This window comes from Melozone crissalis, unplaced genomic scaffold (genome assembly GCF_028551555.1).
Source record: "Melozone crissalis strain CALT ecotype California unplaced genomic scaffold, PUWL_Pcris_2 ptg000002l_1, whole genome shotgun sequence".
NCBI classification, from domain to species: Eukaryota; Metazoa; Chordata; class Aves; order Passeriformes; family Passerellidae; genus Melozone; species Melozone crissalis.
In genome coordinates, this window is record NW_026535780.1 from 10672431 (window position 1) to 10959771 (window position 287341).

The 287341-nt window shown below is 42.8% G+C and overlaps 5 protein-coding genes across 18 annotated transcripts; 3 read left to right on the forward strand and 2 right to left on the reverse strand.

Moving 5' to 3' along the window:
* The first annotated feature begins 49801 nt into the window (after positions 1–49801).
* On the forward strand, positions 49802–175003 carry MTSS1 (MTSS I-BAR domain containing 1). Of its 11 annotated transcripts, XM_054269909.1 has the most exons (16): positions 49802–50023; positions 50156–50292; positions 66395–66456; positions 69176–69249; positions 140390–140474; positions 141890–141981; positions 143657–143731; positions 149488–149499; positions 154688–154845; positions 156076–156183; positions 157121–157218; positions 159186–159396; positions 168067–168261; positions 170299–170463; positions 170804–170966; positions 172048–175003. In XM_054269909.1, exons 2-16 carry the CDS (start codon positions 50221–50223, stop codon positions 172740–172742), a joined length of 2265 nt encoding a protein of 754 aa, XP_054125884.1. In that variant the 5' UTR covers positions 49802–50023; positions 50156–50220; the 3' UTR covers positions 172743–175003. The 11 variants fall into 11 exon arrangements, with proteins under 11 accessions (XP_054125884.1, XP_054125900.1, XP_054125877.1 ...); XM_054269925.1 differs by lacking the exon at positions 168067–168261 and adding an exon at positions 166919–167038 and having other exon boundaries at positions 49802–50292; XM_054269902.1 differs by having other exon boundaries at positions 49802–50292.
* A 2513-nt stretch (positions 175004–177516) lies between these two features.
* Positions 177517–181124, reverse strand: NDUFB9 (NADH:ubiquinone oxidoreductase subunit B9). The gene is made up of 4 exons (XM_054292996.1): positions 181002–181124; positions 180687–180879; positions 178707–178820; positions 177517–177761 (listed from the first exon to the last, which is right to left on the reverse strand). Exons 1-4 carry the CDS (start codon positions 181085–181087, stop codon positions 177630–177632), a joined length of 525 nt encoding a protein of 174 aa, XP_054148971.1. The 5' UTR covers positions 181088–181124; the 3' UTR covers positions 177517–177629.
* A 23-nt stretch (positions 181125–181147) lies between these two features.
* TATDN1 (TatD DNase domain containing 1) lies at positions 181148–197644 on the forward strand. Of its 3 annotated transcripts, none has more exons than XM_054295133.1 (12): positions 181148–181209; positions 183160–183225; positions 183809–183858; positions 186216–186279; positions 187425–187568; positions 187668–187710; positions 191306–191391; positions 191496–191536; positions 192929–193005; positions 193650–193720; positions 194535–194661; positions 197391–197644. In XM_054295133.1, exons 1-12 carry the CDS (start codon positions 181188–181190, stop codon positions 197491–197493), a joined length of 894 nt encoding a protein of 297 aa, XP_054151108.1. In that variant the 5' UTR covers positions 181148–181187; the 3' UTR covers positions 197494–197644. The 3 variants fall into 3 exon arrangements, with proteins under 3 accessions (XP_054151108.1, XP_054151483.1, XP_054151566.1); XM_054295508.1 differs by having other exon boundaries at positions 181176–181262; XM_054295591.1 differs by lacking the exons at positions 181148–181209; positions 186216–186279 and having other exon boundaries at positions 183188–183225.
* A 524-nt stretch (positions 197645–198168) lies between these two features.
* Positions 198169–205288, reverse strand: RNF139 (ring finger protein 139). Its single transcript, XM_054294110.1, has 2 exons — positions 205108–205288; positions 198169–200223 (listed from the first exon to the last, which is right to left on the reverse strand). Exons 1-2 carry the CDS (start codon positions 205286–205288, stop codon positions 198413–198415), a joined length of 1992 nt encoding a protein of 663 aa, XP_054150085.1. The 3' UTR covers positions 198169–198412.
* A 34083-nt stretch (positions 205289–239371) lies between these two features.
* Positions 239372–269971, forward strand: TMEM65 (transmembrane protein 65). Of its 2 annotated transcripts, XM_054295549.1 has the most exons (8): positions 239372–239690; positions 242393–242632; positions 259965–260009; positions 262069–262136; positions 262893–262947; positions 264154–264196; positions 264841–264946; positions 266465–269971. In XM_054295549.1, exons 1-8 carry the CDS (start codon positions 239372–239374, stop codon positions 266555–266557), a joined length of 969 nt encoding a protein of 322 aa, XP_054151524.1. In that variant the 3' UTR covers positions 266558–269971. The 2 variants fall into 2 exon arrangements, with proteins under 2 accessions (XP_054151524.1, XP_054151515.1); XM_054295540.1 differs by lacking the exon at positions 242393–242632.
* The last annotated feature ends 17370 nt before the right edge of the window (positions 269972–287341 follow it).

Below are 287341 nucleotides of genomic sequence, written 5' to 3' on the forward strand. Positions count from 1 at the left end.
ACAGAAATGTATTGAATGACAAAATCTTCACCACAACCATAAAAAAAAAAAATCAAAATAATCAAATGGGACATGAAGCAATTTGTCCACCTTATGTTATACCTGGTGTCAGAAAAGCAGATGATGTAACCTCAGGCATTTTCACTCACACCTCAGCTGTTGATCACTGTTAAACATGGAAGTCTGGCTTTAATACAGCAAGAAGCTGATCTAACACTGCCGCACCTAATCTCACTGGCTAATTAGAAGCACTTGAAATTGATTCTTTCTGAGGGCCAGCAGCAGCTGGTATGGTGCATTCAAATTGGCAGAAGCTGCTCTGATGTACTAACTGCTGCAACTGAGAACTGTCAAACCCCCATGGAAAAAATGAGTCTTGAGGTGTTAGTTCTTTCTGAACTGCTGCAGTATTGTGATGTTTTAGGGGAGCCTCTGAGTGTTACTGGGAAGAGTGAAAAAAGACCAATGGCAATTTATGCAGAAAATAACCATAGCTGCTACTCTGATGAGGCTTCACTGCTTAGAAGGGCATGTTTTGCTCAGCAGCTACTCAGCCAATCTATTTCTCTTCTGCCTTGCCCTTAGGTTGGGACAAATTGTCAGCCTGCTCTTTGTACAACAGTGCCTTTAAGAAAAACAAAGAAAAAATATTTTTTCATTCCCTCCACCCTCCTTCAGTGTCTGTTCTGCCTGTGCTGTGTTACTGCATAATCTTGCCTACTGCTGGTAATTTGGTAATGTAGACATTTACAGTTTGTCATTACAGAGGTATAAGATTAGATACTGTAAAGACTTAACTTTTCTTGTATTATCAAATACTGATTTGTAGCAGCCTTATTGCTTGCAATTGCTGATTAGCCTTTGATGAGGCCTGGTAGCAGTGCTGGCTTACATAACCTACCTGGACCCTCCTGCTCTTGCTTTGAGATTTGCCTGTTTGTTGACAGAAGAGTCAGGCCTGTCTGGCTTCTCTTCTCTTAGAACTGAAAGAAACAGCACAAGAAGATGTGGCGCTTCTAAATCCTTAGAATTCACTCAATTTAATTTAAATTTGGCTTGTGTTTGGCTTGGGTTATTACTTCTGTTGTTTGTATCAGCCCAAAATACTCACAACTCCTATGATACCCTGTCTCTGTAAATGAAAAGGCAAAAACATTGACTAGCATAACTGCTTGTAGTGAAGGTAACATATTAAGTAATTTACCTCAAAACAACTTTTTTTAATTTTTAATTTACTTCTACCTTAAAATGCAGTTGTTTTAACTATTAAGATATATTTGAGTTCACAGTGAAAAACTGTGTGAAGAATATTATCATCCTTAACCCAGATCCTAGCTCTAAGGGAAAAAAGAGTCTTATATAAGAAATAGAGGAACAAAAAAGACTGTTGGGTCTATTCTATTAAAGCTCACTCCATTCAGAAAACATTTCCCTGCGGTCAGAATCTAATTGCTTTCTGAATAACCATTATGTATTCTCCTTTGCCCACTGGGCCATTTCAAACGTGACATTCCTTAGAGGGGAAAAATGACATCCAGCTGTTGTGTTTGAATTTCTTTTTTGCTAGCAAATACCAATATTTCATCCAAGAAGCTGTTTTAGGAAAAAAAAAAGAATTATAAATGCAGTAAGTCTGATGATAAGTGCTAAAATTAGCATTTGTCACATTCCTTAGTTTATTACCTGTCTGTGTTATGATACAGGCTTTCATTGCATCACTCTGTGCCATGTGTTCCAGAGGATGCTTGCTTTGCTTGGTGCTAAGGAGGGGTGACTTCTGTTGAATAATCAGCTTCAACAGTTTCACTGTGCAGCTTCAGACCACACTGAAATGTGTTCTGTTTAATACTACACCCAAGTCACAAATCTTAATTTCCTCATAGCCTCCTCTGTGGTTCTTGGAACTATCATCAATATTGAATCCATTTTCATACCTTTCTGGAGATGAATATAATTCCTTGTTTTACTAAGGCAGAACTGAAGCCCGGTTAAGCAAATATCAAAGATATCCACTTGTTTTGGATTTCCATTTTGGGGTCATGAGAATACTAAGTTTATTTGGAATACTTTTCATGTGCTTTAGATAACAACATATTATTACCACGGAGAGAAAACAGAGATGAGCTGAAAAGTAAATTGTCCATCCAGTACAGCCCCATCATAACTGCTTTTCCTTACCTAGTCTCATTTTGTTGGAACCCTTCCATCCACTGTCCTAGGCACCTGAATACTATTTTCCTTGTCTGCCAAAGTCAAGTCATACCACTGGTGTTCTGATCTTCCTTCTGCTCAGTCTCCTCTAATTCAACATCCCAGGATATGTCTGAAGTAATTGCCAGGAAAAGCTATGCTGCTAAGTGTGGAGAAGGGAAGTATCTATCAAGCCTGTAGTTGTGCCAGTCTTTGAAGATCCTGATGTTTTCATGGCTGCCAGTGTTATTTCTATGGGAGGCATGAGAGGGACATGCAGTTCCAGCAGAAACAGCAAATATAAAGTGAAGAGGTGACTGGTGGATGAGTCAGACAGGAGTGGCACTGGAAGAAAGAACTGCAATGTTCTATTTGCAGTGTTTTATTTGGTTTTACACTAATGAAATAGCAGCAATGGAGGAGCACAGGCAGGCAGGTGATAGCAGCAATCCCAAAGGTGAGCAGATATGGCTAAGCCATCAGGAGCTGTGCTGACGCCCGGGAGCCACACGTGCATTTTCAGCAGTTCCTGTGTAACTTCTGTTCCCCAGCACCTCAGGCCAGCACAGCCCTGCTGTGGTCAGACTTCACCCATGGGATCAGGCAAGTCTTCAGCTGACAAGGCTGGTGTCATCAGGTCTTCTGGAGGCCAGCTGGATACCTAAGACAGGTTTTACTGGCAAGGAAGGAATTACATCCTTGGAATCATTGATTTATTTTCCTGGCAAAATCTGTTGGAGTTTGCCATCAGTCATCTCTCTGCAGCAGCTTCATACTCTTGCTGGAGACAATTTCCCAAGAGAAAACTCCAGCACAGCCTCTCTTCCAGCTGAGGTTTCTTAAAGGAGAGCTGATCTGTGTGTTTAGCTTGACTGATGTGTTCCAATGAATCCTGTGGTCTGGGACCTGTGAGATGAGGGGCTGTTTTAGCGTTTCTAGCCCTGAATATCTGAGCACTCTGTGCCCTCTGACAGCTGCTGAGATCTGTTGGTTTTCATCTCCATGTACCTCCTAAGGCTGTGGTTCCCCGCTTGCAAGCAGAACCCGTGTCCTGTTGGATGAAATTAGTGGGTGGGCTGTGAGTGTGCTTTAGTTCATCTTGCAGAGACTCCTGAGAAGAGGTTTGTGCTGGTTTTGGTCAGCCACAGGAGAACAGACAACATGCAACACAGCAGTACAATCCTGGTTACCCTGCCTCATCTACAAAAATGATTTTGGTAAAAGAGAACTAGCAAATGTAGAAGGTATTAATTGAACCAGCCCTTGTGTGCATGATGTGTGAGATGCAGTACAAGAATACAGACTTTAGCATCTCATCAAATTGCTGTCTGGGTTGTACTAGACCAGTCCCACTGATCTAACCTGAGAAGTAAAGGTAAATAAATAAAAGCCTACATTTTATGACAGAATTTAGTGACCTCTTTTTCTTTCTCTTGAAACATATGTTTCTTTATAACATACAGTTTTTTTCATCTTAAATATAGACAGCTACAAAAATAAGGCATGTTAAAATGTCAGCAGGAGATTGACCTTTTTGAAACCTCTAAATAGCCATTCTAACTTTTAATCTATTTTTTTTTTCTGAAAATACAGGTCTAAGTTTAAATGCTGGCTCCAGGCAAACGGTTTGAATTGTTCAACTGTCTAAAAATATACTTAAAAGCTGCATGTGAGGAGACAAGATGCTGATGTAGAAGCAAAGGAAAAGACAGAAAGTCAGAGCCTTCAGGAAGCTGTAGCACAGACTCCACAGAAGTTCCCTTCAAATTATCCCTCATCTGCCTGCTCATAGTGCAGATATTCATGTGGAAGGAGCATGCTGAATTCTTCCATGAAAGTTCTTACATAAAAAGAAGTAATCTAAAAATAATATTTTTTGACTAGGAGACCTAGAGCAATCAAGAACAGAAAGATACAAAATATCAGAATTAAAGAAGGTAATTTGCTACAGACAATCTTTCTAGTAAGCAGCTAGAGACAAGAAAAAGTAATGCTGTTTGATGTAGCCTCTAAACACAAAAGACCTTGCAAGCTCCTTAGATTTTTCCTTGCTAGCATGACATAGCAAGGCTTTTTTCTTGGGTACTGGGTCTGCCAGATCAGGAACTGAGGAATATAAAAGCAGAGGATTTCAACAGTGACCAAAGGGGCAAGGCTGATGAAATGGGCTCTTGGATTTTGTTCTCTGAGGCAAAGAAAATTTTGCAAGGCAGATCACCTGATTGCTTGCCCCATGCAATCTCTTTTAATTCATTTACTAGAGGCTGCAAATAGTATGTTTCCTTATAAACAGCTTTGAAAGATTTCTGATCTGCCTTAATTGGGTTACCATCCTGTCTTTCCCTGCAGTTCTGCATGAAATGTTGCTTTGTGACATACATTTCCTCTTCCTTTCTGTACAAAAGCAAAAGATGAAGATCAAGTTATTTCTGAATAACAATGTCTAGACACTATTGCTGGACGCCATCCAAAAATGTTTAAACAGAGCATAGCTTAAGCTGGTGTAAACTGGCACAGCTGCAGTGGCTTTGTTCTCCTTATCCTGGCTAAGGCAGGTGGGGATGTAGCACAAGTTAACCATGCCCTCCTTGCTCCCAGTGCTCTGACAAAGACTTTTCTGAGCTTTACTCAGGCTTAGTCATTTTTGGGTACTCTGAGTGATGGTTTAATGTTAGAAATTATGAATGAGATTTAAGTGCATGACCCAGTGTCTAGACTACTGCTAGCATTTAATCTTCTGCCTTCCATGTAGACATTGCTTTTGTACATTGTTTAACATTTTACTGCTGTTCCTGCCTGTGTGTTGGACTGTGTGCTCATTTGTGTGTGCAACTTGAGGATTGCAAAGAGATTGCTCTGAGTGCACTGTATTACTTCTTTGTCTCTTTCTTCCTCCTCTCACCATGCTCAACCTTTGGTTGACAACAGCTTCAACAAGTTATTATGAATCATCCAATCTGAGAAGAAATGCTTCAATTGCTTTCATAATCACCTTTCTGTCATCACTAACTACAGAAAAAACAAAATACTGTCAAGATTGACCTCCACACTCTTGTAAACAATCTGGTCTTGCTGTTTGCCTGCTGTTGAAACAATGAGGTAGACAATGGGCTGTAGAGAAAGGGGCCCAACCCCTTTGCCCAGGGTTTTACAGTGACTCCTCTCATCTCAATACGTGTTCATTGCTGGCATTGTACAGGTCTCAGCACGCTGTGCTTCATGACAATCTTACTAACTCACCTTCAGTCAGAGGAAGAAATCCTTTCCTTGTTAGCTTTGGAAAGATTTGGGTTCTGTTTCAATGCATTTCATATTAAAACAAAAAAAAAAAGAGAAGTGAGACAAAATTGTTGCTGACACAGAGCGGGAAATGAGTGTTATCTCACCTAGAGGCACTTTGTTCAGAGAGACTCAAAATGCAAATTTCGTAATCTTGATCGTGTTCCAGGTGATGGCCCTGGTTAAGCAAATGAGTATGTTTTAACTTTGCAAAGTGCTGAAAATGCAGGAAATAGAGAAAACAGCATGAGCCAGCAGTTGCCTTGTTGCATGGGGTATGAAGCAGGAAAGGCTCCCATGGCTTCACTGCTTGGGAGCTGAAGCAGGGAGCAGTGCCTTGGCAGGTGCAGGGGTCACAGCAGTGCCTGTGCTGGCCTGGTGGCAGGGGGCTGCTGCTGCTGCTCAGCACAGGTGTGAGCAGAGAAGGAGACAGCTCTGTTACCAGTGTCTGGGCAGTTTTAGTTTTGCACATTTCTCTCTCATATTAGTGTCTAATTTAGCAAAACAGCTGAGGGTCGAGGCACCCCCTGAAAAGCTTGCTTCTATATTAATGGATTTCAGGGGTTTGCCATTTGACTACTTAACTCTTTTAATGAAGGGAAGATATTCTTTGGAGACTCAAGGATCATTTAGACAGATTGAGTTAGTACTTGTGCTCACAGGCAAGCCTTGTGTAGGTAGGGAAATGATGGATCCCTCTCTGTGCTTCCTTATAGTCAAATAGATAATGTGATGGAACTTGAGGGTATTTTTTTAAATGTCTATAAATGATAATGCCTGGGAAGAGGCATCTGAGACATGGTCTCTAGTTTAACTGCTGATACTTTTATAGCAAGACATAAAAAAAGACCTCTAGTCTACTTTGTTCCCCATCAGCCACCAGAGCTGCCATCACTTTCTTCTCATCAAAGCACAAACTTTTACAATGCATTTGCTCTCATTTGATTTGGCTTTTCTCCCTGTGCTGCATCTCAGGAGGCCTTGCTCTTCCCTGGTGCCACCACACAGTGTGTAGGAGACCAGAACCTGCATCTCTCTGTTCATCACCCTATTTGAACCTCACATCCCTACTGCAGCAAGGCCTGTCCTGTCTTGCTGCTGCCAGCCTCCTCAGCTGGCCTTTGTTCCTGTCCACACCCCTGTCTCTGAGCTGCCTTCTCCTGTCACACCTACACCCACTCAGGTGTGCTGGACACCTCAGTCTCTATTTTATAGTCAGGAGGTTGAGGCTTGGGTTTCTTCAGGCCTTTCCTGCGTCACAAAGGGGACAGGAAAGAAAGATTGCATGGGACTTCCTGGTGACATGGAAGGAGGAGGAAGAAGTGCCTGGACCTTCTCCAGCAGGCAGAAGCCCTCTGCATCCTGGCTTTCAGGGGAGGGCAGCTCCTGGCTCTGCAGTTCAGTGGCTGCTGCATGTCCTTTTGAGCCCAGCAGCTTGCAGATGGACAGGGAGGAAATGAACCAAAACTTTGAATTCTCTGCTTCTCTTGCAGTCTCTAATTGTTCTTGATGGCACAGGTCACTTCTACATACACAGCACCCCCATGGCTCTGTGCATTAAAGGACAGGGAGGGCTGTGCTGTGACTGGGATAAAAATCAAGCATTTGAGGGCATGTTTGGCATAATTCAAGCTATGACTCCTGCTAAAGATTTTACAGAGCAACTTCACTTCTTGTTAGTTGTTCATGAGTAGACTACATTTTTACACACTAGGTTTATTGGTTGTTTTTGGGGGAGTTGGGGCTGTTTTGTTGGGGTATTTTTTACATTTTGGTTTGTGTATTTTCTGCTAATTCTCTCCTTGATGTTTGTGAAAGATTGATTTCAAACATTTAGCAGTTAACATTTGAGCTGCTCCTATTGAATATATAGAGATACATGGGATTTAAATTTCACCTAGTCATGACTTGAGACACTTAATTTGACTCTTTATTAAGGCTGATCATGCGGCCTAAGAAGTTAAAACAAAGCTTAAAATCAATTGATGGTTGAAAATAGAGGCATTAAGTTTCCTGGGAGCCTAGGTCAGTGCTCCTGTTCAATTCCAATTCCCAGAGGTATTGATAGGAAGCCAAATACATTCAAATTCTGTCTCATGAACCTGGGCAGCAGTGAAATCTAGAGAGAGGAGGAAGATTCTCCGCTTTGGCAACCTCAGAGGGTATGAGACCATTGTTTCCACTTCCTCAGAGAGCATCTTACCTATCCCCATGTACCTGCAGAGAATTTGGTTTTCTGGTGTCTGCTTGGGCAGGATGCTGGCTCTTGGTTTTGTAGCATTCTGCAAAATATGCAGAAAACTTTCTGTGCACCTTCCTACAAACAAATCCATGAGCAAGAATATCCTTAGCAAGTAAGTTGCAGTTCTTCCTACTCTTCATGCAGGTCCTGGTGTGATGGGATGTAGGGCTGTAATCAATACTCCAAGTCAATACAGCACTAGGTGTGTACCAGTGATGTATCTTCTCATCATCCTGCAGCAGGAATTGCTGATACTGCACTGACATGCTGTGTCTGCTGAAGAAAGAGAGAGCTACATCCTGGAAATGCTTTTTTGGATATTAAATGAAATTGTACAAGAATTTTATAGCAAGGTCTTTAAAGTATAGCCAAAAAAAAAAAGGCGCTAATAGTTTGAATTATATTCACAGTATTTTCATATGTTTTATATAGAATTTTATATGGTAGGTTCCAAGTGTAATTGCTTTTGCTTCAGTTTCTTAAGCCTTATTTCCCCCTGTAGTGTCTCAGCAAATTAATTGCCTCAACACTCGTCTCCCACTGACAGGAAACATGGTTTTATAGGCACTGTCCTTCAGTAACTAAGAGCCAAGGTATGAGGCAGTGGTTCTTGGGATTTTTGAAAAGTGACTAACACAGCATTGCCATGGAAATCAGTGGGATTTAACCAATTGGAAAATCTCTCCCCAAAATCTGTCTACCAATGCAGTGAGCTCAATGCTTTATCTAAAACTTGGTCAGTCACCTCTGTTCACGCTGTCATATTCCTCTGTAAGGGTATTTCAGTTTGGGCACAGGGCAGGTTTCTGGCTCTCGGGGTCTCTGCTGCTCAGAGTGACCCTGAGGTACATTAGAAAGTCTCTTTTCCCAGCCAGGTGGTTGAAGAAGGAGTCAGAACTCTTCAGTTCTCATTCTCAAGGTTGTTTATTGTTTCTTATCTATAAAATTCTTTCTCCTGTCCAGCCAAGATACTCTCAGCAGGACACCCAGAGGCACTCTGCCTGCCCCGGGGCAGTGTTATCTTTTTATACTAAAAACTATGTGTACAATATTTACAATTACTTTCTAATACCTATCACCTGTGATAGACAGTGAGCTTCTACTCTAAACAAATCTATAAGTGCCAACATCACAGCAGAACATGGAGACCAGGAAGAAGAAGGAGAAAGGCTGGACATGCCCAGATTCCTCCATCTTGTGCCCTGAACCCCCATTCTAAAAACCCCAAAAATCTATTTTTCACCCCGTGATAAATTCCCTATCATTCTACTTAAACTGTCGTGGCTTGCAGTTCTCATAAGGTTCGTAATTTGCTCCACGGGTCAAAATCAAAACCACAGGCATCATCTTGGGCTCAGTGCCAGGGTCTCTGAGCCCCCTGGCAGGGGTCTTGGCAGTCCAGGACAGCCAGAGGGGTGTCCTGAGTTCTGACATCTGCCCACATCAGAAAAGCACTGCAGGGAGAGGGAGCTGCACTGGATTATGTTATTTCCAAGCTTCCAGCTAGCAGGCACTGGCAGGATGAGAGGCACAGAAGCCTCTCCCTGGCGCTCACTCCCTGATTGCAGCGATAAGGTTTCAGACGTCGAGGGCAGCGGGATTGTTTCAGAGGGGAAAGCTGCCGTGCTCAATGTGCCCCCAACCCCTCTGCTCTCTGCAAGTTTCCTACAGTAGGAAGACGATGATGACATTCCCTCCAAGGTCAGCCATCACAGTGGGCAGCAGGTGGGAGTAGGAGGTGCAGTTTTGGCTGGTGTCCTGTAGCTAGTCCTGCTAGGAGAGCTCCCACTGCAGCAGGCAAAGGCTGGAAACACCCATTAGCCTCTTGCTAATGCTGGAGTGCAAATTCCTTTTGCCCTGACCCAGGATAAACACACCTGCATTCTCTTCTTGCCTTGGCATTTGATTTTGCCCCAGTGAATAACAGCAAAACAGAAGAGAGAGCTTTGTGTTTCAGGAAGCTGACAGTTATTAAAAGTAAGTTTTACAAGAAGGCAAGACAGAAGAAGGGGAATTCTGACAAATCCCTGATATGTATGGAATGTTTTTTTTAACATGGGAATAAAGCAGAGTTCAGAGTTTCTTCAATTACATTTTGGGAGTTTAGTTATTTGAAAATAATTGTTTGCAGTTGCTTTATTTTTCCTGAGCCAGGGCAACTTTGATTGATGTAACTGGAACAAACAGGATTGCATAAGTCTGCAGAGGTTTCCTGGTATGCTGGCCAGGCTTTGTAGTGATTTTTATCATAGCTGTGAAATTCTCACCTGACATGTGTACTGGCACATCATGTCATTTGCAGTACTGCTAACATAAGGCATTCCCACAGAACGGTCTCCAGCGTGTCGCTGTGGAGGGATGGAATGCAGATGCCATGAGTTTCTGCTGGACAAGGACACAGCAGCAATAAAAACAACACCCCTGATTTAGCAAAAGAAACCACAAAGGCCAGGTCAGCTTTGCATCTACTAAAAATGGTCCAATGTGATGACATTTTTTTATATCACTTCTGTATTTAGTTCTAGAGTCTTGTCATCTGGAAGCAGCATGGGCAGGTGCAAGTGAATGAAATAACAGCTCCAGGGGGTTTTCCTAATTTATCTTTTTTAATATTGCCTGCCATTTGTATTCATAGCTAATTCAAGAACTTCTGGTTTTATAGTCAAACCCTTTTGGATGTTTCTGGGGTTTCATATCAAAAGAACTCTTTGAAGGACAAAATACAATATTCTGCTGGAGACAAGGTTATTACCTGAAATGTTTGTTTGCATTTGAGAGAAAAACAGGTTTATAGAAACACAAAATAAACTGACATCCTGAATGTCAGCAGTAAGAAGAGAAAGGACATCTGTGCTTCAGACATCCTGTGACTGTGGTGGCAATAATTCAATACAAACAATTGAGAGCTGCAGAAAATCACCTGAGGAGGACAGTCTGTGATGACCAAAATCTCCTGACATTGACATTGGAGTGATTCCCCTACAGGTAATAGAAAAGTCCTTTGGGACACCAACTTGAATCTACAAGACAGACTTACAGAACCTAGAAGGCTGTTTTTCGTCACCCATTCGATTATTTCTGTCTGCAATGACACTGAGTGCTGGTCACACAGTAACAGAGAGGGGTGAGCCCCTGTGCAGCCGCTCTCAGCCTTCTGGCCTGAGGGGGGCATCCAGCCACCACAGTGCTGCCCACAGCATCTGCAGGCTGGAACTGACTGCAGATCTTCCTCAAGAATGGTTGGGCTTTTAAACAAGGTGGCCACGTAGCTTTGGGGTGGGGGTAAACTTTTGAAAAGTTTACCATGACGCCAAAAGCCAGACAAAAATGTTCTTAATTGTCCTTTGGTCCTGCTGATGTGTTTCACAAGGCCAAATTAGGACAGCTAAGGACTCCAAAAACCCAGCACTTTGGAATCTTTGTTCCATTTCTTGTTTGTGAAACTCAAGCTCTTGGCACAGAGTCCCAAAAGTATTTGGGCATGTTGAATCCTAGGGATTCCTATGATCAGGTAACTCAGCTGCAGCTGCCTCAGAGACTCGAGCTCAAGGGCTTCCTATCACTTCTGAGCAGAAGATTTGCACTTTTAAGAATTTTACCAATTATTTATGGAAACAAAGAACTCTTTCAAAAGAGAAACTTCTAATTCCATAGCACAAGGCCAGCTGTGCCATCATTCCCTGGGGTGAGGGCTGCTCTTGCTTTGCTGGGAGCAGCACCAAGCTCCATTCAGCAGGATGCTGAATTAAGGTCGGACTTTGGCACTACAGTAGCCCTGTTGAAGGATATACCTGCCTGAGGTAACAACTGATGTTTTTGTTCCTCATTCCTGCTTATTTAGAAAGCAGGCAAATAGTGATAAAGCTTTAAAACAATTCCAAGAAGTTTGTAATTGCAAACAAGCTGTGGGAACACTGATTTAAATCCAATTTTTTGTTTTTCCACAAAACATACATCTTTTTACACCAGGAAAAGAATAAACATAGTGTCAACAAGAGCCATCAGATTAATTCTTTAGGATTTGAAGGGCAGTTTGTTCATTGAGTGACTGGCTTCATTCCCTCTCCCTTCTGTGTAAATCTGAGAAACAAAGGGCTCTGAGAAACAGCAAGTGGGATCTGTGTCTGCATTTGGAGTCTTAGGGGTTTTCATTTCAATCTTCTCCATGAGCTTTGTATAAGCCTGTCACTGGCCTTCAGTAAAGAATAACTAAGCATAGTTTTGTGTGGTGCCAAAACTATAAAACAACTGACATTAGTGGGAGCTTCCAGTGGTAGGGGGATACTTAAAAATGTGAACCCCAATGTGAATGACCCAAGGAATGATATTTCATATTTTCCTTGGTAGTACAAAATCCTTAAGTTCATGCATTATTTTTAAGAGGCTGTAGCTAAGTTAAAATTCTTGAGGAAAGTACAGGCAATGGTAGGACTGGATAATGACTTTGTGATCTGGACTCCTGCTGTGTAAGGAGATCTCACATAGAATGTCCTGTGATGTAGCTGTTCCATTTTTCTGAGAATAACATTAAGGGTTTTTTTCTATTTTAGAAGGTCCAAAGCCTTGCAATGCCTCTATAAAAATACAGAATTGCTCATACACAGTAGAAATAATGTAGTCTGTTTTCCCTTTTATTTGAGTCCTATAACTGGATTTCCATTGTCTAAGAAGGGTTGAGTAGTTCCTGCATCCCATTGTCCTGTCATGTGTCTGTCCATTCACTCTGCCCCCCTCATGGGGACATTTTTCCATGGAAAATGTAGCAGGAACCTTGCATGCTTGAGATAGAGATTTCTCTGAAATCAAGAGGATTGAGAAGAGAGCTTCCTGAGAAAGAGCAGTGGCAGTGCCTGTGCTTTGCCTGGGAGGGGTGATGAGCAAGCTGGGAGCTTATGGGTGGGGATTAAAGGGCAGACGAGTGTGAGCGACTGTGGTGGGTGTCAGCTCCAGATCATCTGATTGGGAAGAAGCAGCAGGCAACTGGGAGAAGTGTCGTGTTTGCAGGTCTGGTTCTTGAACCACCCTGGTAGCTGCTGGGAGAAGAACACAGCAGGGCACAAACAACCAAGGCTCTTGATAAATCTTTTCCAGACACAGGTGACAGAGAAGTCTGTGACTGTGGTTACAGAGGTTTTTAGGATGAAAGACGAGAATGTTGACTCCATGATCAGAAGGCTTGATTTATTATTTTATTATATATATATTACATTATTACTATACTAAAAAGAAATAGAAAGGAAAAGTTTCAGAAGGCTAGCTAAGCTAAGAATAGAATAGAAAAGAATGAATAACAAAGATCTGTGTCTCGACAGAGAGCGAGAGCAGCTCGCTGTCTCTCCAAACATCCACAGGAGACCAGTCCCGGATCCACCTGTTGCATTCCACAGCAGCAGACAACCATTGTTTACATTTTGTTGCTGAAACTTCTCAGCTTCAGCAGGAAAAATCCTAATGAAAGGATTTTAATGAAAAGAAGTCTGTGACAGAAGTCAGCAAAAAGAATCTGCTCTGCCTGACACCTAACAATGTGGAAAATCTGGTCAGCAGTAGAAAAGTCGGGGGTAGCCCTGGTTGCAGTGATGATGAGATGAGAATGAGGCAGGGAAATTGGTGACAAAGGACGTGGAAAAGGTCAAACTCAGTGCCTTCTTTCTCTTGTTTTTTTTAAATGTAATATTTGCCTACAGGAATCCCAGGCACCTGAAACCAGTAGGAAAGTTTGAAGCAAGAAAGACTTGTTCTTAATGGATAATGATTAATTTCAGGAACATTTAGCCAGTCTAGATACATACAAGCCCCTGGAATCTGATGGGATGCACCCATTAGTACTGAGGGACTTGGTCAATGTCCTTGCAAGGCCACTCTCAGTTATCTTGAAAGACTGTGGTAACTTGAGGAAGATCTTGAGGTCTGGTAGAAAGTAAATGTCACTTCTGTCTTCAACAGGAGAATTTGAGGAACTACAGGCTGATTAGTCTCACCACGATCCCTCAGAAATGGAGGAAATAATCCCAATTGCACAAATTTACAAAAGTCAAATCATACTTCACTAACCCAACAGCTTTTCACAGTGAGATGACTGGCTCAGTGGATGAGAGGAGAGTGGATGCGGTTTATTTTGTGGGGCTCTTGACATTGTCTCCTGTAACACCCTCAAGACAAATGTTGAAGTACAGACTAGATAAGTGGACAGTGAGATGGACTGAAAACTGGCTGAACTGCTGGGCTCAGAGGATGAAGATCAGCAGCTCAAAGTCCAGCTGGAGGCTGGAGTACCCCAGGGGTTGATACTGGGCCAGTACTGTTAATTCTGTTCATTAGTCACCTGGAAAATGGGGCCAAATGCAGCCTCAGTGTGTTTGCAGATGATAAAGAACTGGGAGGAGTGATGCAAGAGCCACAGTGTCCTTGTGGCCAGCAGCCTCCAGGGCTGTGTCAGGCTGAGTGCTGCCACCAGGTCAGGGCAGGTGACTCTGTCCCTCTGCTCAGCCCTGGGAGACGCCTCTGGAGTGCTGTGCTCAGCTCTGGGCTCCCCAGTGCAACACCGGCATGGACCTGCTGGAAGGAGTCCAAGAAAAAGGTCACAAAGATGGTTCAGGGCTGTGTAAGCAGAGGCTGAGTTGTGATTATTCATCCTGGGGAAGAAAAGGCTGCAAGGGGACTTTGCAATGTTTTTAAATATCTGACTGGAGAGGAGAGGGGAGTAAGGAAGATGGGCCAGATGCTTTCCACGGTGGGGCCCAGTGACACCACTAGAGAGGCAATGTGAGAAATTGAGAAATGTGAGAAATTGAGAAATATAGGAAATTCTGTGTGAACCAAAGAAATAAATTTTTACTGTTCAATGGTCAAACACTGGACTCAGTTGCCCAAAGAGCTTGTGGAGACTCCATCCTTGGAGATATTAAAAGCCTGACTGGATGGAGCCTTGAGCAACCTGTTTTAATTGCCCCTGCTTTGACCAGGGTTCAGACCAGATGGTCCCCAAAAATGCTGAACTGTTTTGTGATTCTATGGGATGGGCACATCTGTACATTTACACACGTGTGAACACACAGTATGACTACAAAAACTCTTCAGAAAATCAGGCTTACAAAGATAACAGAAATTCTGAGAGGTTTGTTTCAAGGGCAGTTAAGAAGTTTGGTGCTCATATGCAGAGCACTGTTTTAATCAGTGTTTAGGTTTGGGTCTTTTGTGCAATACAGGCCACAGACTTTTTAGCATATAATATCCAGAATATTATTTAATGTATTTTGATGCAAATACTTCAGAACTAGTGGAAAGTGCATATTAAATGCAACACCTGGTGTGTCAGTTTAGCACATTGGTCCAGGTTTTGGTTGCCTTACAATGTCCTTCACCAAGTAATGGTGTTCTAGCTCTGTGGGGTCCAGAGCTGCCCAGTCTGCCTATCCTGTGTTTATTCAGTTTAGGGATCACACATCAACTTGGGACCACCCACAACTGCCACAGAAATATTGGGAAGGACCTTCCTGCTTAACATCTATCTAGTGCTATAATTAAAAACACCCAAACAACTTCCATATTTTGTTCCTTCCTCAGGTGACCAGGCACCAGCATCTTGCTTCCATCACTTCTCTCCTCTGACAGTGTTTAAGCCCTTTTGAACAGCAGCCCAAGGAAGGCAATGAGTGGGCAGATTGTCTATTAAAACAAGTTATTTATTGTGCTGTAAATAATTCAGCACAAATAATAAAGTCTAGTTAGTCTGTTACTTTGAATGTCTTTTAATTCAACACATTCTATATTTTATTTTCCAATCAACTGAAAAGATGATGCAGAAAACAAACAAAGCAAGATCAAAGGCTGCATATTATTACACTGTGTAAGTCTATAAAGGAGATAGAAAGGAAAACAATTTCTCCTCTTCCATCTATCATGTCACTGTATGTCAAGAATAGTAAATGAAGACTCTTCCCTGATGCTGAGAAAAAGATTTAACAGGAAATCCTTAAGCTGAGGACAAGGCAGAACAGTTCTGGGAAAGTGCTCTTACTCTCCATCACCTGCCAGAATCTGCTGTCAATCTCCTGGAGGAGCTTGGATCTTGAATCCAGTCTTGTTTTGAACCAGTTAGTGCAGCTCAGCCAGATAAGCTTGGTCAGTCAGGGGAAACATGGATCTTATAATTGTTCTCTTGAGGAGTTCCTATTATGTGTAGTATGCTAGTTAGGGTCTGAGTCAAGGAAACATATGACCCTGAGCTTTGTTCACTCAAACTCAGAAGGGCATTTTGGAGCTTGGTGCACTTAAACATTTTTCGGGAGCGTGGTGGCTTTCTGAGGTAATGTCTGTAGCCATCCCAGTGGAGCCAATGGAGAAAGACACTATTGACTCTTGTAATCAGCTTTCTCTGTAGTAATGTTGACAATGCTGAAAAAACCCAGGGATCATCCATAGGATGTAGCCCTACAAGGAGACAGGTTGAATTAAGCCACTGCTGTTGTTTTAACTTGGACTGTCCTGGAGCTGCAGGGATGAGACCATCTGAATGCTTCAGAGGACCAACAGCGAAGAGCCAATGACAATTCAGACACCAGTGGAGGTTCTCTTTCTCTCTGCCCTCTAGCTGAGAGAGATCTAATATTACAGTGCTCTGGGTGACTTTATGTGACTGTGGAGAGTAAACCAATGGGACTGGAAGAGATGAGACCCCCAGAACAGTAATTTCTTCACCCCTGTTTCCCTGTAGCTGCCAGAGCATAACAGAGCAAGGTCTTTGCTGAGGAAAAGGGAATACCCTGGGCTAGAGGCCTAGAACCTACCCAAGGGGTGGCAGTGCCAGCCCCCAGGCTCTTTGCAGGAACACCATCCCTGCTGGCAGGATGCCCTGCTTCTCAGAAAGCAGCAGTATAGATGGTCCAAGGAGTCCCGCTCTGCCTAAGAACAAGGCTTTCCATCCCCCCTGACACCACCCTGGCCTTCCTGCACTGTCTGAAGTGTGAGTTCCCATCTCTCCTGTGTGTGTATTGCTGCCCAAACCCAGAAACCCTGTTAGCAACACGCAGCCAGGCCCAGCTGTGGCAACAGCGGATGTACAGTGACCTACTTTGAACACAGCTTATGTAGCCTTTCCTGCTGCTTTATGCTTGAATGGCAGAATTTGCAACAAAAGGTCAATTTATGGCAGCCTTTTATTGCAAGGTTATTTTCTGTAGTCCAAAGTTATAATGACAAAATGCTCTGTTGAGTACAATGAGGACTGCAAAAATCAGCCCCACTTTTTATATAAGGCTTTCAACTTTATCTGTTTTAAACAGCTTTTGGTGCTAAGCTTTTTGTTTGTTTGTTTGCTTTCTTATGAAGAGAGCTTTATTACTTGCATGGAGAGCAATAGAGGAACATGTCTGAATATGAATAGAGAGGGTCAGAAATGGTGAGTTTAAGTAAAATCATAAAAAATACTCCTGAAGCTCAGCAACCCACGCCCCTGCATAGAGGGAAAAGAGCCTAAGCCACAGCAGCCCAGAAAAGGGAAAACTGCATGGCAAAAATGGAACGGGAACCTGTCCCCTGCCAAGGGAAGGCATGAAGCAAATCTCTTGTGACCCAGCCACGCAGGGTCACAAACAAACTGAGATAAATACAGGAGGAAGGACACTGTGACAATAGTTAGCCCGGAAGGCTGAGACACATGGCTGAGTTCCTACATGTCAGCTCTGCTGCAAGAGCTCACTGATTCACACGCTTGGCCTGAGGCAGCCAGGAGGTGAAACACATTATGTTAAGCCTCAGTGGAAGAGGGTTGGATGAACGTGCTCTCCTTGATTCTTGTAAAGGAGTGAGAGCATGACCATGAGCTGTTCCTGCAGTTCAGCTAATGTGGGCACTCAACGCTGCACTGAGCATCCATGGCTCCCATCCATGACTCCCATCCATGACTCCAGCCCCTTTCTAATGAGGCTTAGCCTGCTGCAAAGAGGGGCTGTGGAGCACGTTAGCATAAACCCTTTCTACTGCCTGCTCAGGGTAAGCACATGATGGAGAAATAGTGCCTGATACCATGTGGGGCTCCTTAAAATCTCCCTTCCATGTTTGAGCCTTTAGTAGGGCCATGCTGTTGGCAAATATTCCTCTTGGGGAGATGTCCTAGGGCTGTACAGAGCCTTGCTGGGCTGGCAGGGTGATGGCAGCCTGTGTCACGCTCTCCTAGCAGGATGCCAAGGACTGTGCCCCAGTAGGGGCAGAGCCTTGTTTTCCTCTCTACTCAGCTTTCTTCCAGATAGCAAAAGCAGCTTTGCCAAGGTTGCTCTACAGCTTCTACTGCTGCCAGTAATCTGGGTAATCTCTTATCTCTTCTTACTTTGCTGTTTATAGCCATGACAGCTGAAGCCTAGACAATGTGTAATGGGTGAGTTATGTTAGACATTGTCGAGCCAATAGTGATCTGGAGCCAGGACATTGCAAGCTGTGTACCAGAGCTCAAAGCACCAGCGGGGAGATCACCAGTGGCAAGTGATTTGAGAAATCACTGTGTCCTGGCTTCAGTTTACTCATTCAGTGCACAGTCTGCTCCTTGGGACTGATGGAGAGTTTTGCCTGGAGGCAGTTGAGTGTTCCTAGTTTTGAGAGACTCTGCCACAACTTCAAGCGAAAGGCTTGTTAGTCATCTTCCCTGCTATCTCATGTATCATCACATGAGGTAATAACCCTCTCACAGCTGCTGTTCAGGATGCTGGGAGGTTAGGCTCTCTCACTTAGAGCCTTCACTGTCTCTGTGTGTTCCCTGTGCTTTGTCTGTATTTCTGCTAGTTAGGACTCTGACTGAAGTGAATCTCCAACAACAATTGGAAAATATACAAAGAAATCACTTCTTTCTTAGCTGGAGTGACTCCTTGACTCCTGAGTTTTGGCAGGACTAAGGAACTTTTCAGTCTGTATTGAAGCTGCTAATATAATCAGTTACTCCACACAGAGCACCATCTTTTGCACATAAACATATTTGTATAGTCCCTTTCTGAGTCTTAATGACTAGGTGGATCTAAAGATAAAGGGGATTTGAAAAATTCATCAGTCATGAACTGACATACTTCTTTCTGTCGAAGAAGTAAGTCCACATTTCTGTAGTATTATGAAACCTTAACACAAGCAATCACGGTAGAATTGGTGATGCTGATGGTCTTTCTTATAAAAAATAGGGAAAAAGAATTCTTTTTAAGACCTGGTCTTAAGTTGACCTGAGCATCTCACAAGTCCTTTCCTGGAAAGAGCTCAGTACATTTCTGAATTGGCTGATCGAAAGAATGATGTACTATGAAGACAAGGGTTTGGATGTATGAATTTTCTCAGATACAGCCATAACCACATCCTGAGTTACTGCTGCTTGCAGTCATCTTATCATGCAGCCCTTGCTGCTATCACCCTATCAGTGACAGCAAGGCATGAGTGTCAAAGTAGAGAGACAGATAAGGAGAAAGGAAAATTCTGAGCTGCCAGCTGGGAAGATAAATAATGGGTCCCCATAGTTGGGTGTTCTCTCTGTGTAGGAGGGTCCCCCCACCATGATGTTCCATAATAACCAAGCAGCTTTAATCAGGAATTGTTTTGGTGGAATTTGTGCTTTATTCCTGCTCACCATGCCGTTGGGAGGGTATTGACCAGGGTGGGTATTGCAGGCCTGCTGGTTGTTAATCTGATTATTTTTGGTATCTCATTGCAAGATACCCTCAAGAGGAAGAGAAAGGGTGGACATGAGTCTCACCCCAGTGGTACTTGCTCCCCTTGCCCACCTGAAGAAAAGTATAAGGTTGGCAGGCTCAAGGCCATAAGAGTAGCAGCATGGGAACAACAGTAATGAGAATAACTAACAGAGGAAACAACCAGCCAGAAGTGCTGGGAAACATTCCTGTGGCATCTTAGGAGAAAGGGTACAAAGCTGCAGGTGAAAGGCAGGCTCTAAGGATGACATGGGCTAAGGCACCCACAGCACTGCCACAGTGAGGGGGCTGGCAGCCCAGAATGGGGCCCACACATCGAGGGTTCTGAGCAGGACATTGCTAAGAGAGACTGAAATGTGGAGAAGTCAATCCTGAAAATGCTGTCTTTGACTTAGGTATTGATGTGAAAGCTCAGATCAGGTGTCAGCTTGGGCCATGAGGCTGCAGAGCTCTGGTGATGCACAGCTCACCCCACAGACCTCCACACAGACAAGCCAGGAACCAGCTGGGGCGGGCCAGGAATTCCAACCCACACACCCACGGCTTCTTCCCATGAAGTCCAAAGAGTGGAAGAGAATGGAAGGTTACTGCACACCTTGGTGTCCCCATGGCACAGTCAGGATGTGGCAAGGGCAATCATCCAGGCTGGGGATTTGCAGAGCACTCCCGTACATCACCATAATCCTCCCTTGGCTGGAGAATATCAGGTAGCTCTTTGTAAAAATTTTTTCTTCCTGAATATACTTGAAGAAGGTAATTCCTTCTTTTTGCATAAAAACCATTTAATTCAAGCACTTGCCCAGAAATTGCAAGACCTGGCTTTTACCCTCAGCCTGAGAGATTTCAGTGCCTCTGCTTCCCTTTCCACTTCAGCATCTTCACAGGTTTCCTGAAGGTCAATGAGAGAAGGAAATGTTCTGTACATCCACATCCCTAATTGTAGCTGGTCTATTGTCTATCTTGGTCTTTCTTTGTGCAGGGTTCAGCTCCAACAGGAAAGGGTAAGGAAGAGTCCACCTTGTTGTTGGGGTGCTACCAAAGTTGGCAGCTTTGGACCCTCCATTACAGTCTTCACTCTTCAGTTGTAAATTTTTCTAGACAAAGCTCAGATTTTTTATGATGTGTCTATAAATCAGCTAGAATACCACTGCCAAGCACCTTGTTATTACCTTGTTGCTCTCATTAATTACCTAATTAAAGCCAGTCATGATATGTTAATGATAAACCTCAGCCTGATTTCTGAGGAAAACAGAAAATTGGCTTAGTTTTCCTAGCTCTGGTCTCGTTTAAGCCTCATGTCATTCTCATTATAATGGGATTTTCATGACTTAATCCATTATTTACTGCAGGGAGAATCTGAAATGCACAGAACATATTTACAATGCGAAAAGGCTACTTGAGTACTGGTCTTTGAACCAGTGGTTTTGTACAAGCAATGGCTTTACAAGTCTGTCTTGTGGCTACTTTTAAAAATAATACTATTTGAAACAGCTATTTAAAGGGTGAGTAACAAGTCTTGGCTTTGCAAATTCAGACATTAGATCACAGTGACCGTCTGCCTCCTGGGAACAGCTTCCCTCTCACTTCCAAGCCATCAGATAATGTGTGTTGAGTAAAGTGAACTTAGGTCAGAGAGCTGCTCACATACACTGCTAATTGGTGAACTCCTCATTTAGTCTTTTAAGGGATCTGGCACCATGTGATGTTTCAGCCTTATTCCCCAGATGGCTCCTTGATCCTGTTGAGCTTGCTCTTTATTATTTTTCATTTCAAATAGCAATGTTTTCTCCACTGAAGCCTTAGTATCCACAATCCAAGGTGTTTTTTCTGTTTCATTCAGAAATGGTACCTTGAGAAGCATTGTGTTTTCCCACCTCTGTGATGGGTTCAGTGGTGACTCAGAGTGACACACAGTGAACAGTCAGCGCCGCTCCCCGCAGTGTCTGGCCTTTCAGAACTCCCTCACCACCATAAATCTTTGTGGTTTGAGAGGTCTGACAAGTCTGCCATCAAAAGTGGAAAGTTCGGGGAAGCCCAGCTCTGTTTTGACATGAGCTGTTGCTTTAAAATGCCAAAGCACAGAGAAAGCAAACCCACAAAATAGGGGAACTGCAACACAACTGCTGTCAAGGTAAATCAAAAGCATGGGGTTTGCAATCTCCATTTTCCCCTACAGTCTATCACAACATGTATTTATGAGGGAGCTGGAGGGGAAATGACACAAGAATTCCCTTCCTTGTTGTACCCAGTGAATGGGGCACCAAGAGCCATGTCTCTTGCTCTCAGGAGGAGATGAATCTATCACGCCCAAGAGAGAGGGAAGGTGCAGGAACAATGTCAAGCTCTCTGTCAAGCAGGTCCTCAGGGGACAATTGAGCAGGCTTGAAGTCTTCTAGCAGTCTTAATGAACATGCTTCCTCACAGCCACTGTGCCCTCCTGTCACCTGGCATCATGGTTAAATCTGTGCATGTTTGATATGCTCAGAACTGATCAGCAAGAGTTATACAGTCTCATTTCTCCAAAGAAAATAAGAAGTCCTTTATCTTCAAGGCATCACATACTTTCCAGTGCCTCTCTACTTGAATATCAACTCAGAAGGGGTTTTTTGGTCAGGTGCTTAGTGCCCCTCAACTTCACAGCTATAAAAAGTGTTATGAAGCACCATCGTGATTTAGTGTTTGGGAAGAAGCAGATGCCTGGAGTTGAAACACACCATTTGAGACAGTCCTTTGAAACACAGTGGAAAGGCATTCATCTGTTGTCCTTATGTAAAAAGAATAGGAGAGAACAGATTAAAAAATATCTGGTCTTTGCCTTCAAATCCAGCCATTCATGATGCCTACTTTTTACTCAAAATGCAGCATGACTTGAGATCTTGCTATCTGCTCTGTTTCCTCAAGGGAAATCTGCTTAATTTTATCTCCCTTAAAAATTAACATCATAAAGAGGAACACACTTTGCTGTACTGGATTGCAGTACACCAGGAGACAAAATGATCCCCAAGTCCATATCCTTGACCAAATTCGCAATATCTTGGCTTGGGTGTATATATAACCTCTAAAAGGTATCCACACCAAGTGATAAGTTGGTTGGAGCAGTGTGACCATGTTCACAGGGGTCTGAGGATGAGGGAAGAGACGAGGATCTGACTCCATGTTTCAGAAGGCTTGATTTATTATTTTATTATATATATTATATTAAAACTACACTAAAAGAATAGAAAAAAGGATTTCATCAGAAGGCTAGCTAAGAATAGAAAAAGAAGGAATGATAAAAAACTTCTGTCTCGGACAGAGAGCCCAAGCCAGCTGACTGTGATTGGCCATTAATTAGAAACAACTCTATGAGAACAATCACAGATGCACCTGTTGCATTCCACAGCAGCAGACAATCATTGTTTACATTTTGTTCCTGAGGCCTCTCAGCTTCTCAGGAGAAAAAATCCTAAGGAAAGGATTTTTCATAAAAGATGTCTGTGACAGGGCAGCAGTGCCAGAAAGCCACCTCTCTGTGCTGAAGGGTCATTTCTCTTCAGGGGGCTGGTACTGTGCAGCTTGTACTGCAGGAACATTAATAACCACACAAGGTTATATCCCAAGCCATTGCCTGTAGTTGCATTTGGTATCCTAAAGCTGCTGCCCCTTCCTGAAGAGGAAGAAGGGATGACTTCTCTCCAGCCATGGAAATCCCATCAGGAACAGTCCCAGGTTATGTGCTGAATGCCTGGATGTCCCCATCTGGCCCACAGGTCTGCTGGAGGTTTTAGAGAGGCTGGAGCTCAGTGGTATTTGGGACAGGACCCACAGCATGAAGGATCCACAGGTGTAGGCTGGCAAGTGATGAGCACACCTGTTTGGCTGAGGATGACATGAAATGGAGCATGGAAGCAGGAGAAAAAGGAAAGCAAATGCCAGTGGGGAAATAACCCTTCACCACCCCTTCCTCACGCAAATTACACCACCAAGGGGATTTCTGGCAGAAAACAAACCACCTGCAGTGAGGGGGCTGAAAATATGAATTGAAACCATGGGGGAATGGGGAAAACCAGGATGGCACAGTCATAGTCAGATATAGGCCAGCATACAGAGGTATCTCACAAGCTGCTGCCCAGGCAGGACACAGTGGTCAGCAAATTCTCAGGAACATGAGGACAGGGCTAAGATTCCAAGATGGATTTGAATCTCAGTGAAGTTTTTGTGGCAGAGATCATAGAGACATCATTTCATGCTGCAAGTGAACTAGAGAGAACTGAATTATTGCTATGTGATCATGCCAAATGTCCTGGACAGGACAAGAACATCCCCACTGCCAGCAGGATGAGGAAACCCAGCAGTAAAGAGGTGATAAATTGCTCTACATCAGCCTCTGTGGAAGTGAACTGGTATTTGGAGCAGTAAAATACAATCAAATGTTAATCCAAATGGAACTTGGGTTTCTTTTTGTAGGGCCTGATCTCATACAGCTTATTACAAAAAAAGGGAGGTAAAGAAAAAAAAAAAGGAACAGTGATTTCCTGATCAAAACTGAGCTCTATTTGTTTTGAATGAAAATTTTGTCTCTACAACAATGACTCACAAGCCACAAGTCAAGAAGAAAAGAAAAATTAGTCACAAGGGAAGGGAAACACAAAAACAAAACCAAAAAAACCCCCAGAAGTTCTTCAGCTCTATGGGGCTGAGGGAATGAGTGTGTATCTTGTGATGCACTTGGTTTTATGCAAGTGGTTTTCCTCCTGCATTTTCATCTCAGTAAAATTAGAGGTTGGAGTGTGGGGGATGTGAGCTCAGCTTTCGATTCTCCACAGCTTCCTGTGAGGCATAGGATGAATTTTTAAATCTCTCTGGGTCTCACCTGTAAAATACTAATAACATTCTTTGTCTATTTAAATTACTTCTTCTTCCTATGAGTTTCTACTAGGCTTAGAGTAACAGGGCCCTAATGTATCATTAGAATCTCTAGCTGCCACTGTGCTGTGAATAATAATGTTTATTAGTCATAATAAACATGTCAGTGCTGTCAGAGCATGTGCATGGAGCAAGTAGAGCAGTGCCTGACAATCCCATCCTGCCATGTAAGGCTTGGGGTGGAAAATAAAACTCATTTTGCAGGCAACACAAAACCCATGGATGGCCAAAGTCTTCCTGCAGGCAATGCTGGAGGAAAAGAGAAAAGGCCATGTTTGCTCTAAAAAATAATGCAAGAATATCCCAGTGTCCCTCTCTGAAGAGCCAAGATAGCTCCCCACATTTCCAGACTGCAGTAGTGAGGGATCCAAGTAGGATGTATCCAATCCAAAATATATCTAACAGAAAACTCTAACTTACATATTGAAATTGCTTAAATCTATTCCTTAAATCTTCCCCCCACTTTCTTTCCTCCTCTTCCTCCTTTATGCACATCTCTATTTTGGTGAAGAGGCAATGAAAGGCAGAATTTAATCATTCTGTCTGATGATCTCAGTTACTAGTCCCTCCATCTGTGTGCCAGCAAGGGACAGATCTTATTTCTTATTTCAAACAGGTCTTATTTCTGACTCATCATACTGAGAGAAAGGGGGGATGGCAGCCCACCAAGGCGAACCTCACACTTTGCATGCTCAAGAAACAGATCCTATGGTAAGGCACAACTCAAAGTGGGTCAGGTTACCTTGCTTGCCAGAGTGGTGTGAAAAACACAGATCATTCCAAAACCAGCTGGGGTAGGATCCACCCTTGCCCATATGAAATCATTGCTGCTGCTGACAGCAGGAGGTCAGCTCAGATTTTGGATTATTTATATTAAAACAAGATACATAAAGCCTTTGATGCTCCTGGAGTTACTTGAGAATCCAGCTGGTGTAAAGGAGGTTAGAACCTGCTTCTAGGTCCTTTGGTTGCATCTCATTGCTTGATCTGTGCTGGAGATACTTGCTGCAGGGTTAGTCATCCTTGTGTCCTGAAGAGACCTCACAGCACTTTCTATTACTCAGAAATACCTGCTGGGAGGAATTGTCTGGTGAACTACAGGACTGGAACAAAAAAGAAGGAAATTCTGTATATTGAGAAAGAATCTAACCAACAAAAGCTCTGTAAAAATGGTGTGCTGTGCAATGGGGAAACAGTCTCTGTCCTTGCTTGATTGCCTGTGGATAATTACAGTGGCTGATTTATTCTCCCCTGGAGCACTCCTGGTCCCCTGCTCTGGTGTGATCCATCCCTGGCCACTCCTGCCAGCCCCACACCTGGGAGCCAGACAGGTCACTGCCACCCTGCACCTACCAACATCAGCCTTTGGCTTTCAGTGACAGCATCTCCTCCATGCTGCAGCCCAAGCCAGGAATCCCTGGTCTGAATTGAGGAAAGAGCATAATTGCCCATTTTCATATTAAATTCAGTGTGAATTGTTTGTTATTTAAATGCTGAAAGGTGCTGCTCATTCAAAACCCACTGAAAAGCTGTAGGATCTGAAGACCCAGCTCTCTCCTGTTCAGCAAATTTGAGCTCCAGAGGTGTCCTGGTATGTAAACTCAGCCAACACTTCACGTGTGACTGCCTTTATAATTTTCTCATGGTGGCACTGCCAATACCTTTGTGCTTTTCAATCACTCCCAGTTTGTTTTGAAACAAAACAAGCATTGTTTGCAAAGTGTGTCTGCTTAAAGCAATTCTCTGAACTGCTCACACTGTGAGCATCAGCCATGCCAGGAAAATGTGTGTCCCCATGTAAAAACCAACTGTGCACCCAACCTTTGCAAACTTCCCATGCCCAGATGAGGCCCAGCTCCCCCATTACGCCAGAGGACAGTGATGATGTGCTCACTGCTGTGTTCCCAGTGCTGACAGACAGCAGCAAGAACAAGGAAACAAAAATAGCACTTTTACTTAACCCATGTCCTTGCAGAGAACAGTCCCTGGAATTTTCACAGTGGCCACATCATGCCAGGCTCTTGGGTACACCTTGCTAATTTCCAGCACCAGCATTTCTGCAAGGCAGGAAATACTGTTTGGTGCAGGCAGGAGAACCACAAGAAAAAATAAAGCCTTGCCCTAAGCCAGCATTTCAAATCAGTGGTGGAAACTAACAAGTGCCAGGAGATTCCCAGTCCCTTGTTTCAGCCACGAGGCAAATCCTGGTTTTGCAGTGACATCAGTAGCTCACTAACACCTACTGACTGTGACATCCAATTCATTTTTACAAGTTTTGTGGCATTATGGTTTGCAAAGGAATCCAGAGTGAACAATCATTTTCATTTGAACCATTTTTAGCTGTGGATATTAAAGTCATAGATGAATGGAAATAACCCCACATGGAGCATCTGTCATTTTTCCACCTTTTTCATTGTCTTTGATGTGGGAGCTGCACCACTGTGCCCTCCATGTCACTACATTATCTAACACATTGTTTAAAGGGTTGCTAAAATGTCTATACTCAAGACGGAAAACATGTCAGCTTGTTTTATCTAGATTAGAGCATGAATGTTTACCCTGCACTGCCTTTGGGAGCAGTGGCCATGCCCAGGATCAAAGCCATGGTACCACCCAAACCTCCTGATCCTGGGATGTCACCCCTGACATACAGGCTGGAGATGCTATTTTCCAAATGCAAATGTCAAAAGGGTGGCACTCATTCAAAAATCAGCCCCCTGCTTTTGCTGACTGCATGAAATAGCTGAGAATGTGAATGTGTTTAGAAGCAGGCCAGGTTCCTTAGAGCAGGCTGTAAAGCAGAAAATCTGGGGCAGGGAGGAGGCAATTTAGAAAGAGGTGAAGAGGACTGAGATAGGGAGAAAGGCCCTGGCAGCTGTGCCAGTGACTGTGTGCCAGTGTGGCATCACCATGGGATGAACTCTCTTCCTCAAGCTGCCTTATTTGAGGATGGGCTCTGGAACAGCATCATCTGTTCCAATCCTTTCCAGCCTGCCTGAACTGCCATTTGGCTCTTCTCTCTCCATGCTAAGGGCATCTGGGAGCCAGGCAGATGGAGTGGGAGCACCAGCACTGGCACCACTTACAGACCATGCCATAGGGGCAGCCAAGGCCTGGCAGCACATGGCAGCAGCCTGGCAGCAGCACGGGCCTCTTCCTCTCAGTTCTTCAGCACCATGTACCAAGAGAACACCAGACATCCCTGACACCCTTCTAAACAGCATGGAGGGAGGGTCTGTTCCTAAAGCATTTCCAGATTCCAGCTTCCCAACCAAATGAACAACAAGCATGAAGCACTGGGTTAGCTTCCCTCCTCCTGGAAGCATCATCCCACTTGGCCAGCAGAATGGGCGGACACAATAAGATCAATTCTGGATGATCTGTGTGACAATATTAAGCATTTATTTTTTCTTTTTCTTTTTTTTTTCAGTTTGGTGCTGGATGAGATTGCTTCTGGGATGCTTCTGTAGCTTTTGGCTCTGGCTAAATAGCAGGAGAGCTCTCAGTAGCAGGAGTCATATGACCATGCTCTTGTGCACTTGTGAATGGAAAATCATGTGTCTTCTTCATAAATCACAGGAATATAAAGACCAGATGTGATGTTCAGAGCTCCCAAATATTCACATAAGAATGGGCCAATGCTAGCAAAGAAATATGAAAAGAGAATAATATGTGCTATGTGTTTTACTTTGCTTTAATACTGAATGTAAGTGGAGAAGTGAAAAAATACAAATAAAAGAGAATGTCAAGAATAATGAAAAAAAATGTGTGTTCCAGACTCAGAAAAATTATTTTGACACCATCTCTCACATTTTTTATTATCACCCCTTTGGGCAAAGTCATTCAAAAGAACAAACAGAAAATCATACCTCAGACTAAGATACAGAACCTACCTCTCTCAGCAAACTGGATGTGACAGCAGAAATAAGACCCCAGGATCCAAGCATAGTGGAAAATAAAAAGGTTATTTTAAAATATTAAAAAGATCCCAGGATCCAAGCATGGTAGAAAATAAATTATTTTTGTAAGTGGGGAAGTGAGAGGTAAACCCTCTGTTATTAAGAAGGTGATTGCCCTACCATTACCTTACCCTAATTTTCCCCCAGTTTTAATACAGGCAGATTGAACCAGCACTATCTGAATGTGATAAGCATCTGCCAGGATTTGCTCCAGGACTTTCTGGGGCTGTTCCTAAAGAGACCTGATTTGCTCAGAGGACGTCTGTCCTCTGTGGATGCTGGAGAGCCACCCACAGCTGGTGCAGAGGGTGCTCCTATGTCTGGAACTATGTATGCTACTTCCCATCTTCACATGGAGTACCTACAAACCTGCCACACTGGAGTCAGCAAACATCAGTTGGACTTCCCTTTGTAGCAGCTCTTTGCAGAGAACAGGGTGCACAGCTGACCTTCCTTGCTCTTTTCCATTCATTCTTTCTGTTTTACAGTGGTTTTGTTTTTTTCAGCCTTCTCCAGTATATCACTGTCATGGGAGTTGTTTTACTCACCTTGAGTTGTAATATATGAATACATGTACAACCAAGATCTTTGGACCATTGAATTAGCATTCTTCTGCCCTATGGGGCCCCTTCTTTTCCCTTGGGATTTGCTTTCTGACTACTTTTGGAGCTATGACTCTGGCCTGTATGAATTAAGGTTCCTCCTTAATTATGAATTAATTCATAATCCTCCTCCTCCATAAAATTGCATGTATTTTTACAGAGGGAAAAAAATTAAGGGACATAATCATGGAATAGTTTGTGTTGGAAAGAACCTCAAAGATCATCTAGTTCCAACTCCCCCAAATAAGGGCAGAGAGAGACGCCTTCCACTAGACCAGGTGGCTCAGAGCCCCATCCACCCTGGCCTTGAACTCTGCCATGGATGGGGTATCAACAGCTTCTCTGGGAGACATGGAGCAGTGCCTCACCACCCTCACTGTAAAGAATTTTTTACAAATACCTAATCTGGATCTACCCTCTTGCAGTTTAAAGCCATTCCCTCTTGTCCTATGCCTTTGTGAAAACGTCCCTCTCCAGCCTCCTTGCAGCCCCTTTACATACTGGGAGATGCTGCAAGGTCTCCCTGGAGCCCTCACTTCTCCAGGCTGTACAACCCCAACTCTCTGTCTGTCTTCATATGAGAGGAGCTCAAGCCCACTGATCATCTTCATGACCCTCATCTGAAGCCATTGTAGCAGGTCCATATCCTTCTTGTGCTGAGAGACCCAGAGCTGGATGCAGTACACCAGGTGGGATCTCATGAGGCCATCACCTCATGAGCTCCCATCACCTACTAAATTAGAGAACAATGAGCTCCAGGGGCTGCTGTGATGGCTTGTCTCTTGGGAGAGCTGTTTCAAATCCTATTCAGACTTTTCTCATGACCTTTAGTGAGCTATTTAGGATCTGAACCTCCAGGGTCTTAAAACTTTGGAAGGCTTGGGGCACAGGATGTGTCCATCTTGCAGAAATACCAGCTGGATGTGCAGCCTGGAATTCAGTAGGGATTGGTTTATCTTGCTGTAAATAAATAAGGGAAATTTGTAAACTATGGTTTACGATTACTTTAAACCAGAGATTTCTGTTGTATCTCTACAATACTGCTGCCACTTTTAATTGTAGTGAAGATACACACGTAGTGTTGCTGCGGATATGCCAAGGAACACATGCACTGAACACTGGGATACAATGAGGGGATTCACAGAAATTAACACCAACCAAATAGGGGAAAAAATCATGTCTGGAAAAAAGATATTGCAACACCACAAAGCAAATCAGCACTCATTTGGCATAGAGAGTACTGGGGAGCAGGGTCAAATACTGGAATATCAACACTGTGAAACTCTGGAGAGGTCTTGGCCATGACCATGGCCCAGGGTAACCAGCAGTGTCCTCAGCAGAGGTTCAGCAGTTAGCCTGGACCAGGGACTACCAGTAACGGTAGGAAGTCTGCAAACATGTTTGGGGAGCAAAGCTAAAAGTAGGGAGATGGACAGATGGTGCCAGCTGGCCCCAGGACCCAAGGGTGAGCACGGGTGCCAGCTCCTCAGCACAGGTGTAGCCAGGAGAGGCCAAAAGGCCCCACAGCCATCAGGGAACTGGCACCCACCAGTGCTATCATCAGCCACTTGGCCCCATTCTGGGCTGTAATTTTTTTATGCCCTAAAAAGCAGCTGGCACCTCCACAGAGCCAACAGGTTTCTGCTCCACTGAATGTCTGTGAAGGTGTAAAGGAGATGTATCTGAGCCAAGGATGGAGGATGAGACACAGAAGGGTACCACAAAGCTCTGAATGCTCAGTCTAAGCGTAGGCATATTTCAGGCGTACAAAAGGTGATGGTGCACAAGCTGTGGGCAAAAACATGTAAACACAGCCCAGTGAACGTAACAAGGAAGAATATGAAAGAATCTCAGTAAAGTCCATCATGGTTTCAAAGTGATTGTACCTTGCACAGACTGAAGGAGTAAAAGATAAGAGGGTTTTTAATCCATCTCATTACATGAGCTGTGAGAAGACCAACCAGGTGAAGCTAGCTTTGCACACGAGTAGAAGAAAACCTCTGTGGAATCTGAGGAGGTTTAGACATGTGCTTGATGTCTACACAGGCATTTCTGGTCTCACCCCAAGTCTCACCTCGTGATGCAGGAGAGAATTGTGGTTCCAGGTCCTCTCCCCACCCTTTCCCTCACTCCCTGAGTCCCCCATTTATCACTGTTACATCCCTTGCCCAGAAGGTACCTAAAAACACTTGAATTCTCACAGATGAGGCCTAATACTTCAACTTAGATTAAAATATTCTTCATAAAGTGAGCTAATTTTTGCCTTATTTTCCAGTGGACATATTGTGAGGTGTATCCTTTAGGCACACCTGTGGTTACAAGGGATCTATGTAATAATCTGTGTAGTAGAGGAGTTCTGAACTCACAGCTCTGCCTTAGCATGGCCAGAAGTCTTCAGAATGAGGCCTCTGATCTGCATGTTGATGATTGTCCAGGGAAAATTGAATGGAGTTTGAAACATTTGCCAAGGCTCACAGAAAAGATTCAAGGCAAAGGATGATTCATAGCAAGAGTAAATTTTCCCAAGCAAATCAATCCTTCCACCAGAAAACACTTTTTGGGAACATGGGATTGAAGTGAAAACAAAATACCTTGTTAAAAAAAGTTCTGAAAGAACTCATCCAGTGCTTGAAATAGCTGTCCTTGCTGTACTTTCACCAATTGTTGGGCTATATCAGGTGCAGGTGGATGGTTTTGCTTGGTTAAATCAACATGATTGTCTTTGTAATGCTGGCCTCCATGGAAAGAAATTGTGAACAGGCCCACAACAGAGCTGAGCTTTCGTGAACTGCAGATCTGAAGGGGGACAGGGAAATGGAAAAATATGAATTTGAGGATAAAGAAGTCATGATAAGCTCATGTGCCTGTGTTCTTAGTTTGAGTTCTGTTTGGCGTTTGTAATTGTTAACTTGAGTCCTGATTTCCCTGTGTAGAAATATGATCCAGAAGAGAAATTCTGGTTTTGAAGTTCAGTCCCATGAGTAATGCATGAACTTTTCAACTTAGCACTGGTTTTCAAGCACTAACTGCAAGTTTGCAGTTTTTCATCAGAACCAAGGGAAAAAAGCAAAACATAATTTGCACAAAAAGTGTATTAAGGCTGACACTTAATACACTTGTATTAAAGCAGAGCACACTAGGATGGAGCTCCTTAGCCCCACACTCACAATGTGAATGATATTCACATTACATTAATAGTGAAGGGAAATGAAGAAATAGGGAAAAAAATAATCTCTGCATCAGTGTGCAACTGTGCTGTATTTTATAGATGAATGATGATGCTTAATGGCTTAGAATAAAGCAAGGAGTTGAGGGTCTCCATTGAATGTCACCATTGAGGGCTGTAGTACTATATTTTTGATGTAATTCGAATCTGTGAAGGTCTAATTCACCCATGCTTCAGCCCCTGAAGTGAGGAGGAGCAGGAGTGGGGTCACAGACAGAGTGAGAGCAAGTCAGTGAATTTAAAAGAAAAATATCATCAGTAGATCAGAGCATGTGGTTAGAGCCTCATGAACGGTTCCTCTCCCTGCAGCACTCAGGCTCAATGGATTCATAGATGTAAACTGCTTTGAGATTTCATGGGAGAGGAAAGCAGGTGTCAAACACTGTTATTTACACTAAGTAATTACATAAAGAAAATCCCAGAATCAGATCTTTGTTCTACATTCACAAATGTATTCCCTTAATGATTTCTTTTCAAGCGTTTCGAGCTATAAATAGGTTTGTAAATTTAAGAGCTGGCAATAAGCCACCAGCAATAGTGACTGGGTATTGTGAGAAGGGTTTCTTATTTTTGTGTTGGGGGAAGGGGCTGGGCTAAATCAGAGTGGAACAGACATGCTGAAACCAGCCTATGCCTGTTGGGAAGGAGACCATGGGCTAGGATTCACTGAGGAGAGGGGGCAAGGAATGAAGGGAATAGGGAACAAAAGAAACACAAAATAATTGGGATTAATATGATTCTACATGTTAAAGTTTTTGAAAATAAGCAGAGGTAACAATGAAAAGTTCTTGCCTAGCTAAAAATAGTTATAGTTATGTAAACAGAGGAAAAACACAAGCACATAGACTTATGCTGTAGGAATTTCTTGATGCAAGGGGCAAGGGATTCTGTTTCTTACAGCTAAAAAATGTTTCACCCCCAGACACTGTCTTTGTAGCAATGGGCAGTGTGGCCAAGCAGGAGCAGCCTGTGAGAGGTGAGTGGCTGTGATGGAAATCAGAGGAACAGGGTCTGCTGAAGCATCTCTTCCCTCCCCAGCAATTTGTGAGTGCTCTGCTTGCCTTACCAACTCCACAGACTCCAGATTCTATACTCAGGACATCATCTGCTGGAGAGCAGCTGGAGCAAGCCAGCACCTGCAAGGAACACAGCAGAATCCTGAAGCATACAGCACACTGCTGGTGCTTCTCCCAAGAGTGAAAGCTGGGCTTTAGACTTTGGAACATTTTACCCCTGTTTGACAAAAGCTCCTCAAGGTCACAATTTTGGTGCTACTCATTGTGCATTTAGCAGAGAGCAATCAGCCTTTCCCTATGCAGGGAAATGTTTATTCTCATGTTATAACTCACGGAACAAAGTAACTGTGTCACCAAGGACATTTTTTAATGAACTGTGGTAGCAAAAATAACTCTAATAATCTCTAGCATCTTGGATACATACATTTCTCTAAAACTGCCTGAAAGGGACTTCAAAACCATCCTCCTCCAGCATTGGTCACAGCAGTGGAGGGCTGAGGTCTACAAAATGTCCCAGACTCCACACCCAGTGTGACTCCTATTGAAGACACCAAAGTAGGTTTAGTGATGTCAGCAGGAGCCCCTCTGTTTTAGCCTTTGGTTCACCATCCACCTCCTCTCTTTTAAAAGTATTTTTAATGAAATTTGCACTTAACTATCAGCTACATGATAGGGTTTCCTATGCATTGCACCAGAATTTTGTCTCTCAGCAGAACAAACAAATTTGTGCTTGTGCTAAGAAACATACAGGGGGCCAGGGAGGCAGGTAGAGGTTGTGGGAATTAGACAGCAGTGGGATGAAACAAGTGAAAGAGTTAATTTTCCAGTTTATTTTTTCTCTTCCTTTCTGGCAATGATCAGTTAATAAGACACAGAACAGGCTCTTGAGTTATTTTAATCTTGGTAGGTCAGAGCTTTTTTAGCCTTTAAATAAGAGAACAGAGAAGATGCCTGCCCCTATAGCCTCATGCAGTGAGTCCACAGCAGAGGTGGGGACATCTCTGAGCATCCTGCTCCTGCACAGCCAGTCTGTTCCCAGTCCCTCTGGTCTCATCCCACAGCACACAGCCAAAGCAACCTGAGGCTGGGCTTGGGGGTGACCAAGCAGTGCACAGGCCAACCTCACTTCATCACATCATCTTTGAGTATAAAATGTATGAAAGCTACAGTCCCATCTTCTCTCAGGGGCTTCCCAAAGTGCTGCTGTCCCCTGCTAGAGCTGAGCTCTGCAGAGAGCCACAGGTGCCAGGCAAGCTGTGAGACAGGAGAGAGGCAGTGAGGCAGCTGCAGGCTGGGGAAGGATTGCAAGGGGAGATCACTGTGCTGCTGGCTGCTGAGGATGCTGCTAGGTGGGCACACACAGAGCTGACAGAGGAGGCAGACACTGTGTGAGGAGCAGCTGCCATCCCCTCTCACCGTGTTTGCACACACGGGCTGCTTCCTCCCTCAGAGCTGCTGTGGGAGGCGGCTTTGGCTGAAAACAACTTCTCACTGCTGAGTCACCCCCTCCTGCTGATACACTCCCTGATCCCAGGGCTCTTCGAGGATGGTGAAACAAATGTTCCAGAAGTGCTTTTGAAAGGTAGAGTGGAAGTGAAGAAATCACTCTGAGTTCTTCTCGGAATAGGAAAGGCAAAGAGGGGGGTAAGGAAAAAGATGAAGTCATTGGACTTGACAAATTTGGGTGGTTCCTTCTTTGGATCTAGCTTTTGAATCACCAGTGTCTGGTCTCATTTGCTGAGAAGCTGAAGACCACCAGCTTAAGATCCTCAGATATTTGAGTATCTTGGAAAATCAGGCCAATCAGATCAAAATCACTGTGCATTTATGGAAACATGGGCTCTGCACATTACATTAGAAGCCTGTTGTCAACAGACCCAGACTTACACTTACCAAAAAGAAAATGCTTGTACTTTTTCAATCATCAGAATTATATTGTAGATTCAGAGCTACACTGCTCTTGGAAAGAGCATGGACAGTGAAATATAGCATACATCCCACTGGGTAACACATTCCTTAATGGCATTTTTAAAGCATTTCACATTGGCAATAAAATAGAGAGAAAGGGAGAAAAGAGCACAGCCTTCTCTGAACATGGAAGATGAAAAAACTAATAATCACAAGAGCTTTTCACTGATGTGGGCTGTGGCATCATGCTATCTGCTGCTCAGAGGAGACAGTGTTTCCAAAATATACACAGCCCAAATCCAGCAGAGCAAAACTTGAATAACTAGTCATGATCCCCCAAATTTAAATTCATTGCCAACTCCCTATGGAAAGGGACACCAAAAATAACTAAATCTGGATTACTGGGATATTCCAGTTGTCCCTCAAATAAACAAACTCTGTAGCAACATGTGATTTCCAATAGTTTCCCACTGAAGCTACAAAGGTCTGTTCATGGTGCCCAGTGATATATGACACTGCTGATCCCATTTTCAGGATGAGTAGAGGGTATTTATTTGTTGTTACCCCTTGAGAGAAGGATGTGCTTTATCACAAAGGAATGGTGAATTTCACAGGAGGGTACCAGGCTCCATTCAGCTGTGATAGAAAGCTCAGCATTGAGCAGGCAGTGGTTTTTGTACAGCCCTGGAGATGTTTTAGGACAGTATTACAACAAGGTGAAATTCAGGCACCACTGAAGTTGATTCCAAAACTCTTGCTGACTTCACCAGAGGCAAGATTTCCCCTATGAAGAATCCCTATGAATATTTTTAGTTGCTGGAGCTTTACTTTAATAGCAATGTTTTCTCCATGGAACTAGAAATAGAGAGGTAAAAAAGGGAAGTGAAGGCATGTTGGAGAAGGAGGAACCAAAGCTTCCTTCCCCCATATCTTCATAAGAAGATGCTCCTGATTACCCTCAGAAATCCACATCTCTCTGTTCTCCTCTTCCTTTTGCTCCTACAGGTCTCATCCCTTCAAAGCAGAGGAGCCCATGGGCAGCCTGAGCCTGGTAATGCTCCACTGCTGGCACTTCTTGCTCTGTGGATCAGCCAAGAGCTTCACAGCATCCTGCTCTCTTGTTCACATTTATACTTAGTCATAAAGGGCTGACAAGGCAGAAATGTGATGGCTTCACTGCACCCACAAGTGAAGAAAAGACAATGACTTCTTTCAAGTGAATCCTACTGAAGATCCAGCTCACAAATGAGCTGAAGTGGGGCTTGAGCTGAGGTAGCTAAGACTCATCACCAAATCCCTCAGCTTGTTGTAGGCAGTCAGTGCTGAAGAGGGAAGAAAGATGACAGGCTGTATCTATGACAGTCTGTTTCTCATTAATGTCTTGCCTTTAATTACAAATAATCAGAGCCTGACTTAGTTCACAGGCAGGAAACTTTCTCCTTTTCAGAACTGATGACAAACTGTGATTAGATGGCCTTGCTACCTGTAGAATTGGCAAAGTCTCTGATTTGATTCTAGAGTCAACCTACAGCCAAGCTGTCCACAGACAAAATGTATGTGAAATAAAAGCAATTTCCTTATTTTGATGAAAGCTATTTGCTATTTCAGTCAGAGTGATAGTGCTTTGAGAGAATGTGGTGGCTGGACTTTCAGAGGATGTTTTGCCAAGAAATCACCCATCAGAGAAGGCTGCTTGCAGCAGTATACCTTCCCTCTCCTCCCACTTTATATTTTTTAATCTATTTTTTTCCCAGGAAGTCATCATTCCCCCAGCCTGGGGAGGGAGGGAGTGCTGCATTCCTAAGGCCAGCAAAGAGAGCCCCTGCTTCCAGTGAGCTCCTGCAGACACAGTCCAGCAGGGGAGCAGCAGCACTGTCTGTCACTGGGAGCAGATCCCAGAGGCAGCTGATGGTGATTTCCTGCTTCTGGTTCAGGCTGGAGCAATGGGTTTGTAATCCAATTGAATTTTGGCCAGAATGCAGCCCGGGAGGCTCAGTGCTGAACCATTTCCCTCTGACAGCTGGCAGAGATTTGGGGAGCACAGGCAGGCTGCTGAGCTCTCTGCTCAGAGGTGGATGCAGGCTTTCACAGAGCTTGCCCATGGGAGAGACACCTGCTCCTGCCTCCCAGCTCCCACCTGGAGATCAAACCCTCAGTGTCTCTTGAGACAGAAATTCTCCTGTCACTTGTGAAATGCAGGAGCCCCTGGCATATAAACCATCCCTTTTTCTTTTCTCTTTCTCTACTTTGGCCATTGCAGAAATAATTTTAGAAAAGTCTGCTTTACTTTCAAGGACTACATTAAGTTCAGAGTCCTAATGCAGATCAAGGCATGGACATTAAATCAATTAAATAATGGAGTGCCACATCTACAAAATCCTCATTATCAGATTTCACATACAATATGCTGTTACCACAATAGACAGTTCCTCCTCCCAGAATTTCTAAGTGGGAGATTTGCCATCAGCACCAATACAAAGTGCATTGAATACTGAAGAAATAAAATAGCAACCTGGCAAAACACGGCTGAGGCATGACATAGACTGCAAAGGTATAAATAAACACCCACATCTTGAAAAATTAATGCTCCAAAAGCTCTGTTTTGTTGGGATACCAGAGAGACAGGTGACACAGTGCTTCAAAGAGCTTCTGCTGCAGCAGCTGGGCACTTACTGTGCCCTCTGTGTTTGGGCCACGTGGGAGCAGGAGGAGCAGGTGTCACAGCACAGACACAAACCATCGCTCCTCCTTGGCACACTCAGCTTCTTGCCTGTGATGGAGGCTTGGAATGGAGGGGGAAAGCAAGCACAGTGAGTGATCACAGTGGGATACAGATAACAAAACCTGGAAGCATATTTTCTATTTGGTACCTCCATCTCAGATTGCATTGGCAATCAATAAGTGATTAATGCAGGGGAATGTTACTCTGCTCCTTTTAAAATTACTTCATCTAGCTGCATTAAATTCATAAATAAAAATGGGGGAATGGAACATATCTATTTTGCTAGCCCTGATAAATATTTCAAATGCAATGCTTGCCATCTTTGCATTTACTTTATTACTTGGAAAGCTCAGTATCTTTAAGAATAAAGTTGCTGAATTCAACTGAAACTTAAACTCATGACAGGTGACAGACAAATCAGCTCACTGACTTCTCATATTACCTTATTTTTAATCCACTGGTGCCTCTGCAATGCTATGCAGTGGATTTTGTATGCAGAAAGACGTAAATCATCTACACTTTTCAATGAGGTACTCAATTCAGCAATTTGAATAGAACAGCTTCTAATAACATCCTGCCCCTCAAAAAAACCCCGACCAAACAAAAAACAAAAACAAACAAAAAGCACAAAACCCCAAACAAAACAAAAACAAGAAACCCAACCAAAAACAAAACCAAAAACCAACCACAAATCCCAAATACAGTCTATACTGCCAAATCATATATATCTGCTTAAAACAGCCTCCAGAACTACATCTCTGATCACATTACTCTGTCTGCCTTTGCAGCCTGGGGAAGATGTACCTTGCAATGTGCACTGAGAGGTGGGGAAGGCAATTCCCAGCTTCAGGAGCCCTTTGTGGGAAAGATGGGAACAAAAGATTCAGCTTGTTTGTCCTGGGGAAGCTTCACCTCAGTTTGGTTCTATCAGCTGAAATAAAGTTGTGTGGCACTGGGCAACATGAAGCCTTTCCCCAGGGTAAAGTGGGGCACCAAACTTTAGGGTGCTGTGTCCTCTGTCACCTGACAATCTCCACAAAAGTCAGCTGGGCACTGGCTTTCAAGGCTGCCAGTCTTCCTTTGAGGGAGTCCAGCCTCTGTCCCTGGCCACACAAGTGCTCTGAAGTCTTCAGGGAGTGAGAAATCATCCTGTATACACTTGTTTCTCGGGGATCTATTCTCAAACCCCATCCTGTTCCACACAGCTTCTCCATCACTCTCTCCTGCCACAGCTTTGTTACTCTGACTCCACTCTGTGTTAGAGGATTTTGCCCTGGCAAGACTGTGGATGGGGAAGAAAGATCAGAGGTTAACCAAAGGTCAGTGAGGGAGGAAAAATAAGAGGCTTGAGTTAAAACTGAGGCTGACATTTCCCCAGACCAGTCCTTGTCACAGTCCCTCCATAGGCAAAAGCCCTTCAGGAAACACTGCTATTTTTATTATCTCAAGAAGAAAAGCAGCAGACAAAGATGGTAGGCCAGGGTTCTCGGAACTCATCTCCTTTTGGCTTCCCCCTTTTTTAGGAATAGATGTCTCCTGAAGTCAGGGAATCCTTTACTTCTCTCAAGATGGTCATCTTTACAACATTGGGTTTTTTAAATCCTGAGAAATGGTCAGGCTCCAAAGTTGTATTTTTATATATCTTGGAATAAGGCTGCATTGTTTCCCCTGGCTTCTGCATTATTCACTTGCTGCCCTGCAAATCCTGCTGAGTGGATTACAGTGTTTATTGCTCTGCCTTGCAGTATTTTCTTCCCACTTATCTGAACAATGTTGCCTGCAAAATAACTTGTCAGTAGTGGTCTCTTCTGTCATATGTGGCTGAACAATCAGTCCATCTCTTCATGCCACCAAACACAAAGCCAAAACCACATTGTTCATCCCACTGGACAGACACCACCCGAGCTCTGGTGCGGCACACAGGGGCAGCTGCTACCTCTGAGGCTGCAGCAGCATTCTAATGAACATTGGAAACCAAGGGATGGAGTGTGAGCACTCTGGTCCCAGTGATTCATTTCAGGACACACAGAAGTGGCACGGAGGAGCAGAGAACCAAGCCTGTGGCCACACATGGTTCAGAGCAGAAAGGAGGGCAGGGATATTATTCAGAGCAGTCAGTAGTGCACCAGGTTCAACCAAGGAGTCTCCAGGCCCAGGCAGCTCTTCTCCTTGTGCTTGGCAAGGGAATGGCAAGGGAGTACAACACCTCAACACCTGCTTCCTCCTGCTGCAGGATGCTCTGACTCCTAAGGCCTTGTGCTGTCACACCAAGCAAACCAGGAGGAGGAAGTTTGCCTTCTGGGATCTTCTGCTGGTGCTGCCCTGTAGTCCTCTATAGGAAGACTACAAAGGTGAACATTCCCCTTTACTGGTGTTCCCACATATACCTTTATACCTGTTATTTTTTTAGCGAAAAAAATTAGATTTGACAATGTAATTTGACTCTAGCGAAATTTCAGAGGCAATTAAATGTTTTGGCTTTTTTAAATTCCTTTCTAGTAGACACTAGCAGCTATAAAGACACTTTAATATTATGCACTATACTGCTTATAATGTCACAAGCATTAAGGTTGGAAAAGATCTCCAAGGTCATGGAGTCCAACCTTTGACTAATCACCACCTTGTCAAATAAACCACAGCACTGCCCCATCCAGTCATCTCTTGAACACTTCTAGCAATGGTGCCTCCACCACTTCCCTTGGCAGCCCATTCCAATGCTTAGCAACCCTTTCCATGAAGTTCTTCCTGCTGTCCAACCTGAATCTCCTCTGGCACAACTTGACACTATGTCCTCTTATCCTGACACTCATTGCCTGGGAGAAGAGCCCAGCCCCAGCCTGGCCACTCCTACAGGTAGCTGTGGCAATAAGGTCCCCCCTGAGCCTCCTTTGATCCAGGCTGAACACCCCCAGCTCCCTCAGCTGCTCCTGGTGTCACTTGCTCTCAGCAGCTCTGCTGCCCTTCTCTGGACACACTCCAGCACCTCAACGTGTTGAAGTGAGGGCCCCAGAACTGGGCACAGGACTCAAGGTGCATCCTCACATGCTGGACTGAGTGCCCTGTTAACAAAACACCCCTGGAGAGCAATGGGAGCATCTCAGGTGGCGCTGTCAGGGGCCTGGGCTTGCCCTCCCTCCAGGCTCCCCTCTTAAGCTCATAAATTGCTCTCCCTACTCTCTGTTGACATACTATGGCACACATGGAGGAGATGCAAGGAAAGCACAGAGTGGAGGTGGCACATTTCTCTTCTCTTAAGGACAGCGTATGTTAGAAATGTGTCAGGATTCCTGAGTTAAAGCAGAACAGTGAGATGTCAGGGAAGGCGAACAGAAGGGGAAAATTAAGGCAACAGATTTCCCTGGGAAACTCTGTTTTGCAGAAAAATCATTGGAGGAAAATGTAATTCTGATTAATATTAATTTGTCCCTCTTTTTTCTTTTTTTTTAATTTAATCTCCAGGCAGGATATAGGGCAGAAGAGAGAGCAGGGAAATGGCAGCCCCTGGCTGAGGCAGCGCTGCAGCAGAGCTGATGGAGTATCTGGGTCAGCGTGCAGCAATTCTTCGCAGATGACTGAGACCGACAGAGCCCAGGGCCAGCCTTGGCAGTAGAGCCAAGGGCACCTTTTGTGACTGAAGGGATGCAAAATCTGCTCCCCTTTCCAGCAGCACTTGCAGGAGGGAACCCCATGCTGCAGCCTCTGTCAGCTGGAACTAACGCCGTCGGCTCCGCTCACCCATCCCTGCTCAGCAGAGCACAGGCTGGGAAATCAGCGTTGCCATGGGATTCAGCTACAAAAGGCCAAAAGATGTGGATGTCAACCAAGTATCCAGATAGACAGGGAGGGTATTTTCTGCTCTAACTAAACCTGATGTGGAAGCTCTTTTCTAAGAAACAACATTTTGCTTTTTTTACTCACGAGAGCAATGTCAAAGGTTACCTGGAGAAATTTTTTTGCATTTTAAAGCTCCTTACTTAGCTTTGAAGATCTTTGCGTTTCAGGCAGGCTTTAGGAAAAGCTCATTCATGCATTCAAACACTTGGCTACTTTTCCCAAATATCCTGCTAGGCCTAATGAGAGACTTTACCTTTGCTGACAGCCGTAGTGCCCTCACAAGAGATAGAGCTTTGGAGACCAGCACGCTGCCCACTGGGCACACACAGATCATCTATCATGGGATCTTTGCCCTTTCTGCTTCTGTGCCTCAACCCACTGGGACAGGAGCATGAAAGGATCAGTGCTTTCCTTATATCATCCCTGATCATCAGTAAGACTGGCAGCTGTCTCTCAAGATTTGTGCTAAACCCTTTGTCAGAGGTTGATTCACACAGCCACAGCATTCAAAGTCAAATGGCACCGTTAGATCATCCTGTAGGGTAGCACAGGCCATCAGGATTTGTGCTGATTTGTGTTTTGTTAAAACATGTCCTTCAAAAAAGGGTAGTCCACCTTTGATTTGACAGCCACAGAAGAAGGAAGATATGTTATTCCCCTGTACTAACCAAAGTTTAGAAAATCATTCAGGTTTTTTCCCCAGATGTTGAAAGCCCCAGGAGAATTTTTCTGATGATCTTCATTCCTGGCAGAATACATCAAGGTTTGTGCTCAGGACCTAAACTGGTAAAATGTGATGCCAACCAGCTAACTAACCTGCCTTGCCACTCAATGTTTAAAGACACAATATAGAAGAAGTGCCTGATTTTCAGCAGTAATATTGAGGAAAGGTCAAGGCCAGAAGAAATGTTTGTGTTTCTAGAATAACAGCAGCTGCTTCTGCATATGCTTGAAAGGAGGGTGGATATTAACAGAAGCATTTTGAGGAAGTAGCTATTTACTACTGGAATTTTTGATGACAGCTGCCACATTATAGGTGTTTATCTAATAATATTCACCCTAATACTGGTATGCCTTGTCTGAGCTAGTCAGCCTAATGCAGATCACTCCTTTGTTTCTGCCACAGCAGAACTTGCTAGAACAGCGTTTTTTACTATGAACATTTCTGCTGAAATCCTTCATGTTCTGATTCTGGATAATTTCCTCTTCAAACTGATAATATAGGGCAAAAGAAAAAAATATCTGGAGCAGAAACCCCTTAATTTAGTGAGTAAATAGCATTGTACTCTTTTTATGTGGACACATAGAGGCACAGCATTTGATAAGGCATAAGGATTCACACCAATCTCAGACCTGTCCATGCACTTTTGCCTTGTTCCACAGAGATGACCTCATAAATTAAGTGCAGGGATAGTTGTTCACAGTCTGAGGGATACACAGACATGTTCTGAACAGCATATAATGCACATTTAATTGTATTTATTTAGTGGCCATGGTTACAGAGATGTGACTTTTGTACTTTTTTCACATTGTAGACATGTTACATTGAAAAACTGTCTGTCCATCACTAGCTCCTGCATAGGTATATACCCAGGAGGGGTTAGCAGAAAATAAGAAGGCAGGGAGGACCTCCTGTAATCTCTGCATCCTGCTGAAGCTTCACACATCTGCTTACTAAGAAAATAAAGGCTGTTATGTTCCCAGACATGTTAAGTCAGAGCCTTGTGGAGTCAGGAGTATTGCAATCCACGTGGTGAAACTGGTACAAAATGTTGCTAATCAAAGGCTTGGAAAGAGCATGAAGGGAAGAGGGAATGAAGCTGTGACTACCCACTATTTGACTGTTGAATCTGCACTATTCATAGTAACACACCGACTGTATCTATCCGACTGCAGTAATGAGTGATAGCTCACTACTCAACAATTAGGTTTTCCTTCCCCACCTCTGCAATTAAGGTCATAACCTTTTCTATTTACTTTTGGGATGGGGTAAATTAGAGCTTCGGCTTCATTACAAAAATTAATTAAAATAGTCACACAATGGCACCATTCATGGCTGTGCTTGTCCTTCCCTGCAGTGTGTCCTCATGTCAGCTCTCATTGGTTTCAGTCCAAATTCCAGTACGTGCTAGGCTGCCTGCATTATCTGGATCAGTAGACTAGACTTTTCTTTTTGTCCATCTTCTTTGATTCATTGGAAGGGCTCCTCTTGTTTCTAATCCCTCTGTTTCTTTTTTTTTCTTTTAAGGAAGTGTACACTAGCAGGCTGTCAGCATGATCTGATTGCCCCAAAATGCTCTCTGGCCACAGAGTTTGCAGCAGAACCTTAACTTGGTCTCACAGCAGAGACCTCTGCCTAACAATTTCTGCTTACTGACATCCCAGGTGTCTAGGTCTGGAAAAGAGGATTAGTACTCTTTTCCTCAGAATTTCAAGAACTAACCAGAACTACAGTGATAGGAGGATAAAAGCCTGACTATTCCCCAGTCACACAGAGTTGGGAGTCTGCCCATTGAAATAAGTTTGAGTTGTTGTTTTTTTTCTAAGCCATTTCTTTGTGAATGTAGTGCTTGTTTTAAAAGCTGGATTTATAAACTGGCAAAAAATAATATTTTCTTTTGTAGGAGAAAGTGTTGCATTATGTTTCACATGACCATGTCCTGAGGTGGTTCAATGTACTGAGTTCTGTGCATACCAACAAATACAGATCCCAGAGATTTCAGGAGCAGTGATTTACTAAAAATTATTGCTTGATAGGAAGTACAGAAGAGCTCAGATTCATTTATATACCACCTGAAAGGAGAAATGGCCAACAAAGGCTTGGACTAATATATGTGCCTGGTGAGAGAGTCCAACAGGCAACTTTGATACATATGTGTGATTATCCTGAAGTCAAAGTTGATGTTGCTCTGGAGATGAGGATGTGAGATATTTGCAAAAGTGACACCTATTATAGGCTTTATTTCTTCAGAGCATTTAAGCATGTGTGTAACTGCAAGTATAAAAACCTGATTTTTTTTTTTTTAACTTACTGCTTGACTACACAGGTGCACTCAGGAAATGGTATCCAAGTTAATTTAGGGCACGACTTCAAGATGCATCAGCTGAACAGCTTTAAAATGTAAAAGGGAGGCCTCGTTTTGTGGAGTGAGTGTGTCTTCACCAGAACCTGATATAGGTGATGAAGCCAGTTTGAACAAGGTTCAGACCAACAGTTCCTAAACCTGTGTTGGCTGCAGATGAGAAACAAGAAGGCATCCAGTGGGGAATGAGCATGGGAAGGGTTATACAAGCTGCCCCTTCTTTGTGAAACACCAAGAGGCAGGGTCCTCCTCTGGGCCAAAATGACCTCTCCTTGTAGGCTGAGTTTTCTGCCAAATCGGCTCCCATGGGTGCCTGAGCTGGTGCTGGTGGCACGGAGGGGCAGGAAGGAGGCCATGGATGGGAGGTGCCACTGGAAATGCTCCCATGGATGGGAGGTGCCAGTGGAAATGCTCCCATGGATGGGAGGTGACACTGTCTGTGCTGTGCAGATTGCACAGGATCAAAGCACCCACATCACCTTGGCCACGGGAGTCCCCTGGCCTTTTACTGAGGTTGATCATGGGGGAGATTTAAAAGCAGTGACAGGAACATTGCTTGGAAGGATGTAACAGACCTGAGCTCGTTTTCTGAATCTGCCAGCCTTAGATGGCACATGTGAGCAAAGACATCCCACCTTCCACCATTGCAAAATGTGGCCTCTCTCTAAAGCCCTTGATATAGTACACAAACCCCCATTTTCAGATTTTGTGCTTTGCACAGTGATACCTGGGAGCAGGACTTTTCCCCCTACTTGTTGGTGAGGGGGAAATGGAAGAGAACTTTAATCCCTTAAAAATAAGCATCTTGTCCTCTATGTGCCCTGAATAAATGGCATCCCATGTTGAACTTTGCTGAAAATGCTTTTTTTTCCCCTTCTGAGAAAAGCTGAAAATGAGACCGCATTGATATTTTGCTGCAGAGTTGTTGCCTGTAGGTAGGCTTTAGATGGAGCTGTTCTATGGAAATCAATCTGGTAAAGCAATAACAGCTGCTATTTTGCCAGCACACAGCAAGCAGAAACAATTGCAGAGGTATCCCCACTACAGCAATGTTGCTTGGTAATTAGAAAACAATGCATGACATAAGAAAAACCCTGATAAGGCTTGGGAACCACAGCATTGTTATTCCTCCTGTTCTGAAACTGCAGATTGTAAACACACACTCTTGAAAAAAAGGGAATTCCCTCACCTCTATGTATGGCCAGTGAATGATATATTATTTATAATGCCGGGAGAGCTGTGTGAAATGCATTCTCTTTGGTTTGCTCAATTTTTCACCAATTCCTTTTGTCATCCTTCTGGCTGTGTTTCCTGCTATCCTACCTCTCTGTCCAACAGGGCACTGCAAAGTGAGCTCATCTGCTTCCACGGACAGAGCAGGATCACACCCTGTGAGCACTGTGAGGACTGGAGGGATGGGAGAGGCTCCATTTCTTGGAAGCTCTTGGGCTCTTTCTTCTTAATCTATAAATAGGAAAACACCATCATCCTTCAAAATATAAATCATTATTAGAAAGCCTCAAATGGGGACAGAATACACTGGTTTCAGAAAATAAAAGAAAGTATTCATTTGCTTCTCAAGTTTATTGATATATTTCATGAAGGCTCAAGGATGAAAGATTCTGAGGCAATATAATGGAGTATTATAATATTAATTTGCATCAATTTCTTAAAGAGATAATTCAATTAAATAGTTCAGCCTTTAGCAACCTATTCTTTTAATATCATATCTCTTTTTGAACTGTCAACCACTTGAAGGAACAGCCCTTGATTCTTTCTTGATTGTAAGCTAGATGAGGCAATTTTTCCTTGGGGAATAACATTAGCTAAATTAGGAACACTGTAATTTAAAGGTGATTAAGTACCTTTTGTGATTATTGTTCTAAGACTTCAATCTGATAACACTTAAGTGCATGTGTAATCTAGTCTTCCACAGGGCTACTCTCATTCATAAGTGGGTTTAAATCCTCATAAGATCAGGACCTAAATAAGTACCACAGTTAAACCTTTTATGGCACATTGACAGAGCATGTATTTGTTCTGATTGCAACAACATTTCACACTTGTGCTTCGTGCATAAACAGTAGGAATGCTTTTTAAAATCGGGATTTTCATTTTACAGAAGGAGAAAGCAAGGAACAGGAATGTGAATGGATACATTCTGGTCATAAGGCAAGAACACCTGGGAACACACTGTGGACTCCTGACCCTCGTGAATTGTGTCCAGCTTGGTGGACTGTACTTTGTGCCTTGGTGCTCAGCATGGAAGAAGCAGCAGGAACCATCCAGGCCAGGCAAAGTGACCAAGTCATTGCTCAACCTGCCCACTTATGCCTAGGAAATTCTTTCCTAACCATCAGTCTTCTCGGGGTTTCAGTAGAATTTTTGTCAGCAGAGCACCCAACGTGTTGAAGGATGTCAGAACATGGGCTACTATTGCACCACTGATAAATTTAGGGCTGACATCTGTTGGGGGCTGCTGAGCAAGATGCACTCAGCTGACCCATTGTCAAGAAGTGCTGCTGGCATTTGTCCATGCACAGGATATTTTACAGAATGTCATCACTTGGTAATGAAATGCTCCCCAGTAACGATGGCTCACAAACACAGAAATAGCCTTTGCCCATAATAAAGTTTTGCAAATAATGCTTGCAGGAAGTGATTTGCTACGAATCAATCAAGCAGAGCCCAGAAATAATGTGGCAGATGGTAACCCGACATTACTGCAACATGACCAAACTACTCCTTACTCGCATTTTAAACAACCATTTGGACTCAGGTCTTTGAAGAAAAATGTTCACTCTCACTCTACAGCTGGTTGAAGCTGAATTGTCACCCCACAGAAAATTCTATCCTTAGAATCAGTAAAAGGCAGGATAAAATTAAGTCTGAAATGTCCTTCAATGTAAAAGAAAAAAATATTCAGTTATCAAGATTATATTTTGATGCCTTCAGGCAATATGCCCTTTCTCTATTTTTAGCTATGTTAGGCTACAAACAAAAATTTTAAATAGAAAATTAACACAATCTGTGATAAATACAAAGAAAATGCAACAAAATAGAATTGTGATAAATACAAAGAAAATGCAACAAAATAGAATTGAAAAGGAAAATGCTGGAAAGGACAAACCCCTCCCTGTTGGCATTTTTTGTCCTATGAACATGAAAGTTTGTTGAAATCATCATGCCTCCATTTTTCATGCCCTAGAACCTTCTGACAGAAAAAATATTCCACCTGAACAGCTTTGATTAGGTCTCTCTAGGTTGTGACTCTCTAGGTTGTGAGTGTAACTCAAGTTACAGTGGTTTAAAAAGTTACTCATCATGAGGTGCACTTTCTTATTTGCAAAGTAAAACTCATTATCTTACATTGTACACCTAACTTACTTGTTATAACTGATTTAGATTTAAAATGATTAAGTTTTCTGTTTATACCTGCATATTCTTTCATCACTGGATGAAGACTTGTTGCATGCCACAGAGCAGGCAGTCCTGATTTATTTACTGAAGTCTCAATGCAGTCCTTAAACAAAAGCTTTACTTGCAGACGGAGATTTTTCACCCTCCTCTCCCATGCGCATCATTGCACTCTGAAACCTCTCCAGAAATGAGGTTAGCCAAGGCACTGTTTGCACTAAAACAAGGATCATCCCAGAAATGGGGTGGCTGAAGAAAGCAAAGTAGGCCACCAACTTTCCCCGCTGGATTGCTGGCTGTGAGCGTGTCCCACAGGAACGCCGTCATGCTGGTTGTGTGACAGCACCTGGAGATGAGCAGTGTCATTATCACGAGCTGCTGGGGACATTGCTGGGCTCTCTGGGAGTGAGGGTCATGCAGAGCTCCAAATGAATCGCCTGCTCGGACCCCCGCAGGTCAAAGCAGAGGGAAATTGCTGTGGCAGCCTGTGCTGCCATGGCCCTGCTGGAGACAGGGCACCTGCCCAGCCTGTTCCCTCAGAGATCAGTAACAGAGGATGATCCCTCGTGTGCACCTGCCTAGGTACTGCCTGAAATGAAGCAAAATGCACTGGCACAGACACTGGCTTTTCCTGGGCAGAGTTTGTAAGATAAATTTCAATAACTCGAATTCCTAAATTTCTGTCTCAGCCGTGGTTATTCATGCACCACTGTGCGTATATGAAGGGAAAGACCCTTGGACCTCCTTCAAGGTCTAAGGCTTATTCTTCTGTACATCCATGTTCCTGGTTCTACAGCAGTTTCGTACAAAAACACGTACAGCACAGCCCGTGCTGTTCCCTCGGTGTGTGATTTCCCTGGGGGGAGCAGCAGCAGGACCTGTGGAGCTCTGCCCCCCAAACCGTGCGGGCGGTGCTCCATTCACACCACGGGAGGGTCCCGGACCCCCGGTGTGCTCGGTGTGAGCGCCATGTGCCAGTGTCACACTCGTGCACGGTGTGAGCCACCGCCTGTCTGCGTGCGGAAACAGGGGATTTTGACCACAATGTTTTGTAAAATCTGGCAGAGTTAATGTGCAAACTGAATTACTTCAAACCCCCACGTTTTACACAACCCACTCTCACAGTCTTGCCTATCGTCTGGCATTTGTGGGAGAGGATGAATGAGCAGCCTCACAGCTGCTGCCGGCTGCACTCCGCAGGCTGCAGCTTTGCGAGGCCTCTCAGCGCGGCATCGGGGGGCTCAGGCAGACGCTTGTCACCAGAAACAGCCGAATTTGGGCCATTTCGGCGAATGTCACCAGAATAAAACAGTTTCTTCGCCGAATGCTAAACATGCAAGTCAGTTTCTGCACGGAAGCACGGGAACCGGTCCGGGTCCAGCGGAGTCCTCGAGGCGGCCCCGTCGGCAGCGGGGCGCGAACCCGCGGTCCCCAGCCCACCGGCCGCGCGGGGCCAATGGGCGGCCGCGCTGGTGACGCGGCGGGGCGGGCGGGGCGCTGGGCGCGGGGCCGGGCGGGGGCGGGCGCTGCCGCCGCGGGAGCGGCACGGGCGGGCGGAGCGGCTGTTCCCGGAGAGGGCAGGCAGCGGGTTGGGTGCTTTGGCTGTAGTCTGGTTCGCTGGGGTTGCCAGAGATCCCCTCCAGGCTACTCCGCGAGGACCGGCTTGACGCTCGATCCCTTTTAATAGACGCTGATATTTTTTTGCCCCCCCTCCCGTTTTTTCGGAGTGCGCTTCGCCCAGCGCCGCGGGCGCCCGCTGCCCTGAGCGCTGCCGTGCCGGGAGGCGCGGGGGGCCGGGGCCGCGATGCGCAGTGATGGGGCCTGTGGCTGCTCCCGCATGGGCTCGTAGCGCCCGCTCGGTGCTGAGTGCCCGGGTGCCGGGGAGGTGCGTGTAGGAGAGACGCGCCAGTAGCGCTGGATTTTATCCCCTTGTAGAGGTGCAGGCAGACAGGGGTTCAGGTGTGTTGGGGTGTATTTTTTTTTTCCCTCTCGTTGCCTACATCAGCTTGTTTGTCCCTTCTCCCCCTCCTTTTTTTTTTTTTTTTTTGGGGGGGGTGAGGTGGGAGCCCGGGGGGTCTGATTTTCCTCCAGCTGAGCAGTGCAGTTGCAGCGGTAGCGGTGAAATCCTGCTCCTCCTGTGAGCTCCAGCCAGGAAAATGGAGGCTGTGATAGAGAAGGAATGTAGTGCGCTCGGAGGGCTCTTCCAGACCATCATAAGCGACATGAAGGTAAGAGGCTGAGGTGTGTGTGGGAGCACAGGGGAGGGGAAGCGTCTTCCCACCTGGCCCGGCGAAACTTCGCCCCGGGCGGTGCAGCCGCATCGGGGGCTGGAGGCGGCGGGACCTCCCCGCGGCTCTGGGGCGACGCTGCCCGGGGCTGTGTCCGCGTCCCCGCCGGCGGGACCGGCCTGGCAGAGGGCTCCTGGCCTCACACCCAGGGTTTGGGGCTTGCAGGATACCGCCTCTGTCTCCCTCCTCCTTCCTTCTTTTCTCTATTTGTCCTGCTCAAACATGCAAGCTGTTACCTTGCACCAGGGTCAGCGATTTGCCTCTTTATTTTACAAATATTTTTATTCTCCTTTTTTCTCGCCTGGTGTGGGCTGTCAGATCGGTAGCAGAATGAATGCCGCGGGGCGGGAGCGTGGTGCGGAGGCGCCGGGCGCGGAGCATGTCAGCCGTGGGGTGGGGCTCGGAAGGGCAGTGTGAGCGTTTCGGTGCCAAGCTGATGGGCGCGATGGAAAAAAATCTCTGCCTGGAGATGCTCACAAGTTGATGTGTGCCTGGATTAAAATTGCGGCTCGGTGTGGTATTATTTTCACGCTGTATATGCTCGTGGAGGTGGCATTTCCTTCTTTCTGTGAATGGGTGCAAAGGTTTCAAGCGCGGGGGTCTCTCCACCAGCCACCAGAACCCGAGTGTGCTGATCCCGGCTCTGCCAAAGGGTCCCTTTGAGAGAGGCGCTCCCGCTCCATCCTTGGCAGCCAAGGGCACTCCTGCAGGGTTTTCTTTGGGTGAGCGGGTGCCTCCCACCCTTCTCTCGTGGAAGTAAATAGCGTAACAGCGTTGCTGTGTTCTGCCCGTCATGTCTCCCCCAAAGCCGGGGCTGGAGGCGCCCAGGCTCCGGCACACGGCCGTACTGCAGAATACTGCAGTGTTCCCCTGGACAAGGACAGCTTGTCTGCCTGCCAGGGCCGACTGGGAAGGATGCAGTTGTCGGGAGATGTTGAGGGACGTGTCAGATAATGGGGACTGCCGTAATTTAAAGGCGGCAACCGTGCCCGCTGTGCTTTTCCCAGGCAGGGCATGGGATTTCTCTGGGTGTTCTAATTCATGCGGGGCTGCGGGAGAAAGAGCTGCCAGGTGGTATTGGAGGACAGGGTCTGCTGTAAGAGGGAGCCTGGCAGAGGTGAATGGCTTCTAGTGTATTTCTTGGGGAGGGTGGTGAAGCTGTTTGCGCTAGAAGTTATTTTTTTGCAAACGTTCATATGCACGTTCCTCTCAACAGATCTTAGGAGACATTTAATTAAAAGTGTGGCTTGTCAAGAGCAGGCAGGTTGCAGAGAGGAGGGGGCAGTCTGTGTATATCTGTCAAGACAATGCTGCAGACCTGGCAGTGGTGGTCCTCAAGCTCTCAGCCTCCTTGGATTTTTAATAATGACTGCACTTTAAAATAAAAGAAATCCCCCCCAAAAGCAGGAAATGATCACAAATAATGGAATCATTTTAGTGGTCAGTGCAGGGAACAGGCAGGAGATGTTCTGTTCCAGATCAAGTGTGGTTTTGGGTTTCATCACAGAGGGACACAGAGTATGTTTATTCTTTCCTTCTTTTCATAAGTGATGCATTTGGTTTTTCTTGCTCTTAAGCCAGTGGGCCTCTGTGTGGATTCATTTTTTTTCTTCTGCACATTGCTACTTGTATGGGAATGCTGCTCATCAGAAAACATGTTGACATGAGTGTATGGAGATGGGCACAGGTGTGAATATTTTTTTCTTAATGCTCCATAGTAGTGGAACCTGTTTTGTGAAGTTGCAATTACTGAAGGGGGAGGTTTGGAAGGAATAGCTGCAGATCTTTAGCAGCATGGTGGTTGTTATGGTTAAAAAAAATCTGCTCATTATTTAGCATGAGTAGAACAAAGAATTTTTACCTGTAGTTGGATTTGATGCAGCTGATGCTGTACTACTGAGATGCACTGGGATTCTTTGTGAATTGTGCAGAAAGGAGCTAAATTTCTAAGGAAAAGTAGCTATTTTTTTTTGATAATTAACCAGAACCTTTCAACTAATCACGCCTTTAGTAGTAAAGTGAAAATTAGCATTTTAAGTGCTGTTTCACGTAGTCAGATCTGTGTGGGCAGGCTGCTGGCAGGATCTCGGAGATGTTGCGTAGGGGTCTGCCCACGCATCCCCGAGTGCTCCCTCCGTGCCTGTTTCTCATGGCAGGCTGTGATCAAGGCCCCACATGCCCTGCAGTGCTGAGGGATTTGATGCAGCATCCGCCTTTTTTTAACCAAATGCTTCACAGGTTCTTTTATCATATGTATTGCTCTACCTTAAACTTTGTTATAAAGATGGTAGGGTTAATCAACAGCTCAATTACTCTGAAGTGTTGCCAATGGATGCAGATGGGTGCTGCAGCTGAGGTGATGAAGATACAGTACATGCGGACTGATTTTTCTCTTTGTTCACAGTAAGACAGAACTGGCTCAGGTGTACTTGTTGTTAATTTTGAACTCTGCTTGGTTCTGACAAGGTTACAGGAACTGGAATTACAATTCTGAGCAATGTGATTGTTTCCATTTGTCTCTATGTACTCTATTATATCTGAGACTTCATATGGGCAATATATGTCAGTGTGGCTAACACATCATATTTTTTGACAGCAAGATTGTGTCTTGCTGGCTGAGGTCTCTTGAATGGCATTTAATGTTTTCTCCATAAACCCCAAATTTCTCTCCACCCTCCGTCAAAAATATTTTTGTGTCTAATACTCAACAAAACCTGCTTCAAAAAAACTCAGCATAAAGCTAAGTGATTTGGAGAAATGTTACTCAGTAAATGTAAGAGCAGTTAATAAGCATCCCATTTGTACTGCACGTTATTGTGCATCACAGAGTCACAGAGTATTTTGAGTTGGAAGGGACCCACAAGGATCATTGAATCCAGCTCTTAGCACTGCACAGGACACCCCAACAACCCCACTGTGTGCCTGAGTACTTTGTCCAAATGCTTCTTAAAATCTGTCAGGTTTGGTGCTGTGACCACTTCCCTGGGGAGCCTGTCCCAGTACCCAAACACCCCCTGGGTGAAGAAACTTTTCCTGATCTCCTTCCTAAACCTCCCCTGGCACAGCTTCATGCTGTTCCTTGGGTCCTGGCACTGCACAGAGATGCCCCTCCACTTCCCCTGGTGAGGAAGCTGTGGGCTGCAATGAGGTCACCCCTCAGTCTCCTCCAGGCTGAACAGAACATCTGGAACTTCAGTCCCCTGACAAGGGAAGTCCATTTTTTCCATGCCAAACAAGGGTCAGATTTGTTGAGTAATATGGTGGTGTACATGATGACAGGGTTGTTTGTGTAAAGTCCACAATGGGAACTGAACTTGGCCATTGTGCTCTGGAATTGGATTTCTGTGCTTTGAGATTTCAGGACATGAATAAAGAATCATAAAGGTGGGAGTGTGTGTGCCCATCCCATCCTTATTTTGGTCCATTGTCACAGCCCTGATGTTTCCTACAATACATCACTGAGCATGTGGCACTTACAATTAGTTACACTCTTATGCAAGATCTTCTTGAAAGCAATTAAAGTTTATAAAAACAAAAATGAAATGTCCCCTCAGAGGAGGAGTCCTGTGTGCTACGTGCAGACGCTGTGTGACTTGTTTTTGAATGCGGCAAATTTTCTGTAGCTCCCTGTGGGAAGGGTGTATTTGATCTGAATGGTTTGTAACCCATTTCTTGCAATTGAGAAATGAGATGCTGCAATGTGCTGTTAATTTCAATATCTCTTTTAGTGCAAAGCAAATCATTGCAGTTAATTTTTGGGAGGGCCTGTTGCAGATGGATTTCAAAAGAACTTGTCTTCTCATGCAGAGCAGATCTTTAATGCTTCTTTTCCTTCTGAGTTGATTTTACATTCCTTTTAATCATATTGTTCTCTGCTGTCCTGAAGAAAAAAAAACACTACCTCTGAAAACATTGAAATTGGCTGTGTTTGTAGTTCATCACTTGCTTGATGGTGTTTCTTTGGCTTTTAGCATTCTCTTTATTTGTCTTCCCTCTCGTGCCAGCGTGTGGTTTGACTGAGCAGGGGCTTTCTGTGTATGTACAGCACCTGACACCTGGGGGGTGGGCATGGGAGGAAGATGAGCAATGAGCAGTTGGATGAGCACAGGTTGTCTGTGACTTCATTTATACCAAGTCAGAGGATTTACTAAATTTTTATGGGTCAGGTGTGTATTACCAGTTAGTCTCATTCATCTCCCTGCATGTGAGGGATGTGCAGGTATTGTCCTGAAACAGGGCTCCCAATAGACATGTGAGTTTTTGGAATGATTTAGAAACTTTTGTTATATGTGTGTGTGCCTTATTTATATTTGTTTAGCTGACAGCACAATAAAATCAGTAATAAATCAGTAACCTCTACTGTTATACTCTAGAGGAGTTGCTGGGACTGCTGGACTAGGCAGTGGTGCACCTTTTCTTCCAGCTATGCAAAACTCTTGGCTGAAACACAAGAGAGAGACATTAACATATGGGCATGAGAAACATTTATGTTTTTGCAGCCTCTAACCTGCTTTTACAAGGTGATCTGTGAGAGACAGCATTTTAACTTGCTTTTGTAGAAGTTGGACTAGGAGTGGCCACATCAAGAATTGAGAGTTGTTTGTTAGGTAGCCCTGTTTGCTTACAAGGGATGGCCTTGTGATATTCACACAAATAATATAAACTGAGGAAAAAGTATTTGATGGAACAAATAGAACTGCTGAGACAGTTACTACAGCAGGTACAGCTGCAAGTCCTCAGTGAGTATGTTAATCCAAGGAACAGCACACATGTACCAGAGAACCCGGGCAAATTTATTTTACCACGACATGTCCTAGTGCAACAGCTCTTCCCCAGCTGTGCTTTATTTGAAGCTTGAGATCTCTGTGGAGATTAGGAATGTTCAGTTGGATGATTTTAAGGGTTAGTTTCAATCCAGCTGTTAAGGATGATAACTACTATAAGGAAAAATAAATGTGTCATGCACTGGGACTGGCACGGTTTAACATCTTCCTTGGTGACATTGACAGTGGATTGAGGGTTCCCTCAGCAGGTTTGGTGATGTCACCCAGCTGGGTGATGCAGTCACCATGCTGGAGGGAAGCAATGCCATCCAAAGGGATTTTGTCAGATTGGAGAGGCAGGGCTGTGTGAACCAGGGAGCCCTTATTGCACCTTGAGTACTAAAAGGGTCTGCAAGAGAGTTGGAGAAGGACATGACAAGGGCATGTAGTGACAGGACAAGGGAGAATGGCTTCAGTCAAGAGGGCAGGGTTAGATTAGATACAAGATTTTTTTACTGTGTGTTGAGAACAGATTTTCCAGAAAAGCTGTGGTTGCCCCTCCCTGAATCACTTCAAGGGCAGGTTGGATGGAGCCCTGAGCATCCTGGTCTAGTGGATGGAGTTAGGGCAGATGATCTGTAAGGCCCTTCCAACCCAAAGCATTTTGTGATTTTCTATACAACAGACAGGTAGGTCCAGGCTTGGAGAGGAAACACACCTGCCATGTTGCACTGGCATGTCCCTCATACAGCAGTCTTTAGGACAACTATCTCTTTCAAACCTAGCAAACTGGTGTTTCTTCCCCTTCACAAAAAGTCTGAAATTAGTTAATTTGGAGCTTTTCTTCCCATTTATTTTGTTCCTCAAAGGTTTTACCACCAAGGCATTTGGAGCATAGCTGGCGCTCTGATTTCTTATCCCTCTGCCTCCCAACAACCTGCTTGCTCAGGCAGTTGGTTTGTGTACACTGAAATTCTTGCCTTTTCCAAGCAGCTGCAGTATCTTTCTGTGAACATCTCAGAGGGGGAGGGATTGACATGCAGCAAAGGCTGAAGATGGTGCAGGAAGAGAAGCCTCTGCATGCCTGCCCAGACACTGAGGTTCAAGCAACAGGGCATAGCTGGGAACATACTTAGTCACAAGTAGTTTATTTTTTAGGGACACATGCTTTCTTGATCCAAATACTCTTGTGTGAGTGTTAACAATTTATACAACTGTTGAACATTTGCTACATAAGTGTGTACTGGACTGGCTTATCCTGTGACATACCCAGAACAAGGATTTTTAATATATCTTGAGAGTACTCCTTTTGGACCTGGCAGGATGCCAAGAGCTGCACAATAAGTTTTGTGAGGTTCTAAGTGTGGAAGGAGTTGTGCAGTGCTGCATGAAACACAATTGACTGAACAAATGTTGGAGAACAAGAAGTCTGTGTAATTATGGGCTTAGTGCTGGTTAATACCTAACAGAGAGTGATATTCAGTGGAGGTTGCTGCATCCTACCTGAGTTCTGAGTGTGCATGAACTGAACCCAAATTTTTGTTATAAAATACCTGAGAAGCTGGTTTTATTTTTTTAAGGACCAAGAGTTGATGGAGTATATTGTGAATCTGTAAACAGCATCTTCTGTAGCATAGCAGTCTGTGTTTTCAGCTTCTGAAGAACATTTTTAAGGTTCATGGTCTACCCAAAGACAGTTGATCTGGAAGATAAGCAGGGAGCAAAATAGGAACTATATCTAAAAAGGCTTCTTGGTCTACTTCAGAGCATTCAAAGATGAGTACAGAGAAGTTTGAGTCAGCATCATAAAGAGGCTACCCTTCAGAATAAGGTAGTCTCTTTAGGCTACATGTATAGAAATGCCTTTTCCTCTTCAAGGGTCCATTTTCAATTTGAAAATTATGTCTGCCTTGATACTGTAAGTGCCAAGCACTGCTTTGTTTGCTGGGATCTACGCTGACCTTTGAGGACATTGATTGACTTCTTCCTGCTGGGCTGAGATAGCTCGAACGCCACGGTGTTTGGAAGGATTGGAGACAAAATGTCTGGTAGCTTTGTGGCTAGGACCATAGCAGCTTTCATCTTCAAAATGCTCTCTGGGTGACTTGGCTCCAAAGAATGGCTCCCATTTTACAGAAAGGCAAGCTATGGCTGCAGGTTTAGTGACTTCTACTCCCTCCCCCTAGGACAAGAAGAAATTGGGTGCATCTACAAGGTGGAGTTAATGAGGGAATGTTGGTTAAGCTCCCTGTATAATGGGTTTCTATCTCCATGTACACGCTACTTTGCTTTTACTGATTAGGAAGTGTTGCTGTTCACCCCTGTGATAACCTGGTGTTTGCAGGCAGAAGAGATGACATCTAAAGATGATTGATAAATTCTCAACAGAAGTGTCCTGGAACTGAAACTACAGGACCTCTCTCAGTTTTTAGTGAGGAAGCCTGAGTGGAACATCTTAACCATAAGCTGGTTGATTACGAGGAATTTGTGTCTTGTGGGTTTTTCTGTGAGCTCTGTTCTTTTTGCTCTTCTGGTCAACAACCATAAGTGATATGTAGTTGATTTGAATTCTAGGATGCTACCTGGAGTACAGTCATCCTTTAACAAGCCATTCTTGCAGGGATGAGTTTGTGTTGGTGTGTAAAATGCTGCTGATGAGTGTGTAACTGGGGACACTTGGTTGGTAGTACAGAAGGGTTCACATTTGTTCTCATTCACATAAACTGCCACCATGCTTCTCATCTGAGCATGAGATATATATTTTTTTTTTTTGCCACAAAAGTCACATGTGGGCTTTGTAATGTCTCTGAAGCCACCTGTATAGAGGCACAATTTAGATTTTTTTGTTAATAGAGCTGTATTTGGGATGTCTCCTAACAGTACCGTCCATGAACAAGCCACATGGATGCTCATTGTCCATGAGCAAACCGAGGGTCTAATTGGGAGCTTGAAAGGGATTATTTACCTTCTCATGAGTAAAATGGAAAGAAAGTAGCCTGCATTAAGCATATACTTGCACTTCACTGTCTGTCATGAGGCAAAGGTCAATAAGCATTAAAAACATGGGTACCTGGCTGCTGCCTTTCTCCCAGTAGGAACTTTCTTGGTCATCTCAAGTGCTTGTCAGTAGTTTGGGTCCTGGAGATTGTTGTGACTGCTTGTAGGATGGAGATTGCGTTGAGTGGATGGTCAGAAATTAGGGTTTCTGCTTGCTTGGAAAGAAAAAGGTGATGAGACCCCAGTGGTGTTGGTGACATTACCAGCACAAGGCTGTTGGCTTCAGGCTGTCCTGTGTAGGTATTAACTTGACTGACTGCCTCCTGATATTTTAATTATCTTCATTTTGATCCAGCTGAAATATTGTGGGTTTAGAAAATAGCTGCTGAGTATGTACAGTGGCCACTTAATGATTGAGTGGATGAAAGGTGGTATTGATGAGTCTCTGAGGAGAAATCTGCTATTCAGGCTTGCAGACTTGTTCAGACCTGCAGTGAAGAATGTGGAACTAAATGCTTCCTCTGGAAGACTGCTTAATGTCCAGCTTTTTTCATGTGGCATGGGATAAAAGGTCTCTGGATGCTGTGGGTAGTTGTTTCCCACCACCCCCTTGTCTTTTGAATAACTTCCTATGTTTAGAGAAGGAGAGACTGTATGTTTATGCATGATGTATTTTCTCACAGTACGAGTCTAACTTTTGTTTGCTAATTACCCAATCTTGGATTTAAACCATGAAGTGACTGCTTTGGAGTTTCTTCATCTTATAAACCATGAAACTGAACTGTGGACAGTACAGATTTGACGTGGTCCCTGTTGACATAGAAGGAGACTCATGACTTGGATTTGTAACCAGGATGAGTTTTCACAGGTCCTTGCTGTGCTACTGCTAGATTGGAGTCACAATGATAGAGCAACTGGTATCCTGCACTGGGGATGTTGAGCATGGGCTAACACACTGCAGACATTATTATAATACAAATTAAAGACTACAGAGCTCTGACAACAGAATGGTACCAGACTTAGGTTCCCTCTCCCCCTTTAAATGGGATCTAATTTAAGTGAGATCTAATAAAAATGTGTGTTCTTGCAAAGCAGTGCTGCATTTCAATGCTGCTGCTATAGGAATTGGGCATTCTTTAGAGTTCTTCAGGTGGTTTGAGAATGTAGAAAAAATGGGTATCTGTGGTGGTGTTGTTGTTTGGGTTTTTTACCCCGGTGGTGTGAATGCCCTTTTCTGGATTTTAGTGACTGGATTTTAGTCTTGATTTTTTTCGTGTCATTATCTGTTTTCTTTATTGTTCTAATTGTACTATTTAAACTAAAAACTAAACAGTTTTGAAACTACTTAATGTGTGGTTCTGTGATACGTAGAAGAAGTGCCCATTTGACAGGTTTTTTTTAATAGCATATGAGATGTCTTCAGCAGCGTTTTGTTGCATAATTTTCAATATTCTGATAATGTATGTCCTTGAAAAACAAAGCCTGGCATGCCTGTTTATACTATGCATGCTGAGGGAAACTAGTTTCTAATGCTGCCATTCCCTAAACAAGAGGCAGAAATAATGAAAGTAAATGTATGGATACAAGACTGTGATTTACCCCTGCTTTCTTTCCTGAAGGGTAGTTACTGCTTAAATGGCATCTTTCGTGTGCTTTTACTTTCACCTGCATGCACTGTAATCTCTCAGACCCTGAGTCTGTACCTGCCTGCTCTGTTCCGTGCTGTGGTGTTCAGCTCTTGCTGTGAGATCCTGTGGAGTTCATGTCTTTGCTGTTGGTGCCTTTTCACTCCTGGCCCAGCACAAGTTGAGTCTCTTTTGCTGATGGAGCTCAGACTTCCCCTATGCCTGGCAATACCTTCAGCTCAGAAAGAGTGGTGGGACCTTGAATTCAGCTGGTCCCTTTCCTTGGCTTGTGGCAGTATTCCTGCAAGACCTCTACACAAATGTGTTACCCTTCCTGAAGGAGTTCTAGTGAAAGGAAGCTGCCTGACCTTTCAGAGTTGCCTGTTACTTCGTCTTATAGTTGAATGGGTTGTGTAATCTGAAACTTCTCTGCTGAAGCCAAGCTGATTGTTTCTTGTTCTGCACCACTGGGAAAGAGATGATGGACAGCATCAGGGATGCTCTTGAAATCAGTACTGGGACTTGGCTGAGTTCTTGTTCTGAATATAAGAAATAGGGATTAGATAGGGTAGATTTAGATTGGACACAAATTGATTTAATTTACAGTGAAGGTGGTGAGACAGTGGAGAAGGTCACCCAGAAAAGTTGTGGGTTCTCCATCATTGGAAGTGTTCATGTTCAGTCTGGATGGGGCTGAGAACAACCTGATCTAGTAAAATATATTCCTGCTCCTGGCAGGGGGCTTGGACTAAATGGTCATTAAATGTCCCTTCTAACTTAAGCTGTTCTGTGAATGTGTGTATTTGAAAATCAAAGGAGTAATGGAATAGATTTTGTGTACATCTCTATGTCATAAAGAATTAAGTTTCTCTTGCCAGCAAAATTCCTGTTTCAGTGTGTAGAAAGATTTGAGACTTTAGATGCAGCTTAGGAGCATTCATGAGACAGGCTCTTGATGCTTTTCAGAGTAGAAAGAGGCAAAGCCACCAAGCAGAGTTTTTTGGATGGAGAAGAGCAGTTATGAACTTCAGGCAAGATGATGCTGATTCTGTTCTCACCCTTATGTTCAAGACCTTTTGTGACTTGTTAAGGGTCTATGCAGTCCTGTCCATGAGTTGTGGGCTTTTAAATGAGTGGATTGTACAGAGGAGGATGTGTTAGTGTTTGGTAGCAGTTTTTGACTTCTGCAGTTATGGCTGGCCAAGTGCTCTTTCACCCAATTGACTATTGATTCTTCTAGAAAAGAGGAAAAACTTCCAGTGCCAAATGTTACCTGAGAAGGGAAACTGCCTGTCAAATGTTGTGTCTTCCAATGTGTTGAGACATCTTGGCTGTAACCATTGTTTTTCCCTGTTTTTTTCTTTTTTTTTCATTTATTTTTTCCCCCTCCTTTTTCTTTCAGACTGTTATTGTTTTCCTGTGCTCTTCCCCTCCACTCTTTCCTGGTTTTGTCTGTTAAAGGACTCTGGAAAAGTGGCAGTCTCTATGTGCATACTTGCTGATTGCCATTTGTTATGTGTAACATCTGTGACCTTGTGTGGTGTTTAGCACAATAAAATCTCTTTGCTACTTGAAGGTAGTGTAGTGAATGCCACAGAAATGAGACATTCATAATAATCCTTGTGATTCTGTTATCTGGTAAAAATATAAAAAGAAATCCAGCATGATTTCCAGCATGATTTACTTTGGTGGGCTGGGAGGTCACATGTACAAGCCAAGTTAAAATTTTTGTTCCAAAACCAGGTCTATGGCATTTGGATGTGTTACTAGGGCGTGGAGCTCTGTAACACTGTTGTGTGTTTGGGACTCCACTTCTCAGCTTATCACGGCTGAACAACAACACTGAGGTGGGGAAGTTCTTACTCCTGTAGCCTGTGCAGCTGTTTTCTTTTCCATTTCATTGAAGTCTCGCAGTTAGTCATTGTTAGTACTTTCCTGGAAGGCTCACAGCTCCTGCTTTGATAACCACTGAGATAAAACAAAGGCCCTGCTCTCTCCTGGTTCTTCTCTCTGTTACCTTTGTAGCTGAAACAGCCAAATTAGCTTCTGGATTTGCTTTACTGAAGAGCACCTCCCTGGCTCTTTCCCCCTGCCCCAGAAGTTTAGATGGGTTGTTGCTGTGAACAAAATTCCAAACTGTTCCTGCTGCCTTTGTACTTGATGTGTCAGCAGGAGCTGGTAATAGGGCTGTAAAGCCTTTCTGATAAATGAAAGCACTTAAAACGACACTGTCAGGGGTTTTTTGAAGATGGAATGAGTCTCATATGTGGGAATTGGGGTGCAAGGAAATAAATTAATAAAGTAGGCATCTTTTTGCCTAATGGGAAAAAAAGAATCATAACTTCTTGGCAGAAAGAGTGAGAGAACATTTTAAAACTGTCAAGGCTGTTGATACTTAAGTTGTAATCTTAGATACAGCAATCTGGGCTCCTATTCTTGCCTTTAGATGTCATCAATAACAATTTCAGTAAATATCCTTTGCTGCAAGTCTAACCTTCCTTTTTTGAGAAATCATTGAGTTTCTCATGTGTGTCTCTTCTCATTCCTGGTGTGAGATCACTGGTGTGAAAGGTAGGGAAAAACTATAATCCATAAATCTTTTGTAGAGTTGGATTTATGTAGAGGAGTTGTGCTAGTTCACCAAAATAAAAAAAAATCCACCCAAGGCTTAAATTCTTTTTCCCAAGCTGCATCTTGGTGATAATTTTGTCCTTTTCCCTGGTGTGGTGGGCTGATCTTGGCCAGCTGCTTTTTATCTCTCCTTCCTCAGTGGAAGAAAAAGAGAAAATCGTAAGAAAAAGCTCAATGATTGAGACAGAGGCACAGAAACCACTTACTAGTTATTGTCATGAGCAAACCAGACCTGAGTGGAGAAGATGAAATTTATTGCCAGTTAAAATAGATGTGAATGGTGAGGAAGGTGGGCAAAAATAGGGACATCTGCCCATGTCCGTGGGGTCTGGCTGTCAGATGGGATTTCACTGAGTGATGATGGCTCACCCTTTTCCCCTGGCAGTGTGGGAGCTGTGGCTTTGGAGGGCTCTGCCCAGGTCTGGGTGTGTGTCTGGCACTCCAGACACGCTCAGTGTCCCTGGGGGAAGCTGTTTCATGTCCCTGATTGCAGCCCGGCCATGCAGTGACAGTGACAGGCACGGGGCACCGGGTGTTTCTCAGCCCTGAGGCTGAAAGGTGTTCCCGTGTTTGCCCTGCCTGTGTTTGGCACAGATTAGCTGGAGCTGGGCTATGGGATCAGGTGACTAATCACCTCTAAGCCCACTAATTAAGCAGTGGGGTAGGATAATGGCATGCTGCAGCTTTCTGGTGACATGCTGGGTGGCAGCTGAGCTCTGCTGAGGAGCTCCTGGGCCTTGGTGCCGTGGAGTGTCATAAGGCAGTGGGAAACACCCATGCTGTGGAGGACACGTCAAATTTCTGCCTTCAATGGCCAAGATATTATTGGGCACAAAGTTATTTTGGGGGAAATAGTCCTTGGATTAATCCTTTATCAATTTAAAAGAAAATTATTTAAACAAACTCTCTCTGTAATCGATCCCTGGCTTAATCCATGTGGAGCTAAATGGGAATTTGTGACCCAGCATCCTGCGTGGCTCTTCCCTAAGTGTGGCTGCACCTGGGGGAGTCCTCCTGCTTTCACAGATAACACCAGGCCTGAGTAACCCTGACATTTAAAAAGGGAAAAATTAGTTTCTTTATCAGCCAGCTGAAATTGGAAATTGCAGGGGGAGCAGAGGAAGCTCTGGGAGAGGCAGCATTAAAAATAGTGTGTTATTATTCTTCAGACAAGGCTTTGTGTCGCCAAAGCGTGTCATGGACAAAGACATCAAATTCCACCTGCTGTTTCTTTGTGTTTAAATTGAGAAAGTAATACATGTTGAATCAAGGATGTGTATTTTTCACCACTGTTAACATTTCTCTTGACACTGCTTTGACAACAGCGAGAACGTTTGCTGGAGGTGAGACACAGCAGGGCTGCCGTGCTCCAGGTGGCGCAGGAGGAGGTCTTGGGAAGGAGTTGCTGCCCTGGGCTCTGGCACTGTGCAGATTTACAGCACCATTTGATTCCTGCCATCTCTTAGTTTGTCCCCACAGGCATCACTTACATGGCTTCCTTGCTTCCTAGCTGCTGGAGTTGGGATAAACCCCTGGTTATTTGGTCTTGTGAAGTGGTGGTAGTGTTGAGCACTTTTGCTGTAGGTAGGAATGAAGGGGTTTCAGTTTCAGCAGGGATGTACTGGTGGAAATGTTCTTTGGAAAAGCTGAAAGGAATGATGCAGTTTAGTGCGTGACTTCATGATCTGAGGGAGAGATGAGCTTGGGGATGTGGCTCCAGCAGGGAAAAGTGAGAGCAAATTATTCTGGAAGCCAGATGAAGTACATGCCTCTTACTTTCAGCTGAGTGTGAAACCAAGATGTGGCAAGCTGAGCAAATAATATAGGACTTCATATCCCTAATGTAAAACTGCTGGAAAGTTTTCTTTAAAAATGCAAAAACAAGCAAAAAAAGAACTCCAACAAAATCCACCAGTGAAGGTATTAATTCAGTGACATTAAAAAGCCCCAAAAGCTCAATTTTTCTACTGCCTGAAATGAGATCAGATGCTCGTTGCCACTGTATAGGGAGCCCAGGTAAACAAACTGCTTTGATTTCAACCAAACAAGTACAGCAAACAATTAAACAAAGTGGGCTCTTACCGCTTACTTGAGCAGCCTTGGTTTGAGGAAAACAGCATTTTTATAGACAAGAGCTAAATAGTTGTAGAAATGTTTGACTTCTCCAAATTTGCTTTCTAGATTGACCAAAACTTTAAAAAAGGGGGGGTTTCTTCCTGAGTTGTGTTTTGATAGGAGTGCTTGCCTGGGAAGCAGCTAAACGCCGGGCTGGTGTCAATCCCCTTCATGCCATCAGGTGTGTTTAGCTGGATAATGCACCAGGGAGATGGAAACATAATCGGGCTGCTTTGGTATCCTCTGCTTGCCGGCTTGCATTTTGCTGGAGAATCCTGTAAAGCCCTGGGCCGTGCTGGTGATTGTCAGGGCTGTCAGGGCTCCTGGCATGCCCATGCATAATGTATGCACTGCTGCAGGTGACACTGAGAGAGGGTTCAGAGTACGGATTGCACTAAGACTAATAGGTTTAGGGAAATAGCATTTTTTGCCTCTTTTAAATAATTGGGTTTCTTTCATTTTTAAAATGTCTGACAGGTTTTTGCTTAGCACAAAGCACTTTATATTCTAGATCTTGCCACCCAGACTGCTGTTTTCTCTTTCACTTTCTGTATTTGCCATTGGCTCTGTCGTGTAGGGTATAACAAGGTTTTATGAGCACCTGCTTTGCATTGTTTGGGGTCTTTTCCCTTTCTTTTTTCCTTTTTGCAAAAACCCCACAAGCCTTGCTGAAAAATAGAGTAGAGTACCAGTAGGCTTCCAAGCAGGTGTCTGGGAGCTGCCTTGCCAGGCTGTACTGAGGAGCTGGAATTTGTCTGACAGCTTTTAGGGAAGGACCTGTCCTTGCCCTGAAAACAAAACACTGTCTCTCACAGCAGTGGATTTTGGTTTACTTACAAAAATCAGACCAGTTTATAAGGGTGGATTGAGTTTGCTACAAGCAACTGCACTTTCTTGCAACCTCTTCCAGTCAGAGCTGGGGTAATGTTAGCCTTGAGGATCTGCCTTATCTGGGTTTTATTGTGTTGTTGCTCTGGTAACAGCAAGTCTTATACCTTTATTAAAGGAAGCAGGGATATTTTATTTTACTCTCCAGACTCCAATCAAAGGGAAATGTTGAGGTTTCTTTCTACCACATTTTTGCTGTTAGCAGAAAATTTGTACTTGCTCTGCAGAGAGCACTTTCGGGGCAGAGAGCAATTTTTTGTTTTAAATTTGGCAAATAAAGATCAGGACTTGCAAGAATACTTTGTGTTCATATTCTAAGTAAAACGTTGGGTTTTAATCCAGTCTTTAAAAATTGAGAAAATTCTATAGGAGACTTGAAGTCAGGAAGAATTAAACCTTATTAAGCACTTTGTATACACTCAGTGCCATACTGTTTTATCAGCTTCAATTCAGAAATTGTCTCCAAGGCTTTTGACTGTTTTGGAAACAGGTCTTGCAGTGACAAGGTAGCTGTTGGGAAAGCTGGTTGTCTTGAGCTGTCACTGTGCTTTTCTGTGTGCAATTACAGAGTTATATTGAGGCAGTGCTTGAAGTGGTGTCTTGGTCCAGTAACACTTTCATTGTACAGGCTCTGAACCTGGAAAAAACACAGATGATCAGTTGGTAAAGAAGAACAACTCTGATGCTGCCTTTGGTTTTGGGAGCTTCTCTGTACATGCTGTTGCAGTATACTGGTGCCCTGCTTTCAATGGGCTTGCTTTTTGCTGTATCCATCCAAAGGAAGGCATTTCTTTTTGCTGCTTCAGTTGAAATCCCTCTTGCCCAGTGTTTCTATTCAGAAAAACTGTAAAGCCTCATTAGAGGACTACGGTTTCATCTGGCTTCAGAAGCAGTTGATTTTGGTGTTCATGGATTTAGTACAGTTTTAGTTATTGTTTTACATCCAGTTTAATTTGATCTATAGTATTAAAATCAGAATGCTCAAATCAAGTGTTCATTGTTGTGTTTTGTGTTTTCTTGCAGGGAAGTTATCCAGTGTGGGAAGATTTTATAAATAAAGCTGGGAAACTGCAGTCTCAGCTTCGGTAAGTTTTATGTTACACAGTCAAGATCCCCTACAGTTCCTTGGATGTGCAAACATTAAGATTAAATGCAGCTTTTGCAAGGATAATTTCCTAAGCACATCCTAGTAAAATTGTGCATGTTTCTTAGTCAACACCTGTTTCTTAGTCAATACATGTTATTTTTTAAATACTACTACTGGTGTTTTCACATATTTAGGAAAATTCACAGTATGCCATCAGCTATACATAATAAATATAAAATAAACTAAATTTCATGGATATTGATAAAAAATTGGAAAGAGTTTACTGTTGTTTAGTGAACACACATTTGGAGTTAGGTCTATGTTGCCCTTTTTAATAGTGTAGAATACAAAGGGGTTATGTGGGAAGAGGGCTCAAAATATTAAAAAATCTTTGGTAGCCTTAACAGCATTTTCTTCTGACTTAAAGATGAAGAGAATTGCTTTGCTGGATCATACATTGGTGATTATTAAAACCTAAGGATTTGAGGTATACTTTGAAAATGGCATTCTGGATTTTTTGATATATGACAAAGTATCACACTCAGACCAATTCTACCTCTAGAATTCATTCATTTGTAAATTTGTTTCTGCTGATACAAATACAAGCTCCATTTCCTCACAACTCTCCCTAAACCACAGTCTCCTCTCTGCTCTGCAGAACACCATTATTTTTCCCCAGCAGCTGTGGTGGTAACAGGTTACTGGCAGTCTGGTTTGTGGTTCTGTGTTGGATTATGAACCATTCCCAGAGAAGCTGGGCTTTGCTTCATTTGCCCTAAACAGCTGGAATGTGCTGTTTGCTGCACTGTGCCTATCATGCCACACTTGCTTGTGGTTTTTTTCCTTTTCCAGCAATCATGTCACAGTGAGTATGGAAAATGTAGAGGAAGTAGAGAAAGAGGAAAAATTGAGAACTTTCCTAGCATTTTGTACTCTCCAAACACAGGCCTTTGGGATGGCATGAGGCACAGTTTTGTTTATTTCCCAGTCCTGTGGTGTTGCATTCTGTCAGTGCAGTGCCACAGGAACATGCAAGCAGGCAGCTTGAAAGCCTGTGTTTGAGGATTTGCTGTTTGTTTCTAGCAAATGTGAGCCTTTTGCTGCTGTTTCATTTCTGTGTGCTCTGATAAAGGACAGCAGATGTCATTTGAGCTGGAGCCAGATCTTTCTGGATCTTGTTACTGGGGAAATGGAACTTTGTTATTAGCAATATAATTAATAATTAACAACATAGTACATGAGTAACAGTGTGACCCACAAGTTGGGAAGATGAACATCACAAACAGTGTTAAGGAAAAGTTTAGAGAAGATTATCTGGTTCCAGGGCCCAATATTGCTAGCTAGCTGTCAGGGTGGGGGGTTGCCCTCCCTTTAATCTCCTGGGCATGTGGAGAGTCCTTATGCATTTGCTTGGTCCTGTCATGCCTGGGGTGGTTTTTTTCTGTGTGTGTTCAAATCCTTTGTGCTGTCAGTAGGCCATTTACCACACTGCCAGTTATGTCCTCTGTACCTTGAGCATATTTGGAGTGAGACTTGCATAAAATCTGACCTAATTAAGCAGTCCTGTGGTCTTTCTGGCCGAGGATCAGCTTCCCTGCAGGTCTGCTGGGTTTTTTGAGGCTACCAAGGAGCTCTTGAAACAAAGTGAATGTGATAGTCCCTGTTCTGGATTTTGCTTGAAAAGGCTGACTGACACCACCAAGAGAGAAAATCAGAGTTACTGTTAGAAAAAATGTGCAGAAAAAGAACCATGAGGTATCTGTGGAGAGGGCACAATTGTAGGGCCCTGGCCTACTTTCTCTTTAATTGGGTCAACCAGACTATAAACCTTCAGAAACTGGGACTGACCTGAGGTGTTCAGGGCTCTGGGGTTTGCTTATCTAGAGCAAACGTGTCTGGAAATGGTAACTCACGTTTGCTGTCCACTTGGACAGATCTGTCCACCACAGGCCTGGGGGGGTTTCCGCACGTGGAGGGAGATTGGGCTAGGGGGGTTGGCACTTTGGGTTGTGGAGTCTGAGGTTGCTGGTGTACCTCTCAGGAAGGGTCCTGCTTGGAGGAGCACTAGATCAGAAAGGGGTTTTGTTTATTTTGGACATTGGAGTTGGTGGTTTTTTGTAGGTTTAAGTTGTTTTGGTTTTTTTCTTGAAATTGAGGGTTTTTTTCCTTTTCCATTTGTCCGAGAGCTCCAGACCAGTCTGATTTCTAAAAAATTTTCTGTTTCAAGGGATGCTCATGCTCCCCACATGAAAAATGGAGGCAATTGTTTGGCTAGGATCCTAGAAAAAAGGAAGTTGCTGCATGTTTATTCTTAAAATATGCATGTTCCCTGAAAATAGCAGTGGCTATAATTTGTTCACTAATGGGTGAAGTATAATGTGTGTTAGATTTGTTTTTCATGTTTGACTGCTTAATATTAGTTCTTCAGAGGAAATCAGCTAGAAGGAGGGTGGCTGTGCTCTTTTGAAACAGCACCTGTCCTGTGCAGTTCTCAGCATGGAATTAGCGTGGCTGCCTCCAAGTCCATAGTGCTAACACAAAGCAAGGAAGGGATTAAGGAAGGAGGGAAAAGGCTAAGTTCAGATATAAAAGAGCATACTTTTTGTGGCCTCTGCAAGTTCACAGTGTTATTCTTTATAAGCCTAAATGTTTTTGGCAGTAATTAAATAGGCATCAATGAGACACTGCTAATGTTTTGTTATCTGTATGCATTTCAGGACTACAGTAGTAGCAGCTGCTGCCTTTTTGGATGCCTTTCAGAAAGTGGCTGACATGGCTACTAATACACGTGGTAAGCAGATGTGTCAATATTGAGTTTAACAGAATGCTCTGTGGTTTATACCATTTGTAGTAATAAAAAGAAGTCTTGTTACATTGACAAGCAGATCTGTGAGACATCTGTTAGATGGACTTGCACGTTGAAAAAGTGGCACGTGAAAAAGGAAGTTGTCTTTACTGAAAAAAAACTGCTGGAAACCTGTAATTTAAATGTGTCATCAATCATGTGAACACTTCTTAATTACCATTTGAATTATACGTTGATGAATAATATTTTAGAAAGCAAGATTTACAGAAATCTGTATTCACTGACGCCTCTGTACCTTGTGGAAATGTAAAAGGCTTGATACTCAGCTGGAATAAATAACTGGGGGGCTGCTGGAGACAGAGAAGACACTGGCTGATCTGTGGCCTTCAGGGTCTGCCAGTAATGATGACAGTGACCTGTACTTACATCTTTGAGCAAAGACTTTGCTTGTGCTTCCCCTTTAAGTCTGATGTTCTTGGTCAAACTGAATTTTCCTGGCCTGTGGCCTTCTCTGGGTAGCAGTCTCAGCTTATTGGTGAGTATGGAGAGCCAGAATAGTGCAGCTGGCATTCTTTCCAGCCTGCTGAGTTGGAAGGAGACAAAAGGCTGCTTCTCTCTCATGCTGGATGCCCAGTGACCAAGGCATCATGTGCAGATGTCCCTGCAGTGGTGTAGGGCATTCCCCATGGTCACTGTCCTTGGACTGCTGCTGAGGAGTAAATCCAGAGTGCAGATAAATCACTGCTGAGGGAACAGCTCTTGGTTACCTCTGACCCTAAAGGTTTTGTAGCATTTTTTAAAGTCCTAATGTGCTGTTGGCATTTGACTTGGAGAGTAAGAAAGTAATATTGCTGACATGAAGGGTGTTCATTGCCGTTAGCAGAGTGCAGGCTCAGTCAAACTTCCCTTACCTCTGGCTTACAGGAGGAGCAGCAGCTGCTGGAGTGAGTTCCAAGTCAGAATTACAAGAGGGAAAAATACTTCTTTTTCCGGTCTAAAGCTAATATTTACATTCTGATAAGAAGTTCCTCATTATATGCATACCTCCTGTAAATTATAGGTAATCCACTCACATAAAATAATAAACATGACAGAAAGTGGAATAAACTAAGGAAGAGACTCAAGGAAGAACTTCACTTGGATTTCTAACATGTCCTTCCTTCAAGCATGTTCTTTTCCCTTTTCTTATGCTTTCCCCAAGGGGAAACAAAGTAAACGACCAAAATCCTTGGGACTTGTCTTCTGGCTATGCTGGCAGGCTTATAGGGCTTCCATTGAGATACCAGAATGACTGAAACTTTTCCCACTCTCAAACAAAAATGGCTTGTGTGGGTTTTTGAAGGGTATTTTGCACTTTCTGCTGTGTCGTGTCTTGTCTCTTATCTCTTCCAGCACATCCTTTACAAAAGGAGCTCTGTGAATCCAGGCATGCCAAATTTGTATAGCTCCTCTGTTCTGTCTTCTGCCTTCTCTGACTGAAAGGATAGAAGGGAATTTTGGTTTTATTTTTAGAAAGTGATGTTCTGGGCAATGAATCAAAACCCCAAGTTAGCTGGTGGTTCTGATCTGCCACCCAACCCAAGTTCCATTTGTTCCCATTCAGGTTTATCTCTGAGGTTGCACCTTGCTCCTTTAACAAATACTGATCATTCTGCCTTGCTGTGGGCAGGGTAAACACCTGTCCCCAGGGAAGGTGATAGCAAAACTCCCTGTGACTTATGAGGGCACAGTTCAATAAAAACATATTTTGCCATCAGTTTAAGGAATTCTGAACTGAACAGAAAAACTGAAAAACTTTTTTTTTTTTCTCTGTAATGGGAATTTTAACTGGCTCTCAGTTTTCCCTTTGAGTGGTTACATAAAGTGAAAAATCCTTTCTTAAATTTTCCCTATTACTTACCCAGTATATAAAATTATGTATCTGATTGTCTAACCAAACATCTGGCTGTGTTTCACCCTGTTTAGAGAGTTAACAGATAAACCAAAGTTTGCAGTTAACAGATTACCCAAAGTTAGACAAAGTCATGTTCAGCTGCTGGGGATAAATGAGACTGGAGCAGTATTCCTGTGACAAAGGCAGGGAGGTTGGTATGTTTTACATCATGAGCCTGGTTTATCATTGCATGAGCCAAATGCTTCCTCTGGGAACTAACTGTGCATGGAAATGCTGGAGCAGGTGCCTGCTCTGGAGGGACAGTGTTAGTTCCTTGTAGGATGACTGAAGTGTTGTGAAGCTGGTGCTGCCTTTAATTTGTAATTGCTTGTAGTTCTACAGAAAGTGGCCTGTTATTTCAAGACTCATTGATCTAGCTGATGGAAGTGTTTCATCAGTCAACAGAAGAACTCTGGCTACTCTTTAATCAGTTTGCAGCAGCATTAGCTTTGGAAGAAGAAAAAGTGTTTGCCTGGGTGTACATGTACGCACACAGGCAAGGGGAGACAATCTCCTTTCAGTCACCAAGTGTTCAAGAATGAGAGCCTGTTTCCATCATTGCCAGTCCCTGTTCCAGCTGGCAGCCTTACCTTGGGTGCCATTACTGCTGTTCCCAAGCACTGTCTCTGCTCTTGTGCTGCATTGTTCTCTCCATGCCATTTACTCCCTTCTAATCCTGCAATGTTAATCTTCACGTTCCCATCTGGGGCTCAGAAGGCATAATTGGAGCTCTGCCTGTGGTCAAACCTGATTGGATGAGTCAGATAACCTGTACTTTGCTGTATTTTTTTCTCTTTGTAGCTTCTGAAGTAGGAAAAGTCCTGAATGTGAAGTACCTGATGTTTTGTGGTGACTCAATACACAAATTAATTCCCAACCAGCTCATTTCAGCTTTTGCTTCCTGCTTTGCTGTGTCTCCATTTTGATGTGCATCAACCCAAAGCTGTCTCTTTTTTCCTCAGTTTAGTTCCTTTGGTTCAATGCTTTGATTTTAACCTGACAAGGGAAAACGCAGGGAAATTAGTTCTGATGCATGTATCACCAAAATGTTAGATTTCTGTGGGTCTGGTCATCTGAGAATCATCATTTGAATGGGGGAGATTGTTAAGTTATGTCGCTAATTTAAAGTAATGCTAGCTGTATAGCAATGTGTGCTGGTTTTGCTGGCATCAGAGGTTCTTGAAAACAAAATTCCTTTAGATGTTTTGATTTTTGAGCTCTGACAAAATAGAGACATCTATGTAGCAGTTTTTGTTGTTCAAGCTGCATCTGTTTGGCATACAGCCCAGCAGAACTTGGTAGTCTGCAGTGGAATCTGTATTATCTCTCACTATGATTATTAAAGAGAATGCTTACAAAATATGAAATGAATGAGGTGCTTCAGGGTACCTTTAAATCCTTAATATGCCTTAAATAGTGTAAAAGTAACTCTTGAATACCTTAAAAATGAAGTTTCCTTTTAGGGAGATGTGTGCTCATGAGTTTTAGTTCAAGCTTTTCTTATATGGCTTGTTTCTTGCAATATTTGAGATTCTGAATGTTTTTACCTTCATCAGTTCTAGCTGAAGCATGGAAGAAATTTAAATCTAATTTAATTTTATTTCCATTTACCTGATTATTTGTGCAATAAAGAAGACAAGTACTGTGCTTCACAAATACCGTGTTTATATGTGATATATGTTCAAGTTGGCTTTCAACAGTATGTAAAAGAGTGTGTGTAAATTGCTTTGCTTTTTGTATGGTAGTCTTCTTCTGCCTCTGCTGCATTTGAATGTCCTTTGTAGATAAGTACTAGAGCTCAGGAACTTGGAAAAGTAGGTGTGAAAAGTAACTATCCTCCTTGTGGTATGGGGGAGATTAATGTGAAGATATGCACACTTCTTATATATCCACTTAACTCACCATCAGCAGCTTCCCAATAAAACCCTGCCCCAATCTTGCCTACCTGCACAGGTGTAAATTAAAATTTATGGAAAGATGATCAAAAAGCTTTGATTTACCCAAGCTTAAAATTGATCTTCAAAGTGAGATTGTTAATGAGGCAGCTGATACTCAAGTCTTGTGGTTTCCTGTTTTTCATTCATATTGAAGGGTTTTGCATATACATAGGTGTGCTTGATATTAGCAGATTAGTTAAATCACTTCAAGAGGGTGTCAGTGAATCACACAGCTTTCTCTGGCCAGCTGCATTCCATGGATTGTAATGCTGTTTGAAGTTCCCTCTTGGCAAGTGCTACTAGAGGTATGTTCTCCCTTCCTTTGGTAATTCTGACATCCAGTATGTTTTCCATCTCTTTCATTTTACAGATGTCTGAGAGGATTTTAAGGCCATGCAGAGTTGCAGGAAATTCCCCTTGAGTAGGAGACCCTTTCTGCTGGACTGAGGGTTTTGTCATCAGGGAGGACACTGTGGGTAGTCAGCCAGCTGCCAAGGGGCACTGAGTAGATTTGGAAGCAAAACTCAGTTTGTGTCTGCATGGCATGCAGCAGCAGGGACCAAAATCAGCACAGTAATTTTAATGTTACCCCGTTGAGGGGCCGGATATATCAGTGAGGAAGAAGTGCTACATTAAAGTGCCTGCACTTTTTTCAAGCCTCATTAAATTTCAACAGCACACAAAAATGTAAATATGGTTTAACACTTTTACTTATAAAATTAAATTTGATTAATATTTGTGAGTGTCTACATCAGGTAGCTCTTCTGTGGCACTACTCAGTGACTGCTCTTCATGTTTAATGAGGCTGCTTAAAATAGTACCTTTTCTGCAGATCAGTGTTCCTGGACAGACTCTGCATCCATGTTGTTCCAGGTAGTGTGTAAGCACCCCTTCAGATGCCCTTAGTCTGGGTGATCCATTGTTATTTTGGCCAGGATCTATATGGTATGTACTGAAGTGGTTTCCCAAGGTGCACAAGGTGTTGCAGGGCTGGGATTGTCTATGAGCTCCCAAGTGAATGTGCTTGGGCCTCCTGAACCAGGAGCTCACTGCAAATAAGGCACAGTGGGAGCCAAGGTCTGGCAGGGTCTTGGTGCTACAGCAAAATGTTATGGACTGTACTAAAAGGTGTTTTTTATAGATTTACTTATTTTCACGGAGGAAAAAAATAGATGGAACAGAAGTGAAGCTTGGAGAGGAGAAAGACATCACAGTCTACAGCAGTAGACATACAGCTGTATAACATTTCTGAAATGGACTGGTTTGCTCCTGGCTATGGACTGGGGAGATGTGATGGTGATCTGTGCCTAATTTCAGAGTGAAAACAAAGCTGGTCACAAGAGGAAAGGCGTTCTCATTGTCCCATTTCTTCATCTGACTCCTCTTTAATTTCACATGCTCATACTCAAATAGCAAAACCTTTTTTAAGCTTCCTGTCAATTAAGATAAGACTGTCATAAGTACTTATTCTCTTGTGAAGTCTTTGAAGAAAAATAATACAGTCCAGACTTTTTCTTGGTGGATTTTCATATACAAAATAATCAGGAAGAAAAGTATTTAAATGAGCCATTCAGTCTTCCATTATGTTTTCATGAAGATGATGCAAAATGCAGGACCAAAATCAGAATCACTGGCAGATAATTATGAGGCTGGATGCATATTGCATATCTGTTGTGTTTGGAGAAGTGGGACTTGGATATTCTGCTTAACAACAGCTAAAACTACAAATCACAAAGGCCATGTTGTGTTATTCACTATTTCTGTGTTCCCATCTCTCTCTAGACCAGTAGCAAATGCCAGTCCATGTTTGTCACCAAGTGTGTCACCCTGAGAACTCTGCTTCTGATGTGCGCCCCTTTGGCTGGAGCAGTCAAAATGGGCTGAGCATCTAAAATGCTCAAACACAAGAGAAGTGATTTGGTTATTAATGACTAGATTTTGTATTTAGGGGCTTGAAAGGGCTGCACTGCAAGTAAAACATGGCCATTGTCTTTTCTTTGGAGAAGTGCAGGCACTGCAGCTTAAAAAAATATTACTTATATATGCCTTATTTTTTTCCTTAAGGTCAAGACAAAATCTAGCTCAGGGTCATTGACAACATTTGTGCTGATTTATCCTTACCTAAGGAGTAATATTCAGGGCAAAAGACAAAAATAATTGCTATAATAACTTACATAGATGTCCCTTTGTACAGTGCAGAGAGTGACACAGGAGTGGAGTTTGCATTTGCCCTACAACCCAGTATTTTTTTGAGCTTGCTGAGGTGCTGAGAGACTGAAATGTTGTTAGGAAAGGGTGTAAAGCCACCAGGTGATTGTGTGGGCTAAATAGAAAATTTGAATGCAAGACCAGCTTCTATGAGGGGGGGAAAAAAGGGCGAGGGAGGAAGAAGCAAACAAACTTCTTTAGTACCTTGTCCAAGGAGTGGGCTGCTGTGTTATGATAGCAGGGGCTGGACTTTTTTCGCATGACTGAATGTAAGTCTGCTCACTATCATCTGAATTGGAAATCTTTGGGACTGTGGGGAGGGGGAACAGCTCAGAGTTAATTTTTCATACACTTGTTGTGGTTCTTTCTCTCTCCTTACTTATACAGCTGTGTTGCTTTTAGGAGGGTAGAATATCAGATCCTGGTTTTTCTGCAGGCTTGGGATGGATAGATTGATTGTTGTTTCCAGCTGCATTATGAATTTATATCTCTGTGGGCATCTTCACACAGAGCACCTACACTTCAGTAACTAAATACTGGTTTTGTAGCTGCAAAGAATTTTCTCAGTCTTGGCAAGAGAACCAAACTTTTAATGTCTTAATCATTGAGTTTGGGAAGTAATGAGGATAAATTGTAAGTGGCTTTAGGATTTCCTTCAGATGATTTATTAGTTTAGAATCAAAGATGCAAAAGCATCCTTTTGATGATGGGATGTGGATTTGAAAGTGGAGGCTGAGGTTTTGGTTGGTGGTTGGTTTTCCCAGTGTAGCACATATTTCTGTGGTGGGAGATCCCGTTTCAGGCTAATTCAAGCAGCCTTTTGATGTGATAAATTACTAGTTGGCACATAGTTACAATGCTGCAGTAATCACAAGAGAGTTGTTGCAACTCTTATTTATTTTTAATCTGTCACCAGCTGGGTAACAAAGGTAGCTGAAGATCTGTTCACATAGAGTTTTATTTAGTATCTTTTTTATTTGCTATACGAGAGAAAGGGAAGTTCTGTGTTGTGGGAAGAGACTTAGAAAATCAGTTCAGACTAAGCAAGGTTTCTGTGAGGTAGGATAGTGCTTCTTGCCTCATGGACCTTGCCCATAACAGCCTGTGGAGGCTGCAGAGCAGTTGCTGAGCTTCTGTGGCCTTGTGATTTGTGCCTCACAGCTGCCTGGAAATGCAGGTTTGGGGATTCTCCTTTTGGTGGTCACCTCAGTGGTGGCTGCCTAGAAGACATGTGTTGGGGAAGTATCAGATTTGGTGCTGTCAGATGGCTCCTTGCAAACTCTCCAGACCTGGGGGTGTGAGGGGGGACTGATCAGAGTCCTGCAGTTCACCTCCTTGCCCCCCAGTCCACATGTCCAAAAACCACTTGTGACCTTCCTTTGTATCAGCAAGGCAGTTTGTGCAAAGGCTGTGATATGAAATGTGGTGCTTTCACTTGGGGTGTCTTCTCCAATTCCCTCAGTCTATTCCCACCCTGGCTGTACAAAAACTCTGTTTGTTTCTAATGATATGAGAGAGCTGTACAAAAAGTGAAATTACAAGCTGCAGCAGACTAATTGTGAGTGGAGCGTCCATAACAATGGACTCTATCTAATCATTAACAAAAGCAGTGACAAAAGTCATTTTCAGAAGCAGCAGTGACATTTGCATTGTCTAACAGGTTTTTTTTTGCTCTCCATAATTCAGGCTGCCTCCCAGAAGGATGCTCTTCCACACATTTTCGTAGGTGTCAGGCCCGTAGATCGTATGTGTTCACTCTGTGTGTGTCCATGCAAACGAGTGTTCTGCTGCCAGGTGATTTACTCTGTGATATGATTCATCTCATGTTTGCATACCTGCTGCTTCTTGGGAAGCAGTGCATGTTCATGGTAATAATGAGGTCTTGCTTAAAAATAGACCAGCTTCCTTCATTTTCTCGTCCTTCTGTTTGCTTGATGATTTGTCGGCTGTTGCCAGCACAAATGTTTGTCCCTGTTGCTGTGCAAGCTGTTCACCCCTTCCCTCCTCCCTTCATGTTAGTTTTCTTCAGTGAAGCAGTTCCCTGCTCTTTTCTTCCCTGGTTGATGTAGTAAAACCTGCCCTGTTCAGGCTTATAGGCTCATTTAGAAAGGTGAGGAAGAGTCCCCACTGGTTGTTGAATTTCAGTAGAAAATTCAGTTCTGCCTGGGACAAGAAGTGAATTGTGCTGTGTATCTTCCTCTTCCTCCCACGCATGATAGAGTCCAACCTGTAGAACTGCTTCTGAAAAGTTAGAATAATATTACCTTACTGTTTCATTTCAGGGCTCAGAGTCCTCCCTCTTGTCTCTGTACTTTCTACAACAGTTTTTTTCTACAAATTAATCTGTGACCTGCTTTCTATTCAGGTTGTTTTTTTGGACAGAGTGGAGAAGGAAAGGAAGATGGGCTATTTCCAAAGAAGCCCTGGGTTGTGACCTGACAGTACTTCCTGTAAAATGTTTGGACTCTCTGTACTTACATACATGCTTAAATCTTCCTGCTGCTTTGCAGTTGGTGCTTGTTTTGTTGTTTTCACATGGGCTCCTTGCATGTAAAAATGAGTACGTTTTCCAGTCTAATGAAGCCACTGAAAAATGCTACCACCTTTCCAGCATCCATTCCAACTCAAGCTTGGTGGAAACTACTTCAAAACTAGGAGCAGTGGCGATTGTGTGCGTGGGCACGTTCATCTGCAGTGTCGTGGGGTAGAAGAGGTCTGAGTTTGTACAATCAGCCCCTCCAATTGTTGTGAAATTCTCCTCTCCCGCAGCATTTATTACTATGTAAAATTGAAATCTGCATGATTTCCTGCTGTGAGCTCCTGTGCCGAGGGACTGGTTTCTATAGTAACTAATATCAAGGAGCTGGCTGGGACTTCAGTTTGGAGCAGTATTTGAGCCTGTTCTGCAGTTCAGTGCAGCCCTGTGCGAGTACTTGATGGATGACAAACAAGCAGGCAGGTTTGTGGCTGCCATTACTACAGTAGTGGTGCTGTGCACCTTGGCGTGTACACTGAGGGCTAAAAATAGGATTTTGCAAAATGGAGCTGGAGGTGAGGAGGGGGGATGTCTTTTTCTCTAACACCACTCCCCTCCCTCAGAGAGCTGCCAGATGGAAGCACTGAAGAATACATAAATGAGTGTTTGTCCTGGAGTCACTTCAGCCCACCCCAAAGTGAAAGATCTGCCTGGGAACTGGGTCCATTTTCTCCCAAGAGTAACAGCCATTGGTATTGCCATTACTCCGTTTTGAGGCAGAGCTGGTGTTTGTTCTGCGGAGCATGATAAATAGCATTGTTAATGTGTTTTTGTCTGCAGGACCAGCTTCTGCCCTTACTTAGTCCCAGACACACCTGGTTAATGTATTTGATTTCGCAGGGTTAAGCAGCAGTGGGAGTGTTGATGCTTGGCTTGTAGAGACTCTAGGCTTTCAGGGTGCCAGGCAATATGCAAAGCCTGATTTGCACCATTTACAATTTGTCCAGAATTAGTCCAGGGGTCAGGTGCATGAAAATGAAACTGACTCTTTTATTTATTCTGTCTTCACTACTAAAATTTGAATAATGTGGTGGAGGTGAGAAAGGAATGCAGAATGGTGCTTGCTGCCCTCTAAGTACAGAAACTGGACTTAGGCAGGCAGCAATGGTTTGGTCTCTTTTTTCCCAACCCCAGAAGTTCTCCAAATTGTGATGAGATCAAGCCAAATCTGTAAAGCAAACTTGGGGCATTGATGAAATAGTCTGAAGTGTGAAGATGTCATTTTGTATGACTGAAGGTTGTTTTTCCTGGCTGTGCTAGTAAAGGAGATCTATATCAGATGTGTGTGTCTTCCAAGCCCTCTTCCCCCAGAAGCCAAGCATCTCTGAGGAGAGGGTGAAGTTGTATGTCCTGTGTACGTGCAGACATGGACATGTGTGCACACAAGGAGTGCCATTTTCTCAGCCAGCTCAAGGGGAGCCTTGCCTTGGCCACCCTCAGAGCAGCCTCTTACTCATTTGGTATTTAGGGATGCTGGAGCAGGCTGAGGAAAGTGAGTGTAGAGAGGAGGAACTGTATGGTGGACAAAGAGGAGCTGGGTGTGTTGTGCTGGGAATATTTAGGGGACATCCAGTACATATCCATGAAGAAGTGAGGGGTTTTATTTAAAAAAAAAATCCTTTCAGACAGGGTCATCTTTTATATTCACTGTTTACGTATGCAAGTCCGTAGTAAAAGTATTACAGTGATTTCAAAAACCCCAATAAATGACTGGATTAAACTATTTGCGTCAAGAGAGTAATGATGCATTTGAATAATCGGAGAGAATTTGGCACTGTGATATGACCAGATTACAGTTTGAGATCTAGGATTGGAAACTGTCATTTAAGACTATAATGACTCATGATGCTGGGAAATCATCTTCACCTTTGTTCTTGTGTAGAAGTTAAAAATCTCCCTTTCTTCCAAACAGGTACTAAGCAGAGTGCTGAAATGAGAATCTTAGAGTGAGGCTTGGTTACATTTACACAATATAGTGATGGAAGTCCAGAACATTGAGTTGTTATAAATAAATTAAATCCCAAGTAAATTTAGTAAATACTTTAAGTGCATATTGTGATGGATTATCCCTGTTTTCAATGCTTGTTCATTTTCTGCTAGCTTGCAAAATCACTGGAGTCCAGCAGAGCACATTTCTGTTGATGCTGTTGTGGCTGTGTATCCATGTTAAATCTAGGTTGTGTTGCATGGAGAATAGCAGCTCTGTGTGAGCGTTAGTCACTTTGGTTCAAAGGTAAAGAGTTCATGTGTAACTCTTATGGAGCTGCTGCAGAGGCAGAGCCTTGGTTATGAATGCAGCCAAGGAAATGTTTTAGCTATTAAGCTGAAATGTAGCTTGCTGCTGGGGAAATGAGTGTTGTACTGAGTGTGTACTGTGATGCAAAGCCCTCCCCAGACTGTTGGGTTCAAGTGCACAACGTGTGCTCAGGACAGATAATTGATTTAGACGAACAGATTTTAATCTTTCATTGTGAGCTTGAGGCCGGCTTCACTCAGAGCTATAAATTCCATTTTTCTCAAGCTGCACTTCCACAAGTATTTTAGCTGCTCTGTCTGAAGTGGCTGCCTGCTTTCAGAGACTTTGTTCTTCACAACATGTTTTCTTTGTTGGCAACCTTACGAATTTAACATGGCTTTCAAAATTAGGAGTGGGAGAGAAAGCCTTGTCCATGTATATTCCTGGCTAGGGTGAAAGTACTAAACTTGTGTGCATCTCTAGAGACAATGAAGAAGCTGGTTGAGATGTTATGTTAGGGTGACTTTATGCACAGTGTAATTAAGATTAAAGTTTAGATCTGAGTATTTTAAAGCAAATGTAGTTGTTAGAATGAAGTTTTCTTGTTAAGGCTTTATGTAGGGTTAATGGGGTCTCTCACAGGAAAGAGCCAATGCCTTCAGAAGAGCAAACAACCACCCATCTACCCATCATGAATACTGCTTAGGGATTTTTGAGCATGAGTGGCAAGAAGTCTGTCCTGTCCTCTTAGGCTGGTTAAAAAGGTTAAAGCTTGGTCAGTTTAAGAAATTCATCTATTCAATATCCTTTCCAAAGCTCCTTGTTTCCAATGTTTACTGTTGCCTAATCTGTTTAAATTGGTCTGAATTTCAGCCTCTCTAGAGTTCAGTTTTTCAGGTCATGATCATCATGGATAAAGCAATGTATGTTTTCTTGTTAATGCTTAACTTTTGTTTACTTCAAGCTAGTCAGTTTGGTTTCAACTTATTTTCATGTGTGATTTTTTTTTTGGTCAAAAAAGGAAGCTGAACTCAAAATCGTGCCTTCTAGGTGTACGTATAAGGTGAAAGATGTATGAATAACTTTCTTTAAGAGAAAAGATCTCTTAGATGGAATATATTCAGCATATAAAAAGCTTCTTGTGACCAATGGGACTAAGCATTAAACATTGATGATGCAGCTTTAAGTTGCATGGAAACAAACTGGGGCAAGTCAGTTCATTTTACCTTTGATTCACTGCTTCCAGCCGTGAGGAAAGGTTGAAGGGACACAAGGCGAACAGGAGTCTCTTCCTTCAGCTTTGTCTTGTGATGACATATTTTGCCTCAAACAATAGTTTCAATAACTAGATGCACAAAATTTATAATTTATAAAATTCAGATTTTTTTTGTGTTTTTTAAAAGCAAGCAATATGATAACAGCAGTTTACATAATTGCAATGATTCCTAGTTAAAGGGAGATCTAGTTCTGTTTAAAGGGAGAACAAAATAAAGACTTCCAAGAATAATCCTGGATTGTAGAGGTTTTGACATCCCCCTGTATGGAGGTGTGAAGTGGTAGTTTGACCCTCAAGGCTTGGATGTCAGGCACATCTATTTTGTATGACCTGTCTATAGCAATGAGAATTTCTTTTGATGTTAAGATCTGCAAAGATTGTTCAGGTTACTTGGAGGGTAAGATGGTGCTTTGGAGATCTGTGTGAGATGCCATGTAATTCCTGCAGAGTGACTGCATTAAAAATGGAGGGTCTGTATTTCCTGGGATCTAATTCCTTCAGTAATGTTATTTAGGGTCCTAGATATGCTGCTTTGCATGCCCAGAGCTATCCCAAAGCATCACTGGGAATGGACAGGTGGATATAGGTGGATAACTGTTCACAGAATCTAGGGGGCAGCTAGAGTTACCCACTTTCTTTTTCTTTTCCTTTTTTGAAAGGAAGTCTGGGGTAACTTGTTTTCTGGTGTTTTGCGGCTCTGTTTGGATTTCCCTCTCTGGTACACTTAGTGTGCTTTGCAGAGGGCATTGCTTGTTTTTATTGGAAAGAGGCTTACCTGTGGTTTTTTTGTTTTCAGCTTCTGTGGGTTTCTGTGCATTTTCCTTTCAGGCTGTGGCCCTGCATGTTCCCTGCAACATTTTCAGCATATTTGCATTAAGATGGCTGATTGGGAAATGTGTGTAGAACAGCCTCATTTTGCAAGAGGATTGGTAATAACAAGAGATGAGCATGATGCAGTATTGATTGGTTGAATGGGATTAGGTGTAACTGAGGTTATGCTATTCTTTTCTTGATCCCTGAAAACTTCCAGTGCTCTTCTTGTAGCACATACAGACCTTTCTCAGTGATTGTAGAGGAAGGATTAAGGCAGACAAACTTGTTTCTGCCATGTAAAGAAGATGTCAAACTAGACAATCCTGAAAACCTTGTTTTAAGGCTCCACTTCCCTGGCCATGTTAGTTCAGGGCTTAATTACACAATAATAAGATTTCTTACATGCAATATATTTGAACAAAGACTTCTCCATGCAGCAATGAACACTTTGTTTGAAATAACTTACTCTCTCTTTTGTTTTCTCTTAACTCGTTTTTTATTTCAATTCTGCAGGTAGAGGTGCAACTCCTTTTAGGATATTTAAAAAGGTACTACAGGGAGTTTGCTTTGTAGGAATAGTTGTCAAAGTCTTCTCACTAGTTTAAGCTGTAATGAAACCCATTTAAATATTCTTATAAGGCTATTTTTAAACTCATTTATGCTGATGGAAGAGTAGGAGTAGAGTTGCTTTGGCACAAACATGAGGAAGAGCATCCTTAGGTTTGATGGATATGTTCTCAATATAATTTATCAGCTAATTAATTCTGCTGGGGAAGCTTTCTGTGAAAGCGCTAAACAGTGATGGCTTTGCATGATTTAAATATCTGTGAGCTGCTTTAGTATGGACAACTGGACAGGTCTGGACAGGTCAGTCTTGGAGAAAAAGTAGCTTTTAAGCTTAGAAAAAAACCTGTTGGGTTATCCTTGTTAATAGCCATCTACTGCACAATTCAGAGTTTTTAAAAAGAAATCTTGTATAAAGTATTAGGGTGAAGCAAGATCAGAGGATTATTCAGTTGCCTGTACAAGAGACAAAACTATGTCCAGCTGACGTGAGAACTGTTCTTTGGTGAGAATGATGGAGTGAATGAATAGTGGGGACCAGTGGCTGCCATTTTAGGATTTACTTATGGAAAGCATCTGGCCAGAAATCCTCTCAGGCTCTCTGTCTCCCTACCCTTTTGTTTCTTAGCCAACTGAATGCCTCCCTGTCCTACAGACAGAGAAGCCTGTCTGGCTTCATCTCTCTTCTCTGGTCATCTGCTTCACCTTGGTTTTGAAATATGTCTGTGCTGCTGACCACAGAAGTAAAACTTGGCTTTGATTTGAGTTTCATCTTGCAGTGGCTGGTCTCTGTCTGTGGGAGAAACTGGACCAGGGCTTCAAAGCATCAAAGTGATTCACACCTCATTTTCTTTTTAAGGACCAGGAGGGCCATTAGATGATCTAACCTGATTATCTCTGGAGGGCTGGTCAGGGCTGAGCCTGCTGTGCTGGACACAGCCTGGCTGGGGCCCTGCAGCACAGAGAGCCGTGGGAACAGGCAGCATTTCTGCAGTGCAGGTGTGCTGGAAAATGCTCTGGGTGCATCTTCTTTGTATAAATATATATGTAGAAAAAAATTAAATCAAACTGGTACCTATAAGAAGTCTTGCTTGGATTTCTGAAGAAAATACAGACTTTGGCTTTGGTTGTCTCTCTCATCTGTGGGTTTTGCATAAAATTGACAGACAGGGGGTGATGGTCTTGCCTCAACTCAGAGTGTGCAAGAAAACATACCACTTTCTGTAACATGACTGTCCTGGTCCTCATGGACTGCATCAAGCCATGGCCTGGAGTGCAGTGTCATGGCCAGGAGACAATAAAGTACTGTGGAGATTCTGGTGACTCCCATTTGGTGGTGGCTGGCTGCAAGAGTTCAGGTGAAACTGCTGTGAAGAGAACTGCTTCACCCTTTCAGGGCTCATGGCCTGTTCAACACAGGGCTCCTGTGTCTCACACTGACGCTGGTGGCTGAAATCCTCTTCAGAACTGTCAGTTTTGTGTGCTTTTTCTTTCCTTCCTCTTGTGGATGGGAATTTCCCCGTGGTAATGATTCTATGCCCAAACTGCCCGAAGGTTACCCCTGCCTGGGGAATAAGCAGAGCTGTGTTGGTGGGAGCAGAGCCAAGAGTGGAGGCTTGCATCTTGATTTCCTGTGGACTTAGTTCATTAATGAAATGGATGGTGGTAGTAGTGGGTCACTTAACACTTGTGGTTTTTGCAGTTTTTGTCAGTGAGAGGAGACAAAAAGCCCAGCTGCAGCAGTGGTCGTGGAAGCTGCAGGTGTGAGCTTGGCTGGAGAATGCCAAACTGCCATCTGTGGTGAGGCTTTGTGGAGATTTTTTTTTGCAGGCTGTTTGCCTAGAAATAAGAGCAAGAATACAAAATAACAGGAGTTAACTGGAGATAGCTTTCTTCCAGTTTATGCCACCTTGCTGGTTAGCCAGAAGTCTGTGAAAGTGTAAGAGTAGAAATTGCATTAGGCTCAAGGGATGAATGTAGGTGCATTCAATTAGGTGCAACAGAATCAATCCTTCAGGTACTTTCTTCCCATGTGGCTTTAGGCAGGTTTGTCCTCTGCTCTCTAGAAGATGTGGAAAAATAGAAGAAAAGTTGCAGGTGTTACTTGCATAAAATAAATAAAAAGAAGAAAAGCAGCAGCATGTTGCATTGCTTGCTTATGTGTTTAATACCCTTTTTTGTGCCTGTGCTCTGACATTTTAAAGCTAGATAAGTACAGTAAGCAACCATAAGCATTTTTTAAAAAGAAAAATGAAATGTGATGGTTGCCATAATTAAGTCAGAGATGTCCTGTATGCATTTTAAATTCCTAGTCCCCCTACACTGTTAAACTTTTTTGTCTGTTATGCAGCATGTCTGCTTGTTTACACAATGCCTTGGAGCTGCATGGATTTCCTCTCGCTGTGTGCAGAGTGGTTTATAGCAGCTAGGCATGTGTTGTGCTGACCAGGGAGATGTACTTGGAGCTGTGCTTTGGATTGCACAAATACCAGTTTCCAGGAATGGTCATGAGGATCAGCAGGAGGAGCTTTGAAGAGTGCGTGGGTGCAGCGTGATCTTTGGCTGAGGAAAGCCCTTTGCTGGTGGCTGGGGGAGCTGATGCTATTCTGAAATGCACAGCCTGAGCAGTTATTTTCCCAAACAGCTTCCTGGAATAACAGAAAGAAGGAATCTAAGCATGCTGTCTCTCCTCCTTTTTCCTCCTGATTTGCACTACAAGAGGGAGTTAGGCAGTGAGGAAAGTGGTTTTCTTTTAAAGTTGAAAACATTTGCATAGGGCAAGTTACATTCACAGCTGCCTACTTTTGAGAGTCTTTTTTTGGAAGTAGAAGCTTTAAGCAGCTGTAAGACCAGAAATGCAGCACAATGCATTAGCGATTGTATTTGTCATTCTCATCTAGAAAGAAAATGTGCTGATTACATTCATTTCTTTTTTTAGCTGGAGAGAAATGAGATGCTGGTCTTTATTCAGCTAGCTTTGTGTATTTGCAAATTGCAATTTCAACTATCTGGGCAAAAGTGATGGGCACTTAACAATATAAAGAAGTTAATATCTCACTATCTCTTCATAGAGTTGATTGACTAGTCTTTTCATAACAATGAAATTTCCATATTTATGAGCTGGTCTTAGAGTTTGGGTAATTTTTTTATTGCATTACATTTAATTATATCAACTACCGCTAGATGATTTTTCTTTTGGTAGAGGCTAAGAGATCTATTTGACAAGACTTGAAAGAAATAACAGATGATTTTGCAACAGCTTGTTACTTGGTATTTTGATTTCCACTCTAAGCCACTTCAATTGGATGTGTCCACTATATTTGGAGTAAACTGTCTAAAATTTTCAGATTTTCCAGCGCTTCTATGCAGCTGCCACACTGGCAGGGAATACTTTTGTTATTTGCAATTACATCTTAGGGTTGCTTGTTCCTCCCGCATACCAGTCTCATAGTTACTCTCTTTAGAGCCTGTCTTTGAGTGGTAAGCATTGTATTTTTGGTGTTAAAGTAATAACAGCTTCCTTCAGAGGTGGATCTCTGGTTTGTATCCAATTCTTGTGACCTGGGCATTTAGTCTGTACCACAGACTGCAGCCTTCCAGTGTCTCCTACATTCCCAATGGGGCATAAATCTACAGGTGGTATGACCTGGCACCTGCTGTAAAGGGACTGAAAATGAGCTCTTCAAGGCTTTGTTGAAAGGATGTATAGCTCCTGCAAGTTAGCTGATGGAAATGACCAGTGTGGTGCCTTCATGGATCTGCTGGATGAATTACTGTAATAAGCAGGAAAAATGGTGGAGCAAGACAGAATGTAAAATGGGGAGGATTGCAGCATACCCATTATCCAGCTGTTGTCTTTCTCTGTGTGCAAGGTTTGAGAAGACAAGGAGGAAGTATGATCCTCCTCCCGTAGGAAGCTGCTTCTGGCATGCAGGGACTCTTTGTCAGTAAACTGTGGCCATCCTAGTGGTTTGAGGAGCTGGTTGGTCAAAGATGGACTTGCACAGAGATTTATATCTCAGGACTGAGGCTCAGTGTTTAAGTGGGATGCTCTGCAGAAAGTGTTAGTGCTAGACCCAGACATCTGCCCCGCTTTGAGCTTTGTCAAGGCACTGATCTTGTCAATTGCTAAATGTGCTGAAAACAAGATGAGGCTTAGACTGTGCCCAGAGCTGGATGAGGGGCATGGAAGCTGAGTGACAATGCAATTGCAGGTCATTAGTTGGAAGTTACTAGTTAACAGTATGTTTAATGAAGTGATTGCAAGACCTGTGAAACATTGTGATTGCATCCTCAGCACTGAGTGTGGCTGGGCTTGCTTGAAGGAAGGAAAATTTATGTGCCTGGTACCGTCAGAATACCAGCTTGAGAGCCTTTCCCTCCTCCAATTCTTGAGACGTTTTCACCACAGAAGTAATCAAAAGCATACAAATTTAGTCCAGAGCATGATTTCCTTTAATCCATTACATTTAAGGCATCACTGTTTGTTTCTATTAATGCAATGCAAAACATGTGTCTTGCAGTTTTTCAGTAGTTCTTACTGGTACGAGCATCTCTAATAGCTCAGACATATTTCATTCAAATTAAAATGTACAGGGGCCTGTTTATAAAGCTCCAGAGCCAGGTTTATGGCACAGACACTGACTGAGGCTATATGTTAATTGTGAGAGTGGACTGATATTTAGTTCTTAGTTCCTGTGAATAGGATTTTTCTTAGCTAACCTCATTTGAGTGGAAGTTAGAGATTGGGAGAGGAAAAAGAAATGGGAGGGTGTTCACATTTTTTGGGCAAATGTTTTTCAAAAACCTTAAAGTTACATGCAGTAAATGATACACTATAATGCATATATATAAGCTGCATTTTTGTAGTTGCTGGAATAAACACAGATGGCTGTGACCCTTTGAGATGAATATTGCAATCCTAAATTTAGCACTTCCTAATTAAGGAGCCTCCCTTGCTAATTTGCACCACTGAGTGGAATAAGGGTTGTGCACTGAAAATGTATTCCTTAAAATTTTGCAGATCTGTTTGTGCCTCTGTGATGCTGTGTGATATTCTATAGAAGACTCAAGTGAATCAGGAGGGTTTCTGGGGCAGCATCCTGGTGTTCAGGGACATCCCAATGCAAATTCTTGAATTCATCATATATTTTGATCTTTGTCCTTGGATGTGGTATGTTTTTAATTTGATGGCAAATAGAATTTTCATGTATGCAAAAGAGATATTAATGTGGTATGTAAATGAAAAATTATAGGAACAGAAACTTTATTGGTTGCTTCATAAAGTATTTTTCTCATAAACATTATTGGCAGAAGGTAATGCAAATTTACAACTACAATGAGGAATTTTACTAAACCCCCTTTAGCATACTTGAAAGTTGTTTTATGGCACATCAAGTCAATTTTCTGGACCTATTAATATCTTCATTTTTATAGAGGACATAATCATACAATCATTTAAACAGGAAAATACCTAGGATAATCTAGTCTAACCATAATGTTCAGGTTTTGTTTAAATTTTTATCTCTCTTGAGTTCTGATGACAGGATGTATTGTTTAAAGATGACAGTGCTTGATTTAAATATAAAACAAACCTCCTACAAAATGGCTACCATGTAGCTGACATAAAAGTCAAAAACAAGATACTCTGCTAATTCAGACAGGATTTGTTCCTGCATATTAAACAGGGAGAACAGGGACAAAATAACTTGTTTTTCAGCTTGTGTACTAAAAATAGGTTTTTTATTGTTGTTGGCTTCAGAATCTCTTCAGACTAATGATAGTCAGACAAAATATAATGTAAGTATTTAAGTGAATAAATAATCTGCCCGAGTAATAATACAGCACATCCTATCAGTTCCATGTTTTTATGGCTGCAGCTTCAGGTGCAAAATTGATTTTTTAAATGTATGCTCATTCTACACATCTTTTTCCAAATCTATGAATTGATACAGCACATCTGTGCTACTTGAGAACAAAAAAGTATGAAGTCATAGTCCCATAAATAGCTTGTAGGATGAAAATGCTGAAGACAGCCTTCTTTTCATCTCCTCTGGGTCTCTTGTACAGGACTCTGGAATCTTGGCTTTGATTCTTCATGCAGAGTCTTCACAATATCCACATCTGGGCTATGAATGTAGCTGAGAACAGATCTGCTTTAGATCTTCGTGGCTAATAATAACTTCAAGAAACAAATGCTTCTAGCAGAAGAATGTTTGTGTGGTCTCTAAAACAGACCAAGTTAAGACAAAAAGGAGAATCCAGAGCATCCAAATAGTGCTGAACTGGTATCAGATGCCAGAGTTGTAAAATGAGTTTTCTCTCAATTGACAAAGAATTTATTTTTTAGCTTCGCGATAAATCCTCTCTGTCACAGTGAAAATTCCTGTCTCATCTTTCTTTTGTGATATCTGCATATTCTCCCAGATAATCTGCATTGTATTCAGCACAGTGTCTATTTTAAAAAGGGCATTTTGCAGAGCTTATTGTTTCCATTGTTTCCTTTTTTGTAATAACATAGTAGGTCCTTTTCACTAGCATACATTTTTAATCATATTTTCTTGGAAGCAGGATGTTATCTATTTAAATAGTGCTGTTCAGTGTTTCTTAATAACTGGTAAAAGATCAATCTGTTTTTAACTGGCAATTATTTTGACTACACCTGCATCTTGTAAAAATACCAGCAATACCTTAAATATGACTACATCAGGCACAGGAAAACCTCATAATTTAAATATTTGAGTAAACACATCAAGCACATTTCGGGTGGGAGGAAGAGAAAATTGATGGTTGGGCATTTTTATTTTTAAATGTCATGAGGGTTGTGCTTTGTTGTGAAATAGTGTCTAAAAAATGAGAGGAGGAAAAGAGATTGGCAGCGTTTCCTCATTCTTCTGAGAGGAAGCAGCATCGCACAGCTGACCTGGGAGCGAGTGCCAGGAGATGACAGAAGTGTCTGGGGTTCATGCCAGAGGTGCTGTGCTCCTTGCAGGGGCTGAGGGGCAGGGAGAGGACCTCAGGATTTCCAGTGTTTGAGCAGAATAGGAAACAGGATTCAAGTGAACTTTTGAATGAGAGTTGGAGGAAGTCAAGGTGACTGCAACCTCACTGCAGGTCTCAACACTGACTTGCCTTGATGTGAAGCTCGTCCTCGGTGCCTGAAAGAAGAGGAGAAAAACCCTAGTTGGATTTGAATGGTTTGCACTTCCAGAGTTGTGGGGTTGGGGGTTGTTTTTTGGTCTGAGGTATTTCACATCACACAGTCCCATCAGCACTGAAAACAGGCGAGTTTGACAATAAATTCATTGCTTCAGATTCATGGAAGTTCATGTGCATCGTTACAGGCTTGAGGAAGGGTGGCTTGAGAGCTGCTCAGCAGAACAGGACTTGGGGGTGCAGCCTGACAGCAGCTGAACACGGGCCAGAGTGTGCTCAGGTGGCCAAGAAAGCCAGTGGCACCCTGGCCTGGGTCAGGAATAGTGTCACCAGCAGGACCAGGGCAGGGATTGTCCCCTGTGCTTGGCACTGGTGAGGCCACACCTGGAGTGCTGTGTCCAGTTCTGGGCCCCTCAGCTCAGAAGGGATGTGAGGGTGCTGCAGTGTGCCCAGAGAAGGGCAGTGGAGCTGGTGAAGGGCCTGGAGAACAAATCTTGTGAGAAGAGCTGGCAGTGTTTAGTCTGGACAAAAGGAGGCTCAGGGGACTTCACTGTCTCTACAGCTGAAAGGAGTTTGTAGTAGATCATGGTGGGCCTCTTCTGCCATGTCTCAGGTGAAAGGATATGGGGAAATGGCCTTAAATTGTGCCAGGAAAGGCTCAGATTCTATATTAGAAGAAGTTGTTTCTTTGTAAGAGTGCTCAGAAATTGGAATAAATTACCCAGGGAGGATGAGGAGTCCTCATCTCTGGAAGTGCTCAGGAGCCATCTGGGTGTGACACTTGGGATTGGTTTAGGGGGTGACTGTGGTGGTGCTGGTTGATGGCTGGAGCACCTGATCTTGAAGGTCTCTCTAACTTTGATGATTCTGTGAAAATCAAGTCTGGCTCAATTGGTTCATGTGTTTTTAAAAAGTTTATAAATAAAGATTTAAAATTCAAGCCTTAACGGGCCTTTTCCGGGGTTGAGCACGAGCTGTTGCTGATGGATGTAATTCACTGACCATGAGATGTGGCCTTACTAAGTCCCCCTTTGAGAACGTGCCTTGGTGCTGCACCTGTGTTTGCTGGTGCCATTTTTAGCAGTAAATGACAATCCATAAAGCAGCGTGAATGCCCAGTATAACATCCTGGATCTTCAGTCTTTGGAGGAAATGCTGTAACTTAGTCTTTGTGGAAGTAAAATGTAAATCTGTAACTGTGTAATTAAAACTAAATAAAAATTATGATTTCTCATTCCCTACATCCACACATCAGTAAAAGCTCAAAACCATCAACATTTTAAACAGGAGAGAAAGAGAGATTGAAAAGTTTCACATAACCTCATGTGGGGATGGAAGAAGTAAGAGTTAAACAGATACGTGAATTTAGTTTTTTAAAGAATTAAATGGCTTGTTTGTTCTGCCTTACTCATTTAATTACAGCAGTGTATTAAACTTCTTATTTGCAGTGAAATAACCAGTAAGAGACATGTTTAGGTTACATTTTTTCTAGAGACAAGTCCCTGCAAAAAAGTGTATTTGCTATATTTGCACACATTATAGGTATAATAGGTGTCTGCTTTTAATTTGGAATACTTGTTCAACAACCAAAAATAGGTTTCTGAAAACCAGAGCTTGAAGGGGAAGGCAAGGTTTACATCAGTCATGCATCGTAGTGTATCTGTTACCATACTGTATGACAAAGAATAAAAATTTTAGGGATTACTTTGGAGGCTTCCCAGACACGTAAAAGGAGTGTTCAATCCTTCTGCTTTGATGTAAACTCAAATTAATTTACACATTCCCATGAAACTTGGTCTCTTCCCAGCCTCCCCTTCAATATTCTGTTGGATCAGGAATCCTTGATGTTTCAGTGAAGGGGGACTTTGGCATTTGAGGTAGCTGATTTTCAGTTTCTATTCTTCATATCCATTTTATCAGGTAATGCTGAGGTGGCACAGTTAGTATTAAAAAGTGGAGGATTAGGGTGCAGTTGAGATTTCGCTGTCATTATCCATTTTCACATGTTGCAACCAGAAATGTTTTTGCTCTCTCTGCCAAGAAGCAGATTAGTTTATGTTGCTCCAATTGTGAAATTATATTTTCCATTTTAAATACTGCATCAGAAAGTTCTGTTTCACAGTCAGAAAAATTTTCTTCCCAAGTATTTTGAATCTCTTTCCTACAGAAAGAGAATGGGAATCAAGTCTATTAAAACAAGCAGCATCTGAATACATAATCAGTCACCCAAGCCTCAAATAGAAAGCCACTTGGAAGCTTACATTTTCTTATTTAATTCTCAAGCCAAACAAGTGTCTACTAACAGCATTAATTCTGGAATTTGGAACTGTTTTTTCACCACCATAAAAAGGTACCGTTGATAACCATTGATACAGTTGTAACTATTCCAGTAGTAGTTTACTTAAAAAAAAAAAAACAAAAAACAAAAAACTACCACCTCCTTTTTTTTTTTTTTTTTTTTTCTGCCCAATTAGTTAATTTGTGAAAGGAAAAGAACTATTTTCAGAAACTGAAAAGGCAGGTCTCCTGTTTTATGAATTAACTGCTGAATATCCCTTCAGTTCTGAAAGAGCAATTTATTTTCCTGTGACTATTTGCAAGAGGGAAATGAACTCCTGGGAAGGAAGCTGTGGAGAAACAATAGGACACACAGAATACATTAATCTAAATGTGAGTGCATAACTGGCATAAAACGTGTTCTGGAAGATAGGCCTTGCAGAGAGGTAACCTGCACCAGCTAGCAGAAAGCTGCATCCTGTTGATGTCAACCAACTGTAAGGAAACACTGTTGGATTCTTAAAATAGGATTGAAATAGGCTGTATGGCTTCCATGAAAGTGTGTCATCCTTGACTTGCTGGACTGACCTCTTCATGCAGAATCCAGAGAGAATCCTTGCCTCTCTCCAGGAAGCTCAGCTTTGGTTCCCCCAGATGCATGAGTGGCTGATGGCAGATGTCTGCAGCCTGACTTGTCCCCTCCTAGGAGGATCTTAGCTGGTGAAACAGTTCCCAGTTCCTTTACACCATGAGTAGTGAAAGTGGAGAGATTATGAACTGACACTATTGTAGCAAGAGTAAAGCTTTGGTATCCAACCATCTTAGTTGTTTCCTACAGACTGGCAATGTTTGATTTACATGGATTAATGCATCCCAGTATTCTTCCTTGCACTGCCCAACTTGCTGGTTGAAGATTAATTGTGTGCTCTCTAGGGGGTGGTGGGTGTGCCTGGTGCGTGCACTTACACAGTTAATTTCATTACCTTTAACTTTCAAAAAGATACAAAAAGTAGCTGCAATGGGTTAAGGATGCAGCTTTGAAAAAAACACTTCTGGAGTGCCTGATTATAGATAAACAATTTGGTGCCATGGCTTTATTGACAAGCCAATTTTGTCAAAATGATTTGTGCTAGGTACCCCTAACCTCAGAGGTACAGGGAAAAGGCTTAGAAAGCTGGATAGTTCTCATGTGATTACATTATCATGGGTGTATTTACATCCAAAATAGAGAAAGCACCAGAATAAATAGCAGCAGTGTTTATTGCAGAACTTTGTGTTCTGTTTGTTGTGCTAACACAGCAAGTAGTGTGAAATAGTAGTGACAGGGAAGTGTTTATGTAATTAGGTGATTTCTACAATCACCTTGTGTACTTGCTGCATGAGAACCCCACCTCATGCTAAACTATGTGTTTTCTTTCATTTATATATATATTTTTTTTATTTGCATTCTGGCATTAATTTTGGAACTGAAAGTTGTGTTCTAGTCACACTTAGGAATGATGTAGTTTGTCTTGACCCGATTTAGCAAATGGTTTCTCTGTACCAGTGACTTTAAAATCTCCCATAAAGTACCTGAAAAAATAGGAGCTTGCTTATCTTCTTCCTGGAGAATCACAATTTTGGCTTCTATGGTCTTTGATATTGTGACTACAGCTTGTCATAAGAGCTGACAAGACAGGATGTTCCTGATATAGCCCAAAGAAATAAATTTCACAGAGGGGAAATCATTGGAATAAATGGGAGAATCCTGGCCAAACCCTACCCATTACACGTGCTGTTTTCCCATGGCCTCTTTCACAAGACCATTGCAGTACTATTTATCTTTTTTTTTTTTAAATAGAAGTTTTGGCCCACGTAGCAGAGTTTATGTTAAGGTGGGGTGATAAACAGGGAAAACAGGCTTTCCTCCTTGTTGTTCAGGGTGCTTCTTTGCATGGTGTTTTATCGCTTAGATTTTCACTGCAGCTGAAGTTGGCATGTAAGGGATGTCAGGATGGAGTTGCTTTACTTGGGTGTAAATTTATGGTTGTGATGCCCATGGCCCCTGCAAGCCCCTAACTCTGCTTGCCTGGGTTTCTTCTGTGCTCTCCATTTCTCAGCCCTGGTGGGGATGCTACTGGCTTGGTGAGATCAGTATCTGCAGAGGTTACTAATGTGCTGCAGATTCTCTATATAAACATTTTGGTCTTGTTTTTGTACTAGTCCTGGTACTGTTGCCAAATACTATTATCATAATTGGCCAGAGGAAACGAGGGGCCCAGGCTTGTACCAGAAATAGCAGCTCTTGTTAAAGTACAGTGGTTTCTGTTGTCCGTGTGTCTTGCTCCAGCTCTCTGGGAGGCAGCTGGTTCTGTTGCTTTTTTTTTCTTTTTTAAATGTTTGTGTCAGAACTGGTTTTGGAAGAAGCGGAGTTCACTCCTGGTTTGTGCTCCAGGGAAGGTGGGACTTGGTTAACTGGTAAGGGTTTGTACCAGAGGAGAGCGTTTGTATGATTGCACTTGATGGGGAAAAGAGAGACACTGGGAGTTTAAATAATTCATCCCTTTCTTTCAGTCACTTCTTTTCAGGTATGGTGTGTGTCTTCATTAAATCTTGCATGAGTGCTGTGATGAGAGAAATGAGTTCCTGGCATTACAGGCAGAATGCAAACTGTTTGGGATGGTGAGTGACCACAGCTGGATGGGGGTGCTGTGGCAGCAGCTCAGTGTGCCCCATTCCAGCCCCGTGGAAACAGCAAAGCTCAGGAATTCCTTCAACAAACAACAGCACATAAGCTGTCCCTGCAACAGGGTTGGGAAGATTTGTGAATTATTAAAGTTCACAGTGTAAAAACCACTTCAGGCTCCATTCTGCCCCTGTGTAACACTCCATACAGTGCTATAATTATTTACCCAGTGGGTCAGCCTGTCTCACCCCAGTCTGAGAGGATTCCCCTAAAATCTTTCCTTGTGCTTGTGGCTGACAGGAAGTCCAGGCTGAGGCTGTGTTTTAGATTTTGTTGTAAAGCTGCAGTTTGTGGTTGCTCTCAACTCCTCTTGAGCAGCTTGTTTCCAAAAAGAGCTGCTGCCTTTGTGTGCCCCAGTCAGGAGATTGTTTCCACCAAAACTGGAGTGTTGTGGACAATGGTGGGAGGCAGAGGAAGGTCACTGCCAGCCCCCCAAAAGGAGAAGGGTGCCAAGCAAGACTCAAAGCTCTGCAGGGGACTGGTAGCTGAGCCTGCAAGGCTCAGTTGTGGCTGTAACATGCAGTGGAGCAGCAAGCTGCTGTGGGTGTGGAGCTGCTTCCAGCTGAGCAGTGACAGGCAGCAAGAAATGTCTCTTGAATTTGAAGATGACTGTCACCATGCACTGAAATGCACTTGAATTTGTTGGTCTGAAATAGCTCTGATGTGAGCAGCATTGCATCAGTGCCTTCTCATGACAAGTGGCATGGAGCAATGGCAATAGTTTTGACTTCCCTCAGAGGTTTGCCTTTGTCTTCAAAATAAAATATTAAGAAATTGAGAGACAGTGTTTTTCCCTCTCATTCTCCTGCCCATACCCAAAGGGTGGAGGCAGTGATCCTGCACACAGAGGCAGGGCTGTTGCTTTGGGCCTGTTTAACCCTTTGGATCCCATGGAAACCATGAGCACATGGCCAAACAGCTGCTGCCTATTTACATCCTACAGCAGCTGCCCTCAGCCCTCCCTTCCACAGCACCAGCTGGTGGGGAAGCCACAGAGGAAAGTCTCTGCACCCACACATTCCTGTTCCTCTGATCTGCCTGTGGGTTGCTGGCTGGCTGGGAGTCTTCATTGCATGTTATTAAAAGCACCCAAGTCTGGTATGCCTGAGAAGTGCACTGATGTTTCTGTGAGTGACTGCTTTAAAATTGAGGGGAAAATACAGATGGTTTATTTATTATAGCCAGCTTTTCTGTCAGTGAGGAAAGGGTTTCATTTGCAGGTGACCATTCACAGTAGCAGAAAAGTTGTTTTTCACTCTCTGTTTCATATCCATTTGTTAAATTCTCCATGTCTTAGATGCTTTGCTTGCCCTTTAATCCTGGGACTCTGCCTGGCCCAGGAACTTGCAATTTTTTTTTAGTTGCTTATATCCCCCATCCATCTGAAACACTGCATTTTATTTTAACCAGATGAGAATTAAGTAGCTGAGTCCAGTTGATGAGGGCTGTTCCAAATAGCTCCTGGTGTTCCCTGTCTCAGTGCTGAGGTTGTATGGCTTGGTTCCTGTGTCTGCAGGGAGCTTCTTTCCATATTAAAGACTGAACAAATACTTTCCTCTGCACAGTCTTCTGACAAACTGGTGAGAGGAAGCCTGGTTTCACTGAATCACAGGAGAATGACCCATGGTGGCAGAGCTTTGATGTGGTGGTGCAGTGGCACAAGGAAGCTATTGAACATTGAATTATGCCATTGCTGATTGGGATCAGTGAGCCGCCTCTTAATACTCTGGTTTGGTCATGGGACAAAACTCAGCAGTAGAGATCTGTGTTTCTTCACTGCCATTTTAAAATAACCCCAATGAAAGAGTTTGAGCTTACTTGATGTGCAGATCCCTTTGAGGCAGGAGGGCAGGGCTGTGGCTCAACTGAGCAGTGCCTGGTGCTCTCAGCAGGGCCACGGTCCTGTGACTAACGCAAGTCTGGGATATTTTTAGTGTTCTTCCTTGAGTTGTTTGCCTGGCCCTCTCTGCACTTGGTTAGTGCTGTGAAGGTCAAACAAAGATAATAGACAGTTGTAAAGAGTGCTGAGAGGCCCAGCTGGTCGGGATGGCACTCCACCAGCACTGCTCTGCTTTTGAGATAGAGGGATGGGGAAGGGCTGAGGAGTACTGGCATGCTGCTTTCAAGATATCAAACCCAGCTTTCTTCACACCTCTAAGCTAGGAAAGAGCTATGTGCCAGGGAACAAATCCAGGCATCAGAAAAACAGTGACCTGGTCAGTTTGACTGAAAGGATTAGGGAGTCATGTACAGCCTGCAACCCAATAGTCAGGATCTCTTCTCTTGCATACTCCACTCAGCAGGGAGTAGCAGCACATGCTGTGGAGGGGAGGGATCTGCCATCACTGAATATATTGACAAAGGGAAATGGCAGGAGACTCCCTTTACTGCTGGACTCTCCTGTAATCAGGTTCCCCCAAGTGTTTGTTTTTCTGCTTCTTACCTTTCATCTTGCATTGTGAGTATTGAAATTGCTGTTGGTGGAGGGTGAAATTAATCCATCCCAAGGACTGCTGCTGTCCTTACACAATGCTGCAGCTCAGGTGACTGGGAACTTAATTGTCTGGCAACATCTCATGAAGAGACCCTAAAACTCACTAAGGAGATCGGGGCTGAAGGGAAAGTACGCAGCTGAAGCCATCTAAGACTGTCTCTCAGGAAAAACTTCTGGGAAAAGTGGGGAAGAAATGAATAAAATAAGTCACCAAAATAACACAGTGGTGTTAACACCCTTCTAGCTACCAGTGCAAAGCATGACGTAACTGGAAGGAAAGGATATTCTTGGGAGTAAATAAGAATACAAATAATAAATGGGGTTTTTTTTCTGTGTGTATTAGATATTGAATAAAATATGTTGGACTACCTTCAAAGCAGGAATCCTGAGTGAATTGTTCTAATTTACCTTGCAAAGCAGAGTTGTTTTCCCTATATCCTCTGTCTGGAATTGCCTCATTCAAGGGATATTCAGCAGAAGCAGGCCTTGACTCCCAGCTACTCCCTGTGCTTCTCCTCCTTGTTTGTTCTTCTCTCCATTTACCCAGGTTCTCTTGAGGGGATGAGAGATGCTTTTCATTTTTTGGAAACTTCTGGCTGTGCTGTTGTGTCTGTGGTTTCCTGAGGAATGGTTGTGTGGGGTTTCTGAACAGCTGCTCAGGGCAGACCCAGGCTGACAACACAGCAGCCTTGGAACTCTTTCCATTACACTATCAGCATTTCCCCTGAGGCAGGACAGCTATCCATATAATGGAATGACACATTTTTTCAGCACTGTCAGTCCTTAAATATCAAGTAAGTGAATTAATAGGGAGCAGGTGAGTGTTTCTTCAGAAGAAAGTTTAATGTCATGTAGCTGTTTGATGCGTTGCCTCTGGTGCAACTGTCTTGTCATAAAACCTGACATCATTTGTTCAGTTGTCTTTCAGAATTACTTGCTGCTTTTCAGGTTTGTTAATTATAAGTGATGTTACACACAGTCTGATATGAGCTAGAATTACGACTTCCAGATTGAGTGCACAGAAAGCAAGCACATTTCACCAGGAGACAGTGCAGCCTTCATCAGTGTACCCATCTGTTGATTGACAAATATCTGAAGGAATGACTTACTAGGATTGCTCTGGCTCCAGCATTCAGTACAAATAGGTCTTTTTGAGTAGCATGGCACTGCCACAGGAGCCTTTCATCAAACAATATGAATGGGCTTTCTGCTCTGTAGTCACTGCCTTAATCCAGAGATGCAGGTGTGAAACCACACTGCAGACTGAGGGGCTGTAGTGTTGTGAGGAGGCTGATGGTGCTAAGCTGCTGTTGCTCACTCAGTTGTGGAGCATGAACTTCTAACCTTTATCTGGGCACTGCTTCTCCCAGGGAAGCTTTTTATTCCAAACCCAAAAAAAGCAACAACAAAAGCCCCACACCTTTCCCCAACAGTTTGTAGTGGTGTGAAACACACAGTTTGTAGTGTTGTGAATCAGCTTTCATAAAGTATATCCCCAAAATGCTGTCAGTTGAACAGGAAAAAGTGGTTTAGAGAATCATATGTCCAGTAAATTAATCTCTGCACAGAAGCAGGGGCTCCTAGGAGCACATGCAGTGAGATAACTGCTGACTGCAGTTGAGGGTGAATGCAGATAAACCTCTCCTGCTGCAGCTTGCTGCAGAATAAATGGCTTATTAGGGCATAGATGCAACAGTGTGAAATGTGGGCTTGTGGAGTGCATGTGGTTGTCTGAGAGAGGAACCATGGAAAAGGGAGTTGCAGCAATTTCTTCCTGTCTCCTCTCTTCATTAAGCCACAAACTTTGAAGAGGGCTCAAAAAATCCAAAAAGGGATGTTTGATCATTGAGCTGCCCCTGTTGGGAAAATCTCAGTGTGTTGAGATAGCTTTTCATATACCACAGAGAACCTTTATCCTGCTGCTTCTCCCCCAAGACTGCAAACATCAAGTAAATGCATCAATATGAAATGGAGTCCTTTGCCTCCCACTGAACCCAGTGTTCTCCCAGTATTGTGCATGTCCTTTGCCTTCAGCATGCTTTATCTGGACTGCCTGAATATTCATATGGTGATGCTCTATGCATTCTGTTTTCCAGAAAACAACTATCAAATACTTTTCCCCATCTTTAAGTAGGTCAACCATTAATCTAATTGATTAACTTTGTAGGTGGTCAATTAAATTGATTTGCTCATATATGGGGGGCATATTTATTCACTGTATTGGTGTAACTCACTATGTAGTTTTATATAAAGAAGTTGTGAAAAGCTTGACTGGACAGAACCTCAAGGGGAAAACCCAAAACCTAATAGGAAAGGCATTGCAAAAAGTGGTTGAACACTGAAGTATCTTTTAAAAACAAGTTCAGAGATGTTTTTGCCTGAAATTTCAGACTATCAGCTCATGAGTGTCTTCATTGAGTGGTGAAAGTTTGAGGGTGTTACAAGGCAGTACTTTGCTGGAAACTACTAACCTGTGAAATGCCCCTTTGTTTTGACAAAGGAGTCACTGAAAGATAGTATTTTTAAAGATTGGTTCCTCTGGGGAGTTCAGCAGCCACTGCACTTTGATGCTGGAAGCCTGAAGTAGCTCTACCAGCTTGTTTGTGTTGTTGAGGAATGGACCATCATTCAAAAGCTGCCATGAATTATCCATGGAAAACAGCCCTTAGATAGGAGCCCCTTGGTGGTTGGTTAGTATAATTAATATAAGCATCTTGCTGCAGCTTTACATTTTGGTTTAGCAACTTCTCAATTTGAGAAGAGTCTTGGGACTGCCTAGATTTCAATTATCTCCCTGATGCTGAAGGTGGGGTTTTAACTTTATATTAATTACATTCCTCAAGGGAACTGCAGACAGCAGGCAATGGTTAGGGTTGTGCAGACAGCATAGCTCACACCAAACATCTGAACCCAAAGCAGATGTACCATTTAGGAGTTAAAAGTGCTATGCTACTTGCTTTTTATTTTAGAAAGCCTTTTTTTTTAAAGGTGGCCTTTTTGGGATGCAGCAAATACGGAGTGTTCCTGGGCTTGTATTCAAATCATGTCTTCCATGATTTTTTCAGGTTTTTTGTGAATCTTACTAAAGTCTTGATTAAAAGAATTCCAGTGCAGGAGAATGTGAAGACATGAACTGAATGTGCTCTAAACACTGAAAAGCTAGAAGACAGCTCAATTTCTTTACTTGCAGTACCTTTTTACTGTTGATGTTGGCCGTGCTGCTGTCATGGTAGACAGGTAAGTCTTTGCTGTAAAAATGCAAAAATGATGTAAAAATGATGGATTAATCAAGGTTGGTCCTTCAGTTCAGTACTTTCTCTGAGCAGATGCAGCATGCAGGAAATGCTGTGAAACAAATCCCTTGGGCAATGTCTTAGGCATTGCTGACCAAGAAGAATCGTGTTGGCTTTGCAGAAGGACGAGCTGGAAGATGGAAGAGAATTTGTGAACAGAGCAGACAGGAGTCTTTCCTCTAATAAGCAGAGGCAGCAGCTCCAGCCAGACCCATGGTCACAGATGAAATTGTGAGGGTCATCTTGAGCTCTGTAGCATTCCCAGTCTCACAGGGCTCATTTGTCCAGCATGTCCCAGTGTTCTATTTAATGATATTGTGAATTACTGCTGTTTTCTGTTCTTGGGAAAGAAGTGATGCTGGGCTGATGTCCTGGAGGATACAAACACCCTTGGTACTGCTGTGAGGGGAGGCACAGAGGGATGGCTGCATGGGCTACTCTTTCATAGTGGGGAGGTTGTAAGGGTGGAAGAAGGGAGGCAAGCAGTGCTTGGCAGTTGGGAGTTAATTCAAAGAATGCTCGGATTTTGTTTTCCCTTTTGTCTGACAACACAGCCTCCTCCCAGTTTTCCCACACAATTTCACAATTAAAAACGTTTCAGCACTGGCTTCTTTATGCACTTATGCATTTCTGGAGGCAGATGTCAGATGTGCTGAATTCTGTTGCTGGTTTTTTGCTTTAACATGGCCCATGGTCCTTCATGCTGAATAGGTCTTCAGTATTCAAAACATGGGGAACTGGGATAAGGCTCAGCTCTCTTTATATGAACAGCAAAGCATAACACCTTTGTGAGCAACATCTTTGTTCTTAAATGCCTTTGCTTCCACAGCCTGTTAGAATATGGGTGGATATTGATACCTTTTTATAGATGGAGCAAGTCAGCTTAGTGTGCTGGCTTTATGGCTGATCTTTTGAGAGGGGAAATTGAGTTAGTGTTACCATGACCAGGCTTTCATGCAAAGCTTCCATTTGCAAAACTCTTTCTCACTTGTTTTATCAGCTGCACCAGATCTTATTAAAACCCAAACAGTAGCCAGCTCTATTAGCTTAATAGTTTAATACCAGCTTCTCCATCAAGTAGAAGCAACAGGTTATTTAAAACATGTAGGTCAGATTGGTCTGATGTTTTCCAGTGAGATTATGTAAACACATTATTATTACTATCAAATCTCTCAAATGCTGCAGATGCACCTAGGGCAGGATGTTTTTTGTGTGTGTTCCTCTTTGCTTCCTGAAGTTCTATTGCAAAATATACTCTAAGGAGATTTTTTTGTCTTTACTTTCAAACTTGATATCAGAGTATTTCTGCTGACTCTTTTGCAATGGTATTCTTAATGTAAATGTTCCATTACAAGCTTAGGCTCAGGTTAAAAATGAAAACATTTTCCTGTGAGAAATCCTGTCCTACTTCTGCAAGAGGGCTGCATTATAAAACAAAAAGTAAAATGAATGCTAGGTAGCCAGTCCATCTCTGCTTTTTTGTTATCAAAGCTAATAGCTGCAGAAAGTAAATTGTTTAAAAGATTTTTAATTCTGCTAGAGTATTGATTGCAGTTAGAAGTCCTGAGGTTTTTTGTTGGTGTAAGGACAGATAACTATGTAATGTAACTTCCACAGTATGGGAAAACTAGGCTGTATTAAAAGTGCAAATAGATGATTATGAACATTTAGGGCTATTTGCTGTAAAACTCTGAAAGCACCCATAAATATGTAGGGCAGCCTTTTTCCTGAGACAGTAAAATCCATAGGTGCCTTCTGTAGGAAGCGAGGGAAAGGGCAATATTTACATACAGAAAGGAGGCAGATGCTCATCTGCTGGAATCTCAGCACTGCAGAAAAGGTACCATTTACAATCTGTTGTAAACTCTGGTGTTCAAAGGGCAGCAATAAGACTCCCACTCAGCACTGAAGCTTGAGCAAGTCTTTCTACAAATCTGTCCCTTTGCTTAGTTGTTGTGAATTGGTTCGGTAATTGTTGTGACAGCTTTCTGTGGAAGCAGCAAGCCACTGCATTCTGGAAACAGCTTGGTAAATTCTTGTCATTTTAACTGGCTGGCTTTAATATTACCAGTCCACAAAGAAAGGGTGGGGAAAATAGATTTTGGTGTTACTCTGAGAAGGTAACCGTGAATTTTATCAATCCAAGCAAATGACATGCTGCACAGGCAGGTTGAAAATTCATAGCCCTCTTCAAGAATAATTCTTACAAGTCACAGAAATAAAGACTTTTATATGTGTGTGTGAGAGAGAGAGAGAGAGAGTAATCATGGAAAACTGCACCACCCTTGGAGGAAGGAAACAGATGGCAGGAAGAGCTTCCAGATACTTGACAGGCTGCAACAGACTTAAATGCAGGCAGTGATAAATGGGCATGAGATTGGGTTTTGCTGTAGCTATTGTTGTTTAGTCTTGTTAAAATGCCTGATGTGCTCTATGTTAGCAGTACCAAAGTTTTATGTTCTCTGCTTTGGTGGTCCTTAGTTTAGCTGCTGTGGCCACTGGGGTGCTGTGAATGGGAATGAAGATCCAGGCATTTCTATGAAAAATGAAGTTTCTGCATAGCGCTAATAGCAGGACTTAATGTTGAGTAACAGCAAAGGAGAAGTGAAACTGAATTTAATTCCTGCATCTGGGTTATTCCAGTCTCTCTGGCAGAAATGGCCATGTGTGGCTAATAATGAAAAAAAAGAAGTTTTTGTGTGTGTTTGAATGATTCATTCCTCCACCATCCTCAAGTGTAAAGTTACAGATGCTGTGATTCCTTATCTTGGGAGCTTTATCAGGGACAGAAATGGGTAGCAGTTATATTTTATACCTTGTGTAGACTGCTGGGAACACTGGAGAGCAGCCTCCTGTCTGTCCTGTAAGCACAGTGCCTGATTTCATGTTATTGGTTATAACAGGTAATAAACAGTATATACTGAGGAAATCTTGTGGCTTCTGATAGGAGCTACCAGTGTGGACTCTGTGAAGCTGTTTGGACCTGAGTAAACACAGCCCCTCCTCCTTTTGGGTAGGGTACAGCACAGCTGATTTTCCTTCCCAGGTTCAGCCTGCAGTTGTGCAAGAAGACAACTATGCTGCAATAAAGCTCAAACCATCAAGCCTCAGCATGAGGGTAAAACTCCACAGGGTTATTTAGGCATGTGACTTCTCATTGCTTAAATCCTCTAATACTTAACAAAAGTTTCCTCCTACGAGTTTGCAAAGGGGTTTTATAGGGCAGTTTAGCCTTTTTACCCTTCATGCTCTTTTCCCCTCCACTAAACTGTCCTGTGGCCTGTCAGAGCTGTGTGAGTCTGTTTTCAGCCCTGAGCTGGAGTGTAATGTTACCCAGACTGAGCAGAGAGGAGCTGCTGTGTGTGCAGGCAGGCAGAGCGTGGGCAGGGAGCTGTGTACGTGACTGAGGACAGCTCAGTGAGCAGGTACTCACCATGAGCAAGCAGCTGAAGGAATGCAGCCTGGGACAGATGGCTTTGGGGCATGCTGAACAACAGGGAAGGCAATTAAGTTGAGTAGTGTCTGCCTGGGCTCTGGAGCCTGTGTGTTCCTACAGCCCGGGTTTTCACTGCTGTCTGGATGGCCTCTCAGTGATGGTGCAGTGCTGCCTGGGGCAGTGGGCTGCACATCCACCACGGAGCTCTGTGCAGCCACAGCTTCTCAGCCAGAGGCAAAGCCAGGGTGTCAGTAAAGTTCTGAAAGTTAGTTCTAGAAAATACGGCCAGAAAGAGCTGAAGCCAGTCTGTTGTGACTGACTGTTAGAATGAAAACATGTGGAACTGCTGCTGGTTCCACACTGAATACCCAGACCCTGCTCTGCACAGGTAGTGTAGAATGGCCCATAGGGAATGTCTTTGAGACCACCTGGTCCTGGACCACTTAGGGCTCCAAGTGCTTCAGCTAGTTAAGTGTGAATATGATGGCCTCCTTTGAGCAGGGCAAAAAGCCCTAAGGAATTGCTCCTCTTTTGCAAAGTCTCAATTAAAGGAGAAAGTCAAATGTCTGTGTCCTCACTTGACTTGCTGATGTAATATTAGACTGGACTGTAGAAAGTATCTGATGGGGTAGCCCTGATGATACCAATGATCTGCAGCAGAGATAAGTTGCTGTGTAGCATCTGATTGAAAAGGTCACGGAGTAGGATTTGGTTATTTGTGATCTGCATTATTGCTTGCTTCTCTATTTGCAATGGTCAGATTTAATGTTAGTCTGAAGTGATTGTGTCCTGTAGCAAAATAACTTGGAAAAAATTAGCTGTTCTATTCAGCATGCTCTTAAAGCAACCTCTTGTAGCAATGAAGGGCCTTGATTCAGCCTGAGCTTGGTGTTCTGCTTGGGTTTTTTGAACTTTAATGACAATTCTTCGAGATTGAGGTGCTATGGGTGCTTTAGATCTATTGACTTGTGTTGGGTAACTCAAAGGGCTCCCTGCAGAGAGGGCTCCCTTCTGCCTGTGCCTGCATCAGCAAATGGAAATGCTGTTTAAGTGCTGGCAGCAGTTCGCTGAGGACTACAGAATGCCTTTGTTGGGAGGAAAATACTAAGGATGCCTGGTTTGCTTTTTATTAATTTTTTGATAGTTGTATTACTCTTTTTATCAATGTCTTGACAGTTACTTACTTCAGCATCTGTCCAAACAAGGGACAAAAAGTAACTGGCTGTTGTGAAATAGGGCCTAAATGTATTGCATATTACCTCCAGTCCAGTCTTTTGCTGGCCTGGGATAGTGAAAGAAGTAGGCTGTCCTTAAATTTTCCTTCATGGGCAATAAATATGGCAAATAACATATTTAGTCACACCAGGATTATGGTTAATCCTGTGGGTCACATCAAAAGATAGCTCTATCATTGAAGTTGCATCCCCCGGTTTTTGCCTCCAAGGCTTGTCCACTGGTGCAGTCTGTGATCTTCTGGCACCACATTTACAGGAAAAGCTGAGGAGAAGCTGCCTCCAGGAGCTGCCAGTCTGCCCGGTGTGAAACAATTAAAAACCTGGAAGGATCTGGCGAGTGTCTCCCTGGTGAGTCACTGGGCAGGGGAGAGCAGGGCTCTGCATCATCCTCCCCAGCCTTGCCAGGTGCTTCATGCCCACCTGAGGGGACAGACACTTCATTTTAAAGAAGTGAAACGGTTCCTTTGTGATCCAGATACAAAACTGCTGTCACTTATGTAAAAATGGAATTCCTGCCTGGTTTTGTTTTGTCTCCTTGAGTGTTTGTATTGGCTTGGCATTTTCATATTTTGTATCCTGTGTCAGTATTTGTTTCTGGGAAGAAAGTTTTGCTTAAACTTTAATTCCTGCAATTTGTTTGTTTAAACTTGCTGGCAACTTTGAAATGCTGCAGTCTGCTCCATATGCTAGTATCAGTGTTGCTATTAGTGACTGCCTTCCAAAGAAAAAAAGCAGCAATTAGACAGGGAATGTTTTTTATGAAATACTTGGGAGTATTCTCAGTTATAATAATATTTAGGAATATTTTTGAGCTATTTTGTGGCTAGTTTTTAATAAATGTAGGGTTACTTTGTGGCTGGTATTTAGTCAAGATTGTACAGAGCTGAACCCGGTGAAAGTTTTTTTCCCCCCACAGACTTGCAGTATGGAAATAGTGGAAATAGTCCATATATAAAAAATATATATAATCATGATAACAGTATGGATATGATAGGTGACAGCTGACTTGAGCACAGCAAAAGCTGTGAGGACAGACAGGTGTGTGTTTGTACATGGCAGATGAACAGTGAGTTCATTGGAGAAAAATAATTTCAATAGCTCAGTGTAGTCAGTCTGTGAAGGTTGAAATAGCATGAGCCTGATGAAAGAAAAGAAGTCAAAAACCAGAATGCAAGCAATGATTTTAAGTGTCATTGGTAGTACCAGACTAGTGTAAGGAAAGCCAGGTCTGAACAAAGCAACAGGACACATCTATCAAATACCAAAACCCAAACTTAGTTAGGAGTGTCAGTGCTCAGATGGATGGGAAGAGCCATCTTTGCTGCTTTCAGGAGGAAAGTCAGGATCAGGAGAAAGAGCTGAGAAGCAGAAAGCAGCCCCCCATGGCTGGGTCTGTCATTTGGGTGGCTGTGTCCCCAGTGATCAGGAAATGGGGCTAGAGGGGACTTGGTGACCTTTTTTCAGCAGTGGTTCTCTTAAAGTAATGCCTGAACCTCATTAAAAAATGGAAGTGATCCGAGATGTAAGACAGGGAACAAGACTGAAGAGCTAATTTGAGTCATCCACATGAAGTTGTTTATTTTATGTTTGAATTTGAGAATACTGAAAACACAGATACTTTATTCAGTGGTTGAGGATGCTTCACTCCAGCTGATCACAACAAAAGTATTTCAGTGGGAGTTTGGTTCCCCAGGAGGAAGCTGAGCTGAGTGCAGAGAGCAAAAAGCCTGGGGGATGGAGCCATGGATGACTCCTGGAAACAGCTGGAGCGGGAGGGATGAGGAGAAAAATGGGAGAAGATGAAACCACAAGAAACAAATGAAAGGGTAATTAAAAGAAGGAGGATGGCTGCTTGTTCTGAAGACAGCTGGCACGCTGGAGAAGAACGGAATGGGTTGCTGAATGTTGTCCAGAGAAGGTAATTATTTCTGGCTTTGAGTTCTGGCTCTGATTCATATAATATTTAAGGAATACATCTATATTTTTCATGATAAGCAGCCTGAAAGCAAATGCTGGAAATTATCCATCTGTGGAGAAACTTTTTTGCTGTGGATATATAGCATGAAAGTGAGTGGGACTGAAGCAAAGTCCATTAAAAAATTCCTCTTTTCATGGGAGTAAGAGTTGAATGCTCTGGACCAGTTGGAATACCCAGTTAAAAAAAAGTGCTTAACTGCTGAATTCCTTTCCTTAAAAATGAAGTAACATATGCAGATTTTTCAATACTAAAGTCAGTGTACAAATTAAAAAATGGTATTGGAGGAAGGCAGTACAGGGTGTATTTTGAAAGTTAGGGTTTAGATGCAAGAAAAAGAGCAATCATACTTCATGTTGGATTGGCCTACTGTTATAATAAATTAGGGTGGTTGACCTTGCTGTATTTAACTTTACAATTTTGCCCTCATCTGGGCTTTACTCTGTCTCAAGAGCAATCACTGGCTGTATCCCTCTGTAGCCGTAAGTAACTTTTGCATCTATTCAGAGAGCATGTGTATTTTGAGGAGGTTTTTGAAAACACCCTGTCTCTTTATCTTGCCTGATCTCTTACTCAGTTCAGATCAGAATTTCACATAGAAATTCCTGTAATTGAGATCTCCTTGATTTGACTGGGAAGCTTTTGTGCCCAGACCATTTGGGCAGGCTGTTCAAATCTCAGATTTGGAAGCCTGAGTGGGGATGAATTTATTGCTTTCCTTGATCCACTGGTAAATCTCACCCAACTCACTTCTGCTGAAAAGAAGCAAGAAAGCAAGAATTCCCAAAACAAACTCAGATATTTATTTACGCTGTCATTTGGGAAGAACACCCTTCTAACAAGCATTTAACAAACTCAGAGGAGAATGGGAGAATTGGGGTGGATGTGCTCAGCCTGCACCGCACAGTGGTGAGCACGCACAGAGTCACACACACAGCCCCTGCCTTAGGCTGTGTACCTGCAGCTCTGAGCACGGGCACTGCCAGCCCTGCAGTGCACAACTCTGCAATGCCCCTCTGCAGGGCTGTGCTGCTGTGGCTGCTGCTCTGATCATCACCCTTAATGTCTGGAGATAATTTTGGCCCAGCTGTTATAAATTAGAAACCACATTAGACTTTATTTCATCTGTCATGTAGTCAGTGATTAAATTTTACTTTTCTATGTTAATAACTATCTGCAGGAGGCAGTTTATAACCCTACTTAACTGCTTCAGAATAAAAACCTACATGCTTTTAATTGTGTGTTGTGTACAACCTGGGTAACAGGTTACAGGATTGTGCAGCTTCCTACAGAATGGAACTTCCAAATCCTGAATATTAACACAGAAAATGGTTCCTGAGGACTATTCAGGATGTCTGAATATACAGCAGATTTGCAGTTTGTTGAAAATATCTGGGAGCAGTGTCTCATATTTGAGTGTATTTGTGTTTGTAGTGGGTTTCTGTGCTTGATTCTCTAGGATGCAGTCATCTGCTAACCTGAAATACAGCATCTGAAACATACCAACATACAGTTGGATTTTGTATATTAAACTGGTTTGTCTCCATTTTTAAGTTTGGGCTGTTATATGTATACATAACCTTTGGATATGTATATATAACCTTGTCTGGGGAAAAGTCCTGAGCTATGTTTGCATGGGGTTTCTTAGAAGAGCAGGGATAAAGCTGTGGTGGTACTTGCAGGTTGTGCAGAAAGCCCCTCTGAATCATTTATCTTTGAAGGTGCCACATATGAGATGTGAAGGTGTTGGAAGCTACCCAGGAGAGCACAACATAGAAGATAAAAGGAGGATATAAAGCCTTTCACTGGAGGCTGCTGGCTTTAATGTCTTTGTGCATGGGAGAGAACTCATCTGAGGAGTCCCCCCAAAGGATGAGTGTCAGCAGCAAGGGGAGGGGACATTCAAGGGGCCACTGGAGATAAGCTGCCACCACTTCCCCCCTTCCCCTTTCCCATTCTGAGGTTGCTATTCCAGGTTATGATGGAAGAAACCATGGTGGGAGAGAATTCTGCTTTCGCTGTGTGGCATGTGAAGGGAGGACTTACCTTGGCAAAGTTACTTTTCTGGGTCCCATCTCATGTTTTCTAAATTCCGTGTATAAAATCATCTTCATGTGAAGAAAATCTCTCTTGTTCCTTCGTAGCTTTAGGCAGGTTTTTGAATACTGAAATTCTCCTTACACCAGATTTAAATGTGTTGCATCAGATTAAGAAACCGTTACTATGTTATTGGCAGGGCAGGCTCTTTGCACATCAAATGGTTGTAGAGGGTGACAGATAGTGTAGCTGGGAACTGTGCAATGGGAGCAAAGTCCTGTCACACTGAGCTCTGACATCTGGGGAGGTCTGGATCCACACTGTGTGGGATGGAGCTGACTCCAGCAGGGAAGCTCAGCTTCCTCCAGGCTTTGCCCTGACTTGTGCTGCTGCAGCAAAGGCTGGGGGGCCCACACAGGACTGGGGATGGTTTGTGTGTTTGTTAACTTCACTGCACAGTCACCTACTTGAAAGGAAAAGATAATTAAAGAAAAATAAATAGGGTGGGTAGGGAGTGGAGGAGACCTCTGGTTTTTCTGTGGCACTAGAATTGACAATTTTCATATTGTTTAGGGCTTGTCAAAAATGTTTTGTTCTGCCTTTGTTTTATATTGAATCCTCTGTGCTTGGTTAGCTTCTTTTCAAATTAAAAAAAACCCGCTCCATACATGGATTGAAAGATTTATCTGTTTATCTCCTCATTAAAAAGACTGTCTATGAAATGTGCTGACAGGGCTTTTACTCTCTTGCTTTCTATTCTCATCACATTTTCCACTGAAAGCCTCCCCTCTGCTATTTCTAGTTCCATAGTAAATGGAGCTTTCTGGTGGTGGAGGCTCTGGATGCTGTTCCTGGCTCCTCACAGCCCATGTCCATTGCTGTGTGTGGGGAGCCTCAAACCTGCAATTCAGGCAGCTGGGAGGCTGGTCTGGAGAATGGGCTTCATCCCCTGAAAGGCACTTCTGGAGCCTGGAGGGGTCCCAGGGTCAGACATGGTGGGAACACATCACAGGCATCTTCCAGCTGGCTGTTTAAGCAGGAGGCCCCGTTGTGAGGAGTGTGTGTGGAGTGAGCTGCTGAGGGAGAGCCTCAGTGGATGCTTAGCTTCTCAGAAAATGGTGTCACGACTTCTGGAGCCACTTTAAGAAACTGCTGAACAATTTGCTTGAGGGGGGAAAAGTAGGTACAGCAAGCATTATACCATTTGAATCACTTAGAGTTTTCTAGTGGCTGAGTGTCCTTGCAGCCAAGAGCAAGTTCTGGTTACAGAAGAAATTGTGAAGAATAACTTCTGGTATAAGCTGTATTTTTACTAATGTAATTGAAATTCTCACAGTAACAAGTGATAAAAATGGTGATTATTACCCCAGATGTGATAACATAAGATCTGGTCTTGACACTGGACCAGTGATCTCCAGCCTTTGCTGATCTCCTCCATTGATATTGAACATTGAGCATTGCTGCTTTGCTGTTGGGCATTATTTGCTCTGCTTCACCTATAACTTGTGTTGCACCCAAGCACTTTTGGAGAACTTGGTGGTTTGTGAATGACCACATCATGCAATTAAAAAATACGTGCATTTGTATATATGTCTCTATATCTGAGAGCCTGTGTTGTTTCCATTTGCAGATCAAGAAGTTGCTAGATAAAACCAAGTAATATGCAGTGTGTTTCACTCCTATGCAATGGCATCCCTTGTTCTCAACTGTGACAAAAGAAGCTAAAAAAAAAAAGAATAAAAGAGAAAATCTTGTCATTGTAGTAAGCAGAATTGCAGAATTTTTGCAAAAGATGCATCACAATGTTCATGTGCCAAGTCCTGGAAAAGATATAGTTGCCTGTGGGGTGAAAGCACAGCCATGGATGAGCAGAGTAAACACTTTGTTCTGTTTTTTGCACTGCTTTCGCCTGCTCATCCCTTGTAAAAAAAAAAAAAATCCTGTGCAGCAACATGAACTTTGTGACATGTCATATGTAGAGCAGACAGCTGCAGGCTCAATTAATTCACCCCTCTGATTTTTTTCATAGTATTTTTTTCCCAGGAGGCTGTAGTGACTTCCAAAGCCTCACGGGTGAGTGGTGATTCTGGCTTGTTGGCTTTGATGGAAGTGCAGTGCAGAGTGCTGCTCACAACCAGAGTTTGCATGTCAAAGCCTTCCCTGGATGCCTTTTTGGGTGGAGGGCCCGAGCTGCTGGGTACCCACAGCTTCACTGGCATCCATCTCACCCAAACAAACTTTGGGTGCTGGGTGCAGGAGGCTGAGGCTGCCTGGAGCTAAAGCAAGCCCTGGGAGGCAAAAGCAAGGAGCTGGCTATGGAAGCAGAGGGGAAAGCAAAGCATGGCAGCCCAGTGTGCAGGTTTGAGCCATGTGTGCTGTTAGGAGCAGTTGGCAGCTGCCTCTCCTGCCCTTGACCCTCCCATGCAATCCCCTGTGCTGCCCTGGGTGAGCAGGAGGAGCAGCTCCCCTGTGTTCCCTGCCCTGCACACACCTGGAATTCAGTCACTCTATCTGTGACAGCCCCTGAAAGGTGCTGTGTGTGAGAGAGGGGTGGTGAGGAGCAGAGCCAAGGGCAGAGCTGGGGCTTCTTTCTGTGGAGCTTGTGAATAAACATGCAGAGGGGGCAGAGCAGCAGGCAGCGTGGCATCTTTGATGAGAGAAAATGGGAATCCACCAGTGTCTGTCCATTTGACTGCTTTAGAAGCTGCCCTCCTTCAATATGCTTCATCCATGTCCATGTTAGTGGATCTGCATAGTTTTTGTAGTCAAGAGGATTGTGTTATTTTTATTATATTTTATTATATTGTTTTGGTTTTAGTTTTGAGGGGTTTTTTACAATAAAAAGTGATTAAAGAACAGGCTGTGCTAGACCGACTGACTGCTTTATTTTTATAGTTAATAGATTAGATTTTGTCTAAAGCACTGTTTCCCCTTCCCCAGCAGTAAAGCAGCATGGTGCTGGGTATGTGCCTGCTTCATGGTACCCTTTTTTAAGCTTCTGGCTGCTGACATAGGTGACTGTGGGATATTCTAGTAAAGCTGGAGTTATTAAAAAAGAAGAAATCTATTACATTTCAGGGATGTTTGGGCTTCACGCTTCAATAGTGCTAATTAGATATGTGACCCATTTTCATTCTGCTTTGGCTCCTGGGGATGGTGGAGCCTCATTATAAATAGAAGGACAGAGAATGCCCATGTTCCTTACTCTAAATAGCTTCTTCAAAACATGCCCAAAGGGCTTTAGGGTGTTTTCTGTTGGGCATTGGTTATGTTTTCTTTGTCTTTAAGTGAGGATGTGGGACAAGGGGAGATTTCTCTCTCTAGAAATAAATAATTGAATATTTTTTTCTTTTGGAAAACCTAGTGACAAATCAAGGTCCTCTTGCATTCTAAGTTTGCCTTGTTTTTATTGACAAGGGAATAAACTTGATTTTTTTTTTCAGAATAAAAATGTGTTTAATATTGCAGTAGCTTCCCATTAAGTGGTATTTTTAGCTCACAAAATCTGTGCAGCTCATGTCTTCGTGGCATGCACTGAGTGGCTGGCTGGATGCTGACGAAAGGCAGCAGTCATAAGAGGTATTTGTTGGGAAACATCCTGACAAAGTGCACGGTGTGACGCAGAACTGAGGCTGGAAGGAGCAAACAGCCCATTCCAGTCTCTGGCCTTGGAAAGCCCTCCTGTCCTGTGCTCTTCTCAGCAGGACTCACTTGTTTCCAGAAAATCTGCAGTGAAGAGACACCCCCAATGACTGAAAATGCTGAACTCTCTTTGCAGTGAGCCCTGGGTGAGACCTGGGGATAAGTGTATTAAAAATAATATAAATGAATAAAAGATAGCAGAGCGTTGCCAGGCAACTGTCAAAGGAGCTGTGGCTCCTGCATATCTGGGCTTTGCTGAAATGACCTCTTACATGTTGAGCAGCTTGCCTGCCTGTGGATGAAATGATTGTTTTGAACTTTGCTGATACACCTCACAGGCAGCAGTTGAGCTTGAGTGCTGCTGTATTTACTGTTACAGTGCTGATGTTCCTCCCCTATCAACAAAAAAAAAGTAATTAAAAATATGTATAAATAATAAGCTGAGCTGAATACATAACAGGACTCATTTATCAGCATAACAGGACTCATTTATCACTGAATAAGTACATTTTTGAGATTTAGCCGTGTCAGTGGGGTTAATCTGAAAGCAGGCAGAGAAGGAACTCTCCTGTAATGACACTGTTAATGACTACACTAAACAAAAAGATAAGCTGGGTTTTAGCTCTGAATTTACAACTGTAACTTGGAGGCTTGCTGTTAAAATTGAGTCTTGTAAAGAAACAGGCTGTGTCAGAGGAATTTGAGGCAGGTATGTCTAGCCCTGGGATGGTTTTTGGGGCATTTTGCTGGGATTGTCCGAGAGGTCCTTTGGTGCAGAGGAATCCAGGGCTGCGCTCTGCAGCTCCTTCCTTTGCATGATGGTTTGATGTGTGTGCAGCAGATGATGAAGTTAACCTTTTCTGTTTGCAGAGGAGGAGGGAAATAACCTTTTCAAAAGTTGTGTTTATCAGTATAAACATAACTCTTTACATCGTAAACATGAACAGCATGAGTAGGTTTTGGGTGGCTGCTTTATTGCTTGTGTCACGTTCCCATTTGGAGTATGTTAGGTGCTGTCATCTGTCTCCACCATGAGAAAACTGCTGTCTAAAAATTCCCAGTATACAATGGGATGAGAAAAATCACTCCTACAGGGAGTCTGTGATGGAATCTTACAGTTATTTAAGCTTAATTCACTGTAAATACGTAGGACTAGACAGAGTGAGTAAAGGTTAAAGCATTTATAAGGCTTTGAAGATCAGAAGAAAACTTGATTTAATTTCAAATTTGTGTTACATTGTGTGATGCCTCACTGCTAAGTATTTCTCAGAAGATGCTGGTGGCATGTTACATGGCTGTTTGCTTTGTTCATGGGTTATTTTGTAGTTTTTTTCTCACAAATCTATTTCCACATTTTTCCTCATCTTCACCACTTGTTTTTCTTAATTCTGCTGTTTTCATTTCTCCCCTGTGTATGTTATTTTCAGAAATTTTAGCTCAGGTGACTCACTGAAGACTTTGAAAAGAAAAAATTATAACTGGAAGTAAATTCTGAATATTTTCCCTGCACAGAAACATCAAATAGAAGCTAGGTACTGCCAGGGCAGAACCTTCGGCCTCGTTGAACTAACAGCTGACCCTGTCCTGTTAATTAATGCTGTACTGCACAAATGTGCAGTGCCCCACAGCTGTTGATAAGCAAGCTTTTCCTTGCAGAAAAAAAGCGATTATGAGGTGGTGATTTGGCTGAATGTTTGGAGTGCATGTGCCCAAAGGCAGCTCCCTCCCCAGGAGGGCATCCCGGTAGGGCTGCGCTGGCGGCAGGAACGCGGCTCCGTGCCGGCCGACGTGCCGCGCTGCAGCTCTGCATTCCTCTGCAGAGAGCGCCCGGGACTTTCTCTTGAGAAGAAAACCAGAAAACACCTGTTACTGCTGGCAGCTGGTGCCTCAACAGCAAACAGACAGACAGACGGACCAGGGCTCCTGCATTCCTGCCTGCCCAGGGTACAGCCTTGGAGAGTCCTGCCTGGGAATAAAGAAATGATGTGTTAAAGAAAAAAGGAGTGGTGGTTTTGAGTCTAAATGGATTAGACTCGCTGTGGATCTGTTATCTAGGACTTTTCAAGGAAGCTGATGGACACATCCCAGAGGTGGTGGTTTTTTTTCCTTTAACTCAGCAACTAAATACATTGAAATGGTGAATGTATAATTGATCAAAGCTTTCTTCTTTGGTGGGGCTGAAGTATAAGCAGATAAGGAGAGGGTTTTTATGAAATTAAGGGTAAATATGCAGAATTTTGCTCTGAAGATTGCAAGGTCCAGATATGTTCTCAGGCATAAAGACAAGTTACAAAAAACCCCCAAGCTAATTAATTTATGTGTTTAGTCTTTCAAAATAGTATTTCAGGCTGGATGAAACTCTTTTCAAATCTCCTGGATTGGACCCAACTTTAAAGAGCTATAAATAGCATGTTCCCCTGCAAGCACTGCATTTTACAACCAGGCATGCAGGGAAGGGATGCAGAATTTAAAGCATCTGAACCAGGTTTTGTTGTTCCACTGGTTGAAAAAGAGCTGAGGGACCACAATAAACACCTGGGAAAGCTACTGGTGCATGTTAACAAGTGTTTGTTTTTGCAGGCTTGGTGTTGTTAGAGAAGCAGCATTTGCAGAGGTTGATCTGTAGAAGATGCTTTGTTCTGCTGTCTGGCTCCATGGCTGGGTGCTTTCCCCAGCATGGGGATCATGATGTGCCCGTAATTGCAGTTAAGTGAACATGGCTGGCTCTCAGGCAAATGAAACCTAATTTGTCACAGCTGTCAGAATGATCATGTCATGTTTGTTGCCTTCAGGAGCAGTTTTAGGCTGCAAATCCTGTTAAGGTCACAGCTTTTTCTTGTTAAATATTGCACAGCATGTTTGCTGACCCTAGGATTTATCTTTGTGGGGTTTTTTTAAAGGCAAACACACAAGTTCTGTCTCTTACATAAGCTGGGGTTGAACTTCTGTGAACCTTAGTCATGTGGGCTGGAGCTTGTTAATTTGGTGGTCTTCAAGGACTGGAGCATAGCAATAATTTGAGGGTTTGCATAGAGCAGTTGAGAGATTTGCCCACAGATTTGTATGACCAAGATTTTGGAAATCATGCTTCAGCTCAGCATTTAGAGAGCAGCCTTCCCAGGATTGAACACATAGTTACAGTGAACATCAGCAGCAGCAGACAAAAGCAGCACAGCAGCTTTGAATTTTGCATTTGTGCCAGCAGTAGATACAGTGGAATAAATGTTAGAGTCTATTCTTAATATCTCAGAAAAACAGTGTAAAGTGTAGGCTTCTTGAAGTCCCCTTAGTCATAATTTCAGTATTTTTATGTCTTTGTTTCTAGATTAACAGATTGGGTCTAAATTGAATAGAGCAAGTCCTGTTCTGTAAAAAAAACAAATGCTAAAAATTTTTGGATGTCAAGCCTGAGGGAGCAGAGAGTTTTACTGCTCTATTCCTCTTCTAAAAAATGGAAAGGTTTCATATAATTATTTGGATCCCTAAAATACCTGAGGCTAATTACTCCTTCCTCTGTGCTGGTGGCTGTAATAGAACTTCAGAGGGAGAGGTGAAGGGTCTGTGCCTGTAGATTGTTGGAGTGCAAGGCTGGAAAATGTCAGTGGTGTTCATGGAGCTGCCCAGAGTGGGAAGAGCTGAGCTTTTAACAGAGAGATCATGCAGACAAATTGCAACACTGGCTGTCCCTTGTTGTGGTCACTGTTGAGTTCTGGGGACATGGCCACATGTCCCTCTGTGTGCCCAGCCTGTGGGGGAGAACACTGGGGCACAGCTGTCTGCATCTGCCATCAGCTGCTGTCCCAGAGGGATCTCTGCAGGGCCTCCTCCTCCTCCTCCTCCAGCCCTGGGCTTTCCATCTTCCCAGCTATTGTGGGGCTGGGGAGGGAGAGCAGAGCTGGCTGGGGGAGAACCAGTGCTGTGTGCAAGGGAGGGGGGCAGGAAAGGAGTTGCTGACCCTGAAAAACCCCTTCTGCTCTTGAAATGAGTCTGCCTTCTTCCAGGCTTTCTGCCTGTCCCGCCCTCCCATGGCAGGAGTGCCACAGCTCACAGGACTTTCCTTCCTTGCTGAGGAGCTTTAAACTGGCTCTGCTGCTGCCTTTGCTTTGTTGTATGTGTCATATACTTGGAAATGTAGGGGTGGAGTGTAGGAGACTAAATGAGGGAAGATGGAGCAGAACTGGTAAAAATAATCTCACAGAGGTACCCTGTTAATGAAATTTTGGACACATCTAGTTGCTGGATCAAGAGCCTCACCTTCAAACCTTTATTTGCATATATTTTATCTCCCATTCCTTTTTCGAAATACAAATTGGCATTTAAGTATCCATCCCTTCCATGACAAGAAACTGCAGTCCCTAATGCTCAATGCTTTAAAAAAAAAGCTTCAATCTTTTGCAATAGTTACATGACACTTTAGCAGTTAATAGAAGAAAAACAAAAGGCTATGCATCTGCTTTTGTAGATTTTGAGGACATGACATTGCAAATAAACATTATAAGCTTTAGCTTAATGATTTATTGAAACTCATTTTTTCATTTTATTGCAGTTTTCAGTCTCACTGTGTAGCTGTCTGGTTTCCCCAGAGAACAGAAGACTGGCTCAGAGATATAAATCTCTGTTAATGATTTTAAATAGCTATCTATCTGTATATAATACATTTTTTTTTTCTTTCGCCCTGGGCATTCAATCATGGGATTAGGAGAGGATAATCAATAATCCTAAATGCACAGCAGAGCCACTGTTGGTGCTGAGGGCTCAGAGCTGCTGCAAAATCCCATCGCTGCCTTCCAGCCTCTCGCTGTGAGGCCTCTCTCCCTGCTGAGATTTCTGGCAAAAATGGTCTCTCCAAGGCCTGCACTGCCTGCCAGAAGAGATCACCGTTTTCCCAGACAGCTCATGGGAGCTGGTCACCCTGAGTCTCTTGTAGAGCAAGAGAAGTGAGGAGCTGAGCTGTAGCTTGTTGGGAACACTCTGGGGTTCCATTAGGGTTTGTTTGTCCTCAGCCAGCAAAGGTTGTGTGAGGCTTGTGCAGACAGAAGAACCTGTTGTGAAATCAGAGATCCTGTAGGCACCTCAGTACAGAGTTCCTGTACTGAGGAACATGCAGTGATGTGAACAGACCCCTGGGCATTAGCCAGGACGTTCCTCATCCCCTGTAGTTTGTGTCTGAACCAGCCCTGGAGGGACCCTTTTCATCATGGAGAAAATATGTAAACCTTGGAGCTGACATTTCCATCTATTTGTTTCCCCAGTGATCCCAGGCAAGTTCCTGCAATTGGGATGCAGGACCAGCAAATACTAAGTGTGTTTAAAAGGGCAGGATTATTATGATTTCATATATTTTCTTTTGTTTTATTCACATTAATGATGTACCAGGAAAATAGTGATCTAAGAGAGGATGCACACCCTGGAGTGGCTGATGGAATATTTAGCTGTACTTTAACTTGGTGCACACTGGTTGTGACTGAATATTGCTTCACCTTCAAAGCTTTCCAAATGATAAAATAATAAATTTGTTTACTATCCTTTTTGCACTGGAGACATGCACCCAGCAGAGAAGGCAACACCAAAGTTAGTGTTAGATGGAAGTGTCTGCTTGTGAACTGAAGGTGTCAATATCATTTTATGTCAAATGATGTGGTGGTATTAATTCAAATGATATTGATTCAGATGAGCAATACAGAGGCTTGTGGACCACAGCAAACAAGCTTGGGCTATTGCCTGTGTTTAGCCTTGAAGGGCAGGTTGTACAGCAGGATGTGGGGTGGTGGTTATGGGACCTCCTTAGGGGGTCACTGTCCCCTGTACTGAATATACAGAGCACCAGAGGCTCATATGTGCTCTGTAAGATGTGAAAATCTTCTGTGGCCTTGAGATTGAGCCATGGTGATCCTGCCATGCAGAGGAGTCTGGTTGTGGTGACAGATGTGTAGTCATTTTATGTGGAAAACAGGAGGAAGAACAGATCTGCCATTGGTGGCTTTGGGCTCTGAAGGCTTTTCGTTCCTCTCTTTCACTTCCCCTTTTGCTCCCTGTTGTTTCCTTTACCACTGGTGGTAACAGTCCTGCCCTTCATGGCATCATCTCTGTGGGCTTCTCTGATGGCCCTTTTGGCACACCTGCAAACAGGAGTGCCTGGAGCAGCCCATGTTCTCCTCCAAGGTGCCTTGTCCAGCAGCGTTTGCAGGCTGGCTCTAACAGCAACACCATTGCTGTAATACCTCCATTTGTCAGGGTTCAGATCACAGGTTCCAAGTAAGAAGGAGTCTGTCCTTGGAGGTAAAATTACCTGCTGTTAATGTTCCTTCCATGGTCATTGAGTAACTCACATGCCTAGCGTGCATTCTGAGCTGGTCATAGTACAGCAGTCCCAGCCTGGTGAATTGGTTGGCAGCCATACAGGCTCACCAGCTTGTACACACTGCAGGACTTCTCCATTTTTTTTCCAGTTTTTGGCTTAACACAAGTGAATTGGGAAGGGCTAGAAGTAAACCACTGCAGGTGAAACTCATGATATGTTACTATGCCAAGTGAACTTCTGTCATTGATTTAAAGGCAGACACAGATAGCAAATAGGGCACCATTAGGATTCATGGTGCTGGTATAGTGTGAGACCTAATAAATCTTATGTGTGCCTTGTACTTAGTTCATGTAGTTATTCTGACCACTGGGATCTATTCTTAGCCCTGCTTTTTTTTTTCAGGAATTGCTGTTCCTTCATCAAATGGGAGCAGACTGTCTGCTGTGTCAGACTCAATTTTCTCAGCTAGGCACAGATAGAGATGGGAAATGCCTTGGAAAATGAGAGAGAGTGCAAAGTCAGTTTGGAAGTTGGAAAGGGCTGCATCTGATCTCCTTTTACTTGTGATGTTATTTCTCTTCTTGAGCCACTTTTTACTTTCTGAGTTAATGCCCATTTGCCGTTTTCAGAAAGTTAATAAATACCCCTGACAAGAAGACCTGTTCTTGATCTGTCTGTAACTCCAGATTTAACTCTTGTATGAATCTACTTGTGTTGTTTTACATATTGAAGTCTAAGGAATATGAGTACTTAAACCATTTACATAAGGTAAATTAATTTTTTTCTTAGTTTCTGTGCTTTTGAGTTTGCAGGGGTTGTTTGTACTCTGGGACCTGTGTTCACAAATTTAAATCCAGGAGTGGGAACATATTAGGGGTAACTGGAGGAGCACGTGTTGGAACGGACACTGTTGGTGCTGCTTTTTGTCTGTCACTGAAATGTCACTAACAGGTTGTTACTGACTTGAAAAAAACATGTGTAGCTCCTGAGAATGGAGAGAAGTACAAATAAACCAGCTCTTCCTACAGAAACTTGTTTGACATGTTCTCTCTTTTCACATGAGAGGCACCAGATGAGTTTTGCTGCCATGGCTCAGTTTTATTTCAGACGAACCCAGAAGGAGCTGCACTCCCTCGTGATTCCTGATCCTCCTCTGACCTGAGGGTTCATAGATGGATCTTTTTAACTTCTGATGACCTCTCTATTTTGTTTTGTTGCTGATGCAATCTATCTGAGGTGGAAATAGTGATGCTGAGTTCTGTGAAAATGGTGGCTGGTGTTCCCTATGGTGGCTTTTTGTGGAAGTGGTTTAGAGGGTAGGGGGGTTAAATCCAGCTAGGTACAACAGGAGCTCTTCCATCTGCTCTGCTCTGGTGTGCAGTTGCACAGTAACAAGCCTGATCAAGCTGGTGGTGTGTTTAAGTTAAGGCACTTGCTGACTCATTAGCAGAAATACAGTGGTGAGGAAATCCTCTGCCTGCCAACTGACCGTGTACTGTTACAGTCACTGTGGCAACACGGTGTACTGCCTGCCAGGGATGCCCATGGCCTGCCCTGTTTTTTTTTCCTTTACCATTAAAAAAAATTAAAGAAAAAAAAAATTAAAAAGCCCTGAAATGGGAAGGAGGGGTGTTGCAAAGCTGATTAAGGCTCCTCAAGGTGGTCTGTGGAAGTAGTTTTGGAGTGCAGATCCTCATTGTTCCATCCTTCTCTGCCTTTCTTCCATGCGCTGCCCAGAAGTTTGGACAAATCCTCCCATATTGACACAGATTAAATGTTTCTTCTCAATCACTTCTCCACTGTCTCCTGTGCTAATTACTGTTCTGCAAATCTACTCTCTGGGCTGATTTCTAAATTCATCCAGGAGGCTGAGCAGCTCTGAGGATCTGCTGTAAACATGACTTATCCGGCAGGCAGTAAAGCTGCTCTCAAGCCCTCCAAGGAGAATTAAGCCTGTCTGTTGGGCAGCTGGTTTTACCAGTCTGTGTTGCAGATTAAAACATGTTTCAATGTCTTTTCTATCAAATCAGGAAGAAAAAGAAATGTTCTTGTTACCAGGTCCCTGGCTGCATGTTAATAGAGAACTAATTGACCAAATGTCAATCACTTGTGCTCCTGGAGGGAAGGACCATCTCCCCTGTGCTGAGCATACTTGAGCACAACCTGTGCCTGTTCTCAGGCTGATGATGAGTTTTATGTTTTACCCACCAGAGACAGGAGCTGCTGAGGTTACAGTGTGCCCAGACTGCCAGGCCATGGATATATCTGCTTCCACACTCCTAGGACATGGATGTGGTGTAGAGATTGCACTGCTTTCGAAATGGAAAGGTTTAGGACCTCTCCTAGCCTAGCTGTCAAACATGTGCTTTATTTTCCCCTTAAACCTCTACTTGTGATGCCTGTGGCATGCCTCTTTCCAGCAGAAAGCTCCCTAAGTCACCAGTTCAAGTTTTGAAGGCATTTATGCCATCTCAGAATTGGCCATCGTCTGGTGGGCAGATGAAATTTCATAGGTAGAAGGGCCTCACAGCTCTGTACAGGTCACAGGTATTTGGGCATTTTGGTTGCTTGTGGTAACTCACCATGTTTTTCTTATAGGAGTGTTGAGGGGTTGAAGCACTGAACGTGATTTTGGAAGCAGCAAAAGTTGTGGTGCCTGCATACTGCACCTTTACACTTACTGTGCAAACCAAAGTACAAGATTATTATGGCACATAAGAGACATGGTTCAAAGCCTTCTTAGAAAGAAATATGAGGATTTGGATTTAAGTATAAGCCAAACAGATTGCATCTTTTTTGCTTTTTAGTCATGAGGTTGGTACATGACTTCACTCTTCACCTGCTTTTTTTGGTCAGCTTATCTTCTTGCTGTGTAAGATGATTTTTTAAAAAATCTTGATTCACTTTCTGTTACAGGGACAAAGTGTTAGTTTTTTTACCCCTGTAAAACAAAATATCTCCCATTCAGATAGGTGTAGATGTCTCAGACATAGATCTTCCTGTCATAACTGGTTCTGGGGCCCTTTTGCAATAGTGTGTTGCAAAACTCTCATTAGGGCTTCCCTGTGTCACAGTAATATTATGCCCATTAAGCAGTAACCCTGCTTTGACACCTCTGTGAATAGCAGTGTAATGAAAATGCAGTTTTACTGGCATGAAGGTGTTTATGTTAATGAAGCTGTGTTCATACATGCTGGAGCTTACGGTACAGATATTTTCCTTGCAAACCCCTGAGTGATATGCTGATAAGAGTCCTGGTGAGTCTGATCTGGATTAAAAAATATATCATATTCAGTGTGGCTTTAAAATACAACCAGGGTAAGTATGAGGTACAAATATTTAATAACAGGCTTTGATCAAACTACCTGCTGTGAAACAAAAATGTTTCATTGCTCTCTGGGAAAGCTTGTAATTTGTTTTTTCCAAGTTGTTGCAACTGTACAAGCCAAACGAACAGAATGACCACAGCAGTGGAGTTTGAACCCAGGATTTCTGGATCAAAACCCATGAACAAATGTTTTGTAAGGTTAAGCACTTACCTATTAGCTTGCAGCCTGTAAGAGATCCCTAAGCCTTATGAAATGGTAAGTAACAGGTGACCAAAGGTAATTTTTAAGTAAAAACCTGATCTGTGTGCCTGATGATGCAGGTTTGGAACAGGAGACACTGTGTGTAGTTCATTTCTCAGTAAGCATGTTTGACAGTGGGGTGATGAAAGAAACATGTGCTCTGCCCACTAATTTATATTTGTGTTTTGGTAACCCTGTGGACTGTGAGCAGGAACAGGGACTGGTCCTGCAAGCATGAGTGCAACTTGAGTACACTGTGCTGTGCCTGGGCTTGGTGAACTCAAGTGCTGAGGGAAAGTGAAGCAATTCTAGGGGTCCAGAGGCCAGCAGGGTACAGGCATGCTTCAGGAATTTGCTGTTGCTGACTCAGCTATGGGGAGGAGGCAATGTATGTTTTTTGTTTTCAGAATTGCTTGTCAAGCTGTTGGGGAAAAAGAAACTACTCTGGAGAAGTGGGAAAAAGAAACTACTCTGGAGAAGTGGAGAAAGCTTTGTCTGTCAAGAAGGGAGTTGGAGTTTGCAGATTCTTTCCTGTATAACTTCTGAAATCCAGGTGTGGTTTAAGGACAATGAAGTTATGTGTTACATATTACATGGGAAATTTTATTCAGTTTCTCCAGCAGTTTCCTGATACCATAAGAGCAGCTGACGAATGGGTCAGGCAGAAGGTGAGGATGGGTAGGTATTCTTACACTGCCATGTTGAAGCCATTTCTGGAGATATGAGAGAGTTCCTTAAGAGTGTATTTGCAGCAGAAAGTGAAGAGCGGTGTGTTGGATGTAGCTGAAGGAGAGTGGGCAGTCTGAGCAAGTGAAGTACCTGCATCCTGAGATCAGTGAGACAGAGAGGTCGGGCTCTCCCTTGTAGCTTGCTGGAAGTTTGCAGCTTGTATCCAGGCCCAAGCTCCAGACCTTCTCCCAGACCCCAGTGCCTGCTCCGGAAACAGACCCCTTTCTTGGAGCATCTGGGATTTTCTCTGAGGCATCTCCTTCAATCCAGCACTGACCTGGACTGACCCTGTGTAGCTCGTGAGGCAAAACAAAATTGTAGCTAGGGGATGATGGCTCTAGTAAGCAGATCCCAAACAAAATTGAAGGCTGTTAAAATGTCTCATTGAATTATGGTGCTACAGGAGTGGAGTGACTCATAGTGAAGCTAATCACCTGCTGCTTTGTCTTCACTGCAAAGAATAGATTCCTAGTTAAACATTTAAAGGTCATAATCCTAGCTGTATTAGTACTGCTTTCCTCCTTTCCTCCTCCAACCCCATTATGCCTGAAGTTACTAGGGGAAATCAAGCAGATACTCTGGAGGTCTGTGTTCTGAAGGTGAGACTCAGAATGTTTATCTTTCAGGCTCCCGCTGTGGACCTTCATTTATGAGAGAGACCATGCTGAAAAACATTGCATTGGCTCTGCACAAATTTCCCCAAAACATCACCAGTATGACATTGGTGTTCTGTGCAGAGTCCAATTTGAAGTCATAGATATTTGGGAGTTCATTTTGTTCACAAGGAATTCCAGGAGTGAAACTGGAGCTCATGTCCCTATTCCCACAGCCAGGGAAGTTGAGTATTTTCAATTAACAGTGCTTTGTTCGTTGGGCAAGAGCATCTTAAAGGAGACAGAGTTTTCTTGGTCCTGCCTAAAGGGGCTTTAGACCTCTCTAGTGGACTGGGGAAAGAACAGACGGTTTCTTTCTGCCATTAACTTCTCTGTGTGAGTGAGCAGAGGAACTGTGTCACCCCAATGGAACAATCATTACTGTCCTGCACTTGTCCCCAGCTGCAGCAGCCATTGTCAGGAAGGTTCCGTAGAGAGAGGATGTGGCTCTTTGCCTGGTGGATCTTCCCATACTCTGCTGGAAAAGAGCCTTCCAGGTTCATGAAGGTGATAACACTTTTCTGTGAAAATGCTGGTCTGGCTCTTCTAAGTGATTAATGCTCCTTACCTCCAGTTCACTGCTGTGAGTCACCAGGACAGGTGGTGTCTGCCTTGGTGGCTCTCCTGGAGAAGCATTCAGATGGTGGTGGAGGAAAACCTACAGATAAAATAACAGGAAGCCATGCTAAAACATCTAAAGCTCTAGGTCACTTCAAAAGCAGTGAGTGCAATGGATATCACCAGCGACATCAGCAGACTGTTAGCACTCCAATTTAAATATAGATTTTGAAGGAAGTTTATAATATTTTCTGCATATGTATGTTTTATGGCAGGAAGCATATCCTGCTATAAATTACTCTGTTTGAGAGGCTGCATTAAAGACTGTGTGTGATTTAAGCCTGAAAGTTTTTCCTTTTTGAAGTGTTGGCTGTACTAAACTGATAGACCACTGGCATGTTTTAAGCTTGACCATTGCCTTACTTTGGACTGGGCCAGAGAGAGCGTGGTGTCAGGACAACATGTTTCCTATCAGCTGCCAAGTTCTTGTTCTTGTAGAACAGTCTGGACAAGCTGAATCAATGGGCCAAAGCCAGGCATGAGGTTCAACAAGGTGAGGTTCTGGGTCTTGTACTTTGGTCACAACACCCCCCTGCAATCCTGCAGGCTTGGGGAAGAGTGGCTGGAAAGCTGCCCAGCAGAAACAGACCTGGGGTTTATGGACCAGGGCAGTGATTGTCCCCTTGTACTCAGCCCTAGGGAGGCCACACCTTGAGTCCTGTATCTGATTTTGGGCCCCTCACTACCAGGAGAACACCGAAGTGTTGGAACATGTCCAGAGAAAGGCAGCAGAGCTGGGGAGTGGGCTGGAGCACAAGTCCTTAGAGGAGCAGCTGGGGGCGTGCAGTCTGCAGAAAAGGAGGCTCAGGGAGACTTCACAGGTCTCTACAACTCACTGAAAGGTGGCTGTAGCCAGGTGGGTTTGGTTTCTTCTCCCAGCAAACAAGTGAAAGGACAAGAGGAAATGACCTCAAACTGTACCAGGAGAGGTTGAGGTTGGATATCAGGAAGATTTTCTTCAGTGAAGGGTTGGTTAAGCATTGGTACAGGCTGTTTAGGAAGGTGGAGGAGTTTCCATCCCTAAAAATGTTCAAGAAATGACTGGATGTGCCATTTAGTGCTATGGTTTAGTTGACAAGTTGATGTTTTATCAAAGGTTGGACTTGATGATCTTGGAGGTTTTATCCAACCTAAGACTCTGTGATACCTTGGTGGCCAACAACCACGTGAAGCATTCTTGTGAAGTGAGGGAAGATGCACCTTGGTCTCATGTGTGGTGAGGTGTTGGGGGATGCTCTGTGTTGGTTTCTGTCTCTGTGCCCATCTTTCTACTGGGTGTCCTCATCAGTTCATATTTTTAGGAGGGATCCTTGGATGCCCTAGTGGCCTTTTCCAGGGCTGCAGAACTTCTGTTGGGAGACATTGATGTAACATAGAGATAGAAGGGCCCAAAACTTCTAAAGGAATAGGGTGGATAACATGATCCTGCTGTACATGCAGAGATCCCCATTTGTGCCTGGGTTTGCAGTGTGCCTGAGGCTGTCCCTGGCCAGCCTTGCTCGAAATGCACCACGTCACTTTGGCCAAAGAGCTGGCTTGAGTCCTGAGCCCATCAAAGGTGTGCTGCTGGCTGTAGGGAAAAGGGCCCTCACTTGTGAGGGCTGCTGGCTCGTGCAGATTTTGGATTGACCTTTGGCCTCACTAACAGATGGCAGAATAAATTGATGGCGCTTATATTTTTAAATGAGCAGATTGTACTTTCTGTATTTGCATGCTTGTCTCAGAATATTTTTCCTTGAGGTGTGCCTTGGCAGAGAGATTACTGAGGTGGGTGCTTGTCCTGCCTCAAGCATTTGAGCTACACCCAGTTTAGAAACAGATCAGTGTTTCACACTGACAAAGCCTGATAGCATTGAAGTTTTTGGAAATGTGTCCAGTGCACCTCTGTTAACAACGCCTCAAAGCAAAAGTGCATTTTCAATAGTCAACAGCTACATTTGGCTGAGGAACACCTGTCCATGTTACTCTGTGGAGGTGACTCCAGACAGGGAACAGGCTGAAGGAAGGGGGTGCCCTCTCAGAAAACAGCTTCTGCTGGAAAGTCTCCTCACTGTTTTTTTGCAAGCTGATTTCTTTAGATGTTGTTTATTCTTCCTTTTGCAAAAGGCAGTCAAACTTCAAAGGAAGCTGTATCATACCATGTTCTCCATGCACTTTAAGTTTAAAGTGGAGTCTTCACAGATTTGGTTATAGGTAGAAAAAAGTGTCCTTGGGGATCTGCTCCCTCTTCCTGCCCGTTGTGACTGCTGATTAGACTGCAAGAGCTGCCTCTAGTAAGGGGCAGTCATTGGATGGGTAATTGCTGACGCTGATTTATACCTGTTTTTTCTTAAATCACACTCTTAAGTGCTTTAAAATAGTATTAGTTTTACTTTTGTTTTCATAGCAGATAACTTGCCATGTCTTTCTTTGCAGCTCAATATATTTTTTAGTTGTTTCATGCCTAAATCTCCCCTTAGCACACCTGCATTTTAGCAGTCCTGGTATAAAGGTTTCTTAATAGATAAACTGGAGCTCCTTCAATGTGATTCTGTTCTTACTAATGTTTACAATTCAGGAGTCTGCCACAGGATTTTTTAGTGCTTCCCACCTCTGCTGCCATAGGGTTTTGCCATATCTTGCATAGAGGAAAATAATGCATGCCCAGTGAATACTGGTGATTTATCCTAGGTTGACAACTGAGGTACCTTTTGCTTCTTTTATTATCATCTGACCTGCAAGCCATTCCTTTCATGGCCTTTTGATCCTGTTGGGAATGCCAGATTAATGAGACTAACTACTTACTTTGGCCAGAGTTTTTTCTTAAGCAGAGAAATACTCCTTACATCAAGACCCAATTATACCGTCCTTACTCCCGTTTCAAAAACCAGTTCTTTGGGGGCTACCTTTTTAATTGAGTCATTTATTTTACCTACTTTAAACAAACTGTTCAAAAAAATCTAGGCTAATGCCTATTGCAAGCAGTTGTATCTGAGATGGATTGCAACTGGACAGATTGAATGTGGCAGTGATTTCTGAGGAAGGCATGCCCTTGAGTTCACTCAGCATGAGTGGCAGTGCTGCTGCAGAAGAGGAATCCAGGGATGCTCGTGGCCCGTGCAAGTGCTGCATTGCAGTTTCTGCCAGCTTACGTCACTCCAGGCACTCCAGCAGCCCAAGGGCTCCTCAGGAGCCTGGGGAGAGCGTGGCTTTAGTACCATGGAACAGCAGATCTCATGGTCTGTGTTTTCTGTGCTTCCTGGTGCATATCTTGTGCCTTCTGTGCAGGGAAGCCTCTATCAGCAGCTCTCTGTTCTCCTTAATGCAGTGTAAAAAGCTGTGAGTGCTTATCCATTTACAGCATTTGGGTTGGAGGGCTTTTTAGCCTCATTTTTTAATACATGTTTAGAGACTTACACATGTCATACTGTGATTACAGCATTGCACCATTTGAACCTGTCAGTTTTAATTAGCAGTTGGCATTGCCCTATTTATAGATTGATGGAAAAAACACAAGCTAGCCAGTTTGCAGTGCAGAGTGTATTTTCTTCTGTTGGCAAGTGGTTTGTATCCATTTTTCCATAGCTAGACTGGCTTGGCAACCTGCAGATGTTGCAGGCATTGGGTACTGATGCTTGAAATAGAAATGGACTCTTAAGAGGATGTGGGGTGGGGAGGAATAAATCAGAAACTGCTGTTGCATTGGAAGTCCATTAAGACTGATGATACGACACGCTTACCAGAGCATAACTGCAGAAGTTGACCACATGAAAAACGAGCACATTAAAAAAAATAATATTTTAAGTCTTGCTTCTGTCACATTATTAGGGTTCCTTTTCACTTTGGCGTGTTGTGGTAGCAAAACTAGTTACCAGTACAAGTGTTTGGCTGTCCAACATGGTTAAGTTGGTTGGTGGATATTTGTACAAAAAGAAGAAGCACGTTGATATCTTTCTGGAACAAGTTGTGTCTAGTCTATAAATAATGTGAAAAGTATATGTGTTTTTCTTTTTAACTGCAACTTTAAATTTGCAAAAGTTTGGCCTGTGTTGACCCTGCAATCTCCAGGAGACTGTCAAGAAACCAGAATGGCATTGTGTTATTAACACTGGGTGTTAGCTGCTCCTCAGGAACTGTCTGCTGATGCGCTTTACTCTGGGGAAAACAATTTGAGGCACCTTTGCCCTCTTCAACAAGCTCTCCTTAAATAAAACCATAAATTACTTCTCAATGCAGATGCTAAATACAGGCACAGGAGTGTTGTTGAGCAGCTCACATGGGTACATTGGGTACAAACTGACAAGTGCTTTGCTCTGTAGAACATTTGGTTGCAAGGATTTCAACACAGTTGTGTTGCAGCCTGGGCTTTGCACAGCCTGTGGACTTGTAGTAGGTACACACCATTGTCTTGAAAAACACTGCTCATGAGTCAGGGCCTTAAAGCATTACTGCCTAGCCATGAGGGGAAGGCAGGTAGTTCAGTAACTCCCTTTTCCCTGCACACCTTTTCAGAGCAGCTGCATCCTTACACTGCAGCCTGTATTTTCCATTGCCTTGCAAGATTTCAACCTTTCCGTCTAGGACTGAGCTGACCACGCTGGTAGCAGCAGGTGGATTTGAATCAAGCTTACACTTGGTGATTTGGGACTAAAGCCCAAGAGTGAAAGCTTCCAAAACCTGGGGGCTCTCACTTTGGTTAGCAGACTGAAATGTCGTCATCTCTGTTGGCTCTTCGTGTTACAAACTGCATTTGAGACCACATGGCAAGAGTTGAGTGATCCAAGACTTTTGTCAGCATGTCCAGCACAGCAATACAAAAGTGGGTTTCCTCAGACAGGCTGTGACTGTGTGCACGTTTGTGTGTGCAATTTCTGAGTGACCTGTCCTCAGGCTGGCTTTGGGACAAGAGCTGGTGGAATTGATCCTGCTTCACATGGCTGAGCAGGATGCAAGTAAGGGGGAACCTTTCATGTAGCGATATCACAGTGAAATATTGGAATGTGGGTACATGGTGCTAAATCAGGGCAGTCTCTGGGGGAACACAGTTCATAAATTCTGAATAGGAGGTGACCCTGTCTGAGCACTTTATCTACACTTGTAATTTATATGCTAGTCCTGTGCATTACAGTGCTTAAAGCCTAGGTCAGAAATCCTCCATGCAAATTTGGCACCTAGTCTTGTCTTTAATGGCCAAATGAATGGCTGTAGGGCACAGCCAGCTGTTCTGGAGGTGCAGGCTGATGAGGTCTGTTAGAAGAACAAGGGAGCACCAGAGCATGTGAGGAGTTGAAGTTTAGATGGATTTCCTGCATTACCAGGGATGTCAAATGACCAGATGAATGTTTCTCTGCTGAAATCAACTTAATTGTAAAGAACTGTTCATTCTTTTTTTGAGAAACCTGAAGAAATGAAGCGAGTTAGCAGTTGGGCTGGCTGCTTTTGTAGGTAAACTTTAATTGGTTTTGTGTCATTTTCAAAATGCCACAGACTTCATTTTTTCATAGACTGGGCTGTGACAATGCTGGTTTGTGTATTTATGGTGGGTGTTCACATTCCTTTGATGTCAAAGCTTCTACTTGCATAAAACAAACAAACACTTTCCACATATATTTGCTGTGTTATGTTGACAAAACAGTGCCAGGGCTGCTTGGAAAACTGTTTGAGCTGCTGGGACAGTGGACTCTGGATTTTAGGTAAAGAAACTAATTTTCAGAGTGGCACTAACCAGCAACTGGAAGAGAAGCCCAGGAATCTCCACCCATAGAGATGCTCAAAAGCTGGAGTGGACAGACCCCCAGGAACGTCATGAAAGTTGGCCCTGCTTTTAGTGGGCAGTGAGCAGACCAGGCAGCCCCCCAAGGTCACCCCCAGTCCTGTCTCTCTGGTTTTTCCTGAGTGAGATACTGAAAGGAAGGAGTAACAACCAAAGGTGTTACATCAGTGTTTGGAGGGGAGCAGGGACTCCCTCCTTTGGAGAGAGGGGCATCCCCTAGGAAAGTGTTAATTTAGGTTTACATGCTGCTGCTGAAGCCTCAGCAGCACTCTGGGTGTGGATTGCAGCCTTGTTTAAAGCTGCCCAGCCCCAGCTGGTCTGATCATCAAGGACTATGAGATGAGCAGGACTTGGCTAGAATGGTAATAGTGCTCTAAATGTTTGTGTAAGGTGTGAATACCCTCCTGCTCCTCTGGCTGGGGGCTGTTCAGTGAGAGGGTGGGTCTAAAGGTGTTCTGCACTGCAGTGAGAGAGTGGATAAAGCCATGGAGAAGGATAGTTTCTGTTCCTCTTTCAAAGTTGAAATTTGAAGATTTGTAAAGCCCTGTTCTTAATTAATCTTTGCTTTTCTTCTGCCTTTGATTTCTAGTCGTTCTCATTGATTCAGGTCCTGGCTTTCTGAAGCAGTTGTCCTCACTACTAAGGGTGATGGAGGGACATTTCAAAGCTTGGCCTTCCTGCCCAGTCCTACAGACCTGGTGTGTGGGTCACAGCAGGCAAGTCCAGCCAGGTCAGGTGCATCTGCTGTTCCAGGGGGCGAGGTGTGCTCACTGCAGCTCAGCAGAACCTGTGTGCCAGAGGAAATGCAGTTATTGTGCCCTCACAGCAAGGGATAAGCACATCCCTGGTGTTGGTGTGCCATCAGTGCTGAGTGTCTGCTGTACTCTGTGCTGGTCATGCTGGACACCAGGGCAGCTTCATTTCAGCTTGTCTGCAAGATGTGGCTTTTTGTGGCTCAGAGAATCAAAGCTTTTCTCCTGCTGCACTCTTCATGGTTTAAGCAGGCACACTTTAAAGGAGTGTGCCTGCTTAAACCTGACAGCACAGATTATTTGGAAGGATTCACGGGATAAACAGGAGTTTGCCTGCAGAGCATGTGAATCTGTGCATTCAAAGCAGCCAAAGATCTGGTGAGCCCAGCCCTGTGCTTGTAAGATGTCTCACCTCTGCATGCAGCCTTCTGTGAACTTCACTTGCTGCTTACAAGGAGAAAATGTGCTTTTTCTAAATTCAAAGGTTCAGAGTTTGCTATGTTTTTAAGAACATGTGTTTACTGAGTTTCAGGCCAAAAGCGCAGAGACCTCCAGTTTCTCTGCTTGGAGATGGCTGTCCTCATTTCACTTTCTGTAACAGGTGGAATATATCTTTTTTTTAAGCTGGGTTCACTGTTGTGTATCAAATTTCTTTGTACTGCAGGCTCATGCAGCCAGCTGGTGTCAAACCCATGCAGTGACATTCTCCTTTGCCTTTGTGAAAATTCATTATATTTTAGTAAGGCTGAAGAAGCTGAAGTGGGATGCAGCCAAATTTAAAATAAAAGCAGCCTATCATTGAGGACAAAACTGGTTAACTCTTTGAGAGCTGACCTGACAAACAGCACAACTGTCTTTATTATACCAGGCAACAGGAGCTTTGAGGCAATCTGGATAACTAAACACCAGTGCCCTGGGTTCCTGCTACCCTCTTGCTATCTGTCACTTGATTAAAGAGGTGTACAGGTTCTCCATGGGACTGCTGCAGAGTCTCTTGGGGTTTAGAGGAGAAGTTTGCAAAATCAGTGTGGTTTTAATCTCTTTTACCAAGCCATGTTGAAATGAGCTTGGAGTCATAGTAAATAAATCAGTGGGGATTAAGTTGAATAATGGGTATTTCAATACATATTTGGGATGATTTTTAAGTGGCCTTTGGAGCACACAGAGCAGCTGCCTTGAGAAAGTACCAAAAAGAGAATGTATGGCCTTTTGAAGCAGCACCATACCCCTTGTATGGATGAGTTGCAGTTAGAGATTATTAACCCTGAGCAAAGGCACGAGATTGCCCCAGGAGAGGAAACCATGTCCCTGAATACCTGGGGCAGGGACAGAGCTTTCCCTTGCACCCAGGGCCTGAGATGTTGCACTCAATGTTTAGGTGTGCATTGAGCCTTTTGATGGGTTGATGATTATTTATCTCTGTATAACTAACTGAAGAAATAATAGGCATTCTCCAAAATGTCTTGAACTGATGATTTCTTAAGGTGGTTTGAATGATTTTTACCTCCCTTTGTACCCTCATGATCTTTTCCTCAGTTCAGTAAGGAAGTGTGCTCTGCTGGAAGAAGTGACAGCATGTAAAAATAGCACTGCCTTATTTTGCAGATCTGCTTGCTGTGGGGTTTCAGTTAGATCTGCTGACTTGGATTTAAAAATAAACTTTTCTTCTGCTTTTTGCACCTGCTTGTCCTGGCGGTGCTTGATCTTGTGCTTCAGAGGCAGCAGCCATTTGGTGGTGGCTCAAATCCTTGCTGCATTGGGATCAGCAGCACAGGTGGTTGGAAGACCTGAGTTAAGGGGCTTTTGAGGCCAGAGGTGTTTGTGAGGCCAGTAACTAAACATAAAGGGGAGAAAGACCTTGTAGGCTTTTTAGAGCCTCAGTTCAAAATCAGCAGTGTGTGTTTTGCCATGTGTGCAGTGGAATTGCAGTTGGTGTTCCAAGGCATTTGCTGTAAGTGTGTTATCCCTTCCCCTCACTGAATATTGCTCTGGTCTAATCAGATTGCATCGCAGTTCATGGCTGGGCCCAGGCACAATAAAGCCTGCACTTCAAAAGAACAGAAGTATCTTGAGTTCCTGCCTTCTTCACACATTGGGCTGACACTAAGTGTTCATTTAGAGCCAGATTCATGGAGGTATGGAGATCAATGGGTCTGTCTCTAAAAAGGCCTGAACCAGATCTCCATCTTTGCACCATCTGGAGCAGGCAGTGCAGTGTGGCCTCAGTGCAGAGAGTGTCCCTGGCTGCTGGAGCTGCCTTTCCCTGCCCCTTGGCTGGCAGCTCAGCCTCGGGGTTCTGCACAGGTGATGGGTTACTCCAGATTAGCACACAGGCCTGGCTTGTGTTCTTCAGCTTCAGGAATTGTTTTCCTTACAGAGTTCTTTTTATTAGCCTGTTCTGGTTTTCACTGAGAGCACCAGCTTGATGCCTGCTTTCCTTGAGCCATTGATGGATGTAGCAGCTGGAGCAAAGCAGTTGGATCTGCTCAGATTAAGACTGTAAGGTTTACTGATATATGCATAGACTGTTTCTGGAAATACATTTCTTTATAAATCTGAAAAGAAATGGGGAAAAGGTATGGGCAATATTAGTGGACAGCTTGATTGTGAGTACAGATATTTAGCAGACCGTGTATGTTTTCAATACTGAAACTATTTGTTTTCTAATGAATAAAATGTAAATAATGGAAAACACTATTGTGGCATTTGCTCTTATAAACAAATCTGGTTTTAATCTCACTTTGGTTTTGTGGTATTAAGAAGTTGATGCAGAATTCTAGATTCATAAAAATGAACAACAGGCACCTGTTAGGAGGGATGGATATTAATTCTTGCAAGAAATCACCAGAAGCAAAATTCTGACTGTGCTGGCAACACCGTTTGTGAAAGGGAGAGGAGGAGGGAGCAGGCCAGTCTGCACTCCTGGCACAAACACCTCAGATTGAGCATTTTGTTCCTGGGAAACACTTCTGCCTGGACTTCTGCTCTCTGACAGGATGTCATGGTTCAGTGATGCATTTTGTGTCTCCTTACAAGTTAGTGAATCAATGACAGACTTACTTTCTCAGAAATTGTACTGATGCATTCTATGATAACTTCTACCTTGCCAAAGCACTTCTGTCCACCTGTGTGTGTGACATCCTCTTTGATGGGTCATGGGTGAGCTTTGCATGCACTGAAGGCTGACTAAAAGCCAGAGTGTCCAGAGATGATAGCAGGGCTGGTTCATGACCATGTTTATGTGCAGGATGGATGTGCACTGACCTGTGTGTGTGTGTGAGAACTTCTGACCCCGCTTCTGTAATGGCAGGGCTTGTCCTGACTCCCATGGGGCGAGGATTTTGCCCAGTGCTAAGCTAGAACAGCTAAAGTAAGCAAAATGTTGCTCACTGGAGGAATAAGCAAGCTCAGAAGAAGTCACAAGAGCTTTCTTGCATATTCTTTACCAAAGTGACTGGAACATGGTCACAGTCTGTTACAAGGGCTTCCCAAAGCTGGTGGTCACCAGGACCAGCTGTGGGCTAGGGGTGGCTCAGGTTTCCTGTTCCTTTGGCTTCTTTGCTGCTTTAACTAACTGCCACTGCCACTCTTCTCAGCTCCTTTGTCATCCAAGGTCAGTGACAATGCAGTTTGAGATCCTGCTAGTCCCGTCCATAAACAAATGCTAGTTTCTTCTGCAAATGAGAAAATAAGCCATCCCCTGCATTTTCCTCTCAGCTGGACTGTGTGGGGCTCTGGCAAATGTGACAGGGAACTTCATAGCAGGCCTCTGTAAATATGTTTTCCAAGTAATTATTTGCCCAAAAGGGCACTGGACCAAACATTGCAAGCAATCTGTTCCTTTGCAATGACAACTGCAGAGGTGCAGTATATGACAGTGGCCTGCCGGAGCTGTTTTATTAAATTTGGTTAATCTAAAATTCATAGGTGAGTTTGACCTTGAATCTGCATTTGTTGATCCAGTCTTCACTGAGAGATGTCTAAATTAATTTTTTTTTAAAGCATCAGGATTTTTTTTTCTCATTTTGAGCAGCAGCTTTGAGAGACTTTATCAAGGGCTGCTCAGAAAGACTCACAGCTGTAGGAATAAGGGTGCCCTCTTTTATTTTCCTGCCTGGTGGATGCTGAACAACATCTGTCTGTCTGCAGTTTTTGGTGTGTTTTTCCAACTTGCAAGCCTTACCTGGAGACTGTTGACATCCTGAACACAGAGAGCTGCTATATCTCCACTTTCAGATTTCTATCCCAGTAGTAATAGCTGTACTTGTCAGTTTTAAGCAAAAGCTGTCCTTTTTTCTCTGTTTGCTGTAACACCCTGGAACTGATCCTATCATCCTTGAGTTTCATGGAGGCATCTGTATAAAAAGTTCAGCAAGATCAAGGTTTGTGTCCCATGTAATCAGTGATGGAAACTGCTTGCTTTTCTAGCAGCATGAGTTTGGGTAAGGGCTGGGTAAATGGCCATTAGCTTAAAATGTCCTACTGTTAGTCATTTGTCATAGCCTCCATGTTCAGAAATGCATTTAATAATCCAGCCCCCATTCTGCTCCTACTTTAATCTTTACTCAGAAATGGAAGCCTCTTCTGATAACTTCCAAATTACAAAAATATTACAGCCATTTTTCATCATTGTCTCCCTTTTGGGAAAGAGGCGAGTGGCTGACACATTTGGACTATGGCCTTGAAGATAAAGGTGAGCTCATTAGTAAGTTGGAACCTCAAAGGCACTTCCTGAAAGGCAGCATCTTTTGAGGGTGCTGGAGTTGCTCAAGAGTGAAGTGAGAAGTGGAAGATAAGAGGTTGATCGTAGCCAGTTGTTTGGAGTATATAGAGGCCATGAAGTTGTACAGCTGCACATTTCAGCAAATAATCATTTCCTTGATACATGATCATGATTAAGTACAAACATAATGACTTCCATAAAACAATTGAGTCTCTTTCCTACAGTCTCTTCCTGTTGTCTCTCTGTGATGTTGAATGACAATCAAGCATCTAAATAAATAATTTATGCCCTTTATAGTGGACTCATTGTAGTGTTATGGTCCACAGACTTTTGTTTAATTATCTCACATGAAAAAACTTTGTGGTCTTTTACAGGCTTAGGCTGGAAAGGGAAAGGCAGGGAAGGTGAGAGTGAAGGCACGTTTTGCCTACCAGAATTGCCTTTACTTATGAGAAGTAAGGCTGATGTTATCACCCACTTTCTAATCAAATTTGACAGGAGCATTTTGTTAAGCCACTTTCTCTGAGTGGGAATTCTGATGAATACAGCTCTCATCTCCGGTTTCCAAGTATTACTTTACACTGTTCCCAGGCATTGTTTGCCTTAGTGGATGAATTATTATAGTATGTCAGAGAAGCAGATGATTCACAGCCTCATTTTATAAACTGAGAGCCCAGGGCACAGCAGTTTGACTTGCAGAGCTGCAGGGCAGTGAATGGAGCCCATGCTACCCACCAACATATTGATGGTTTGGTGGAGGTTTGCTAGTGTGGCCTCAGTATTTCTGTTTGGGAAGTCACAGCTGCTGGAGGATGTCCTGACTTTCTTCCAGGGACCTGCTTATGAGTGGAGGTGGACAGTGCATTTGGTGTGTCCCTGACACACTTCTGTGCCAGATGCTCTTTTTGCCACCACATCTGGGGGTTGGTGGCGCTGAAAAGGAAGTTCTCTCCACTGGTCATCTGTCTGCCTGGCTCCTGGTTCCATCCTTGGGTCAGTAGGTAATTGGTCACTTATGGAGCAGGTTTTGAAAAGATAAACCATAAACAAATCTGGAAGGTGAAGCAGGTGTTGTGTGACTGTGGCATTGCCCTGTGTAATAACCTTGTTCCTAGAGTTTGATTGCTCAGGTGCATAGCACAGACATTAATGCTGCTTGTAGGGCCCATCCCTGTGTGCAGAGTGCACATCTTGGCTGCCTGCTCTGGCTGTGAGTAAACTACTCATCAAACTGCAATTTGTATAAAGCATAGATGAGTCTTATTCACTGCAGCTGATATTGGATAAGAGAAACAAATCCAAATTATCATCCCTTGTTACATTTGGATATTTTCAAACCACTGCAGTGGTACAAAATGGTTCCCTCTGCTAGTTTGTGTAGCCAGCTGATCCCAGACCTTTGGGGACAGGAGCATCGGTGCAGTTCTGCTGTGGGAAACAGCCCTACAACAGCCTGCTGAAAGCTGAGGTGAGCCCTTTGCACTGTGGGTGTTCCTGGAAGAACAGCTGAATGCATTGGTGATGGCCATGGTCCTCCAGCTCCATAAATCAAGGGGTGGTGAGAGGCTTGTATTTAATTTTTTTTTTTACTTTCTCAGGAAGCATTTGTATCCTTGACAGTTAATATAATTGGGAACAGGGAAGTAAAGCTCTGTTCAACTCCAGTGCTTTGTTCATACATTGAGGAGGAGCAGTGGGATGCAGGTGTGGGACAGGATGGGCTGGCACTGTCCTTTGTTCAGTCTGGTGACCCTTGCCAGCCCTGACCCACTCCCTGCACCCCTCCCTGGGTCCCTGCTGTCCAAGCAGAGCTGGCTCAGCTCTCCCAAACTTCTTAGCAGCCCCCCTCATTCTTCTTCCCAAGCAGAATCCTCAATCCATCTTCAGCAACACCTTGTTTCCAGAAGGGACATCAAAGATTTCTCAGAACCATTTCTTTTCCTTTTACCTTAACTTCATTAGAGTAGTTTTCATTCACAGAATAAAATTAACACCTCATCGTTTGATGTCCTTGTAAACATTTAAGGATAACATGAAGTTTCAAAAGGTGGGAAGAACCAGTAGCCCACTCATCACCAACCAGTTGTGTTTGGTTTTTTTTCCATGGAAGAACCTCTTTATTCCAGGCTTAATTGATTTTGTTGTGAGTTTTTGGGGGGGTTTTTTGAGTTTTTTGTTTTTTTTTTTGTTTTTTTTTTTTTTTTGGGGGGGGGGGGGGGTTGGTGTTTTTTTTTTTTACTCTGAACAACTTTGTTTGGCTGTTCTGACCTTGCCCATCCAGCTGTACATGTGTTGAGGGGATATATTTATACTTTGGTTGATTGTGTTTCAGTTAAAATTCTGTTACCTTGGAATTTAATGTTAATTATAACTGAACCTTGTTTCCTAGTCTCACCAAACACACAGTTTCCTTTTTATTGTTCTGATATGACCCTTCTTTTTGTCATATAACAGACTTAGGAAAGCAGTGCCACTTAACCATTGATGGACCTTAATATTCCAGTATTTCAGTGAGTTTTCAACCTTAAAAACATACCTATTGCTTAAACTCAGTGCTGGTAGCCAGGGAAATTTTTGCTTAATTTCTTCTTCTCTGCCATTGCAATTGTGTACCACATTAGTCTCTGAAATAAAATTACTTTTATTTGATAGTGGATCCATAGAAAAATGCCCATGTTTTGGGACAGAAATCCACTCTTTGTGGATGCTGTTCCCTTTCTCCATTTGCCTTCTCTCTGTTACACCTCTCCCCATCTTCTGTGTTGCTTTTTTGAGTTTCTGGAGTCTGTCTCAGCTTGTGCAAGTGCAGCATCACTGGAAGAGCTGGGTGCAGATCCAGCCTGGAGTCCATGTGCTTTTCCCACCTGTATGCAAGGAGGCTACAGCTCTTTGATGTTACCAAATAATATTATTTCAAAAGCTCTTTATAAAAACATTTAATTGGGCAAGTGACAAAGGACTTTGTGGTTATCTTTTTGAACAATACCAAATGGCCACAATTTGTTCCAGTTATTTAGTGTCTTTGTTCCAGAGCTATTTCGTGGGCACAGGATTTAATTCTGCAAGAATACAGGAAGATGGTGACTTAATTTCACTTTTAAAAAATTCAAAATTATCAAAAATGTTCAAGTTTCTTAGGAAGATTTTTGTTTTACTTGAACAATACTGTTTTTAAGGCCTAGCGAAGATTTTGCTCCATGATAAAAGTCTAAGGTTATTTTAATAATCAAATAAGACTTCTAAATAGATGCTGATACATTTCGCTGTTCCAGAGAGCACTGCACCTGGGAAACAGTTCATTAGAAGGTTGATGTTTGTATCCTGAAATAGTAGATTTAAGGTGCAAATGGGAACTAAGCAAGTACCAAAACTGGCACTAACCAAAACAAAGTTCTGTGGAGATGGAATGAGCTGCTCGGAGCCGGTGTGGTCGGTGGCAGAGGGGAGGGGAGGGCTGTGCTGGGGAGCAGGGAAGGGATGAGCTGGGAGCAGGGATCTGTCGGGAACAGGGAAAGGCTGTGCTGGGATCGGGGAAGGGCTGTGTGGGGAGCGGGGAAGGGATGAGCTGGGAGCAGGGAAGGCTGTGTTGGGAGCAGGGAGGGCTGTGTTCGGCTCTGTCGGGCTCTGTGGGGAGCAGGGAAGGCTCTGTGGGGAGCAGGGAAGGCTGTTTTCGGCTCGGTCGGGAGCAGGGAAGGCTCGGCGGCAGCGGGCGGAGCCCTCGGCCCGCGGGGTTTGGTCCCGCCCGGCGGCCGAGGGCGCCACCTGCTGGCGATGCCGGGATCACGGCGGGGCCTGGGCCGGGCTCTGCGGCCGCCGAACCCTCCTGAGGCGCTGGGTCTAAAGAATCCCGGGACGGGAAAATTCCATCGAATCCCCATGGTCTGGTTCTAAAATGTGGAAATAATTTGTTCACAGATGCCCACTCCCTTGACAGCTGTGCTTCTTGGCTTTTGACATCTCAAACCCTTTTCTTTCAAGTCTTGTGCTGCAGGGTTGAGGCTCCTGGAAGAACTGTGTTTTAATTGTTTGGTTGCTCGGTTCTGGTCTCTAGGTGCACAGGAATTAATCTCTTCCAGGGGTGGCAGATACCTCTGAGATCTGCCCTGTTAATAGCCTAGTTGATTATACACATATTAATAATCTGTTTTACAATTGCTCTGGAAGGCTTGGCACACCCCTCCTGGTTGTTATGCCTCTACACCACAAGCAGGAATCTCACCAGGGGTCTCACGTGCCTTTTGGTTTGTGTTTTTCAGGTGGTACCAGAGAGATTGGGTCTGCTCTCACCAGGATGTGTATGAGGCACAGAAGTATAGAGTCCAAACTCAGGCAGTTCTCAAGGTGAGTGGCTCCATAGCTGGCCCAGCACTGGAGGTTCCTCCTTCATGTGCTGCTGGGGAGCATCTAAAGCTGTTCATCAGCGCTGGCTTCTCAGCTGACCTCTGCCCCTGTCCCCGAGGGCAGCAGTTGTTTTCTCCCTGCAGCACATCAGGAGCTGTGAACATGCTGGGTTTCACTGCACGTTTATGGGGCTGGGCCAGTTCACCTCAGATCACCTCTGAATGCTGCAGATTCCACTGTCAGTCCCTGTGGCTCAGTGCTGAGCAGGCGGCTGCTGATGTGACCAACTGACCTGCCTTGGTTTCAGGACTTTAAGCTTTGTCACTGGGTTTTAAACAAGCAGCAGCAGCAAGTGTTGTGCTGCTTCCTCAGCTTACTGCAGAGCCCAGATACATTGTGGCCAAGGGAAAAACCTTCAGCAGAGCAGTATAGGAAATGCAAATTCTCTCATCCTGTTTTTGCAGTTGAATTTAGACTGCAGAGGTAATGAGAGAACATTAACTCATGTGCAACCTGGGCTGTACAAAAACAACCTACTTCAGTAGTTAGTAGTAGTTTGCATATATGCCTTTTTTAACCCGACTTAAAAATTGTACATGACCTTAGGTGAACAAAAATGATGCTTCACCATTTGCCTAATGACCTGCTATGATTATTCCCTTCCCCCCCCCCACTCATTGGAAGTGTTCAAAGCCAGGTTGGATGGTATAATCAGCCTGGTCTAGTGAAAAGTGTCCTTGACTGTGACAGGGTGGTTGGAACCAGATGACCCTTGAAGTCCCCTCCAATCCAAGACATTCTATGATTATGCTGTGATTACTTTAAAATAAAGGTATTTATGAAATTGGCCATGAGGAGACAATTTTGGTCTCCAGTTACCACAGAGTTAGCTGTTTAAATGGTTTGATCCCAGTCTCATTAATTAGTGGAGCATTACTGATGCTGGACTCCACCAGTGTGAGGTGAGGCACATCAGTGGGCAGGGCATTGTTCTTTTGTACAGCTGCTCTGTCTTGTTGTGTATATACATGTGCTATTTGAGTTTATAATCTCCATGGCTGCATGAACCTTTCTGGTCTCCAGAGTTTCCATTTGAATTGTGTGACAGTTGAGTAGGATCTGTTTACTCTGAACTCTTTCAGGTCACTCCTCTGCTTTATTCTCTGTTCCTCTCTGTCTGGAGCTTTTGTAATTCTGGTTATCTTGTGATGTAGATTTTTGATTTTTTTTTTAATCTACTTTTTTCTTTTGCTTTCTCTAGTATAAACAATTTTATGTTCTGATATTTACACTGTGACACTGGTAGCTGTCACAGCAAAAAGTAAAAATACTCCAGTATTGACCTTGGCTCTCTCTGTAAGAATAAGGGCATCTGCAGGATTTGATTGCTCTTTGTGTTTTTTCAACAAAATTAGTGCTTTAATTGACTGTCTGATAAACCCACTTCAAGAACAGATGGAAGAGTGGAAGAAAGTGGCCAATCAGCTGGATAAAGACCATGCAAAAGGTAGTTACAGAGGAAGAATTCTTTAATAGGAGTAAGATTGTAATATCAGTTTTGCTTCCTCTTTTCATGTTTGTACTGGAGAACTGAATGACATGCTTAAATATGTATAGCAGTTTTTCTCTTCTGAAACACTCCTCTCCCAGAGTGCCTAACAAAAATTTAACCCTTGCTGCATGCATTTTGAAGGTTTAGTTTGCTGGACCCAGGGGTGGGTTGTTTTCCTAGACTGAGAAGCAGTGACTGGGTTTAACTCTGTTAGCCCACTCTCCCTGTATGAGCTGAGGGTTGGGATGCCACATGTATCCCTGCAAAGCCCTGGGGTGGTGTTAAAAGCAGCTTGTAAGATCATGTTATGCCTCAGCCAGAGCATCCCCAGAGAGTGCACAGCCCTGTAGAGCACTGAGCATTGTTATTTTGTACCTGATACCACACAGAGAGTGCTCTGTGGGGCAGGAGAGCTCTGCTGTGGGACATGGGGTGCCCTGGGCTGCAGGGCTGACGATGGTCCAGAGGGTGGGCCCCCTTTCCTGGGACTGAGCTGCAGGCAGCCAAGTCTTGCACAGCAAGCTCGTGCTGGTAGATGCCTTTGTGCTGGGAATGCTGGCCCTCTAGCACAGGTGCTGAAAGCAGCTTGCAGTTCACCACTGACTGACCCTTGCAAATTTTAGACTTTTATTATATCTGAAAGAAGCAGCAGCACCATGGAAACTGATAGGGGGGAGTGGGCTTGACCCCCAAAAGAGGATTTCCTTCTGGGGTCAAATAGAAGAGTTGAATCAGCAGCTCTTGAAAATCTTCCTGCCTTGTGCTTTAGTGTTAAGCATGTAGTGAGCAGGAGAGAGGAATCACATGGGGTCATTGCCAGGAGGGGTGACCCAGGCCAAAGTGGCAGTGAGATACAGGGTTTACTGGGCAGACTTGGGTGTTGGGAGTGCAGCTGGCCTCAGTACAGTTCTTGTGCCTGCCATGAATCTGCTTCTGTTTTTCCATCTACAGAAGAGTACTAACCCTGATCTCCTTTGTTAAAGTGTATGTGTACATGCATACATGCTTGTATCTTCTTTTCTTTTTTTAAGTATCAGTTTTCATATGTGGTACCTTTAGTGTTCCTGCACTAGAGGTGAATATTTTGTTCTGGGATTTTAAGCCTCCTGGGATGTACAGCTCATCTGAAAATGAGGACAAGTGCAGTGTGCTCCACTTCATCAGAAGGAGCTGGCAATGTGACCCTTCCTTGGGCAGAGTTTTAGCAGCCTCTTCCTCTGCCTGACTCTCATGCTAGAGAGGGATCACAGGATATTCTCTGCCTTGCCATTTCTGGATTGCTGTTTTTTGCACACAGATGTTTCGAGAAACCTGTCATCTCTGTTTTCCATTCCTGAGAGTGGATGAAATGAAAAGCACTCTAATTTTGTACTGTGTTCTCAGTTGTTATTTCTGTAAAGGCTTTGTTTATTTGGGAAGGATTTTGGTATGTGAATGTGCTCACACCCTAACATGTTATATTAAGCCAAATGTATAGGCTTTACAAAATGTGAGTTCTAAGCTGCTTTGTGTAATGGTAGCTGTTCTCAAAAAGTTTGTAGTCTAATGTCTTTAAATGTAGCCTTTTCTGTGAAAAACACTCATTTTGGCATTGATTATATTGATAATAGAGACTGTGTGTGTTTTTTAGAATACAAAAAAGCCCGCCAGGAGATTAAAAAGAAGTCATCTGATACACTGAAGCTACAGAAGAAAGCAAAGAAAGGTAACTTGCTTCCTACTGTACTGTTAACAGCCTCCTGAGCTGTGCTCATTGACAGAGACTGAACAGTGATGGAACTTTCTACTGTAATAATCCTGCCCCTCTAATGTGTTCCTGGCACCTTCTTGGGTAGCAGGATACAATTGCTATGTGTCATTTAAATCATGTTCTGAAGCTGCTGTCTAATGTTCTTATACAAAAGCCTTAAAACTGTTTGTGCAAAGTCAATCATGTTTTAAAATAGAGCCCTTACTGCTAACTTTTTCTTTTTAGGAACACTGACACTCTTAACATGACTTGTGCAGATACCTGTAAAATTTTCTAGAATCTTTTGGAATCATGTAAAAAAAGGCATTATGTAAATGTTCCCTAACTATTAATGTTTCTCACTGTTCTTCCTTTCTGGCACTTTTCCTCTTTTTTCCTTTTTTTTAACAGCCTGTAATCTCCTAAACCTTACTTTATTGATCTGAGACAGTGGCATGGGTTATTTTTGGGGGGGAAGGGTTCTTGGCAATCATAGAAAACTAAAGATGAGTGAGAAGAAAAAGGGAATTTTCCTGAAAGACAGTTTGTCTTTTTTAGCAGCTGTATCTCATGTTGCTCTCCCACCTCCACTTTGTCATAGGAGTTTCATCACTGTTCTGATGGAAACATGCAGCACTACTAGCTGCAGTGACTGCCATCACTAAGGGTTTTACTTGGCCAGGTGCAAACCCCACCAGGCTTTGGAGCAATGATAGGGAGCTTGTACAGAAGACTTCCTAGTTCCCTTTCCTGGTTCCCTTCCCTGCACTGGGCTCTTTCCAGCTGGGTCAGAAGTGTGCTTTGAGCAGCTCTCAGTCTGCAGGTTGAAACTTGTCCTTCCCCTCCTGCCTAAAAACTGTGAACCCAGGGACAAGCAAAACAAATGCTGGGGTGGGGAGCTTCTTGAAATTTTGAAATTGTGTAAGTGTTACCCAGAACAGGTGAGCTGTCTCTAACTGTCCTTACATATAGATAAATCAATAATCACACTGATGGAAAGCCAGGTGACTGGAAAACTGCTCTTGAATGTTAGCTGACTTTAGATAAGAGATGAGGAAAGGAGAGATGAAAGCCACCAAGAGGGAGCTTAGCTCAGTAGGTTCTGTGTGTCTGTCAGTTCAGTGTCCTGAATCAGAATGGTGACCGTTACAATTTGAGATAAGACTTTTTTGTGATAAGATTTATTTTTTAGATAATGTGTAAACATGTTTCTCATTTTGTGTGATGAAATGTCTGACTGCAGACCAACAGCTTTATAGAGTTTGTGGTATTCCTTCCATGTCTTCTCCTGTCTCTACCCTACCTTTTCTAGTCTTATTCTTGTTTTTGTGTGATAGAAATAACCCATCAGTGCATGGTAGGTAAGCACTGAGAAAAACATAAAAGCATGGAATGGTTTGGGTGGATGTCTGGGATCTGGGAGGAGAGAGCCATTTTTTGAGCCAGTTTCTATAGATTGGCAGCTGTCTGGCTCCATCTCCCCTTTATCCTGCTTCTGACTGTTCAATAAATCACTCTGCAGTATTGAAGGAGGAGACATCATCTTCTGTGAAGTGTGAAGAGGAAAAAGAAGTACTTAAAAGCTGCTGGAAAAAAACCCCACTGTTCTCATGCTGCAGATGCTACCTGCATCTGTTAGCAGTGGTTAAAGCAAGCAGACTTGGTCCTTGGATTTTCTGCTTTCATATCCCCCTCCTCAAATGTGAACCAAGTCTCATGATGAGAGTCAGGAAACTGGTGTTTTGTCCTCCTTCAGGATTAAACATCTTTTAGTGAGGAGTGGAACAGGCCTCATTTTGCCATTGTTGTAGCAGCCATGATGTGATTGAAGTTTTGTTTTGTTTTGTTTTTTTTTAATCCAATTCCCTTGCTTAATTTGCTGTTACGATGTTCTTTTGGAGGTGTGGTGAAGGTGCTGTATTTCTGTGCTGTCCCTCTGGGAGCTGCTGTCAGACTCACGGTGTTTGCTCCGGAGCACAAAACCACAGGGAGTCAGGGGATGTTTGAGTGCATGGGGCAGGTGGAAGAGCTGAGGGCTCACAGGCAGCCAGTGCAGGGAGAAGCAGGAGCTGCAGCATTGCTGAGGAGCTGAGAGCTGTTCTCATGGCCCTGGGGAGAGGGGGCCTTGGCTCCTAAGGCTGTGTAAATGCCAAAGCTGTTGGCCCCAGCAGAAGTAGAGAGGGGATGGGAGGAAGTTCTCTCTGCCTTCTTGCAAGGTATCAACAATATTAAGTTACAAGAAAAAAACAGGAGCAGATGCCTTTTCTCCTCTTTGTTGTTTTGGTCCCTATCTTGAGGAAATAAAGCTTTGGTCTGACTGCAGTGTCAAATGTTGTTATGAAAACGTTTTTGTGTGTACCCGTCTTGACAGATCTGTTCAGTGTCCTGTGTGAGGTATGTTGCTCTTGCTTCTACTGAGGGATTTAAAAAATCAAGAAGGGGTTTATTTTGTAACATGATAAAGCTGCAGAAGTGATTCTGCTTTAGGACACAAATGAGGCTTGAACTACGGGAAAACTGTGCTGGAGGCAAGTGGCTGAGTGCATTAATGTCTTCCTGTGTCTTCAATTCTCCTGTTTCTCTGTTTTACAGACTTTTTTTGTTCTGTTCTTCCTCAAGCAGAACCTGTCCCTTTGATTTTTCTGTAAAGTTACTGACTCACCTATGGGAACTCTAAAACAACCACTTCATTCCCTTCCTAGCATTTGTAAAAATACTTTTGAATTAAGTTTGTGATCACCTGTGGGCAAGCGGGATGTGTGCTGAATTCTGGATTTCAACACTGTGCATGCTACTATAAAGGTCCTTCAAGCTTACTCTGCTATGTCCCATCTGACCTTGTGGGAAAGTGTTTTCCTTCCTTCCTTATGGGAAAGTGTTTTTCTTTTGGGCTGCTCCATGTGGAGGAGCTCACACAGAAGCCTCTCCTTTGCTCGTTCCCATCCTGGCAGTGGTGTCCCCCAGCCCTGAGGCTGCAGGGCTCCCTCACAGCTGATGCTGCTCAGCAGCTCCTTGCTCCTTGTCTGCATCCCAAGGACGTTCAGGAAGGAGGGTCATGGGCTCTGGGGCTTGTCCTGGTGGGAGTGCTGCAGGTTGGGCTCCCTGCCTTAGCTCTGGGGACTCAATCCACGGGGGTTTGCCTGTTCCATGGCTTCTGTGGGGTCTCTTTGTTCCTGTTCCACGTGGCCAAGGTCAGAGTTCAGGCCAAGCATTTAAGATCACATGTTAGAAATGGTGTTTGCAGAGTAAGTGTGTTCATTGCAATAAGGGTGTTTCCAAAGCTTGAAGAGATGGGGAAAACACCAAGCTTTCCAAACAAAACAAAAGGAACTCCAGGGTCCTTTCTGGAAGTTTGCTAGGGTATATTTAGTAAAGTGACACAACTGTGAAATGAAGGTCTTGCATTTCAAAAGACCTCACAGAGAAAATTTTCACCCTATTTGTTGTCCTTAACTATTAGGAAAAAAAATCCACCTGAAGCTAAATCTATGTAGTCTTAAATAGGATGCTGGTACACCTCCCAGATCCATGCAGTCCCTGAGGATTTCATGGGGATTTTCAAGGTTCCTCTTCAAGGCCTCCTTGCACCCTTGTTCCCATGGGGAACAGGCCCTCGGGCTTGTTGCCCACCCCAGCATTGACACTTGGCTCCTGTCTGAACAGATGCAGTTGTGTAGTGCATAGAACTGCAGACATCTCCTAAATTACTCTTTGTTTTCAGACAAACATTGGCCACCAGAAGTCAGCCCAGCTAACCTGAGTCAGCAGAATAATTATGCATATACTTGAAATAAATTCCAAATATAGGTTTCTGCTGATTCAGGGCCTCATAAGTGGCTCCATAGCTGCTAGAGGCTGTTGATGCTGTATTGAATCAGGAGAGAGGCAGCAGCTGTGGCTCTGCATGTAACCATTTGGGAAGGTTAACAAAATGCATGATTCTTGAAGAAAAAATGATCAAGTGATTAAATTAAAATATATCTGAATGTGTGTGTAAAATCTGGAGTGCATTGGGTGTATTTTCTGTACTTCAGAAATGCAGTGAATAAATTCTGTATTTCAGAAATGCAATGAATAAATAAACAGATTTCCCTCCTACCTATAATCTGACTGGTAGGTTTCATTTTCAGGTTCTTCATGTGACACTGTTTGAGCTTTGAGGAAAATGTTTAAATCCAAGTGGATATGTAAGAAGTTGTTGGATGTAGCACTCCCAATAATATAGCACATATTAAGAAGAAAGCTGAGTTTTGTCTGTAAGACATGTAGAAGTTTCTGCAGAATTCCCTTAACATTCAGTACAACATTTCTTCTTGTGTTCCTATCAATGCTGAGTATCCAAACTGCCATTCTCTCCTTTTGAGTATGCAGCAGTTTTGAAAAGTATTCTGTGATTCCTATGAAATTCAGAGACTAGGACATGATTTTTGATTTACTGTAGAACATTATTATTAATTTACTGTAATACTGCCAAAAGTGCTTTTTCTTCCTCTTCCTGGTTAGCAAAGATGACGTCTTTGTGTTTTAGAGCCTTGTTAGGATATTTTTCCCTCTGGTCTTTGTAATGTTGTTAGACTGCTCTCAAGGATGGTTGTGCAAAGCCCGTGACTCTAAACTAAAAAAGCATAAAGCTCTTCAATGCAATTATAAGTGAAGAATGTCTCAGCTCTTACAGCAAGTGCTGACCTTCTCATTCAAGCACTTTGTACTCTGTCTGTACATGGCACTTCCCCATCTGGAGTGGCAGGCTGGAGAGGGAGAATCCCTGGCCAGAGCCTTCCTCCCCAGGAGGGAGCCTCATCCTCTAACTTGATCAAGTGTGGCACCATGACTGAAGTGAGAGCCAAAACTCTGTGGAGTCAATAAGATGCAGCTCAGAAGGAGAGAAGCTAATGAGCAAATTATCCTTATCTTTTGCAGGAAAAAAATCCTGTGTGGATGAGGCCATGGTGCCTGCAGGGCTTTTGGTGTGTTTTGGTTTTTTTTAGGGTTTTTCCCCCTGCAAGCTTATAATGTGAGCTCTCCTTTACAAAAATGCAATGAAGACATGTTGCTAAATTAGTGATCGAAGACATTTCTTCAATTTACTTTCGTTCCTTGAGTTTTGAAGGCCTCTTGATAGTTCCCCTCTTTTTTGACAGCAAGCCAGTTTTATTGCAAAATTTTATTATATAAAGTTTGTAAATTAAAATACACATATCATATTTAATCTTTTTGATGTTCTTCCACATTGCATCAGCAATTAGGTTTTCATTTAATTAACAATCTGTAGATGTAATTGCAGTAGAGAACATTAAAAAGTGCTGTGGTTTACTCACACAGCACCCCTCTAGAGTTGTGCAGATTTGAGTTCCCTCTTCCCTGGGAGGGAATGATTTGTGCCACTAGATCAGGGTCTGGTTATCTGTGTTGTGCGCTTTCTCTGAAGCACAGGTTTACATCTTCTCACTGAGGAGTCTAAACTGGTTTAGGTCTCATTAAATAAAACTGTGGTAAATAACCAGGGGTTTAATTTGCAACAGCTCACCAGGATTTAAAACTGATGCGTTTGTCTTTATCAGCAATGGAAGAAGTCAAAATCCTCTAGTCCAAACTGCTCACTCTCTTGTCTTGGCGCTGATGATAATGTCTAAATTCTAGGAATGCTGGAATACCAGTTTGACTTTTTTTATTTTCCTTTCTGTGTCAATTTTGTGTCCTGCAATTTCTCACCATGCGCACCTGCCTGCCAGCTGAGGCTCTGGGTAAGTCTGTGCCATGCTGTGACCCTGGTGGCTGGTTTATTGTAGCCCTTGCTGTGGCCTTTTATGGTGTCTGGTCTCCACTAACTGCCTAGACTTTAATTTCTAATGCAACTAAAATATTGCCTAATCTTGATGAGCAAACCATCTTTTGATTTATTTTCTTTTGACATCTAATTGGAACACTGTAAAAGAAGAAAACCAGTATTGTAGATAAACCTCTGGTTTATTTTAGAAAGGGATAACATGGACAGATAAATCTTGTCATAGCTGGGAGAGAAGTTAAATGGAATAGACATGTCATCAAGGTGATGTTCAAATAATTGAGTATCTTATTGTTAATATGACTTTTAAAGTCTAGAGCCTGAAGTCCTTAATGTTGGTCTTTGTAACCTGTGATCCAGATTCCCTTTTTATGAAAATCGCATGCACCTTTCTTACCTGATAGATAACAAGTCACTCTGTTTACTTCATGCTGGGGAAGGGGTTGGAATTCAGCATCACAATTGTCTCCTGTTGCCTGATCACATCTCAGATATGTTTAAATTGGGATGCTGTTTCAGCTATTTTGCAAATTTAAAGTAGCTGCCTTGGGATCCCATTGTGAATGAAGCATGGTGTTTCTGAATCTCAGCAAAGGACTCATACCTGCACTTGTAAATGTAGCGATGTAAGTGTTGCTTTGGGGAGAAGCCTGAATTGATTAAATCAGCAAGCTCTCAAACAAGGTGCCTCCACTGGGCTCCTGGAGCTGGGCCTTATTGAGGCTGCTGCCTGTCCCCATGTTTTGAAACAACACATTGTGGTTTTCCTGGTTTGTAATTCAATCCAGAAATGCCATTTGGCAACTTGTAGCTTTTCTGTTAAGGCAGAACTTGGCACTTTTGAACATGAGCAGCTGACTCAGATCTCCAGTAGCCAAAAGAAAGACTGGAATTTGGTTTCTGAAGGAGTCTGAGGTTAATCCCAGTTATGAGGTTTATGGTGGCAGAATTCTTCTGTTCTCAGCACAGATCCATATTAGTTCCTTTGTTTACTTTCCTGTGCAGAACTTAAAGGAGGTTTTTCATTCTGGCAGCTGGAGCAAGTGTGCTCTTGTAAAGAGGATGGTTTGGGAATGACTGCCATGGAGCCTACTTTGATTGTACAAATAGAGGTGTACTCACCATTGTCTCATGTAAATTCTGCCGCTCTGTCAAGTGTCCAGTATTGAATATTCAAGTTCTGTGCAGATGCTTTAAAAAGTGTCTTTCTGTGAGGACATGGAAAGCAGTAATTTCACCAATATTTGCTGCATTGCATTGTCAATAACAGCAGTAACTTTAGCAGTCCAACTTGCACAGAGATAATTTAAAAATTATTTGGTGTTGCTGAGAGTTTTGCTAGTATGTCCTATAAAATATAGACATGAAATTGGGTTGAAAATTGGATTTGCCTTTTCCTTTTTTCCTAATATTTTTCCTTCACTAAAGTTTTTTTTGAACAGTAGTTATTTAAGAGATTGCATGAGGCTTTTAGCCAGGATTCACACAAAACACTGTAAAATGCAAGTTCTGTTGCATGTTGGTCCTTTAAAGCCCTTGCATGTCACGGTAATGATGTAAAGCACCTGCTGTGAGGATGACATTGGGACTGTCCTTGAAGTAGCAGCAGATCCATGTTACTTTTGATGAGCAATTGAGCTCCCTGCACATGATGAGCTGTCACTTGTCTGTGTCCAGCTGCCGGTCACCAGGCTGGTGGAGCATGGTGTTGTTGGGGAATTCAGTCCACAACTTCTGGTCTTGCATTTGTGCTCCTCTCTGCATCACCAGAGCTGCTCTTTGAGAGAGGCTGGATTTGAATTCCTCCTCAGTGTTCAGGTTGTTGACTTGTTCTTGGGTGCAGTTGGACACACTGCAGAGCCATCCCTACCTCCTTTTCACGTCAGGCTGGTGCAGACCAGTGACCTGTGGCTACATTGGATGCTTTTGATCATTGCTGTTGCTGATTGCTGTGGTGGGTCACTCAAACCTGCCTGCAGCTGGGGTAGGAGTGTCCTTCCAGGTGCATTTCCACAGTTGCTGCATGATAGACTCGTCTGGAACTATCTTACGCCATTGTGGTAGTTGTGTTGGTTTGGAAGTGTTTTGGAATGCATAACCTAAAGGCCAGAGAATGTGGGCTGGAGGAAATAATCACTTGCTGATGTTCCTCATTAAAGTGTGCCTTGTGACCACAGCAAAAATACTGCAATCAAAAATACTGCTTTGGCCAATTAACCTTCTTCTTGTTGTTCAAGGGGGAAAAGAGCTGCATTGCTCTCCAGTGGTCAGTATTCCCTTCTGAGATAAGGAGCAGATTCAGATCAGTGGAGACCCAGGGTGTCTGAGGAGCAGAGGTGGTCAGCAGTGACCCTCACACCTTTGCTGTGCTGCTGTGGGGATGTGCTCTGCTCTGCTTAGCAAAGGAAACTGCTTCAATTAGGCAGAGATCTCATCCCTCAGATTTCATGAGTGCAGCTGGCGATCCAGGGAGTGGGAAGAGCCATGCCTGCTTTCAAAAGACGTGCTAGATTGATGTCTGCATTGTGGAGCTTTCAAAGGATGTTGATAAAGTTTTCCTCCTCCTAAAAGATGAGTTATGAGAAGTCACCAGGAGAGAGCTGTATTCATCTGTAAACATCTGACTTCAGAGCTTCATCTAAATGATTCACCTAAGCTTGTTTCCTGCTCTGAATTGTTCCTGAGACAACTTCTGTGTTTTCACAGACTGCCCAAATGGCCCTGAGCATAAAAATGGGTCTGTGAAAATACTGGTGGGAAGCTGTGTGTCTGTTACTGTACTGACTCACTGGAAGAAATAAAATGAGAATTTTGTAGAGGTGCAGAGGAAGTTGGAGAGTGGTGCAGTTTTACACATGCTTTAACCAGAAGGTTAAAATACCAGCATTATTATGAACATAGGAACATTATCCTCATAACTTTGTTGAATTTAGTGAATTACACAGGTGCAAATGAGGTTTATTCTTGCCCCAGGTTTTGGCTGCTCTTGTTTCTCTGGTTCAAGATGTCCTGCCCAAATCTAAGGTCCACAGAAAGTACCAAAGTTCACTATAATTGAACCCACTTTGTCAGTTATGTCCAATTGCTTTTTAAATGTGTGTGTTCTCACTGCATAGCTAAATGAATTTAAAAAGGATTTACTTCATTATGTGCATGATTGTGGTGGAGCAGCTGAATGTTTATAGCAGTTCTCCAGAGTCAAACTAATGAGTGTTTCCTTTAGTTTGCAGCTAATATATTTTGCACTTAGTAACATCCATGGTAGTGAGCCAGGATCTAGGCTTGAACAACAGGTAGTTATTTTACCCACTGTAATTCCAGACAGCGCTCAAATACAGCCTGAGCAATGATACAAGTTTCTGTTTCCTAAAGAATTTGAAAGAACATCTCCAGAGAAGTATGAAATGTTTAAGCACTGCATCTGATGGCAGAGTATGGGGAGGGCCTGAAATGTACAGAGTGGTCTTGAAGCAGAAGGCCCAGTTTGTCTGCTGAGGGTGATGGACAAAAAGGCACAGGACCTTCAGGGAGGTACCCAAAGCTCTGCTATAACTTAATTCTGGTAGATGCTGATTTTGATGGAGGGAAGCAGAGGACCTTCAGACTCTGTTCTTCTTAAAGTTTGTTTACTTCCAAGTAAGTGAGTTTCATGACCACATTAGAGCAGCCAGACTGATCTGCAGGATCAGGCACTGCTGAAGTTTGGTACCAGGTGGCCTTGGCAGTGGCCGTGTCCATGTTGCACTGCATGTGATTCTTCCAGGATCCATTGCAGAGCTCTGCATGTGGGTGTCAGTGCATTTTATCTGGACTATGTCTAACTCTGCAGAGGAGATTTGGATGTATCCAGCCTGTATTTCTGCTAAGCCAGTGTGATTCTTTTTGCTTCCATCGCTGCTCTCTTTTCCTGCAGCTCTGGCTGTGTATCAGTGCAGGGAGGCTGATGGCTTTGCCTTGCTCTGGAGTATTAAGGAAATACATATAATAGTAAGGCAAAGGCTTTTCCTTTTTAAGCCTGACATTGAGTCATCTGCATTGTGTGCTACACATGTAAAGAGACTTTTTTCCTCTTGCTCATAGCTTTAAATCCTCTGTGCAGAAAGGTTATCATCCAAAAAATTGATTTTGGGTAGCTGCTTGTAACTCACCCACCATTTTTTCAGTGTTGTCTTCCTGGTAGTTAAATTGCATGTGATGGCATTTCTGGGAGATTTGGAACAAATTTATACAACTGAGGTTCTTTAAAATATTTAGGAGTGTAAGGTGCATGAAAACATCTTGCAACTGCAGCATTATTGGTTATAGTATATCTAAGCAGCAGCTCTTAATTCCTAGTGGAATTTTTTTTGGCACGATGCAGCATAAACAGTCAGCACAGAATAAGGTACTTAGCTGTCACAGAAGGTTTTGGTATTATGAGTTGACTGTAATTAATACAGTGAAGCTTTTTATTGCAAAACATTGGAATTTAATTGTATCCATGACATATATTGGAGATATATATATATATATATTTATATATATATACACATATGTGTCAAAAATATATGTATATATCTAACCTCTGTTGAGAGGTTTGGTTTAGTTTGGACTCTGGAATGAAGAAAATGGTTTCAGCAGTTGGTGTGCACAGAGTACTTGAACCCAGTGGTGCAATGATCAGTAACATCTCCATAGTAACATTTTATATAGGAGATTGATTCATTCATTTAGTGGCTCCACAAAATTCTCATTAGGACCTTGTTAGGCACAAATGCAAGAAGGCAGAGGAGTACACCTGGGCTAGTGATTTATACTCTCCCAGTTAGTAAGATGATGGTTTTCAGCAAGGATGATGTGAAAGATGTGTTGCTACAGCTAATGCTCTGATAAAGTCCTTATTTAAAATGCTGTCTTTGGCTTGTTGAAACCTTTTGAATTGAGCTGGATTTCTGTTCTGTGCAAAAGGGAAAAAAATAAATGCTTTGAAATGCTTGATTTAATTGAGGAGGTAAACATCCTTATTGATTTGAATTAAGGGAAAATGCTGGTTGAGGCTCAAATTGCAAAAGCACAATCCAGCAGCAGTGCTGACTGAAAATAATGTCATCTTCTCTGGAGAGGCACAGTTTTGACAATATGTGCTCTTGATTGTTTCCTGCATACAGGACGGGGTGACATTCAGCCCCAGCTGGATAGTGCTTTACAAGATGTCAATGATAAGTACCTGCTGCTTGAGGAGACCGAGAAGCAAGCTGTCAGGAAAGCTCTGATCGAGGAGCGCGGCCGATTCTGCGCTTTCATCTCCATGCTGCGCCCTGTGATCGTAAGAGCTCTTCGTTTGCACTCAGTACAATGCACAGATTAGATAAGTGGCCAGAAGCCTCTGAAGAGAGTATCTCATTGTGTCTTAGGAATTAATTTCTAGAGCCAAAATACAGCCTGTATCTCTCTCTGTCTAGCAAGTGGGGAGAGCTGGGGCTTTTCTTGTAGGCGCTTGGAGTGATTCAGCAATGGAAAACACTGAACACCTTCAAGGTGACTGATGGGTAAACAAAGGCTGAAGTCAGTTTGTGTTCTTTATGCATTCCAGCCTGAGACATTGCAAATCCAGCTTTTTCCACTGCTTTCCTTCTTAACATCACATTTTAATATAAATCCTCCTTACTCCTACTCCAGTGCTAGGACTGATAAATGTTTCAAGACCTCCCCTGGGTATATAATGGGGTATATAATGACATTATCTGACAAATTGCAGGCTGCTTCCATGCAGTTTTCTGATAGCTCCTTTCCTTCTACATGACAGTTTTTTAGTTCATTGGAAAGGTTTGGATAAATTTTCATCATCTCAGGTAGTCTGAAGCCTGACAAGGAATTGTTCATGGCTTTGTGCAAGCGAGGTGCATTTCTGAAGGGTCACCAACCCACTGGGAAATGTTCCCAGTGCTTGTTTATAAAGAGCATCAGTCTCAACAGAAAACCATTGTTAGAGAATTAGAAAAGTCATGGCTGAGCAGGAGGAGGTGAATTCCAGACTCAGAGGACCTGGAAGAAATGGTAGCTAAGGCATTATTGTGGTAGTTCACAGTGTGGGAATCATCATCTGAGTTAGCTGTCAAAGGAATTTCAGCCAGAATCAATCATAGATGTATTAATGCTCTCTACTTGTATAATGCTTTTAACTTAACGATCAAAAACTATGAGTTTAACCCCTATTTACACTCAAGCTTAAAATTGTTAGGACACATTAGTGAGTGTACATAGAGCAGTAGGTATTTGTCAAGTGCAGCAAAACTGATACTCTTTTTCTGAAGATGTCACATGAAGAAGGCTGAGACTTATTTATCTTGTAGATGAGAGGAAAAAATTTCTGGGCCTTTGAATTTATAGCAGTCTTAAAGTAGTTACAAAACTCTAAATTAATATTTTCAACTTTTCATTATTACCACTGGGCATCCCCACAGTCATCAGCAAAATGATAAAGGTCATATATTGTGGTACAGATGTGATTTTTGAAACCAAGACTGTGGTTAGCCTGGCTTGCTTTTCTTTTCAGGAAGAAGAAATATCAATGCTAGGAGAAATAACCCACTTGCAAACCATATCAGATGACCTGAAAAGTCTCACCATGGATCCACACAAATTGCCATCCTCGAGTGAACAGGTTAGATCTTGTTATCTGAAAAACATTTTATTTGTGGCTTGCACCACTTTTGTGTTGTGAGGAATATTGACGGCTAGTGTTTAGTGGTTTAATGTGATGCTTTGTACAAGCTTTTCAGCAGCAAGGTCATTTTTAACATGAGAAATTTAGAAAAAAAACTGTCTTGTTGTGACAATTTGTTTTCAGAGGCTGAGTGCCCCTAAAATATTTGGTGAGACCAGAGTGAAGTAATAGCAGTAACACTTTGAGGGGTATGAAGATGCCCAATTTCTGTGGAGAATGTTTGAGAAATGAGTGTCATCTCCTTGCCCTATGTTTGAGCATCCCTGTGTTTTTGTAGTCACAAACTTGCTGGGCTTGTGAAGCTTGATGGAGTCTAACATTTGAGCATTTTTCCATGCTGTCCTTAAAATGCATAGGAAAATGTGTGTCATTAAATGAGTCCAAACAGGACATTTGTCTGCAATCCTGCTGTGTGAACTCAGCTTTTTTATCATTCTTTGTAATCACCTTATCATTGACCTAGAAGTGTAAAGCTGTGTTCTGGTTGAATACTGAATACAGTACTTCAGCTCAAAGGCTGTAATAATTTTTTTAAGTCAAAACAAACAAAACAAAAGAAACAAAAACCAGAAAAGCTTCCTTAATGCAAAAAATAAATCTCCATTTTACTTTCTAAAAGTTTTTTTTTTTTCCATTCAGATCTGAACTTTCTTTCTGTGGTGTCAGCCTTAGTGTTGAAGTATGCTAATAGCAGGAAAGCCAAGGATGAAACTGACTCACCTGTGTGATACAGCATCATTTTGGAAGGGAACTGAGACTCAATTGGCACTGAAAGTTTGTGGCAGGGATGAAAGCTGTATGACAATCAGATGCTTTCTTTTAATAGGGTGAATTTTTTTCCACATCCTTGATGCTATTGATTATCTTTCATCAGGTAATTTTAGATTTGAAAGGTTCTGATTACAGCTGGTCTTACCAGACTCCTCCATCCTCTCCCAGTACTACAATGTCCAGAAAATCTAGTGTTTGCAGGTAAGTCAATTGGTAATATGTATTTTTAACCTGTTTGGAGGCAAAGGGGGAGGCAAGTTCAGACTGTGGAATGGATTTGTATACATTCTTAAATCTTAAATAGCAAGTCTTAGTGCAACAGCCCCTCATGGTCTTTACTCATTTAAGTATGTGCTGGGGATATTAAAAAGGATGGGCATGACTGAACAACTTTTGAACTCAACACAACTTGAAGATGCTTTTGATTCAGTTCTCTTGAATCCACTTTGGATCAAAGAGCAGATTGTACTGATCTAAACTCTTGAGATTGTCCATTCATAATTTCCTTTTCTGTTTTTCATGTGATGACTTTTTAGATTATTCTAAGTAGCTGTTACTAATCAGTAAGTTAAACTATTTGAAAAGGGGAAAAACATCCTTGACAATTGCCCTATCAGTCTGGTAGATGGAAATGCTTTTTTGATACAAGTTTTTTTGACTGTTTAATGCTGTCTAATGCTGTCCTGAAATATGTTGAAACACTGGATTCTGTCTATGCTTTCTCTGTAAAAACTGTTTTCTCTCATAAAACAGTTTATTAGCATGTTGCCCCCATATCCTGGTGTCCACATTTACTCTTTCCTTTTACTGAAAAGGAAGATCCCCCGTTGTGTATTCTGCTCAACACCTCTCCAGCTGCTCTCAGATGATTACCTTTCAGTTTGCTTTATGAGCTATGTACTGCAGGTTCCCTGTGTATGAGCAAAGTTACCTACAGCATGTCAGAGCAAGTGAACACAACTTCTATGCACCTACTTGTCTCTGCATGCAGATATATATAAAAAAGTCAGTATTTTATATATATATATGTGAAAATGTGTATATTTAGAGCAACGAGCACAGGCTTAAAGATGCAATATCCTGAAGGTATAAAAGAAAATGGCAAAAAAACCCCAAAAATTCATCATCTCTTCCTAATCAAATTCATCTTCTTGTATGGTAAAACCTGTATGGCACAGAGTGATGTGTGTGGGTAAAACAAAGCAGAGCTCCTCCTGCTCTGCTCCCTGCTGACTTGCAGGGTGTGTGTAGGTGGTGTTGGTGCACAGGAGGTGCAGCCTCACCTGTGCATCCTTTAGAGCCATCCTCAGGCCAGGCTGCTGCCAGTGCAGCAGGGAGCTGCCATCAGATTGGTGCATCCTGCTAGTCCTGCTCAGCCACCCCAGCAGGAAATTCCCAAGCTCCCACATTGTGGCTGGCATGTGTGGATTCTGAGGATTACAAATCAGTCTCTTCCTTTGAAAAATCACTTTGGTTTGTTTTAATGGATATTAATTTTGGGGTTTCATTCTCTGGTTGTCCTTGTTACTGACTAAAGCTCCATACCCAGTGGCTTGGCTTCACTCCATGTGCTATCATGTGTTTTTATCTGGTTGGAAGCCTTCAAGTGAGCAAAACGTGTCCCAGGTACTCTGAAGTGTGGGGGTTTGGTGATGCTTTCAGAAGTCTCACCCTGTCCTGCTGGCTGTCTGCAGCAGCATGCCCAGAGGCAGACTTTTAGATGAACTCCAGTGTCTTTGGTCCCCCTGCTAGAAATCCCATTGACAGTCTGGTCCAGCTGTGAGTCAGAAATAGGAGAGAACCATCAGCAGACACTTTCTGAGCAAGTGCCGTGCTCAGGGAGGGCATGTAGCAACTCCTTCATCCCTAACCTGAGTTTGAAGTCTGAGTGGTCAAGATTTGATAATTTGAATGACACTCAAGATAAAATGCCATTTTCTGTCTGGTCACCAGGGATACTGCAGCTGCTTATGGTTCTTCACTGATATATATGTGCATATATATATATATATATATTTAATTTGTCAACATTTTTCTTTTCCGGTTTATGCTGCCTGTTGCTAGAGACATGTGGAATGTTAATTGTACTGTATATGGGTCTCTCCCCACCCCACCCTTGTGTCCTTTCCTCTCCCCTTTCCTTTCTGTGTTCCTTTTGTCTCTCACAGCAGTCTGAACAGCGTTAACAGTAGTGATTCCCGCTCCAGTGGCTCGCACTCGCACTCACCTAGTTCACACTATCGCTATCGCAGCTCCAATCTGCCTCAGCAGGCACCCATGAGGCTGTCCAGTGTGTCCTCCCATGATTCTGGATTCATGTCCCAGGATGCTTTCCAGTCCAAATCGCCATCCCCCATGCCACCAGAGGCACCTAACCAGGTACGTGCAAGCATGAGAACACAGTCCTGAGTGTGAGCTGGACTCTGACTCGGCTCACCTTTCAGGAAAAGGAGCTGGTGTGGTTTTGGGCTACCTGGAGTCAGTTTAAACATTGAGGGTAAGGGTTGCATTTCATTTATCCAAAAGTTGGGCCTCTAGCTGGAGTGATTTAAGCTGCTTCGTCATAAAGGGATAAGTCCTTTCTGGGCTGTACAATTTTCCCTCTGGTCCTGGAGGGAGCCTAGATGCCAAACTTTGAGATAAATACAGACAACCAAGAGCAAGAAGGACCCACCTTATATGAGGGAATAATATTCACTTTACCCACTAAATTTACCAGTTAATATCCTGCACAGGTTGCAAGTGGTTAATATCTGGTGGCTCTTTGTTGTTTAATGGGCAGATATTGATGCCAGAACATCCTTTTGACACCCATAATACTGATGCCTTTGGCATTAGAGAGACTTCTTTAATTCCTCCTCTGCAATGGGTCTGGGATACTCTAAATGCTGCCAGCATTATCATATGGAATTTGTTTTGCCATTTTTTATGACACCCATTTCTGTGGATAGACTTGAATTTTGGACTCTCAGTTGAGGACCTTGCAGAAATAAGGTTTCTGCATGAAAAAGGGAGGTGTTATTAATTGTTTATGAAACTCATAAGAAATGAGTTTTTGTGTAGTCATATATTATAACATCCTGAAGCCAGTCACAGAGAGGATTTCCCTACAAATATAAGCAAACTTCCCTGAGCATTTTTGGATCTGCAGAAGGAAACTGCTACTGTTTGTTCATGGCATCCTTCCTCTAAAATCTCACTGGCCATCTGCAGGCAGAGATTTGCAATGCTCTGTGGCCTGTATCTTTCAGCACCTAAATTCTCTTTGCTGTTTTTTGAGGTTTTTTTTTTTAAGAAATCATACAGCAACTGTAATATTTTAATCAATGCTGAATTGCCTTCTCACATTATAAATCCCCTTGAAAATTTTACCTACAAATTGAAAATGACCTAGTATCCTTGTTGAGTATTATTTACTTTAATGCACCCTAAGGTCATTGGAGAAAAACTGTCTTTTACTTCAAAAATGTAGTTGCACTCCTTTGTACATGCTGGGGAGTAGGTAGTTTTAGGCATGGCTGGGGAGTGTTAATCCTCATAGTCAGCAAGTGTTAGTGGTTATCAGGTGTCACCTGCCCATGGAAATTACCCCAGACCACCTTTGACAGCACACAGACCTTTGCCTTTTGCAGAACATTTACTAAGTAGTACCCTTAGGGAAATTTTTAAAGTATCATCCAAAACAACACTGGTTCATTTAGGCTTGGAACACTTCCTCAAGGGAAACTCAATGGTTTTAAAATTTATTTCCTTCTTTCATTTTAATAGAAATGCTTTCTTTTCAAATGATACCTCTTCTGTCCCCAGTCTGGACACAGCAGCTTTTTTTTATAGATGACATCCTGAAGAACTTTGTGCACACTAATAAAATGAATGTTTTGTTTAGATTGGCTATGGCTAACCTAAGTGAAATGCAAAAAAGTAAATGAGCAATAATAAAGTAAACTGGAATAGTAACAAGGTAAGGAAGTTGACTTTTAAGATACATACATCAGTCGCACATGCTAGCATCATCTTTGGTTTTCATAGTATCCACTGCACCTGCATAAAAGGGCAGTAATCCACATGATGATGCTGTGTTTGCAGACAAGGATGTAAATTTGCAATTGCTCTTAGCATGAAAAAAACCAACACCTCTCTTTGCAAATTCCCCTGTTAAGCAGAGGAGAGAACTTAGGCTGGTGTCAGGTGGCAGAACATCCTGAAAGCTGATGGGAGTCACTCTGATTTACACCAGCTAAGTTCATATGCTTTCACTTCATTTTAGAAACTCTCCATAAGGTTGCAAACTGATCCAAGCATCCCTTGAGCTTTTCATGAGCTGTAGAAGGCTGCAGCAGTGTGACAAGTGTAGTGTGTTGGTATAACAAATAGATACGTGCTCTGTATGTCTCTGGCTCTGTTTACCTTTACACAGAGGAAAAGGTAACAGATCATTGCCTGGCTGCTTCATCTTTGCTTAAGTGTCTTGCTTTGTATGTTCAGCACTAAGTAAAGTGTGTGTGTTGTGCTGACAGGTGACTGTGAGCTAAGCAGGAGCTGTTCAGTGGGCAGCATCACCCGTGTTGTGTGTCTCTAACCAACTGACAGATCTCCTGGGGCTCTGCTTGGTGCTGGGTGGGAGGAGGCTGCTGCTCTGTCTCAAGCACTGATGACATGGTTTCTGGTAGTGACACTGAGAAGGCAGAAAAGCAAGCTCTGGAACGAGCAAGGGAGAATAAAAGCTGTATATTTTGTGCAGGTGGACACTTTGATGGTGTTTGCTAGCTACATGCTGTGGCATATGTTGGATCAACAAAGCCTTTTTTCATTTAATAATGAGTTTTAGAAAAAAAAATAGAAGGGGGCCATGTATAATTCCATATTATAGGAATGTGAATATATGAGTTCTGTGAAGCTATTATGTATATAAGCTTACCTGTATTTTAGGCAAGCAAGTGTCACTGAAAACTAAATTGAATTTCCTCAAAATCACAGGTGGGGGATGGGGAGTTGGTGGGAATCTCAAACAAAGAGTAAGTGGAGATTGAAACAAGATACAGACCATACCAGAGGAGAGATGTCTGACAAAATGAAGATTGCTTTCCAGCCTGTAGTTGTTAGTAAGAGCAGTAAGTCTTTACTGTTACCACCCTTAGTAGAGAGTATAGGAAAAAGAGCAATTGCAAAACCAGACTGCTCTTTCACTGGTGTGTGAGCAGCACCTCTCTGCAGTTGCTGGGAGTAAAAGTGTTAGCCTGTAGCACATGGCTGTACATGAGGGAAGGTCACTGAGGCTTTAATCCTCATTAAAGGGGTACATTTGGGTGTAGCTGAACAGCTGGAAAAGCATCACAGGTCTCTTTCTGGAGTGGAACAGTTTCTTTAAATGCCAGGTGTAAGGTCAGGCAGGGCCAGCACTGCCCATGACACACAGTGACCTCGTACAGAGCCCTTCTGGCAGAGCTGCTGGAAGCACAGAGTGGCTCCTGGATGGACACTGGATGGGCTGCTGCTGCTAAACCCACACCTTGCCCTGGGTGTAGACAAACTGAGGCCTGGGAGTGTCTGTGATCCCATAGTGTTATAGTTTAGTGATGTTTGATCCAGGGCATGATAATTGTAGGATCCGCTGGATTAGAAGTGAACATGTGGGGAAGCACTTACACAGTTGGATTTTACAGGCTCCTTGTGACTGCATGGAGATGAAAGCAAAGGGAGAGAAAGAAGCAGATGAAGATAAAAATGTTGATGTGCTGTCAGACAGCAGAGAGATAAGTCTTAATTGTTAGAATGATCTGGAAAGCACTTTCCTTAAACAGTGAAGTAGAGGGAAACTGAATGAGAAGTTGCTTCTGTATGTACAGGTTATAAAGCTGGAAAGAGTCTGCTTTTGAGTAGATTCCATTGCTTGAAATAGCTGTAAGTTAGAATAGGGGAAATATATTGTTACAGCTGTTCAGTTTTCCATTTAAATTAAGAAATGCTTCCAAATCAGACCTTAAAAGAAACCCCAAAACAGAAAAAAAAAAAACAAAACACCAAGAGCAAACAAACAAAACAAAAACCAAAAATCAAGTTCAAACTGAAACACATCTGTAACTTATCACCAGATATTTGTTTCTTCTAAATTTCCTTTTCTAAGTTGCTTCGCAATAGTTTGTCCCAGACTAGAAAGATAAATACAGAGATATTTATCTAGAGTCAGCAGAGGCAGATTCCTGGAAATTAGACAAATTCAGGAGGTGACCTTGAGTCAGTATCCAGAGCTTTTCTGAAAGTAGCTGAGCCCATCTTCCACTGGCTCTAGAGGGACATTGGACCACGCTCATCATTGGGATTTTGTGTCCTGGGAAACCCTTGTCCAGGAATCTCTGTCTCCTGTTTGAGAATGGGAGAGGGTTAAGAAAGCAACGCCATGGTTGAGTGAAAACATAGCAAACAAAGGATGCAAGTAATCCAAGATAACCATGGTCCTTTTATGGCTTAGTAGGACAGCAGATGGACAATAAAATTGTACAGTCCAGTAGCTCAGAAAATCTTTATTTTCTATCCCTGCTGGCACTTATACATACCACACCAAGCAGTGGGACACTATCCATGGCTCATCTGAGAGACCAGAGACCAAGCTACACTTGTACAAATGTACATTTGGGGCACTGCTTGTCACTGCAGAGCATAAAGTTTAGCTTTATACTGTTAATTTTAAGCTTTTCCTCAGAAGAGATAATTTTAGAACAGAGCAGAACTGCCATTATTGCAGCTGTGGGAAAAAAACAGCTAAAATGGAAGAACTGATTTAAAAAATTATTCCAACAAAACAGTCATTTTAAAAAAGAAATCTACTAAAGCAAGGTGAAAAAGGTCTGATAGTCAAATTTCTCACAGCATGGGCTGGGGAGTAGAAATTGCTCTGCCCTGTGTGTGTGCTCCCAGGAGTGGGTGTGCCAAGGCTTGTGCATCCTGAACAAGCACTCCAAAGTCTGGAGGCTCCTTGCCCAAGCAGCAGTTGTGCAGTTCCTGTTTTCAGCCCCTCATGTACTTTATGGTAGGAAGGGAAGTCTGTGTTTCCCACACCTGGGTGCAGCCGTTCAGGACTGGCTCTCCAGTCTGATCCGAACATCCTTTGACCTGCTGCCAGTCATGTTTTCCTTATGCTTTTCCTTCAGGAGTTCAGTATTCTTCTGCCTCCCCCTCCATTGCTGGAATCCTTTTTTAGCAAGACCAGAGATTCCCTTCCTCTGTGCCTTGCAAGTTTCTGAAGATGAGGGGACCCTGTTTCTGTACCATCACCTCTTGCATTTCCATCAGCTTCCAGGATGTTTTCCCCATGGCATCTTGGTTCAGTCTCTGTCCAGCTTTTCTTGCTGAAAATGGACACACTGAATTAGTGGGAGAGTCCTTTTTGTCATCTTTTTTTCACTTTGGAGGAATAATTTTATTGCAAAAATAAGTTCACCAAATGCAGTCTTTTTTTCTGCCAATACTTTGCATCTTCAGAATCTGCATTTTTGACCTTTTTAAAAGCATCTTTGTTGGTAATAAATCTCATTTATGAGCTCTCTCTACCATTACTTTAAAAAACATTGTGAAATTTCTGTCTTATAAACACAAATTGTGTATTAAATGTGAACTCCAGATTTTTACTTATCGCCCCTGTGGCATCTGTAGAAAACAAGGTAGCATGGGAGATGCCATGCTTGGCACTCAGACCCTTCCTATCTCTCTTGCCATGTGCAGAGCATGCAGACCCTGGAGGGTCATTCAGGCCATAAGTAGGAGGTTTCAGAAAGTATCTTCTGTAATTGCATTTTTCTGTCTTGTTTTTTTTTCCTGGTTAAACCATAACAGTAGTGTGAGTATTCTCCTGAGGCTTCTTTCGCTGAGGTACCTGGAATGTCAGGCAGAACTCTGGAGTTTAGTGTAAAAGCTAGTTTTCTATGATGTATTTTTCTCTAGGGATAGAGGCAATAGTCTCATCTCCATGGTTATGACTGATGGCAGAGTCAACTGCAGCTCATCTTCATCAGTATTCTTATTTTTAGAGGCTTTTTTCCTGTAAAAGGAGTTACATTAAATCAAGAATGTGACAAGTTCCACTAAATATCATGCCAGTGCATCATCAGGTACACCCCTTTCACTGCTGTCCTTAACAGCTATGTGTCATTTGTTGCTGTTCCCTCTGATTGTACCTTCACCTCATCTCTTCCTGCACTTTGAATACAAGCCTTGTTAGCTGAGCAGAGTTGTACCCTAAGCACATTTGACAGGTCACCTTCAGATCATCTCATGTCAGCATAGGCTGGCATGAGTGTTATTTCTATAAAATACTCCATCATTCTACATGCTTTTTAAAATTTTAACGGCCTTTGCAAACTTTCACTGAAATCCCAGTTTACCAGTAAGCTCAAGATGCTGATACTGTGTGGACTTCTCAGCTGCCCCAGCAGCCTTCACCAAAATCCTTATGGTGACACTGTTCCATCCTGGGAGAGCTACATTTCCTTCTCCCCAGGTGCTGGCTGTAATTACCCATCTGTAGCTCCTGGTGAGCAGTGAGACAACTTGTGGGTTTTAGGAGAAATTGCTCCCCTACACTGCCTCATACCCAGCTGTCCTTCTATTGCAAACTCACCCCAGATCTTACCTAAGGTTAACTGGGGAATTTTACTGCAGGTGAGATTTCCCTTCCTCTGCAATGTGTCATTCCTTGAAATTGCTGTCTTCAGTACACAAACTGGATACAACAGCACATTCTCTCTGCTGTCATAAAGCACCTTAGATAGATTTGTTTCACAGGTCCTTGGCTACTAAAGGGTGAGTTGGTCTTGGTAGTTGAATTTCTGAGAGTGAATAGAGCTCAGTGCTGCCCTGACAACTCTGCCAGTGTTTGTGACCATGTCCAAGCTCTCAGTTGGACCTGGACACACATCCCCACAGAGCAGGATGCCACTTCCAAGGGGGTGATGTGGAAGAGCATTGTAGTTGGTAAAAAGGTTCGTGTGGTTATTCCCCTTGGCCTTTGTGTAGTTGAACTAGATGCTGTTGTAGAGGTCTGACAGTAGCAAAGGCACATAGAGGTGTGCACTGAAAATTGGAGAAGTTCCTAGGTAGGAGCAAAATGTTTGATGTGTTCAGTGGACACTGCATTTTCCTTTCCATCCAATTCCCTGGTATTTTCTGCCTCAGCAGTTGGGAGAAGGCAGGTGGCAAGCACATGCCAGCACTTGTGCCCTCAGCAGAGTGCATGTACCTTCCTGCTGGCTGCTGGGCAGGAGGGTTTGAGTCAGAGTGCTTTTGGTGTATGCATCCTACCTGCAGAGGCACATGCATACAGGTCATGCACTTTGGAAACCTCCAGTTTTGGTAAGTATCACTTCTTTCTCTGTTCCATAATACTTGAACTCAGATGAGCTTTTCACAAGCACTTTTGCAGATCAGAATGTATGAGAACTGTAAATGTGACATTTGCTACTCCATGTTTTAAATCTAAACTTGTGTCTTTGAAGTACCGATGATCTGCTTTTCTGTATAAATCAGTTGTCTCGGTATATTGCATGTTTGGACCACAGGTGCCCTCAGGTCCCTCAGCTTCTTGCTCTGAGACAGCAGCAGAATTGAGATGCTGAAATTGCAATGAGGAGTTGAGGTCACAGCCTCAATTCCCTCATTCCTAAGCAGTGTGGCAAGTTCTCGCATTAAGCAAGTGGCTTCTTTTTTTTTCATAGATTTCATGAACATTAGCAATAGTTTTGAGCAGTTTCTAATTGATCTTTAAAATCCTAACCCTTTGCTTCTCTCATCCTTCCCTCTCCTGTGTGTCTCTGTGTATGTGCTTTTTGTCTTTTTGTTTGTGATTTTTTTTCTTTTCTGGTGGCTTGTGTATCCCTTCCCTGCATTGCGGTGCTGTTTTATGCTGCAGAACTCGTCCAGCTCTGCCTCTTCAGAAGCCTCTGAAACCTGCCAGTCAGTGAGCGAGTGCAGTTCCCCCACCTCAGTCAGCTCAGGCTCCACCATGGGGGCTTGGGCCTCCACAGATAAGGTGAAAAACTTCATCTCCAAGACATACAAACCTACTAGCTCGTTATCCAAACCCGGCAACATTTCGACAAAACCTCCATGCATGGGATGCAGCCAGGATTCCTCTTTGTGGGGATGAGACCAGGAACTGCTGCACGCTCCCTTAGAAGTCAACATGTTGGAATAAAAACCACAATTGCCATTGAACTAGCTACTGGGAGAAGCTACAAATTGGGCATTTTACAGAGGTCATTTTCTAAGAAAAGGTCATTTTCCAGCTTTTCTACTCAGAGAGATTGTTGAATGCTGCCCACACCCAGCTGGTTGCCTGACAAAAAGCACCTTGCCCCGGTTGTGCTGTTTGTAGCTTCTCCCATCTCTCCCATTAGGTAGCATACCTTACACTGATTAATGGGTTGTTTGTTGTTTTTTTTTACCAAAAAGGAAAGCAAAATACACGTGGTTGAAATAAATTACATGGGATACTCTACTAAATTACATGGGAGACTCTAAATTGGGGGAGGAAGTGATAGCAGTCTCCTTTCTCATCTGGTAAATCCTTGCTGTTGGTTTTTGTTGTTTTGTTCTTCCATATCATCACACAGCCAGAACATGTCATGTTTGAAGGCTTTATGCTTTTCCTCTCTGTCCAGCTACACTACAGACTAAATACCACCAATACAAATGCCTTCAGGTTTGGAAAAGTTTTGTTTCTATGTCCAGAGTCTGCAGGGTACCTAAATTGCAAAGGCTTTTTCACAGTGTGCTGCTTTCATGGACAGAAGGAAAAGCTGCTCAGCCTGGAGACAATGACTGCTAGATTGATGCCTGAAATTTGTTATAGATAACAGTTTTCAGGTGATCTTACTTTTCACAAGCATTGTATCAATTTTCTGTTTTTTATTTGCAGCAAATTGAAGAATTTCCTTTCTTTTGATTTAAGATACAGAGATCTTTCTCCCTAGAGCATCAGTCACAGTGTATTTTCGTGTTCATCCTGTTTATATTAATTTCTCTGTTTTTGTTTTTTTTTATTTGTTTCATTTCCAGTTGTCTAATGGGTTTTATCACTGTAGTTTATCAAGTGACCCATCCGTAGCTTCAGTTGGTGCAGGTCCTTTCCCTCATTTCCCGCCTGTCTCCCGCGCGTGGACTCGGGCTCCCTCAGCCCTCCTTCCAGACTACGTTCATTATTACACCATTGGGCCAGGCATGTTGCCATCATCTAAGATCCCTAGCTGGAAGGTTTGTGTTCCTTTTGTTGTGGCAGTCCTCACTTCTCATCCCAACAGCATGCACACAGCAGTTGTTGCTCCCTTTCGGTCCGTGTAATTCCTGGGTGATTTGCTCTGTTTGGTATCACTCTGAATGGGCACTGCATGGTGAAAATCACACCTAAAATCTGGTTGTGGGTACTTCTGAATGACCTTGTGCATTCTGGCACCAACTGAAACGTGCCAAAGCTGACAACATCTAGGTAGGAAGGAATAATTTAGCTCTGAAACATTGGTGAAAACCCCTGGGCTCTATTCAGGGGGGAAGAAAGTTTATTTAGCACTGTCAAAACGCTCACTTGAGCATGAAGGGCATCCAGTTGTTTCAGTGGGACCATACATTGGACACCCTGATGTTCTCCCTGTGGCTGTAGGCAGGCCCACTCTCCTAGATCCAGCTGGAGTGGTTTAAGAAGGTGCTCAGCACCAGGTAAACCCAAGTGGTGACTGAAGCTTTACTGCCACAACCTGGATGTGCTCACCCAACTCGTTTTGCTGTCTTGGGGAGAACACCAAAAAAGAGTGCAGTATCTTCTCTCAGTTGCTCCAGCTGGATCTGCAGGGATTTTACTTGGCATCAAAACATGTCTGCTCTGCTAGAGCCTGAAAGTTCATCCCTGCCAGGTGGTTCCCCTGGGAGACTCTGCCCTAGAGCAAAGGGAAAAGGTCTCTTGTCTGTTGCTCTGGATCCTCAGCAAGGCTGATGTGCAGTCAACAGTAGCTGTGCAGATTTTAAGTGCCTGTGGAAGGTTATATAATACTGTATGCACCACAGGACTGAGTATATACATCTAAATTGAGATAACTTGTTACAGATGCCCCTACTCTCTCTCCAGCAGCTGGAGACTGTTGGGATACATTCAGGGTGGTCATAGTAGTCCTGGGGCTTCAGGGTCATTTGTCACATGTGTCTCTGCTACAAGCACTTTGCCAATCTGTTTCACAACAAAACACTTTGAGAGCAGAGACACAGCTGTGAAGGCAAAGCAGAGTTTCACATGAATTAACAAAACCAATACCTATTTGTCCAAGGGGTCTATCAGTTCAGCAGCCTTGCACTTCTCATTTCTTGGATTGGGACACCTCAAGAAACCCACAGTGTGGTCTTGGTCCATCATTAATTGTCCATCAGAAGGCTGTGGGAGGCTGCCCAGCAGGCAGCTGGGAGGGTGTGGGGCCCATTCTCATGCACTAGTTGTTCCTTTCATTTTTAAAGCAGCCTTTGTCTCAGTGAAGGAAAACTTTTAGGATTGGGATTGCCCATGCAGCAGCTGGTGTTGCTGCTTAGCACTGGTTCTGCATCCCAGCACAGGGCCTGGATCAGCCAAGCTCTTTGTGTGCAGCATGTGGGTTCTGGACACCCTCAGGACTTTGCTCAATAGAGCCCCAAGTGAATACAGCCCTCGTGGCCTGAGGAATTTCTGTTTCAAATTTAGCACCAGTAATTCAGAGTGAGGTTAGTCTTAGTTCAGTACAGACTATCATTATAAACTAGATTTCAGTTAGTAAGTAAACTGAGAGATAATTCACAGTAACTTGCTCCACTAATATGTATGAAAAATCTGTTCAAGCCTAATTTTTCAGAACTGAAGACATGTGTAACAGCATGTAATACTAGAACCTGTGTATATCTGGAACAGTTTCATCACTGATTGGACATTTATCTGTATCTTCTGCTGTGTGACAGTGATTTTTGTGCTTGAAATTCTGAAAATGTAGGCTTTGACACATGGAATTTCATTTAGATAAAATTATAGTATCAAAATGTTAAATACCTTCATAGAAGAACATTTAGGTAGAATGGGAAATTTAGATTCCTTTTAATAAAGGAAATAGGTTTAATAAACGAGGATTTTTGATATCCTCAAAATAATTTCTCACCATATTCAGAAAGGCATATGCAGTTTGACACACAGTCTGCTGCATTAAGATTGCCCTGTTGCATAGTTGTGCCTGTGACTGAGCCCAGCTCCTGAGGGATCTGTCCCTGACGAGCTGCTCTCCCCAGGACTGGGCCAAGCCGGGCCCGTACGATCAGCCCGTGGTGAACACGCTGCAGCGCCGCAAGGACAAGCGCGAGCCCGACGCCAACGGAGCCGCGCCCAGCGGAGCCCCCGCCACCCCCGAGGAGCCGCAGAGACCTCGGAGCATGACGGTGTCGGCTGCCACCAGGGTGAACTCCCATTTCACATACTCTCTATGGTGTAGAGGAAACGGCTGTGCTGGCTCCGGCCAGTAGTTTGAATGCCTTTATGCTGTGTTCATCTGGGAAGTGGTGCCGGTGTGGTTGGTGGGAATCATGCAGGCAGGAGGGAATGCACTGTTGGGCGCTGACTTTCACAGAGCAGTGTACTCCAAAGAAACATCTGTTCCTATGCCCAAGCAAATGGCTGGGCTCAATCCTGTAGGATTATGATGGTGACAAGCTCTGATGGGGAGGAGAGCTAGCTAAAAGCGGGTGAAGGTGACTGACCCTTCCAGGTGTAACGAGTCTCTCTCCTGTGTGTAAGCAGCAGGGTGAGGAGATGGAGGCCTGTGAGGAGCTGGCGCTTGCTCTGTCCAGAGGGCTGCAGTTGGACACCCAGAGGAGCAGTCGGGATTCCTTGCAGTGCTCCAGTGGCTACAGCACCCAGACAACAACTCCGTGCTGTTCAGAGGACACGATCCCATCTCAAGGTACCCATTCAGGACATGTTCCTTTCTAGAGCATTCCCACCCTGGCCATCACACACTCACCCCATGGTGCAAGAAGCAGCTATTCCTTGCTAGCTTTGTAGTCAGCTGGTGGGGAAGGCTGGCGTTGCTGTTAGGAAGATTTTTCCAGCTTGGAATGCAGCCTAGATTGATTAACCACACAGAAACCTGCACTGCTGCATAGTTTAGTGAATAATTGTATTTTCTTGTGCACTGCTTCAGTGAGTTTCAGCCTAAGGATGCCACCATTTTAAAGAGGATCCTGGAATTGTAAAATGACACTGGTATTGCATCCAATACTTCTTGGGTCCTTTCTGAGCTATTGTCTCAGCAAATGCACACTCATGAGCTTTGCTGTTTTCCATCAGCACTCTCAATCTGCTCTTGGTTTCCCTTGGTGATCTTTTATTTTCCTGCCTAAGAAGAAATGTAATTGGAAAAAGACTCCATTGGAATCTTAGGCATTGGAGACTTAGGCATAGCTAGGAAGCTGCAGTAAGGTGTTGGGTTTTGTACCCTGTTTCAGAACCAGCAACAAGCTGAGAGACCAGGCTTGGTGCTTGCAGTTCAAGCCTTGTTTCCTCAGCACTTACATGGAGAGGAAGGAACCCAGTACAATTATTAAAGCTGAGGCTGAGTTTTCAGAGCTGACAGCTGGGATTTACCTTGTTTGCAAAATAAACAAATTTGCTGCTGAAATCACTGCTACACCGTCCCCTGAACCCACTTGCCTAATCTAAAGTACATTTTTCAAGTATTTCTATCTACAAGTGGTGGCACGTGGCTTGTAGGTTTTGGTATCTTCATGTTAGTGACAAATATGGAGCTCGTTCTCTTTCACAAGAGCCATGGGGCCCCTGCAGCTGTAGGATTGGTCTGCTGTGATGCCTTCAGGCATCAAATCTTGGTCACAGAACCTTGGACTTTCTTCCTTCTAAAGGTGGAAACTCCCTTCGTTCTTACTGACTCCAGGCTTTTTTGGTTACCTGTCCGTGCTTCAGACTTACTGACGTGACTCAGCTGTCTGCTCCAGCTTGATCCTAACTCTGTCTTTTGGCATCAGTTTCAGATTATGATTATTTCTCTGTGAGTGGTGACCAGGAGGCAGAACAACAGGAGTTTGACAAATCTTCCACCATCCCAAGAAACAGTGACATTAGCCAGTCCTATCGCAGAATGTTTCAAACCAAGCGTCCTGCTTCCACCGCAGGTCTGCCAACCACGCTGGGACCGGTCATGGCCACCCCTGGCGTCGCCACCATCCGACGGACGCCCTCCACCAAGCCCTCGGTCCGGCGCGGCACCATCGGCGGAGGCCCCATTCCCATCAAGACGCCGGTGATCCCCGTCAAAACGCCGACCGTCCCCGATATCCCGGGGGGGCTGCCCGGTGCCCTGGCTGGGACGGAGGAGTGCCCCGAGCAGGGCCCGGAGTCCCCAGCAGCAGGAGAGGGTGGGCAGACCGTCGCCGGCGTGCCCTCGTGGAGCGGGCAGGCGGCCGCCAACCCTCCGGCGGCGTCGGGCCAGAGAGCGGGCGCCGCCGAGGAGCAGAGGCAGGCGGTGCCCGAGGCGGAGGGCGAGGAGGGCGAGCGCGATGGGCTGGGCAGCCTGGCGCCCGCGGGGCCCGCGGAGCTGGAGCCCGGCGAGCTGAGCCCCGGCGATGCCCCGCAGGGCGAGGATATGCTCAACGCCATCCGGCGCGGCGTCAAGCTGAAGAAGACGACCACGAACGATCGCTCGGCGCCTCGCATTTCCTAGGAGAGGAGAAGCTGCCAGACTGCTGAACACCGAGGAGGAACTGTGAGAAAACGAATCTGTCTCTATCCATTCCAATCTGTAATCAGTGATTTTTTTAAGATGCTCGGTAACAGACGGTCTGAAAGTACTCTAAAAGAGAACACAAATGAAAGAGCGTAGTAAGACATAATCTTCAGTGGTGTTTTAATTTGTAAATATCAATGATTTTGTTTCTGCATTTTTTTGATCTAAGTTTCACTTTTAATTTTTTCTGAAGGTGCCAAATCCCATTTACCTTTTTTATAACTCTCTTTGTAAAGTTTTAAATCATAGAAGAAAAAAAATTGTCGAGTAGTTAACTTCAGCAAATGAATTTAATGAAAATTTGGCTTTTTTGCAAGCTTTTGTAGAGCGCCTTGTAATAGTGAGGTTAAAAAATAGAACAATGGGACTTATTACAGTTTAAGTCAAGCTATATCGAACGGATCGTCATTTAAGTATTTAAAAAAGTTTGAAAAGCAGGAATAAAAATTGACAATAAAGCAATATATAATGTAAGGAAGAAACCTGCAGTTGGTAGAGTTATTGGGGGGTAGTGGGGGAGGGAGATGCCATCAAAATAGCAGATGCTGTTGCACAAAAGTAGCCTAGTAGGATGAATTACTAGTAGCTTCATGGTAAATGCATCAGAATAAGCCATATTGGATTGCAGTGTTTTGTTTCTGTAGGGTGTTTTAAAAACTGGGTTTTTCCACATTTCTTTTTTGACTGCACAGCAGCAACTCTCAGTCACATGCATGCAGCCTTAACTGTGTAGGCTTGGTTCTTCCACCTTCATGTTTTGTTCCGCTCATCCTTCCGCTGAATACAAACAAGGACAACAGGCTTAAGGCAGTTATAAATGTGAAAACATTTGTAAAATGCAAGCAGGGAGTTCTTAAATGTTATCTTAAATGTTATCAAAATGCCTTTTTCTGACTGTGCCCAGCAGGCTGGGCACCTTAGAAAGCCCAACTATTTTGAGAAAACACTTAAAAAATTTGACAGGTGAAACCAGCTTGTGATCTAATAAACTGCGAATGTTTCTTTCCAATACAGGGGCTTGTTTTTCTTAACTTCTTTTAAATGGCAGTTGATTGGCTTTTCTTAAATACCGAAAAGAAAAGGGTTGAGGGGTGGGGGGTGGGGGGGCATACTGGCTTTTTGATAATACTGGGAGTCTGACCACTGTAATCTCTTTTTTTGTACTTTTAAGTAACGTTTTTTGGAACGCTATTGATAGAATCATTAAGAGTTGGACTTTTTCCTTAAAATAAAAGTAAGTTATTGCTGCAGTACCCGTCTCCTAAAGCTGACAGAAATGTGCAGAGCCCTTGGCATGACACGTGTTCCAGTCAGACAATCCAGAAGGATGCTGTCTGCCCACCCACAGCAGACCCACATGTGGAGGGACACCAGACTTGCGGATCCGGGATTGTTCAGAAGGGCACCAACAACACACGTAAGGGGCTGCTTTCCACCACACACTGCAGATTTCTGTTGGCTCTAGACTTGCCTACATGACCTCTTATGCTTTAATACATAACTGCATTGGATGTGAAACTTCTAGTAACTGTGTAGTCACTGTGTTCTATATGACATTTTACACTGCTGTGCTTGCTAAACTTTTTTTTTTGTTATGGCTTAAAAGCAAAAAAAAAAAAAAAGCATGATTCTTAGAAAATATTAAACCTTCCTTTCTTTGAAAAACAAGCTCCTTATTACAGAATATAATAAACAGTAGTGCCTGTGGTGTAGCCCACCAATCTTGATACAGTAGCTGATGCATTGTGCAAATGAGGCTTTGAGATGGTTTTTGCATAAACAAAAACTGTTAGGAGATAATCTCAATAGTTAAAAGTGTTATTTAAACCTTTGAAATAAATGGATGTAACTGTACCCAAGTACAGCTTTTCACTTGTTTAGTTCTTAAACGTTAGTATAATCAGTAAAATTTAATATAAAATGTTGCCAAATTCAATGTAGAAAGAATGTGACAAAACACTTTGGATAGTTCTATTGTTTGTGTTTTTGCATATTGTAAAAGCAGTGTCACAGCTGAAAAATAAATTGTTTCTAATGGTAAATTATTGTGGTTTAGTTGCTAGTTTGTACTGAGAGTTGACCTCTCCCTGTGCAGTTTTTTGTTCTAAACTGGTATAAATAATTGCTGTAAGTGTGTCTCCCTTCTACATTGTAATGATTGCTTAAGCCTACATTATAAATAAAGAACTGCTGAAAAACTCCTGTATTTTGCTTCTTAAAGACTTTTTGCTTCCACAGCATTGGATATCAGTGGTGGCCTTCAAGATCATGAAGGTTCCATCTGCGCGTTATTGAAGCAAGAGAGAATTAAAAACCAAGTAAATAAAATTGCATAAAGCTGTGTTTTACTGATGGGCACCAGCAGGGTAGCAGTGGAGCAGAAGTGCAGTGCTAAGGATGGAAATTGCCATTGAACAGTAACAGATGACATTTCCCTGCGCCTCGCTGTTGTTACCTGGCCAGAAGCACAGATGACTTTGCATTTTTATGCATCCATCTCAGTCCAGTTCCTTAGGCCAGAGGAGGAAAATTGCTGCTGTCAACACAGCCAGAATTTATCAAGCACAACACCAGCACCATCTCCCACAGCTCCCCCTGAATATTTTATTTTGTTCAGCTTTCTCAGCACTGAAGGCAGAAAGGGGAGGATGTTGTTCTCTGTTGGAGTTGCCACACAATAGCCTGGTTTCTTTGCCCCTGCAATGATTTTATCTAAAGGTGTCCATTTGTTACTGCACTGGGCTTATGAGGCCAGGTTCAGGTGGCAGGGGGCTACAGTAGTGGCTTCTGTGAGAAGCTTCCAGAAGCTTCCCCCACAACTGCAAGAGCCAGTGCCGGCTCCAGGATGGACCCACCACTGGCCATGGCTGAGCCAAACAGTGACGGTGGTAACGCCGCTGGGATAAAAGATTTAAGAAGAAGGAAAAAGTTGCTGTGGGACAGCAATAGCAGGTGGGGAGAGGAGTGAAAGTGTGTGAGTGAAACAGCTCTGTGTACACACAGGTTGTGAGGAAGGAGGGGCTGGAGCTACTCCAGGTGCTAGAGCAGAGATTCCCCTGCAGGTGATGCAGCTGTGCCCCTGCAGCCCAAGGAAGTACGAGGGGGAGCAGAGATCCACCTGCAGCCCATGGAGGTCCACGGGGGAGCAGAGATCCACCTGCAGCCCATGCTGGAACAGAGGGATGCTCAGAGGAGGCTGAGAGCCCATGGAAGCCTGTGCTGGAGGAGGCTCCTGGCAGAGCCTCTGGAGCCCTGCAGAGACGAGCTCAGGCCCTTAGGTCAGTTTGGGTCAGCTCTCCTGAGTCCTGACTGTCCCCTCCCAAGATCTTTCCCACCCCCAGTCCACTGGTGAGGGGGATGCCAAGAGGACACCCTGGATGCTGTGGAGCACTGGTGTGCTCTTAATACCTTCCCAGGACTATGAGGGCTGCTCTGTATGAAGTTAACCCATCCCATCCCAATACAGTCAGGAAGATGTTAAAGGAAAAGCCAATGTGGTTTGGCTGGAAATGTCTCCAGAAGGATCATGGTTTGATTCCCCCTTCTCTCTGTGGCTGTATTTGAAGTACTGCTGAGCATCTTGTCTCACCCGGGTGTCAGTGCTTTGCTCAGCTGTTTCAATACTGAAGGCACTTGTTCCAAGTGACAGCTCCAGCCTGAGGTGAGGCCTGTGCTGAACAGCTGTGCTGGAAGAGGGCACACCTCAATCCCATCACTACTTTTGACTAACAGGACAGAGAACAGATCCTGCTTCTTGGCAGGAATGAAAATTTCAGCTGTGGAATATGTAAAGCTGTTTTTCTGGAGTTTTATTTTCAAAATTCATACCTATTTTAGCATGCAGACTTACTGGAAAGGCGCAGATCAAAAATGTCTAAAAATCAACCAGATTAAAGCCTTATTCCTGAGCTACATTTGGTTCTTAGAAGAGCTGAAGCTTTGCCATTTTTTTGTTCAATTGGGGCCCAGAGAAATATTAATCTTTAGGCTCAAACATGGGCACAGTCAAGTAACTACTGTAGAATGAAGTCAGATTAGGTAACCTGCATCTCCTAGCCCTAAAAACAGGAAAACAGCTGAAGGGCCACATTTTCCTATGAGCTTTTGCTCAGTGGCTGTATTGCATCTATTCTCTCACAGGGCAGTTACTGGAAGTGTTAGCAGAACTTCCCCTGTGTTGTACCAGTGCTTTGGGAATGTGACCAGAAGCAAACAGCTTTTTGTCCCCACTTCAGTGTGTCACACTGCCAGAACCATTTGTGACCCCTGAATGGGCACACAACAGCCACAATCCTCAGCAGCCCATGCAGGTTAACTGAAACAGCTCAGTGGTTTCCTGGGGTTCAGTTTATGTGGGGATCAACCTTCCTCTGGTGCTCCACAACACTGGTATCCATGCCATGAGGAAAGCTCCATGTTGTAAGGAAAGTTTGTGTCTTGTGAGATTTGATATGAAAGTGAAAAATGCAGCCAAGAGCCTAAGGAGGAGGGAAGGGAGGGAAAGATGTCTTTATCCTGCAGCAAGGTCAGAAATACCCTCATTTCAAGAGCACCCAAAGCCCATGTCTGCTGCTGTCTGTATCTTTAATTCCAGCTTTAACACTTTGCCTGTATTTAGTACCACATTCCAAGCCATGGGGCTGATCTGAGCTGCCTGCACAAGCTGGCAGTGAAGTGTCAGTGTGTCAGAGAAGAGCAGTGTGCCAGAAAAACACCTTTTCTGTTACTTTATTTGGCTTTATTCTATTACTCTGAGGAGCAGGTGGACACTGAGGTGCCACCTGCCTGCAGCACAGACTGCTGCCACCCACACCCAAGGTGCTCTCACATGGGCTGCTCACGAGGGCGAGTGACATGGTGCCACCACATGGGGGGCAGATGCCCCTCCTTACGAGCTGGAGGCAAAGCTTCAGTTTTTGGACCATCAGATGGAGTTTCTTCTTGTAGCTGCTTAACCTAGAAGACAAGACACAGAGCTGCTTTAGCACATGAACACACACTTCCATTTTCAGTGCCCAGGCAGTGAACAAAACAAAGAACCACTGGATCTTCTCTATTCTCACAGAGAAGAATCAATGGTAACACCTTTGGCTGACAGGTTTCACGTTTCCCTACTTTAACTTCCACTCAGTAATCACTGTAGGCTCATACTACCTAATTAGGAAGGAATTTCTAGGAGCAAGAAGTGATTTACAAGAGAAATTTCACTTAAAAGGTCATTATTTCCATGTAGTTCACATCTACTATGACTCTCTCAAACAGGCTGAATTGTGCTGCTTTGCAGTCACTAAGTAGGAGACTTCTGTTCCTGCAGGTCACCAGCAGCCCCTCACAGGCTTTCAATGCCCATTTCTTTAAGCAGCACAAGTGCTGGCTGCCTCTGTGTCAATTCCACCCAGAATGCCACATTCCATACAATCCAACTGGATCTAAGGACTGTTCTAAGAACACCAACTTCTTCCAACCAACTCTCAGTTCAGGATGGCCCAGAAATTGCTCTCAGTGCCCAAATGATGACCACTGCACCACATCACCTTCAAAGGTGTAACCAGAAAGTGACAGAGCTCCACAGCAACAGAGAGGAATGCTTTGGTTGAGAGTCTCCTTTCATCCCACTTTGGATTTTTTTTGTTTTTCCCCACCAAACTGCTGTAACAGCTTTCTACTAACTGACACAAGGCTGCAGGTTCAGCTTTAACAGCAAATTCCCTTCACAACCCTCCAGAAGCTGTACCAAATGTGTAGGCATTTTAGGTTGTTTCACACTGACAAGGGCTCCAGCACTCAAGAGTCTGACTGAGACTGCAGCAGGCACTCAGTAATTTTTCCAAGAACACATCTGTGCCACACAGGATACCTGCGTGCTAAAGAGACTTTCCTTTGCATAGAGCAAGCACTGACCTCTCTGTCCCAGCTTTCCCTCTGCAGCTTCTTCCACTGCTCTCGTTTGGCAAAGTAATCAGGGTACATTGCCTTCTCAGATGGGTGCCAGAAATCCAAGCACCATTCAGGAAGCTGTTGAAGAAAAATATCATTTAAAATACTATTTTTTATATATGAAATCACATTTGTACACACATGCAGAAGAATGAAACACAAAAGCTGAAGCCAGTGTTACTCCCTAGGTTTTTTCCCCATTTTGAAGGGCTACATAAAAAGACCATTCAAGAGCTGCCTGACTATCTCAAGGCAGGGGCAGAGGGCAGAACTTTTCACACATTATCCTGACCCACAGGAAGACATCACAGTGACTTGCTTAAATCACAGCATTCCAAAACAAGTCCCAGGTCATCTCAGTTTACTCTAAACTTCTCAAAATAATTCCAGTTGGTGGAGGAGAAGATCTGATTTCTTCCCTTCCTTCTCTCAAAGCCAGCAGGTGAGAGGAATCCTTCTCTCCAACTACTGATTTGTTTTACTTGACAAAGACAGAACACCACAGCTCGTTTCTGCTTATCTACAACTACTAAAAAATGAGCAGTTTCTTAGGCCTTTAAGATCTTGAGAATGGTCTGACCTCTAAGACCTTCTGTCAAGGGAAAAAAACAAAATTTAGAATTTTGCAGCAATTAAAAAAAAACTAATTGTTTACATTTTAAAGAAAGGAACACTGATTAAAAAACAAAATCCCACCAAAACACCCAATTGAAAAAAAAAAAGCTGTGCCAGTACCATCATACATTTATAGTGATATTCATACTTTTCCTGCTGTGATTCTCATCACAGAACAAACCTTTGACTGAATGGAAACAGAACAGCTGCTGAAGTAAAATATCCACACACAGAGAACTCCAATTAACACCAGCAATCAGCCTGAGTTCTAAAAACTACATTTTGGAGCAGCATCCACAATGGATGGTCACTGATACACAAACCAGCCAAAGCCTTGTGACAGCCCTTTTGTGAAGACAGTTTTAGCCCACCAAACTGGGAAAAGAAAGCATAACCCAGTCTGTGTTTCTGTATGAAGACTAATATTGACTATTTATTGCTCAGCTGCCTTTTTTTCTCTGTCACTATTATCTCTACTACTGCTCAGGCCCTTGACCTTGGCACCAGTTTAAATAAGTTCTTCTCTTTTATTCTCACTCATATATTCTTTATCCTGCCCCTGGAAAATCTATGGGTTTTTTTTCCCATGGCATAATATGCAAAAAGATCTGACCAGATCCAGTCTTGTGCCAGCACTTTTTTCAAATTTTGGAGGAAATGGGTGCAAGCAGTCTCTAGGTCAGTATTAACTTCTAATGCATTAAAAAGATGATGCCAAAAAAACAAAGTCCCTGTGTTTTTCTATGGAACTTTTGCTACTAAATAAAATAATCTTGATGGTCAATACCTGTAGAAGTGTCTTAAAGAGTCTAAACATAAGGCTTCTATTTCCAGGCAGTGCTGTTGTCACACAGCAGCACACAAACTGCACAATCTGGCACGGCAGCACATGAAGGGAAATGGAAACTTGTACCACTACTCAAATGCTGGAAGAGCCATAAGACTGAATGAATTCCCACAGCCAAGGTGACACCTGAGCCGACCAGAGGAGCCCAGGCTGTGCTGGGGAGGCAGCAGAACTCCCTGGGCACTGCTCACTTCCCCAGCTCAGCTCCTTTCCCGCATCAGCCTGACCCCCTTGGCAAAAAGCAGATGATTATCCTCAGAAAAAAATCCCAATGTTCGAACTGATCAAGAAACTCCATTTTCAAGGAGCAGAGCAGCTCCTCCCACACAAGCAGCAAGACAAGATGTTCATAGAGCGGTGAAGTGACCCAGCGAGCCAAGCTGCGGCCCTGTCCACATCAAGTGACACCAAACACAAAGCCGGCGCAGGAGCGCCCAGCAGGAGCGGCTGGGAGTCACTTGTCCCCCTGTCCCTTGTCTCACCTTGTACATCTCGTATCGCTCGTACGCAATGCCCCCGGGGGAGTCGGCGAAGATGTACGGCTGTGGGTGCTGGTTGGCCCAGAACTCCTCCTCGCCGGCCCTCAGCAGCTCGGTGGCTTTCACCATGTCCTTCACATCCTTGTTCTTGTCGAAGCGGTCCCTCAGCAGGCAGGCGTAGTAGCGGTACTTGTCCCTACGGACAGAGGTCACGCACAGTGAGGAGGAAAACAACCACCCACAGCCCGGGCCCAGCCAACGCGGGGCTGAGCGCCCCGATGTGAGCGCGGCCAGCGCTCCCGGCTCCCCTCGCCTCACCGATGGATGCACCAGGACTCGAGGTGCCGCAGGGATTTCTTGTACAGCCGCAGCACCTTCTGCTGGTGCGTCAGGTACGCGGCCATGGCGCCCGGCTCCGCGGGCCTCCCTCCGCGCGGGGGATGCCGGGAGGGGGCGCGGCCCCGCCCGCCTGCGCTGCCGCCGCCGAGCGCGCCCGGAGCCGCCATGAGCCGCGCCAAGTTCATCGGTGAGGGGATGATGGGGAGGGCGGAGGGGCCATGAGCCGCGACAAGTTCATCGGTGAGGGGATGATGGGGAGGGCGGAGGGGCCATGGGGAGTGCGGGGGTTTCTGTCCCCGGGTCTTCGACCCGAGCCCCCCTGCTCCTCTCCCGGTTCTGGGCCGAGGCAGCCGCCTCTACCCCACTGCGTGAATAGACGCGAGCAGCGGACGGGGCTTCGGGCTGAGCTGTGGCAGTGGCAGGGCTTGTCGCAGCCCTTCATCCAGTGCTTGTCGCTTCCTCTCCAGCCCCTTACCCAGGGTTTGTCGCAGTCCCTCAGGCTTGTTACAGCCTCTTAGGTTTGTCCCAGCACCTCTGTCACTTCCCACCCCAGTCCCTGCCTGTCGCCTCCTGCGGTCCCTCCCGGTGTCCCGAGGTTGGGCGACCTCGGAGCCCCTGGAAGCATTTGGGAATGTTTGTGTGTGCTGTGTCCGGGCCCCGGGGCTGCTGCTCCTCCGTTACCCCCAGCTCGGGGGCTCGGCCGCCCTTCGTTCTCTGTCCTGCCTTGGTGCATTAGTCGTGGTTGTTTCTGATTGCATGCAACTGGCTTGGGTAAAAGTGTAAGTATTTTTAGGAAATTCGGCGGAAAGCGTGTAAATAACTTCAAAAGGCCCTACGTGTTGTAGAGCAGCTTAGTATTTCCTTGGGAAATTCCCCTTCCGGCTGGAATCCGCGCTGGAAGCGCTGGCAACTGCAGGGGTGGCTGCGCTGGAGCCGGTGTTCGGGCCGAGGCGGCTGGGCTGGGCTGGGCAGGGCCGGGCTGGGCAGCTCCAGCCGGTACCTGCATTGCAGGTGCCCCGTCAGTGCCCCGTCATTGTCCCGTCAGTGTCCCGTCAGTGTCCCGTCAGTGCCCCGTCAGTGCCCGGTCAGTGTCCCGTCATTGTCCCGTCAGTGCCCCGTCAGTGCCCCGTCAGTGTCCCGTCAGTGCCCGGTCAGTGTCCCGTCATTGTCCCGTCAGTGCCCCGTCAGTGCCCCGTCAGTGCCCCGTCAGTGCCCGGTCAGTATCCCGTCATTGTCCCGTCAGTGCCCCGTCATTGTCCCGTCAGTGTCCCGTCAGTGCCCGGTCAGTGTCCCGTCATTGTCCCGTCATTGTCCCGTCAGTGCCCAGTCAGTGCCCCGTCAGTGCCCCGTCATTGTCCCGTCATTGTCCCGTCATTGTCCCGTCAGTGCCCCGTCAGTGTCCCGTCATTGTCCCATCAGTGTCCCGTCAGTGCCCGGTCATTGTCCCGTCAGTGTCCCGTCAGTGTCCCGTCAGTGCCCCGTCAGTGCCCGGTCATTGTCCCGTCAGTGTCCCGTCATTGTCCCGTCAGTGTCCCGTCAGTGCCCGGTCATTGTCCCGTCATTGCCCCGTCATTGTCCCGTCAGTGCCCGGTCAGTGTCCCGTCATTGTCCCGTCAGTGCCCCGTCAGTGCCCGGTCATTGTCCCGTCATTGCCCCGTCATTGTCCCGTCAGTGCCCGGTCATTGTCCCGTCATTGTCCCGTCAGTGCCCTGTCAGTGTCCCGTCAGTGCTGCCGGGCCGCTGGGATGGCCCAGGGACGGCCCTAGGAGGGAGAACACGCAGCCCTTAGGAGGCATTCTGCTGCTGCTGCTGCTGCTCCCACCCGTGAGGGTTGTATGGGAGATGCTGCACTTTCCCTTCTTTAATGCTTGTTTGCATAAATTTCTATTTTCGTGTGAGAAAGGCTCACAGAAAGGCTAAGGTTGCACAGAGGGAAAAGTTTAATTTTTCTGTCACTTCTAGTATAGAGTAAGTTTTCAAGTTATGCAAGTAAGCTTTTGCTTAAACATTTTATGACTTACCAATGTGCTGATTCAGGGTTTTGATAGGGTTTCTGTTGTCTTCCCTAGCTTATTAATACTCAGAGTAAAATACAGAACAGCTATAATTTCTAATTTCTATCTTTGGCTTTCCATAGATATTGGTATTAACCTGACAGATCCTATGTTCAGAGGAATCTACAGGGGAACACAGAAACATCAAGGTAAATATTTATTTATATCTACTGGAAGACAGGATCCCTTTTGCTGAATTAGAAGCCTCTTGCATGTCAGAACATGATGTTAGGGTTTCTTTCTTCTCCTCCTTATGTACTTGGGCTTAAAAAAGAAAGCCTGACTAAGTAAGTTGGATACCCTAACCAAAATGCATTGTCTTAATTGCTTTTTACATGCAGGTAACTGCTTCTGGAGCAAAATGGAGAATTGCTAATCTACTTAGGATTGCATTGATAAACTGATCTGAGAGTTATGAACAGTGGGCTGTCAAAGTATTGCATTGCTGAATCACAGTTACTGATTATAATGTGGGGCTTTTTGCTCTTGTGACCTTTAGATATGGATGTAAAAGCAGAGAGCCTCCTAAAGTATGTGGAGAAACTTCCACTGACTTCTTGGATTTAAATTGGATATCCAGTTATTGCACTTTGTTATTGTCTTATAAAGATTAATTAAGTATGGTTTAATGATTTAATTACAAGAATTTTGACTACATGAAAATTGAAACATAGTTGAACTATGCTGTAAAACCTCAAGTTCAGTGTATGACATTTTTATGAACTTTTGCAGATGACCTTCTGGATGTAATAGAGAGAGCAGTCAAAGTTGGCATTAAAAAGGTAATTTCTTATAATGAAATGGCATTAAAATTTTAAGCTGCTTTCTAATATTTGATTTTTTTAGTGCTCTCTCACTAAAACAATGTTTGTGGGAGTCAAATGGAAGATGCAGTAACTCCCTTCAGTAGCACAAAACAAAAGTGTTCTGTGCAGAGCATGGTCTTCCTGTTTGCACAGATCATTATTGAAGCTGATTGTTGGAGTTCAGTGATATTGTAGGAGATGTGGATGTAGAAGTTATTTGGTACAGTTTCAACAGAAAGATCTTCTCCTCTGACCTGCTGCCCTGAAGTGGTAAATAATTTTCCATGTTGCATTATAGGCAGCCATTCCTTTTTTTCTTATATTCCGTGTGGCTCTTAGAGAATAAATGCTATGAGGAGCAGCTGTGGGAGCTGGGAGTTGTTTAACCTGGAGAAAAGAGGCTCAGAGGAGACCTTGTCACTTACAACTCCTGCAAGGAGGCTGTAGCCAGGTGGGGGTCAGTCTCTTTTCCCAGGCAAGAAGTGACAGGAGAAGAGAAAATGACCTCAGGCCCTGTTCAGGTTGGCCATCAAGGAAGAATTTCTTCCTGGAAAGGGTGGTCAGGCACTGGAACAGACTGCTCAGGGAAGTGCTGGTCATCTTCCCATGGAAGTGTTCAAGAAACGACTGCATGTGGCACTCAGTGCTCTGGTTTAGTTGACAAGGTGGCAGTGATCAGTCAGAGGTGGAACTCAGTCATCTTGGAGGTCTTTTCCAACCTTAATGATTCTGTGATTCTTAATCAGCAATTACTGCTGAAGTAATTATTGATTAATTGTTAATTAAGAATACTCTTCTGATTGAGGTTTTCAGCTATTTCTATATGTAAAGGAAATTGGTAACTTTAGAAGAGCTGGGAGTGCCCACAAACACACTTGAGACATCTGCATGTTTGCTGGTAAATACTGGCTTACATGTATTAAAACATCATCATTATGAGAGAATTTGAAATTGAAATTGGTATTTCCAGCAGTGCATTACATCCCATAGTTTAGCCTGTCTCTCTTTCTCTCAAAACTGAATAAATTTTTGACAGAAGTATGAATTACCATAGAATACAGTGCATACTGTCCCAGACTGTTCTACTGCGCTACTGAGGCTGCCAGATTAGAAATAAAGAAGTAAACACCCCTATAGCAGAGGAACAGGCATCTTGGGAGTTTGTTGAAAAACTCTAATTTGAAAAGACTGGGAAATGCTCTTGGAAACAGAAGAAAACTAGTGATGGAGAACTTATCTCACTGCAGCAAATACAGGGGTGAGGTCACATTTATATGTGCTGTATAACTGCTATTTAATTTTTATACCACTCTGAAAATAAGTGGCATTTTTTAAAATTTTATCATCAAAAATAGCTTAGCTGTGTAACTTTCTCAGGAAGCCCAGTGGATTGAGAAATGTTATTCAGGAGTTCCTGCCCTTAGCTGTTCTCAGTCTTGCTACTGCCCTGTAGAGTGTCAGAAGCCTTTTCAATCACAGATTGTTCCTGCTTGCCCAGAACCTTAATCTGCTGATTGGAAAGTACTTTTATTTTTCTGTATAGCTGCTGCTTTATGGTAATTTTTTGTGAAGTTTTGCTCTGTGTCATGTATGCACTGAGCCATTTTCAGTTTAACATTTCTGATGAAATGGTGATGTCTTTGGGATGTGTCAGTCTGTCATGAGTGCCCTGGGAGTGTGGGGGTGTCTGAGCTGGTGCTGGCAGAGCCTGCTGGATAGCACCTGCAGGGGAAAGAGCTGTCCAAAACCTCTGTAGACTTGGCTGTTACAACCTAGGGTGAAATATTCTGCAAGTGCTGGTTCAAAAAGTACACTGTAGGCAACAATTCTCATGTGATAATGTTAAGGTAAAAATAAGAGATCAGAGATGGAAATTCTTAAATTTATAATCCCAGCTCTGATACAGACTCAATTTTTGGTTTAACTGTTTACTCATGTCTTGTTTTGGGTCTTTGGGAGTCTATACTTTCCCCAGCTGTAGGACAAGGAGAATATTTCTAAGTATCAATTCTTGATAAATGCAGTCTACAGTCATTGTGTGAGGAAGCTAATATTGCTGCAAATTGAAGTATTTTACTCCTTTAGTGATTTAAATGTTTAACATACAAGATAGTTTAATAAGAGGAAAAAAATATTTTGCAGCCTACTGTATTTACTAGCTCCTGAGGACCATTGAGGTTTATTGCTGATTTATGAAATCTTGTTTTATGTATGTTAGTAATTGTATTCTGATGTTCTCTGTTGAGATATTTCCTTGTATCTATGTGTTTTCTAAAACATTCTGTTTGATGTTCAAAGAACATGCACACTGACAGTATTTCTCTTGTTTCAAGTTTTTGATTACAGGTGGGAGTCTAGAAGATAGTAAAGATGCATTGCAGCTGGCACAGACAAATGGTATTTTTACTTTAAATTTACATTGTCAGTCAAAAATATAACCTCTGCTCTCAGAATTGAGTTCAAGAGGACCTGCCCCAGAGGTGTTTACAGACTCAGATTCAAATGAGAAATTACATTTGCAGTGGGATGAATGCATTGTGTATGAGTTTGTGTGTTGCTCTTTAGATCCCTGATGCTGGAAGGAATCGCTCTTTTTCCTGCATGTTCTATTTCTAAATAAAAACAGAAATTATAGAAAATTTCTGGAATAAAAATATTGATACAAGTTTCTGTTCTAGAAATAAGATCAAGTGTTTACATGTTGTGAAATATATGGAGTTTGTTGGCTTTTTGTTTGTTTTTTACTCACCAGTCTGTTATGGCCAGCTTGATCAAGAGAGGTATCTTTCTTTTGATCATTCCTCTGGCTTTTCCTTTCTTTCTGTGAAAGGAGAATTGTTTACTAACAGAAAATAAAGTATTGTTTACTAACAGAAACCTAAAGTAATTTTGGTTTGAATGAACTCAAGGAGATAATTTGGTCCAAGCCAGTCCACATCCCCACTTCAGGAAGGCAGGACTGGCTTGAACATTAGGGCCAGTTGCTCAGGGCCTTACCTGTTTTTTCCCTTTCTCAGTGCTTTTACACTTAGCAGAAATGTCAGTTTTGGCATGGTAATCTAGATCAGACACTTGGGTAAATCAGGAGATATGAGCTCTGAAATTCTCTAGCAGCTTGTGCAGGGGACATGAGGGAAATGCTCTCTGCAGTTCTTACAGCTGGGAAAACCTGGTGTATTTTGAACAAGATGTATTTCTAAATGATCTCAAGAGGTCTCATCCAGCCTCAACAATTGCCTGATTTATTGGGGGCTGCTCCACCAGAACAGTTGAGCTCTAAGCTGCAGTTTTGGAGTACAGTAAATAATGTGTACTAAAAGAAGACATGTTCACATGTCCCCACTGGAGATACTGTCTGACATTTTTAAGGCAGAAAATACCTGTCCAATGAAATTATCACTAAGATAAATATGGTCAAAGGGAGTTTTCTTTTAAAATTGTGACCAATAAAGAAACCTCCAGAGGCAGATGTTGTCTGCACCTTAAATTTATTTTCTTTTTTTTTTTTTTCCTTAAAACCTCCTAATACTCTCTTGCTTCAGACATGTTTTTCAGTACTGTTGGCTGTCATCCTACTCGCTGTGGAGAATTTGAGCAGAGTAGCCCTGAACAGTATCTATCTGAATTAAAAAATCTGATTGAAAACAATAGGACAAAGGTAGTAGCAGTTGGAGAATGTGGCTTAGGTAAGTGTTCTCTTACTACTTCAGTATTTATTTTTTCTAGACTTATACTGAAAGAAATCTTAAAATACTAAATGGAGTTCTTGTTCTTTCTGTTTGTAGATTTCGATAGATTAGAATTTTGCCCAAAGGACATCCAACTCAAGTAAGGAACTTTTGATGACTGTGAATTGACTTGTAGGAATTTATAGTAGTGTTTTCTGTCTTGTGTTCTGCCACATAATATACTGTCACATCTAGCCCTAAAATTTGCAGGGTTGGGCCCAGCGTGTTTTTGGCAGAAATGGGAATTTAATGAACTATGCCTACATTCAAGTAGTGCATTGTGCTAAATTTTGCTACCTGCCTGGCCTTGACTTACATCAACGTGTCTTTTTCTGTAAAACTGACCAGAAATTGTGGATTTCTGGGTGTGAGAGATGTTAATTCTTGCTAATAGTTAGGAGCTCTAAGGGAATTATGGGAAGAAAAACCCCATAAATGCAGTGTGTGAAAGAATTGGGTTGTTGAGTGAAAGGCATGAGGAAGGAAGCAGTGGTAAAAGTAGTGGGTAAAAAAGAGCTTTTATTAAGGAAGGTGTTAGCTGGGAGCAGGTAATGGGGAGCTGATAGTAAAGGTTGTCTCAGGAGGTGCAGCATAGATGCTGAATGGAAAGAAGCTACCACAGCCCCTACAATCAGCCTGCATTCTCCTATTGAGAATTCTCTCTGCAGAGGGAACTGATTGAAAGATACAGGTGATAAATTCACACAAGATGAGTGATTAATGAATTACATTTGCATGTTACTGTTTTGAGTAAATTAGTCACTGGGGGGCAGTGGTTGGTTGTGTTTTTTCTCATTGCTGCATATTAGCAGTAGGAGGATTTTTCATAATGCTGCAGACCTACAGTAAATACTCAGCAAAGGGGACAGGATTTTTTTGTCCTAGTAGAATTCAGTATACATGAAGTTCAGCAAAGCACACCTTAGAGTATAATCTGGTTTTTTTCTGTGGCAAGCTAAAATACAGATGGAGTATCAGATTTTAAGATCTTTAAAATCTGCCTTGATTTTAGAGAGAGAAAATATATCTATGTCTCATTTCCTTGTCCAGTGGACTGCAGCTGAAGAGCAGCTAATTGGGTGCACTGAAATTGAGTTGTAAAGGAAGAGGTGACAGGCTGAGCAGTGAACCAAACAGGAAGGCAGAGTGTGAAATACATGGGGACACTTCACTGGTTTGCAGCTGCTCAGGAGCTCAGGTGCAGCAGTCACGGGAGGGCTGGCATGCAGCTGCACACTTCCCACACAGAGGAGCTGTAGGTTTGTTTCCCAACAAAAAACAGAGCGTGACCTCTGTTTCATTTAGTACTTAATCAACATTTTTCTGGTTAGTTATGCTGTGTTTTCTTTTGGATAATTTTCACCTGTACATTATTTTTGATGCTTTTTTTTCAGTTTAAAAGTTAATAAGAATCTAATAAAGATGAAATTTCTTTGCCACAGTGTTCCTAAGAACTTTTTATTTCGGAAATCTTCCCCATTCCCAGAACTTTTCCAACAGAAAGCGGTGATTTGAATGGTAGTAAGATGAAGGTACTGCCTTCATGCTAAAGTGAAAGCTGTGTTATAAATGCCCTGGTAAGCATATAGAAGTTTCACATCTGCTGTACTACTGGGAGGGGTCTGTATAATCACACGATCACATGCACCATTACTCAGATTAATTCAGAAGTGTTTGTCTGAGATCTGCCTCAGCAAGGTCAGTTTGCTTTAGCTCCTTTTGTGTCTTGATCCTGTAGCATTTGAACATGATGGTCAAAACTAAGCTTGCTCAAAGGAACAGGTTGTTCCTTGAGCACTGGAACTCAGCAGGGTTAGTTTCCTACTGAGTTATTTTATTATCATTCCAGTCACTGTATGTCTGGTTTCTTTATGCTTTTCCAGGAGTTGGAGTTTTAATTTTTTTTTAATTATTATTTTTGTCACTTCAGTAACTGCCCCATCCACCTCCCCTTTCAACATGACTTGGGCTTTGTTGTTGCTAGGAATGGAAGAAGCTTGAATTACATCTCCATTTACAGGAACAGTAAACTTTGTGCTTTCCAGGGCTCTGCCCTTCTCAAAATTAGATGGAAATTGGCCAGTAGGTTACTCTAGGGAGCTTACTTGCAGTTCTGTCCCTAAAACCTCTTTCCCATATCAAACAAGTATTCTGTTAAAAGAAAACTGACACCAAAAATCAAGCAATTGTAGCTATTTAACCACAAGAGCAATCATGAATTGCAATTAATTTATATTTAGTCAAACAAGCTAAACGAAGCACGATATCTAGACAAAGAAGATTCAAAGTAGCTGTAATGCATTCTCATGAATTTTCATGTCAGTTTTCAAGGTTACAGCTGATTTGTTTAACCTGTTTTATCTCAAACATTTGCCCTGATTAACAGGGAAGGTAACTTTGATCTGAGAAATATCAACTTGTTATATACAGAAAATAGTGAAAATGACATTAAATTAAATGACCAGTTGCATATTTGTTTAGAGTCGGTTTTTTTGGTTGATTTTTTAAGGAAAATGTAAATCTAACTAATGGTTTGCTACACTTTCCCCTGATTGATAAGTGACTGATACACAGCAGAGTGTGATCACTGGAGGTTCCCTTTGAAATGGCTGTGATAACTGGTGGTGGGAATTTCCCAGTGCCCTGGACTGTTTTAACAGCAACACCTCAAGAAATCCAGTACGTGCCTGGAGCCCCAGCCTGCTGGGATGGGCGGTGGTGTTCTCCTGCTTCACCCAAGTAACATCATCTTTCAAATGGCATGAGGACACTGAGTCACCCATGCACTGCTGGCCTTCTGCCATGCTCAGGTTCCTCTGCTGTGTTGCTGAGCATGGGTGGTTTCCCTGCCTGGGTGGAGCAGGGCAGCAGGGATGTGGGATGGTAATTGCAGAGCTCCTGCTAATGACAAGCACAGGTTAGTTCAGTGCTGAGCAGTTTCCTCTGGCAATTGCACTGGGGAACCTGGCTGCCTCCTTACCTTCCTTCTGCCCACATTCCAGTGTCTCCACAGGGTGGGGCCTCCCTGTTACTCCCCCAGCAAGAGCAGCTCTGAGGAGTACAAAGTTGGAGAGGAATAAAAAGGAGTGAAAAGGAAAGGATGCAGAAACACAGAGGAAGGGAGGGAAAACAGGTAAAGACAATAGGCAGAAGTATGGTGTGTGATATTTGTTCCACCCCAAGGGAGTGGATTGTTACTCACAGGTCAGCAGCTCTGATGCAGTTTGGCCACTGGAGGCTGGAGAAGCCTGCACAGTGCCCCCCTGCTCACCCTTTTTGTGTTTATGAGTGCTTCTTGAAATAGGGGCCTCTGTCATCTTCACTCTCCCATTCCTGACATTTCAGAACTTTGTGGAAAGAACAGTCAGTTCCTCTTCCATGAAAAATAAATAAATAAATAAATAAATAAAAATTTACCACCCACACTACAGAAGAGTATGTGCTCAGCATGTATACATACATACATTCTGCAGTACTGAGGCCCTTGGCCACTTACCTGTCTTCAAGCATAGATCACAGCTGTGGCAATACACATGGGAAAGAGGTTCCTTTAAATCCTTGCACAAATAAGGACTGTTGCATGGCAAATCCATTAATTCTGTCTTTAGTGCTGGAGGACAGAAGCTTGGGTAAAAAATCTTTTACTGTCATTATTTGTTCTTGCACTGAGTTTAAAGGTGAATTTTATTTTGCAGGTATTTTGAAAAACAATTTGACTTGTCAGAACAGATGCAGCTGCCCATGTTTCTGCACTGTAGAAACTCACATGCTGAATTTTTAGGTGGGTTTTGTTGGAAATTTCATATTTAGAGCAAATTCTGAATATAAAAATCTTCTATATTCATCTGTTATAAAGCTGTTTTATATTTTTATTTCATTTCCTAGACATAATGAGAAGAAACAGAGATAGAATTGTAGGAGGGGTGGTAAGTATGGACTTCAGTGCAGCATTCATTTTTCCATGCATGTGTGTGAATATTGTTGCTTAATATGCAATTTCTTGTTTGTCATGGAATCTGTGTAGGCTTCCTGTTACATCATTTAAGCTGTTATTAATTAGTAAATTTTCCAGTCTCTTTTGCCATTTTTATTTTCATTGCTTATTCTACAGGATTTTTGCAAGGTAAGAAGATAGGCCTCTTACCTAGGATAGAAAAAGCTCTGCAGCTGATGTGAACAGTTTTCCTTGGCCTGCCAGCAGGACAGTCTGAGCACCTCATAATTGACATTGGCCTTTTCCCAACTCCTCAGTGTCTGTAACTGCAGTGCATTCAGACCACAAATCATTTAGATGCATGTTCCCAGTGGAAGCCATAACCTCAGATTTGCTTCTGACGTTGGACATAATTTTCAAATTAGATCCAGATGGAACTTTTGATTACTTTATGTCTTTAGATATTCACATCACGTTTTTTAATTCAAAAGTCTAACAGGAAAAGCTTTGGGTGCAATGGGAAGTCCAGCAATGCTTTTTCAGGTTTCCATTATGACTGAATTTTTCAAAAGTAATAAATGCTCATGATTCTGGCATGAGACCACACCTCCTACAAGAATACTGCAGTCCCCAGGTTTGTCCTTTGTTCCCACAAAACCCTTCCCCACACTCAGTGCTTTTCATGTGTAATGTCCTGTGTAATTCTGTGAAGGCTCTCCTTCCTTCCTCCCTTTCCTTTTGCCTGCACAGCCAGGAAAGAGAGGAGAAATGAGCAGGCATCTTCTGCAACTGCCTGTCCCTGTCACACACAGGGAAGCAGAGCAGACAGGGTCTCTGCTCCACTCAGGCTGAGAAGATGCAGTTCCCAGCTGCATTACACTGTGTAACTTGTCACCCTCCACTTTCCTCTCTGGAATGACCAAGGGACTGTCTTGCTACTTCCAGTGGACTGACTGACACCTCTGGAGAACAGAATGCTCCTCTTATGGTGGCCCTGGCAGTGCCCTGAAGGGAATACTGAGGAAAGAATCTAAAAATTCAGCATGCACAGGATTACTTCCTGAGTATGATCTCCCAGGGGAACTACAGGGAATTGCAGGGCCAAAAGAGTATCACTGGGTAGGCCTTTATACACATATTTATCATTGTTTAAGTGTAGTAACCACTTCTAGTGCAGCATTCAGGTGACTTCAGCCTAAATTTTGCTCAAATTCAGAATCAACCGAGCCATGTCCCATCTTGATGTTTGTAGTGATGTGTAATGCATACTGTTGAAGGTATTTGATGCTAAGAAAAGGTAATACATACTTTTGAATGACTGGAGTTTTAATAAAAGTACATAAGTATTTTTATATGTCTGTGTATCTATATTTATATGTTCTAGGTACATTCTTTTGATGGCACAAAGGAACAAGCAGCAGCTCTAATCGATTTGGATCTTTATATTGGAATAAATGGCTGGTAAGTATTGACTGTAATAAATGGCTGTATTTCTGTACAAGAAATACAACTGCTTTAAAATGGCAGCTGTAGTGAACTCATTGCTTTCTTTTAAACAGTGAGGTCAAGTTTTCAAAGCTCACTAGACCCTTAATCATCTGACAGAATTGCTCACATTAGTCTGTTAACCATCAAAGCTCTTGCTGTGCAGCTCAGTGAGCTAATCCATGTCCACTCTACTACCCTCAGGACAGTCCTTGCTTGCAATTAAATAAGGTTGTTGAACATGGAAAGATTCCTTCTGGGGAGCATTTAAAAAACAGCCTGACTTTAAGGTGCCTGTCAAATGCTGGAGTAATGCAAATGTAACCTGAGTGCCTCGTCCCCTGGTTATGCAGTCTGGATTCTCAGCAGTCCCCTGGCCAAATGCCAGCCAGCACCACTCTGTAAGGCACAGAGGCTGGCACCAGGCAAGCAAGGGCAGCCAAAGGGGTTCTGCAGCACAGTTTGAATTTACAGGCAGTACTGTTAAAAAAGGAAGCACATTTTTTTAATTAACAAAATTATTTAGGAAGCTGTCTTTGCTACAAAACACTTTAATAGGCACAGTAATTACTTTAATATGCTTTTTATGGGTTTTTTTAACCAAACCTTAAATTTTCTAGTTCACTGAAAACAGAAGCCAACTTGGAAACACTGAAATCAATTCCTAGTGAACGATTAATGATAGAGACTGGTAAGATTTTGTATCTTGGTCAGTTTGTGACAATGGGCAATGAGATATACTGGTGTAGCAACCATAAAGCAGAATCAAGACCTAAGGAATTCAGAACAGTGGCTGTTTTCTTTACTTGAGAAAGCAGTTTACAGAACCACTCCTTTCCAGCCTTCTGCTGGAAGGAATAAGCTGCTGTGTCAGTTCCTGACATTGCAGGGGAAGATGAAAAGGACAAATTGACAACTTGGATTTTTGCACCAGCTTAAGTTTATTTTAAAATGTAGCTTGCTGGAGATGTGCCAAGCACAGGGCAATGGCTGTGAGTTAGCCACTGGCAGCAGTAATGGCATTTGGAAAGAACTGCTCTTTAAGTGGAATAGGTGGAAGAATGCTTGAATTCCCCTCTTAGCCCACTGAGCAGGGACTGACTGGGGATGTCATGTTCAGATATCAATAATTGACAGTACAAATACAGTATTTATTTTAATTTCTGACTCTTGAGAAAGGAAAATTGCAAACTGCTAAATCCTTAAATGTATTTGCACGTGAAGTACAGACCTGTTATACAGGAAGTTTCTGTGGAATGCATGCAATGTATCTGGCTGTCTTTATCATGTCAGAGGAAATTAGTGTTATGTATTATTATTGCTGATCTTTTCAAGTGTAAAATCCTGAAGATAGTTGTATAAAAATCCAGGATGTTAAATTGCTCTTAAATTTCCTTTTGAGCTGGAGGTTGTTGCTGGAAGGAGATTGCAGGAGCTTTTGTCAAACTATCTCATGCTGTTCTGAAACAATTGCACTCCTAATTCTTTTATTCAAATTCAACTAGATGCACCTTGGTGTGGAGTGAAAAATACTCATGCTGGATCAAAATACATTAAAACTACATTTCCTACAAAAAAGAAATGGGAAAAAGGGCACTGCTTGAAGGACAGAAATGAACCCTGCCATATAATGTAAGTGTACCACTGCACTCTTATTTTAAATACTTCAACTCTGACGTGAAAAAGATAGAAAAATCCCAGTTCACTAGTAACGTAGAAAATAGAAATTAATTCTAAATATACTGAAACTTGTGCAAGGTTTTGCTTTATAAGCTGTGGAAAAAATTAAAATCCTAATTTTCCTACTTTGGCTATTCTGGATGTATAATGCTCCCTGAAAATGAAACCAGTACCATTATTATTTTTTCACTTGATGCACTGTAGAAAGGTTAAACCCTCTGAAGTAAGCTGACTTGAATATTCATTGCACTTGGTTTTTGTTCAGGTAATTTTAAAAACTGATCCAGCCCTGGGGATCAGGGGACAGTCCCATAGGTGGGACAGTGCTGAGGCACCAGCAGTGCCTGTGACACTGCTGCTGTCACAGCCTGTGACACGAACTGCCACAGCAAGCATTTTGTCAGGGATGTTTCTTCCTTCTGCTGCTGTGCTTCAAACAATCCTGTGCAATTTAGATATGAATGACAGCAGCCAAGATACAGAGTAGTGAAAGAAAACTCCAGGGGTTTATGAACAGAATTGGTAAGCACAGACACTGTTTTCTGCCTCCTTTCCACACAGTTCCTCACAGAAGTGTGAAAAACAGAAAAATGTGTAATTGTTTTAGTGAAATGTTTAGCTATCTGCATTAAATACTATTAATGGATGAAATACTGAATTTTCAGAATTCCCTGTCTAGATTTTGAAATACTGCTCAGGATAATACTAAAGATCCAGGTATGCAGTTAAGGTGTCTAAACAAGAATTTATTTGAGAAGTGAAGGGAAATCTGATGCTTTTTGAGACATGAAGGAACTTAGAAAACCACTGATGTAAAAGCACAGTTTAAGCTTACATGGTGACCTCTCCTAGCGTTCAGATATAATCAATGCAATTAGGTCAATTGTAATACTTGTTAGTTTTTTTTTTTTTTTTAATTTTAAAAGTGAAGAAGACACATTAGCACAGAAAGATTTCTTCAGTATTTTAAGACTTTCTAGGGTCAGTCCATGACTTTGGAGTTTTGGAAGAGATCATAGAAAACACTCTTCTGATCACAAGTGAAGGGCCTCCACTGTTACTCTTCAACCAGCCCATGTCAACAACACCCCCACATATTTGTCTGCTGCCTTAGTTGTAGTTTACAGAAATGTTTCAGAAGCCCTCAAACTCAAAATGCACAATCTGTTCTGCATAGATGCAGAGTGCACAAATGCACTCAAGATCATTACACCAATGCTGTGCTTGGCTTTTGCCTTCTTTTATGAACAAAATACTGTTTGGCTCAACCTTTGAAATTATTATCCCAATAATGTTCATTATAAGCAATTGAATTTAAAGAACCTTTTAAGCCTTAAGAAAAATTAGGAATGGTAATTGATAATTGTTATTTTGTGACTTCTCAAGTAGCAAAATCTGGTGTGAGGGAATGTTACTCAGTCCACAAAGTGTCTTGCATGTTTCAGGTATATATACAGTTTAATACAGCTCAGTTGGCAGGAGGAAATTACCATTTGTCTGGTTTTGTTAGAGCTTTTTGGACACCTTTCAGTTTTGATAGTAATATTTCTGCTTCATATATATGTATTTAGAACTACTTCCCTTGGAAGCTATTTTTTAAAAAGTTTAGCCACAAGAGACTTCTCTTTTCTCCTTCAGCAGTTTCACATACACAGTGTTACAGTAACTTACAGCCTTCTACTACATCCAAGTGAGGAGAGATAAGTAAACCCTAAGTCTTCTTGGCTGAAATTCTTTGGTACTTGTTACTTATTTCTGTGTAGGCCTGATCTCACTCCATCTCACTGCTAATTCTGGATCTAGGAAAATATTTGCAATAATATAATTATTAAGAGCAACTTCTCCTATGCTGTCTTTCAAAAAAAGTTTAGCTAGTGCCTCAGCTTAGAGGCAGAATCCAAAGCCCACCAAACCTTACTACAAAGCTTAAGCTTCTTACTTTTCAATGAAGAGTTTAAAGTTTTTTTGCTGCTACTGGAAAAAATCAAAGTATGACACATGTCTGGAAGGGTACAGAATATTCCTTTTTTTTTTTTTTTTAAGAATGACTGATACAAGATCAAGAAAGCAATTGCAGAGAAACAGTTGTAGCTTGGTTTTAATCATGTTCATCTCATTTCTTTTGCCTCCTCTTCCTGGCTTGTATCAAGGCCCTGAGCCTTTTGAAATTGCTCAGAAATATTTACTTCAAATACCTGGCCACATTAATCACAATTAAGCTAAAGAATAGGGAAGTAGGAGTAAGTTACTTTGGCAGCACTGTGCTCTGATAAAGATGTGTCTGGGATTTAAGACTGCCCTTAGACCAGCCTACTCATAGTGCAGCTTTAGCCTTGACAGGCTAGTGAATTTTTGTTTGAAAAATGAAGATCATTGATAAAGACACCCACAAAATGACACTTCCTTCAAAACAGAAAGCGGTTTAATTACCTCCAAACAAGAGTCAAAAGACCAAAGATGAGTCTGTACCAGTAAGCAAACCAGTGTTCAGTGTAAAGAAAATGGCAGTTAGTAACTTAAGAGTGAAACTATTTGCATATCTGAGCACCCTGCCCTATTGCTCTTAATGTAGGTTTTTATTCCAGCTTAATCTCAGTGAGTTGTACATACACATGCAGCAATCTGAAGTACATTCTGAAGTACTGGGTTTCAGTCTTCTAATATAAATCTTTCTTTTTTAGTCAAATACTGGAAATAATGGCGGCAGTAAGAGAAGATGACCCACTTGAGTTGGCCAATACTCTATATAACAACACCATTAAAGTCTTCTTTCCAAATATCTAAAGTTGTTTTTCTTACATTTATTCAGCATAACTTCTGTAAAGATATTGCAAAAATTTAAAAATCATCATTCCTGCAAGTTCTAATCAATGGAAGCCAATGTGTAGTTGGTTTGGGGTTTTTTATGGTACAAGATTAAAGCTGCTTTGGAAAAGGTGGTCTGCATTTGTGCAGTTTCTCAGCCCTGCTCCCTTTTTGTCAAGACTCGGGATTGACTTCAAGGCCAGGCCATGCCTGTAACTCCAGCTAGCAGCGGAGGCACAGGATGAGCACCAGGCTGCAGCATTCACATGTGAAGCACTTCAAGCCCCTGCTGGCAGTTCAGGAGGGTCGGACACGTCCATGGCATGCGCTTTGCTGCTGCACCAGAAAGCTGAGCAGTGTCGCCTTTTGTTCCACATACGCAAATGCTATAGCATTAAGTCTACCAACCTACTGTTTTGTTTTTTTTTTAAACACGACTCACTAGTTTTTTGCAATAAAGCTCTGCTAATACTGAATTTTTAAGTAAAGCTGCTTTGGCTCAGGCTTTCATTTTCTGAGTTGACCAGCTGAACAGTCTATTTTCACCAGTATTTTTCATTTGCATCCAGAAGACATTGATTGGGGATTACTGGTATACAGTCTTTGGCACAGCATTATCACCACATCAATTAAAGAGTGTTTTGTCCAACCATCTTAAAAACGTGAAAACATTTTATTCCATGTACAATAATGTACATAATTTTAAGGTGGTCATGAAAGAGACCAGCAAAAATTAGAGGTATATTTACAGTAGCACACACCACAGTAAACAACCACCATTCACAGACTCAACATTGAGATACTGCTGTTGTGCTTAAGTACAATAACTACAAAGTGATACTTTTATTCTGTTGGAGTCAATCTTGAACAAATAGCTCACGGCTTAGTAAAGAACATCCTAATCACCAAGAGAGTTAGAGTCAACATTAAGAGTCTCATTCAAGTGCTGTGCCTCACAGTCGCCATCTTCCTCATCACTATCAGAACTGTCATTATCTTCATTTAATTCATTTTCAGCATCAGCAGCTTCTTCTGCAACCCGTACAGGATTTTCATTTGGCGCTACAAACCCGTTGTTGTTAGAGATATTGGCGTTTTCTTTGTCCTCAATATACACTTTCTGATGGCACATCGGGCACGTGTCCTGAATGTACAGCCACTTCCGAAGACAAAGTGCGTGGAAATAATGGTTGCATGGAGTAATGCGCGCAGAGGTGGTGAACTCGTGGTAGCAGATTGCACAGACGTCATCAATTTCCTGTAACCGAGCTCCTTTCACCTCTGGAAGCGAGTTGATTTTCTTCACAGCAGTGCGGCGGTTTATAAAAGTCTTCCAGCCATTCTTGGCTTGCAGGTAGATGTTGAAGTACGCGTGCAGACACATCATGCAAGCGCGAATCTTGCTTCCCGATTCAAAAACCATCGTGTAAGCTCCATTTCCAAACATGATTACTCCAAATATAAACTCAATAATATTGCCAGTTGAGCGAACATAATAGACATAATCATCAAGTTTTTCCCATAGCACATTATAGTAGCCATCAATCATAAACAATATATAAACAGTGATAGAAACTATTACTTTTAGGCAAAGCTCTACACAGAAAGCTGTGACTGCAAAAAGCCAAGTATTTAGTGCATAGTGGTGCCAGAGGATGTAACTGAGCAGAACTGGAAGAATGAAAAGGCAAGCGGAGACAAACAGTACAGGAAAGTGTCTGCGGAACGATGACACGTGGGAGGCACTGAGAGACATCAGCACGGGGTCTGTCATTCCATGGATAAAATGCAGGACTGCGGTCAACAAAAGGCACATGTTTCGACTCAGGCGAACTAATCGTTCCTCTGGTTTCAGCCCACTCAAACCAGTCTGCAGAGCCAAAATGAAAAACAAGACGGGGGCTACAAACCCAAGCCTTTTGTCATCCTCATCGGTTGACCCAATGAAGGCCAGGATACCGAGTCCCAAATAATGCGCTATCGAGGAAATGACGGCACTCATGCCCAACACAGTTAAAGTAGAGTCACACCCACTTATGATCAGGCTGCAGATCAGTTCCCAACAGTTATCCCACGATATCAAGAAGAATTTTTCTTCTGTGTTGTTTTCAGCCATCTTTACTACATAAGTTAATACCACAGCTTGTGCTGTAAGTCTTGTTAGCCAAAAGACACGGAGTACAGCTGGAAACCGAATCCTTTTCCATGTGTCTTCCATCAAGAGCTGTAATCCATAAATACGATACATGTGCCTCACCAGCAGATAAACGTATCGTACCGAATAATAGAACCACTTAATTTTTGTAGCTAAAATGGCTGTGGTATTTAGTGTCAGAACTAGGCCTGAAATAAAAACAAGTACTTGCCGGACATTTAAAGGTAATTCAACAACCAAGCCAATTACAGGAATCAGTATATCCAGGATGATGAGTTGAGAGTATATGGATTGCATGTTTAGCAAGGTAACATATCCAATTCCAAAGGTAAGCTGAAGGATGGAAAGTGCCATCCATAGCGAAGGTCCTTTATGTGGGAAAATCTGAATTCCGAACGCAGCTGTGTTGTAGGCACTGTAGAAGTTTATGTGCAAAGCAGCATAGTAATTCACCAACACTGAAGTTGCAGCCAGCAGAAACGCTGAGGTGATCATGTAGAACTTGAAAAGTGCTCGCTGTTGTAAGACCAGAACAACGCTGGATACAAAGACACCTAAAACCAGATTGAAATAATTTAGTTCTCAGTAGAAGTTTAACAACAGATTTTAACCTATTAGCTCTGGAGCTACATTTATTTAAAGTATCACTTCCCCATTAGTCACTTGTAACTTTGCATTACCAGTGGTGCCCTTTTCAGAGAACAAGCAAGAGGGCAAGTTAATCTCTGCATTTAACATCTGTGCACCTCACCTGTGATGCAAAGCCACTGCAAGCCCTAAATCACAATTACTATGAAGTTTGTTGCAGTTTTAGACTAGATTAGTGACAACTCCCAGCCTTTCAGCCTTAGTCCTGAAATCCAAGGATAGACAAGTTCTAAAAATAAACCAAAAAAACTCCAACAAATAAAGCATCACCTTTATAAAGAAAACTCATAAAAAAATAACTGAGTAAGATTTACTAAGTGTCCTAATTCACTTGAGCAAGGCACTCAACTACAGCTGTACATCATGGAGTACTAAAGATAAGTAACCAAAACACTTTAGTTAAACTCTTTAATGGGAAAATAGTGAAAAATTGCTGTACTTTGCTGTGGAGAAGGCACTTCTATTTCCCTTCAGTTTGCTTGTATTTCTGGTGAGTGGTGACAAAGGTCACATGAGGAACACTTTCCACAGTACACAGTTTCTGTGCACAGAATCCAAAACTGCACCAATTGCCTCTTTGCCAATGCCAGTGCAAACTTGTCTGTCTTGCTGTAAGTCAGATTTAGGCCTTGAAATTCCTGTTTGCTAACCGCTCCCTCATACTGACCATAACCACATCTTGACCGTGCCTGGCAAGTCTGCACCTTCCTATGAGAAATCCTATCAGAGCTACTGCAGCATTGGGAGTTTGGGGTTACAGGTCCCTGCAGTAAACTTCTGCAGTGTAATTTATGAATTCCATCACTGTGCACCACATAGGTAAGAGCTCTGCCCTCAGAGGTGTTAAATTAAAAAGCACTTAGCACTAGATAAATTTCCTTAAACAGTTTCTTTTTCAGGAAACACACTGCCTTTGTTTTGGACTTCTCAATCAGCTTCCACCCTATGCAACTGCTTTCTCATCGAAACCAGTTTGGAGAGATTTCTATCTCCACAACTTACATTTGATTCTAAGTTGCTTTCAATCTCAGCACTAAAACCAATGAAATCAAGAGTAATCCTCTTTCTGCTGGAGGGCAGCGTCAGTCTTTTCTGACAGTTTAGGCTGTTCTAAATCCACCATAAACAAGTGTTTCAAAAAAATTAAGCCATAGCCTCTTGATCATGAAAAAAAAACTTTTAAAATAGCATAAAAAAACTTTAAAAAAAACCCCAAAACCCAACAACCAAACACTCAAAAATATACCAAAAAAACCTCAAACCACCTTCAGATCCTGGAGGATTGAGAAGAAGGGAGAGGACCAACATGAATCACCTGCTAAAGGCAGGCTACAAATAAAGTTATGAATTTGCCTGAAAAATATTCCTTGCCAGTAGCACTGGCTGATATAAACACATTCTCCTTAATCAATCATTAACCTGGTTAACTGTGTGAAGTGGACTGAGGAAAAGCCTCTATCAGTTTTCATACAGCCCCTTGCATCGTAGCTCAGTTCTTCCAGGAAAAGCTGAATATTGCTTCCATGCAGCACTTTCTACAAAGTAAGCTTGACAGTTGTCTTGTCATTTTAACCACCACAAACATCTTTAGGAAAGCCAGTACTGCTGACGAGTTTGTAGCCTTTGTCTTTTCTCAGGAGTCACAGAAAAGGCTCACATGTCTGTGCAAGGTCATTATTTATGTAATTGTGATCATTTGAGCCAAAGGAGATGCATTTTGCAGTAAGCAGGCTGCTCTGAAACACGCCTTACCAAAACCTATTTTTGTGCCTTGCAGTGGCAGTAACAGGCCTGTATTTAGATACTGCAGGTCATCCTGAAACACTGACGTTTCACATGCAAGACACATCTCTAAAAACAGTACAGCAGTGAGTCAATAGAGCTTGTCCTACTGGTTCCTCTGAACAGGCACTAACAAAAGGCACAGCACGTCTCTGTTAATACATATAGGGAAAAGTCAAGGCTCACTGGAGACTCAAAAGACCCTAAGAGGTAACAGATCTCAGAAGGGACAGTGGGCACTCCTTTCCCCCATCTCCGTTTATGTCACTTAGTCCATCTCAACATGGGGAGACTTTGCCCTGCCCTGTGCCCTTCAAAACAGTAAGTGTTTTTCCATTTTCCCTCTGCTAGGAAATGCTGCAGTTCCTCCTTTGATAAGGTTTGTCTCTCTACTCATCTTTACTATTTCTACCTGTGCCACCCCATTGGCAACTGTCCCAGTATGGCCTCCAAAAACAGCACTGAACCAAACCACGCTGCACTTGCTTTTAAAAGAATTTCTTGTGTTACAATGAATGTCTCTGTCTCATTTTTTTTCCTTTAAATCCTGAAAATTGTTAGTATCTTCATAGCCACCCACCACTTAGGATTTGACTTTCAGTCATGTGCAGGGGACAATCACTTTTACACATCAGCACTTCGTTCATGTGGAACTGCCAAACTATTTTTCCCTAGCTCCAGTCATTCTATTTACTTCCACATCTTTCTGCAGACTCAAGTATTTATAGAACCCTTCTCAAAACTCAGTGTCCTCTGAGTTTTGACTGCTGTCTGAGGTGACAGTCACACACTCCTGGGGGTGGTGGCTCTGCTGAAATTGAGATACTTAAACCCAGTGCAAAGATACGAAAGGTAAACATTGCGTTGGGGACAAAGCAAGGTTAACCAAAAACAGGACAGGAAACATGCTCCAGCTGTGGAAGTTGGTTCTGTGCCATGCATAAGTCTATTTACTTGTGTAGAGTGATGGAAGAATCAGACCAAGGAATCCTGCTGCAAAACTTTGTAACACCCACACAGATCTGTATTAGCATTCCCGAAGAGCTGTACTCCCAGAATATTTCAGAACTGTTTAACATCACCTCCAAAAATCATCAATCTCTCCAGAGCTTCAGTCTTTGTGTCTGGTGGACAGATTGCCCATTTATCCTGTGCTGTTGTGCTACAGGGAAAGTTTGGATCAGTACTTCAAAGTCTGCAAATGGTAAGTAAAAGGACATTTTCCCATTGTTTAAATACAGAATGATCCAAAAGAACGAGATCACTTTCCTAATAGCAGCAAAAACCCAATCCTGTAATCCTTAAATTCAGATGAGAAAAAAACATGCAAAAGCACTCTGTTGTCTGAACCACATGGAAGGTGTTTAAGATCATCTTTAGGTGCCTACATTTAATCTTCAATTTTGGAACACCAAGATCCACAGACCCCTTTCCTAAATGTTCAAGGTAAGTTTCTTGGCATAAAACACTCCCAAAGCTTTTCTGCAGAAGGCAAAAATTACCCTCTTCTTCACCCAACCCCTTCCAGAAGAGTGCTCATATAAATGCAAACCTCAATCCCAGTACCACACGCTTGAGGGACATCAGTGAACTACATATCCACCTCTCCTTTACACAGGGGGGATTCATTTTGATGCTCTTCTTACAGCATCTGGATCATACGAGGAAGGGCTCCTAAAATTAAGTTGGTGGGGCACTGCAATGCAAATTTTTTTAAAAAGAATTATCTCTCTTGGCAACTCCATAAGTGTTGAACAAAAGGTGAAGAAAATGGGAAGCAGGGGGGAAGAGCCCCTGCTCCCCATCCCAGACACACCATACTCATGGCAGGCAGGCAAAGGAGGCAACTTAGGGCCTCCTCAGCATCACTTCTCATGTGAGCATGGACTTCCCCTGACATCCTTAACCAAAGCAATAATAATAAACATAAAACATATAATAAATGTAAAAAGTCAAAATAAAACACCTGCTGCGTTTTGTTACCTCCTTCCTTTGCTCTCCTCTCCTGCTGCCTTGCTATAGGTTATTGTTTAATTTTTCCCCCTCTACTCCTCGACTTGTGTGATGCAGTCACAACTCACTTCTCACTGTGCACATTTCCTTTAACCCCCTCTTCTCTGCTTCCTGCCCCAAAAGCTGTACTGCCTATTTCCTTCCTGTTTTTCTTCTACTATAAACGTCAAAGAAAATCCATCTCTCTCGGGCCTGCAAAAAAAACCCCAAATAAAACCGAAACAACTTGATTTGTGTTCTCCTTCCTGCCTCAGGGTCTCCAGCTCCAAACCGTGATCTGCAGCACAGCATCACCTGCACAGCAGCTCACTGAACGGGACTGCCACTGAACCGAGGCTATGTAAGAACCCAAGTTAACGACATTGGAAACAGTATCACCGAGTTATACCACTGACTTTCATCCATCATGGGAAGAAAAAAAAAAAGCTTGAAAATAACCATTGGCAAGTTTCAAGAGGCTTCTCTTTCCACTGTGAACCAAATTCCCGGCACTTCTGAACTGCTGTTGCTAAAATAAGGCTTTAACAGCGTATTTCAGGAAGACATCACGCTATCCAAAGGGTTTTTAAAAACCTCATGAAAACCCTATACCCACTGAGTCACATGTCTTCCGCCCTCAAAGCCCCCAGAGCGGGAGGGGGGGTCACAGCCCCGAGCCCTCGCCGGCTCCATGCACCGCTACGGGGGCAGGAGGAGGCGGAATGACCGGGGAGACAGATCGGGGGGGTGAACGGGGCCCGGAGCGGGCACGAGGGGCCGAGGTGATGATCCAGCCCGGGCGGCCGAGCAGGGGCTCGGCGGTGGCCGAGAGGAGCCGGTGGGGACGGGAATCGGGGCCGGGGGAAGGGGAGAGCCGGGCCGCAGCACGAACAGCAGCAGCCAGGCGCGGGTGAGGGGCGGGGAGCAGCGGCGGCCGCGCCGTGCCCGCGGTGCGAGCGGGGCCGCCGGGGCACGGTCCGTGTCTCTCGGGAGGGGAGGAAGGGAAGGCGTCTCACCCAGCAGCCGCAGCAGCGCGCCCAGCAGCGCGGCGCTCACGGAGCCGCCCGGCAGCGGGGCCGAGTTGAAGATGGCGTCGATGAGGAACAGGCTCGGCACCCGCAGCGCGACCTCCAGCCCGGCCCGCAGCCGCGGGCCCAGCCGCAGCTGGGGCAGCCGCGGAGGGCCCGGGGCCGCCATGCCCTGCGCGGGGGGGCAGGCGGGCCGCCTCTCTCCGCCGGTGGAGGAGCGGAGGGGGCGGGAGCGAAGGAAGGGAGGGAGGGAGGGCGGCCGGGAGCCGCTACCGCCCCGCGCCCGCCGCCCGGCGCGCCCGGCTCTCCCGCGCCGCCGCCTCCATGTTCCTGCGCGCGCCCGCGGCAGCGCCGCCCGCCGGCTCGGGGGCGGGGCCGCGCCGAGGGGGCGCATGCGCAGCCCCGCCCCGGGACTGCCGGGGTCGGTTGGGTCGGGGAAGGGCGCGGAGCCGCCGGGGCCGGGTCGTGACCCCGCAGCGCTCTCAGGGCCGCCCCCGGGCTTTCCTCAAACACCTCCAGGGACTGTGATCCCGCCGCTTCCCGGGGCAGCCCATTCCAGCGACTGATCAGCCTTCTCTGAAAAACTTCCTGATGTCCAACCTAAACTTCCCCTAGCGCGGCTTAAGGCCATTTCCTCTCAGCCTGTCGGTGCTTTCGTGGGAGAAAAAACCGACCCGCACCCGGCTAAAGCCTCCTTTCAGGGAGTTGTAGAAAGCTGTAAGATCCCCCTTGGATCTCCTTTTCTCCAGGCTGAACGTCCCAGCAACCTCAGCTGCTCCTGGTGCTCAGGCCCCTTCCCCAGCTCTGCTGCCCCTCTCTGGCCACGCTCCAGCTCTTCAATGTCCTTCTGTAACTGAGGGCCCAGAGCTGGCCCCAGCACCGGACGGACACAGCTGGGGGGGCTGTGACCGCAGCACGGGGTGCCAAGGGACAGTCCCTGCCCGGGTCCTGCTGCTCACGCTGTTCTCATGCAATCCCCGGTGCCGCGGGTCTCCTTGCCCCTGAGGGCACGCCCTGGCTCAAATGACGGCAGGGCAGCGGGCCTGCTCCCATGAGCGCTTCGGCCCCTTGTGTCCCTAAAGTGCCCCTGAAGCCCAGCCTCGGCAGGAATCCCCTGCCAGCCGTAAAGAGGCGGGTTCGTGCTGCAGCCCCTCGGGAGGGGTCAGCCCCGTGTCCCCACCCCGCAGCGCTTCTCACGGCCGCAGTTTTGCCCCGCGCTGTCCGGGAATGTTGGAGTGCTCGGTACCGTCCAGGGCTGACAGGGAGCTGTACAGCCTGATTAAATGGGCTTTAGTCAGAATTCCCCTTTCTCTTGAGTCGGATGCACAAGACCTGTCTTAGCCAATGCATAACCATAGAGAGGGATCAGAGGAAGAAAGGCATTTTCCTTTCAAATCCTCTCTCCTTTCTCATGCATTTTCACAGAAGCCACAGATACAAGGGCAATTGGGAACTTCAAGCTGCCTTGATTTTTCATCAAGAGCTGTAGTGATAGGACAAGGAGTAAAGGGTACGAATTAAAAGAGGAAAAATTTGGGGTAAACATAAAGAAGAAATTTTCTGCTGTGAGGATGGTGAGACATTGGAACAGGTTCCTTAGGGAGGGTGTGGCTGCCCCAACCCTGTCAGTGTTCAGAGCCCGATTGGATGGGGCTCTGAGCAACCTGGTCTAGAGGCAGGTGTCCCTACCAGGCTGGGACTAGATGATCTTTAAGGTCCGTTCCAACCCGCTAACATTCTGTGATTGTACCATTTTTACTAAATAAAGAAATTATTACTAAATTGAAAGCAATGTGTAACAATGTTAGCCCATCTGAAACTGGGACATTTCCCACCCCATCCCTTGTGGGAATTGAAAGTTCCAGGACACAACTGAGATGAGCTTGTGAGCCTGTTGGCATCTGCCACGCTGCAATTTCCCAGCAGTGTCTGCCTGCTGCTTCACCTGCTGGGGCTCAGCCTTTGCACGAACCTCATTTGTCCATGGCTTAAGCCCTTGGAAGCCTTTCTATTGTTTCCAAAGGGGTTTGGATCAGACCACAACAGTATTGCACAGGAATTTTCCTAAGCAATGCCCCAGCTAACAAAGCCAGAAATGTTGCCAGATTGCTAAAGGATTGTATTACAAAATCCATGGACGTGGACAAAGTGCAAGTTTTAATCACATACTGAGAGGCATTACTCTGACCTAGTAAGTCTCCCCACAGCAAATAATAGAGGTCAGGGTTTAAAATGTGAAAACGTTTGAAGACAGCTGAATCACAGTGATTTGGACTTGCCTGAATCATTTTGCTTCTCAATTAAGTATAAAGCTGCTGAATGTAAATAACAGTATTTGATTTGAAATTAAAACCAATGTTTTAATTTCAAATCAAGCACATTAGAGTACTTGATAAATCCCAGTAATATATATGAAGATATTAATTTCAAGAAATGAACAACTCAAAGCACTATTTATGGAAATGAAATTACCTGACTTCCCAAAGACCTTTCAATTTCATTTAATATTCTCCTCTGTAAAGAGTATCTTAAATCTATTTTTGCAATACAGGCTTCAGGATCAGAGGTGATGCTGTAGTACATATTTATATTGCTTTAAGGACACGTGGATTAAATGGAACCCATTAATGGATTTTCAAGTTTAAATACAATCATTTACTGGTATATTTTACAGATGTTATTTGGGCATGTAAGTGCAGTCATGGGTGTCTGCAAATTACTTTGTGCATGAACACTTCCAGGTTGTATACATTCCAGAAATCCTAATGTTAGTAAGGATCATCACATCAAATGAGTATGTTTTACACAAATTTTTCAGAAAACCTATTTCTGTTAGGACACCTACTTTTGATTTCAGTTCAATTAAAAAAAGGTAAATCTAAACTGGATTTTCAGGCACATGGATGCAGGATGATGACATCTGCTGGATATATTTCATTTTGCAATTTGCACCACCTAGCTTTAACTAGAATAATAAACCAAATTCAGCATGGTTACACAAGCACACCTCTGCTGAAATCACTTCAGTCATACACACAAGTGCAGGAAAATTTGGCATATAATTTTGAGAGTTAAATCCAGTCTCAACTTCTGTGTACATTTGGGAGTTAAATACTATTCCCGGTATATTTCTATTAATGCATCAAAAAAAGTTTCCCTGGTTGAGGAATTCTTCAATTTCTCATTGATAAATAACATACAAATTAAGAAGAAAGCTGCTTCATTTGTCTGTATAGATGCATTGTTGAGGGGAAATAGCTGGCTCAGGATGAAGGTTGTTCCCTGGAGTGTCACTAGGACTGGGTGTACCTGCCCTGGCTGGGTGTCAGGTGTCAGGCCCACACCCAGGACACAGCAGCACAAAAGAACAAGCCCTAGGGAGCTGTTTCATAATAAATAAGAATGTAATATTCAAAAATAGTTTCAGAATAACTTAATACACCTCATGTACGAGGCTGAGTCAGACAGATGCAGATCAGTCTATTTCAATAACAAGTCACTGGAATTCTTTGATGTTCTTTACAGTATGTGGCAGAAGGTTGGGGTTTACTCTGTCATGTAAAAATGATTGTTGAGGTATTTTTGATAGTTTGGAGTGGTCTAAGTTAATACAATTCTTTTCAAAAACTTAGCTTTTTTTTTCATCTGAGATTTTTAGAACAAGAGGAACTGCATAAATGTAAATTATCAGCTGTATAAGTCACATGCCTTGAATTAACTGGACATAAGAGAATTTTTATTATCTTCTGGAATGGTAGAACAGCCTATTTTCTATGTCAGTCTGCTGAGACCTTGCTTAGGGGCTGTGCCTGTATAATATGACGAAATCTAAACCCACTTTTTAGCAAAACAACTTTAGATTTCTTGAAACTGCCCCATTTGCTTGAATGCTCTCATGATCCCTTTGAGCCAAAGGCTTTATTGGATTAATGCAAGTGCTCACATCGGATAGTGAAAAATCACATGGTCTTGCAAAAATCACATTTTCATAATTAAAAAGAATAAAAATGCAGGGAGGGTTTTAAGAGGATTAGCTTTTTTTTTTTTCCCTAATGACATGATCCTAAAAAACTAAATGCACATAATACCTTTGCCTTGAAACACCCTGTGTAAATTTAGCCTGATTCAGTAACAGTAATTTTTGTAAGAATGAAAACAGTTGTCTCCCAAGAAAAACAGTGCAAATGCACATGTCAACTGTGTTTTAGTTTGCAATATATGTAGCAAAAAATCCATAAACTATTCCCAAATTTCATTTCTCCTTTCCAGAGACCTTTTGCAGTGGATTCTCTGATATTGTATTGCATTCCTCGTATAAGAATAAAGCTCTGTGCAATCTATCTTTCTTTTTGTTGTTTTTCATTACGATCACTAAGGATATCTGTATTTTGGACTGAAACAAAAACCAAAAGCTCATGAAAGGAACCTAAGGTGGATTTTCTTCTCCTAGGATGATCTTATTGCATTAAATAGACTGATCTGCATTTTAAAAAAGCCAAATATCAATGTTTTATTAATGTGGGCTTTGGTGGTGGACTGAGCTGCAGCTGTGCCTTGGTGAGCAGCTCTGTGGCTCCTGCAGAGCACAGCCCGTGCCCCAGCTCTGCCTGGTGCTGTTGGTGTGAGCTCTGCTGGGACAGCACAGTGCCCACAGGCACAAAGATGCACAGCTCTCCCACATCTCTGGTGCTCAGACCTGCATATGGGGCACTGCCAATGCAGTAATGGCAAAATATTGAAAGATGAGTGAACATATTGCTGCCTAAAGTTCAATAGAAATTATTTACACTCATATGAGTATTTTTAATATTGTTATTAACGACACCACCAGTCTTCACCCAGGAGTAGTTTATATCTGCGTCTTCTTCTGAAGAGAAAAAAGCAAATCAAAGTAATATTTTAAAAGCTAAGATAAAACCTGTAAATATAGATATTAATATTGATATTGATATTGATATTGATAAGATAGGGATCTTCTGAACATATTAAGAATTTCCCTACAAAAATCCATGTGGTTAAGATTAGTTATTAAGTTTAGGTTTTAGTCCTTCTCTACAGCTAAATGCCATGGGCTTAGATAGCATGTCTTAAAAGATGCTAACAAAGCAGAAAGAGATTTACTTATAGTTAACATGTAGCAAACCAAATTGTAATAACTTGTTCGTGTGAAGGATTGATTTTGATTTCTTATCTGCACAATATCTGTAACATAGGGTTTTACAGTTGTCTACAGAACAAAACTGTGCAGATAAAAGGCCTTTGGCCTTTACCTTCTGCGAAAATAAAAAAGGGCTAAGAGAACAAAGTATATTAACAGTTACTCGTTGGCACATTTGTCTCATTTCCTAACTCTGACCAGCATCCTTAGAGACAAGGAGGATGTCTCAGGAGTGCAGCCCCTTCCCGCGTGTCCCCTGCTCCGGACGGGACGGACTGACGGACAGCCCCGTGGGCCCTGCCCAGGCCGCTCCCCTCCGGCCTCCCCGGTCCCCCCCATCCCCTCTGTGCCAGGCTCTGGGAAATGCACCGCCTTAGATCGCTCCTCCCAGATCCCTCCTGATCCTTGCTGTTGTTGTTCTTTTGTTTTCCAAGCACTACACGGAGAAATATCTGTCTTTCCTAAGTCTCCACACACACATTGCAGCTCCTGCTGCAGAGATTTACCTCCTTTCCCAGAGCTGCTGACTCTGTGTTCCAGGCCTGATTTGAAGATATAACTAAGCAAGCAGAAACCAAAAGAATGAAGATTCCTTTTTTTTCTCATTATTGCCATGTGTTCTTTTGTCTCCTGCCATTGTTTTCGAGTGTTTGAGTACATCTTGCTTGAAACAGGCAGTATTATGAGCTTGCCTGTTGCATATCATCCCTTTTCTTAGTGGTTTTCCCAATCCCCTAATCCTGTTATTAATCCATAGAAAAAAACCAGCATGCTTTCCTACAAATTGCATACGCAGTAAAAACAGGTCTAGAATGTTCAAGTAGTAAAATATTTTAAAAGTATCTCAGATCAGATGCTAGAAATTTGTCCTAGGAATTAATATTCATTATATTTCTAATATTTCTGTATTTTAATATTAGTTTCTGTTTTGTAGCTGTTCCTGACTATTACTTATTTTAATGGAAATTCAGTATCTATTTGTTCAAAGAAAAATGTATCTGCTAAAACAGGGGGAAGCTGGAACACCCTGACAGCTGGTGCAGCACATTTTTTCAATTGTCAGACAGCAGCTCAGAAATGGTGTGCCTGAGAGGGGGGAATGGAAATGATTGTGATATTGTGTGTGGAGCACATGGAAAAGCACATGCTGCCATCATAGCAGTTTTTCTGGCCTCAGCCATGCTTTGTGTTAGGCAGCTGTAAATGTAAGAAATAAAATGCAGATCTAGTGTTAATTTTTAAACTCATTAATGAAAATTTTCCCTTTGAAGCAACAAATAAAGTAGCAGCTGTACCTTGCACTGTATGTTTGTGGTTTTTTTGCAGCTAAGGAGATTAATTATACATTACACTCAGCATTTTTTCCCCTTACAAGGTGATGCATGACTGTATGTGGGGAGTTTGTATCACTGAAATGCAAGATCTGCTTATTCCAATTCAATATTTGCTCAGTTATTTAGTAACATCTGGAATGCAGTTATAGAACTCCTGATTTACAAAGTGAAATAACAGAGGGCAAGGCAAGTTCCTTTAGTTTGGGGCTTGACATTCAGTTTACCATTTGTGCTGCTTGTTTTGTGGAAGACAGAAGTGGAGAGAATCAGAATTTCACTGGGAACTGGCCATGGCACACCAGAAAATGTGGTCTTCCTGCAAACCCTGCCTTGTAGAGGAAATGTCATCTGTGAAACTCCTGTCACCCCTGAGCTGAGCCTGCCTGCCAGGCTTGCCTCTGCCTTGAGCTTCACGCTGCCATTCCCACTCTCACTGAACTTCACCGTCAGTACAGAGCCTTGGTGGAAGAAATCAGAGTGGAAAACCTCTGCTCTACTTTCTGAAGTGACATACAGGACAAGCCTGCCCCTAGTTCCCCTGTCCTCTGCCCACACAGTCCCAAACAGGAACTGTTTGCTGATCTGTGGGCTGCTAAATTTAGCTGGTTCTTGATAGCTGAAAACAGCTCACGGACCAGATTGTACTGCTGGTCACCAGCACCTGCAGCCAGATAACACCAGAGAGCTGATACAAAACTAGGTGCAAACAACTGACTGTGTCAGCTGCTCTCTACAGTAGCATTAAAATAATAGTAATAGTAATACTAACATTAATAACTATTATAGTTATTGTTATTACATACTAGAAAGAATAATTTTTATACTTTTGTCTGAAGTGATTTACCTCTCAGGATGATTTCAGTCTTCAGAAGAGTTGATCTGGGGGATATGTGTTCATAGACAACATGAGAGAGACAAAAGTAGAGAGAATGCAGAATTATACAGGAGACTAGATCTGCCATGGCAGAAGATGTGATCTTCCTGAAAGATCCTCCCTGGCTGAGGAGGATATCAAGGTGAATATCAAACTATAGCACTGGCTTTAATTACAGCCACATCAAATATTTGTGTTGGAACTGATACCACATGAACTTTGTTCAGCCTCACCTTCCACTGCAAGGTTAGTGTTTAATAACTATTAATGAAAACTGTAATTCCAGTTTTGATCAACACTAGTTTCCTACAAAAGCCACTGAAACTTGTGGTTTAATGTCAAAGTAGCATAATAATACAGACTTGAGTCCAGTTGTTTTCTTTAAGTTTTGGATAAATGAAACCCAGGATATTTGCAGGTATAAAGACAGAAGCTGAAACTCATGCAAATTTTTATGAATCAAGAAAGACAAATTTTGCATGGCTTGAAAGCTAAATTCCTCTTGATAGGGGAACTTCCCAAAGCAAAATTTCACTTCAAGCTGCTTGCTTGGGTGGTTGTGTAAACAGCTGGGAAAGCCTGTGTGGTACAGACAGCTGAGAGTGCATTTCCAGCCAGCCCCGTGGTGCTTGGTGGCCCGGCCAGAAGATGGCAAGCGTGTTTTGTGGGAGAGCAGAGCTGTGCCAGGCACACAGGTGTTCTGGTGCTGTAAGAATCAAACAATTCACAGTCAAGACTAGAAATGTTAACATTACTTATGTGATCCTTGTAAGGCTTGAACTGTGAGATAAGAAAAGAGACAAAAGCTGTGATAATTTACAGCTGCATATGCACAGGGGGAGGGAGGAAGGGCTCAGGGAGGCAAATCCCTCTGACCCCACTGACAGGGGATGTGCTCCTGAGGGATGCAGCAGGTGCCAGCCTTGCACCTCTGCTGCCCCACATTTAGTGTCTGCCTCTGTAAGAGCAGTTCTGAAACAGCCAAGGGAGAATCCCACACAGGTCACAAATAGTACCCAGCATCTCCTCCCAGCTCTGGGCTTTCTGACCCAGCATCCGCCCTCACAATGAGCAGGAGATGTTCCTTGCCTTATGAAGTGACAGTGAATTACAATCTTCAGTTAATTATTTGCTTTGCTCTGCTATTTCTTTCTTTCCTTCCATACCTTTGGCATGGGGAGGGGGAAGGACAGGCATGCAGTGAATTTAGATACTGCTTTACAGCCTGGCACTTCTCTCTCTCAGCTATCAAAGACTTGCAGTTCCTGAATCCTTTCCAGAATGCTACAGAGAGCTTTAACTTCCTTAGAAGTAGAATAATTCTGTCTAGTGCTCCAGCCACTGGTAACTGGATAAAGCTCTTTGCTTATCAACTCATTATTGAGTTGGCTGGAAGTGCAAATTGGAGAAAGCAAAATACCTGTTTCCCAGTAGGCGTTGAACATTCAGATTCTACAAAGCTCCTATTCACTGACCTGGCATTCCCCACTGTGGAAATAGTCTCTGTAGGGAAGACTAAATTGAAGGGATATATTTACCACTTAGGACAAAATGTCATGATCCTCATAATACCTCTAAGCTTACTGGAAATCATGTCAGAGTTTTGGACTTTACAAGAAGTGTGACTTTCTAGACCAGGGAGCTTTAGTGTAGTTGTAAGATAATCTGCTCGAGTAGAGAGCTGAATTGCTGACTCTGATTTTCATTTGTAGCCCTCAGCTGTTCTATCAGATATCCTGGGCACAGGTCACTGGTTCCCCTAAGGGTCAGGACAGAGGTCTTGAACTTAATTACACTTTGTAATATGAACTGTCTTAGGGACCCAAAGATAGGGTTGTGAAGAGATAGGGCAATATTACAAAGACATTTGTCAAAGGTTTTAGGCCAGACATGTTGTATCGCTGTGATGCAGCTGATTCAAAGGCACAGAACGTTTCCCACTGCTGCAGACTGTTTTAGGGGAGCTGTCAGGAGCCTCAGACAACATTTTAGCCACAGAAGAAGCTGAACAGGATGGCTCAGACAGGTGGGGTTTGAGTATTGATAATGCCTGAACTGGATTCCTCTGACCAGGCCATGAGGAGCTGCATTCACTCATGGACCAGAGAGAAAATGGACCCTCTGTAAAATGTTCCATTTTCTGTCATTGCTCAGGGTGAGCTCAAACTCTAATGCTGTGCAAACACTCCAGTCACTTTGGGCACAGATGGACTCAATGATCCAACCTTTACATTTCTATGATTCTGTGACTTGTGGTGGAGCTAAAGAGTGGAAAAGAATTTTTAGGAAAGAAGGCTGATGCAAACAAAATAGAACGTACCACAAAGAGGAGATAGGCTTTTTCTCCATGCATTTCCATTACGGTTGACTTTTGCTAAGCTGATTTTCATATGCACATTCTGAGCAGCTAGGAATGTCATGAACAAGGAATGAAACAGAAATTTTAGATGTCTCAGTAATCAAAAGTGTGCATGGAAATGATACAGGAAGGACAGATTTCTTCTGCTTATTGAAAACACTGCAGCTTTGCCAGAAATTTCAAATATTCCTGACAAGGATGATGTTATATATGAGGTTGAGGAAGAAGGAGTTACCCTCTCATCTCCATTTTTTCATTTAAGGTAAGACGTATTTTTTCTAGTTAAAAGCATTGCAGCCTTCAAATGAAAACATATCCATACACCAGCTGATTTTTTGAGGACAAAATAACCAGTGGTGGTAACATTCTCTGCATTCCTTCTGAGGGAAGGAAAAAAGTGGATGGCATAATATGCACCAAAAGATCATTCAATTAAGTATTACAGAAAGCTTTCCATCTCCAAAGGCAGCTCAGCACAGTGATGAGCTTCCTAGGGAGCTGTGGAAATTCTACTATTGATGGTTTTTATAACAGGGGGGCAGGGAGGTAGCTATGAAGATTTATTTTTATGCCTCCTATCAGTGTATTGATTTACATAACGTTCATAATTAATTTCTATACAGTAAATGATGGAGTGTTTCTAACATTTGTATTGTGCCACTGTGATGTGCTCTACTCTGTTCTATTCTATTCTATTCTATTCTATTCTATTCTATTCTGTTCTATTCTATTCTATTCTATTTAGCTGCACAGCATCTCTTCAAGGTGCAGTGAACTTGAAAAGGCCTCCTGCTGGGAAAAAAAAAATCTGGAAGGAAAAAACTTCTCTTCTACTGGCTTGGAAGTTCCTGTGTCCAGCTTACTGTTTCCACACAAGCCATGTGCCAGGACTGCTTTTCAAGAAATGTTCCTGGAATTGCACCTTTAGTCTTGTCAGGCATGACAATTCTTACAAAAGGATTTATTTGCACTGTCAGCAAAAAATTATGGTGTATTCTCCCTTCTGAGAGCCAAATTCTTGCTCCCTACACAGGATCTTATTAAACAGGATTCAGTCCCCACAGCTCAGTGCTGTGAGAAACCTTTGCAAAGTTGCAGTGTATGATTCCCAGATGTTTTGGCCGGGGTGTCCACAGTGCTGCTTTGAGTCTCTCTCTCTCTACTCACCCTTCTCTGAAATCCTTCCAAGAAAAGATAAAGTGGAGGGCTCACAGTGGCTTTAGCAGGATTTGGATCAGGCCATCTGGCTAAACTGCCTTGATCTGTTTGAACCAATGGACTTCTGTGTCACTGGTGAAATGGGAGGTCCCTGCTTTAATCCTTGTCCTCCCTTCATCCCAACAGGATGTGGCTTCACAGTGAACCAGACTATGGACTGAGCATCCTTTTCTCCCAGCCCCAGATTAGTTCCCTGCTTTGCATTATGCCATGAACACACCACTGCAGTTCTGGCCTGAGGAAGCAGATGGGATCACACACAAAGTGCAGGGATAAGGACAGACCCACCTGTGCCAGATCCTCCTCACTGAATTTGGGTGATCATCCTTTGAAAACCTGTTTGTACTTTTTCATTATCAGTGTCCCAAAACCTTGCAGTTCACATATGGTAAAGATTGTAACTACAGGAACTAAGAGCTTTAGCAGCTTTTCCATTATCTTTCGTTGATATTCCTGGAGGGAATATCTCTTGGGAGTCAGAATTAGCATTTTAAAAAAAGAAACTATCGAAATAAATTTAAAACAAACAAACAAAAAACCAAAATCAAAACAAAAAAACCCCCAAACAACCCTGAAAACTCCCAGTATTCCATTTTGGTGAGACTCTTCACAGGAAAAAATAAATGTCATATGGTCAGACTGGCTCAAACAAACTCCTAAGCAAACAGGCCTGTGGTAATTGTGGGAGGGAGGAGAAAGCCATGGAAAGAGCTTAATACATTAGAGCTCAGAGTAATGCTTCTGACTACCCAGGGCTGAGTAGCCTATCCCTTTTTTATTCTCTCTCTTGCTGCAGATTTTTGTAGCACTTTGTTTGGGCTTTTTTTTTTTTTTTCCCTAAGCCATTTTAAAAATAGAAACAGTCATAACTGGAATGCTTTTCTTCTTGTGTTGGAAGACAACAAATTACAAATGTGTCACTGGAAAATGATGCATAGGTATGTGTGTTTATGAACTTTGCATTTTTCCAAGGCAAATTAATCTCTAGAAAATACAAAAGAATTGTGATTGTTGCCCAAAGTCTGTCATACAGGGACCACCTACAGTGTTGATATTGTTACATCTTTGTTACATCTTTGTTTAACATTCTTAGAGACGTCTTGAACCACCCATTCCTGTTCCCACCAAGTTATGTTGCTGGATTTAATCAATATTTCATTTCTGTAGAGATTTTTGTCAGCAACCAACCTAATACACTAGTTTTACCTTTTCTTCTTTTTGATTTTGTGTATTGGAATAACATCCAGGATTTATATAATGGAATAACATTTAGCCATGAGGAGAAATTGTCAGCTATTCTCAGATTAGTGAGCTCAGTGGAATGAAAGACACCAGCTGAGCCAATGACGAATGGGGAAAGTTTCTCCAGAATTGGCATTATTTCTGTTTAATGACACAAAAATCAACCATAGGTGTCTAAATCTAAATGTTTTTCTTCAACTCTCAAGAGAAAATTATTATAACCACAGCTGTTTACCTTGTTTCTTCTACTGTAGCAGCAGGCATTGCATTAATAACAGTGATTTGTATAAATCCCAGCAATACTGTGGCATGCATTGCATGGTCTGCAATCAGTGCACATTCAGTTCATTTCACATGGAATAACCTGGGGGTGATTTCACCTTAGTTAATGAAAATTGACTGATCTGAGGAATAGAATTTGAAACTCTTTTATTTGAAATGAAGTCTGACAGGACTTTATGTTTCTAATATAAACATTGTAGAGACAGGTGACAAGCATTACTTAAGCAAGATACAAATATGTGCATAACAGAAGGTGTTTTTCTTACCTGTGGCAGTTCTGAGCCCTCAGTGCTGGTGCTGTCCAGGAGAAACTCCACAGCTTTCAATAGAATTCTCTGTTTTCTGAAAAATCTCCTGCTACAAGCCCTCCTTCTCTTCTTGCATTTGTCATTCCAGTCACTATTAAATCTTAACATCTCTTTTAAATGAAGGAATCAAAAATATACATGTATTATACCATATAAAATAATCAGATTTGAAAGCATTTTCTTCTGTAGCTTCCATATTTTGCTGTGCTCTTTCTCATTATACTTAATACAACTACACTTTTAAAATATATTGTGTGCAGCATGTCTTTCTGTGAGATCCAAGATGCACATTGTGAGCAGAGTGGGGAATTACAGGTCATCTAAACCTGGCTGGGATAAAAGTGTTAACCCATAGCACATAGAGAACATTCCTGGGTTGGACTAGGGGGATTAAGCAACATGAGCTGATTATGCTAATTTTCTTCATCTCCTAATGTCTTTGGATTTCTTCACTGAAGTTGAAAGAAAAATTCCCAGTGATTTATGTGTAGAGATATTTCAACCTTCATTTCCCAGAAAGATATCTGCTTTATATGATAAATACAAGATAAATATGAATTTGTTCTCTACTCAGCCAAACACTTTGTTTGCAAGAATTCAGAATCCAACAGTAAATGCTGGGTTACACAGACCTGGTTTTAGTGCTAATCAACCGCTGCAACAAAGTTTATTACACTGTTGCTTTCACTACCACCAAATACCTGGTAGCTTTTCACTACAATATGAGAGCAGCAAAGTGAGTGATTTACTTACATTGCCTGCACATTTTCTCATTCAGGCTGTTTTCAAACTCATGTAGTTTTCACATTACTTAAACAATTAACCACATGAAACCTCTTCTTCTCACTTCTCTGTCCCCAAAATACAATATTCCACCACACAAGCACATTAAGTCCCCATTCTGGGACACATTATCACCTCTGCTGCCATGTACACAGAGGTGGTTGGAGCAAGGACCAATTTGCTGTTTTCTAAATGTTCCCCACTTCCATATGTGCTTAGACATCAATAGAGATGGCAAATAAGGAATGAGATAAGCTGAACTGTAACTGGGAAGAGAAAGAAGGACTTCCTTTCCCATCTGATGCTTTTTGCCATTGTCTTCAATGTAATGCTGGAAGATCAGTTTAAGCAAGCAGTTACAGCAAGATATGGGAGCCAGCAGGTTTTTAGGATTAATTTATCCCATAATGGGCTATCCAAAGGAAATGCTGAGCCTCTCCTAATCACATTAAGAAGTCATGGTCCCATACCCAAGTGCAATGTATGACATCTTATTTCCTTGAAGTAATGAGAATTTTGCAACTGAATTCACTGGGGCAGGTTTTTGTGTTAATGCCTCCATTCCTGGCACTTGTTCTGCCTGCTGGAGCCAGTTCCAGGATGGCATGTACTTTCTGGGCAGATGGTTCCCCTGCAGCTCTGACTCTTGGTGCAATGTGGTTCCATGTCCCTTGATGGATGTGAGCCATCAGAGCCCTGCTCCTCTTCTCCATAGAATAATGCCTGCACACAGATGTGTGTCAGGGGACCTTTGGGTTGGATATCAGGAAAAGGCTCTTCACCCAGAGGATGGCTGGGCACTGGAACAGGCTCCCCTGGTCACAACATCAAGCTTGTCGGAGATCAAGAAGCCTTTGGACAATATCCTCAGGCACATGGTGGGATTCCTCAGGTTGTCCTGTGCAGGGCCAGGAGCCGGACACAATGACCCTTGTGGGTTCTTTTCAACTCAGGATAATCTAGGATTCAAATGCCTCTCCTCCATTGTCTTTGTCAACTTGTCAGGCGTTGCAAAAACTGTGATGGCTGAGGGACGTTAACATGAGAGAAAACAAAGCTCCTCCTGAGGCTTTGCTTTCTTTTAAAGTAAAGCAAAGGCATGGGAACATGTCCCTCCCTCCCAAGTGAGGGTACTGAGGCTGCAAGGTGCTGTCCCAGCTGCCAGTGGGTGCAGGTTCAGGCACAGTGCTCTGCAGCTGCACCAGCTCTGTGGGCTCTGGAGGCTGGGGAGAGTTGTGTCATGCGCTGTGTCCTCACTGGCCTGCTGGATGGTGCCATGAGCTGTGTCCTCATTGGCCTGCTGTTCTTATTCTTCTGAAGAGCAGAGCCACCTGCCTGCTCTGGTCACCTTTAGGTATGTCCCACACAAGCCTCTGCACCTTCTTAGTCCTTGCCCAGCCTCTTTGTCTCAGCTACTGCAGGCTTGGACTGGGATCTGGAAGGCCTCCAGCTGGAATACTCCTTGCTCCTGTTTCTCCAGTGCCCACCCAGGATCAGAACTGAAGTAATTGTACACAACAGCCTCAGCCTCCTGAGATGGCTGAACACATGTAACACATGGCTGACCTTAACACTGTGGATAAAATTATTACAGAAAATCACCTGACAGCTTCACCTCTGCCTCATTATCTGTATTATCCTCTTTCATGTAACATATTTCAGTTCCTCTGTTGCTTTCCCAGAAACAAGTGGAAACCACTTTAAGCAGTAAGAATAAATTTGTATAAAATGCCATGTTTTCAGATTGCTTTTAAACCATCTGAGGTGCTAATATGATATGGACATGACTTGGACACAAACTTCATTGCTGACAATAGAAAAGAAATTTGTAGTGAAGTAATTTAGTTTGGGGTATTTCTGTCAGTAAACAAGCAGGAGAACATTCCAGCAATTTATAATTTGTAAAACTGAATGTGTACAGCAAAGGCTGAGAAAACGGCTTTCTTCTTTCCTCCCAAGGGTGCCCTAAAACTAACAGAACTGTGATAAAAAGTAACAGTCTCATTTTTATATATAACCAAAATTCCTCTTCTGGGATTGAATTCAGCTGAGGCACCAATGAATTCCTCCATAACATCAAAAATTAAGTCTGAACAAACAATCTGATTTTAGTGGGATCTTTCTGACTGATGACAGAACACACACACAAAAAAAAATAAAATATCAGCAGTGTCAGTCCAAACTTAGAATATATTCCAGGGCAAGGAAATTTAGAAAGTAGCAAGTCTGAATCCACCACACAGTACAAAAACTTCACAGATTCATAATAACTAATCAAATATGCATAAAGGTATATGATTCCTTTCGTCCCACTATGCACAGTAAAGTGATCATTTTAAAATTAAGAATCTTTCAAGACAGTTAATGGTAAAGATACCACGTATCTTCACAGGAAAGATATTGACAGTAGGTTTCACTCCCCCTCATCATTTTCCCTCCTCCAGAACTGGCAAAAATAACATGAAATGTCAAGCACAACATCAAAATTATTCAAAGGTGATTTGCTGTTCCTAAAGCATTTGTAGCCACATAAACCATCAATTTACATATTAGTGCCCACACAAGTGTCTGGCTGACTGTGAATGCAAGCCAGAGCATGTTCCTAAATCCAGCTGTTTCTCTTGCTGCTGCTGGCCAGGAGTGTGAGTGGAGGGGGTCATCAGAGAAGCCCTGGTGTGCTGGTGGAGTTGCTTCATTAAGATTCAGTCCTGAGGCTTGAATTGTGAGAATGAAAAGACAAAATAATTGGCAAAGTCAATGAATGCAGGAAGGATGGGGAAAGGAAGTTAATGGGGCTTCCTGCAAGGTTGTGAAGCTGAGAATGAGAAATGTTATATTAATGAAGTTGATGGTGAAAAGGAAGTGCTCAAAAAAGGAAGAAACAAATGACACCCAGTTTAGAAAGTGTGGGTGGCAGGAAGAACAGTGACACCGTTAGTCACAGATAAAAGAAGCGAGGGGACAGGAATATTAAGAAAGATGCTGAGTTCAAACACTACTGCACTGCCACTATGCAATTGTGTAAAAACCAGTCAGTGAAAGGATCTTCTTCTATGTCAAGGAGAGAGAACTGTCTTCATTCACAAAATTCAGATGTTTTGGAAAAAAGTTTCCCTATTGCTTACACATGCAAGATGGAGTTATATAGCAGGAACAGATGAATCTAGGATAAGGTCAAAGAAAAGGGAGTATGAGTAAATAATACATTATATTGTATTGAAGAATAGAGTAGAATAGAGCAGAGTAAAATAGGGTAGAATAGACAGTTTTGGTTAGAAGGGACCTACAGTGCTCATCTAGTCCAACTGCCTGAGCACTTCAGGGCTGACCAGGAGTTAAGGCCTGTTGTCAGGCTTGGGGCATTGGCTGCCTCCCCAGGAAGCCTGTTCCAGTGTTTGAGCACTTCCTTGGTACAGCAGTGGTTCCTATTATCCAGTCTATTGCTGCCATGGGGCAGCTTTGAACCACTCCCCTGCACCCTGGCACAGGATCCCAGGGATTGGAGCTCAGCGCCTCCCCAGGAAGCTGTCAGGGAGCAATGAGCTCCCCCCTCAGCCTTCCCTTCTCCAAACCAGACAAACCCAGAGCCCTCAGCTGCTCATCACAGGACCTGCCCTCCAGCCCTTCCACCAGCTTTGTTGCCCTCTCCTGGATGCATTCAAGGACCTTCACATCTTTCTTCACTGGTGGGTGCCAGCACTGCACACAGAGCTCCAGCTGAGGCTGCTCCAAGGCTGAACACAGCAGGATAATTGTTGGAACCCAGGAAATTCCTCTGGCAGCCCTGGAGAGCTCGAGCCCCTGCCCAGGGGGCTCAGAGACCTTGGCACAGAGCCCAAGACCCCTGTACCTTTCATTTAGCCCTTGGAAAAAACAATTACCAACCTTATACGAAGAATTACAAGCCATGAAAGTTTAAGTAGAATGATAGTGAATTTATCATGGGGTGAAAAATAGATGTTTTTGGTTTTTAGAATGGGGGTTCCGGGGGCAAGATGGAGGAATCTGGGCATGTCCAGCCTTTCTCCTTCTTCTTCTTGGCCTCCATCTTCTTCTGTGATGTTGGCACTTTTGGATTGGTTTAGAGTAGAAGCTCACTGTCTATCACAGGTGATAGGTATTGGAAAGTAATTGTAAATATTGTACACATAGCTTTTAGTATAAAGGATAACACCACCCTGGGGCAGGCAGAGTGCCTCTGACTGTCCTGCTGAGCAGACCTTGGCTGGTCAGGAGAAAGAATTTTATAGATAAGAAACAATAAACAACCTTGAGAACGAGAACTGAAGAGCTCTGACTCCTTCTTCAACTGCCAGGCTGGGAAAAGAGACTTTCTAATGTATCTTGGGGTCACTCTGAGCAGCAGAGATCCCAAGAGATCATCACCTCTTTCTCCTGGCTGGCCATGCTGTGTTTGTGACAGGATGTGGTTTGCCCTCCTTGCAGCCAGGGCACATTGCTGGCTCCTTTTGAGCTGCTGCTGAACAGCACCCCTGGATCCCTTTCTTCAGAGCTGATCTCCCAGTCTTACTTGTGCCTGGTGTTATTCCACCCTAGGTGCAGAATCTTTCATTTGGATTTGTTAATTTCCATTCTACTGCAATTATAGTATATTATATAATTTCAATATATTTTTGCTGGACAAGATAATCAATTATCTGGCTGCTGTAGAATAATTTGGTATGATCATTCTCTTGGGATCTAGAAGAAATTTTTAAAATTAATGTAACTGATTTTTCATTGAAATTACTTCTATTTTTTTTTTGCAAGTTTATCAAGTCATGCAAACTTTCAAGTTTGCTATTTTGAATGACTGCATGAAGGTCTAGGTGTTTAATGGCCAAATGTTTCTTTAATTTGAAATTAAAGAGGGATACAGAGACAGGCTACTTTGGCAACAAAATTTGACACACAGTTTTGAGCTTGTGCTTCTTCAGCTGTAGTGAAATGCCAGGATCAGCATGTAGAAACGTTTTCTCCTTGTAAATAATACAGATTTCTCCCTCATTTGTTGAGGATACCATCTTCCAAGCTTCATGGTCTACAAATAACATCACATGACTACAGAATAATAACCCAGTGGAAAATCACTTAAGAACACATGTTCTTTGTCCCAAAATCTCCCTCATTATTATCACAGGCATAACATATGACAGATAAAAAAAAAAAAAGATTTTTAAAGTAAATGGGCAAAAATAGAGGGGATTTTCCAAACTTTCATCAAAAGGCCTGGCTGTGCATGTCACTGTTAGGCATGCTGCACCCTGTTTGTGTTTGTGAATGAACACGTGTTTTATTTGGACAGGGCTGGCAGCTTTTCTTTGCTGAAAAACACAGAAGGTGCTCCTCCTTTGCCTGTATTCATCTCACATGGGATTAATTTTGTGTACTCCACAATGGAAACCATAAGAACTCCAAAAATGAATGAAATCACTAAAACACATTTTTCTCTGTCAGCCTTTCCCCTGAACTCAGCTTTCCCCTGCTGGGCTCTGCATGAGAGCTGCCCTTCATCGCCTCCAGAAGGAGCTGTGCTGTGCCCTGCCACACTTCTGAGGAAAGCCCCGCCCAGCTGGAGCCGGGTGGCTGCCTGAAGATGGGCTTTAGAACTAAATGTGCTACAGGATTCTCAGTAACCAGGTGAGAGGGGTGATTTCAGCAAAGAGGCAGAGATCACATTGCTAACGAGACCACTCAGCATGCACAGAGAATGTCTGCATGACCAGACCTCTCTAAGGGTGATAAAAAAGACTTTATGTGAGTTGATCATTGTCTTGGGAATTAGTTTAATTGGTAAATATATAAAATATATAATTTTTATATATATATATAAATAAGATAAAATAAGATGTGCATGGTGTAGCAGTATTCATTACTAACCTACATAATTTATATTGGTCCATAGTTTCAAGCACTCTTAAATAATGGAAATATTTTGAAATCTACCCAAAACAAAATACTGTATGTTTGTTGCTCAACATCTTTATTTGCTATTACAGAGAGATGATGGTCTCTAGTGAACTCTGTATAATACTACAGCAAAGCTGAAGCTTTAGAATAGATAAAACTGCTACTATTAGCTTTTTAAAACCCATTGCACACTGGGGAGTTGCTTTGTCAATTTTAAACTCAGTTGGGGCTATTGGATGGACAAGGCTTTAGTGCCTTGGACTCTTTTTACTGAATTTTTAACAGCCATTTTTAGAAGGCTTTAAAGCCAATTCAGGCTGCTTGGCACATGTCCTACAGCGGGACTTCAATGGCTTTGAAAGCAGGATTAACTTGTCCCAGTGTGGGCTGTGTGCCTGTGTGTCAGATCACACAGCAAGGTAAGCCTGCATCACAGACCACGGTGCAGATGCGCAGCTGCGGGTTCTGGCTCCGGGAAGGGCTGGATGGCCTCGGGCACTGCAGGGCACAGCCCCGGGCTGCAGAGAGCAGCTCACAGAACTGCTCACAGCTCAAAGCTCACGGCTCACAGAGCTGCTCACAGCTCACAGAATTGCTCACAGCTCACAGTCCCTGGCTGCAGAGAGCTGCTCACAGCTCACAGAGCTGCTCACAGCCCCCAGCCCCCGGCTGCAGAGAGCAGCTCACCTGTCCCCGCAGCAGCTGTGGCTGGGAAAGGGCTCTGGGATGCCCTGGTGTCACGATCTGTCCTTACGAATGGGGTTCGTGATGGTTCTTGGATTGACCTCAGGGTGCAAAAAGAACCGACACGGTACAAGGGGATTTGCAGTAATAATCAAAACAAATGTACCTTTATTGAATGACCACAGCAAAATGTGATAGAGGGATTAAGGGAGAGAAAAAGATAGAGAAAGAGAGAGAAAAGAGAGAGAGAAAGAGTGGGATATAGCTACCAAATGTAAAGACGAAGTCCTTTGGTCCAGTCCAGTCGAGGATCCACCTGTTATGTCGGGGAGATCTCAGAGGTGCAGTTCATCTGGACCCCAATTATGCTCTTTTTTGATGGGGGAAGGGGGAATGGATTTTGCAACTGAATCAAAGGTAGTTTGTTGTATCTTCAGGGGAAAGAATGGTGTTTGGAGAGGGGTACACACAGTCCATGTTCAGCAGCAGGCGAGAGCCATTGTTTTTGTGGTCCACTGCCTGCACCTGCAACATCCATCTTGCTTTGGGCAGCATTTCTTTCCCCCCCTGTACACCTCCCCTGGGTTGGGGGTTTCAGTCTCAGTCCCTGGAAGAAGGTTGAGAGGGGGCCTTCTCAAATAGGGATTTCTTGTCTCGGTCTCTTGATGAAGAGGCTTCTTACATCTCAGCTTGTCTGCCACAAGAGGTCTTCTTTTGGGGGGGGGACCACCCTAAAGCTTAGGAGAAGTCCAGCCAGGCCAAGAGGTGGGGAGGATTCCAGAGCTATTGTGCAAAAGGGGAAAATGCCCTTTGAGCTCAGTGTAGCATATAGCAGATGCACCTGTAAAAACAATAACTCAGCAACACTCATGTCTCAGGCACGACTTTCCCCTACAGGATCAGCAGACACGAGGGGTCTTGTTTGTTCGGTGGTCTCCCCAGTGACGATCGTGAGGCAGATGATGGATATTTTGGACAGTGGCAAACAGACCCCAGCACCCAGCTGCAGAGCAGGAGCCACCAATGGGGCTGCACAGCAAGCTCCTGACTCAGGACTGCCACAGCAGAGGATGATGAGAGGGAATCAAATGAGTCAAGTCTCACATGCAGTGGATGCAACTGGGCGGGTCTTAAATCACTGATTCACTGTGAGCTGTTTTCACTGCTTGTAAAATAAAATGGAAGTGCCTTCTTCCAGAGAGAATTAATGCACTGGTGTTTATCTGCCTCTTCAGAAGTATAAAGTGCTATACAAACACGTTGCCAGAATAGCAGGAGGAAAATGTACCTGTGACTCCTTGATTGCTGTGTATTCTTGTCACTACCATTTCATAAAGGTTTGGTATCAAGGTTATTGATAGGATGGTCAGTGCCAGACTCCTTTGGCACAAAGCTCTCCAAGTCAGGGCCCTATTCTCCTATTTCCTCACAATATTTGCAGCAGCTGCAGCAAGAAGACCTCTGTGGAGACTCTGAACTAGTAAAATAAACAAAAAAATGCATCTTATAATCCACATAGATGATTATGTATTAAATACTCATGAATATGTATATGTTCTCCCATATTTCACCCTACAGGATTTTACCTATTTGGCATTAATTCTATACTTCTGTGTAATTGGATCCTTACAGAACATCTTTCTATATACTGAGCCAAGTTCTTCCTTTTTCTTTTTATGATTATAAAGGAATCCTACACAGGCTGTAATTTTTTTTAAGTCTTCTATTGAGCAATTCCCTTCCTGATTATTTGCTGAGAACATGATGGAAAAAGAGAAGTTTCAGTCAGATCTTCCAAAACAAGACAGAACACGCCCAGAGGTAAAGTGCATGTTCAAGTAGAATTTGAAACAAGTTTTGTAACATACTTTAGGCATAATTTCATATTCTATATAAGAAATGCAAATTTCTAGATAATCTTGGCTGCTCGTGCTTCAGTTGCACAGAACTCTTACAAGAGTTCATGGAGATTTCATTAGCTCTGTCGTAGATCTGTATTTTAGATTAAACTTACCCAGAAATCCATTAACATGGAAAATTTCATTGTATAGACAGTTTGGAAGACTGGCACAGTTTTTTCAAAACACTCGTAAAAATCTTAATTCATTCATTTGACTACAAACAATATTCATAAATAGAGCTGTAAAGTCAAAATTGACACATCGCACCAGACTACTCTCTAAGTACCTCTGACCTTCAAATTAGAGTACACATAGCCCTAAATTTCCAGTGTCTCACTTTCTACCTGATCTTAGGTGTGCTGATGACCCCCCTAATGTCATTTAATTTGCTGAGGTAAGCAAAGCTAAAAGCTATGTGCAAGCAGTTTCACCCTTCCATGGAGTAAAACTCTGATCTGAGCAATCATTAATAGTTTTAATGATGCTCATGATAACAGGTGGGGCTTTTGAGAGCTCAAGTCTAAAGTTTACACAATAGCTCCTTTTTTGTTGTTGTTTCTTCATGGAAATTTCTTGTCATTGTGACTATAATAAAAACCTTTAAAACATTGATAGAATGTGCTTTAAAAGCCCCAAACTCCCCAAGAATTATAAAAGTGGGAGCATAACCTAAATGTTGTTTTGTAAAGATGAAGTTGTACAATTTTGTAAGAGAATTTCTGACTTAGGTGCAGTCTGTAGTCTCATTTTAAAGTGACCAGTGTCTTCCATTTAGTGAATGTAAGCAAGAGCTCTAGGTAAGCAGAAAATGAGACAGGACTGGAATCTGGAATTAAAAAGCCAAAGAACACTTTTGATGCTAATTCTCTGAAGCAATTCCCAGTGAATAGATATATTAAAAATTGTTTTTATATTCTACTGCAAAAATCAAGTATATGTGTTTACAGATCTCTCTGACCAACCACACTTTGGTAATGAAAATAAACAACCACAGAAGCAACAACTTCAACTTTTTGTCCTGTGGAAAAGCCAAAGACAATTTCCACTGTTGGGAAAGCAACATTCTTCTGTTCTGAAGCCCTTCACATGCATTTTGTGGTGCCTGATACACACTGTCAATTGAAAAAAACCCCAACTTTTTCTATTACTAGAGCTCAGATTGCATTTTCTAAAAAAAATCATCTCATATCTTGGTTTTATGGGTTATGTGCAATGTTAAACTGCAAAGTTTCAAATCACAAGTTCATTTGTTTCTGTGCCTTGGGAGGTATTTACTTAAAAGTGAGTACAGTAAGCTCATAGAGCTGCAAAGAGGAAGAGGCAAAATACACAAAGAACACAAGTGAAGACACAGTGCATTTTTTGTCACACATTTTGAAGAGTTTGTTGTTTCTTCTCATATAATCACACAATTATCTTGCATTGGGAGGGACAGAACGCAGGAAAAATTGTGTTGCAATGACTGGTATAACCACTGCTATGTAACTTTTCCTTTACTTGGCTTGTAGCAATGCCAAGAGCAAAACTTCTGGTCGTGATTCCACTTGTACTTTAAGTGGCATTGCAATCTGCATTGGAGGCTGCTTCTCTGGAGGACACCATATTCCCAGTACATCTACAGAGGAACATTTGCCTCCAGTCATTAACACTGTGTCTAATTACCACCTATATTTGTCAAACACAATGTGCTTTGGAGCCCTCCACAGCAATAATTTTGTAAACCACTTAAAAATCACATTTGTGAGTGGCAATACAGCAGAAAATAGCAATGCTTGATATCAACAAATTGCTCCTCTGGTGCATCATGACTGGAAACTTCTAGAAAAGTAGTTGCTTCTCCCTCAGTTGCAGTTCATGCACAGAGAGTATTTGTTTCCTTCTTCTTTCCAAAATACATAGTTTTGGGAAAATACCAGTTGTTGTTCAGATGATAATTTGTACTGGCAAGACTAGTATATATTCCAGAATAATTTGAGAGTAGAGGGTGTAAAAGATTGGGATAAATATGGATGAAGTTATTCTGGACTGTGGGATTTACCTTCTGACACATCTCATAGCAGATGCAGGTTCCCTTGTTCTGCACAAATCAGCCAACCAGCTGAGAGTCCATGCACTGAGCTCATGTCCTCTTGTCCTTCGGTTTTATTTCTTGAAGAGCAAGCACTCTGCTGAGCAGGTTTAAAATCCTATCCAGGGTCTGCAGTAGAAAAAGCAGAGTCAATAAAAGTAAAGTAGCATGTGAGGACAAGCAGTATCTGTGCTTTAAAGGTGTTTCTGAGTAAGCCTACCTGCTAAAGCTTCTGCATCTGGAAGTGAAGCATTTAAGTCATAGTCACTCCCAGTTCCCTTTGCAGTCTGTGCAGATAGCCAGGCACCAGCAGAGGGTGGTTAAGCTCCTCACTGGACAAGCCTCTAAGCAAATCAAGTGAATTGTCTTCCACAGGTGTCTGCATCCCTCCCCACCAATATTGGGAGGCCAGACACCTCTGCACAGACACCTGCACTTAGATGCTACCTTGGATATCTGCAAAGCTAGGTGTGCAAATATGAGCTGTTGCTCTACTCTCTCTTTATAGTCCACGGAAACCTGAGGTTCAGGCAGTAAAGCCCAGCAGGAAAACTGCAGATGAGCCAGACTAAGGAGACTGATAGAAAATACACACACATGACACAGGGTCAAAACTGTAAACATTTGTGCTGCTGCTCCAGATCACGTAGGCTGCAGGGAGCAAGAGGTGAGGCAGCACAGAGCTGAAATGCAAGGGAAAGATGCCTGGCAGAGATCACTGAGGTGAGGCAGTACTGAAGCAGAGTAATAAAATAAAATCAATAGCTTCTTGGATTACACAGTTGTGTAGAAAGCAGGCAGGACAGACTCTGTCCTTCCTGTGGGCAAGCAGTCTTAGATACTGAGCATTGTTGGGGAAACGTTTTTTAACATAAGATCTTTATTTCTTGTAGTTGTGCAGACATATAAAAAGACAGTGGAATAAGGCAAATAAACAAATAAAAACAGAAATAGAAACTTGCAGTTCATTTTGTTGTTAAAACTAGACTATAAACTGAATGCTTATGGAGCATTACACTGAGTGATAGAAGTGTCATAGCTCCACTGAGCCTCTTTACCTCCAGGCACCCAGAAGTTTGGTGTTGCACTTAAAATCCTCTGTTTGTTTATCAAATACAAATATCTACATAATACACAAATCCCCAAAAAGGCAATTTATTCCCTCCTCATCTGTTATTTCTTTCAGAAGAAAAATCATCTTGAAAAGAATTCCTCTACAGCATTAAAGTACCTGAGGAAAACAGGTCAATAAATCAATAAATAAATTTTTAGTTGTTGTAGCACCTTTTAAGCCCAAATGCAAATTTTGTACATTTATTCATCCCCTATATGTAAAGACAGTAATTCTAGGACACTTTCCTATAGACTGAGAGCAAAAGAGAAAAACAAGAGTGCAATAGCGGCCTGCTGTGTTGGTAATGAATGGCTACAAGACTGATCTATCCTTTGTTTTGTTTAAAAAGATCAGAGCAATGAACAATTCAGCCACTCTTAAGCAGTGGCACTGCTCTGAGAGAACATGGGTCAAAGCATTTCAGCACTACATTCCTCCATGGGTTATGAAGGTGCTGGAAAATTCAAATTAAGTATACGCAGTTTAGAAGCAAGGTAAATCCCTGGATTTCACAAGTGAGATTCAGTGCCAGCAAGCATTCTCCTTTATGAACAGGACTGTTTGTTTGTTATCCACTCTAACATCTTCCAAAGAAGTGGCTAAGGGTGTGAGAGAATCCAGAAGCATTGGTTCTGATGTTGTTCATGCAGCCTCTTCTCCCTCTAGTTCACAAATCTCACCTCTGACAGTGATTGCTACCTGACCTTTGCACAAATGCAAGAAACCCACAGCAGGTAGGTATGGAATAACCTGCTTTCCATTGAAAGTGGCTCAGAACAAGAGTTTGCTTAATTCCTGACTCATCATGTTCATTCTCTTTTCCAACCTTTTCACATTCAATTTTGATAACCACTCTGCTAAACGTCTCATCTTGTTCTGATTCTTCTTTAGCTTCAGGACAATTTCTTAAGGGCTTGCACAAGGACAAATTTCATACCTTGAATATTGTTTTATAAAAATTCTCCCAGCAACAGCCCAGAAAACAAGAGGTGAGGACGTCCAGAGAACACAGGGAATGGAGCCAAGATACAGTGCCCAGAACCTTATACTTTGTTGAAATGAATATTGGCAGTTTTCTGCCTCTGTCTGTGAGATTGGAAGAATTCCTTCTGTCAGCTGCTTGTCCAGGTCTCCTGGATAAGGCTGTGCATTCAAAATTTGGGAAGGAAACCAGATTCTTTCTTTAGTATGCTTTAAAAATATACTAAAATGTATTACAATTATAATCTAAACTACTAAAACATCACAGATACTAACTTTCACAGAATACATGCCAATATTATAACATACATGCAATAGTCATTCCTTACCTGTAACAGCTGGGGATCAGCTTCGCTGGGCCATTTGGAATTTAGTGCCAAGGCTTCTTTCCATGTGCAACTGCTCTGTTCACCCCCCTGGTACAGCAAACACTCCCAGGGGCTGCCAGCAGGGAACCCTCAGTGACTCTGAAGAACATCAGGCTGTGCCTTGAACCCAGCCAGCTGCCCCTGACAGTTCAGATTGTTTCCAGTTTGACAGAAAATGCGGCTGTTCAGGAAGGAGCTCAGGGTGTTGTGCTGCCTGAGACACTGCAAAGCAGTGGCTTTTGGTCATTACTGATCTATTTCACATTTGCATCTGGTTTTCTGGGGTGAAGTTTCTCTTCATGAACAAATTCTTTGCCTCCTTGTGGAGGGATAGAATGTAAGAAAATATAGTGCAGAAGGTTGTCTCACACCTGAGGAGTTGCAGCTGCACTAATCACCAAAGATTAGGAACAGGCCTGCCCTCAATAGGCCACAGCTGTGTTCAATAAGGAGTTGAGTGCTACAAAGAGCTGGGTGAGAAGAGAGCTGGTGTTTGTTGGCTGTGCTGAAGAAGGAGTCAGTGCTGTGAGGAACTGCCCATGAGAAATAAGGGTAGGTATGGGGCTTCAGTAATAAGGTTTCAACACCTCCTCTCATATCCAATTTGATATTAGGTTGGATACAATACTTGGAACAGCTGGCTAGAGTAACTCATCAGTATTTACCTGCACAGGAGTCAGTCATGCAGGCATAACATGCATACTCCAATTCTTTGCTGTGAGGGGCCAGTTACTGTAAAAGTTCTCTACCTTGTAACTCTTATCCTTAGGAAGTTACTTTCTTTTTGCTAAAGGATATGGCAATCAAGACTTTCAAAATTTTGATCTTTATTAATCCATACATAAATAAAGTGGATGATTAAAAACAAAACCAACCATAACATAAAACATGTTAAAAACGCCATTTGATTTAATGGTGGATTTAGCATCTGACAGTCACTTGCACATTTAGAGATTATTATACCTCTGTAGTTATTATGAACTGCCTATAGCTTTTTCTTCCCGTTTCTGAATGAAATATTAGTGCAAGCTATCATCATGATCTTATACACCATCTGTTTCTGCTCATTTTCTCATCTTTCTGTCATCATACATCTCCTTATTTTACATAGATTTATATGTCCTCTACAAACAATTACATAAATCTTGTAGGCAATAGAACTTTTGATGATCTCACTGAAGCAGTGGAAGTTGTCTGAGATTTACACAGGCAGTAATTAAATATTCATTGCCACTCTCAGTATTAATTAATCCAGCAGTTAAATCTGCACAGCAGCTATTCAACAGGAAACATCTAAATGTGGATTCTAATATATTCTGAGTATTAGCAATTTTTTTAATTTGAGAGGATATGCACATGTGACCTTGTTCAAGAAAGAGTTAATTCACTGGATTTAGATGACCCTCAAGCTTCCAGAGAGTGAGGATACGAATAATTTTACAGTAAGACATTGGACTCTTTGGTACCTCACACCTGTTTATTTCCTTCTTTAAAACCATCTAGGTGATAGAATCAGTTAATTAATTGGCATCCTAACTAACTTGTGTTCATAGAACTCATGTGATTTTTAAAATTGAATTTTCATAGAAGAGTTTAGGCTATGAAATTTTACAATTATTGACAGGGGCCATCACATTATCACAGTGTATAATCATATTTGCTTTTGTATTACAAGGCAGCTTCAAACAGCAACCTAATTACCAAGAAATTAGGGAATGGAGATTGAAAATTGCACTGAAGGCTTCAACACAAGTTGTCATGGTTACTTCTGGAAAAAGAGGGGACCAGCAAGTAGCAACTGGACCAGGGAAAGCCTCTGAAAAGCAGCCATGGGCCCTTCTAAAGTAACAGATCAGGCACAGCCAGGCTGAGTGTGGTAACAGGGTAGTGTGGGTGGGAGACTTCGAGTAGAGAGAGCCAAAGAAAGTAAGAGGCTCATGTAAAGGAAAAGCAAGGAAAACAGAGAAATCTGTGATGTCAAACTGCCTGAAAACCTCTGGGGGGATGTAACAAAGCTTTTGCTCATGACCTCTTTCATTGAATGTGTAAACAGGCTGAACAACAGCTTGGGCTGCCCTTTTGGTGGTATTTAATTCTCATCTCCTGTGACTAATTAGCTTTGCTCATTAGAAGTAAACAGGATCAAGGGGCAGCGTGGATAATGGTGACGGTGATGTTCTATAAAGCACGAGGGAGCAGCAGCCTCAGACACAGCCAAACATTATCAGGATGGGTCACTAAAGGTCACCTCATCCATTCTATCCTGCAGGGTGGTGGATGTCTCCAAGGCCCTAACCCAGCTTATTGTAAGGCCTTGAGACCTTTATCTTCCTTTCATGTTTGAAAGGAAGGCAATGGTATAATATTCCACCACCCCAGGACTCAGCAGCCAGATGCAGGTGCTGGGCAAAGCTGCTCTGCAGCATCGTCGTGTTCAGCTGGGCAGGGCTGGGCAGGAGCTGCTCACTCCTCACAGCACATCAGCCACCCCACGCCCTGCTCAGCACTTTTATACACCCAGAAATCCATCTTACACACCTGCAAGTATGTCTAGGTACCCCCTGATGAGTCACAGCTTTACACTGACGTTGGACACTCTCTGTACAGCAGAAATTACCAGAGACAATTTTGGACCACCCAGTCCTTTTTTGGGACAGATGAAATAGAAAACAGCTAAGTTGGCTCAATAAATGTAAGCGATATATGTTGCTTTCCTCTGACATTCCTGGCCCTCCTTTGGAAGATTTCTCTTCTTTCATACATTCCCTGACACATTTTAGTGCAATTAACTAACTCTAACAGTTCAGTGCTGTCACCTTAACCAATTTACAAACAAATTTTTTTTTTTTTAAATCTCAAATGATGTACTGATCTTTATATTTTCCAAGTGGAACACAAATACAGGAGAAAAAAGGGTAAAATCTTCCATTATGTTTAGTGTGAAAAGCTCCAGGACTCATTTGAGGAAATGTTGTGAACCATATATTATAATTGTGGGAAGAATTACAGTAAACACCTTTATTTGCCTCTTCAAAGTCAAAAGAAGAACTAAGAGATTGTCTAAGCAGAATTAAGAGCTTGACTAAGATAAGACTTCACTTAATTATTATACAAAGCAGATTCCATCCTGTAAAAAATTACCCTTCAGAAAGTTGTTCCAGTTGTTATTATTTTAACTGCTTAAATAAAACTCTAATTCTGACTAGTGCTGGCTCCTAGATTTGCCATACATCAATATATATGGGCAGCTGTGACTGTACTGTATAATTTCATTGTGTGCTGAAAATGTTGTTTTATAAAGCGTCTTAGACACTATGTTTATGTTAAACTCCCAAACTTCCAATTAATAAAGTGGATAAATTGATCTTTGAAGTCTCTTATTAACCAGCATTTTCCCCAACCTTTACTAATTTTCTCTATACTTTTTTAAACTATGTGCAATTTATCCCAGATTGAGGACGCTGTAGCTGAATACAATATTCTGAAAGCCTTTACCCTGAAAGACAGACAAGACAGAATATGTGTAACTTCACTTCTTGTATTTGATTACCCATGTTCATAATGCAAAAAAAACTCACTATCCCTTTCAGGCACAGTGTTCCAGAGGGAGCTTACTTCAGTGATTGTCTACCATGATATTCAGGTTTGTTCAAACCTCACATTGTGCCTTCTGCTTCCTGAATGTTAAAAGCATGGAATAATTTACATGAGAAAGATGAGGAGCAGAAAAGATCTTGACTCTGTGTAAGCACTGTTCAGCAGTAGCTAAAACATCCCTGTGTTATCAACAGCTTTCAGCACAAATCTCAAACACAGCCCCACACAGGTTACTGCAAACAATTTTAACTGTCCCTGACAAAGCCAGTAGAGTCTAAGGCAAAAATTGTTTAAAATAATTTATAAGTGTTTATCAATATTATAATGCATATGATTGTACAAAGCTCTGCAAGAAGGGAAGTGGTGATGGTGGGAAAGATCCTCTGGCTGCACTTGATCTCCTATGAGTTCTTAAGCTGGGAGAGCAACTTATTACAGAGGCAGATCATGAAGGAAAAGGGGCAATGGTTTTAAACATTTAAAAGAGGAAAGATTTAGATCAGATGTCAGGAAGGAGCTCTTTACTCAGAGGGTGGTGGGGCACTGGAACAAGTTGCCCAGAGAAATTATGGATGCCCCATCCCTGGAAGTGTTCAGTGCCAGGTTGGAAGGGGCCTTGAGCAGCCTGGTGTAGTGAATGACATCCCTGCCCATGACATGGGAGTTGGAATGAGATGTCTTTCAGGTCCCTTCAACCCAAGACATTCTGTGATTCTATGATTATTATTCTAAGACTAATACAAATTCTTCTTTTATTCCTAAATGATAAGATGTTACTCATTTTTTTTGCACTATTGCAGTAATTAATGGTAATTTAACCACCCATACTTGTCTTACATTAATATTTTAGACTGTAGACAGAATTTTGAATTTTAGCAAATGGCCAATATATTTCAGGGCTCCTTTTTTGAGTGAGCAGCAGTGTTTCATACTCTGTGGATTCTTCCACCTGCCAGCACACAAAGGACTATAGGGTCAGCCCCTAGCTGGGCTAGCAGGACCAGAGGACCCGCTTGTTTTTCAGAAATGTGAGGCAAAATAAAAGTAGCTTGTACTCTCTGGGGCTATTTATCTGCAAGTTACTAGAAATTTTGACCTGCATAGGTAAAAATACAGTACTTTATATAAAATTATAGTACTTAACTAGTAAAACATAAACTGTTTGCAGTTGCAATTTATGTTATCAATTATCAACCTTTAAATCTGGGTCAATATTCACCTTTACACTAGGCAGAGAAATCATCCTTAATAGAAAGTTCCTTTATTAATATTCTATTACTTGACCACAAAATAATATAATTATATCATATTATACACCCATTATTTATATAGGATGAGGGCTGCAAAATATTTCCTGCCAATATCCACAAAAAGACTTCTGTCTCAGTTCTGCAGTCCCTAGAACCCCCTGTTGCAGAATCCTCTTAAAGATGGTTGGCATTTTTCTACATAAACTGCCTTCCAGTTTTTAAGGTTGAACTTATCTAACTTTCTGTGTAATACTTTTAACAATTTCCTTCCAGTTCTGTCAGTTGGCGTATAAGCCATCTCTATTAATTTGGTCACTCATAATATAAATCATATTAGGAGAAAATTAGGCTGTCAGCAAAAATCCTAAAAAATACAGGGAAACTTCTGCATTTTTCAGAATATTGTGAGAAATATGAATTTCAGCAGGTTCTCAAGCTCTGCTGGAGTGGCAGGGACTAATGAAAGTTACTGTACACCACCCACTGAACAGAGTTAAGTAGACAGTCTGATAATTTAAGTGTCAGTTCAGCCAATGGTTTCAATTTCCCCTTTTCACAAAATGAAAGCTCCAATAAAAAAATATGGAAAAAATCTATTAGGTTATTTAGGTAATTTCCTGTCCTTGCAGAATAGTCCCTCCAATGCCATTTTTTTCTAATTTGTTCAATGCAGTTTAAAGGCTTGGAAAGGTGTAAACCACAGCTGATGGCCACAGAAGAATTTACTGTCTGCTAAACCCTGATCTCAGTCCTGACACACAAGTACTTTTATTTTCATAACAGTATTGTATATTGTCTACTTAAATAATTTCCTTGCACCTCTCTATAGAGTGAATATTCCTTTACAGCAAATACCTAAGGGCCATGCTAGAAATTTCCTGTTCAGTGTCTGAAAAGACCTGCAGTGTTTTGAGTCTTGTCAAAACACTTGAAGAGTAATTCAGATACAATCCCTTTTGGTAATACCTAAGCAGTGTGACAAGGGCTGCAGTGGTGGGAAAGAGATAAAGTCTCTTGTCTTGCCAGAGGCCAGTGTTCCTGATTTGCTCTGTCTGTAGTGTGGTCCAATCCAGCTGAGTGAATATAAAATCATATATAATATATAACACAATCAGAAATACAACAAATTGAAGCAGCAAAGGCTTGGCCTCTGGAAAGATTGTTTTTTCCTTATTTTCATGTGACATTTTTTTCAGGTGTTTGTAGCCCCATTGCATGTCCAGCCTTTCCATGTGGAAGCATGCATTTTTACTGTCAAAGCGATCTGGTATAAAAATTTTAACAGCATTTTTGAACAGAATTATGAATATTGCTGTTACAGTTCTCTGGGATTGAAAACTATTACTGATTTCCATATTTCCCCCAAAGAGTAGTAGAAGATTCCACTTTTTCAATGAAACAATTGAGAAGATAAGCACAGCTCTGAACACCATCAAAGGCTTAGTGGCTCTGGGTCAGGAGTATACAGAGAGACAGAATTGAATAAAATCTCTCCTCTCAGAGGCAGGCTTTATTAGATGCAAGGGGAAAATGCACTTAAATGAAAATAGTAGCTTATACTCATTTATCTCTGCTATTTCACTAACAGGGTGAGAATTAAAATATTATATTCCAGGCCTTTACAACTTACTTTCTACATTTCTGCACTCAACTTCTGCTCCCTCTGTACTGTACATGTAGTATATGTAAACACCCATAGTTTTGAATGCATGGTCTAAGTAAGGCACCTCTGTTTATCATGAGATCTTTGTCTTTATACCATTTGTTAACTCTGCAGTCATGGAAATGGAAAGAAAACACTGCTTTTTCATGCAAAGTTTAAACCTTGTTTGCCTTCCTCCAAGAAGGCAGCAGATCCCCCTGGCTGAAGAAACCACTTTGATGGACACCAATAGGTCTGCTACCTTTGGTGTTAAAGAGCTGGAGATACAGCAGCAAATGCTGAGTACCTCCTGAAGACACTTTTGTATTAAATGAATGAAGCATAAAATATGTGAGTCCCTTGTGGTTGTATAGGTTCTTTGCAGTTTAATTACAATATCTAACACCATTTGAATACGGTGTTTGACAAAACAGTGAACAATTGTGGATTAACCCACATGGATGGTATTTGTGGCAGCGAAACTAAGAGAGGTTTAAAACCAAACCTGATTTCAAAGCAACCTCTATTACCTCAAGATATAAATTCTGTCCTTAATGTGTTTGGTTTGGGTTTGTTGCCTTTTTTTTTTTTTTAATAACTGTTCCGGGTGTGTCACGTAGAATACCTGCCAATTAATTTAAAATAATACAACCGCTATATGCAAGCGAAGTGGACTTAACCTAAAACTGGGTGATGCAACACCACAATACTCTACGGCAAGCGCCTGGAAAACGGGAGAGAGAAGCGAAACCTCATTAGTGTTGCCCTGCTAAGCTGCTGTAGTCTGGCGGTGCGCGAAGCCCTGTGGGCTCCGGGCACTCGGCAGTGGGTGCGAGGGAAGCCTTTGGAAGGAAGGAGCACGGCCCCGGCCGGGGCTCGGAGCTGCCGCCGCCGCCCCGCTCCCCTCAGCGCGGCCGCACGGGCGCCTGCGCGGGGCCGCCCCTCGGGCCCCTCCGCCCCGCCCTGCGGCCGAGGCTCCCCGAGCGGAGGGAGCGGGGCCGGGGCTGGGGCCGGTCCGGGGCGGGGCGGCGCTGCCGCCGCTGCTGGCGGGAGCTCGGCGGGGCGGTGCCTGGCGCGGACCGCCCGGCCCCACCGGCGGAGCAGCCGCGGGAGCGCGGCCCGGGCGACTCGGCCGCGGGCGGTTCTGGCGGCCCGAGCGCCGCGCCCTTCCCCGGCTCCATGTCGGCGTGGCTCGGCCGGGCGGCGCTGCTGCTGGGGCGGCCGGGGGGCCCCGCCGCCGTCCCCTCGTCCTGCCTGGGCTCGCTGCGGGGCCCGCGGTGCTGCTGCCGCCGCCGCCTGAGCTGCCTGCGGGGCGGCGCCGAGGGGCTGCTCCTCCCGCGGGGGTCGCGGGCGCTCGGCACCCACCCCAAGAAGGAGCCGATGGAGGCGCTGAACACAGCGCAAGGGGCCCGCGACTTCATCTACAGCCTGCACTCCACCGAGCGGAGCTGCCTGCTGCGGGAGCTCCACCGCTTCGAGTCCATCGCCATCGCCCAAGGTGAGCCGCGACCCACCCGAGCCCGGCTGGGGTGGGAGGGCCGGGCCGGAGGGGGGCTGAGCCTCCGAAGTTTGGGGGTGCTCCCGCCCTCGCCCAAGCGACTCCTTCGGGCGAGTGGGAAACTCCAGCAGAAGGAGGCAACGAGGAGCGCTCGCCCCTGTGTGTTCGCGTAATTGGGTATAAATGAGGTACACGACCCGAAATTTAGTTTCCAGAAGCATCCGCAGCACCTTTAGAACTTAAATCGGCCCAATGTGCCAAATCCTCGGTGGGTCTGGCATCTCACCGGGTGTTCAGAGAGTCACGGGTGGCCATTTTTCGCAATGGGAGTAGCAAAGTGTGTCTCATAAAATCCCCCTGACACCAGGGCAGCAGTAAATTGATTTCAGACCTCTTAAGAGACGCCGGGCTGCTGCTGCTCTGGGCGCTCATTCATGAGTTACACTTCCCTGCCCGGAGAGCTGCCGGCGCTGCTTCTTGCAAGTGTCGGTTCTCATTCGGGAAGGTGTGTATGTGCCGGGAAGGTTTACAGATGTATCTCTGAATACATGGCTATGCAACGCCAATTAAAGTAATTCACAGTGATTTTTCTCATCTGATCCAACTGTTCTTGCCAACTTGACACTGTTCCTTAAACAAATCAAAACCTGACAAAACCAAATCCTCTTAATTACAGCCTCCTTACTTCTAGTTCTGATCCTCAGCTGTAATTTACAATCCCTATTGCAGCGAAGATGATAGCGGGTACTTAAGAGATCAGCGTGCATTTGATCTAGGCCTCTTTGTGACTTTGATAGTAGCGTGCCCTTGGAAAGGGCATTTCTGTGTCTTGTGGCTCCTCTCTAGATGTCTGGAAGAAAATTTGGGTGGGCAGGGAGCAGGTCTGAGGGTCAGCTGTAAAAGTGTTGCTTTTGTGAAGAGACAGAACCCTTTCAGGTATCTCTTCGGTTTTGTTTGTAGCACACTTGCATATAAACACTAGTGCTTCTAGTCAGAGTGGGAGTAGTTCGCTTAAACGCCTTATTTTGGGAGCAGCAGCGCTTCTGTTTTGCAGACATTGAATCAGTTTTATTTGTTTTACAACGCAGAGGGTAGAATGCTTTGAACTGTAAGTTGGTACTAACTTTTGAATACTAACAACTAATACTCTTCCCAAATAAATCCTTCTAAGTGTCTGAAGGGTTCTTGCCATGAGGTTTTTGTGTGAGGCTCATTAGTTATTGCTCAGGTTAAATAGAATGGAACTGTGTATCTGGAGGATCATATGGTGGATATCAAAATGAGACTTTAAAATTTCAGTATAGTGTCTCAACTTTTATACAGATGTAAATCAACAGATGGTCGTATTTAATATCTTGCTGCTCAGATGCTGTTAGTTATAATGTGAAAGTCTGTTCTGTAAAATGCTGTGACTTTCTGATGATTCAGGATGTAGAAGCAAAGTAACAATAGCATCAGTTTGCATTTAGACGTTTTACTGCATGGGAGTTTATTAGTTGGTTTTAAGTTTATTCCACCAGTGGAAGTTGCAGTTCGCTTGTGCCTGAAACTGTAATCAGTAATCTTGCTGGAGAGATTATTTCAGCAAAATCTCAGTTGTGGGCTTAGTAATCTCATAAGTAAGGGCTGCATAAAGTGTTGTAGTGCCATCAGACCTCATCCTTGGAGTCAGATTCTTGATTTACCCATCTAGCTGGATAAGACTTTTTTGTATATAACCTTTTTCTTTAGCCAGCTGTATTCATGGGATATTTTTACCAGACTGCAGCATGATAACAGCTGTCAGCTTTTACCTGTAAGAAATTCTGTTTCTTCATGTGTTATGAAAATAAAATCATAACTGAAAAGCCTTCTAGTAAGTTAAATAGAATTCGAGTAATTCTAGTAATTAAATAGAAATTGGAGAAAAACCCTATCTTGAATTTATTGCCCATAGCTGTTTTCTGTAGAGGAGAAGAAAGAATTCAGATTTTGTGTGAAGAAGGGCAGAGAGGTGTTGGATATGTATCATCACTGTCAATGCTGTGGAGTGCCAGAAGAAGACAAGGTGGATAGAAGGGCTACCCTTAAAAGACAATTAGAGACTTTTCTGAGCTAGGTGTTTGTATTCTGTGTTTAAAATGCTTTGTTATGTTTAGAAATATTTTGTATGATTGCTGTTTCCTGCTGTTGAAATGGTGACTGTGAAGCAATGACCTGAATAGGTGCACAGGTTGTGAGCAGCAGATGAGGGGAGAGCTGTTTGTGCCTTGCTTTCCAGGTACTTTCTCCGATTGACTTGTGTCACTTTTGATCTTTACAAATCATGACTTCAGTCAAGACAAAACTATTATAGCAATGTTATCAATTATCTCGTTCGTTGCCAGCATGCTGTAGCTCCCAGCAGCTGATTCTTTAGCTGAGGTCCCTGGTTATACTTTTGTGTTGATTTCCAATGAAAGTGATCCAAACGCAGCCTTTAGATTCTCTTCTTTACTGCTTGCATAAATTCCCGTGTTCTGGTTGAGTCTGAAAAATCAGTCTCTCCTTGATCATGAAATGCCTGTGTAGTTTTGCTACTCTGCTTAAGCTTGTTTTGTGCCTGTGATCTTTTCATAATTCTTTATGGAAAGGGAGGTGTTAGCCCATACCCTTCTTATCACAGTCCTTATTGGGTTAAGTTTTGACCTTCTTCCTTCACTGCCTCTTCTGTGCCCTAACAGACCCCATATCAGCTAGGGGAGGCTGTCAGCAATATGGGCAGACCTGGGCACATCAAGAACCAAATGGGGCAAGTTCCTCAGCCCATTCCCAGGCCTACCAGCAGAAGGAAGCAGTTCCAGCAGCTAATTGCCCTAGCAGGAAATATGACAGGACACACTATCTGTGGCCTCCGCTAATGGCAGAGGCTGCGGGGAAACCCATCCTTTGCTGCGGCTGCTGCGCCCAAGGACGGCCCTCAGGTAGGTGAGCTGTAGCTGGTACCTGTAAGTTAGCTGAGTCTCTGAAGTGTTTCTGAAACCTTAAACATCTGTTTATGCTGTAGTCATGAAAAATGTAGGTGGGGAGAGGTTTGTGAGTATGTTCCTGCCTGCCATCACCTTGTCACCTGTATTACCTGCAGGGTTATGGAGCTTCCACGTACCGGGCACTAGAGGTCTGCTAAGCAGCCTAGCTTATGAATAAACACTGACTGAAATTCTGCTGTTTGTTGTAGTGCTTCAGAAGACAGAGCTCTGTCTGTGAGAATGTGATGGCCAAGAGCTAAAAGCTTGAGTTTAAATTCATAGATGTGTTTTGCATAGTAGAAGCTGGGGGGAAGACTGTGAAACTGAATCTTGATAAAATAGTTCTCAGAAAATATTTTGAAAACTCTCCCGATTTAGACTATAATCTGTATCTTACTATCTTAAAATTTAGTCAAAACATGACTGAGCTGTTCTTTCTGAAGACAGCTGCAAATCCTTTCTCATCTGGATTTAGTTTTCCTTCTGCATTGAAGTCTATAAGTTTTTGGGATTTTTTTTTTGGTTTTTTTCCCCTTTTGAACCTTGGAAACATGAATAAAGTGCCCCATTTTCCCAGGAAGAGCTTTAAAACAAAGATTTTAAATTTCAGCTTGTGTTTCTTGTAAGCATGTCAGCCACACCCAGCCACACCAGATAAGAGATGATACATGTGGAATTGAATACAAGTAATTTGTATATTTTTATTTTCATGGTTAGCAAGTAGCAACTAGGCTGGTTGATTTCAAATGTAATAGGTCTGCTTTCTGTTACTAGAAGTAGTGCCCCATAAACAAGCCTTCAGATAATCAGATTTCTCTTGTTTCTTTCTTGAATGATGGAGAAAGTGTAAAATCTTTCAGAAAATATGGAGAATGATTTAATGCTTCTGATCTTCTATAGCAATATTCCATTGACAAAAGTGGTGTTAGGAAGAAGATGGAACTTCTTTCTTAAGGAGCTTATATTTAGGGTTTCTACCTTTGGTTTCCAGTGTATGGTATGAGATGATTCATGAAAGATGCACTTCTAAGCAGTGCAGCAAGCCTGATAATGAGCTGGGAAAATACTAAAGGGCTTGACTTTAAGTAAGAAATACTAAATTTGGCGTTTTTGCTGTGTCTTTATTGCTTCCTAGGGAATTGTTGGTCTTTTATATGTTGCTTTACAATATTCTTGAGCCCAGATCTAACTACTTTTCATTAATATTACTAACACAGTGATTATCTAGGGCCTCTAAGAAATCTCAGGTCTTGAGAGTGAGACAATCCTTTATTTTCCCATCTTTGTTGCAAAGATGGGAAAACACGTCCTGTTTTCCTATCTTTGTGTACATACACATGAAATACATATGTGTGTGTGTGTATATAATACATAAAACAGATGTTTTTAGTATATAATGTATGTACATTGTATATTGAACACAATTCCTTGAAAGCACCTAGTTGCATTTTATATTTTAAGTGGAAGACTTTTGTGAAATGATCACTAAATGAAAGGTCTTTTGAAGTGCAATTTCTTCTTACTCTGCCTGGTGAGGTTGTGTTACCTGGAAAACATGCAAAAACACCACAGCAATGAGTCTTGACAACTGGTTTTGTAATTTAATTTACAGGTTTTGGAGAATGCAGTTTCTAGCTAGATTCTCTTTGAAGGCATGGGATGTCATACCATTCATAATAATCTGAGATACGTAAATAATCTGACCAAAATGGTGCATTCTGATAGAAAACTGTTCATAATTCAAGTTACTACACCTTATTTTTGTTAAAAACAAACAAAGCACCAAAACCGTAGCTTTCAGGTAAAGGCTCCACCTCCTTGCATTCAGCCGGGCTGACAGCTGGTGCAGAATCTCGGGGAATTCACAAGGTTTTAGCTATTGTTGGGTGAAATCTCATTTGGTGTCAGAAGAAACCTCACTGGCTTGTGTTCTGGTGTTAAATTTATGAGCTCCCCAGTTTACTAGAATAGCTTAGGGAGTGTTAGAGCCTGCGTGCCTCTGCTTCCACAGCTTTACAAAGAGAAGTTAATTCAAAAGATGCAAAGTCATCAAAGACGAGTGGATTTCACTGAGGTTTTTAGACACTCTAAACAAGTCTCCTGTGAAAACAATTCCCTCTGTTGCATGAATCAGATGCTTCTTGCTGATATGAACACACTGGTTCATCTGCCATGGTGCTTTAGGGCTGCTTGGATTTTAGTGCCTCTTTTTGTTAGAACTGAATCTGTGCTAACACGACAAAGCATAATTCCATCCTTCTGGAAGTACTTGTTTTGTCTGAAGAGTGATTTCACAGTGCAGGTGTGAGGTTTGTGGTAAGCACTGCCCTCAGCCCCTGAGCTGGAAGAGCAGGAACTGTTCGTGCTGTTGTGCCAGGTACCGTGGCACCTGGTGGGGACAGTTCTCTCTTCCTCTCTCCCTCACACCCAGCACATGCAGGTCAGTGCCACGCTGTGGGAGCAGTGTCATCTACTTCTCTCTCCCTTGCTGTGACCTAGGTCAATACATTTTTTAACTCTAGTGTTTGATTGCTATTCTAGGAAAAGGTCTGCTGGCAAGTGTCTGATTCACAAGTTTGAAGTGCTCTGTCAAGCTGGTAAAATGACAAACTCTTGCTGGCCTGCCTGTGTGAGTCCCTTTATGCTCTCAGACCATTGCAGCCTACACCAGGACTGTTACCAATCTCACTGCTGTGTCAAAAGTACTAGCTGGTGAAAGAAATATTGTGTTTCACATGGAAGGATGTGCTACATTTTGCTTTTGAAACTTTTTTTTTAATATACCCCCACGTCCCGCCCCGAGTCTTGAAGCTCTCGTGAAGGCAGAGTGCAGAAGGAAAAGTGCTACTGAGGCTCTGCTGGTCATTTTCATTAATATCTGAACCTCATGCATCACAGAATCATAGAATATCCTGAATTTAAAGGGACCCACAAGATTCATCGAGTCCAGGTCCTGGCCTTGCACAGGACAGCCCCAAGACTCACACCCTGTGCCTGAGAGAATTGTCCAAACACTTCTTGAGCTCTGTGAGGATTCATGCTGTGACCACTTCCCTGGGGAGCCTGTTCCAGTGCCCAAACACCCTCTGGGTGTGGAACCTTTTCCTGATATCCAACTTCAACCTTCCCTGACACAACTTCAGGCCTTTCCCTTGAGTCTGCCACAAACAAGAGATCTGTGTCTGCCCCTCTGCTTCTCTGGGCTGAGTAAGTTTGGGCTGTTCAGCCTGGAGGAGGCTCTGGGGATACCTTGTAGCACATTCCAGCACATAAGTGGGGTTTGCAAGTGTCCTGGAGAGCACTTGTCACAAAGACATCTAGTGATAGGACAGGAAGGAATAGCTTTGAAGTGGAGCAGGGTACGTTTAAATTAGCTGTTAGGAAGAAGTTCTTTACTGTGGGGGTGGTGAGATACTGGCATAAGTTGTCCAGAGGAGCTTTGAGTGCCCCTTTCCTACAAGTGCAGGTTGGATCTGGCTTGAAGCAACCAGGTCTAGTGGAAGGTGTCCCATGGGGTTGTAACTAGATCATTAAATCCCTTCAAACCCAGACTGTTATGTAATTTAGGGGCTGAGGCTTCATGTCATAAACAAGAAAATTGGTGCATGGTCACTCATGGTAAAATTATTCTGAAACTGCTCTCTGAAAATGTCAGCTGTAACTGTCTACCTTTCAACCACCTGCAGCAAGGTAATGTTTTCTGAAGTTCATGATTTTTCTGTTGTGCTTTGGTTTGCTTCCATATTCTGAAATTTTCCTTGCTTACATAAATTAAAGCAGGTTCTAGTCTGCTTAAATGCAGAAACTTCGTCTTATTTTTTTGCAGAGAGAACCCTGCAAACAATCAAGTGGAATTGATGTAAAACCCACAGAAATCCAGTCTTAATATTTATAAAGGATCTTTTCTTGCTGGTGGATCTCCAGTATTGATTGGAAGATTTTACATAATGACTGATTGCTGTTTTGCTTTTGAAAACTCATTGTAGGCTTAAGGTATCCTAAACCACTGGTACCACTGGAGAAGCCAGCAGAGGAGGTAGAGTCACCAGAGACGACCAGTGAATTTGGTACAGTAGGAAAAGCCCGAATGGAAAAGTGTGTTTGCTGACATATGCATTACATAAGGCCAGCAGGCTGCTGGTTTGACAGACTTCCTGCATGCCTGTTTTGATGCATTTGGCATGTATTGCTACAAGAAATAGAAGTACACAGTTTTTGTTCATATAAAGCCTTCAGTCTCAAGAATTTCAGCAATCCACATCTTCAGGTACTTACACTTAACTTGACCAAGGTGTTTTAAACACAGGTATTTTGGAAACTGCTGCACTATACAAGAGTTTCTAGTTAATACTTGGTCAGGTGAAACAACTTCAGTTTTTTGAAGCAGCTCAGTATCAACTACCTTATGCTATTTTCTTGGAAAATGATGTGTGTTAAATTACAAGGTCCAAAAATAATGCAGGAATGATACTATAATTAAAAAAAATTATTTAGTTAGCTGCCTTTGCCCTTTTCTGCCAGAGGTAAAATAAGATTGCTTCAATTAAAATAAAACATTGCTCCAAGTAAAATTTGTTTTGTCTTTTGCATGTGTTTAAGCATGTGATGAATACAAAATAGGTGTCATGCACAAATATCCTTTATCTCACAAATCAGAAAAAAATATCTGATTCTTAAGGCATTGTTCTTCAGCTGTGTCTTTTGTAAAATAGTACATTTTAGAGCTAAAAGGAAAATCTGTCTCCCAATAACTCTCTTGTCCAGTACAAAAGCTGCTTTTGATTCAGGACTTTTTACAGATGATCACTTGAAATGCAGCTTTTACTTAGAGTGCAACTTAAACCCTTGAGAGTGACAGATTGAAAACATTTAGATCTCCCTGCAACAGGCACGAATTAAATAGATCATGTTTATTCTGTGAACACAGAGGTTCCAGTGTGTAACCTCAATTAAAAGAAAAGGAAGTCTGCCAGTTTCTCTAAGAAAGAAATTATTTAAAGCTGACTCATTCAGCTGAAAACTCTTAGCTTAAGTCAGCCTCATTTATTATTTAATCAATCCAAATATGAAACTACAGAGGCATCTGTTATCTCCAGAAAAAAATCCTTTCTAAAAGCAACCAGTAAATGGAAAAATAAATATAACAGGCAAGCAGAGTACTTAAAGAAACTGTCTTGGGTCCCTGTGCTGTTGTTGAGATTTTTTTACAAAAATGGCTTCTTTTGGGGAAAGTTAGACATGAATATGTGAGCTGCCTTGTGCCTCCCTTCTACTTTATCCATAAATTAGCATAGTGATATTTCAAATATTCTGAAAGCATGCCTTTTTGTTTCTGCTTTGTTGCTGTGTGTGAGAACTTCCTTTAACAGTGAATGAACATGGAATTTTTGGGACATGACTAACTCATGCCTGAAACATGCTTCCTCTGAAACATGGGGAGTATTTTCAGGCAAAGACCACAAAATACTTTGTTCAACCCAGCAGAGTCTATGTTTCATTCAGAACTATGGAATATAAAATCATAGCTGTTTTTTTCCAGTGTTCATTTACTTAGGAATCCTAGATATTTATATGCTAATTGTTAATAAAATACCCTCCCTAGCAGCCATAATACATAGTGATTCTTGCTACTTGCTATACTTTTCTCTTGCATCCGTTGCCAGTTTCATTTTGTATGTGATGGGCTCGTAATATTAATTCATTTTTGGGTATCTTTTGAGTTTTTATTAAATTTTATTTAGACTGAGATAGTTTTACAAGTCATTTTTTTAAAAATCACATTATTTTCTCTAGATAATAGAAAGGGGAAATAGAAACATGTTTAAGACTCCGTATTTTGAGGTTAATTGTGTTCTGTATTAACTCTCATATTGGCTTAAAGCAGCCATAAGAAGAAGGTGGTTTATTTTATTATCTCCTACTGCTTGTGTGTAGGGATAAAACCTTTCCTTAATGCTTTAAAATGCTTCATGGCTTTTAGGCATTTCCAGAATTAAAACATGCCTTACTGTTTGGCAGTGATCCTGGTGAAAGGCTCCTGCATGACCTGGGGGAAGGACACAGCTTTGAAAAATCTTGCTAATTTCGGGAAGAATGGAAAAGTTTGAGACAAAAAGGTTTCTACAGTGAGACCAACTTCAACTGAGAGGAGCCAGATAGAGTGTGCAGAGTGGCCTGGCCTTGGGTTCCCAAAGCTCACTTCTTGGAGATATCTGGGACCTGTTGTCTGGGCTTCCCAAAACATTGTGGGAATGTTGGGGGAGGGTTAGGAGACAGTCCCAGGTGTGTGATTCTGTCCATGCCATGGACTGAGGTCTGTGCTTTGGGTTATGTTGTTGTGTGTAAACTTGTACTGCCACATAGCTCAGGTCCAAATGCTTACTGGGAGCCAACAATTGCTGCACTTAGACCTGCTACATTTTTCTTCTAGGCATTATCAGTTTCTGGTTATTGTGCTGTTATAGTAACTTTTTAAATTATTTGCACTTGATAGCGTTTGACTTTGTGCAGTGATCTATCCCTTAGTGCTGGCTGGTTTGCTGTAACTTCTCTTACACTAAGGGTGTGAATCATCAGTCTCCATGAGGATATTATCTCATCATTCATAACAATCTGAATTGGTAGAAACTGTGGTTTTTCTGCTTTATTTAATTTTCTGGAAGACTGGAGAAAAATGTGCATGGAACAAACCAATTTCTTTAGCCAGCTGCCCTTTCAAATAACATCAGCGTGTATTTTCAGATTACAGATAACCTCTTGATCCAGTTGTTTCTTTGCTTCAGTTCTGGCAACAGGCTGATTTTCACAAAGTTCAAGTAAAACTTTGATGTTACAAATATAAAATTAACTGTTTCACTCATGAGTGAGATTTAACAATTTCCAGCCAGGTTTCCAGCCCTCTTGTCTAATTAAGGTTTTTGCCATAAAGAAGAGATAGGAGAACAGCTTGAAATCCACCACTCCTTCTGCAAATTCATTATTTATTTATATTATTTTATGGAGTAAAGTAAATCAAGTAAAGAGGTAGCTGCAAAAGTGACAGTGCTGTTATAAATAATCAGTCTGGTGACCTTTTCCTCTTGCAAATATTCAACAGACTTCCTCTGATTCAGTGTCCATTTACCTGAACAGAAGAAATCTACCAATGTGCAGTTGAGTTCTGATAAATCACAGATGGCCCAGGCTGAAAAAGACTGTTCTTATTGGGAATGATATGTGACGTTTTACAAGTTTTTTACTTGTGTATTTGATCTGGTTTACCAAAACATAAAAAAAGTCTTTGGATTTATAAAGTTTTCACTGTTGGATTACATCTCAGGGTTGGAGGCTAGGAACCTATTGTGTCTACCTCTTTTCCATGCTTACATCAGTTTTTGCAGTTGCACATTACTATGGCTGAGTTTTACTGTGATTTATGTCTGATCCTGTGTTAAAAGCTCAGTTAAAAAAAAAGGCTCACTTTAATTACTTTTTCCCAGCCATAGAGGAAAAGCATTCTCCTGGGTTTCCCACAGTGGGTAAGGGCAGGCCTGGATGAGCTGTGGATGAGGTGATTGATGTGTAGCAGATGTGACTTGGCCATCTGGGTGTGGATTTACTGCTGGCTTCACCTGTGGTGTTGTAAAGAGTGTTCTGTTCTTTCTCTATCCCAAAAACCTCTGGGTATGAAAGTCTCAATTCTGCTTCCCATCCTAGCACTGCAGTCATTCTCTGGGCCTGGCTGTGTACCTGGCTGAGAACAAGTGCCAGAATAAAGAAATCCCAAATACATGATCAGGAGGGAATTTAGAAATAGGAGGAAAAGTATCAAATCAGCTCTTGCAGTAACAATATGACTTCAGATCACTTCAGGGTGCAGTGTTGTATTTGAGCTAAGGTTCTGCCTTTGTGTTTTCCCATGGGAAGGGCCAGGAGGGTTCCTGTGCCTCAGGCAGGAGTCTCTTCTGGGATCTCTGTGTCCCTAACAGTGCACGCTGAGTTGTACTAGTGAGCAATACTGGTTTCATCTCCCAGGTTACCTTTGCTGTTTTGGCAACTACTTGCAATTATAGTTTTTATCTCAACATTTGTCTTGTGCCTAGGAAGGGAGCTGTCTCTCCTCTTCCTTCCTCTGGCTCTCTATTCAGGATTATTCATTGTGGTCTGAGTGGCTGCCCACCACATCACACAGTACTTTGCTTCAGCACTGCAAAAAGCAACCTCAGCCTGAATCCATCCCCTTCTTTGCTGCTGGAAAAGGGGCTGTGTAAACATTGCGCAGATTTTGGAGAAGCAGAAGGAGAAGAGAATGAGGCCAGGAAGGATGCTGGAGGCACACTGTGATCAGTCTCCATTGCACACCATGGAAAACTACAGGGGTGCATATTTCATTAAGATCTCCAGTAAATAGTGGCATTGCAGTATGCCACTGATGTGGGCAGTGCCACAGCATGCTTTCCATTGCCATGGGGAGAAGTGTTAAATACATTAGATTCCATATTTCCTCTCCTGTGGAAAACAAAACAGGCTTCTGTATACAGCAAACTCTGAGCCGAGGATTTGTGCTTGCACTTCACTAATTCTCAAGCTGATTAGCAGAACTGGAGGTGAAGGGTGTAATTTCAGCACCCACAGGATTCTGCTGCCTGCTTACAGTGAAGCTGTGACAAAAGAACAGGTTAAAAACCCTGTGAGTGGAAAAGGGGAAATGTGTAAAGTTGAAAAACAAAAACTGTCCTACGTAGCAGAACCGTGTGTTTCATAAACTGATGCTGGGTACTTTCTGGGAAAGCTAAGAAGCATTGGGATTAAATGGATGGAGCAGATGTGCAGCTCTCCATAGAGCAGAGGTCCTGAAGCAGCTTTAGAGGGAGTGTGTGCACAGCTGGCACTGGCAGGGGTGTGACAGGAGCTGAAGCTTGCATTGGCTCTGCAGCTGGAAGCTGCAGGGATGCACTTGTGGTTGAATCCTCCTGAGAGAGGCCTGATGCTTGCCAGAGGCTGGAGAAACACTGACCAGGAGAAGGATGTTCCTTTTTTGCTTTGCAGAATAAAGGCAAATGGTTGAAAGAATAAAAAGTGAGCTTAGAACTCAGTACTGTTCACTTTTAGGAAGAGTAGAGCACAGTAGCTTTTGTCTTCTGCTTCTTCCTTCTGTATGACTTTATTTACAAAACCAGCAATCATAATATTTCAGACAGTTTTTGTGAACAGAATGAGTTTTTTATTAGAACTTAAAATTCATGTGCATAATAAATTATTACATAATGCAGCTGCAGAACAGACCAGTAGATATTTCATACTCTTACAACATAACAGCTAAAAGAAAATCTTTTACAGTGAAGTTCCTGTGGAGTGATTTTATCTGTTTTTATATTATAATCATTCCTTCAGCTGTTTGCCAGAGGAAGCTGTCATTGCAGTTTGAATTTGACTGTGCAGGGAGTCAGATGGGGGTGTCAGAGTAGTTTCACAAATGAGGCTCTGCTCAGTTACATGGGGAAGGGAGGAGGTATCAAAGAGATCAATCTGCTGCACTTCCTCTAGCAGCAGGTAAAGATTTAAGAATAGCTTCATTGTGACTGCATTCTGTATTCATTTGGCATTTATATAGAGAGGCACAAATTACTTGAGTGCAATTTATGGCTGGAACTTAAATTGTCACTGGTTTCTTATGGTGTTCCTTTTGCTGACAGGAATGAACAGATTCTTACGGATTTCAAGGCAGCTCATGCTTCTGTCTTTAATGCCCTAATGCAATGAAAAATTAGGAGGAATGTCATTACACTTAATATGAGTCTGTAACAAAATGTTTGACAGTCATTCAGTTTCTCTGTCCTCTCTGTCTCTCGTATTTTAGGTTGCTTTATTAAGTCTGAGACAGATGAAAAGCAATAAACTCTACATGCATTTAAAGTTATTTCTGACAGAAGCTTATTTCTGCAGTTGTACTTGCTTCCAAGGTCGTCCTCAGGCAGGGGATGGAACTTTCTGCTTACAAGAGGGCTGGTACTTAGTGATATGTGATTTAATAGCAGTTTGTCTTCAGCTCTCTGTAAAGACTGTAGTCGAGTTTTCTCAAAGAAAAAGATTAATCCCACCAAACATATTTATTGAGCCAACTCCCCCTGCCTGGTGCTGCTGTGCTGCCGCAGCTGCCTGGTGGTGGCTGTGGGAAGGGTTTGTGCTGTCCGAGTGCAGGTGCTGCTGGTGCCAGGCGCTGTGGGAGCCCAGCTGTGGCTGAGGCACAGCCCCTTGTGTCACTGCCCTCTCTCAGGTTTGTGCCAGGGCAGGGAGGAGGCAGTGCCTGGTTCCCCTGCATTCTGCACAGGCTGTTGTCAGGGAGCTGTGTCCTCTAAGGGCTTCTGCTGCTGGCTGCAGGTACCAGACCTGGCCTTGAAAGCCAAAGCTGCTCCCTGTCCTTAAAACCATTCTCCCACTGGCTTTCTTTCCTGGGGAAAGGAGTATAGTTTTGTGCAGAATGGGAAAGGGCATAAGGGAGAGGAAGAGCAGGAATAAACAAGCTTGTTTCTTGCCAGCTTTTCAGATTTCTTGTTCAAGCAGGGCCTGGGGGAAACATAAATGAATAAAGGATATTGTACATATAACTCCCTAGATATTTCATGAGCTCTCATGGTTAGATATCAGTGTTGCCTAACCCAACCCTATTTAGAGGTGATGAAAGTTCTCTAGTAGATCAGATCTCTGATTGTACACAGAGTGCTGATAATTTTTGTTAGCAAATCTTCTGTGGTGTCCCACAGAATTGCTTTGCTTGTTCTTTTATGGGAATATATTGCTCTCTGATAATGCACAGATACCATGGTCTTGTTTCCAGCTCAGCACTGTTGCTGTGCTGCTGCTCTGCTCAACTGCAGACCCATGAAATGATGGACAGATCCCTCCCTTGAACGAGAGGGGGCCCAAGAAAAAAACCTTGCTGACAGAGAAATGCCAAAACCTCACCTTACTGAAACAGCTAAATGAATAATTTGGATGCCGTTAATTCCACTCTGTTAGTCAGAAGGACTCATCCAGTCCTTTTCCAAATCTAGTGGAGATGTTGTTAATAATCCCAGGCAAAGATTCATTCATCCAAAATGCTGTGCCACTGGGAGATGTCTGTCCTCTGGCTCCCAAGAACTCCTTGCAGTCCTCAGGCTCCATTGAAATGGAGAGGGTGAGGAGGGAAGCCAGAGCCAGCCTCTTCTTGGTAGGACAAGTGTTTGGTTTTTTGTGGCAGAGAATTTTAACTCTGAAGATGGTTCTTTCCAGTCAGGGAATCGCTATAGCAAGTTTATTTCTTGGCAGCTCTCAAGAACCTTCTTATGTTTATTTTCTTTCCTTAAATAATAATATAACCATTTACTTCTGGAACAGAGATGTCATTATTGGTCCTGTTTTCTCTCCTATCAGTTTTACTACATTGCTGGCACTTCTATGCAAACACTTCAGCTGCTTTTCTGACATTTTCTATTTCTCTCTGAAGGAGATAGCTCAAACTCTATTTCTATCCTTATCCTGCATCTCTATTGCAAGCTGTGCGTCCTTTCTGTGTTGTCATCACTTTAGCTGATTAACCCCCTTGAATCCCAAGGCAAGCATCTTGAGTCTTTTTTTTCCAGCTGTGGTTTGAGACCTTTTTTAAGCAAACCACTGCAAACACTTCTTTGGCATTAACCTGTTTGAGTGGAAATGCTGACCTTCACATTTATAAGGCACTGATGAAGATGGGGATTAGGTCAAGGGTAAAACCCTCTTAATGGTGAGGACAGTGATTTGAGGCTCTGGATACCTGTTTGCATTTCATGCTTTCTCCTACATTTCCAGTTGGGGTTTCCATCTTAAATCTTTCTGTTTTGTCAAGCATCTTTAAAAGAGTATGAATGCTGTGCCACATTTTTGGAAGGGATAATAGGATAAGTGTATTGTACACTTATCTGTTCTGATAAGGGAATTGACTGGCCAGGGAGCACACTGCATTCCTGCAAAGCTTGTTCAGCTCTTTGTTCAGTAGATGTAACAAAGGTTTCAAATAAAGGTGATAATCTCCTGCTACTTCAAGGTTTTTCAGGGATCACTGTGTTATTCTCTACAATGTTACAGGGAGTATTAAAAAACCACGATCCTATTTGTATTTATGCAGAATATTTTTTTGGACATAGTTGCCTTCTCCAGAGTAGTAGAGAAATTTTCTATCAGCTCCTCTATTTGTACCAGAGCTTCTCCCAGCTTTCCCTGTGCTGGGCATGTGACTGAAGGGGCTGACTGCCAGGTTTATATTTAGCACTGCACAAGTCAGCCTCCTTTCATCCCTTAATTGCTGTAGTAACAGGAAACCACTTGTGAGTTATAACAAATGATGCAGAATTTTTCTCTACTGTCAACTCAGGAATTGTTGTTTCCCCATCTGGAATATTAAGGGAACCCAACTGAAGATCAATGGGACAAGGTTTTTCAATTTTTCTCGACTGCAGTTTTGTGAAAACACTGAGGAAGAGCAGAGGAAGAAAAAAGGATGATAAGGAGGTGCTTTATGATCTTATTCCATGAATGAACTCATACATCAGAGTCAGAAATTGCTTTTGAGGATCCACCTCTGAACAAAGCAGTAACACATCTCATTTTTAAGCTCCAATCCAGAATTTTGGTTGCATAGATCCTCTCATGAACTCATGTGCAAAGGAGTGCCTCTTTTTAGTAGATACAATAATTGTTCTGATTTCTTGTTCTGTGTAAGTGATGTTTTTGTTGTTTCAGTGATGTGTATCTGAATGATTACCTGAAATTATCTGGACAGGCTTTTTGGAGGAAACAAATTGGTAAATTCAAGACAAAACCCTCTGTAACTTCTAGATTACATGCCTTTGGAACTTAAAATGATGTTATAATAGATCTAGATTATTAATATTTATTGTATTCTTCTTCTTGATACCCATTGGTTAATAATTAATTTAAGCAATTCAGTCACAATTTAAAAATCTATAAAACACTGCTCATATTTTTGTCTCAGATATGGCAATAGTCAGCAGAAGTATTTTCTAGGGTAGCTCTGGCAGTAGTACCTGCATTCAGTGTAGTGTTCCCTGCCCCTGGGTGACAGTAACAGATTCAGCTATAAAATTTTATGGTGGTGTTAGCTGCAATTTGAATAAAGCATAATACATGCTTTTAGGCTTGCAAGTTCTCTTGTATGTCAGTTCTTAAAAAATGATAATTCGGAAACTGGTGATGACAACTTGCTGGGTTTTGGTTGGGTTTTTTTTTTTTTTAATAAATGCACTCCCATTACCTGTTAGTCAGTTGTGGTCAGTTTGTCGGCTAAGAATAATAGTTCTAAAACTAAATTGCAAATACTTGTCTACAGTTGGCATAGTGACTTTAACTTGCTGGTTTGGACCAAGTTGTGGATGATGGTATTGTTTATGTTGATGGTTTTATATTTCATTCCTTCGCCCCCATGCTCCCCACCCCAGGTTCTAACAATTTTGTAAAATAGAGAAATAGATGGTTGTATACGTTTTAAAAATATCAAGAACAGATTTAAGAAGCAGTAAATGTTTTTCTGCTTCCCAGACTTTGCTAATTCAGGGCTCATGACATGTATTGCACTTGAACCTTGGTTTATAACCTCATTTATGGTAATGAATGTCAGTTAGAAAATAGCAATTCCTCACTCCACCATTTCATTTCATTCCCTCTGCAGTAAGATGAATTCTGGTCTTCCTGAGGGCTGTGATGCAGGATGAGCTGGTGAATGGCCATCGTGAAATGCAATTCTGGAGTACTTTAGAGTTGTTTTCTTTTTCCTCCAGACATTTAAGCTCTCAATTGTTTGATTCTGGCTGAATTGAGTTCTTTAAAGAGGGTTTTGCAATTTGGATTTTGTTTTCCCTCTGGGAAAATAAACAAAGGACATGTTTCCCTTGCTGTACTCTCTGAATATTTTTATTCTCGTTTTTTGCTGAGTCTTAACAATTCAAATAGTCAGAACAACTTCCTATGAATAAATACCCTGTACTGAAATACATTTTGCTATCTAGAGTTTTAAAAATTTTGTTTAAAGAATTTTTTTTGCTCTCAGTGCTTTCATATCTTCCAGGGTTTTAAAGTATGTTATGCTTAAAAAAGGTGGTATTGGGAGTGATTCTGTAAAAGGGTTTTTGGCTTTCATGCCAGTTTTTCCTTCTCCATGTCCCAGCTTTAGCCCAATCATTGGCCTGTGCAAGTAGAGCTGAGCTGGAGCAGCCCTTTCCTGCAGCAGGCAGTGCTCTGTACCGGGCAGAGCCTCAGTTCTCAGGGAAGTTGCCTTTGTGCTTTAAAGCTTTGTTTTGGTGCTCCAGAGGGGACGGCTTTTCCCATGAGCCTGGTCCTGCAGGCGCCCTGTGACAAGGTCCTGAGCCCCCTGGTGTGACCTGGCCCTGCTCTGTGCTGGGGGGAGTCAGAGGCTCTCTCAGGCTCTGTCCTGGTTCAGGCAGGGAGCGCTGCCCTGGCCGGACCATGAGCAGGGCTCACCAGCACCAGTTACTGAACTTCATCTGGCAGACTTCTCCTGTCTCATTAATATGTGTAATCACAGATTTTTTTCACAGATTAATTTTTATCTTGATGATGAGGGAAGCTCTAAGCAAGGCATGCTTCCACACGAGTTTACAAGACTCCCTTTTATAAAATAAAGCTCTTGCATGTGCAGTAGGAAGATGCCATTACTGGCATGAGCTCCCTGTGGCTGATCAGGAGCAGTCTGGTCTCCAGAGCATGGTGCCACCGTGCTGTCCCCTGTGACCTCTCTGGCAGCTTCTGCCCTGATAGTGTTGAAGGACTGCTTGATAAAATGCCTACTTAGCAGTAATCCCATGCTACTGAAACAGATTATGTCAATGATTAAGTAATTTTTGTTTATATTTGATCCCCTGGTATTTCCCTCTGTCTTGCACCAACTTGTCTTTCCTCTAACCTCAAAGTAGTGTCCCCCAGCCTCCCTTTTTTAGAAACATCCCAAGGTAGCCCTTGATGTATGTTCAGAAGGAGGAGCTGATGTTCTTTTTAGTTAATATAACTTGGAACTCCCATTATGCCTAGATGTAAGACATTTTTATTTCTTTGTCCTTCTACCAAACACCCTTAATTCTTCCTTCTTTTGGTAGTAAGTTTCTGAAATCAAATATTCACTGGGTTTTTTTAGCTTTTTTTAATAGCTGTCTAGCTAGACTGAGTAGAATGCAATTTTGTAGACTGACAGGTGCTATCAAACTCAGTTGTAGTTAAATCCGGAGAACTGATGTTCTAGAGCTTTGTAGTATTTTGTGACAAGCTGAATAGTCTTTTGTATTCTGTATTGATACCCAAAATAGATGGAAATTATCTAATCTAACTAGCTGTCATAATCAGGGAAAACTGATAAGATGCCTTTCTCAGAGGTAGAGTGTTTCCTGGAAATTTCTTTATGTTACAGTTTCTTATCACAAAATCCTTTACATGGAGACATAGATCTAGAAATTTGATGGGCACTGCAGCAGGGGTGGTTTAGTGGCAGTGCCACAGGAAGCTTAGGAACCACAGTGGTTGGTGTGGGAGCTTCCCATCAGAGCAGAAAGCCATGGAAGGCAGCACTCTGTGACCTCCTGTGCTTGTGTTCAGTGTGGGGCTTTTATTCTCTCCTTGGCATTCAGCAGGATGGATTCAGCAAATGAGTTTAGGGAAGCCTCATCAGGAATGTGACAGTGTTGACTTAGGTTTCCTGGCCACCCTCAGGGCATCTGGAGCTTTTGGAGCCAGTGGCCTCAGCTAATAATCTCTGTTTCAAGGTGGCTCTGATTTTCCCCAGTGTTTGGAGATTGTCTCTGAGGAAAGCTGCCCAAAGGGCAGTACTGGTGTATATAGACAGTTCTTTGTCTGTGCTTCTGTAAAAGATCTGCTTAACCTGTGAGAACAGGAGGACACCCTATGAAAGTGGGTCCCATCCCCAGTCCCATTCACCCTGAACACAAGCTGAAAATTTTGGTCTGATGCTTCCTTGCCATCAATACTTGAGGCTTCAGAAGATTGACTCTTACAGCGGCCCCCTCTGTTTGCCATCTTCCTCTTCCAGCCTGAGCTTTGCATCTGTTGATTCCCTGGCATTTTCTAAGGGAGAGCAAAATAATCTTTATTTCTGTAGTATTTGGGCTATACTTGTCCCATTTCCTTGGTGAGTGCATATGGTGTTTGTAGAGCTTAGGTAGTGTTTATATTGGGCAGAGGGAGGAAGCACCTCTTCAGTAACTGCTAGAGCTTGAGAGTGTTAAAGAACTTCAGTTAGTGAAATTATTTTGGAAATCAGTGTCCTGGTTGGCTAAATATTGGTATTATGATCTAATGTTTTTTCCTTAAAGGTACTTTAGGTGAATATTTCTTCCATAAAATAGCTTTGAATATAAGAGTGACTTGGATGCAAGAATACCCACTCCAGTCTGACCTTTGTCTGTGGAAGTTATCTCAGCAGAAGTATGGAAGCAACTTGTCATAATCTCATAATATTGGAAAATATTTGGGGAATGATTTTTTTCTGTTTTAAAAAAGAGGTCTTATACTCAATATCTACATTAAAAAATGCACAAGAGAAACCTAAAAGAGTAGCTAGGTTTTTTCCCTTGCTGCTGCTAAGCAAGTAACTTGCATTCTGCACAGCATCTCTGATCACAACTGCATTGGTTTCCTGTAGAGAAAGTACTCTGTCAGGTTCAGGAGTGATGTCCTGGTCCTTGCAAACTCTCACTGACTTGAGTCCAGGATACCTGAAACATGCACCAAATGACCAAACTTAATCTGCTGTTACCAAAATCAGTGGTCTCCATTTTTGTTTTATTCTTACATTGCTGTGAAAGATACCTTTTGTGAGAATATAAGTGGTAGTATTTGTTTTGCAGACTCTCTGGGGAAAAGAAGGTTGTCCGCTGCATGTTTAGAGGACCTCTAAAAAAATAACATACAGTTGTCTGTAGAAGATTTGATTTTTCTAATTTTGGTGTGGTTTTGTAATTTTCAAATGAAGATGGCTGTTGGGCTGCTTCTGAAGTATGCTGTTACTGTGCATAATCACTTATACTGGTGTAAGCTTGTAATATTCTAAGAGATTTTGGCTTTTAATACCATGTTATCTTTTGTAAAAATAATAAAAATGTAGGTGTGAAGTATTTTTCTTTCCCATTTGATAGCTGTTAAATAACATAACTGCTTTTTTGCCTGCTAGAAATTTGGTAAAGACTTGATAATGAACTGAATCTATGATGAAGCAGCTAACTTTCTCATTTCATTTTGACTTCTCTAGAGAAGTTGGAGGTTGCACCACCATCTCCAGGACAACTGAGACATGGTAAAAGAAGAATGTTTGTTGAATGTGGTTCAGTATTTGTGCAGTCTCTCTTTGAATTGGCTTCATCTTTGTTCTACAAGTGCTGGTCTGTCCTCATCCCTGTTTATGGAGTAAGAGAAAACCAAAGCAAGCACCAACACTCACCCTGCTGCCTTTGTTTCATAACACCTCGGCTGGAGAATGAGCAGCACTGAGTGCAAGTAGGACACAAAGCCCAAATGAGAGCACACTGTTCAAAGCCAGCAGCAAACATTGTTTTTCTAAGCCAAGCAATGTTGGTGCTGCAGTGCCTTGTGCAGGTTTTGTGTTTTAAAAGGACTGAGAAGTGGTATAAAATTGCAAAGAAATTGGAAACAGATTGTGCGTTTGTGATTCATGATTCAAATTCTGATTTAGTTTCCAAATTAGTGTATTTTTGTGGTTTTGCCCTCTGCAGTGAGCAAATTTATTTAGGCAAACATTTTCCTTTTCTAATTATCTCAATTTTTTTTTCTAATTTGTCCCCCCCCTCTTCCTTTGTCCCTGGGGTTCTGTTTACTCCATGAATTCCAAAATTCTGTGCATTTCAACAAGAATTTGAGGTCCCAGTTTAGCTCCAGTACGCACATTTTGAAAGTACTGGGCATATCTGTGTGCTTGTTTTGTTATTTATGTTTTGCTGAGTTTGTCCTGTGATAGTTTAAAAATAACTGGAACGTTTCATAGGTTTTGTGCTGTAGTCTTTCACCTGTGCAGTTTAGAAAATAGGTGTATTCTCACAAACTAGCTACAGATGACCATTCATGTTCTAGTACCTAAGCATGAAAGATCTTGAATGTGGCTTTGGTTTTTTTGTGTGGTCATGGATTCATACTGTCTGCAGAAAGGAAACCCAAAAGGTACTGGATACTAGTTTCTTTTCACATGACTGTGGGGTTCATGCACTCTTCTTTCGTCCCTCTTCTTAGGTTTGCATCTCTAAGTTTGTAAAATGTAGGAATTATAGTCCAACATGAAGTGAAAAAAAAAGCCCCAAACTCCAACCAAATCCAAACTCTGCTGCATTTGAAATGTTAAAAAATGAAAAAATTCAACTTTCAGCTGTATTGTTGTCATTTAGTCTCTTCTCATGCTGTATTTAGTCTTATGAAGTGAGCACCTTGAAACTCAGCTGGAGGCAATGCTGTGCAAATTCAATCCCACCCCTATCAAAAGCTTACAAGCTAAAACCTGAGAGAGAAAATTAACACGACAAAAAGGAATGAAACAGTAGCACTGTGCTCATTCTGAGAAAATACTCAGACCAGCATGTTCCAGGCTTCTGCAACAGAAATATTTTCAGAAAGGTTTTAATTTGTTTTAGAAGTAAAAAAGAAGAAAATGCATGAAACAAAAGGTGGAGTTTGGTTTCTTAAGCATTGTATTAAAAAGCAGCTACAAGTCTAACTTGCACTGAGGATAGTGCGCATACAAAGTCAAGATACAGTTCACAATTGAAATTGAGAGATAATTAACAGTATATGACACCCTAGTGAAACCCACCTGAGCATTTGCAGATTTGGCTGAAGGAGTTTTGACGTGAATTGTCTAGCTCCAGACAATGCTTTTAAAATACAAAATTTTAGGAATGTGTGAAGAAGATGGAGTTTCTTTCTTGCACAGAAATAGTGAGGGGCTTGCAGAAAAAAGGATCTTTATTTCAAGAAGTCTGGTGAGACAGTTTGGTGATTTTCAGTGATGCTGCAACATTGCTGTAAGGTCTGTAAATAATAGCAGAGTTAGTGTAGTTTTAAGTATTTCTCCTATGCACTAATGGGTATAAGTAGTTTCCACCTGAAATTGTAAAAGTATTTGCAAAGTAGATTTTTTAGCTGGTTCTTCACAAGCCCTTAGTAACATTTCTGTGTAGCAAAGGGTTTTGCCACACCTGCCAGCAACAAAAAGGTGACCAGGAGGAAAGGAATTTTTGTATTTTCCCTTTGTTTCTCTTAAAACCAGTATTAGACGTTTCAGTTGTTCCTCTGCACTAGTGAACTCTCTTATAAATACTTATTTTTTCTTTGTTACTTATTTCTTTTAGTGTTCTTCCACAATGCATTGCCTTTTGTAGGGTTTGGATTTTTGGATAACGCAATTATGATTGCTGCGGTAAGTTCACTGTTTAATTCCTTGAACAAGTGTGTAAGATTCATATTTTTCAGGAGAACAGAATAGAATGGCCTGTGAAGTCTAGTCTAGAAAGTCCCTCTACTCAGGACCATCAGGGTCTTTAGTCTAACCTCCTGCTCAAAGCAGAGCCAGCTGTAAGATGAGACCAAGTTGTTCATGGTTTTATCCTGAGGGACTTGAGAAATCCAAGGGCAGCCTGTCTGAGCAACCTGTTCCAATGCTTAGCTGTCCTCAGGATGGAAAATGATTTGCTATATCAAACTGGAACATGTCTTGTTTTAGTTCATGCACATTGTCTCTCATCTTTTGACCATGTTCTGGTGTTTCATAATGTAGACCATGTGGTTTTGTTTCTTCAGCTGAGAACACAAGGAGCTGTGATACTGTGTTTTATTTGTTTGCTCGGTATTTGTAGAAGTTTTTGTTCAGAGCTCTACATTCAGCTAAGAATTGCAGTGAGGAAGATGCTATGCAGGGATAGGGGTTGCAGGTTTGTCCCCTAGCTGCCTGAGAGAGTACAGATGAAATATTAAAAGACTTTCAGAAGTAGACCCTTGCCTTAGGGGGAATATATGCCAGGAAGATAAGATCTCTGTGATCTAATACAAGAAATATCCATTTATCCTTTCACTTTTAATGTAGACAAGCAATAAACAATACTTTTGTCAGTTGTATCAATATAATTTATTTTAACTCCAAATCCCTCAAATAATGAGAAAACTCTTTATTTTTCAGGGAACCCAGATAGAATTGTCAATTGGAGTTGTCTTAGGAATTTCAACTATGGCAGGCAAGTATTAAAATTGCAGCACATTTAGACTAATATGGCCCATTCCTATATTTTAAGCTGAAAGTATCACACAGGGCTGGAAATGGCTCTTCCTCAGTTTTGCAGCTGCATTTCCTAATAAAGAAACAACCTCTGGGTGAAGCTAGGACATATTCCATTTGTAGAAATGGAATTTCAGTTCAAATAGCTTTTGAAGTGCTTGTTGTTGATTTCAGCCTAATAATTCAAATCTTGGGTCAGTTGGGAAAGTGTATTTGCATTTCTGTGATGGAACTGCTCTAAGTTCCCCAGGGCCCAGTGTCAGTGTATGTGGAAACATGTGTTTGTATGTTGCTGTTGGCTTGCAGTGCTAAGGGGAGATCAGTGTTGGTGTCTTTTTACTGCACTTCTTGGTGGCTCCTCTGCCTTGGTGAGATACCACAGGAGGCCAGGCAGCCACCCTGCCCCTGCCCTGGGCCAGGACTGATAAGCTCTGCTCAGCAGCTCTGGTGCCTCTGCAGTGTCACAGGGTGCTCATGGATCCACTGCTGCAGGTGCAGCATTGCTGAAAAGCACAAGGAGGGAGAGCTGAACTGAAAATGTTTCAGCAGGGCAAGTTAAAGATTTGGATATTTGCAGGCCTTGGTTCAATGTGAGACAGTCACAGGGAAGCTTATCTTAGTAAGGTCTGCTGTGAAATCTGTATTTTGTGTGTAACTTTGTTCACTTGTGTACAGTATTTCTTCTTGAATTGACACAGTTCGTGGATATATTGACATGTTTATCAAAGCTGCATACCTGAGTGACAGCTCCTATTTCCAGTGCTCCTGTGCCTCTTCTGGCACTGGAAGGCTTTTCTTGGTGTCCAGCATTAGCTGCATGGAGCTGACAATCATGCACAGCTGTTCTTAACTCTGATCTCAAAAGTTATGTTGATTTCCAGGTGTTAGTGCTGTCGTTCTTGTATTTGTCAAGTTTTCGCTATGTAAATTGGGAAAAATAGTTGCACCTCTTACTAATTCTAATCTGCTGCTGTTATTAAATTGTAATAAGGTCAGAATAAAAACTAAAATATAAGGAGCTTAGGTCTAGTCTTTAATTCTATAAAAAATGAGAGTATGCGAAGGTCACTGCAGGGTGGGAGCTGGGTTTGGTTGGAGGGTTGGAGGGTTGATTTAGTTTGTAGCTAAAATAATACCTTTTCCTCTTCCCTCTTCCTCCCTCCAGCTGCAGCTTTGGGAAACCTTGTTTCAGATTTAGCTGGACTGGGGTATGTATGAACTTGTGTTAAGAATATTAAGTGCATTCATTGAGATGCAAAGTGGAAAAATAATTTTTTTTGTAATGTAATATAGTTCTACCTAATATACTGTCTCAGGTTGTTATCCCCAGATCTGAAGAGATTTCCTTCTCCTCAGCTAGAACAATATCTCTGCGATGTCTTCAGGTTTAGGCATACCTATTTCTGATAAAAACAGATCCAGCTTATTTTAGTTTTTACAGGAAGTTTCTGCATAACTGCTGGAACTAAAGCTGTTTGTTATGCCTGTTTTTCCCACTTTCCCTCTGTTTTGTTTTCTTCAAATTACAAGGCTTGCCACTAACTAATCTGTCACCTTTCCTTCAGTAAAGGTTATTTAAAAAGCTCTGTAAAAATGCATTAACATTCACACCAGTTGTGTTGTACCGCATAAGGTTTTTAGTAATACCGTGTCTTCAATCAGTGAGATAATTAAATTACATTGCAAAATGTGACCTTTAGAAGTCTGAACTCTGTCCCATAATTTTCTCTCAATCACTTTATTGGTATGCTGAAGGAAAAGCTCTTGTCTTTAAGTTCAGGTATTTCAAAACCCTCACTTAGAAGATACTGTGAGATTCAAAATCATTTGTTCTTGTTTTCTTGTTCTTCAGTCTTGCAGGTTATGTGGAAGCTTTGGCTTCCCGCCTGGGTCTGTCAATCCCTGACCTGACACCCAAACAAGCTGACATGTGGCAGACCCGGCTCAGTGCACACTTGGTGAGTATCCTGTGGGCAGCACTGCTGGGGTGGAGCTTTTTGTGTTCAAACCAGCTGATAAATGCTTTTTGTCACTTTTTCCATTTATCCCTTGATGACCACCAACTTTGTGCATGTTCCCCAGAGGGTTTAGTCTTGAGCCCATGTCAGGGAGAATCAGGAGATGGGGATTTTTTTGAGCTTGAGAGGTTTTTTTGTATGCAGCAAGCCCAAGTGACATGGATAGTCTCTGCACTGACTTTGTGTACGCTGTGCAGATACCTGGGCTGAGTTCTGGCTGTGGTGATAAGATAATTTACTTGGAAGTTATTACCATTTAGTAGTTCTCTCCTATCTATTCTTTGTCAAGTGCTTGCTATTCATATACCTGTGCTGGTTTGTACTAATTTCTAATGTTCTCTAATTAGCTTGGATATGAAATCAGCTTTTCTCTGGCCAAACTTTTAGCATTTGAGTGGTATGCACTGCCTGTGTTTACAGTTACAGGACACTCACCTTGCAGATGTATTTTCAGGGTGATTGCTTACTTAACATCTAAATATTTGAAGTGGTCCCACTTCAGCAGTGAGCAATGATTAAAGAAACAGATTATCAGAAACTGAGTAAAGAAACAGATACTTCACTTTGTCAGAATGAACCTTCATTGGGAAGAAATACTTTTGGAGATTTAAGGGAAAAGAAATAGCACTTATTGAGGCAAAGTTATGGTAGAAAAAGTCAGGTTTTAGCAGTGATAGATCAAGGCACAGAGCAGTGAAGAGTTGGCATGCTGTCAAGGGGGCTGCCCCATAGTCTAAGAGTCTTCTCAGTAAAAGCTGAGCCTGTGGCAAAACCTGTCATTGCACTCAGTTTGTTTATATTCCTTTTCTGTGAAGAGACTTCTGTGCACTTTTGCCTGTATGGTAGCATTTTGTCTTTTTTACCTGCTGTCTGAAGTTTTTCAACACTATCCACCTACTGCTATTGATGTGGTTTGGAGGCTGCTTGTCTTTATTGCCTCTCCTCTTGACTTATACATTCAGGTCAACTGAAATGTTTTCCAGTTTTTGTTGGTTTTGCCTTTTGCCTTTGAAAGTCATCATGTTTGCAAGGAGCTACTCATTCCTTTGATGATTTGCAGTGCCAGATACAAGCAGATGTATTTATAATTGCACCTAAAATATGTGTAGGTGTTGTTTGGTGACTTGTTGTTTTAGTTATTTTTTTTCCTTTTCTGTCTTCCTGGCCATTCTGCTAGTCCTTTGAATGTCTGTTTCCTCCCTTGCCACTTGTGCAGCTCTTCATTATCATTGCCCTCCTCCTTCTTCAGAATTGTCTTTTGTCATAGCAAACACTGTTTCTAACCTTGTCATATCTGTCTCTCTCTCATAGACTGTGTTTCTAGTCTGCATGCTAAGAAAAATGTGATTTCCAGCTGAAAAGTAGGACAAGGGTTGTGTGTCCCTGGTTGTGGTGGTACATGGGAAATGAGTAATAATTGATCAGTGAAAAACTTTATTTTTTCCCCTCTTTCTTTAGGGTAAAGCTATTGGAGTGACCATTGGCTGCATTTTAGGAATGTTTCCTTTGTTGTTCTTTGGCGAGGAGGAAGAAAAACTGGAAGAAAAATAATAATCTTTTTACAAGACATATACAAATGTAAACTACTGTACCTCAATTATTCAATTATGCTGTCAATATTTAGGAATTAACAGACAGTAAAAAAATGTATAGACTTGGGAACAAAACCTTCAGCATGTCATTTTATGGAAACACTAATTTATTGTGGCCTTGTTGTGTTCAGTACTTCTTTTTATAAGATATCATCTAACTTTTTATTTAATTGTAAATTTTTGAAGTGTTTTCACTTATGGCAAGATGTTTACCACTTTCCCCTTTGAACTTATTCTTTAATGGATTATTACTTCAATAATCCACCATGGATGACAGTATCACTCTTGAGTTGCATATTGGTTGCTTAACAGTTGTAATTGCATGACAGAAATATCACTTGTGTTCATCAGGTCCTTCAATGCAGATTACTAAGAACGTCAGGGATGAGTAATTGAAGTCCCTCACTTTGCAAGGAGACTGGTTGCCCCTCACCAGCCATCATTTTGCACTGCCTTAGATTAGATATTTCAGTGATCTTTGACAGTATAGTTTCATTTTTTTCACAATTCTGACTTAAGTGTCTCTGAATTGTCTTCTGATGATCATGTTGATGCTTTGACAAGGTAAGTGTTTCCAGTGTAGGCTCTCTACCAAGTCCATTTTTAAAGTGGTGATTTAACACCTTCTGTACTTCCATATTCATGCCTCTTTTTTCCCTTTCTAAACAGTGTTTTGTGAATTGAGTTGAAATATCCTTAAATTTGTCTTCCTCTGTTTTGAGTGTGGTATTAAAGAATTCAGACCAACTGTTTCAAAACCACTAACAACTTTTTAAATTGTGCTGCTTAATATAAGGTGTGAATAATTGATTGGGTAGATGAGGCCAGGGAACAGTCCAGGGTATGAATGAATGCTGGCATTGCATGTTTGTTATGAGTGGTTCAGTTGAAATAATAAGTGTACCATCAGTCTGGATTAGAGGACCTGATTTGATGATAATATCTTTGTGTTTAAGATTAGCCTTTGCTACTTTTTTTTTTTCCCTGAGACAATTAGTTAAAAAAAACAAGCAACAAAAATAGGAGAATCGAGGCCTTTTTACTTTTTTTTTACTTTTATTTTTGTAGTCTCACTTGGCGTATTATAGACCTGACAGTATCATGTAACTGTGCTTTTTTATATGGTTATGAATAAAATGATGACAACTATCGAATATTCATAATATTTCAGGATCTTACTTGCCAGTAGCATAATGCTAAACTGCTAATTGTCCCTTAGAGGAGAAGGTTTCTTACTTGTTTGAATACCACTTGGAAAAGCCACTAAAAAGTGACACAGCCAGGGCACTTTGAAAGTTTTGTTGTTGAAATTGCTAGCACTCCTGAAACCTAGAGAAAAAAGTTAAAAAAAAAATCAAGTCCTCTGATGATTTTTATTTGCTGTAGGAAAAGTCTTACTGTAACATGTATGTTTTACAAAGCTCATTGCTTAGCTCCTTGCTATAAATCTGACTTCTCTGTTCTGATTTCTAGATGCCCTTTAACAGCAATACTGAAACTGACTTTAATGAAGGTGACACTTGTATCTGTTTCTTAAAAAGCAGATGTTGAAAGCTTGGAGTGAGTAGTCCTAATAGTATGTGCTGTACTTTGCACATTAAACCAGGAAAATCTGGACCAAGCTGTAAAACTGAACGAAAGGTCAGCCAAGCAGCAAACACAAATGCAGAGGAGTTTCACTTGTGCTTCAAAGGTGGAAGCTTTATTAAAATAAAAAATAAAAATCCAAATAACAACAACCCCCCCCAACTATAACACAAAAAAAATCCACCAAAAAACCCCCAACCCACAAAAACAACCCAGAAAGGCAATTATGCACTCTTTCACCAACAGATTGCTGCTGGTTTACAGTACTTCAGTGTTCAGAGGTTTTTTTACTCATCCACACATTTGTCTTCCCTTGAACTTTTAACTTTTCTGCCTCTGCATGCACTTTTGTTTCTATACAAAGCTGTATGTAGTTTTCACATTTTTCTTAAACTGAAGTACAAGTCAAAGCAGTTTTGCATAGCTTCTTTTGTTGCTGTTTTTACAATTACTTCAACACTATTTCCCATTACAATACTGGCATCTTGATTGAAATCTTCCAGCAGTGGCCAAATCTCTGTTCTTTGGCATTGTACCATTGCAGCACTGTTTTCATCACTCTGTTACAGCTCATGAAAACAATTGGAAGGTTGTGCCAGCTGTCACAGTAGTATTTGTTTCATAATGGCAATAGGAAAGACTGTGTAATATTGTTAAATAGCTTGTGCATGTAAATTGAGTACCTTTTGTTGCTGTATGTCAAACTATTGTACTGCAACCAGTGCTTTTATTGAGAATCAATGAACTAAAGTATCTTGAAAGAAGTTAATCATGTGTCTTCTTGTTAAACTGCTTAGTTGACCACAAAAATGTGGAGGGCAAGTGACACATGGTAAGAAATATTGGGTATTTTAGTCTGATACCATAGTGAAGAAGGTGACTCCTGGGGTTTCAGTATTTGATAAAGGTGAGGAATAACTTGTGATGTGAGAGGATTAGTGGTGCTGTTGGAGGCTCAGAGAAGGCGTTTGTAGGGGCCAAGCTGCCCCCCTGAGAACCAGGTAGTTCAGGATCCACACTTGTGTGGGCATGGCACTGCTGTGTGTGGAAGAGAACATCTGTGCCCTGTCTCTCCACAAGGAGAATGGGTTTTTCTGGGGTATATGGATGAAAGTAATCCCTGATGCTCTGATCACACTTACTAAAAACCTGACTGAGAAGACACAGTCCCTTTTACTTTCTGGTATCTTCTCCCTTCTTGATAAAAGGAAAAACAAAACACTGCAGGCTTGTTAAGTGACTTCAGTATTGCTCTATTTTTTTTTTGTTCTATCCATTTGTCCTGTGTTAACAGGAATTTCCTTTGCCTTGAAGGGCTGGCAGACCCAAAATTGTATTTGAAATACTGTCTTCTATTGTAATTTAAATTATAAATGTATTTTTGACTGTATGTTATCTCTAGGAACAAAGAACGTGCATCCGATAATAGGGTTACCCAAATCTTCTTGCCAGTATTTTCTCATGCGTGTACTTTTACATAAATTATTTGAATTCAGACAACATATTTTGTATTGTCTTTAATTAAATTGTTGAACTTTCTGTAAACTTTTGTACTACAGCAAAGCTGTTCTGTGTTTCTTTATTAGACCAGATGCTGGAGGGGAAATATTAATAATATCCTGTGGGTATTCAGCCTCAGTTATACAAAATGGGAATTTATTATATTTAAGTTATAAGCAAGCGGTCCTTTGTCACTGTCATAGGAAATACCACCATGGAGTGGTACTTCTGTCTCTTCATGCTCAGAAGAGAGCAATTTAAATAATTAAAATATTTGCATGGTAAACTGGTGGTGTTTGTGATTAATATTAATCAGAAGTTCACTTGCACTTGAACTTTAGGAATTAACTGAGGGTTTTTGTTTGTAGCCTAAACCTTTTTGAACTTTCCTGGACGTTGGAGCTCTTCAGTTGTTTTTTTTTTTTTCTTGTTGGACAGACCTTTTGTGGATGTCTGTGCAAGAAGAAGTGCTGTGAGTAAAACATCTGTACTGTAAGGATGGTCTCATTCAATTTTGAGAACCTGTACAGGCTGGCTGTTGTTTTACTCCATTGTGGTTGTGTTGTGTAGTTGAACTTCATTCCTGCTGTTCAGAGAGCCTGTCACACTTCTACCTGACATTTCCCTCTTCTTGGTCTGATGTTTTACATGGGCTAATGACAAGCTAACAGAGCAGCAGTATATAAACTGAAGGTCTTAATAAAGTATGGAGGAATTATCACCCTGCTCTGAGAGTCTTATACCTCTGGAATTTTTCAATCTAAAATATTAAGAAAATAGCTAGACCTCATAACACAAATTCAAGCTCCCATTTTAAAGTTTGTATTAGGTGTTTGTTAAGGCTTTTCCCTTGCCTCAGTGTTCAGGACCCTTGGCATCCAAAGTGTTGCTTCAAAATAGCATTGGGGCAGGGCAGGGTCTGTGGGCTGAGGGTTTGGGCAAAGTTGAGATTCTGAAGCCAGGCAAGATAAATGCAGAAGGGATTTTTTAATTTTGTGTTGGAAGACAGCTGTGTGTGTTCGAGTGCTGATACAGTACTTCTCCTGTAAGTAGATGTTGCCAAGGTAAGGCCTTTTGGGGGGAAGGAAACAGTTCTGACTTAACAATCTTTAACCTAGTAGTGGACAGTATGTGAGCAAATGGCTTAAAGGACTAAATGCTGCTTCACAGTCATGAGTTACTCCTTCTGTGTATGTGCGCAAAGATTAAGTTGCTGTAAAATACCAAAATTATTTGAGACCTTAAATTAATGCATTTTGTGTCCATTTTGTATTCTCTTCTTGATACTGTGCTTATCAGAGTGTCTTGTTTTTGTCTGTTGGTATGAAAAGGACCTTATGCTTTTGCCTTGAGAGCTTAAGCACTTCCAAACATGTGAGTATTGACTGATCTGTTAGAAAATAGAGTATCTTGTTATGGAATATGAAGTGTCCTGTGTGGGACCATTCACTGTTTAGAAAACTTGGATCCAAAGGATAAGATTTGCCATATGGGATCTACTGCTGCCATTCCTGTTCAGAAGAGGTTTCCACTGAGCAGTACCATGGATTGGTAGGACAATAACAGGGAGTGCTGCCTTGTCTTTGCACAGCACTGCTACTTGGGTTTGGCAGGCTGGTCTGTTTGCTCTGTGGTGTTTCTTTATAGTTTTGTGAAAATTACTTGTCTGTTACTTGCAGCTAGTAACAAGGAATGTGAGGAGAATGAGATTCTTCTAAGTAATTTTGCCTACATGGGGATGTATGGGGTCTTATTAAAAGAGGAAAAAAAATTATTTTTATTCATGGTACTTTCCTGCTGTTCTCTGTGCTTTGAGAGTGATTTTAACATGCTGGAACATTGGAAGATTCCAAAGGGCTAGTGAGGTTTCCCTCCCCCAGACTGGCTTCTCTGCTCATCTTAGCCATTCAATCATAAAAGGACCCATCAAAGGAAAGGAGATATAAAAGGACAGAGGTCCTTGAACAGGAAGAGAAGAATGTTTACAGGTGATTAACCTTTGCAATACAAGGGGCAAGCTACCAAATACCACACTAAAAGCCAGTTGGATGTTGAAAGGGGAACAGCCTCTTTTGGTGAAGTTTCAGGTAGGCTTTCATGAAGATCTGTGACTGTTTTTTTCTTTTCTGCTATTAGTTATTTGCCCCTTTTTGGGTAGGAACACTGGAGAAGAAGTATCATTTTCCTTCTGTACACTTTGCTCCCTGAGAGCTCCACAATGTTCTAAGGAATGTCAGGACTGGAGAAGAGTCTGCAACTAGAGCCATTGTTTGTAGGAAAACATCCCAAGAAGAGCCCATGCTGTGATAGGCTGTCTTATCTTCATTTGTAGTTCTCATATGCATTGTAAAGGGAAGCAGACACTGGGATGGTTTCTCTGGGAAAAGAAATGTTTATCTTGGATGGTGTTCATTTGTGGCAAGGGTTATTGTGCTACATGCTGAGGAGCAGGGCAGTCCTTCATGTGGCTATTAAAAAAAGAAGAGGTTCCTCCTGACCCCCCATTGGAAACCTTAACATCTCATAGGATAGTGCTCTGCTAATCTCTGCAGTGGATGAATGGCCTGGCTGTGTGATTTGGCAGATTATAAAGTCCTAGGAAAGCCCAAGGCAGTTGCATGTCATTTTTCTATATGTCACTAAGATGTGTGAGGGGTTTGGGCACTTGTGAACTCAATCACATGTGGATATCCCTCAGGCTTCAAGGCTCAGTTTTCATATGTTGGGAGGACTCTTGAGATGGGATTTTCCCACCTAAATGTAGGTTTTTCATGTTGCAACTGGGCTACTCCATCTGTGTTATATAGCTCATGATATCTCACGACCCCTTTGTGTATGGCAGAACCAGTCCTGCAGAGTGTGTTTTGTCTGATGTAGGTGTTGCAGTTCAGGGTGGGATTTCTCACATGCTGCAGGTAGGAGGGTACTGCCTTACAGCCTCTGCACCAAAAATACAGTGCTGATGCTAATTCCTACAGTCTTCTAATATTCTTTGAGCCATAGTGAATATTTGGAGTGTAATGGAATTTCAGCCCTTTCTTTTGCCCAGAGTTTGCACAGGTTTTGATTGACCTGCCCTGTGCCATGTTGCTTTTGGTCAATGAAATTATGAATTAGGCAAGATAGCTTGTTCCATGAAATGGAAGAGTTTATTTCCCCATGAAATAACTGGTTCATTGGATGGAAACTGCTGACTGTTGTAAAGCAAACTGACCTTTTGAGTGGAGCAGCTTGGTAGCAAACAGGGTTGACAGGGAAACAAATGACTTCTTTAAAACTTTGCAGCAGGGAAGAGCTGCTCCTTTGTTGATGGCTGTTCTCTCTGACACTCTGTGTCAGCAGCAAATTACAATGGTTTTTTGTTTTGGTTTTCTTTCTGCTGTTGTGACAAGTGATGCCAATGTTATGTATTGCACAGCAGTGGGGATCTCTGTTGTAAATTACTTTGCATGAAAAAGGCAGTCTGCTAAATTAAACAGCCAATTCAACAAAAAGGAACTTAAAGCATACATGAGGCAGCACCCACACTTTATGCCTATAAACCAGGGACCAGAGGGCAAGGACAGCAACTCAGAGGCTGGAAAGCTCCTGCTGCTAAGGCACCTGTTAAAGAAAGAAACAGTCTGCTGCAGGACAAGTCATAGGTGTCTTCTAACATACAGGGGTGTCCTCTGATAAACTCTCAGTATGCACTGTGGTTTTTGCAGATCTTATCTCACATCCTCATCTAATCTTATTCTGGGTAAAGTTTGCAGATAGAGTCCTTTAGTTTGTGATGTGGTTATTTCTTTTATTTCCTCCACATTATAAGAAAGTGCAGGAGTGGTAGTGCCACAGAACAAAAGGTGGGTGTTTCTGCATTTCCTAAATATGCTTTTTTCTTTGCATCAATGCTCTGGAGATATGTAAATGTTAGAAAAAGTTAAGCATCCATGGTTGTTGCTATCCATAAATGACTGTTCTTCTTGCACCTGGCAGCATTGTGTCAGATGTTGCAGCCATGGTGATGCTGTGGCTTTTTTACAAACTGTGGCCTACAGCTTTGATATATTTTGCTTTCAGTTGTGTGGAAGTTTCTTCCTAACTTGCATTTTTTAACTGCTCTCAGTTTGCTGCTTTGAATTAGTACTCCTCAGTGTGTCACACTGAGTAATTCCTCCCCATGGTAAGTGTATATGCATATTGAAAAATATTCATCTATTGGAAATATGTCCATTCTTTTAACTACACGTAGTCACTGTTGGAACATAACCACTCTTTTCTGTATATCCCATTAATCCCCTGTAGCACTGTTATTTCTGCAAGTAAATAATCTCCATTTTCTAGTGCTTTAAAACACAGCATGAAGTAGTTCAGGGACTGTCACAAGATAGCTGTAGCAAGTAGGAAAATCTGAGTTACTTTCCCTTCTTCCTGATACTCTTGTCTGTGCAGTAAAAACTGTGTCAGCCTTTATGACTGCACAGAGGGAGTGTCCTTCATTTTCACTCACCTTTGGCTTTCCAACCCTGCTGCCTCTTAACACTCATTCATTGTTCCAAATTTCTGCCTGTGCAATTAGATTTTATTTTGTATTTAAAATGTTTGAATTTTCTCCTAACCTGCTTGAATCCTTCTGACAGTATCCTGCCACTGGCAGAGTGTAAGCAGTAGTTAGGGGAAAATGTATTTAGTTATATATTAACATTAATATTTTGCTTCCTGTCTTCTGAATACCAGTTATGTCAAGCTGTGCCTATTCTCAGCATTACTTACCACCCATGCAAAACCAATTTTTTGCTGGTGTTCTCCAGACAATCTGTGTCTCTCTTTTTTTTTTTTCTTTTTTTTCCCCATAATTTTTTAGAATTATTAAATGTTCAACCCACAGGAGCAGAGTCTGGTTTTGCTGATCTTAGTGAATCAATTTATAGAAACTGTCAGTTTTGTCACTTACTAATACTGCTGGAGGAGTTTACAGCGTGTCAGCTTGTCATTCTCTTTGCAGGATAGTATTTGTCTCACTTAGCTGTGGCTGTCTAGAAGTTACACATCGCTCTGAGCCATGCTCAGAGAGGCACCTCTGGAGCATGGTGCATCCCCCTGCTTCCAAGAGGAAGAAAAGCTGACTAACTCTAAGTTATTTCCCAAACTTGTGGGTAAGCTGAGGTCAATCCAGTGTTAGCACTTTCTGGCTTTTGAGCTATGTGCAGTTTCTGGCTCCTCAGGACCAGCTCCTGTTCTCATGGCATGTCAGATGGTGGGGCTCAGCTTGGAGATTTGCTGCCCAGTCTGGATCCTGGGAGAAGATGAGCCAGCAAAATCTATTGCACATCTGAATCACAGGGGTGACCCAGGCCAGTGAAACGGGCATTTGCAGATGTGATGGATACCTCCTGGGGCTGTCCCACATTTATTTCCCCGACTCCTGGGATTCTTGGCTATATGACAATTTTGATACATGCCTTGTAGGGTCTGGAAGATGAGTGACTTTTGCAATCAGTGTGAGTGTAAAGAATAATAGTGGTGGATGAGAATTCATTTTAACATGACTGTGCTCCAAACTTGGAGTAAACTCAAAGCTACAATAAAGTCTTTCTCCTTCAGGACTAAACACTACTAAATTAAAAATAAAGACACTGGTTTTGGTTGTGGTGTGGCATTGGCATAGTGGCATTTCTGTTGGCAGACAATAAAAGGGCTGCTGTCCTTCACTGCATAAAGAGGGAGGCTGTTATGTTCTTGGCCTGGAAGAAGTAACAGTGTCTCATCCCTACTGGAGACTTGCCCTAATGTTTTAAGTGACTTTTGGAAAAGCAGGTCAGGTTCTTTGCTAAACTGCATTCACAGCCTCTAGTTTCCTCTAGTTTCCTATTCAGCTCTGGAAACTTGGCAGAGCAGATGCTGGCAGTGGTATACCAGGTTTCTAGGCAGTTTGAAGCAGATTTGACAGGGCTGTATCCAGAACACAACAGTGAATGGAAAATGTGCACAGACTTCTGTGAAATTCAGTGAACAGACAGCAGGGCCTCTGTGCAGTGGCTGCTGGTCTGGTTCTCCACCAGGTGAGATGCACAGATCACGGTGGGCATTGTCTGTCTGTAAAAGGTGCATGAGGGTTGTCTGGGACCCTGAGGAAGTTCCTTTTCCAGGAGCATAAGCTCCAGTTAAATTTGAGCAGCTACCACAGGATGAGCCCCCATTGTGTGCACAACACTGGGGGTAATCTCATGGGTGCTGAGGCCACTCCACTTTCCTTCTTGTGATGAGACCTTTAACCAAAGTTTAGTTGGGCCTGTAAGATCTGTGCATAGGTACAGAGCTTCTAACTCTAGATGTGGTGCATTCCTGCCCTCTGCAATGCTGTAGGTGTATTATTTGTCAATTTACTTGGGCTTTTAACCCCAAAGTACATATGTAACTACTAAGGATCCAGTCTGGTGACGCTGGAGTCACTCAGGTGTGAAAAGTCACAGTTCAGTGTCTCCCTGTAGACTGTTCTGGGTAAAAGGTTCATAGTATCTGAGGTACAGCACCAACAGCAAGAAAGATGTGAATGTCCCTTCAGTCTCGAGGATGAGGACTCACTGTGGGCACGGGATTATTTTGACCAAATGATAATAAAAATTTTTCCTTAGAATGTGGAAAAAATGGGGTCTTTTTGGTCACAAGTATGGTGGATTTTGTCATGACATTGAGAGAGGTTTTCCATCCCTATTCCCTCAGTTTGTCCTCTGCCTGAGACACTCACTTATCCTGTCACAGCTTCAGCCCCCCTTGCTGACCTGAAGTTTGGCGTCTAGTCATGTGGGTGAAGAAACTGCTGATGAAACTCCTTCATTGAGGAGCTGCTGGCAGGCAGCATCAGTGACAGCAAAGGATTCCAGCCAAGTCTGGCACCAGGAGAGACTGGATTTGTACTAGCAACAGGGAGATGTTAATGCATTTAAAAGACAATTTGGCACTGGACACAAAACCCAACTGTCACAACTGCTCAGTGCTAAGTTCAGCTGCTCATACTGAATGCTTGGTGCTGTGGAAGAGAGGCTTAAAAGATTGTTAGAAGCTCACAGCTGGGGAAAAAACAAAGCGTGGAGTCAGTGAGGAAGGAGAGACAGGAGGAAAAGTAGCACTGAAGTCATGGTAGTTAAAATGGGATGTAGGCTTATTCAAACAGAGATGTGACATATAGGTGAGGGCTGCCTGCTGCTGTGGAGCTTTACTTGGAGTGCACAGGATGGATGGGTCAAATAGGGAGGTGTGAGAGAAAACAGTACTTGGTGTTAAAAACTGGGCTGACAGGGAGGGGGAAGAGATGAGTCAGTAGGACAGAGACAAGTGAAAGAGGGATGAGAATTCACTTCTAAGAAATTGTTAGAAATAAGGAAAAATGCTTCAAAATGTTATCAAATTAAAAACATATTAAAACCTCATGGGGATGTGTGGACTGCAGGGAGATTAAGGCAGGCAGCAGGAATACACCTTGCCAGTATTCTTTGGGCTCAGGTAGTGGGTGTTGAAAATCAGAAATGCTTTGGTTGAAGAGCTTGAGAGACTGCATTTTGTTGCTCTGACTAACCTCTTGAAAGGTTTGGCCTCTGCATGGTTTTCCTTGTGATCTCAGGGTTCTTTTAGAAATGTTTGGCATTTTGTTGCAATTTGACAGAGATGTGCAGCATTTCAAAATGGAAATTGAGTAAATTGATGGGGGGCGGGGGTAATTGTGTAGCTCAATAGCAGATAGAGGTCAAGATATTTCCCTCTCAGCTGGCTTCAAACGAAGCCATCTTCATTAGCATGCATATTTCAGAGACATACTTAGTCTTTCTCATTAATCTTAATATAGATCATGAATTTAAGTCAAGAGGCAACAAGAACAAGTCAGCATATGAATAGCTTTGGCATATTCTTTTCACTCAAGAACACATTTATCTTGATGCCATCTCTGCTGGAACTCTAGCAAGTGTGCTTTTCCAGGGGAGTAATGGGAGGAAATAGCTGCTTACCTGACTAATACAAACCTCCCTCTGATGTTATAAACTGGTTATTCTTAAACAAAGGAGTGTGTTGTTCTAGATAAGCATAAAATGGAATCACAATTCAGGGATTGTTATTTAAATTTTAGTACAATGTAATGTGTCCTGTGTGTCACTTCTGTCTAGTTCTGGCTGAATTTGGGTACCCTCCTACAGGGATGATGGGCACAGTGGTCAAGCAGAGAGTGGTGGATGTTGTTTATTTGTGTTGTAATTATTTATTATGTTGTTTAAAGGATGTTGTCCTTTAGCACATGGACAGTGAAGTGGACTGAAAACTGCCTGAATGTCTGGCACAGAGCCATGTCCAGCCAGAGGACAGTCACCACTGGTGGCCCAGGGGTTGATACTGGGTCAGAGCTGTTTAATCTCATTGTTAATGATCCTGGTTGATTGTGCTGCTGTGCCAGCACATTTGCAGTGATGTGAAACTGGGAGGAGTGGCTGATGCACCAGAGATGTGCTGCCATCCAGAGGAACCTGGACAGGCTGGAGGAATGTGACAGGATCCTTGTGATGTCCAACCAAGGCATGTGGCCAGTGCTGGCCCTGGGCAGGAGCAGCCCTGTGCACTGCTACAGGTGGGGCTGACCCCAGAAAGGCTCTTGGGGTCCTGGTGGACCCCAGGATGACCAAAAGCCATCAATTGCCCTTGAGGCAGAGGTGACCACCCACATCTGGGACCTGCCAATAGGACTCCTTGTTACAGAAGAGACTCGGACATACTGGAGCAAATCCAGTGAAGGGCCACAAAGGTGGTTAAGGAATGGAGCATGTGTCATAGGAGAAGGCTTCAGAGAGCTGGGATTATTTAGTCTGGAGAAGGGGAGGTTCAAGGGGACCTTACCCATGTGTGAGTACTTGACTGGGGGGGAGAGTAAAGAAGTGAGATGTAGTTCTCAGTGTTAGGACAGGAAATTCTATTTAAGCATAACAGAACACCCAACATTTTATTGTGAGAGTGATGGAACACTGGATTGGGTTGTCCAGAGAGATTCCGGGGTCTCCATTCTTGGAGATACTGAAAACCTAACGGCGCAGCACTGAGCAACATGCTGTAGGTGACCCTGTTTGGAGAAAGAGGTTGGATTAAGCCATCTGTAGAGGTCTCTTCCCACCCCAGTCTCTATGTGATTCTGTGGGTAAGATATGTTTTTGTTATCATTTGGGAAAAAAAAAATCTTCACTGGAATGAAACTGCAATTGTTCAGATGGTTTCAGGAAAAAATAGGAGTAAAAAGCACTGTGTAGCTAAAAGTTCATTGGTAGTTAAAACTTGAAAACATTGCTGTGTTCAAGTCCATGTTTTACCTTTTACAGGACTGCCAGTTCTTGTCAGAGGATCGCAGAATCATAGAATGGTTTGGATTGGAAGGAACATTAAAATTCTGCTAATGCCACTCCTGCCACCCTAGGCAGGAGATGCCACCCACTAAGTCAGGTTGCTCAGGACCTTGTCCAGCCTGGCCTTGGAAGAGAATGAAGGTCACTTATTTTAAATTATGCTAAGAGAATTTGGGTGGTGGAAGCCTGGCTTGGAAAAAGTGATTTTGAATTTCCTAGCAGGATCAGCTCCTGCAAGCCTTGTATCATGCACATGGTGTTACCTTTGTGGGTGAGGTAACTCAGCTGGGGAGAACTCCTAGAAGAACTTGGCTGCTTCTGTGCCTCCTTGCCAGCAGTAAACAGGACCAGGATCTCTATTGCTTTTTAAATGCATCTGATTTGTTGCTCACGCTCCCTTTTTGTGTGTTTGGCTTTGTAAGTTGGTTGGCTCTGAGAAAGCTGGGAGTATAACAGCTGCAGGGTCTGATCTCCCTGGAATGAGTTTCTTGGAACACTTGTGAGAAATGCAGTCTAAACCTTCAGTAGCTTGCAGGGCTTGGCATGAAATTGCTCTTGTGGGTCCCTTCCAACCCGAGGTACTCTGTGATCCTCTTGTGGGCCAAGCTTATCTCCCTGAGCATTATCTGTACCCTCTGGGCTTTCCTCCTGAAAGCCATTTTTGTGTAATCAAGCCTGGAGAGTATTGATCAGTGGCAGAGAATAACTTGGCAGGTTTTGAGGGCTCTGTTTGAACTGGAGGTGGCAGCAGCAGGAGTGGGCATTTCTTTTTCTCTGTAGGGGAGAGAACAAAACTGAAGAATTTTATTCTAAACCATCTTTGGTATTAATGTGTGGTTTAAACAGTGGCTGGGGAGGGGATATAATCTGCAGCTGACTTGTGGTGGGCATGAGGGAAAGACTGGTTGTAGTGTAGGTGAAAAGGTGTTGGCAACAGGAGCTTCTGAAGTACTATCTGCTGAATAGTAATCCTGGTCACAGGCACCCCCAGTGTAATCAGTGTGTGAGGGCTGTGGGGCTCCAGCTGGAGTAGAGAATTTTCCTCTAAATGTATTTATCATTGTGAATTTAAAAAGTGGAGAGGAGGTAGAGTTTTTTATTAATAAAAACTGTTGCACATCATTAGCTATATGCAAATAATAGATGAGACATGTCTGTGCACAATGAGATGTAAAAGCTGCTGGAATAAAACTTGGAAAATGTAAAGGCTGTTATTTAATTGCAAATCAACACTTGTTTTCCCCATTTCATTTCTTTTTTTGCTTTATGTTGTTGTGCAGTGTGGGGAAGGCCTTCAGACAGCTGTGCTGACAAATTCTGGTTAAACTGTTTACCCTGAGCCACAGGGTGACCTTGGGCAATGCATGAGCCTGACAGGATGAAAACATGTTGCTTTCAGCTGTCTGTGTTAGACTCCTGGATCTCAGATTTCTTTTACAGTCGAGACTTTTGGGCCCATCTGGAAGCAGTGTGAATTCACTGTACCAAAGCCTGCGTCCAGACAGAGAGCCTGCAGTAACCCTGTACCTTGGGAGTGTATGAAATGATGCTGGTTCTGCAGGACTTTCTGGGTAAGCCATAGAAACTTCATGTTGACCCCTGTCCCTGGGGATGCAGGGTTGGATTTCTCCATCATGGAAGAAATCCTGCTGCTCCTGCATGGACAAGAAGTAGGTAGAACCTTTCTTCTTTACCATTTCCTCCCTGACTTTCAGAGCAGTCATGGCAGGGTCAGGCCCTTGGCCTTTCCCTGCCCAGTAGCTCTGGGGTGAGTGATGAGGAGTCATTTCCAGTGGGACAGAAAACAGTTCAGGATGGACTGATTTCCTCAGGGTGTGCTGATGCTCAGCCCTGTGGCACCATCTCAGGACTCAGATTGTGCTGAGGCTGCTGCAGGGCTGGCCAGAGCTGTTGTCTCTGACTCAGGCTGGACACTGGAGGAGGCTTTCACCAAGCTCTGGGGCAGGAGGTTGGGAAGAGTCAGGGTTGAAAATACGCAATGGAGGATGATGAGGCAGTCAGTGATTGCTGTGAATCGTTGCTGGCCTGGTGGAAGCCCACTTAGGATGGGTCAGGGTTGGATCTGGAATAATTATGGATACCTGCAAGGGACTAAAGTTAAAATTTAGAGGAAAGCTGAAGATTTTCAGATATTCTGAAACTCAGAGGAACTGCAGCTAACAAATCCTTCTGTGTGTATCCTGGGAGTATTCCAGGGCCCAGCTGCATCAGTGTGAGCCTCTTTCAGCAGCCACAGCAAGAGCTGATACTTGCTGCTGGTGAGTTCAATCCCATGTTATGGGAGCTGAACTGCTGGAAACTGTCCTTCCCTTGATGTCTGAGGGTGCCTTGGACTCTGAGCACTTGAAATTCAGCATGAAAGGAGGCTGGTCTTTTTAAACGCAGGAAAGGTGTTGCTGACAAGTGTTTGCAACAATGTGTAAACAAACGAGAGATGATAGGGAGAAAGGAACACGTCTGTGGTTATTAAAGTAAATGTAAATATTAGGCTTAGGGAGAGCCAGAATTGTGTTGCAATCAGTTCTGCAGGCTGTTGGTGCCTACCATTTCATAAGGCTTTCCCATCTGGGGTAATTATTTCCTGTGCCTTTGTATAGAGGCTTTTCAGGTTGAACCTGATCCCTAATGCTGGACAAGACCAAGAAAATGCAAAGACCAGAGATGAGCAGATCACCAGAAGTGAGCCTATGAAACCAGCAGCATTACAGAGAAACCACAAGCAGGATTCACCCATTCAGACCCTCTCTCTCTGATAAGGATGCTGATAGAAAAGGTATTTAACTCTTTGTGGTAATTAGAAAAGCAGATGGTGAGGCTCAGTTGCCATTTGAGAGAAGATGGGCAGCCAGTGCAGGGGAGTGTGCAGGGATTTCTGCTGGGGCCTGGGTACAGCCTGGGCTTGAAATCTGGGAGGAGGAAGAGGAGCCAGGTCAAGGGGGACTTTCAGAGATTGCTTCAGAGCAGCCTGTCTTGGGCAGAGAGAACATCTTCAGTGCACTGTAAGAGCAAGCATAGACCTGCTGTTGAGTTAAACCTGCAGTAGAGGTGCCCATGATGTTATTCGCCTTTTACATAACATGGACATAAGATCAAATATAACTTGGAGGCAGGATGAGGACTATGCAGCTTGGTGAGCAATTAAATTTTATTTCTAGTTTTTGAAACCTCTGTAAGGACTGTTGTAAAATCTTGGGTATCACCTTGGAGTTTTTGGTATAAACATGAATAAATGAATAGCAAACAAGAGGGCAAAATGAAAATCTGTGAACCATCATTACAGCTTTGGAAGAGAGAACTGTCTCCTGGGTCTCACTAGCAGGTTCTCCTGGAGTACAAGGCTGTTGGCACCTGGGCTGCTGGGCAGCTGAGCTCTCAGGACAGACCCACAGACACCACAGTGCACCTGCATATCTGATGTGCAGAGTCTCTTCCATGGTTTTGAGAATAATGGGCTGGTTGCATTGGTATGATCCAGGTGTTTCCTGCATTTGTGCTGCAAAGCAGTCATTCCTCACAGGTGAATGACCAGAACTAAATGGTCATCACCTGCATGCAGGCATTTAAAATGTTTTATATTTTGCAGTATTTCACATGAGCTAGAATAAATTCAATCTTCAGGCAGAATATTTTCCCAGCGAAGAGTGTAATTTCATCAAAATGGAAATGTTTCCTGATACCTGCTGATTTTTATGAGTCTCTAACTGAAAGATTTCTTTTCTTCCACTGAAATGCCTAAGAGTTTCTTTTAGACTTAGGTCTGAAAAGAGGTTATTGTATTCCCTTTGGTGTAATACAATATTCAGACTTGAGTGAGTGGAAAAGATGCAAATGAAAAGTGCCAGAAGGAGCAGAGATTTTGTTATGTAAGAAAGGTGTTGAAGTTTCTTGTCAAAGGCACTACTCACAATGTTTGTTTATTATAAATAAAAATTTATTTATAATTTAGAAATTTAGAATTTATTAGAAATAAAATGTACCTCAGCTGTGATATTGTTTGATCTTAAGGTATGATGTATTTGGGGGCTTTATCAGTAAGGATTTGGAGCAGTTGTGAGATTACTTAGTCTGATCTCATAGACTCCTGGAATTTTATTTTAGTATTCTTTTCTAAATTTTGTATCTTATCCCTTAAATTGATCCTTGGTGCATTGTGTTGCGGCTTGAATAGAGGTGGATTATAATGTCAGATAAACCCTGGGCACAGAGGAAGAGAATGAATGAATGCAAGGGCTGAGCAAGGCGTTGTATTTGTAGGCTGGTGCTTTTCTGAGGCACAGAGGAGGAATCTGGCACAGTCCCAGAGCTCCATCCACCTCCCTCCTCCTTTCCATGGGGTGCAGGGGATGAGTGGAGAGCCCCAGAGCTCCTGCCATGGAGGGGTGGTGCAGAAGGTGCCCTTGCTGTGACTGTCTTCCCACAGGCTCCAGCTCTGAGGCCAGGCAGCATTTCCCTGCACCACCAGCAGCCATGGCCTGGGTGACCTGCCACAGGGACAATATTCTGCAACCAGCCCCAAGCAATGAGTTTTGAAGAGACACTGTTGTTTTGTAAAGGCTCTGGATGGAGTCAGGATGTGGATTTATTTATTCAAATTAATTCACTTGCTGGCAAGCAGGAGGATTCCCTTCCTGGGTGCTGCTGCAGGCACTGACTGTGGTGCCACAGCTCAGCACTAAGGCAAGCCAAACCCTTCAGGGTTCGTGTGAGGCCCCAGAAATCTCCCTCAATGAGACACTTAAAAGGACCGAGCTGTTCACGTACTCTGAGTCAGCCACACAGGAGAAATACTGGTCATGTTCTCAGGAGATCAAAACAACAAAAAGAACTTCACTGGCAACTTTAGGAAATCAAAGAACTTCGACAAAAGATTTAGAGCAGCATTCAATCAACATAAAGCTCTTCTCAAAGCATTAACTTAGCCCATTCAAGTAGCAAATTCTAAGCCTCTCTGATTTTAAGTTTCTCCAAATCCCAAGAAGGAATTAGGCAAAGAGGAGAGTGAGAAAGACAGAAAAGATATAAAAAAGAACAAACATAATTACCACTCCTGGTTCCAGCTGTGTTCAGCTGATAGAAATTCTAAGAGAAGGCAGGGTCAAGACATGCTTGCCTCGTGTCTCAGGTTAAACAGCATTTGGCTTTCCTGGGCCCTTCCCCTAGGTGGAACTTCTGGTCATTTGTCCTCTCAGGAGCTGGGCTGGGGCTCCAGAGATGGGTGTGGAGTGTGGCCTCTGGTGTGCCACTGCAGAGCTGGGGTAAGGCTTGGGGTGTGGACTGTGCAGGGCAGGGCATCACCTCACCAGAGCCAAGGCCACACCTGCCCCTTCCCCACAACCTTTCAAGCCTGAAATGTTTGAGCCAGCAGCACTTCCAAGCTCCCAGAGCCTGAGGTGCTGCCCTCCCCTTGGCAGGCACACAGGGACACCTGTGCAGAGTGGGGTGCACAGAGGTGGCCCTGTAGTGTCCCACCATGGCATGGCACAGCGAGGGCTGCATGTGGGATGTCCCAGTTGGACAGTGTGAGGCTGGGACAAAAACTGCCTCCTTTCCCAGCTATATATATTTGCATGCAATCTTCTTTCTGCTCCTAATTTTTCTATACCAAGATTTAGCAATTTCTGTCTTTGATCTTTCTCCAAAATTCAGTTCTTTTGACTTGAATGGAGCAGAGGAATGAATAACCTGAGGAAGGATGGAATGATTTTATGGCCCAGGCACTGAGTGCTTTGTTCAATATATTCATAGTAAGCTTCTGGGGGCAGTAAAAAATCATACCATGTGTGAAGAATTCAAGAAGGATCTTTGGAGACAGAGTGACTGGGCAGAAAACCATGAGATTCCACTATTTGTAATTGTACAGAGCTATACATGGTGAAAACCAGTCCTAACATCATGTACAAAATGTTTGGCTCTGAGCTGACCATTGCCATTCAGGAGTGCTTTACCTGGGCTGTGATGGTATCTGAGGTGAATAGATTGTCTTGGTTGCTCAGCAGTGGTCAATACAGTAAGTTAAGGTGCCCAGGAATTAGTAGGAAGAGGACAGAGCAGTAAATTCTGTGACTCTTGAGCACTCTCAGGCAATCAGGCTAAAAATCATCTCAGGATATGGAAAACTCCAGTCAAAGGTGTCATGGGGGTATTTAAGTAATGGTAAGGAGGTGTTATTCATAAGGGTATGGCTATATTGGAGTACAGGCAAAATAAATTTGTACCCTAAACCATTAGGCATTTATCTGTAAGGATCACTGCTGTGTTGTGCCTAGGAGAAAGTTCAGTGATGCAATGTAAGTTTTTACTGGCTCAGATTCAAGACTGAGTACATTATTCATAAGAAGCAAAGGTACCACTGAATTATTCAGGGCTTGTTGAACAAGTGTTGAAGACCAACAACACCACACAAACTTAAAGTGTTTTTTTCTTTAATTATACCACAACTTGCAAAGCCAGGGCCCTCTAGCTGTTGCAGTTCTTTCTCTACAGGCTTGGCAGGGTAAAACAAATATTTGATGCATAGAAATATGCATATGAGACATCAATGGCTTTTCCTGATCAATGGCTTTGTGATATTGCAGCTTGTTTGCACATTTCCAGCAGCTTGGGGAGGATGTCTCAAAGAGCTGTGGCAGATGCTGGGAGCTGAGATGGCAGCAGGACCACCCTGCTCTGGCTGTTCAGTGTATTTGTGGAGGAAAAAATGTCTGAATCCTCTCCTGAGCAGGCTGAGAGACCAAGACAATCTTCCTGCTCACACACAGGGTGCTCCCTCCTCTGCAGCCTGGGCAGAGTGAGCCCAGTGGCTGCTGCAGAGCAGTAAGAAATTCTCATTTCCAGAGACTGTAAGATTTGTCTGGTGTTTGTTAAAGGCTGAACATTATTTACCCTGCAAAAGAGATTTGTAGAATTTTAAAGAGAAACTTTATGCCTTTGGGGGAAAAAAGAGATTTTATGTGTAATTTGCAGGGTTACTGAATTTTTAAGGCTTTCCTTAGAGAGTGGGTCACATTTTCATCTGGAATAAATATTGTGCAATTAATGTGAAGCATATACTGGCCTTTTGCCAGGTGAGCATCTGACTTTTTATTAATTTCCTAAAATCCATTTTAAAACTGTTTTCTTGTTTTTCTCAATGCAGGGATTTTTTTGCAAGGGGGGGAAGGTAACTGGCCAGTTATGCACAGAACATTGACTAAAAGACAACATAAATAATGAAAACAGGTTAAAATGTGTATCTGTTTTCTCAGAAGCCTTGGAATGTTCTCTAACTGCATAAATACACAGCTTTGGGTTGGATTTCTGGCTGCTTGAGCTGGTGGTTGATGTAGGAGGTATTGCCTTTCCCAATATTTGGAGGCATTAGAGTGCAAGCTGTCAAACTTGGAAACAGAGCTGGTGGGAAGAGAGCTGTGAGATGGTCAGATGTAAAGGGTTTGTTTGGGAAAATCACTGCTGGCTGAGAAAATATCACTTGTAGAACAAGACAAAACATTGTATCTTAATAATTTAAATGAACAGGGAAATAAAAGTGCCCTTTTGATGCTTTTTTGCTTTTCCTTTCAGTGTGATACAGTGATAGCCCTACAGACTTCTGGCTCTGCTAGTTCTGCTTCCCAGAGTGAAGCCCCTCTGCTATTAATGTGTGCTGTCCAGCTTGCTGAAAAAAACCACAGCAAAAGTCTGAATAAATTCTGAATTAATTGATTTCATTATAGACCTTTGCCAACCTTCAATGTCCCGTTCCTGCTAGGTGAAGCCATCATGCAGGAGGATCCTGTACCTGCAGAAGCCCCCAGGGAGTTCGGGGTCACTGTCAGCTGGGCTGAGGCCAGCACAGGAAATTGGCCTTTCTCCTGCTGATAAGGTGCTGCCCTTATCTCTGGCATGCTCTGAATGAACAGTGCTAAGACTGTGCTTTTTAACTGGATCTCCAATGACTCTGTCAACAGCTGTTTTTGAAGGCTCCTCAGCATGTTGCTCACATCCCCCTGACAGCTCTTAGACACTCACTTAAAGATCTCATTGCTCAGCTTTTCAGAGGCCTCTTTCCCAATGGACCTTGGCCATTTTGGGAAGATCTTCTCAAAAGGACCTGTAATTTCATAATTTTATTTTCTCTCTGGGGAAGGTGACCTTAAATGCCCTTATATTCATTGATTCAAATCTTCAACTCTGAGCTAAGTGCATTATACCCTAAAACCATTCCAAATAGCCTAAATAATTTTCTTTATTTCATTATAAGTTTCCCTGGCTAGCTTTGTCACATGGGTTCTAAACTA

Excerpts from the sequence above, each read along its gene's own strand:
- MTSS1 (XM_054269976.1), top strand. The coding sequence starts at position 50,221 with ATGGAGGCTGTGATAGAGAAGGAATGTAGTGCGCTCGGAGGGCTCTTC. Across the intron at positions 167,039-168,066 it reads CTTGGGCCTCCACAGATAAG|TTGTCTAATGGGTTTTATCA; the intron begins GTGAAAAACTTC and ends TTTCATTTCCAG. Across the intron at positions 170,967-172,047 it reads GGACACGATCCCATCTCAAG|TTTCAGATTATGATTATTTC; the intron begins GTACCCATTCAG and ends TTTTGGCATCAG.
- RNF139 (XM_054294110.1), bottom strand. The coding sequence starts at position 205,288 with ATGGCGGCCCCGGGCCCTCCGCGGCTGCCCCAGCTGCGGCTGGGCCCG. Across the intron at positions 200,224-205,107 it reads CGCGCTGCTGCGGCTGCTGG|GTGTCTTTGTATCCAGCGTT; the intron begins GTGAGACGCCTT and ends ATCTGGTTTTAG.
- TATDN1 (XM_054295133.1), top strand. The coding sequence starts at position 181,188 with ATGAGCCGCGCCAAGTTCATCG. Across the intron at positions 186,280-187,424 it reads GCAGCTGGCACAGACAAATG|ACATGTTTTTCAGTACTGTT; the intron begins GTATTTTTACTT and ends CTCTTGCTTCAG. Across the intron at positions 194,662-197,390 it reads AATGAACCCTGCCATATAAT|TCAAATACTGGAAATAATGG; the intron begins GTAAGTGTACCA and ends TTTCTTTTTTAG.
- TMEM65 (XM_054295549.1), top strand. The coding sequence starts at position 239,372 with ATGTCGGCGTGGCTCGGCCGGGCGGCGCTGCTGCTGGGGCGGCCGGGG. Across the intron at positions 262,948-264,153 it reads AGGAATTTCAACTATGGCAG|CTGCAGCTTTGGGAAACCTT; the intron begins GCAAGTATTAAA and ends TCCTCCCTCCAG. Across the intron at positions 264,197-264,840 it reads TCAGATTTAGCTGGACTGGG|TCTTGCAGGTTATGTGGAAG; the intron begins GTATGTATGAAC and ends CTTGTTCTTCAG.
- NDUFB9 (XM_054292996.1), bottom strand. The coding sequence starts at position 181,087 with ATGGCCGCGTACCTGACGCACCAGCAGAAGGTGCTGCGGCTGTACAAG. Across the intron at positions 178,821-180,686 it reads AGCGATACGAGATGTACAAG|CTTCCTGAATGGTGCTTGGA; the intron begins GTGAGACAAGGG and ends TTTCTTCAACAG. Across the intron at positions 177,762-178,706 it reads GGGAAAGCTGGGACAGAGAG|GTTAAGCAGCTACAAGAAGA; the intron begins GTCAGTGCTTGC and ends CTTGTCTTCTAG.